This window comes from Anopheles merus, chromosome X, assembly GCF_017562075.2.
Source record: "Anopheles merus strain MAF chromosome X, AmerM5.1, whole genome shotgun sequence".
Lineage (NCBI taxonomy): Eukaryota > Metazoa > Arthropoda > Insecta > Diptera > Culicidae > Anopheles > Anopheles merus.
The window spans coordinates 25,820,715-26,089,908 of record NC_054081.1 but is presented as its reverse complement, the minus strand read 5'-3'; the positions used below and the strand labels follow the sequence as shown (position 1 = coordinate 26,089,908).

Below are 269,194 nucleotides of genomic sequence, written 5' to 3'. Positions count from 1 at the left end.
TTTGGTAGGTAGGTTTTGATGATGTGGTAGGTTTTGACCACCTTTTAAGTTTTTTCATCTGATTTAAACTGCAACTGATTCCAACTGATTACAATTGAGTAGCTGTTTGACCGAAAGGGAATTTATTTTGCATTTGACGTGTCAAACCAGTACAATTTGTTCAAAGAACTGTTCATTTAGTAAAATCGCGTAAATCGAGTGTGGCATATATCGATATATATAATATTTGATTTATAGAAAACCTAAGTTCCATGATTGCTGTTAAGATTTTGACTTAAAATTTTTTATAGTGTTGAGTATGTAAATGTTCAAAAGCATGGTCAAGAAATCATGGTATCATACATATATTTCTTCTGCGAAAATAGCCGGGAGTCAATGATACAAGTCTTTGTAGCAGGAAGAGCAACCGATTTCGAAGTTTTCGATTTTGAAAACTCAGCGTTCTATTTGCAAAGACTACGCAAATATTGGTATGTTGTTTAAGTGTAAGAAAAAATGGAAAATTTGGTTATGGATTACATATATTAAGCAATTAGCAACTAGCTTTAGTGCCGTTTTGGTGCCTCATTCCTCATCTCATATGACTTAACATGCCCGTCATGGGTTCAAGCCCCGAATGGACCGTGTCCCCATATGAAGGACAGAAAATTCTGCTATGGGTAAAAAGTAAATAAAGGAAATCCAAACCCACAAATTTTATAGGCACACCAAGAACCAAGAACGGTTGTTGGTGTACTAAAGAAAAAGCAATTAGCTAATTTTTATTCAAAAACAAATTTGTTTTTTTATTTATTCACTGATATCCCGTTAACTATTTTTTTTTTTGGTAACTAGTCTCTTTTCTAGACAACTGCTTAGTTTGAAATGCCGTTATGGAGTGTTTGGTTTTGTAATAGTGTTCTTTCCTGTAACAAAGGAATTTTTAAAATATTTACTGCCTTAATGGATTATGTTCATACGAAAACCACATGAAGAGTGTAAAATTTCAAGGAATCAAGTATTCATTATAGCAAAGTCTTTAGGATAGTCATCCTTCACGGACGAGCGGCGACTTTATGATGGAGGTTTCCCTAATTTTTGTCTGATTTCATTCACACTGTACACAATAAAAGTTGATTCTTATTTTAACTCCGCTTGATGCAAAGTAAATGGTGCAAAATATTTTTGGGAAAAAATTATATTTAAAATATTTAACCATTTGACAATGCCATGAGTTTTGGAAAATGCACAGACCGATAATGAAAGAATGAAAAAGCTAGCAAAAGAAAATAATTCAGGTTCTGCAATGTCCTGCTCTTCATGAAAAATGAAGTGAAAAATATGTTATTTCCATTGCCTAATCTCCCTCCCCCTCACCATACGGGAGGAACAAATGAATCAAAAGGGAGTACAAAAACATTAATAACAGTCAAGTCTCACTCGGCTGTTTCTCACTGAATGCGTGGATTTATTTATTTTAATACTTTTAAAGTTTTTACGTTTTTTATTAAGTTTATTGATACCTATAGGTAAGATAAGGGTCCGGTCTGGTGGTACAGTCGTCAACTCGTACGACGTAACAACATGCCTGTCATGGTTTCAAGCCCCGAATAGACCGTGTCCCCATACCGTAGCATTGACTATCCTGCTATGGTAACAATAAGTCACTGAAAGCCAATATCACACTTCACTAGTGGGTACAGGCAGGCCTTCACCGACAGAGGTTGTCGGTCGTTGAAGAACAAGAAGAAGATAGGTGGATACATACAATAAATTTATTTTTATATGTGTGGGTGTTACCACTATGTCTAGTTTTTTTTTCTATTTTTCAAATGATTTACCTAGAAAATCCGACCTCGTAAAAGCGGTATCGATCAACGTAAATACTTATTTCAATCTTACATATTTTAATACTTACTAAAATACAATCGAAAATTAACTGTTCTATTCAGTTCATGTGAAGTATTCGAGGACGTTTTCGTCCATCATGCATTTTCTCCTAATTTCTTTCCACACGCCGTACGTACCAACTATAAGAAGATTTTTATTGCCCTACGCTTGTCCCGTCGCTTGTCGCTGTTTACGGTTATCGATTAGCTTAAAAACGGACCGTTCCCAAAAATGTATGTTTATTTAGTCCAGCGATCGTGATTTCATACGATAAGTTACAATAGTTTGAATTTTCTCTCAAACTTAGCCGTTGCAAATGAAACAATCCGTTACAATTTAAGTAGCGCCTCACACCTACTCGTTGCTGCCGTATCAAAAACCGTTATTCATTTAATTGATAGAGCTTGTATGGCAAATCAAAGCAATTTTTTAATCTTTTCAATTACTTACTTACTTATCCGGCACTACAACCGCTTTGCGGTCTTGGCCTGCCTCAGGAGTGTCCGAAACCGCTCACGGTCTCGCGCCTTCGTCTGCCAGTCCGTTATCCCGGCCTTAATGGCGGACGCCTCCACGCCATCTTGCCACCTCAATTTGGGCCTACCACGCCTCCTCTGTCCTTGTGGACGGCCTAAAAAGACTTTACGGGCTGGGTCGTCCGTTTCCATGCGTATAACATGGCCAGCCCACCGGAGCCAGGCGAGCTTTATACGCTGTACGACAGTGAGGTCGCCGTACATCTCGTATAGCTCGTCATTATAGCGGCTCCTCCATTGTCCTTCCACACATATGGGGCCAAGTATCCTTCTGAGCATCTTCCTCTCGAACGCGGCTAAGAGGGTTTCGTCAGATTTGGACAGTGTCCATGTCTCAGAGGCGTATGTGAGTACTGGTACTATATAGGTATTATATAGTCCCAGCTTCGTCCGTCGCGACAGGTTCTTTGAGGTGAACTGATTTTTCAGGCTGTAGAATGACCGGTTGGCAGCCAGCATCCTTGCGCGCAACTCAGCTTCCATGCTGTTGTCGTTGCTGACCTTTGACCCAAGATAGGTGAATTGTGGGACGACTTCAAAAGTGCGTTCACCTATCTGCACGTCACGCCTACGTAGATTCTGATTATTTGTTGGTGGGCCCGCTGATGTTGCCACCATCAGTTTGGTCTTTGCCTCGTTTATCTGCAATCCGAGGCTCTCTGCCGCCTGCTCGATCCCTTGGTAGGCTTCTGCTATATAGGAGAGCCGCAGACCAATGATGTCTATATCATCAGCGTATGCCAGGATCTGGGTTGACTTATAGAAGATGGTTCCCGTAGTCTCCACCCTCGAGTCACGGATGGCCCTCTCTAGCGCCAGGTTGAATAAGAGACAAGCAAGCCCGTCCCCCTGGCGCAGACCCTTGGTGGTAGCAAAAGGTCCTGAGAGTTTTCCATCCCCTCACCTGGCATGTGACGTTGGTCATAGTCATTCTAACTAGCCTTATCAGTTTGGCCGGGATTCCAAAAGAGCTCATAGCGTCATAAAGTTTTACCCTGGCTATGCTATCATATGCGGCTTTGAAGTCAATGAAGAGATGGTATGTGTCGTGTCTGTATTCAGCCATCTTCTCCAAGATCTGCCGCATGGTGAAGATCTGATCAGTGGTTGATTTTCCGTTTCGGAATCCTCTTTGATAGTTTCCGACTATCTCTTCGACGTGCGGGACAAGGCGATCCTGAAGGATCAGGGAGAATTTTATAGGCGGTATTCAACACCGTAATACCCCTGTAGTTGTTGCAGTCCAACCTATCTCCCTTCTTGTATATGGGGTAGATGATGCCGAGATTCCAATCACAAGGCATCGATTCGCTATCCCTCACCTCAGTAACAATTTGATGAATCTCGTTTTCTAGTCGTGCACCTCCATTCTTGACCAGTTCGGCTGCAATTCCGTCGGTTCCGGGTGCCTTGTTATTTTTCAGCCGACGGATAGGCTTTCGTGTTTCTTCTATGCTAGGTGGCAGTAGCATGTCACCATCTGCTAGTGGCGCTTCTTGCTGTTCGCTAAACTGGTCATTGAGTAGTTCATCAAAGTACTGAGCCCACCGCGAGAGGACCTCTGGCTGGTTACTGACCAGATCTCCATCCTTGTTGCGACAGCAGGTTACCTTAGGTACAACGTTGTTTCGATGACCTGCTATCGCTTGGTAAAACTTTCGTGTCGGTCCGTACGCCTCTCTGGTTTGCTCGAGTTCCCGCATGTTTTGCTCTTCCAAAGCATGCTTCTTGGAGCGGTGAACTCTTTTCTCTTCGCGTCTGAGCCGTGAATATTCCTCTGCGCATGCCCGCGTTCTATGCCGTTGCTACATTGCTCGGTATGCAGTATTCTTACGTTCGGTCACTTGTCTGCATTCATCGTCGAACCAGCCAGATTTGGTGTTGCCACGACGTGGTGGGAGTATATTTCTTGCACAGTTTATTATTTTTGTTTTTAGAGCGTTCCACCTCTCGCTCGTAGTTTCATAACTGTTTTCTGGTAGTAGAGACTCTTCTGAAGCGGCTTTGAATTCCTGTTGGACAGTAATGTCCCTTAGAGAGTCCGTGTTGAGCCGAGGCTGCGTGTTTTCTCTTTTCAATTACATTGTTATATACAAATTATTCCTGCAAAAAAATATATTTTTTAGAATATTTGAAATATTAAAAACTATATTTGGGTAATGAACCTTGTAAAACTTATAAAACCTTAAAAAGGTTATAAAATCCCTTTTTAAAAATCGTTAAAAAAATTATTTCTATCAAACCATCCAAAAGTATGATATTTCAATTTTACGACGATGTTTAGTTAGTTATTTCGTTGATTTATTTCCATATTTATAAGTTGTTCATACATTTGCGGCGTTATATTATACTATAATGGGCACGAAATAAGCTTCTCTCCTCATTTATTTGATTGCTTTAGGTAGCTCTAGGATGATTGTTCACTACATTGCATAGCTTATACAGTCAGGAACGAGAAATTATAACAGAAAAAGTGCTTTATAACGGAAAAGTTCAAACAATCTTAATATGAAAGAAGAAATTAACCTAGCACTATTCTAAACTTAATATGAAATCTTACACACTATAATTCCTAGTAATATTCACAACCTCAATTAGATTAGAAACTTAAGTCTAACTGACTATGTGCATAATTCTGTCTGAACAGGATAGTTAATCTTTATCTAGACCGGTTGGCCATAAAAAAAGATTTTTATTTTACACAAACAGGATTACTCCTGACTAAAGCTAAACTATGAACTATATCTGGCTAACTCTAGACTTCGACTTCGACTGACTAAACCTAACGAGCTAATGTTCTAACGAGGCCGCTGGTTGCTGGCTGCATTGGTCCGTTCTCACGATCGGTCTGCGTGTCGCATTACTTGCGCATGTCGCCGTTGTCCGCTCGTGGCCGGTGTAGCGTTACATCTTCGTCTGCTCGTAGCCGGTGTGGAATGCCAGCTTGCAGTCTGGTTTCTAGCGGGTCGGTCTAACTCCTCCCTTCTTAGATGACTTTGCCCTCAAAGTCTGCTGAGAGCGTGGAATGTTGTAGGTTTTTTCACGAAGGTTTCTATGTTGTGGACATCCTGTCGGTTGGTGTTGTTCGTTGGAATGTTGAGGCTTATTTTCGTTCTTCTTATTCTGGTAATGAAATATAAAATTGCTATTGTTATCAGAACAATTGTCGTTAGCCCAATTGACCCAAAGATATGAAGTTTCCATGTGAGGGAATTATTAACCAGGCTGATGGTATGTAGTTTCTCTCTGTGCTGCAATGTTATGTTTCGAAGATGTTCAATTGAAGGTTCGTCTCTAATGCCGTCTTCTTTAGCGATAAGGCCAAGGGTTGATATACATGGTTTACCAGTTATCGAAACTTCTGTGCTGGGAAAGAGTTCTCCATTAATAAAGATATTGCAGTTGTGAAATTGTATGAGATATGATCCATTAAGAATGTGGTTTATATTGCTGCAGTTGGATGAAATTTCGGCAGTGGCATCATTCAATAGAATATTCGCATTGTTAATGTGTTTAACTAATCCCGTTGAATACACCTTTTCGTACATACATTCTGTATGCTCCCCTTGTACGAGTTGTCGTATGCAGCGTGAAGGCTCTTCCAGATCTTTACTTTCGCAAAGCTGGTGGCTGCTCTGATCGATACAGGGCTGCGGTAATTCGAACATATGGGTTAGATTCCGGATTATGTAGTTATGCTTGATTAAGATTCTCTTATCATTTTGTATGATAGAGTCGATATAGTTGTACTCATAAGTTTCATAGGATAGACGTGGAAACTTTAGCATAAATATCACGTGTGTTGAATTCATGGTAACTTGTGCTGTGGCTTGTGTTAACATTTCTTCAACTGATGTATAATAAATGCCATTTTGTGCCAGAAATTCTGCAACGATGTTTAAGTCTTCTATTGATAGTAGCTCGCTATTCGGTATCCCATGCTTAGCGACTAGTATGGCTTCTTGGAGTGTTTTATATGGGCTTGTAACGCGTCTAGGTTTGCTATCTTAATGATCTGTTGTATCTCGGTTTGATGTTCCCTTTGGATCCTATTCTGAAGGTCGATAACATGATTAGCAATATTGGTTGTTTCTTGGAATCTTCTGCTGAGACCATTATTGATTAATAGCTGCTCGTTGTTTTGTAGGATGAGCGAATTCAGGGTGGTGTTGATTATCGTTAGATCTTCTGCGTCGGGACTGCCAGCTATCCACTTCCAGGCGGTACCTATGCTGTTCCATCTTTTCGTTCGAAGTCTACGTGGCCTAATCTTTGAAATTGTGGCGTTAATTTTTTCGAGCTTCAAATTAATTAAACTTCGCAATGGGGATTTTCCTGTACTGTTTGTGCTATTTTCTAGAACTCGAGAAATTATCTCTTCTAGCTCGGTAAGATCAATTGGATGAATCGTCCTCAAGTATCCGATCCTAATTTTTGCTTGCCCTAACGGAACAATAGCCAATGGGTTGTTTGTTAAGTCGAAAATGTTTATGCTAGCTTGTAGAACACCATATATTGTGAAAAACGCGATTCTGTAATAGAAAATTAATTAAATCATAATTATATCATTAATTTTTTCTTAAATTTATTTTGTGGATGTTTCGATTGTTCGAATCTATTATATACGTTGGATGATTTTCCTCAACTACTACTGTCTTATAACGACTGTCTCGCTTATTCATAGTTTTATTTTTTTCATACGCAAATTGATTCGGTTCGTAATCTTGGTACTTATCATCTTTAATCTTTTCATTTTTTTCTTCAAATATTTTATAATTTTACTCTCAAGTTTTTCTTTTAATTTTGTTCTATCTCTAAATGAAAGTTCTTCTGATTGCTCTCCAATATATACTTTTCTGGGAGTCTCTTTTGTAAAAGAATGAATAGTATTATTATACTTATACACGGCTTGTTGTATTAAGGTAATTAAGCTCATGTCTGGATTCAAACCTTTCGTACATCTTGCGATTTATCTGATCGTGGAGTGACAACGTTCCACTTGTCCATTTGACTCTGATCTATTCACTGGTGTCTTAAAGATTGATACACCTAAATTTAGTATGGACTGCTCTATGACGTTCGATACAAATGTACATTCGTTATCAAATATAATTTGTCTAGGCAAATTCCAATCGTATAATAATTGTAGCAGTACTTCCTTAACGTCTGCTATGGATTTTGATTTAATTGGTTTTAATTTCAAAATTTCGAAAATTTGTCCATTGACGAGATGAATAAAAAATTTGCATTATACGCAAATATATCAACATGAACAATTTCTCCAGGATATTTTGGGATTGGTGTTTTAACTGGTATGTATTCAGGGGGTCTTCTTTCGTATTTTTCTACTTTGCAAGTTTCACAGTTTTTAACATATTGTTCTATCTTGTTTCTCATGGAAGGGAAATAGAATTTTTTTATAGCTTGTAATGAATTTTCCTTAGCGTTTCTATGGGCAAAGTTATGTATTTTACGAATTTCTTCTATCTGTTGTTCTTGATCACAAATGTCTTGAACTTGTGAAAATCTTGCTTTCATGGTTGATATATTGAATAGATTTTTAAAGGTTTCTTGGATGATCCCCATGGTTGGCTCATCAGTGAATATGCCATTTATTATACCAGGTATCATGAATCTCTTAAGTTTGTCTTTTATAAAATCGATTGAAAATTGTGGTTCTATGAAAGTGTGCCTTTTAAACTTAGGAAAGGGGTTTACAAACTCGTAGGAACTAATAGTACCTTTTTGAAAAATTAATTGGTTTCGGAAAACATTAATTGGAGCTTCGGTAGAAGGGATAAAAGAAAGATCATCTTCTTCGGCAGAGTGTTGTGTAGGAGTTAGTGAGTTAATTGTATGCGTGAAAGAGCATCAGCTACCACGTTGGTTTTGCCAGGTTTGTAACTTAGCTCATAGTTATGTTCCTCTATGAAGGCTTTCCATCGCTTTAATTTTGCATTGTTATTTTTTGGTGACATTGCATATGTTAAAGGTTGGTGATCTGTTAATATTATTATTTTTGCACCGTAAATGTAATTACGTAGAGAATGTAAAGCCCAAACTATAGCAAGCATTCTTTTTCGTTTGTAGCATAATTCTCTTCTGTTTTTGAAAGTGTTCTAGATATGAATTTTATTGGTTTTTCAACACCATTAACCTTCTGGGAAAGAACAGCTCCGATTGCTTTGTCAGAAGCGTCGGTAGTTAAAATAAAATCATGATCAAAATCGGGGTATGCTAAAACATCATCGGATGATAAAACTTCCTTAAGAGTTTTGAAAGCACGTTTGGCATCATCATCTAATTTTATCGGTAAATTTTTAGATTGATTTTTTGTAATTTTGCAGTGGCCTTGGCCATCCTCCCCTCTTAAAAGTTTTGTTAAAGGTTTTGCTAAAGCTGCATAATTTTTAACAAATCTTCTGTAATATCCAGACAGTCCTAAAAATGATCTAAGTTCTCGGATAGTTTGAGGTTCGGGGTATTTTAAGATACTCTCTATCTTTTCTCATTTGGTTTCAAGCCATGTTCTGAAACAATGAATCCTAAGAATTCAACTTCTGTTCTTAAAAACTCTGATTTGTCTGGCTGTATTTTAAAATTGGCTTCTCGTAATGTATTCAAAACAATTTCCAAGTTTTTCAGATGTTCGTCGAATGTTTTTCCAAAGACTATTATATCGTCTATGTATACGTGACAAATTTTTCCAATATGTTCTCTAAGAACATCGTCCATGACTCTCTGAAAAATCGAAGGTGCATTTTTCAGACCTTAAGATTACCTTTCGGTCTGAAAAATGCACCATTATTGATGGAAAAGGCGGTTTTTTCGATATCTTTTTCTGTTAAACGAATCTGGTGAAATCCCGATGCTAGATCGAGTGTTGTAAAATATTTATTATTTCCTAGATTGGCAAGTACTGTTGAAGTATCGGGAATGGGATATCTATCGCTTTTAGTTTTCAGGTTTATTTTTCTGTAATCGATCACAAGTCGATATTTTTTTTCGTTAGATGCGTCAACCTTTTTGGGAACTATCCACACAGGTGAATTATATGGTGACCTAGATGGTCGAATTATACCATTATTTAATAATTTTTTTATCTGTGTTTCCACTTCCTGTTTGAGGGACAAAGGGTATGGGTATGACTTACAGTAAATTGGTTCCGTATCATTTGTGGCTATGGTTGCTTCTACCTTTGTTGTAAAGGGCAACTTTTCGTCGGGTGGCTGGAATAAATCTTGAAACTTGTTAAGAAATAAATGTATTTTTTCTTTTTCTTGGTGGTTAAGATGTGTGTCTCTTATTTCGATTCTGTTAACTTCCTGTAATGGATGAAGTGAGAGAGGTATTATAAAATTCTCAAGAACTAGATTGTCTCTTTTAGCGTCTACAAATGCTCCCATTTCTTTGATGGTATCATAACCTATTATGGCGTCAAATGATTTTAGTCCCTGCAAATGATAAAATTTGACATTTACATCGGAATAAGGGGCAAATATTTGAGCTTGTGAATATTTTGTGATGAGTAAATCTCCTCCCACAGATGATACAAAAAATGGTTTCATAACGTCGTGAGAAATTTTCGCATGTAAAGGGTTGATGAAATTTTTATTAGATCCAGTGTCGATTAGAATTTTAATTTGTTGATCTGCCTTACCATGGTATATAAAATATGGTAAAGCTGATTTTAACCTAAAAAAATTGATTCTGCGTCGCGAGAAATTTCGTCGTAATGAGAATTTTCATTTAGTTTTTCTTGCTTTTCTACATTTCTCATATATCGTTCGTATGACGCCTGACTTTCGACATCATCATCGTAGAGATTATCTTCATATGAAGTCGGTTCTATTTCACGTCGCGGAACTGCTTCAATATTGAAAGCTCTTTGTCTTTTCAATGGACGAATGTTTGAGGAATTCGGCCTGTTCGGTTAATTTACTTGATGTGACCTAATTGATGGGTCTATTTCCATCGGTTCAGGTCCATTTTGGCGAAAATTGTTTCTCTGCTGTGTAAAATTTTTCATCTGATTTGGTTCATTAAAATTTGTGCGCTGAAAAATTGGTCTTTGCTGATTTGGTTGATTCCAAACAGGACATTGTGTAAAATTTCCTGCAAAATTTTGAATCGGTGGGTGGTGCGCAAAATGAGGTCTTACGTTGTTCGCTATCATTGGTCTTTGTTGGTGTTGGAACACTCTTGGTGGTAGATGAGGTGTGGGCAATGGTATTTGGTTCCTGGGGGCTGACGGGGGTGTGTTAAAATGTTTTGGTTTTGTTAGCATCTTACGGCACTCTAAGTTTTGAAAAGAAATGCAATAGCCGTAGGCTGCTGCTAAGGATGTTGGTTCGTAGTTACGAATAAATTTATAAACGTCCCCATCGAGACCTCTGATAAAAGCATCGATCGCTTTCTTGTTGTATGTTCCAATCATAGCTTTCGAAGCTTCCGGATGGTTAAATCTATCGTCTGTCTGTATCTGATTTGCAATAAGTGAAAGAAGTCTATTAACCTCGTCGTAATAAACTTTCAAAGTTCGACGACTTTTTGGTAGACACTCATAAGTTGAAAATCGAGAGTTTCCAAATCTCGCTTCTCTCCATAATAAGTTATGAGAGTTTTTCTCATCATATTCCAATTTATCCCTACGTTGGATGCTACTAAAGCATCGTTGGCTTCACCTCTAATTTTTCTACGTATGAATTTACAAATCATGTGGAATTTATTTTGCTTTTCCAAACTATGGCTAGATATAGTTTGGTATAGTCGGATTATCCCATCTACGTCATTGATCCAGCTATTAAGTTCACTTGGGTCACCGCAGAAAATTGGGAGATCTTTTACAACTCCACGGAATTTTTCGAAAGATTCGGGATCTACTGCACTACCATCTTGTTTTGTAAAAAAGATTGGTGGGTCTTGAAAATCATCTGCAACATTGCTTTCACTAAAATGTGCTTCTAAAGCTGCAATTCTGCCTGCTAGTGTATGGGTTCGATGTGGAATTTGCTACGGGAATGTTGTTCTGCCGGTTAGAGATAAATGATTGTATTATATTGATTAGATATCTTGGATAGTTAAATCTTATGAGTTTGTAGACTACCCCTTCATGCCATATAGAAAAGAATGCTTTTTCAGAATTTAGCAGCAACACTCCGTTTGAATTTTTGTTTAGTCTATTGTGTATTGTGTGTTTTTCTAAAAGTTTTTCGAATATTTTTCCCATGCAACTGAGCAAATCTAATTGGTCTGTAGTTTTCTAGAACGCTATGATCTTTACCCCTTTTTTGGAATAGCAATAACATTAGCTTTTTTCCAAGTATTTGGAAAGAAACCAAGTCTCAGACAACCATTAAATATAACATTAAGGTAAATTATGGCTTTCCTGTATATCCTTTTGATTCCATGATTATTTACCTGTTCGTGTCCTGTAGATTTTTTTGGTTTTTATTTGTCGTGAGATAATAGCAATGTCTTTTGGTTTGATTAATTGAAAAGTATTTTGTATTATCTGACCAATATCATTCCGGAAACTCCTATTTTTTGCTTTTACTTGATGATCCAAAGTACTTTTATAATTTGCTGTTAAAGTGTGAGACGGTTGATATATTTTTTTTAGCACACCACGTTTTTCGGTAGCCATGGTAAGGTTTTATTTAACTTTTCTAAGAGTTTTTCAATATATTGCTAAGCCTATGTCTTTGTCATCTCTTTCTTTATGTTTTTTTTAAGTTTTGTTAGAGAATGTCTGAAGGAATAATTATGTTGTACTTTCCTGGCGCTGTTATTGTTACAGATGTTAGTCTTTCAATCATATTGCCTATTTGTTGATGATTATGAATATCATTGAGAGATAATTCAGTTGGATTTTTCCTATTATTAATGTATTGCTTGAATTAGTTCCAATTGGTTTTGTTATAATCATACACGAATCTATCAGGCTTGACATTGGCATTTTCTTTTAGTACGCTTAAAGAAACTGGTAAATAATCGGATGAAAAGCTTGTAGAAGTCGCCAGTGTTGAAAGAGAGCTATTGTAATTGGTGAGAGTGATGTCTAGTGTTTCAGGGTTTCGTTTTCAATCAGCCTATGGTACCTTACTGTCGATCTAGTCTAAAACTATTGTAATTATTAATGTTGAAGCTAAGTTCTGCCTTTAGAAAAGTTTCTACTATAATCATAACAAGGGTTTCGAGGATTATATAGACATGTTCAGCGAGTTGTAGATTCGTTCAGGCATATAATAAGCTCTTTCAGCGAGATATAGAATTGTTCGGAAGTAGGCGTTGACATGTTCGGTTATACTGTAGAGCTGTCACTTTCGTACCCCTTGGACTGCAGCTTGGATCATTCTCATCAGAAGGTAATCAAACGATTTTCGTAAAAATATGTTTGTTTTAACTAATTCATGTATTGAACAGCTTGGGGAATGATTATTACCTCTTTTTAGGACTTTTAATAATGAAAAATTGAACCCTGCGGCTAATGACAGCACTACAGAATCGCTGAACATGTCAACACCTAATTCCGAACAATTCTATATCTCGCTGAAAGAGTCTATACTATGCCTGAACGAATCTACAACTCGCTGAACATGTCTATATAATCCACGAGAACTCCCCAAGTAACAATTTAAATTTTATCATAGTTTTAACGTTGTTGTTGCGGTTATTCCATTAAGTCTCCATTTTTCATTTGAATGTCTTAAATGAGCTAATAAGACTATAATAAAACTCTCTTAAGACTGAAAGGGCCCATCTACAGAACTCTGTTAAGACTACTTGTTAAAACTATTTCTAGACCTTTAAGATGTGAGGCGTAAATAAATTATCAAAATTACAGCTTATTTCTATGGATATGTTCTTGAGACGGCAATGAAGTAATGATTATGAAATGATATTATAATTCATTATAATGGTAATCATATTTTTTCTGATTCTGAAATCGCTCGCATGTGAGTCCATGGCAAGAAAATGTCACTGTCAACATTATAATAATTTAAAAAATATTAAAGCGCCTCAATAATAAGCAACTTTTTAGTTTAAAAATAAATTATTTTAAAAATATAGTTTTCATTGAAACTCCCTTAATTTGCACAAAAAGCTTTTTCAAGGATACGGCATAATAAATATGACGGGAAAAACGCGTTTGAAAAATAGTCATTTTTCAATTTGTCTTGTAAATTATGAATTGTTTTATCTACACATCAACATGACGGACACATTTTGGATACACAAATCAACAATCTTATGGATTAAAATGGATTCCATTGATCATTGAAGATGGCGTGGAGGCGTCCGCCATTAAGGCCGGGATAACGGACTGGCAGACGAAGGCGCGAGACCGTGAGCGGTTTCGGACACTCCTGAGGCAGGCCAAGACCGCAAAGCGGTTGTAGTGCCGGATAACTAAACCATTGACTCAAGATCAAGAGTGTGGCTATGATAGCTTTAAACAGCACATAACTTTAGTAAGCACTTGTGCAGACTAACAAGTTTTAAGACTCTCAGTACAGTTAGTGTTCAAGATACGCGGATCCTGGTATATGCAAATTTACACAATCGTGGGTTTCTGAATTTGACAGTTGTGGAAATTTGCAACCTAATATTCACGGTTTCTTTAACAACGCACTAGTGATAAATAAAAGAACCGCGTTAATCTCGCTCCTTGCCTTAATCCGGCAAAAGTATTTATTTTACTCTAGCACACACGCGCGCGTTAAAATTCCGTGCTCTTTCTCCCGATTATTGATCGCAACTGGCCACTTCTTCTTGCGGTGCCACTCGCTCTCATTCGCTCAATATTCGGGAGCGGCTTAAACCTGGCTGATCGTGGTGGTCTAGTTCGGCTGTCACAACTGCTTTGGCAACAACAGTTCTTTACTAAAATTTTATTGATTTGATACAATATCAGTTAATATCAACATGATTATATAATAACCAATTTTTCATTATTAAAAATTCAATTTTTCATTATTAAAAGTCCTAAAAAGAGGTAATAATCATTCCCCAAGCTGTTCAATACATGAATTAGTTAAAACAAACATATTTTTACGAAAACCGTTTGATTACCTCCTGATGAGAATGATGCAAGCTGCAGTCCAAGGGGTACGTAAGTGACAGCTCTACAGTATAACCGAACATGTCAACGCCTACTTCCGAACAATTCTATATCTCGCTGAAAGAGTCAAATATATGAACGAATCAACAACTCGCTGAACAGGTCAATAATATCATTGAAAACCCTGTATGATTGACATCTTTTGCACTGCATCGGTCCTTGTTTGTTAGAGTAGAAGTTCCACTTTACTCTGCAGTGATCTAGTGCACTAATACAGCGCAACTTGGAGAGGTCAACGCTTCTCTTAGCGAAATGTAGGAGGCAAGTCGCATGTTCATCATATCGTTTGTTCCGGATTGTCAAGTTCTTCACCGCAACTGGTTTGATATCCTCTTCATCAAGTGTTTTGATGAGTTTTTCCGTAGGGATATCGTAAAGCCCGCCTAACACTACTTTAGTGGTACGATTGTAGCAGATTTACTGCTAACAGTAGGTCGCATCCAAATTAAACAAAGTAATCATTACAATCCAAATCAATGTCGTAAATAGATATCAGCTGTTCGAGAATTTGCGAAACTTATAACCACCCAGTAGGACAACTCCAGCAGAAAACCACCAGACACAATAAAGACATAGATACTTACGAAACATAAAACCGTCAAGCAGGAAGCGCATCAACACGATTGTAACACAGTTCAATGCTATCCTTATCACTTCCTTTAACTCCTGTTCTCCTCCCTTCAGACCACCTCCTTCCCCTCCATGGTCCGACCACCATCTGCGCTCTCTGCTTAGGGATCGAAATCGGGACACACGTGCTTACCGGACTTGGCCTTCACCGTACACGCGTAGGTTATTTAAATATGCAGCATCCGCTTACAGATCATATAATAGATATAGCCATAGATTATATGTTTTGCGTATTCGATCTCGTTTCCATTCAAACCCCCGAGCGTTTTGGAATTACATTAACTCTATGAGAAACAATAACGGCCTCCTATAACTAGTATGTCACTTGGTGATGTGCTTGCTACGTGCCCGAACGACATTCGTTCGCTTTTTGCTGATCATTTCTCTAGTGTCTATGAAAATGGTTTAAGTAACTCTGCAAGCTTTGGGGCTAGTCTTTCATTCACCCCTCTCAATGTCCTGAATGTTGAATTTGTTTCTGTAAGCACTGCTTCTGTTTTACGTGCGTTAGGTAACCTTAAACCATCCTTCGTGCCGGGTCCTGATGGTATTTATTTATTTATTTATTTATTTATTTATTTATTTATTTATTTATTTATTTATTTATTTATTTATTTATTTATTTATTTATTTATTTATTTCATACACAACCGACGGACCATCGTGTCTAATCGGCAACCTTATAATTAAATTAAGATATATATAACAATGATCATTATAACATATAAATAGACCTCTAGTTATAAGCTAACATTAAATGTGACGTAGACGCAATTTCTCCTTGAACGTAGATGTAAACATACTAAAATCGAACAAATCTAACACTTCGTTGAACTCGAGGGACATACGTATAATGGGGTATCCCTGGTTATGGTTGTTGCGGGTACGCGGTACACGGAGATGGAAATTGGATCTAAGAATCCGACAGGGAGCGAACAAATGGATGCTGGCTAGTAATGCCGGGGAATCGATCTCTCCGTTAAGGAGCCGGAATATGAAAAGGCATTGGGCGTTTTTACGTCGAGAGCAGAGTGGTTCAAGTCCGAGAAGCAGACACCGCTGATGGTAGGAGGGCCGAGCGTGGTGGGATTGCCATCGAAGGAGTCGAACCGCGTACCTGGTGAGTCTCCGTTGAATGGCTTCGAGGCGATTGATGTCACCAACGCCAAGCGGGCACCAGATCGGACAGCAGTACTCCAGGCACGACCTTACGATGGCACAGAAGATCGATTTGACGCACATGGGATCGGTAAACTCGCTACAGGTCCGCGTAATTAGACCAAGTAGCTGATTTCCCTTCGCAACAACGCTGTCAATGTGAGGGCGAAATGACATCTTCTGATCGAGTAGCACCCCAGATCACGGATACATGTCGTGCGAGCCAAAGCCGTGTTGAGCATAGTGTATGTAAACGTGATGGGGTGACGGGCTCTGCTGAATGATATACACTGGCATTTATCAGCACACACTTGGAGGGTGTTTCTGCTGCACCAGCTGTCCAGATTCTCAAGGATCATTTGAAGGCGTGCACAGTCACTGTCGTTTCTAACTGGAGCGAATATTTTTACGTCGTCGGCGTACATTAGGTGTTGGCCTGGCGGTAAAACGAAAGATAGATCATTTATATAGATGAGGAAGAGTAGCGATCCCTTGTTACTCCCTTGAGGCACTCCGGAGGAGCTGGTGAAGGAGTGAGAACGATGAGATCCTATGCTTATGTAGTACGAACGACCAGTTAAATATGAACGCAGCCAGGTGATGTGCCAGTCGAGGAAACCGAGGTTTTTTTTAGCTTCGAGAGTAGAATATCATGAGATATACTATCGAAAGCAGCCCTGAATTCGATATATACTGCATCAACTTGAGTACCACGATCCATGTTGTCGAAGCAGAAACCAACAAATTCAGCAAGATTTGTGGTGGAAGATCTCCTTGGGAGAAATCCATGCTGACTAGGGCTCATATAGTTTTGAACTGCTGTGAGTAGCGGATTGTATAGAATGAGCTCAAACATCTTCACACAAGCGCATAGGGATAAAATGCCACGATAATTACTAGCATGAAGTCGACTGCCTTTTTTATGGATAGGAACCATTCGCGCGTGTTTCCAGGGCGCAGGATACGTGCCACGCATAAGGGAATCATTAAATATTTTAGTAAGAATGGGTGCGAGTGATTGACGGCAGTGCTTCAAAATGTATGTGGGAATATTGTCAGGTCCAAATGATGTAGATGGTTTTATATCGCTGAGTGTGCGCGCTACTAGTGCATCGTCAATTGTGGGTAAAATAAAGTCGATAGCATCCGATGGAGTATTGCGAATGCCCTCAGCTAGTGTGTTAGGATTGTGAACAGGAAGGGTGAATGCATCAGCGAAACGATTGGCAAAAGTGTTGCAAATATCGGATGTATCGATACTAGTTTGGCCATTGTAGCTCATTGACGGAGGGATACTTCTTATATTGCGCCGTTTGTTCCAGAAGCTCCAGAACCGTGGCGGCTTAGAAAACAGCTGCCTTTCAGTACGGCAAATGAAGGAGCGGTAGAGCACACGATTTTGTCGATGATAATTGTTCTGTGCATCGAAAGAAATTCTCCTATGCAGCGATGATCTCGTTCTACTGTATTCAGCGTAGGCTTTAGACTTTATTTTTTTCAACCGTCTTAAAGATGCATTAGACCAATCGGGGCAAGACTTTCGTCGAGCAACAGGATCGCAGGAGTTAATCGCTGAGCGCATAAAAACGCTAAAGAAATCGGTGGCTTCGTCGATAGTGGCAAAGTTGGAGCAGTCAAAATTGCGGTCAAACGACACAATAAGAGCGTTCATACGTTCCACATTCGTTTTGAAGAAATTTCTATTGACTGTACTGCGAGTGTGACTGTTGGTGGTGTTGGATAGTTGTACGGGATAATAAACCATCATATCCAATGAAGGATGATAAAAGTCCTCACTGAGAAGTGGAATACTACAGTGTGTTACGTATGGGAGGGAGTTCACTAGAGCCGAAGTACCATTCACAGAGTGCAGAGGTGTGATTGAGTCGCACAAAATATTGGTTGCGGCAAGGTTTGCGAAGACCAGATCCAATTGACGCCCAGATTGATTTGCAATACCACTCAACTGAAATAAACCGCAACTATGCAACCCATCAACGAAATCGGTATTAGCCATGGAATTGCATAAAGGTACATAATGCATGACAGAATAATATGGAGAGCAATCGGAGGATTCTGATGTATTAGTCTGTATGTATTAGTATTCCTGCTGCTTTACTCTTTCATTGTCGTGAAGCACTAGCCCTTACTGTTTCTTTCCTATTTAATCTTTCTTTGTCCACGACTACTTTTCCGAATATTTAGAAACAAGCATGGATAAGGCCAGTTTTTAAAAAGGGTGATCGTGGTTGCGTCTCTAATTATCGTGGCATATCTATTTTATCTGCGTTCAGCAAAGTCTTTGAATCTGTTATTCGTTTACCACTTATGGAAATGGTGAAATCGTGGATCATTCCTGATCAGCATGGTTTTATGGTTGGCCGTTCCACTACTACTAATCTTATCGAATTTGTTTCCTCAGCACTCTCAAATCTGGACTCTGGCTTGCAGGTTGATGCTGTGTATACAATTTTTAAGCTGCTTTTGATGAAATCTCCCATTCTCTGCTCATTGGTAAATTCAAGAAACTTGGTTTCTCTCATTTCTTTCTTGAATGGCTACAATCATTTCTATCGAATCGATTTTGCTGTGTTAAATTGAATGACGGTTTTTCTTATGCGTTTCATTGTTCGTCTGGTGTAGTGTCTTGAGTCCTTTACTTTTTATTTTATTTGTCAATGATGTGTGCTCTGTTCTTCTATCCGATTCCTTCCAAATGTTTGCAGATGATTTAAAAATATTTTGTTCTATCACTAACTCTAATTCATGTGTCTCTCTTCAATGTCTGTTAGACTCCTTCTCTTTTTGGTGTTCTGCAAACTGTCTCTCCCTGTGTATCGATAAATGTACTTGTATATCTTTCTCTCGGAGCCCAAATGTGTTGTCCCATAATTATTCATTGAACTCCGTTGTATTAAATCGTGTTAATGTCATTCGTGATCTTGGGGTTCTCCTTGATGCAAAGCTGTCATTCAATCAACATATTGAGCGCACCATTAACGATGCCAATAATGTAGTAGGAATGATTTGTGCTATGGCAAATGATGTGCGACCCTATGTGCCTTAAAGCCCTTTTCTGTAGCTTAGTCCGCCCTATTTTAGAATACGCTAGCGTTGTGTGGTGCCCAGTCAGCTCGGTATGAATTGAAAGGGTTGAAAGTAGTGTTGGGCATTGTGCGCGAGTGCGCACTGTGCGCACAGCACACCTCATTGTGCGCACTGCACAGCACACTTTGTACTGTGCGAGCACACTTCGCACAGTGCGCGCACTTCGCACAGTGCGCGCACTTCGCAAAGTGCTCGCACTTCGCACTTTTCGCACAGTGCGTGCGCACTCCGCACTTTTCGCACACTTCGCACAGTGCGGGCACTTTTCGCACACTTCGCACAGTGCGGGCACTTTTTGCACACTCCGCACAGTGCACGCACTTTTCGCAAAGTGCGAGCACACTTCGCACAGTGCAAGCATATTTTGCTAATTTCGTGCAGTGCTTCACTTTGTACTGTGCGAGCACACTTCGTACCATGTTATAGGAAGTCAGGTGGTGTAGTACTGAGCATATTTTGTCAAACCGCCTTTTAGCATTAGCATCAGTTAGCATTAGCGACTCCGATCCGTTGGTGCAACGAGTTCAAGTCGGGGCGAATCAAAGGTCCATAAATCGCTTGCACACATTCATACCACACACATGCCCATCAACCCCCCACCCTCCCCCCACCCCTCTCGCCCTGTCCCATGTCCCCTTCTCTTTAGTTAATTACAAAATTTGACCTGGGGCTCCGAGTGAAAATTGTAATTTTTGTATTAAAACATGCCACACTGGCAATGAACTATGTTTCTCGCTCTACCCAATGGCTTGGGCCAACGATGATTAAATTGTATTGCTGCGCTGAACGCTGAAACACACGCGCACAGCTGAAATCAATACAATTTAATCATCTATGGCCCAAGGCATTGGGTAGAGCGAGAAACATCCCGCTGCGCAAAGCGATCGAAAACTTGTCAGCTACTCGCTCCATGTAGCTAGAGAGCAAAAACCAATAACGATAAAGCGAGGTGAAAGGGAAAAGAGAGAAGAAAGAGAACGTGGGTGTGAACAATTTTTCGGCCATTATCATTTTTGCGCCAACACGGTCGCGTACCGGAGCTTTTTAGTCAAAAAGAGACATACACATACAGCGCGCTCTCTCGAAATACCGTAAACGCTTCAACCGATCAAGAGCTTCGATCGGTTCTTCGGACATTTCTGCTCGCTTTCTCGATCGGTTTCGGCGGAAAGCGAGCTAGAAAGCGAGCTCAAAAACTGCTCGATTTTGTTTTGCGGGATAATTCTTTGCCAGTGTGGATGACCGGTGCACGAGCACACCGAAACTGCGCGGAGACATTTTCTGCGCGAATCGAATGCACAGAACGCTACGCTTGACCACCATCGAAAACCCGTTACACAACCACAAGCATACAACACATCCAGACAAAAATTTAAAGGCCCCGAAACACAATATCAACACAGCGGTCCGTAGCCGGAGAAATTATCAGGAAAAATCGGCTGACACCAAGCAAGCGTCTCTTTCAAACAACTACCCGCTGCGCAAAGCGATCGAAAACTTGTCAGCTACTCGCTCCATGTAGCTAGAGAGCAAAAACCAATAACGATAAAGCGAGGTGAAAGGGAAAAGAGAGAAGAAAGAGAACGTGGGTGTGAACAATTTTTCGGCCATTATCATTTTTGCGCCAACACGGTCGCGTACCGGAGCTTTTTAGTCAAAAAGAGACATACACATACAGCGCGCTCTCTCGAAATACCGTAAACGCTTCAACCGATCAAGAGCTTCGATCGGTTCTTCGGACATTTCTGCTCGCTTTCTCGATCGGTTTCGGCGGAAAGCGAGCTAGAAAGCGAGCTCAAAAACTGCTCGATTTTGTTTTGCGGGTATGAACTGTGAAGGTCGTAGGTAAACGACGCTCCAGTGGGTTGAGGTTTCTCTTGAATTTGGCTGAGATGAAACGTGTCTGTGCTTGTACTCGGAGCCACCGCTTTGCGATTGTGCAATACAGCGTTTTCGAGGATTATATAGACATGTTCGGCGAGTTGTAGATTTGTTCAGGCATATAATAGACTCTTTCAGCGAGATTTCGATTAATATTTCGATTAATATAAAGTTGCACTGGAGTTCTTCTGTTAATTCAACATTTTTGCCGAGAAAGTGTTTGGCTTCGTTTCTGCTCCTGTCACCCGCAAAACAAAATCGAGCAGTTTTTGAGCTCGCCCGCTGCGCAAAGCGACGGAAGGCGTTATGGCGTTCTGAGAATTTTATCATGCCTTCCTTTTCTCTCCAACGGCAAATTTGTCGAGCAGCTCGTCGAGCTACCCGTTCCTGGCTCCGCCTCATACCCCTCGCCTGAGAGCGCTCTTACAGGTATCGATGTGTTGGTGCGTCAGACGGCCAATCGCTGTCAGCCGTCGTCCGTGCCTTTTCTCTCCATAGCGCTATCTCTTTCTCGCGTGTGGACAATGCTCATGAGTTGCTGTGGCGCTTAAAAAGCCGTTAATAAACATTGCGCCGGTAAAGTTGCATTTTTACAAATCAAACCGAAAAAGCGCAATGAGTTCAATCGCTGCCACGTAAAAATGACCAAGGAATCGCTAGCTCACGTTGGAGGGTTTGCTGTGCAACGCGCAGAACCCTAATTCGCATGATCACGTTCAGCCTGGCGCTGATTTTCATCAGCTTTCCGTTCCGCCGGCATCTAGAACGCAAGCTGATTGTGAAACCGGTATACTGGAAAGTTCACTGGCAGTTCCTGGGGCCTGCCATCGAACTGAATGTGCTAAGCATTAAGCATAACTTTCTTACACTAAGCTTTTGCTTTCGTATGGTTTAGATTACACAGATATGCTGAGCCGTCAGCGCATGGGTGTGTACGTGCGTGTGTATGCACTTTAGCCAAATGTGCTTTCTTCCGGAATGTTATGATCCATCGGTCAAAGAAAGGAAGGTGTTTATGACTGTGGCGGAAGGACGAGTTGAGGTCCATGTAAATGGTAACTGATGACCGGGAGGAGGGGGTACTGGCACACACCTGTTGGGAGATTGAACATTATACTTAAATCGACGGCGCGGAGGGGGGGGTCGCCAAGGGACCCCTACGATCATCGGTCACAAGCCCTAAAATTGTTGCCGGCATGGGGAGGGGGAGAGTGGTGCAAATGGTTTTCCAGCCACGGGGCCCCAACGACCATCTTTCCAGGGGCCCTTGTCGCTAATACTCTGTCCACTTGTTGTTGTTGTTGTTTTATTTACGAGGCCTCTGTCCACTTGTAGACATACGGCATACTATAGACTAGAGATCTTCAGCGACCGCCTAGTCCGCCTACCGTTAGATCCGCCGCTGGTTCATGACGGTGTTTTTTTTGTGGAGGAGCATCCTTCCCCTGCCTGCAGCGTATGCATCGGGCAGAAGACAATGTGGCAGTATGCAAGTTGCCCGCTGGATAGGAGCCGTCCCGCGGCACCACCATCATTCCGCACATCTTAACAGCATGCCCGTCATGGGTTCTAACCGCGTATGAACCGTCCGCCGTAGCAAGCGCTGACTATCCGGCTACGTGGTACTCAAGTCCTGAAATGGCCGGCATGATCGCGTAGGCTATTACGCCAACAATAACAATAATAAGAAGAAGAACTTAGCATAACAGTCCACACCCGGAGAAGAGATTAGCTTGTCTTTGTTGCTGCCGCGCTACCACTCTGACGCGACAAATGCACGGAATGCCCTCGACCAAAGGACATGAGCCTACCGAGCCGAACTCATTCCAAGGCAGTGCCGGTCGCTCGGCGTCATGATACCGGCTTGCCCAGCCAACAAGCCACCAGATTCTGGACGGACAGGTGCAGCACCATACGCGCACCGTAATAAACAAATCCAGAATTCTTTTTTGTATGGATTCAATTCAAAAAGTTGCTTCAACTTGCATCCGATAGCAGAATTGGAAAGAAATGTGCTACATATCACATGCACGTTTGCTTCGATCGTGTGTCTTTTTAATACCCCCAACAGCAGAGCCGATCGCAAAGATGGTGGTGCCAATCCAATGGTTGTGTTGTCTCTCAGGTAGCGAGATCGAAAATGCACGGACTTTGTTGCCGCAGTGGATGAAAATTTACGCATCAGAATCAAATATTTTTGGGGTTTCCACACGCTCGCACACACACACACACACACACACACACACACACACACACGCGCGCAAACACACACACGCATGCACGCACACATGCACGAACGCGCGCACGCGAGCGCGCACCCACGAATGTGCGCACGCGAGCGCGCACCCACGAAAGCGCGAAGGCGAGCGCGCATCCACCACCAGTCCCCCCCCCCCTCTACCGCACGAGCGAGTACGGCTACCTTATCGGAAGAAAGGCTGGTTCAGCTATCTTGTAGCGCATCCTCATCCAAAGCGCTGGGCGGGGTGGGGGATCGCGACATGATAGAGTGAACGGTCACTTTCCCCGCGCTGTGTGTGTGCGTGTGTGTGTGTCGAGACCCAAAACTCGAGACAGATTTCAGCACTTTACAAAAAAAAAATATTGCCACTATACACCGTGCTACATGATTAGAAGGTCGTTGAAGCATCACACATGTTCTAATAAAAAAATATTAGATTAGTGTTAGACGTTCTCCTACGCTTGTTTTAAATAGGCTTCTTCACCCTCAATTGGCACGGGCGTCGAATGGTCTCATCAGCAGCGGCACGAAATAAAATAATCCATCAATACACCGATAACACTTTAAATCCCAATCCAGCTTCTCCCACAGCGTCTCAAGGTCACACACAAATTAATAAATGCTAACACCCACCAATAACAATACATAACCGCAATGCACATATAAGTATCAACGCATACACCACAACACCCAATCAGCTGGCGGCGGAAGGCACGGGCTGAAGCTCAAGTAAGGCAAGCCAGGGTGAAGGAGGGAGAGGAGAGGAAGAAGCGGACGAAAAAATGGGCGCCATTATTTTTTTTAAATTTTTTGACCGTTTTTTTTTTTTTTTTGCTCCGCCGCCGCCCGAACTGCCCGAACTGCCCGAACTGCGCGAGCCAGCGCTGGAATCGCTGAAGAACAGCGCGTCAGACGAGCCAAAATCTGCGCTGGCCAGCGCAGATTTTGGTGCATTTTCTGCGCTGGAAACTGCTCGAATTTGCGCAGCGGGCGCTTTCTAGCTCGCTTTCCGCCGAAACCGATCGAGAAAGCGAGCAGAAACGTCGGAAGAACCGATCGAAGCTCTTGATCGATTGAAGCGTTTACGGTATTTCGAGAGAGCGCGCTGTATGTGTTTGTCTCTTTTTGACAAAAAAGCTCCGGTACACGACCGTGATGGCGCAAAAATGATAATGGCCGAGAAATGTTTCACACCCACGTTTTCTTTCTCCCCTCTTTTCCCTTTCACCTCGCTTTATCGTTATTGGTTTTTGCTCTCTAGCTACATTGAGCGAGTGCCTGACAAGTTTTCGATCGCTTTGCGCAGCGGGTCTTCCCGCTGCGCAAAGCGATAGAAAACTTCTCAACCTCTTGCTCAATGTAGCTACAGAGCAGGAACCAATAATGATAAAGCGAGCTGAAAAGATGTAGAAGAGGGGAAGGAGGGGAGAAAGAGAACGTGGGTGTGAACTATTTTTCGGCCATTATCATTTTTGCGCCGTCACGGTCACGTACGTAAACGCTTCAATCGATCAAGAGCTTCGATCGGTTCTTCCGACGTTTCTGCTCGCTTTCTCGATCGGTTTCGGCGGAAAGCGAGCTAGAAAGCGAGCTCAAAAACTGCTAGATTTTGTTGTGCGGGGAGATAAACACATACAGCGCGCTCTCCCGCTGCGCAAAGCGATCGAAAACTTGTCAGCCACTCGCTCAATGTAGCTAGAGAGCAAAAACCAATAACGATAAAGCGAGGTGAAAGGGAAAAGAGAGAAGAAAGAGAACGTGGGTGTGAACTATTTTTCGGCCATTATCATTTTTGCGCCAACACGGTCGCGTACCGGAGCTTTTTTGTCAAAAAGAGACATACACATACAGCGCGCTCTCTCGAAATACCGTAAACGCTTCAACCGATCAAGAGCTTCGATCGGTTCTTCGGACATTTCTGCTCGCTTTCTCGATCGGTTTCGACGGAAAGCGAGCTAGAAAGCGAGCTCAAAAACTGCTCGATTTTGTTGTGCGGGAAACGCAAAAATCCCATTATACTCCCGCTGCGCAAAGCGATCGAAAACTTGTCAGGCACTCGCTCAATGTAGCTAGAGAGCAAAAACCAATAACGATCGTTATTGGTTTTTGCTCTCTAGCTACATTGAGCGAGTGCCTGACAAGTTTTCGATCGCTTTGCGCAGCGGGAGTATAATGGGATTTTTGCGTTTCCCGCACAACAAAATCGAGCAGTTTTTGAGCTCGCTTTCTAGCTCGCTTTCCGTCGAAACCGATCGAGAAAGCGAGCAGAAATGTCCGAAGAACCGATCGAAGCTCTTGATCGGTTGAAGCGTTTACGGTATTTCGAGAGAGCGCGCTGTATGTGTTTCCCGCTGCGCAAAGCGATCGAAAACTTGTCAGGCACTCGCTCAATGTAGCTACCCGCTGCGCAAAGCGATCGAAAACTTGTCAGCCACTCACTCAATGTGGCTAGAAAGCAAGAATCAATAACGATAAAGCGTGGTGAAAGGGAAAAGAGGTGAGAAAGAAAACGTGGATGTGACACATTTTTCGGCCATTATCATTTTTGCGCCGTCACGGTCACGTACCGGAGCTTTTTTGTCAAAAAGAGACATACACATACAGCGCGCTCTCTCGAACGACCGTAAACGCTTCAATCGATCAAGAGCTTCGATCGGTTCTTCAGACATTTCTGCTCGCTTTCTCGATCGGTTTCGGGGAAAGCGAGCTAAAAAGCGAGCTCAAAAACTGCTCGATTTTGTTGTGCGGGTAGAGAGCAAAAACCAATAACGATAAAGCGAGGTGAAAGGGAAAAGAGGGGAGAAAGAAAACGTGGGTGTGAAACATTTCTCGGCCATTATCATTTTTGCGCCATCACGGTCGTGTACCGGAGCTTTTTTGTCAAAAAGAGACAAACACATACAGCGCGCTCTCTCGAAATACCGTAAACGCTTCAATCGATCAAGAGCTTCGATCGGTTCTTCCGACGTTTCTGCTCGCTTTCTCGATCGGTTTCGGCGGAAAGCGAGCTAGAAAGCGAGCTCAAAAACTGCTAGATTTTGTTGTGCGGGTTATCTCTTTTGACTAAAAAGCTCCGGTACGCGACCGTGTTGGCGCAAAAATGATAATGGCCGAAAATTGTTCACACCCACGTTCTCTTTCTTCTCTCTTTTCCCTTTCACCTCGCTTTATCGTTATTGGTTTTTGCTCTCTAGCTACATGGAGCAATAGCTGACAAGTTTTCGATCGCTTTGCGCAGCGGGGATAAAGCGAGGTGAAAGGGAAAAGAGGGGAGAAAGAAAACGTGGGTGTGAAACATTTTTCGGCCATTATCATTTTTGCGCCGTCACGGTCACGTACCGGAGCTTTTTTGTCAAAAAGAGACATACACATACCCCGCTGCGCAAAGCGATCGAAAACTCAGCGTCTCGCTCAATGTAGCTAGAGAGCAAGAACCAATAAAAGGTAAAAGGATGGTGAAGAGGGGAAGGAGGGGAGAAAGAAAACGTGGGTGTGAACTATTTTGCGACCATAATCATTTTTGAACCAACATGGTCGCGTACCGGAGCTTTTTTTGTCAGAAAGAGACAAACACATACAGCGTGCTCTCTCGAACGACCGTAAACGCTTCAATAGATCAAGAGCTTCGATCGGTTCTTCGGATGTTTCTGCTCGCTTTCTCGATCGGTTTCGGCGGAAAGCGAGCTAGAAAGCGAGCTCAAAAACTGCTCGATTTTGTTGTGCGGGACAGCGCGCTCTCTCGAACGACCGTAAACGCTTCAATCGATCAAGAGCTTCGATCGGTTCTTCAGACATTTCTGCTCGCTTTCTCGATCGGTTTCGGGGAAAAGCGAGCTAAAAAGCGAGCTCAAAAACTGCTCGATTTTGTTGTGCGGGTAATCTTTTCGAGCGCCTCAACTATTTAGTCTAAAAAAATAGTCCTCATGTTAAAATTCAAGTGCGTTCATTGAAGATGCACGCGCAATAAAGCAGCTTAGCACCCAACACATAGCCATTCATTGATGACCACAATCCATTCCAAATAACGCAACAAGATGAATATGGAAGAAGAGAAGCAATGAATGCATTGCGGTTACCACTAGCGTAGGATTATCTCTTTAAATTTTGGCGATGAGCTTCTCACTTCATCAAAATCTCTGTTCTTTTCTGGCTTTATGGTGTTTCTGGTGCTGTACCGTTATCTCTGTGATTGAGAGAGAAGCCATACTCTGTGCTGTTACAGGGTTTTCCATTCCAATTAACAACTGTCCAAAGTCTACTAACAATCCTCTATTTGAAAAACACGATTGTCTACCACGTACAAACAAGTCAAGCCGTTTTTTGTTCAATGTCCATTTCAATTTAACAAATGTCGTTTTCGAAAACACACGTCAGATGCGGCACGAGTTGTTTTGGTTTTGTCTGGAACGTGTATCACTTGATGTTGGGAAAGCTGAGCAACATGGACATGTTAGGCAGTTTTATCTATATTTTAATTTTAAATACAATTCAGAAATTTGTACATTAATCAGTGCTTTTACTGGTAGCAAATGAAAAAAAAAATACAACGTCACAAAATAACTTAAAAACTTTAACGCTCTAAGAATAACTTAAACCAAATGATAAAACTTAGATGAGCTCAGATTGTGTATTTCCAGCCTTATGATGTCATAAAACTTTATGAGATGTGGCTGGACGATCCGATTCCTTCAACTCTATTCTGTGACGGAAAGTATATCGTTTATCGTTGTGATCGTTAAAACACTAACAGTACCCTATCTCGCAGTGATGGTGTACTCATGGCATGTACCGCTAGACTTTAGTCGTTGCACATCAAAGTATCCTTATGCTTGTTAGAACTTCTATGGATTCAAATTAAACTTATCCATTAATCACTATTTGTTGCTGGTGTGTATTTACTCCCCAACCTCAGCTTGAATACTGGCACGTTAGATTCATTGTTCTATACAATTACATTCGTATAATTTCGAATGAAAGATATGGATTTGATAGTTTTACTCGATAATTTCAATCAACCCGAACTATCGTGGTCTTATCGTCTATCGTTCTGTCGTTCAGAAGTTGTAATTTTTTTTGCGAGGGCAATTAGATTTAGCTTTTGTAAACAAGCTAGTGGTATATTTATGTTCACCAGTTTCCTGAAGCCCTTACCCTATTCTTAAATTAGATCACTATCACCCAGCTTTTGGATTCGTATAAAAATGTTCCTTTACCTCATAATTGTAATAATATAAGTGTTGAGACGTTATCAACAGGATTCTTTCGCCCGAAATTTGTGATACAAGCGGTTTTTAAGCAACATTAATTTATTATTTGAGACTAAAAATTCAGTCGCTTGCTCGGGGATACGTGAAAGAATGGCTCACGATCGTTACCTTTGCCGCAATCGGAAATTTTTGTGCAATCGGGACGACTTGGCCCGTTCGTTATGAGCTGTTGTCCACACGACTCCACTTCGATAGCGTCTTCTATCGGGATTGTTGTAAAATAATAATGTGCCATCGGATTGACCGTTAATATTTATTTTGGTAGTGGTAGAGCAATTTAGTGACATTATTTAGGCAGCTCTCCCTTTATGTTGTCCTCGTTTTAAACCCTTCTCTCGTCATACTTGGTACGATAGTACATTACGGTCCTTAAAGGCGGATAGTACACGGGACCTTGAAAAAACATCGGTTAACTCCATCTTAGTACAATAATGTTTTTAAAAACCTTTCTTTTGCCTTTCGTATTTAAAATCGTGCCTGATGTAGGTTGTATCTTTGAAGGCTATTATGTATGTTTTACAACGTTTGTCAAATCGGCACAAAATTGGTTTGAGAATCTTTGAGAATCTTTGGACGATGCAGCGATCGGCTTTCTTAAATATGAGTAATTGTGCTATTCGTTTATCGGTAATCGCTTTGGAAAATGTATTCAATGTTTATAAATGAAAAAGATAAAAAAACATGTGATAACAACTTATTTTCTATTTTAAGCTTCAAATAAAGCTTGAGTGGCTTTATCAGTTTCTCAGAGTGAGAAAAATAGACGACCCGTCCGGCAAAATGAGTGTATTTTTTGAGTGATTTGAGTGACGCTAGCGAAATACACCACGCAAACAATGAGAGCTGAAATTTTGAGTGATTCAGGCCGAGGGGTATGAGGAAGCTTGAGGAAGCAAGGAGAAACGCGCTGCGATGAGAGTTCTCATTCTGTTTTACACGCGCGCTTTATTAACACCAATACAAATACCGCCCTACTAGCAATGAGAATGAAAAAGTGTGCGACTTTCAGGCGAGGGGCATGTAGAAGCATGGGGAGACGGTTGGAAATACGCGGAATTACGCGGAGGTTTTGGTTTCTACACAGTTTTTGCACTCACACAATTACACATGTGTGAATGTGTGCGTTCACTTTCAGCCTGCGCGCTCTGTTTGGTTTTCTCGCAGCGGCATGCGGCTATCGGTGTCTCGCTCGCACTAGTGCAGCGAGTGTTCCTCTGTGCGCTCCCTTTCTTGCCACCACACGAAATCGTCAGTTCAGCTCATGCGTTCGCCGTGAAAGGCCGCGCGCGTGTTAGCCTAAGTCCCGGGCGATCGAAGATTCGCTAAGTGTTGAAGTGTTGTGCACATTGAAATGAAGCTGCGCTTATCTTTTATCATTTATCTTAAATGTGTGATTTGCGCTGCTTCATTTCAATTTTTTGCTGTATTCAACATCAACAACGGGATCCACGCAGTTAGACGGCTATTTTAAATAAGACGATTTTATTTAATATAAATAATGTGTGTGACTTTGTGGCAAGATTGTGTGAAGATATGTGCGAAAATGCCCCTTTATTTGCAATAAAAGTGATAAAATATAAACCAAGTTTAATGTGTTCAAATTTTTCTTTTGATTCGGGTGCACCAAGTCCGAATGAAGGGAAGCGCAGCGTGCTACGAAAGAAACGAGCGGGAGGGGGTGTCAGTCCAGCGCAGCGCAATTCGCTGGAATCAAGTGGGAGGGGGTACCAGCTCAGCGCAGCGCAAGCCGAAAGAAACGGGAAGGCGCTCACAGCGAGAGCGCCTCGTGTATTTTAAAGGCAAGCAAGAGAGCGCATTCTCTCCGTGGTAGCGCTCCATCCGCCATTTTTAATTTCAAGCCCAAAACAACGGACTTCGGATCCGATCTTGGGCTGGGCCCCCACCGCGTGTTTCTACCTACCCCTCGCCAGAAAATTTCGTTCTCTTTGTCTGTCGGGACAGCGCGCTACGAAAGAAACGAGCGGGAGGGGGTGTCAGTCCAGCGCAGCGCAATTCACTGGAATCAAGTGGGAGGGGGTACCAGTTTAGCGCAGCGCAAGCCGAAAGAAACGGGAAGGAAGGGGTATGATGAAACAGCGCAAGCGAGCGTTGTTTACAGCGAGAGCCCCTCGTGTATTTTAAAGGCAAGCAAGAGAGCGCATTCTCTCCGTGGTAGCGCTCCATCTGCCATTTTTAATTTCGAGCCCAAAACAACGGACTTCGGATCCGATCTTGGGCCGGGCCTCCACCGCGTGTTTCTACCTACCCCTCGCCAGAAAATTTCATTCTCTTTGTCTGTCGGGTCATCACACTTCCATCGACGGCCGTCGACAATGTGTGTCGTCGCGTGTGTGTTGTCGATTTGGTGAGAAAAACTTTTAATTAACACCAAATCTCTGACTTGGAGTGTCGGCGTTCCGATCGGCGGTTGAAACGACCTTTTGTATTGTGTTGTACGTAACGTGCGCGCCAAAATTTTAAGAGTGCGCGGTGATTGTATATGGGTTTGTGGGGGTGGAGGAGTGAGATACAGAGACAAATTTCAAATATTTACACACACACATACCTATATTTATATATACATATATATATATATATATATATATATATATATATATATATATATATAATATATATATATATATATATATATATATATATATATATATATATATATATATAATATAATATAATATATATATATATATATATATATATATATATATAATATATATATATATATGTATATTTATTTATTATATATATAATATATATATATATATATATGTATATACATATTTAGACAACAACCTATATTTATATATTTTACTTCTTACTTTCTTTCGACGATTTGTATGATTCCTTATCTTTAGTTATTCTTTCCTTAACCTTAACATAAACGTCTTGACCTTCAGTTTACTCTGGGGGTTTTGTTCAATTTATATTTTCTCTTGGAATTTTCTTGTTTTGCTTTTTTAAGTTAACTTTTACATTTCATTGTAGTTCTTTGAATCGTTGATACATTTCTTCTGTGTTCGTAATACCTTCAACATTCAACACAATTTGTCTTGGTTTTGTTCCTGAGGCAGAGTTAATAGTATTGTTATAAATATCAACCAAGATATTAATTTTGTCATTGAAATCGAATTCACTGTAAGGAGTGTTGATGATTCTGTTATAGGTCTATTAAAATGGAATGGAATATTTCCACAATTTCGTTAGAATTACTACAATTGGCATGATGTACCTCAATGTTTAAATCTTGCAGGAACCCAATAAATTCAATAGAGATAAACGCTGGTTTCTGATCGCAAACTATGTTTTCGGGTCTACCAAAATTCTTATATGCTCCGTTATCGCTTTCTTAAGGTCGACGATAATTCCTCTAAAGGTATTATTCTAAAAGTCGTTCACAAATTTGGAGAATGCATCAACGATTGTCAACTTTTTTTTCCTTTCATTAAGAAAATATATGGATATGGATTTTTTCGTGTGGCTGCTCTGCGCTGACGGTTTTCTTTATTAACTGAGGTGGGTTTCGATCGTGCTTGCATCGTTTACAAATTGCACAGTTGTTGACTACGATCCTTACTTTTTTTTAATGTTTGGAAGGAAAAAGTATTCGAGTATTTGCGCCACATTTTCTTTAATCCCTCGGTGTGCACGTTGGTGAGTTTCCTTAATTATTTCGTCTTAATCTTCGACTTTTTTCAAATCTGGCCTGCATATTGTAAATCTGTGATACGTTCGGAAAACTTATTCATGTGATTCGTTATCATCACCCATTTGCGTTTTAAACGTATTTGTTGGTCTTTCTGATGTTCTTTTATAATGGTCGTCACTTGTATCTGCCGAGTGAACTGTATCGCTAGCATTGATTTCGTTTTTATTCACGTCGATTTCATTGAGTTTAATTCGAGATAGAGCATCTACCACGATATTCTCTTTTGCAGGTTTGTAAACTATTTTAACTATTGATTCGCACTTGTCATAGAATATAACAGAGGATGGTGATCCGTTATTAAGTAAATTTTCTTCCGTATAGATACGGTCGAAAATATTTCACGGCCCATACTATAGCTAACAGTTTTTTTTTACTGTTGTGCAGTAATTAGCTTCCGTTTTATTTGATGTCCTGGATGCATGGGAAATAGGTCGATCTTTTCCTATAGTTCCTCAGGACAATAACGCACTAACGGCAAATTGCTAGCAATCAGGGTTTTCTGGAAATCAGGGTAAACTAAAATCGGATCCATGGCCTACAGAGACTTGCATTTTCAAAACATTTTACTTTATTGGGTGTGAAAATGAATTCGTTATCTTTACAAAGTAATACAGTCAATGGTTTAATGAACTTGGCAAATACTTGAACAAACATTCTGTAATAACCAGAGTAGAAAGCTTGGAGCAAAATAATAGTTTTTTCCCTGTATCCTCTATGCCGCGCTTGCTTGCACTCATACGCGAGCGCTCGAGTATATTCTCTCAGAACTGAGTGTTCGCATTTCAACCCGTGCAGTGAGAATGTAAGTGTTAATGTGCAGCGAAATTTGTATCTGTATCTCACTCCTCCACCCCCACAAACCCATATACACTCTCCGCGCACTCTTAAAATTTTGGCGTGCACGTTACGTACAACACAATACAAAAGGTCGTTTAAACGGCGTGCGCTGATCAATTTCGCGACGGTTTAATCGGAACGCCGACACTCCAAGTCAGAGATTTGGTGTTAATTAAAAGTTTTTCTGACCAAATCGACAACGCACACCCGACGACACACATTGTCGACGGCCGTCGATGGAAGTGTGATGATCTAAAAAAATATCTGTGGGGCGAGTGGTGAGGGGGTGGGGCGTAGAACAGAACGTAATCGTGAGTGAGTTGTCGCATGTGTGTGTACACGCGAACACTAATTTTTTTGGAACTCTTTCCTGGAACCAACTTGTTCTACATTTTTCTGACTCTAAGCAACCAAAGTAGCACGGGAAGTAGAAGGCTACTTCATTTTCTATTTTTCTGACTACTTCGCAGCGTTTTGAATCACTTGGGTTCTCAGCGTTTTGAATGGCTTGGGTAAGGACGAAAATACACGGTCCAAAATTTCAGTGCCGAGGAATTCCGCCTGCTGTCAAACCCATATACAAAGTGTCAACGGTAACTTTCCGGAACTGTCATATCCATACATTTTTCAGCAAGCAAAATTCCGCTGCCGCAAAATTCCGGTCTGTGTATTTACGGCCTAAGGGTTGCTCCCTTTAGCTGCTTTTTCCACGGTACCGTGTTGGCTGTTGACATTCCATGAGTGGGGCCCTTCACGATTCTAGTCAGCTTTTTGTATGGAGTTTGACAGCATAAATCCCGTAAACCAAGAACTGTGTAGGAACGAGGTCTACGAACAAGGGTATTGTAGAACGCCAAACGTTCGTTACAATTAGCCAAAAGTTCGTTACAGGGAGTTTGACATCTAAGAGCCCTTTTCGATTCAAATTTTATTTGTGATTAAAATGATAAATCGGTCTGGTTATTGTAAGAAAAATGTTCATTGATTCATACATTTTACAAGAAGAGTATGTTTGCGTATCTTCTTCTTCTTTGGCTCAACAACCGATGCCGGTCAAGGCCTGCCAACACACTTGTGGGGTTGGCTTTCAGTGACTTATTGATTTCCCCCCATAGCAGGATAGTCAGTCCTACATATGGCGGCACGGTCTATTTGGGGCTTGAACCCATGACGGGCATGTTGTTAAGTCGTACGAGTTGACGACTGTACCATGAGACCGGCTATGTTTGCGTATAGTAACAGTAAATGTTTGAGGGAATGATGAATTCTCAATGGCTTTTTGCTGTCAAATGACATCCAAGATGGTCAATCCGATTTTGGCTAATATTTGACCTCGTTTCTACACAGGCCTTGATGTAAACACATCATACAAAAGCACACAAAACAAGCCTGGGGTCTCCAAACTTAGGCTCGCGGGCCGCATGCGTACATCAAGAGCCTTTAATACGGCACGCGATGACTGGGTAAAGGTTAAATAAAAAAAGCTTTCTTTCCTTGAACTGAACAATTTGGAGATCCCTGGTCTAGATTAATCTAGCCACAAAGCTAGATTAAGATTCGAGTACCCGTTCAAATTCAATAAAGGTTTAAAAAGTTATTGAAAACAGTTCAAGGATTGTTGTAAACAAAAAAAGGATGATGACGATGATGATGATAAGTCCCACCTCTTATCCCAACACAGGTTTGAGACACAGATAAGCTAGTTTTTGAATAAAATAAAAATTTACGAGCAAGTGGTGGCATCGGATGTCATTCGAAAGAATCCAATAAGTCATACATACACCCAAGACGACCGACGTAGTTTCATCAAGAAAAAACGGGTCAACTCCATCGAACACATCAGGACATAACTGCGACATGCATATGGCCAGTTCCACTGGTGCCAACACCGACTCCAGGGCACTACCTTCCGAAGCAGCAGAACCCAATGTATTGCAAATTATCAGGACACACTGTAACATGCATATGGCCAGTTCCACTGGTACGAACGATGGCATCACTACCTTCCGATGCAGGAGAACCTAATGTATCTGGAATTGGCCACTTACAATCATCAATGAGTGAATCTCGCTGCGACCTCCCAGACATGCAGACAGCAAACTTTCCTAAACTAAATCCGATTGTCTACTTGTACGCGCGCGTGTCTCAAACTTATGTTGTCTCTTTCTTGTATATTTTTTCTAATTTGTTTTCATACATCAAGACAAATCTTATCATCATCATCATGCTCATGATGACAAGTGCAGTTGTACATAACATAGTGACATAGGACTTCTACACAAATATGACATTACACAGTTTGTTTAATATATACCGCACACCTACGTTTGAAGTCTGGCAAGTTACTCGCATTCTTGATTTCTCCGGGTAATCTGTTGTATGATTGAATCCCCTTCAAAAACAAAGCGTTTCTAGCACCATGTGAAATTAAGTTGGGACCCCTCGACTCATTTGCTCTGCGTGTACAGTGCCGATGCACATCAGATCCTCGAACAATGCGTTTCCCTAAATACCCTGGAAAAAGACCCCCCAAAAGTAAATATAAAGGTCATGGTTTGATACACAACCCTCTACTCTACAGACATCCACTGAAGAATATCTAGCATAACAAATGACGACGTACGTCAGCCACACCCTAAAGCTATCCGCATAATACGATTTTGCAATCTTTGAAGCCTTTTAATTTGTCCGTTATTGCCAAGAAACAGAATCGACGAGAAAAAATCAAAGTTTGGTGAAATCAGTGACTTGTCTATCCCAAACTATCCCAAAAAAATCGAGTTCTTTTGCCAGTCTACTAATAACCCCACATTTTGATGCCACTTTAGCGATGACCCAGTCTATGTGAGTGTTGAACTTCAATCTGTCGTCCAAAATAACCCCCAAATATTTAACCTGACGGACTCTTTCGATTTCTTCCGTATTTATCACGATAGATGGGGGACTGTCTGATGCACCAGCAGTCATTACCATGTAACTAGTCTTCTTAACGTTTAATGCTAGTTTTCCAGAGCGCATCCATAGCGTTTGAATCGTAATTAATCAGAGACTCTGCTTGCTTGTTGTCTTTGTGCGAGATAAACAAAACAGTATCATCGGCAAAAAGATTGGTCTCACAAAAATTCAAAACCTGTTTCAAGTCATTGACATACATTATAAACAAATTTGATAAAAGAACACTGCCTTGCGGAACTCCAATGGTATTTTCTAAAGGCTCTGATATAGAGTTTCCAAAAGCAGTTCTCTGAGTTTTGGCTTTTAAAAAAATTAAGAATCTCATGAGCTCCTTCGCCACAATACCAAAACGCCTTAAGGTTAACATCAATAACGGTCTTCATATAGTCTCAAATGCCCTTTTTAGATCTAAGAAAACGCAACTATCGATCCCTTTCGATCCATTAACAGCTTCCACCTCGTCGGTACAAGATTCAAAGCAGTTTCACAATAATGTCCCTGCCGATATCCTGATTGTTCACTAATTAACAAGTCATTTCGAGTTAGAAACTGGACCAATTGCTCCTGAACCACCAACTCCAGCACCTTTTCGAGTACATGCAACATATTGATGGGACGAAACTCTTCCGCACTGGCAGCTCCGCTCACGTTAGGAATAGGTATTACCAATGATTCCTTCCAAGGCTCCGCAAAAATACCCTCCTCCAGCGACTGATTTATCACTATAAGAAGAGACTCTCCTACCACATGGAAGCAATCCTGAATAGTATTACAGTTAACATTCGCTATACCCGCTGTTTAGGACAAACTGAAACAAATAGTTTTTAATTTCTCTTTTGTAATTTTATGAAATTTGAATTGGTTTCCTGGAGCATCATTACAAAACAAAGCATCAGGCGTTCTGGCATCAGCAATGTTTTGATTTATATCTAAAACACTGTTTACAAAAAACAAATTGAATTTCTGGCATATTATTAAATCTTCCGATTCTACCAACCCATTCAATTTTACAACAGAAATGCGTGATTCCTCTGGCTTTAGTAAACTTTTAAGCACTTTGCACAGCTCCTTGCTATTTCCTTTATGCTTAGATATCTCACCACTAAAGCAATTTTTTCGAGTAGTTTTGAGATTCCTGCTGTATGCATTCCTTAGTCTAGTGTATTCAGTCCAATCGTAGCCTGAGTTTGATCTAATAAAATGTTGGTATGCTTCGTCTCTTTTCCGTTTTGCACGGCTAAGTTCCAAAGTATACCACCTACTAGTCTCTCTTGACAAGATTGTCTTCTCTTCAACCAAGGTGCCTGTTCTGTACCGCGACTTTTCGCAAACTTGCCCTACGTTGTGATATTATTTTATTGATTCATTTGCCGTACACGGAAGAATTGATCGTACAGTTCACGTGTGGTTTTATTGAGTATTGGATCGCGACTGACCGCTGAGCACCGCGCACCCAGTTCAAGCAGCGTATGCAAAAAACACGCACACACTTACGCCGAAAATTCTTGTTCCTCACTCCTCTTGCCAGTACATGCTATCGTATGTGGTACTAAACAGTGCCCATAGCTTTTTTCAATATGTTCCATAACAAGTCTGCAGCTTCGTTGAAGCTCGGTGCTTCTTGCCTTAAACCTTGTGACACATGATTGCAAAGACCAAATTTCGAGTACCTATTCCAGCATTTAAATTTTCGTTGAATCGTTTCACAACGTTTCACGGTTATATTCAAAACAAATGTTTCATGATCCGATGTTTTTAATAACGGATCAGTAGTGACCTTGATTGAGTCTGTGCTACTGTAAACCTGATCGATCAATGTTCTGCTCTGCCTAGCAATTCGTGTGAATTCATTAACTTTTTGTTTCATATTTACTAAATCCATTAAGCTTTTCAGCTTCGCAGATTTTTCAACATTCACCCAGTCAATATTGATATCACCGACGACAATGTTAATTTTGCTAAAATTTAAGAATCTATCGAACCACTCTTCCAAAATTTCTACAAACCTTGAGTTACCCGCACTTGACAATATGCCTTGATACAATATGCCGTTATTTGCCTTCTGTCATTCCCTTTGAATCTGCAACACCAAGAAACCAATTACCCTCCAATGATTCATTAAAAATCACCTTTAGGACAATTTCGCTCCTGGCATAAACAGCTACACCTCCTGTATATCGTGAGTGGGACAAACACGACACAACCTTATAACCATTTATATGAAACTGCTGAAATGCTTCTTCCTCAATCACATGAGTTTCAGAGATTAAGACCAGCAACGATTGAACTTTCTCTACTGTCTCGTTAAACATGGCGTAGTTGGACGAAAGACCGGCTACATTGAAATATAAAATCTCTCTGAACCGTCCTAACTCTTCCCCTACCTGCTATTGAGAAAGTGGCTTATTCTTGCACTCGGTGCTCTTGTGATTAAATTGTGGTCAATTCATAACTCATAACACCTCATAACATGTACAGATTTCAAAATTTTACACCCATCAAATTCCACATTTATTTTTCCTAATTTTGTCAGACATAGGTCAGACTCACAATCAACTTCCAAGACTGCATTATATTTTTGGTACTTGTAAATTTTTTTTTCAAAAAGCTAAAAACCCAATGGCACAACAAGGTGGTGATCTTGTTTTTGGTCAAACAAGCTTGTCTTGTTTTTGGTCAAACTTTTGGTCAAACAAGCTTTCTTGACGAATACACAAAACACTCTTAATATCTTCATACAGAAAAATCGCCAGAAAAAGCGATAAAAATCATCCATCTAAATTCATACATCTTGGAATAAGACCAATATATTTTACCCATTTAAATAGCTGGTCAATAACTGCTATACAATGCCTACGAACTTAAAACGGACAGAGCCCCAATATCAGATTATATTATGATGCTTTGAAGTCACGTTGTTCATCAGGGAGTCCGATGAAGTTCAGCGTGTGCAACATTGTGTAACATAACTTTATAAATATATCATTATGTTCACGATTGCCCGGAGTAAGTTAAAAAAAATTACTTGGGATCTTCATTTGCGAACTGCTAGACTACGACTAAAACTAACTTCTGGATTCAGTGCTGTTTAGCTAGGCCGGTGTTCTCGGTGCTGCCATGTTGTTTGCTGGTCATGTTGCGATCCACGTTTGTGATGATCATGTTGCCTCAGTCCGTCCGAACATACGACACCGCATTTGGTTGTCGTGAGAACCCGCTTCCCATGGAGTTCCCGTTGGAACCTGATTCCGTGCATGGAGTCTCGCTTGCGACAGTTTTCTTACCCAGCACATATCTCATAGAACATAGCACATGTGTATATTTACTGTATGTATGTAGTGTATATAAATTTAACTGTATGTAGTGTATATAAATTTAAATATATAATTTTATATATAACACTTTTTATTTCCTTGCAGCAGTGATACAACAACTGATATAACAATTATCCGGAATAGAATTTCAAGTATTGATCTTCGCTCGAAATATAGTGCAAACTCATTAAAATTAGCTAGCAATCTGTGTTGTGCGATTGACTTTCAATTGAAAAACAAAAAATTGCTCATTGGTAGTTTATATAATGCCATTTAACCAGCTTATAACTGCAGCAATGGTTGTTGCTGTTTTATCAAACATTGAAGGTAAGTATCATACATTTTTTTCTTTGAATATTTGATTGTAATCAAGAAGGGTAAATTGAATCAATTTTCTTCTTCTTTTTCTTTGGCACAAGAACCGTTGTCTGTCAAGGCCTACCTGTACCACTACTTGTGGACTTGGCTTTCAATGTCTTTTTTTATTACCATACCAGGGAATACATTATATTCAGGGCTTGAGTCCATGACAGGCATGTTGTTAAGTCGTACGAGTTGCCGACTGTACCACCAGACCGGCCCAGTGGTATAATTTGTAGGGGGGGGGGGAGGATTTCAATTGCGAGTGCATCACATTCAAGGTGTATAAACATGACATGGTGAAATTGTTCATGAAGGTGCATTAATGGGATCAAGTGAAAGAAACTAGAGTATTTTAAAAATTCGTCACTTGACATAAGGTCTCCAGGATTCAAACCTTTTTTAACGTGTTTTTGTACTTGTTCATGAATTTAATGGACAACTTATTTTCGATTTAAAAAAAAATTAAACTAATATTTGCCTTGACGATTTATTAATTCACGTTTAATCCATTCAGTGTTTGGACGAGTGCGACTTAGGTAGTGCTATTGTTCTACGTTTCGATTCAATCGTCACGTGAGGGGTAATGATTACACCCTCGCGCGAGTCCTCCCCCTCCCCACCCGTAACGCACGGTGCGCTCTGCAGTTCTCAAAGTGTTTGTGTTCTTTCCAGTCATGCTACCAACACATCTAAAGATATTTATTTCTTTCGTTTCTCGTTTTCTTTCATGCATTGCCACGATCGCAAATACGTAATTATTCAAACAACAAACAAAAACACGGTCATTTTTTATTTCATGAAACACTTTATTGAAACATAAATTACACTTTCACAACACATTTAGAATCCTTCGTACTCACGAATGGCGTCATACTGCAAAGTACCGGGTCGAGCCAGGTTGCGGGAAATTTGTCGAGAATCTGCGTTGACTCTGTTCAGCAAATTCTTACCTGCCGATGCACACACTGCATGTGCATCTGTGCACACTGTTTATTCACTTCACACTTTACCAAAACACACCGGCGCACGAGACTTTGAACGAAATGCGCACCAGCGCACAAACACTGCGCGCGGGACTTAGAACAAAACGCGCACAACCATCTCCGACAAAGCGTCGCGCTGTACTGGTGGTTTTGTACGCGTAGGAGGGGGGACATACGGAGCGATGGTTCGATGCTGTAGTGTAAGCGAGACAACACGATGTGACGAGCAGCTCCAAGTTGTTGAGCTCGATGAAAGAAGACACACACATTCCCAGACGGCTCTTCAAAGCACGGTATTTGTATTGGTGTTTGTGAAGCGCGCGTGTAAAACAGAATGCGAGCTCTCATCGCAGCGCGTTTCTCCTTGCTTCCTCAAGCTTCCTCATACCCCTTGGCCTGAATTGCTCAAAATTTGGAGTCTCATTGTTTGCGTGGTATTATGATCATCGAGTGCGTGAGTGCCTTTGAGTTAACGTAGTGCGTGAGTGCGGAAGAAGCATTAGGGTGCGTATACACGTACCGTGCGCGGTTAGCGTCTTAGGGTGCGCATGCACTCAAAGAACTAAATGCGCTGCGTATCTGGATTCGCCTGACGGAATGAACGGAAACGAATCGCTTCATCCTCGTCCGCTAGGGTCTGCCCTTAAGGACATAGGCGCCTTTTTTGGTCGTAGCAACAAGACACCAAGATCGCCCCCGGATGATAATGTGCAGGGTTCTGTATCACCGGCGGTGGATGTCATTGAAGTTACGCCAGAAGAGCAGACTTCAGCCAGCATGGAGTGCCAGGAAGCTTCCCATCCTATCAAGGAACTAGGTTTCGAGGTTAGTGCCAGCAAACTGCAAGAAGCCCTGGTGGTAGCAAGGAAGCTGAATACGTATACGAATGTACATGCTCCGATCAAAAAGATGTCAGTAAGCATCCTCTCGGCGTTATCGTGTATCGAACGGGAGCTGTTGACGATGAAGTTGCGAGCGGAGAGGGCTGAAAAGGCGCTTCGCGAGGTCCAATCGGAACCTCTAGAAACACCTATGACTGGGAAGAGAAGTAGGAAAGTGAGAACGCCAGAGGAAGCAGAGGACGCTAAACGAGCAAAAAACGATGCCCCCTCTTGTAACCGCCCAGATGCAGAGTACAGCCAATCGGGGAAAAACTCAGAGAACGGTGAGCTATGGAGCACGGTTGTCAGCAAAAAGGCCCAACGCAAGAAGAAGATGGGAGTCATGGCAGAGGGTAAGCAAACAAGAGCGAGTGAACACAACGGCCCAGTTAAACCCGTACCGCGACGACCAAAAACGGAGGCAATCCTAGTTGAGACCGCTAAAGTATTTATGTTTATGTTTATGTTTATTTGTCTATCGATGGACAATAATGCCCTCTCGAACCATTTTAGCAATGTTTTACAATTAGTTCTTTACAGTGGATTACAATAACATAGAACATAAAAGTGTGCACTATGGAACCAAATTTAACACAGAAACACGATCATTAAGCTCAGTTGGCGAAATCCTCGGCTCAAAAGCGTCGCTGACTGCGTTGAAAGCACGGCACATCAGTAGGAACGGGTCAGAGGAGCCAAATTGCGTTCTACGGTCGTCGAGGGCCAACATTGCCCGAGTCCGGAGCGGCCTGGCCGGAACGTACAGATTGATGGCAGCCAGTAGTGACGGAGAGTCAATACGGCCGTCGAGAAGTCCCGTGATGAACGACAACCTGGCTCACTTAGGGTTGGTAGCCCGAGTAGTAAACACCTAGTTCGGTAATCGAGCCTTTAGTTCCATGAGCGAAGTGCAAATCGTGAAATTTTGCGCTGGATTGATTCCAATCGAGCTAATGGACGCGCTGCAGTTGGCCACCAAACGATATTTGCATATTCCATCAACGACCGGATAAGTGAGGAATAGAGCGCCTTGGTGCAAGTTATATCATTAAGCTCGCGAGTCATATTGATAACTAGTCCTAGCATTCTATTGCTGCTGGCTACTACTTGATCCAGCTGATCCTTAAATGATAGTTTTATATCGAGCAAAACACTTAGATCCTTAACACATTGTTTTCGCGCCAAGGACTGTCCATCAAGCGCATATTCATACAATGATGGGCAGCGAGAACGACTGAAAGTGATGGCTTCACATTTATCTATGCATAGGGATAAAGCATTACGGTTGCACCAACACTGGAACTCATGCAAGGAAGTCGGGCGTGGTCTTCTGGTTCACGAATAACACGAAAAATTTTCGCGTCATCTGCGTACAGTAGGTGATTATCAGCCGGAAGGATCAACGTCACGTCGTTAATGAAAAGAAGGAACAGCAAAGGACCCAGGTTGCTGCCCTGCGGGACTCCAGAAGATGCATGCACTGGACTTGACATGTACGGGCCTAACTTCACAGAATATGGACGATCTGTAAGGTACGATCTAAGCCACATTATCATAGGGTTTGGGAGACCAAGTAAGTCGAGTTTTCGAGCTGCCTTGATATCCGTATAAATAGCATCTAGTTGTAAACCGGTATCGATAGATTTATGGCATTTGCTAACAAATTTTAGTAGATTAGTCGTTGTAGATCACCTGGGTACAAAACCATGTTGATTCACACTAATATAGTTGCAGGCCGAGGCCAACAATGGCTCGTAGATTAGCATTTCAAACACCTTTGCACACACGCTGAGTGAGGTTATGCCACGATAGTTTACAGCAGGTATGTCAAACTGGGGGCCCGCGGGCCGCATGCGGCCCTCGTCAATGCTGAATGCGGCTCGCGAGAATATTTTGAGAATTGCTAAATGCACTGCAAACCAAAAAACTGTTATTACTATTTGTCTAATTGTAAAAAATTTTCCAGAGAAGAACAATCATTTTGATGGTATATTTTTTGAATCTAACATGAATGTAACCATAACATCTCATAAACTTATGCTGCACAATCGTACAGAACAATTGAAACCCTTAAGAAAAATTGATTTGAATGCAAACTCATTATGTTTCGATGAAATTCTGAATATTAGCACAATGTTGTGTACACTCGATTGCACATTCTATGGAAAAATATGGAAAAATAGATTTGCGTCAACCTTCTACAAACGAAAAAGGAATGAAATACTTTCATACACACACTTGGAATCTTCGCAACAACTAGTGCTGGATTGTCAGAATCGTCATTTTTGATCTTAGCTATTCTGACTCCTGATCCGTCCAAATCAAACCAACAGTTCCGTTCGGTGCCGACCGAAGCTTATAGAGCCGTTTAATGCCATTCGGAACCATTGGAGTCATCGGTTGTCGCACGGAGCGGCTAATCTGCAGTGAGAAATGGATCTGGTCGGTCCTACCGAATTTGACCATGCCCCAATTACCCGAATTTGACCAATTATGCCCCCGAGTGCCGAGTTAAGGATTCATTGGGCTCCGAAATTCTTTTTCGAACGAATTTGCACGGCTCCGACCTTAGAATGTTACATTTTTGATGTTCGATTAAAGCCACTTCTGTTTTATTCATAATCATGCCACCATAAATGTTAATAAAAATGATTGTTGCCAAGTTGGAATTATGTGTACCCCACATTCTACAAAACGAATTAATGTACTTTCCAACCTCCCCAAAAATCAAAACCAAAATGATATGATTACGCTTAAGCCATGAGTATTTAGATTAAGGATTAAAATAATCGAAATGCCGAAGTCCTGCGATGTATAGCTTATTTCCATAGATTAGCTCACACAGTCCACTACCTCAATTCGCGAATCATCTCCCTTCAAGTGTCAAAAAACGAATCTTTGTCAGATAAAATTATCGTAATTTAAAAAAATATTTGTAAAATACGGGTTCTTGGAACATGGAAATTAGCAAAAAATATGTTTAAACACGTTTTATTACAATTTTTCTCTTGATCTGTCAAAAAATTGCAGGCAAATATATTTGTTATTCATCCAGCGATGCATAGCTTGGATGGCTTGAAAATGATTCGCCTCGCGAAAAAGATACCTTAGTGAAAAAGTGTGGTTGGACGATATTTTCTAACAGAACTACCGTGTTAGAACGCGACTAATGAAAAATGTCGTATTTTAATAATAAGGATAAAAAATGCATGTGACTTTAAAAGTACATTAAACTATTTTTCGAAATAAAAAAGTGCACAATGAAAAATAACACAGCAAATTTGTAAATAGGAAACTATTCCAGATTTGAAGCGAGGAGTACAAAAAGTCAATTTGTTTAACAATAATGATTTTAAACAGTATTTTATATAAATATTGAGGTATAGTTTTTATTCTCACATTTGCGGCCCGCGAATCACTGAAAATCTGTACTTGCGGCCCTCTGATGAAATGAGTTTGACACAGCTGGTTTACAGCATCATTCTTACAGCCCTTCTTGTAGATGGGTGTCATCCAGGAAGATTTCCAAGTGGCAGGAAAGGTTCCACATCTCAGGGATGCCTTAAAAATCTTCATCAGCGAGGGAGCAAGCGCAGAAGCACACCACTTTAGGATAACGGCCGGTATACCATCTGGGCCAGGAGTATATGAGGATTTGACACGTTTGATGGCAGAGGTGATCGTATCGACGGTGATGACTGGTAGCATAGGGAGCAGTGCACCAACAGGTGTGTTAGAGAGAGCATTGGCCACATCTTCTGGACCAGTAGTTTGGGAAGCGAAGTTGTCCTTGAAGCGCAAGGCAAACAATTTACACATTTCTGGCAGGGAACAGGCACTGTGACCGTCATAACGCATAATGCTTGGTAGCCCAGCAGATTTTCGTTTTTCGTCCATATAACTCCAAAAGCGCCTAGGGTACTTGCAGAGGGAACGTGCAGTTTTTTTCAAATACCTTCGGTGACATGATCTATTATATCGGCGATAGAGAGAATGAACTCTGTTGTAGTAAAGACGTGACGTGCTGTTTCGTTCTGCTCATTGATCAGAATAGGCTTTTCTTTTTTTAATGCATTTAGTGTGCGATCAGCCCATGATGGCCCACGACGAGGAATTTTAACAGGAGTGCATTCACATATAGCAGATCTCTTGAACTCACAAAAAGCTTTTGTGGCATCGTCAATGGTTGAATTGTCCGAACAGTTAAAATAATTGTCAAAAGATAAAATCAATCGCTCCAATTTTGGAAGGTCAACACGAGCATAATTCAGCCTTACATCAGCATCAATGGCTGTAGCGATCGTAACTGGGGCTACGTTGTCCAAATCAAAGTCAAGCAGAGGGTGGTGTTCGTCGATAGTAGTAAGGGGATATTCACAGACACGTATTGAAGAACATGTAGATGCAGCTGGCCAATTTGCGTAAATTAGGTCAAGTATTCGCCCGATGAGTTAGTATTGAAGTTAAGCTGGTATAGTCCACTCTGATGCAAACCATCAACGAACTGGACACTGCGCGCAGAGCGTGCATGAGGCTCATAGAAATCAAAAGCAGCTCCATTTTCCTCTGACGCTGACGATGTCCAGGATAGCGTAGACTGGTTGAAATCACCAATAAGCATGAATCTGTCTCTCGGACCAAGAGTAGTGCAGATATTAGCAACGAAGTCGATTAATGCACTTATTTTCTCCTCATTCATGCTATGGTTAGGAGGCAGGTAGGCAGCGGCAATAAACAAACGGTGGTCGCATAACTGAATACATACGCAAGTGAGTTCTAACAGTTGCGGCAACGTAGGAAGCACATAAGAAAGAAGAGAAACGTTGCATGCAATTAAAACAACACCTCCACGAGAGTGAGAGCTGTTAGTGGCATCCCGGTCGCATCGGTAAACACGATACTCATCTCCTAGCAGGAGAGCGGTGGGAATATAAGTATCAACGCACAAAGACATCCTCCGCAAGCTTGAAGCTGACCCTGAGCTTCAGTCGTTCGGCAAACAAGTTGCTCAAATAAGAAGCACTTAAAATGGAGGATTGCTATTTGAGCTTAAGAAGAGTGATCAAACGGAGAGCGAAAGCTTTTCCGGAAAGATTCAACAAGCCATTGATGAAGCTGGCAACGTAAAGTCTTTGGGACAAATGGAGACAGTAGAAATTCGTTTCATCGACGAAGAAACGGAAGCAGCTGACGTAGAGAGGGATCTGAGAAACCAGATAACTGGCCTCGAAGGCTATAAAGTGGAGGTAACGATGAAACCTTCCTTCTCTGGTATGCAGACCGCTCTAATGAAACTCCCGGTAAAGCTAGTGTCGGTGGTTACAGGAGCAGGAAAAGTGCAAATCGGTTGGTCAGTCTGCCCGGTGCGTATAAATATACCGAGCAGAAGATATTATCGCTGCTGGCAAACCGACCACATTTCTCAGGACTGTTGTGGACCAGACAGAAGGGACTGCTGCCTGCGCTGCGGTGAAAAAGGGCACTTCACTGCTACGCGTCGTCAGCCACCACGATGTGTGATTTGTCCAGATGGATCCAACGCGCATCATTCTAGCGGAGCATTCTGTCCGGCGGCTAAGAAAACAGCACCATGGAAGTAGTCCAAATAAACCTAAACCATTGTGAAGAGGGACAGGCACTACTGAGCCAGGTGATGGTGGAGGAGATAGGAGATATTGCCATAGTCTCTGAGCCATACAGCGCTCCAACAGACTCTAGTAGCTGGGTGGCAGATAAGACTGGGAACGCTGCAATATGGGTGACAGGCAGGCACCCAATACAACGGGTAGTATCAAACACCTTCGAGGGTTTCTGCATAGCTGAAGTAAATGGAGTGTTTTTCTGCAGCTGTTATGCTCCCACAAGTTGGGAGCTAGAGAGGTTCAATGTTATGTTAGACATCCTCATAGCAGAGCTGGATGGGCATAAACCACTTGTAATTGCCGGTGATTTCAATGCCTGGGCTGTTGAATGGGGGAGCAAGCTAACTAATAGCAGAGGTGAGGCTGTTCTCGAAAGCTTCGCTCGGCTGGGATTAACGCTGGGAAATACCGGCACAACCCCCACGTTCAACAAAAACGAGAGGACATCAATCGTTGATATTACGCTCTGCAGTCCCACCCTCTCGGAGAGATTAAACTGGCAAGTTAGTGATGCACTCACTCTCAGCGACCATAATGTTGTCAGATACGCCATCATCCAAGGGCATAGGCTAACATCATCATCAGCGCATGAGTCGGTGGTGATAGAGCGAGTTGGTGGTAGAGGCTGGAAAACCGAATCCTTCAATGAGGATTTCTTTAAGGAGCTTTTAGCTTTTGGAGATTTCGGCGAAGCCGTGAGCGCCTCTCAAATCGTGATAGCCCTTACCAAAGCCTGTTATGGCGCTATTCCATGAAGAAAACCTCCTAACGGACGACGACCATCACGGATCAAGCCCGTGTACCCAAGCTTGGATATGTGGTGACAGACGTTACTGGCTTTAATCGCTCTTTTAAGTTCTGACCTAGCCGCAATGTATACGATCCTGAGTTGCTGTTTGACTTCAGGGCATCTTTCTCGCTGCATTTTGCGCCGTGCTGCTCATGGAACGTACGCACTCTTAGCGAAGCCAGAGCCTTGAAAAAACTTGATGATGCCCTAGCCACACTGAGCATGGACCTCGTAGCTCTACAAGAGATTCGGTGGCTAGGGAACGGTGTGCACAACAGGCGTGGTAAGCAATGCTATGACATTTATTACAGCTGCCACGACCGCCACCGCGTGCTCGGAACGGGTTTCGCCGTAGGTCTCCGGCTGAAATCCGTAATCATAGATTTCAAGGCTATAAACGATAGGCCATGCACCCCGCGCATGCGAGGCAAATTCTTTAATATAAGCCTCATAAACGTTCACGCCCCTACCGAAGAGAAAGAGGAAGAGGAGAAGGACCTTTTTTACGGCCGCCTCGCTAGAATCGTAGATGCGTGCCCCAGGCATGACCTCAAAATCATCCTGGGGGACTTCAACGCAAAAGTCGGTAGGGAGCCAATGCACCGCCAATACACTGGCTGTCACAGTCTGCATGAGCACAGTAATGATAATGGTAGTAGATTGGTCCAGTTCGCCGCAGCGAACAATCTGGTTGTAGGAAGTACCAAATTTGCGCGGAGGGACATCCACAAAATGACATGGGCGCACCCGGATGGCGAATCCTTCAACCAGATCGACCACGTGTTAATAAGCTGCCGACGACAGTCGAGCCTGTTAAATGTCAGAACATATCGAGGAGCCAATATGGATTCCGATCACTACTTGGTCGGCTTAGTGATACGTTGTAGAATCGCCCGCCCCCGCACCAATGGGGACGGAGAAAACACGCAGCCTCGGCTTAACACGGACTCTCTAAGGGACATTACTGTCCAACAGGAATTCAAAGCCGCTTTGGACGAGTCTCTTATGCCAGAAAACAGATATGAAACTACGAGCGAGAGGTGGAACGCTCTAAAAACAAAATAATAAACTGTGCAAGAAATATACTCCCACCACGTCGTGGCAACACCAAATCTGGCTGGTTCGACGAAGAATGCAGACAAGTGACCGAACGTAAGAATGCTGCATACCGAGCAATGCAGCAACGGTATAGAACGTGGGCATGCGCAGAGGAATATTCACGGCTCATACGCGAAGAGAAACGAGTTCATCGCTTCAAGAAGCATGCTTTGGAAGAGCAAAACATGCGGGAACTCGAGCAAACCAGAGAGGCGTACGGACCGACACGAAAGTTTTACCAAGCGATAGCAGGTCACCGAAACAACGTTGTACCTAAGGTAACCTGCTGTCGCAACAAGGATGGAGATCTGGTCAGTAACCAGCCAGAGGTCCTCTCGCGGTGGGCTCAGTACTTTGATGAACTACTCAACGACCAGTTTAGCGAACAGCTAGAAGCGCCACTAGAAGATGGTGTCATGCTACTGCCACCTAGCATAAAAAAACAAGAAAGGCTATCCATCGGCTGAATAATAACAAGGAACTCGGAACCGACGGAATTGCAGCCGAACTGGTCAAGAATGGAGGTGCACGACTAGAAAACGAGATTCATCAAATTGTTACTTAGGTGTGGGATAGCGAATCGATGCCTTGTGATTGGAATCTCGGCATCATCTACCCCGTATACAAGAAGGGAGATAGGCCTACCAAGGGATCGAGCAGGCGGCAGGGAACCTCGGATTGCAGATAAACGAGGCAAAGACCAAACTGTTGGTGGCAACATCAGCGGGCCTACCAATAAATAATCAGAATCTACGTAGGCATGACGTACAGAAAGGTGAACGCACGTTTGAAGTCGTCCCACAATTCACCTATCTTGGGTCAAAGGTCAGCATCGACAATAGCATGGAAGCTGAGTTGCGCCCATGGATGCTGGCGGCCAACCGGTCATTCTACAGCCTGAAAAAGCAGTTCACGTCAAAGAACCTGTCGCGAAGGACGAAGCTGGGACTATATAGTACCTAATAGGTGTTGGGAAAAAGAGCACAATAAGGTGTGCTGTGCGCACACGCACGCACATCTCATTGTGCGGTGCACATTTCGCACTGTGCGCGCTCTACGCACTGTGCGCGCTCTACGCACTGTGCGCGCACTTCGCACTGTGCGCGCACTCCGCACTGTGCGCGCACTCCGCACTTTTCGCACAGTGTGTGCGCATTCCGCACTATTCGCACACTTCGCACAGTGCGCGCACTTTTCGCACACTCCGCACAGTGTGCGCACTTGTCGCACACTTCGTAAAGTGCGCGCACTTGTCGCACACTTCGCACAGTGCGTGCGCACTTTTCGCATAGTGCGAGCACACTCCGCACTTTTCGCACACTCCGCACTTTTCGCACACTCCGCACTTCTCGCACACTCCGCACAGTGCGTGCACTTTTCGCATAGTGCGAGCACAGTCCGGACTTTTCGCACACTTCGCACAGTGCGAGCACAGTCCGGACTTTTCGCACACTTCGCACATTGCGAGCACACTCCGCACTTTTCGCACACTTCGTACAGTGCAAGCTTCACTTGCTTCACTTTGCACTGTGCGAGCAAACTTCGTGCCATGGTGGTACGCACACAAAGCAACTAATGACAAATCATTAGACAGAGAGAGAGAGAGATAGAGAGAGAGAGATAAAGAGAGGGAGAGAGAGAGATAGAGAGAGATAAAGAGAGGGAGAGAGAGAGAGATAGAGAGAGTTGAAGAGAGGGAGAGAGGGAGAGAGGGAGAGAGGGAGAAAGATAAAGAGAGATAGAGGGAGAGAGATAAAGAGAGAGAGATAGAGAGATAAAGAGAAATAGAGAGATAAAGAGAGAGATAGAGAGATAAAGAGAGAGATAGAGAGATAAAGAGAGAGATAGAGAGATAAAGAGAGAGATAGAGAGATAAAGAGAGAGATAGAGAGATAAAGAGAGATAGAGAGATAAGAGAGAGCGAGATAAAGAGAGAGAGATATAGAGAGAGATACAGGGAGAGAGATAAAGGAGAGAGATACAAAGAGTGAGAGATATAGAGAGAGATACAGGGAGAGAGATAAAGGAGAGAGATAAAGAGAGAGCGAGATAGAGAGAGAGAGAGAGAGCGAGAGAGAGAGCGAGAGAGAGAGAAAGAGAGTAAGAGATATAGAGTGAGAGAGATAGAGAGAGAGAGAGAGAGAGAGATAAAGAGAGAAAGAAATAGAGAGAGAGATAAAGAGAGAGAGAGAGATAAAGAGAGAAAGAGATAAAGAGAGAGAGATAAAGATAGAATTAAAGAGAGAGAGAGAGAGAGAGAGAGAGAGAGAGAGAGAAAGAGTGAGAGAGAGAGACCTAGTTTTCAATATCTGTAAGCATTTCAACATACATTTATATGTTTCTTTGAAGCAATACATAGGGCAGTATTATTGAGGTTGTCAGCAAGAAACAATAATAAAAAAATCCCGTCATCATTCTCCAGAAGACTGCTTTATAAGCAGGCTTTTTTTATTCATTCCTTATAGTCATTTTTGTAGTGTTATTCATGTTTGTGTATTCATAGTTTTGTTGAAATCATTTATATACAGTTTTTTTATCCACTTTATTTGTTTTATTTTGTTTTACAAACAACATCTTGCCTAGCTTGCTGGGTTTCAAGCGATTTCTTTTACTAGTCTCTATGTCTCCTGCTTTGGAAAATATACGCTCGCAAGGAACTGAGGTAGCTGGGATACATAACACCCGAAGCATGATTTGGTATATGTTTGGGTATTCTAATTTGTGTAGCTTCCACCATTCCAAAGGATCGTCGTTTCTATGTGCCAAAGGTTCTGCTACGTAATTATCCATTTCTTTTTGGTTTGACGTACGTGCATGAAGTACGGTTTGTGGGTGAACTACGTTCAAATCAAAATCTTCCCAGATATTATCTTTTGAACTTTCTGACGCTATCACTACCGGCTCGGAAATATTTTCTTCGTTATAATTGATATCTAATTCAATTGCATCCATTTCAATCAAAATGTTATCGCAACACTCCTTAAATAAATTTGCATTTGAAAATCCCTTTTGCTTAAATCGCGGATCAAGGACCGTAGCTCTGGACATTATATTAGTATTTTCATAATCAAATCTACGTTTCAATCCTGCTATCAGCTCTTTTAATTTTTTTTGAATTTGTGGCGAAAAAGTGTTGTTAGGCATCATGTGATCTAGTCTTTTAAGTAATAATTTATCTAAAACACGTACTTTTGAGAGTGTCACATTTTTTTCGGCAGATATTCCCTTGGTTAAAACATCGAAGACTTTTAAAATAATGCAAGATTGCTCCATAATGGTCCAATCGTTTTCATTGAGCTTTGATTCTGCTCCCAGAAGAGCGAGAGCAGAAACGATTGGCTCTTTGTTGGCTCTGAACCGATCCAACATGAAGTAAATGGAGTTCCAGCGTGTGGAAACATCTTGTATGAGCTTCAGTTCTTTATAGTTTAGATTTTTCTGCATTTCATTTAGCTTGTACAACGCAGTCGAACTCTTTTTGAAATATTTCACTATTTTTCTCACTTTAGTAACGGTCGTTTCGATGGTGTCGTTAATCGCATCTTTAACTACGAGATTAAGAGTATGTGCGTAGCACGGAACGTGCTGGATTTCCAATAGGTTTATGGCTTTTATCATGTTTGGCGCATTGTCGGCTACAACACAGCACACTTTATCTAAAATCGCGAACCTATCCATCACACTTTTCAACCATAGTGCAATGTTTTCTGATGTATGCCGTTCCGTAATTCTTCACACTCTAATAGATAAGATTTTAAATTAGTACTGTCGTTGACGAAATGTACCGTTGCAGCTAGAAAATTTGTGCCATTTAAACCCGTCCAGCCATCCGATGTTAAATAGACTGCTTTGGAATTCTTAAGATCCGTTTTAACCTTGTCCATTACATTATCGTACTGCTTATTAAGCATTGCATTGCTGAACGTTTTTCTGTTAGGCAGAACGTAACTGGGACAAATGATACGGAAAAGTTCCTTAAAATCTTCTGCTTCTAGTAAGTAGAATGGTAGAGCATGGTTGCAAAAAATCTTCAGCAATTGTTCATCAATGTTTGTTTTTGAGGCAGCACTTAGGGGTTTAAAAACATCTACGTAGTCGCTTACTGACTTTTGTATTTGTTTTTCTCCACCTGAATTTTGATTTGGTTGTATTGATTTGCTGGAAGAAGCAGAGTTTACTGGTTGGCTAACAAATGTTGTCGGGTGTTTCTTTGAAAAATGTTGCTTTAAAGTAAACGGTGAACTGCCACTAATTGTTAACAAATCTTTGCAAATTTTACACCTATATTTGTTTGCAGCAGCAGTGTGACGTTCAAAATGACTCCAAATATCACATCGCGTTGTCTTCGAATCCATTGTTTGTCAGCTGCAAATCAAGAGAAATAAACTTAGTCAATCACTAGTTAATGCTAATTATTTGGTCTGGCAACAAAAGTCACGCACAACACTCTACATAACGCGTGCAATTTCCATTTAGGCTAATACGTTTGATATCGCTTTATACACCGTAACTAATACCCACCTTGTTTAATGGACTAAATATCACTACACTCCAACAAATAGTACTTTTGATAATTTTACTTTGATGTTCAATGATTAAACGTATTTCACACTTTCACCGCGGTAGGCTTCCGTTTGATTCGAAGATCACATCTGATATGAGAATTTATAGTTCGATGTCTGGTGATTTATACTCTGGGAAAAAACTCACACAAAATTTCTCGGCCTTATTTTCCTAAAACTTCGACTGTGTCGGAAAGCATATGCTATGTACCAGAACGAGAAAGCATGTCTGTTTTGTTTTCTGGATTGTGCAAGCGTAATCTTTCTGGACCTGTTAGTGTAGCGTAGTGTGTGAATGTGTGTACGTGATAGTCTTAGGTCATTTGCACAGCTGCTGGTAAACAAAAGAATCAGACTAAGCAAAATTATCACATTGATTCCAATGTTCAAAATTTTCTACAAATATTGGACAAACGGCTCCAAAGGCGTAGCTGACCCCGACCCAGAGTCAGCTTTTTCTCTTAGAGTTCATTTACTCAGCCATCGGGTTCGTCTAACAGTGGATGAACTTGGCGGTCACCTGACCTCTTCAAACCCTCCCCCCCCCCTTCCGCCTGCCCATCCACGATGGCTATTATTGGTCCCAACAGAAAGCATGTGTAGATCCCTGCAAATATTGGAAACTCCATCGATTTGACACACACCTGTTTCAAATCCTTTAAAGGGTATAGAAAATATTTTTTAAATCTAAGAGCCCCCTTCTACGCTGCACTTCATTCCTCGCTCTTCTTTTCCACCCTTTTACGCATGGCAAAAGCGCAAAACGCTGAAACACGCGCGCACTGCTGAAATGAATACAATTTAATCATCGTTGGCCCAAGGCATTGGGTAGAGCGAGAAACAACATAATTCTTTGCAAGTGTGGATGGCCGGTGCACGAGCACACCGAAACCGCGCGGAGACATTTGCTGCGAGAAAGAGGCGAATGAGCTAGACCTCAAAGTCTCTATAAAAATAAGTAAAAGTAAAGTAAAAAATTTGCTGCGAGAATCGAATGCACAGAACGCTGCGCTTGACCACAATCGAAAACCCGTTATACAACCACAAGCATACAACACACCCAGACAAAAATTTAAAGGCCCCCTAAACACAATATCAACACAGCGGTCCGTAGCCAGAGAAATTATCAGGAAAAATCGGCTGACACCAAGCATGCGTCTCTTTAAAACAACTATGAACTGTGAAGGTCGTAGGTAAACGGCGCTCCAGTGGGTTGAGATTTCTTGCAAGAATCGATCTCATCGATGTGGATGTGTGCGCTCTTGAATTTGGCTGAGATGAAACGTGTCTGTACTTGTACTCGGGGCCACCGCTTTGCGATTGTGCAATAAAACAGACAGCTGGTTTCACGCGAAAAATGCTATTCGCGTCGCAGACTTGCGATAGCAGGGCATGGTTTAATGCAAAAACTACAATTTTAACTCGGAGCCCTAGTCAAATTTTGTAATTAACTGAAGAGAAGGGGACATGGGACAGGGCGGGAGGGGTGGGGGGAGGGCGATGGGCATGTTGTGGTATGAATGTGTGCAAGCGATTTATGGACCTTTCATTCGCCCCGACTTGAACTCGCTGTACCAACGGATCGGTGTCGCTAAAGCTAACTGAACCTACTTGTTCCTTACGGATTACACATAACACATTGTTCCTTACTGAAACATTGTAATTTTAATATGATTTTTGTGACAATTTAAACCATTAGCGCCGCTGCGCATACTAGTGATCGGTGGGTCGACCTGAACCTATTGGGCCGGAGCCATCCGCAAATTTATTTAAGGAGTGTTGCGATAACATTTTGATTGAAATGGATGCAATTGAATTAGATATCAATTATAACGAAGAAAATATTTCCGAGCCGGTAGTGATAGCGTCAGAAAGTTCAAAAGATAATATCTGGGAAGATTTTGATTTGAACGTAGTTCACCCACAAACCGTACTTCATGCACGTACGTCAAACCAAAAAGAATGGATAATTACGTAGCAGAACCTTTGGCACATAGAAACGACGATCCTTTGGAATGGTGGAAGCTACACAAATTAGAATACCCAAACATATACCAAATCATGCTTCGGGTGTTATGTATCCCAGCTACCTCAGTTCCTTGCGAGCGTATATTTTCCAAAGCAGGAGACATAGAGACTAGTAAAAGAAATCGCTTGAAACCCAGCAAGCTAGGCAAGATGTTGTTTGTAAAACAAAATAAAACAAATTAAAGTGGATAAAAAACTGTATATAAATGATTTCAACAAAACTATGAATACACAAACATGAATAACACTACAAAAATGACTATAAGGAATGAATAAAAAAAAGCCTGCTTATAAAGCAGTCTTCTGGAGAATGATGACGGGATTTTTTTATTATTGTTTCTTGCTGACAACCTCAATAATACTGCCCTATGCATTGCTTCAAAGTAACATATAAATGTATGTTGAAATGCTTACAGATATTGAAAACTAGGTCTCTCTCTCTCACTCTCTCTCTCTCTCTCTCTCTCTCTCTCTCTCTATCTCACTCTCTATCTCTCTCTCTCTATCTCTCATTCTCTATCTCTCACTCTCTTTCTCTTTCTCTCTATCTTTATCTCTCTCTCTTTATCTCTCTCTTTATCTCTCTCTATATCTCTCTCTCACACACTCTCTCTCTCTCTATCTCTGACTCTCACTCTCTCTCTCTCTCTCTCTCTCTCTCTATCTTTATCTCGATCTCTCTTTACCTCTCTCTATCTCTCTCTCTCCCTCTCTTTATCTCTCTCCCTCTCTCTCTTTCTCTCTCCCTCTCTCTCTCTCTCTCTCTCTCTCTCTCTCTCTCTCTCTCTCTGTATCTCGCTCTCTCTTTATCTCTCTCCTGTATCTCTCTCCCTGTATCTCTCTCTCTCTTTATCTCTCTATCTCTCTCTCTCTCTTTATCTCTCTCTCCCTCTCTCCCTCTCTCCCTCTCTCCCTCTCTCCCTCTCTCCCTCTCTCCCTCTCTCCCTCTCTCCCTCTCTCCCTCTCTTTAACTCTCTCTATCTCTCTCTCTATCTCTCTCTCTCTCTCTCTTTCCCTCTCTTTATCTCTCTCTCTATCTCTCTCTCCCTCTCTCCCTCTCTCCCTCTCTCCCTCTCTCCCTCTCTCCCTCTCTCCCTCTCTTTAACTCTCTCTATCTCTCTCTCTCTCTAATGATTTGTCATTAGTTGCTTTGTGTGCGTACCACCATGGTACGAAGTGTGCTCGCACAGTGCAAAGTGAAGCAAGTGAAGCTTGCACTGTACGAAGTATGCGAAAAGTGCGGAGTGTGCTCGCAATGTGCGAAGTGTGCGAAAAGTCCGGACTGTGCTCGCACTGTGCGAAGTGTGCGAAAAGTGCGGAGTGTGCTCGCACTATGCGAAAAGTGCACGCACTGTGCGGAGTGTGCGAGAAGTGCGGAGTGTGCGAAAAGTGCGGAGTGTGCGAAAAGTGCGGAGTGTGCTCGCACTGTGCGAAAAGTGCGCACGCCCTGTGCGAAGTGTGCGACAAGTGCGCACACTGTGCGAAGTGTGCGAAAAGTGCGCGCACTGTGCGGAGTGTGCGAAAAGAGCGCGCACTGTGCGGAGTGTGCGAAAAGTGCGCGCACTGTGCGGAGTGTGCGAAAAGTGCGCGCACTGTGCGGAGTGTGCGAAAAGTGCGCGCACTGTGTGAAGTGTGCGAAAAGTGCGCGCACAGTGCGGAGTGCGCGCACTGTGCGAAGTGTGCTCGCACAGAACAAAGTGTGCTGTGCAGTGCGCACATTGAAGTGTGCTGTGCGCACAGTGCGCACTCGCACAATGCCCAACACTTGTACCTATATAGTACCAGTACTCACATACGCCTCTGAGACATGGACACTGTCCAAATCTGACGAAACCCTCTTAGCCGCGTTCGAGAGGAAAATGCTCAGAAGGATACTTGGCCCCGTATGTATGGAAGGACAATGGAGGAGCCGCTATAATGACGAGCTATACGAGATGTACGGCGACCTCACTGTCGTACAGCGTATTAAGCTCGCCAGGCTCTGGTGGGCTGGCCATGTTGTACGCATGGAAACGGACGACCCAGCCCGTAAAGTCTTTTTAGGCCGTCCACAAGGACAGAGGATGCGTGGTAAGCCCAAACTGAGGTGGCAAGATGGCGTGGAGGCATCCGCCATTAAGGCCGGGATAACGGACTGGCAGACGAAGGCGCGAGACCGTGAGCGGTTTCGGACACTCCTGAGGCAGGCCAAGACCGCAAAGCGGTTGTAGCGCCGGATAACTAAGTAAAGCCAGTAAAAGGCAACACTTCCTCAAGCTTTGCGACGAAATCGCTCGGAAGCCCTGGGGACTTGCCTTCAATACACTCATGAACAAGGTAAAGTCTTCGGAACCTGTAGAACAATGTCCTGTAAAGCTGAAGAGCATTATTGAAACCCTGTTTCCAACACATGCACCACCGAACCTCAGTCCTACGATCAACACGCCAGAGACTGACCCTGTGCCTATAACGAGACAGGAGATTATTAACCTGGCTAATCGTTTAAAATGTGGCAAAGCTCCTGGGATAGATGGCATCCCCAATATGGCGATCAAGGCTGCTATGTTGGCATACCCTGATGTGTTCAAAAACGTGCTAATGAACACCCTGGCTACCGGCGAGCTTCCGTCAATGTGGAAAAGACAAAAATTAGTCTTGATACCGAAGCCAGGTAAGCCGCCTGGCCACCCGTCAGCTTTAAGGCCCTTGGGGCTTGTGGATAACCTGGCCAAAGTGCAAGAGATGGTGATTTTGGACCGCCTTACAAAATACACTGAGGGACTACACGGTCTGTCTGATCGTCAATTTGACTTCCGGAAAAAACGATGTACAGTGGACGCGATACTGGCGGTGCTGGAAAAGGAGGAGGAATTATTTTGACGGTCGCGTGTTGCAGTATGATACGGCGGAAGGAGTGAAAACCGATGCCATCACCGCAGGCGTACCCCAGGGATCAGTGCTTGTTCCCATCCTGTGGAACGTCATGTATGATGGAGTACTGACCCTCGCCCTCCCTCCTGGTGTCAAAATCACTGGTTTTGCAGACGACATCGCTATCACTGTCTCAGCTGTGTCTATTGAGGAGGTAGAGATTCTTGCCACCGACGCAGTCGGTCGGATTGACCGGTGGATGTGGGATGCAAAGCTAGAGATTGTGCATGCGAAGACTGAGTTCATCGTCATCAAAAATATGTGAAACAAGCAAATTGTTGTGTCAAACTGTGTTCCTGGAAATCTTATGAAAAAAAGATTGCTTCGTTATTGACACGTTTTGGAGCAACCCTAGCAGTTTCAATAGGTAAACATTCCTGTCGACTTTTCGTCATGATCTTGTCAGTGAACTTACTTATTTAATGGATTCAGGGGCAGATGTTTCAGCTTTTTCTCAGTATATGTTCGGGAAAATAACTATAACACCAATTAATATCCTTTCTGTCGCTATAGCACTATAGACACTTCCGGAAGCACTATAGACACTTTCGGATTTTTTTTTAAAGTTCCCTAGGGTTGAGACGTGAGTTTCAGCATGAATTTGTGCTTGCTTCGGTCAATAGATCTTCATCAGCTTCATCTCCATTACATTGGGTTACAAAAGCTGATCAAGATTGTAGATCCTGCCGAGATTATCGTCAATTAAATGCTATGACGATTCCAGATAGATATTCGATTCCGATATAAATTCAGGATTTATATGTTCGTGATCGGCCCTACGTTGTGATATTTTATGTTAAAGTGCAGTGAAAATTGCTCAGGGTTTAAAGGTGATCGTTTGGCGTACGCGTCAGTATATTCCAAATCCTTTAACGACAATGGTTGACAATTTTGTTCTTAGCCTAACGGACCTAACACTAATACATCGACAATTCAAAACGCAACGCTAACGCTTCACCCAGTGAAAATACGCACACAATAGGATGGATGAACGTAGCCCTAGCTGTCAAGACGAAACAATAAATAAACGTAAACAATATACATATTTAGGATTTTGTATGAAATATAAATGGTTGCAGTATCTTCTCGGAGTTAGACATAATCAAAGCGTATCATCTCATTCCGGTATGTGAGTAGGATATCTCAGCAATTGTGACACCTTTTGGACTTTTTGAATTTACTCAAACTCCATTTGATCTCCGAAATTCAAGTCAAACATATAAAAAAACTCATAAATGGAATATTTAGTAATTTGAGCTATGTTTTCGTATACATAGATGACATTTTTATCACAAGCAAAGATGCAACATGAAAAGCACTTAGAAGAAGTCTTACAACTCATGTCAGAAAACATCATTAAAATCATAACTGCATTTTTGGGGCTCAAACAATAGAATTTTTGGGACGCAACACATCCTCTGAAGGCCTTCAACCGATGAATAAGTTGCAATTACAAAATTTCCTCTCTATACATCTTTTAAAGGTCTGCAGAGATTCATGGGTATATTGGCCTACTATCATAGTTTCATAAAAGATATATCTAAAACAATGCAACCTCTGCGCGACTTGATAGCTGTGATATGCTACAAACATAAGAAAACTTTGTTTTCATTATCAGCGAATGTTGATGATGCCATAACTAAGGTAAAATCTGAGTTGGCAAAAGTAATTCTACTAGCACATTCAAAAAAGAATACAACATACTCTATAACAACGGATGCCTCAGACGTTGCAATAGGCGGAGTTTTACTACAGTATGACAAAGTCAAAAGGCAACCTCTAGGTTTCATTTAAAAAAAAGTTAACACAGAGATAACAACGCTATTCTTCATTCAATAGAGAACTTACAGCAATTTGTGGTGCAATTAAACATTTCGGATATTTTTTAGAGAGTCGAACATTTTTTGTGAAGACTGATCACAAACCACTAATAACAGTTTGTTGACGCTTGGATGTCAAATGATAACTTGACGAAAGTGAGTTTCGTCAAGTGATAATGAGCACGGTAGAAAATGATGAGTAGCGTGTGAGTTACCACCCGCGTGAGTGGCAATCATAGAAAAATTATAAATGTAGGATGAGAGGGCTACCCCCCGAAAACGTCAAAATGACAGCTAGGTAGCGAGGGCATGACAGCAGGCGATGAGCGCCACAATCTTACCGCGAGCGTCACTGTGAACAGAAGCAAGTTGAATACACGAATTTCCTTTAATCACCTACACCGCTCGTTTCCTTATTTCTTACATGGGGGCTCGTCCGGGAACGTGCTAAGTACGGTGATAAAGTGAAACGACGAAAAACAAAGAATGAATAATGACGACAATCGAAGAGCTGTGCGAAAACCTTACGAAGATCGGTCTTGCACGCAAGTGCCAGCAGCTTGGCTTGGCGACGTCTGGCGGTAAGCAGGAGATGGCCAAAAGGATTATTGAGCATACGACGATGGCCACAAACGACGAGAACGACGGTGATCATCAGAATCGTGAAATTCGTGAAGCCGTGCTGCAAAACGACGACGGTGTGAGTGAGAACGACGACTTACACACACACAACGACGACAACGACGATCGAGAAGATGGCGGCACGCGTGCAAAATGTTCACGCAACGACGACGACGACGAACGATACGATGATGATGGTGTTGGTGACAACGACGGCGGCGGCAACGATGATTACAACGATGATGACGACGATGAAGACAACGATGATGACGATGATGACGACCCATTATTGTTCCAAACGGCGATCAGAACTTCGACCCCAGCGGCAAGGAAGGAACGGAAATTTCATGGAACATCGATGGTTTATTCTTTCCGCGACATGGAAGAAAGCATCGACACTTTTGGTGCTGATGAAGGTGAGGACGTACGATTATGCCTAAAACAACTTGAAATGATTTCTAGGTCGGCACGATGGAATAATGAGCAAATGCTGATTATGTGTAGAAAAAAACTGACAGGTACGGCGATACGTTTTGTGTTTTCCTTACGCGATGCTAGCAGTTATAGTGTTGTGAAGAAAGCGCTAATCAAAGAGTTCGCTCCTTTTGTTCGAGCAACTGACGTGCATCGAACATTAGCTAATCGGAATAAGAAGCCAACGGAGACGATGCGTGATTACGTGTATGAAATGCAGCGCATCGCTTTGCCTATTGAGTTAGATGAACCTAGTTTATGTGAGTATATTGTGGATAGCGTTACTGACGAGGAATTTTATCGCTCCACATTATATGAAACCAATACGGTACAAAGGCTGAAAGAGAAGTAAAGCATTTTTGAGAAGGCAACAAAGAATACCAAGGTAGCTAAAAAGAATCGACACGATGACAATGCTGACGTTAAGAAAGAAAGGCAACGCTTTGAAGCGAAGTGTAAAGGTGAATTGAGACGTAAATGTTTCAATTGCGGCGGTACCACACATGTTGCTTTAGAGTGTCCGAAGAAAAACGATGGTCCGAAGTGCTTTAGATGCAACGATTTTGGACATCTTTCGAAAAAGTGTCCCAAAACACAAAAGACGAACAAGAAAGACAATGACGCACGAATCAATGTAGTGAAAGCGGCTGTTAATGAAAAACTCAGCGTATCAGTGGAATTGTTCGAACGGAAAATCAAAGCAGTTGTGGATACCGGTAGCGATATTTCTCTAATGAGATTTTATCTTTTTGAAGAATTCAAAAGTAATCACATTCAGATGCATGAATCGAACTTAAAGGTACGAGGATACGGTGGCGGCGTAAGCTCAGTACGTGGTAAAACGACGATATCCGCAACAATCGACGAAGAGATTTTTGATATTCAATTCTATGTCGTTCCATGTGAAGCCATTGATTCACCAATGTTGATCGGAATGGAATTTCTTAGTTCAGTTGACTATTCTATCACTCTAGAAGGAGTAACGATAAAGAAATATCGAACAGACGAGACAGTTGGTATAGAGACGAAGTGGATTTGGCGTATTGCAGGGTACATTGATGAAAATGAATTATTGGTTTCAACCAAGTATCGCGAAGAAGTAATGACACTGTTGGAATCTCGCGTTGGAATTCCAACTACCTGTCATAAACGGGACGTTTTAAAACGAGCGATCAGTACACGAACAAGGCACGAAGCGTAACAGGAAAAAGCGTTGAAAAGGGCCGCAAGACAGGAACGAGCCCTTTTCTAAACCAATCGCGGAAAACGGACAAATTTTTTGGCGCGTAATAAGATAATAAATCGTTTTTGGCAAGAAATTTCATCCGCCTTGGTTTTAGTTCCCAACATTCCAAAAAATTTGGTTCGATTAATCCAAACACATTTTGGTTCGATAAATCCAAAATAAATTGGATTTGGAAATTCGTCAAACGATTTCGTGTACGGCATTCCTCGTTCGTCGTGTAGTTTCGCGAGTCGAAAAAATAAATCACGCGCGGTGTGTGTCGAAGTGCCTGTGACCAAAAAGTGCAATTGAGCAGCGGCAATTGCGTGGTATGCTAAGGGCAGAGCCGGCTACCGCAGGGACTGTCCCACGAACAGAACGTGTCAACGTTTACACTAGCCCCCGCGGAGCATCGTCCACCCCAGGAGCATTGCGCAAGACTCTCTCCCCGTCGGAAGGTTCCACTGTGGAATATGTGTACGAGTGGGCAGCAAGTAAGGCGGAAAAATTGCAGCAGTACCAGCCAAACTCGTTCGAAGATGACGCCCGGAGGCGCGTTCCTCAAGAAGGAAGTAAGACCACTCAACAAGGAGCGTCGAGTAAGACAGGTGAGGCAAGTGGTAACGGTCCGGCAAATCCAGATCGCGACGAAGAAGAGACGCTTTCAGCGTCTGAAAGTACACAATGGGAAAGTGAAGAGCGGCACAGACGGCGTATTGTGCTTGAACGCGAGCTGCTAAAGCTCGATATTGCGAAAGCGCTAACTGGCGAGACCGCCATCGCGCAGGCCCCGAACACTTTGGAACGAAAAGAGAAAGAATTTCAAGAGTGGGTCCGCGACATGGAGAATTCCATGCGTCAGCCCATTCACGACCAGGATGGCCGTTCGTGGGGTCAACATCCTGTGGTTCAACACCCCGACGCGAGAATCACACGCACACTAAATCCTCACACGATACAATATGGCCACGGCATGTGCGCCACACAACAGGATGCAGGGTACGCGACACATATGCACCATGCAGGATACGCGACGCATCCGCGAGACGTTGCATCGTTTGGGTACGAGACACAACCGAACGCGACACAGTACGGGCACACTACACATCAAGCGTACGCGAACCGCCCGGAAAACTCACAGCACTTTGGGAATACGGAGCACTTCGGACACACAACACAGCACAACACACGGCCGCAGATACACGGCACTTTCTTGAGCCAGAGCCAGATCACAGCACGCCAACCTGTACCTCGAGATTTGCCAACCTTCTCTGGGAATGTAGATGATTGGGCGGTATTTATCACCGCGTATGAACGCACTACCGCTGCTTGTGGCTATACGGATGACGAGAACGTAATCCGGCTGCAACACGCGTTAAACGGGCCCGCGTGAGGCGATTGGACACCTCTTATCGTTCCCGGACGGGTTGAATGAGGCGATCGAGACCCTCAAGTCTCGCTATGGAAGGCCCGACTTGATAGTTGAGTCCGTTATACGGAAAATAAGGTGTATGGCCGCTCCTAAGATAAACGATTTGCCCAGCTTGGTGGAGTTTGGGTTCGCTGTGAAACGTTTGTTCGGAGCACTTAAGGCGTCGGGGCTGCATGCCTATATGTACGACGTCACGATGCTGAAGGAACTTGTGAAGAAGCTGCCACCGGTCATCTGTATCGATTGGGCGAGGACCACAAGAAGGATGCGTGAGGTAACGTTGATGGAGTTTGGACGGTGGATTGGTGAGCTGGCGAGCGATTTGTGTCGTGTAATTGATATGACGCCCGTCTTTGGGGGACACGATGCGGCACCTCGACATCCTGACCCGCTCCCAAAACGACAGCAGTTCCAACCCCAACCGTTCCAGAATCGTCGAAATCCGCCTGAGCGGTTCCAGTCCTCTCGACCGACCCAGATGGAATCGAACAGCACGGGGCGAGCACATCCGGCCTACTGCAACGCGACGGTCCTGCAAGAGAAGAAAGTTAGTGACCCGACGCCAGAGATCGACATACCTGTGTCGATGCCAGCCTGCGTCGTCTGCGGTGAGAGTTGCGGATCGCTGTCACAGTGCGAGAAATTCCTGGGAACTACCGTAGCTGCATGGAGAGCATTTGTGAACGAGCGAAGGATGTGCAGGAAATGCCTCGGTTACCACGCTGGCAAATGCCGTGCTCCACCGTGTGGAATAGATGGATGCGGCGTTCAACACCATGAGCTGCTGCACGCTGAGGACACTACTTCACTCCACTCCAGCAGCTACGAGCGACAACGAAGTGGGCTGACAGGTAACGTCCAGGGGTCTAGTGCTAATATTCTAACCAACACAGGAATGGCTGACGGGGCGATCCTTAAGTACGTGCCAGTGTCCCTACATGGACCCGCTGGGCGCGTAGATTCGTACGCATTCCTGGACGATGGGTCTACGTCCACGTTCATGGATCATGGGCTGCTGGCAGAACTAGGCGTATCCGGAACACCGCATCCGTTATGCCTTCAATGGACCGGAAACGTACAAAGAGAAGAGAAACATTCGATGAGGTTATCTGTTCGTATATCCGCCTACAACGAACCGCACAAGTTACACGAATGGTCGGAGGTACATAACGTCAACAATTTAGCGCTGCCTACACAATCCGTGGATGTGACCCGTCTAGCTGCAAAATGTACTCACTTCAGGGGCTTTCCGTTGGGCTCCTACGGAAACGCTATGCCTCGCGTTCTAATAGGAGTAAATAACTGCAGTCTGAGCAAATCATTGAAGTGCGTGGAAGGCAAATGCGACGAGCCCGTCGCGAGCAAGACCCGTTTGGGATGGGTCGTTTACGGTCCGTGTTCGAGCGTAATACCCGCTCTCGACCGTGGTTTATTCCACATTTGTGCCTGTGAGGGTACACCGGACGATCAACTTTCCACTGTCGTGAAGGAGTTCTTCAACCTGGAGTCGATCGGCATTTGTAAACCCACCAACACCATGCAGTCGAAGGACAACGAGCGAGCTCTTGCTATACTGGAGCGAGAAACCAAGCTCAAGGGCGGCCGCCACGAAACTGGACTCTTATGGCGTTATGATGATCCCGACCTACCCTGTAACAAGGCTGCGGCGATGAAACGGTATGTATGCCTAAAACAAAAATAAGGTAAAGATCCCGTTCTAGCTGAAGCCGTGCAGGCAAAGATGGAGGAGTACTTAGCTAAAGGCTACATCAGAAAGCTCGCTGACATCGTTTCGATCGCGCGACACAAGAACGATTGGTACCTCCCCATATTTCCGGTAACCAACCCCAACAAGCCGGGAAAAATTCGCATGGTCTTCGATGCAGCGGCTAAGGTAGGCGGGGTAAGCCTGAACTCTCGTCTGCTTCCCGGTCCGGATATGCTTGCCGGACTATTAGTGGTGCTGCTGAAATTCAGAGAGAATCGTGTAGCTATTGCTGGAGATATACGAGAGATGTTCCATCAACTGACCATCAAAGAAACGGATCAACGGGGTCAGATGATCCTTTGGGACAGTGGACGTCCCGGCACCGGACCGGCAACTTACGTCGTGACCGTAATGACTTTCGGCGCAGCGTGGTCCCCCAGTAGCGCACAATATGTTAAGAACTTGAACGCGGACAGGTTTTCAGATGCATTTCCGAGAGCAGCAGAATGCATTAAGCATGAACATTATGTCGACAATATGCCTGCAAGTGTCGAGACCCAGGAGGAAGCCAAGGAATTGGCCGATGTAGTCCGGTATATTCACGCCTGTGGCGGGTTTGAAATCAGGAATTGGATTTCGAATTCTCGCGAGGTAGTCCGACACCTGGAGGGAGATTTAGAAGAAGAAGGAAACGTCAACATGAGTCATAAGCTGCCAAATGAGAAGGTATGTGGGAATTTGGTGGAACACAACAGCCGACACGTTCACCTTTCGGCTAACACCGAAAAATGACAAGGAGCTTCTGTCTGGGAGAAAGGCGGTGACCAAACTAACGCCGAAATTTTAAGAACGCTAATGAGCATCTACGACCCATTGGGATTGCTCGGTAACTTCCTAATGTATCTTAAGTCATTATTACAAGAAGTCTGGCATGAGGGTATTGGTTGGGACCAAAAACTGAGCGAGCGGCCCACGGAAAAATGGGTAAGATGGTTGCGGGTGCTTCCCGAAGTCGAAAACGTGGCCGTTCCCCGTTGCTATCGACTTATAACTTCTGCAAGTGCCAATGCTTCACGTTTTCTGTGATGCAAACGAGAATTGTATGGCCGCGCTCGGATACTTTCGGTTTGAAGAAGGAGGAAATATCGAATGTACCCTGATAGCGTCGAAAACGCGCGTTGCACCGCTTAAGTTTATATCTATTCCTAGGCTGGAGCTACAAGCCGCAGTCATTGGGGCAAGGCTGGCAAGTACTATCGCAAGAGATCATCGACTGGAGATCAAACGAACTATCTTCTGGACTGACTCGAGGAATGTATTAAGCTGGCTCCAATCCGACCATAGACGATATAACCAATTTGTGGCATTTCGAGTAGGAGAACTCCTGGAGGCCACTAACGTAGAACAGTGGCGTTGGATACCGACCAAGCAGAACGTCGCCGATGAAGGCACAAAATGGTCGACGAGGCCAGATCTATCGGCGCAAGGACGGTGGTTTCGCGGACCTTTCTTTGGGGGCCGGAAAGTGCCTGGCCCGATCATGACACCGCGCAGAAAGACACTACAGAGGAGCTTCGGAAAAGTATTCACCTTCATCAGGTGGTAAAGCCACTGGCACGGTTGGAACGGTTCTCTAGATGGAATCGAGTGCTCCGAGCCACGGCGTACGTGACGCGCTTTATATCAAATGCGCGTGGCTCGGTGAAAAAAGAACCGAAGGTGTTTGGCCCGCTAACACAAGATGAACTCAGGAGAGCGGAATGCATTCTCATCCGCATAATCCAACAAAACGCATTTCATCGCGAGATCAACAGTCTGCAGAAAGGGAGCATGGAGAAACATTCCTGGAAGAAAGGAATCGAGGAAAGTAGCAGCATTTATAAGCTATCCCCTATTCTGTACCATGATGGGATCCTCAGAGTGGGGGGACGTTTGACGGAGTGTGTAGGGATCAATGTGCACTTACGCAACCCTATAATTTTGCTACGGAAGGAATACGGCACCGACCTCATCATGCAGGAGTACCATGCGAGGTACAAACACGTCCATCACGGTACAGCTCTGAGCGCGTTGAGGATGAGGTTTTACATTCCCAAGCTGCTAGGGGAATTTCGACGCATCAGGAGAAGTTGCCAAAAATGCAAGGTGGACAACGTGCTTCCGGAACCGCCTCTGATGGGTAATGTACCTTTTCAACGTGTTGCTATTGGTCAGCGTGCTTTTTCGTTCGCAGGAATTGATTATTTCGGCCCCTTTCTAGTAGCCATCGGACGGAGGGTAGAGAAGCGGTGGGGTGTTATATTTACCTGCCTTACAAGTCGAGCAGTCCATTTGAAGGTAGCGGCATCGCTGAACACAGCGTCATACATCCTGGCAGTCCGGCGTTTCATTGCTAGACGTGGGACGCCGCTCGAGATGACCAGCGAGGGAGCTGGACGAAGCTATACAGAAGATTGACCACGACGCGCTTATGACAGCCTTTTGCGGACCGCAAATGAAGTGGACGTTCAACCCCCCCGGCGCTCCACACTTCGGCGGTTGCTGGGAGCGTTTAGTCCGGTGAAGACGGTGCTGAACCAGTTCGTTTTCCCTAGATGACCGACGGATGAAATCCTGATGTCAACCTTCGCCGAGATGAAGTTTATCTTGAACTCGAGGCCTCTCACCTACGTACCCCTGGATGACGAGACGACGGAGCCGATAACGCCAAACCTCCTGCTGCTAGGGAGCCTGGATGGGAGTAAGCCCCCGGCCATACTTTGCGACAGTCCTGCGGCGGTGAAATCGACCTGGAAGATGGCACAATACGCAGCAGATTTATTCTGGAAAAAGTGGGCTACAGAATATTTACCAACACTCACCCGGCGAACCAAGTGGTTTCAACCTGTACAGCCGCTAGAAGTGGGAGATTTAGTGATCATCGCAGACAATAACTTACCTAGGAACTGCTGGCCAAAGGGCCGCGTTGTATCGACGGTTTTAGCTAAAGACGGACAGGTTAGGCAAGCTACGGTGCAAACAGTGAACAGCACATACATACGACCAGCGCATAAATTGGCCAAGCTAGATATAGGCATGAAAAATAACAACCAGAGGGAGCAAGGAATATGCACGGAAACCAATTGAAATTATATACCCAAGCACGAGGCCGCACTAGAGAGGAAACGAAATGTAAACAAATGCACGCGTTTTATGACAGGTCGAGCAAGGAAGTGAAGCCACAGCTAAATGACGCGAGGTGATTAAAGGCAGATAAGTTGTGGTACACTTGAGGGGACAATGTTGGAATCTCGCGTTGGAATTCCAACTACCTGTCATAAACGGGACGTTTTAAAACGAGCGACCAGTACACGAACAAGGCACGAAGCATAACAGGAAAAAGCGTTAAAAAGGGCCGCAAGACAGGAACGAGCCCTTTTCTAAACCAATCGCGGAAAACGGACAAATTTTTTGGCGCGTAATAAGATAATAAATCGTTTTTGGCAAGAAATTTCATCCATTGAAGACTATAAGCCACAGAAGAATATGACTGATAGAAATCAGCTGACGATTACTCTATCAGATTTGAATGTTGTTTGTGAGAATCCTCGACGATTGGCTCAGTTAGAGAAAGAGGTAGTTAGAAAGCAAATCGATGAATGGCTTGACGAAGGAATCATACAACCATCGCAAAGTGAATATGCAAGTCCTATTTTCGTTGTGCCAAAGAAGGATGGTTCGTACCGCGTTTGTGTTGACTACCGTGAATTGAATAAGAAGATTGTGCGAGACAAATTTCCGATGCCAAATATTGAAGCAAGTCGATCAGCTCGCTGAAGCTCGAGTTTACACCACTCTCGATCTAAAGAATTCCTTTTTTCATGTACAGTATCGGACAGAATGATAGGACCCTAGTGTTTTCAACGCAGCATGCACCCGTTGGGACAGGTTTATGTGTGGTTTGTGAGTGTTTGTGTTTGTGTGTGTGTGTGCATGTGTGTGTGTGTGTGTGTGTGTGTGTGTGTGTGTGTGTGTGTGTGTGTGTGTGTGTGTGTGTGTGGTGTGTGTGTGTGTGTGTGTGGTGTGTGTGTGGTGTGTGTGTGTGTGTGTGTGTGTGTGTGTGTGTGTGTGTGGTGTGTGTGTATGTGTGTGTGTGCATGTGTGTGTGTATGTATGTTTGAATGTGTATTGGTGTGTGTGTCTGTTTCACAAGTATGTCGTTTCGGATAGATTTGTTAGTAGTTTTTTTGTGTTTTGGGTTAGGTTTTGTTGTAATTAGCAGGACCACCGCCCTCGCGAGCAGTGATCCCTATTCAAAAATGCAATAAGCTCAGTTCTTGATCTTATTGCCGTCGCCCACGATGACATTTATCATGCGTTGACGCATCGACATCACCAGTTTCTGGATCGTTTCAGGTGGAATCTTTCTCCACACCTCTTGCATGTGATCGAAGAGTTGATCCAGATCTTCCGGTATTTTTTTACCCAGCCTCTTCTTGAATATTGCACAGAGGTTCTCAATGGGATTGAGATCCGGGCTAAGGGCAGGCCACTTCGTTGTTTTGACAGTCCCGGAAGTATGCTTAGAATCGTTGTCTTGCATAAACATCCAAGACCGAGGAAGGTTTTTCCTAGCATGTGATAGAAAATGAGTATCAAGAATGTCTCGATACCCAAACCGATTTAAATTACCGTGGATTCGAACCAACGGACCCATCCCATAGTAGGAGAAGCATCCCCACACCATGAGACTACCACCGCCATGCTTGAAAGTTTTGAAGCAGTACTTCGGATCAAGAGCACAATTAACAGGGCGCCGAACCAACCTGCGTCCGTCCGACCCCTGTCGATTGAATTTCGACTCGTCTGACCACAAAACCCTGCGCCAATCCTCCTCATCGAAGAACATGTGCTCAATTGCAAATAACACCCGTGCGTTTTTATGCGCAGGTGTTAAATTGGGCACTTTGCGTGGCACTCGCGCGAGTAGCCCGGCACTGACCAATCTTCGCTGAACTGTTCTCGGCGTCACCGCCAATTTCAGTCTGCCTCGGATCTCTGGTGCCGAGCTAAACGGATGTTTCTTCGATATGTTCACGATCTTACGGTCTTCCTCCGCCGTGGTCTTCCGAGGACGTCCGGGTGACTTGCGCGTTTCGGTTGTCCGAAGCGCGTTTGACACAAAGGTGCGCGATCGTTCCATCACGAACTCGATCGTTCTGCGCTTAATGCCAGCAGCCGCCATTCGCTTAATGATATGGCGCTGATAATCGGTACAATGTTTACCGCGACCCATTGTAATAAAAATTGCTTGCTTAGACCGTCAAGAACACACTGGTTAAAAACTTGGACACGACTGATGCCGTGCACTGCTTGCGTTCTGCTTTTATACGCGATGCATCACATCGTTGTCGAGCAGCAAAAAAGCGTATGGATAAAAACTATCTATGAGTAAGCGAGTGAGCATCTACCCATTCAAAACCGAACAGAATACTGCCGCGCTCATGAAACAAAACGCCCATTCAAAAGAACACCTGCGCGCTTGCTCAATGCACACACAAATTTTCCCATGCGCACACAACGTTCAACGCAGAGATGCACGCAGGCCTTTCAATGGCGTGCACTGGCGAAACACCTGTGAGGGAATGCCGAGTTCATTGCTTTTGTGCGCGTTTCCATTTCGCACCGCTGTCGCAATCACATTCATGAAACAGCACACCTGCGTTCTCGTTCGAAGAACATTCGCTGCCATCGATGCAAACTTTAGCTTTTATCCAAGTGTGAACGCACGTTGTTTCACATGATAACACACATAATAAGAATGTTTTCAACGCAATATGAAACCAAGTCCAGCTACGTTTCTTCAGACAAAAACCCGCGCACTCACACACACACACACACACACACACACACACACACACACACACACACACATAAACCTGTCCAAACGGGTGCATGCTGCGTTGAAAACACTAGGGTCCTATCATTCTGTCCGATACTGTACCAGTTGATGAAAGTAACAGGAAGTATACGGCTTTCGTGGCGGATAGTGGTCAATATGAATTTTTAAGAACACCATTTGGACTGTGAATTAGGGGAAGTGGTTTTGGTAGATTCATTAACGATGTGCTTCGAGAATTTATCCGAGATGGAACAGTTTTAGCGTTCGTTGACGACATAATCATTCCGTCTAAAACTGAAGAAGATGGGCTGAACGCGATGAAGCGTGTATTTGAAGTAGCAGCGAAGGCTGGATTGATGTTTAACTGGAAAAAGTGCGTATTTCTACAACGACGGGTAGAGTACTTGGGATACACAATTTACGATGGAAAAATAGAACCAGCACCCGTGAAGATCGAAAAGTTGAAGCAGTTTCCACAACCGACGACCGTGAAGCAACTGCAACGATTCTACGGGTTAGCAAGCTATTTCCGAAAGTTTGTCCCATCATTTGCTGGTATCGCACGACCGTTATCGGAATTATTGAAGAAAGATCGTTTTACTGAATTGAACGACGAAGCGATGAATTCTTTCCTTTGTTTAAAGGATATACTTGCAACTTATCCAGTACTACGCATTTTTCGAGCTGACGGAGACGTAGAGTTGCATACAGATGCTAGCAAAACAGCGATAGCAGGCATTTTAATGCAACGAGCAGAAGACGATGTTAAATTTCATCCATGTCATTACTTTAGTCGACTCACAAGTAGCGCTGAGAAGAATTATCATTCGTTCGAGTTGGAAGCATTAGCTGTAGTAGAGTCAGTACGGAAGTTCAGATGCTATTTGCTTGGACGTACATTTAAGATCGTGACTGATTGCATGGCTTTCAAAGACTCAGTTAAGAAGAAGAATTTGAACGCAAGGATTGCCAAGTATGTATTAGCTCTTTCTGAATTCGATTACGTAATGGAACATCGACCGGGAGAAAAGATAACGCACGATGACGCATTGTCAAGAGCTAATGTGATGATCATTTCAACAACCATCTTATCGAAGATATGAATGGCTCAGAATAAGGATGACCGAGACAAAGCTATTATAGCAACATTGGAACGAGGAGATACGGTTGACAAATTTATTTTGAACAATGGCGTTATTTACGAAAACGATGGTGATAAACGACGACTTTACGTTCCAAAATCAATGGAGATAGACATCATTAGGGCTGCTCATGAACAAGGACATTTTGGCGTCCGCAAAACAAAAGAACGCATCAACGCAGATTATTTTATTGTTGGATTAGACGAAAAGATTAAGAGTTGCATTGACACATGTGTTCCATGTATCGTTGGCGAAAAGAAAAGAGGTAAACCAGAAGGTGAACTACAACCGATACCTAAAGGAGACCTACCTTTAGATACGTTACACGTTGACCACTTAGGACCGATGCCGTCGACGAAGAAGTCATATGGATATATTCTTACAGTCATAGACGCTTTTACTAAGTTTGTCTGGTTGTTTACGACTAAATCAACAACTGCAGAAGAGGTCGTAAAGAAGCTTCAGGTGATCACGAATACGTTTGGCAACCCACGACGAATCATTAGTGATCGAGGTTCTGCTTTCACGTGAGGATATTTCACCAGGTTTTGTGAAAACGAAGGCATTGAGCATCACATGATAGCAACAGGAGTTCCACGAGGAAATGGACAAGTTGAGCGTGTCCATCGTATCATCATCCCAATACTTACAAAGTTGTCCATGGAGAGGAATGGTTTAAGCACGTAGCGCGAGTTCAAAAGTGTTTGAACAATAGCTGGCAGAGAATAATCAACATGACACCGTTTGAGCTAATGACCGGTATCAAAATGCGTACGAAGGAAGATGCTGTACTACACGAACTACTATCACGCGAGATACAGAACGATTTCACTGAAGGAAGAGATGAGTTGCGCAGGACAGCGAAGCGTAACATTGAAAAAATGCAAGAAGAGAATTGTAAGTACTACAATCTGCGTAGAAGACCCTCACGACAGTTTAAGATCGGAAATCTTGTAGCTATACCGAAGACGCAGTATGGAGTAGGGCAAAAGTTTAAACCACGCTTTTATGGTATGAAATCACGCGTATTTTAGATAACGATCGATATGAAGTGAAGAAGTTAGACGAGGAGACAGAAGGGCCTAAGAAAACATTAACAGCAGGAAGTTGTATTAAGTCGTGGATACTTCTGGGGCGGAAGTAATGTCAGGAAAGGCCGTGTAGGATGAGAGGGCTACCCCCCCGAAAACGTCAAAATGACAGCTAGGTAGCGAGGGCATGACAGCAGGCGATGAGCGCCACAATCTTACCGCGAGCATCACTGTGAACAGAAGCAAGTTGAATACACGAATTTCCTTTAATCACCTACACCGCTCGTTTCCTTATTTCTTACATAAATAGGGCAACATAATGAATACACTTTCTCTTGCACTTTGGAAATTCAAACACATCGCTAATTATTCAGCCCACGCAAAATTATATCCGAAACGTTCGCGATTGTTCACAGTTTTGGCATCAATAACAGATTAATCGCCTCGTCAATATAGACAGTTGGACTACATATCACAATTTACATCATATATAAGCAGTGGCGATTATAACGGTAAGCAAAGTAAGCAATTGCGGGGGGGGGGGGCCGTCAATAAGGGACCCGAGAATCTTTAGTCCATTATATATAACAGTTGAAAGATTATGGCTCAGTATTAGCAAGAAGGGACCCATCGGTGATGGACGTTGGGGCCCCGTGCTAGACGAATTCTAAGCACCCCTCTCCAAACCACCGGCAGTAACAATATTTATGTTGAAATGTTACATAATCCAAGACGGATTCCGGGTACCTCCCGGTAATCATGTACAGAGGGCCTCAACAATTTTTACTAATTAGGGCCCCCGACATTGTAAACCCGACACTGGATATAAGATATATAAAAGGTGGCAACATAGTTGCAGACGCTCTTTCAAGAATTGAATTGAATGAACTATAACAAAAATAGATTGTCACCAATTGTTTACTCATCGAGCTTGTGATGAGAACTTGAACAAATTATTATCAAATCTAGATCTAGTAATTAAACATCTAAATAAACTATGGAAACTAAAAATGTAGATGGATAAAACATACAATATGAAACCTCAACTGGTAATAATCGTATCTACGTGCCTGGCACATGAAGATAATCTATTTTTGACAGTGTTCATAACCTCTAACATCCTGGGGTAAGAGCATCCAAAAAATTGATAACAACCAGATTTTTCTTGTCTGCAATGAATGCAGATATTGGAAGATAGGCTGGCACATGTGTAGCATGACAAAAGGCAATGGTCAGCAGATACAAACAATCTTAATTGGGAAAATTTGCAATTCCTGCTGAAAGATTCGATCACATAAGGCCTCTTCTACCCTCAGAGAGGATGTCATATATTTTAACAATCAAAGACAGCTTCACGAAATGGCCAGAATGTTATCCAATCCCATACATTACCGCGGAAACAGTAGCTTGGCCCTTTGTACATTTTAAGATTTGGTTGCTCGGGAACTGTCATTACTGGTAGAGGTAGACAATTTGAGAGTAGATTGTTCTGTGGTAGGTTCGGCCGCACTTCTCAAACCGTTTTGGTGAGTTGATGCGCGGAGCGCAGTGAAAGGGTTAGGCACGAGGAAGGGAATCCTACGGAACGCGACACCAATTGGCGTTAGAATTGTAAGTGTTTATTCAATCTCAAAATGAAATCTTATACACTGTTATCTTAAAGTTCTATTATGGGAAGGTTATTTTCTCTTCCTTTTACGCATATATTCGTGTCGCTAGCCTTTTCCCTTTTGCCACGCCTATGCATCCTAGGATTTCTGGTTCTGGTGTTCTGTCGAATGTCGAACATATGGATGGAAATATGATCCTTTTTTTATTGCTCTTTCTGGTGAGGATACAAATTGTTGCATTGGTTGCAGGCGTGGTAGTTTTTCCCTTTTGGCGTAACTATACCTAACACTTGAACCCTGTAGTGCATGTTTCGAATGTATTGCTTCACTGACAAATACTTGAACTTGATGCTTTTTGACTTCATTATCCTGTTAATGTTACTGATGCATCTGCGTTCGAGTGATTTTATGGTTAATTTTTTTTTAAACCCTGGGAAACATGGATGTAGAATTTTCCTACGCTTTTCGAAATTGGTCTAACTTGACACACGTGCATGCAGTAATCCTAAGTTTACCGTTATAGGTTCGAAATGAAATGAAAATGAAATGGTTGATTGCTAAAACATGCAAGTCAAAAACCAGATGGCCCTACTTGAATGATTTAGGATTACATTAGTTTCGACTCCTTGATGGGTACGTCTGTTCTTGAGTACGTTTGAACTATCATATTTTATTCTATTTTATGATTAAAAAGAAATGTAAAAATTATCGATTGTCGCGATCGCAACGGTTTACACTTACGCTAAGTTCGAAAGAAGCACTTGATACGTCAGCGAAATCGTGGACTGGATGGACTTTGCGCGTCGAGTTGATGACCAAGGCGGAATCGGACACCGTGGGAGAAGTTGGGTGGAACTATTGCAAACATGCACTTTACTTCGATTAGGTTAATGCTGATCAGTCAACAAACTGAAAAGCTGATAACCAGAAGTGGTTATCAAATTGGGCAGAGCCTTCAGCGGAATCTGCAATAGGTGAGATATACCAGAACACGAGTGATCTGCGTGTCTGTGAAATGTGAACTAACTTCGCCATCCGAGTTTGAGCTTTATTTATAACAAAGATGGTGTGTAAGTTGTGACACATTTGGCAATCAGCTGTTTGTCAAATATGAGCTTTTGTTTGGTTTTTCGGATTTGAGTTTTTTAACAGTGGTTTCTTAAATTATTAACAGTGGTTTTAATTTTTAACTCTAACAAAACTCATGAATCGACCACCTATCACCATCACACCCCACACTACTCTTGTCGCGCACACGAAAGTGTCTTTCGGAGCAGCAGCTTAAGACAGGCACAGTACACGCCGACTTAAGCACAATAATAAACGCACCAACTGACTCTTGGCAAATAATCTCTTCATTAATTTATTTACTTGATTTTATACTCTAAAATTGCTGACCGTCGTCAATAAGCATATTCTTCTTAGTCTATCTTCTTAGCCTATTTTTTTCATTTAATCGTTAAACCAGCGCGCATCGCTGGCACGTTGCATAACGTAGCTAGTCAGCATTTATTGACCTAGCAACGCTTTGTTTTTAAGCCTAAATTGTCGTCAGCGACAACTCTTAAACCCATCCAATGCGTAATTTTCTCTCCTGATCTTATACACATAAAGGATAAAGAAGTTCTTGACAATTTGAAAAATCAGAAAGTTACTGATGTGCGTCGTTTCACTCGTAAAGTTAATAGTGAAATAATACCTAACAATTCTTTCCTCCTCCGTATTGCTGCAGCACGTGTCCCCTTTGTTATCCGCCTTGGCCCATTCGAAGTGATTTCCCGTACATATTATCCCAAACCCATGCTCAACCTTAAAACTGTTTTCTTTGGCCATACCAGGCTGAAGTGCGGAACCTTTCAGGTTTGTTATAATTGTGGTGTCCCTGCCTATGGCGAATGGACTGCACCACTGAAATCTGTTTATTGCAAGGGTTACCACAGTTCGTTTGACAAATCCCGTCTATTTCATTTCAAAGAACAGGAAGTCATTTAATATTAGGTTGATTTTAGCGTGCCTTTCATTGAAGCAAGACACTACTCCAATTCACAACTACATAAACAGCGCGCAGTTCAACAAAGGCTCACCCGGCGCTCTAGCACCAATCGAACACGACATCGAACATGAAAAATGTATGGGATTTGACATGTTTGTCTTGTTTGTTTGTTCGTGTCTGACAGTGCACCTCCATATGATTATATGGGTTTGTTCGTGTCGGATGTCGTGTTCGATTGCTGCTAGAGCGCCGCCTCACTCTCGCACAAGTTGTGTCCCACAATCCACAAACTAACGTTGCTCCTTCCACTAAACCAGATTCTAGGGACAAAGAAATTGCCAATCATAAAAAACTAAAGAAACTAACTAACTAAATAAACACAATGAACTTTTGAAAAAACTTACTCCACCTGTTGCCACCCTGACACAAAAGACGAGATTATTGCCCAACTTAAACAAGAAAATGCTAATCTAAATAAGAAAATTGATCTACTAACAAAAACTAATAAAAACATGCAAATCGAACAAACCCAATTTATTAACACTTTTAATCAAAACAAAACCACTGATAAAGTTGAAACAATGGACCAATCCGTAGAGTCTGACTCTTCTTGCTCCTCGTCCCTACTGGAAGGAAGCAAAGCGACCTCTTCAAAGGTGCTTAAAAACGAGCCCTCTCAAAGGGCTCCTCTTCCTCCGGGGAAGAAACCTCCCTCCCTCCCAAAACAACCCCTTCACAAAAACATCCCCCCCAACTCACATCCCCATTCATTCCTTTTCTAATCCCTCAACTCCGAGGGAAAGGAGGCCCTTCTGACACCCGATAATTCCCCATTCATCGAGATGAGGAAGTCAGAGAAGAAGAAAATTTCTGAACCACGATGACCACATACACCACACCTTCTTTTTAAACAACTTCAAACATTCATTCTAGAAATTCCCATCCTCCGTTAAATAACAATATACCTTTGTTTGCCATGTCCTGGAATATCAGGAGCATGAGCCGTTACTCTGATGAACTAAAAATTCTAATTACCCGCCACAACCCAACAATAGTCGCTTTACAAGAAATAATGACCATACCAAACCTAAACAGTTCTCCATTCAATAACTATACCTGTCATTTTTTCCAAACACCAACCAACATGCATTGCTCTGTTGGCATAGGCATACAAAAACATATACCCTCTAACTATGTAAATATGTCTACCAACATACCAGCAATAGCCGTTAAAATATCTTCACCAATAGAATCCACAATTGTCAGTCTGTACCTTCCACCTTCTCTATCTTCTTCTATTGTTGCTCAGGAGATGGAAACTGTGTTACCACAGTTACCGTCACCTGCAATAATACTTGGCGATTTCAATGCCCAACATTCTACCTGGGGTAATCCTGACTCTTATTCTCGTGGCCATATGCTACAGGACTATTTTGATACCTGTAGTATAGAGGTTATTCATAACACCACAGCCACACGTACCTGTCCCACTAGTGGACAAAGTACTATTTTAGATTTTTGTGTTCTCTCTTCTTCTATAGATTCTAGTTTTTCTGTTTCCATACATAAAGATACCCATGGCAATGATCACCACCCGCTTTTTGTCCATAGCCATCAACTAACCCACAGCCCTCAAAAATGTCCCAGGTGGAAATATGAGGAGGCTGACTGGGAAAAATATAAAATAGAAATGACATACACACTACCCTTAGATGATCCTCCCTCCCTTACACGCTTTACAGAGACAATAACAAATGCAGTCTTAACTATTATTCCTCTTACAAAGGGTACGTCCCAGGTGGAAATATGAGGAGGCTGACTGGGAAAAATATAAAATAGAAATGACATACACACTACCCTTAGATGATCCTCCCTCCCTTACACGCTTAACAGAGACAATAACAAATGCAGCCTTAACTATTATCCCTCTTACAAAGGGTACAGTTAGTAGAAAGTTCGTCCCCTGGTGGAAAATAACAGTTGCCCTTGCCATTAAGACTCGACGAAAAGCACTCAAGAGTCTTCAACGCTAAAAAAAAATGAACAAAATGTTTTGCCCGCTCTTGGCCGACCAACACCAAGCGGCCAATCGGGAATCAAGAGAAGCCATCAAATTTGCAAAAAAAAACTATCTTGGGGAAAATCTGTTTCTTAAATGAACCCTAAGACAACCAACAAAGTAATATTCCAGCAAGTTGCAATTTTATCCGGTAAAAACCACAAATCAACTCCAATAGTTCTAAAAACAGAAAACACCATTATTCCACCAACAGAAATACCTGAGGCGTTAGCTAGATACTTTTATGATACATCTGCAACACATAATTTTCCATCTCATTTTCAAACCCATAAATTCATCTCTGAGTCCAGACCCCTTCCACCCATTAACGCCTCCGACCAAAATTGCAATAGGACTTTTTCTCTTAATGAGCTTGATTGGGCTCTTAATAAATGCCATGACATATCGTCAGGCCCGGACAACATTGGTTATCCAATGCTTACCGGTCCAAAACAGTCCTCCTTCAGATTTACAATATTATTTGGTCTTTCGGGAACATACCGGATGACTGGAAAACCTGTTTTACAATTCCCATTCCAATTGGCATTGGCAAAATCATGGAGAGAATGGTAAATAGAAGACTATCACAAGAATTAGAAGACCGGGACCTTAGTTTCAATCAACACGCCTCTTGAGGCGGAAAGGTACTGAGACATATTTTGCCGAAGTTAATGAACTTTCAGAAACCCACTACCCCAAAGGCCACATCATTGACTATGCAATATTAGACTTATCAAAAGCTTCTGACATAATTTGGCGACATACAATTCTTGAACAGCTCAATATGTGGGGTTTTGGAGGACGCATTACCTTCAAAGCTTCCTTTCAAATCGCACATTTTAAGTTTTCATTGGAACTCAATCTTCTGACCTGCATGTACAAGAGAATTACGTTCCCCAGGGTGCCATTCTCTCTCCCACTCTTTTCCTGATTAGTGTAGAATCCCGCTTCGGCCCCATGCCCAGTAATATTAAATGTTTCATGTATGCTGATGATAGCATCCAAGTTCTTGTCTCAGCATCCAACAATAGAACCGAATCACGCCCAACTTTACAAGAAGGAGTCAATATAGTTCAGAAATGGTCACGTTGGACAGGTTACAGAATTTCACACTCCAAATCCAAAATACTTCACATCTGCAATAGTAACTATCATACACTGAAACCCATAACATACAATAACTCAGCAATACAAAGTGCACAAACAGCTCGTCACTTAACATTTAAAGCACACACTACACGGGTCAAAAGAGAAGCGAAGGCCCGTTTTAATCTTTTCAGAATGCTTGGAACCGGTCAACATCGCGCCTCCCGCCAAACACAACTACAAATCATCAATAGCTGGCTTCTACCAAAACTACTCTACGGCATCGAAATAGTCTCTCGGCAACGGGAAAATTTCCAAAAACAAATTGCACCACTCTACCATACGGCCAACCGCTGTGCTACTGGGGCTTTCGTCACGAGCCCCATAGCATCACTTCTGTGTGAAAGCGGACTTCAACCCTTGGACCACATCATAACCGACAAGATAGTAGCAGCTGCATGATGAATGATAGAGAAAACATAAAGGCCGATGCCCTTATTCAAAGGGCAAATGCTGAATTCACCACGCTAACAGATCAAACATTCCCTCCAATCACCAAATTCATCCGAATCGGTAGTCGCCCCTGGTACTGCCCCCATCATAAATAGACTGGACCATCAAAAATTAGCTTCGGGCTGTTTGCAATAGTATCATTGCTGACCGTTATTTTACCGAACACGTTCAGCAAAAGTACCATAACCTTCTTCTTCTTCCTCTTCTTCTTTGGCTCAACAACCGTTGTCTGTCAAGGCCTGCCTGTACCACTAGTGGTCTTTGGCTTTCAGTGACTAATTGATTTCCCCCCCATAACAGGATAGTCAATCCTACGTATGGCGGCACGGTCTATTTGGGGATCGAACCTATGACGGGCATGTTGTTAAGCCGTACGAGTTGATGACTGTACTACGAGACCGGCTATAAAAATACCATAACCATCATTTCATATTCATAGACGGATCAGTACAAAACGGTTCCTCTGGCTGTGGAAACTACTTCACTATCGACAATAGCGCCATCCGACATCAATCTTCACCGTAGAAGCAATAACCCTGGTTATTGCAACTGACGAAGGCCTGCACAGAGACAAACTCAAACCACTTTGCAATATGTCGAATTCACACCAAGTCACATTCTGCTGGATTCCTGTTCACACAGGTATTCAGGGAAACGAAATAGCAGACCGACTAGCCAACGCAGGATGTAATAACCCGGCCTGCTGTCATAACACTCTTTCACGTCGTGACTTCAATCGCCTTAGCAAAACCATCATCGCAAATCGCTGGAATGGTTATTGGGTTAACAGCGATCGATTTTTCCTGAGAACCATCAAGACCACAACACCACCATGGAAAGACCATCCATCACCCGAAGACCAGATAATCCTATCACGGCTTCGGATAAAACACACTAGGCTCAACTACACCTTTTTATTGCAAATATCCAGCCCGCACATTTTAACCGAATGTCATGGTTATACTGCAGAACGCATCACCTGCATATTTGACCATAGCATTGTCACCATCCTTTATCCAGACAGCGATTGCCAGCGTAAACTTTTAAAATTCTTTCGTATCACTAACTTTTATAAACAACTATAACTAAAGCCACATTTGTAACAGACAATCAAATCAACGGCAGGCTTTAAGGTAACCGAGACTACCCGGTATAGGGTATTTTGCAAGCCAAAAATGGCTTGCAATGAAGAATGTTAGACTTTAAGTATAGAATTAATCTACCGATTGAAAGAGGCGAATGAGGTCGATTGAATCTAAGTCGCTTTACAAATAAAGACAAAAAAGTAATTTACCCATGAACTTAAATTATGAGTCTTAAAATTATTCCAATCTTAACTTTCGCTCCACCCTCCCTCACAACCTAATCAACGCTTCACCGGTTTCAAATTAATAGTAGCTGCATTCGGATCAATCGGAATCCAACTACAGGCCGAAATTGCCAATCAATTATTCACACCCTAAATGATCTGACGGATGGCCATTTGAAAATTAACTTAAAAAGAACAAACGAGTTAGTACGCTTGTGCTTTGTGTTTTTGGGAGAATAAAACATTATGTTAAAATTTACTTCATGTACATTAATAAACCGTTTTATTTCTTTCAGTGGCATATGCATTTCAGCCAGATTTTGCTGAGTCAATCATCAACAATTCTATCGCTATAGGACGAGATGCAACATTTACCTGCCATGTTCGACATTTAGGAGGGTATCGGGTAAATATACTCCATTTTGCATAAGTCTACAAAGTCTCTATCATGTATTCTATTAATTTTTATTGAGAACTTGGTTACATCAAACTTATTGCAAAGCTAGTATAATGGCAAGATACTTGATTTTAATGGAGTTTGAGAATTAGTGGCTAAAATATTGTTTACTCTCCATTTAAAACCACAGCTCTAGCTCAGATTATTATTCAACCTGACAAATGTTAAACAGCGCTGATTCGATGCGTAGTCGGTAAGGTGGATCACATACATATTATTTCTAATAGGACATCAACATGTTGAAACGATGTTAAATACATTGAATGATGAGTTTTACTAAATTAGGGAGCCAGCTTTTGTATTTGGAATTTGATACTTCATGGCTGAAATCATGTCAACATTCCGTAATACATGCAAAACGAGCCTCTTATTTTCATATTAGATTATTTCGGCCTGAAAAATATGTAAACAAACGTCGAATTTTCACAGGCTTTATCAAGTAAGCTCGAGAGGAATTTTTATACACAAGCATACTTATGTTGGCAATCTTCTCGTAGCAGCTGAAGAGTGCGGACGTGTTCTACCAAGCGCTCCTCGACTGACTCGTATTCTATAGTATGAATCTATAGAATCTATACCCCCGTGATCAGTGCAGTGCAGAGTTTTGTGCTGTAGTGTAGTGCGTGTGGGAAAAATCAAACTTAGATATCCCTTTACGCCGTTCGTTGTTTTCACAGCGAGACCTTAAAGTTAAAATCTAAACATTTTTAAGAACTATCCTAACGCACTTTACGTTGTTCGCTTTTCTCAAAGCGCTACGTAAAGTGTTGTGGCCCAAGGTTGTAGCCTGTTTTGTGAGAGCAGATAGTGTAAGTTTTTTATGAAGTGAGTGTTTCAAGCCATTAGTCCGGTGAACTCTCATAAGACATTTATGTTTAGAAGTGAACTGGTATTGTGGTGCAGTAGACACTGTGAAAACATTGGGACAGTGACGTTTTTCAAGTGCCAGTGCTGAGAGGGCCGACGATATGTCGGACCCTCCTCCTGCCACGAGTGCTCATCCTCCTCCCGGCACGAGTTCCCGGGCTAGGACATATCCGGAATGGTTTAACGGCGAGGAAGGAGAGCTAATGTATCTGGTTCGGACCACCGAAGAAGGAAAGCCGCTACCAGACCCGTTCATCGTAGGCAAAAGTCTACAACAACATGTTGGACGGCCGGTTTAACAATAATTATTATTAGTATTAACAATAATTCCAAAAACATTTTGAAAACTCAATCATTGTCCCACTACATAAAATTACAGTCATTAACAAAGCTCAACAATGGAGCACCAATCACCATCACACCCCGCACTACTCTTAATACCGTCCAATGCGTAATTTACTCTTCTGACCTTAAACATATGAAGGATGAAGAAGTTCTAGCAAATTTAAAAGACCAACAAGCTACTGAAGTGCGTCGTTTCACTCGTAATGTTAATAGTGAAATAATACCTACCAATTCTTTCCTCCTCCGTATTGCTACAACACGTGTCCCCTCTGTAATCCGCCTTGGCCCACTCCAAGTGATTTCCCGTACATATTATCCCAAACCCTTGCATTGTCTTAATTGTGCTCACTATGGTCATACCAGGCTGAGATGCAAAACCTCACAGGTTTGCCACAATTGTGGTATTCCTGCCCATGGTTATTGCACTGCACCACTGAAATGTATGAATTGCAAAGCAACCACAATTCTTTTGACAAATTGTGCCCTGAAGGAACAGGAAGTAATTCATTATAAAATTGATTACAACGTGTCTTTCTTGAAGCACGAAACTACTCAAATTAACAACTACATAAACAGCGCGCAGTTCAACAAAGGCTCACTCTTGCTCAAGTTGTGTCCCACAATCCACAAACTAACGTTGCCCTTCCACTAAACAGATTCTAGGGACAAAGAAATTGCCAATCTTAAAAAACCAAATTAAGAACCTTTGAAAAAACATACTCCATCTGTTGCCACCCCTGACCCAAAAGACGAGATTATTGCCCAACTTAAACAAGAAAATGCTAATCTAAATAAGAAAATTGATCAACTAACAAAAACTAATAAAACATGCAAATCGAACAAACCCAATTTATTAACACTTTTAATCAAAACAAAACCACTGATAAAGTTGAAACAATGGACCAATCCGTAGAGTCTGACTCTTCTTGCTCCTCGTCCCTACTGGAAGGAAGCAAAGCGACCTCTTCAAAGGTGCTTAAAAAACGAGCCCTCTCAAAGGGCTCCTCTTCCTCCGGGGAAGAAACCTCCCTCCCTCCCAAAACAACCCTTCACAAAAACATCCCCCCCAACTCACATCCCCATTCATTCCTCTTCTAATCCCTCAACTCTGAGGGAAAGGAGGCCCTTCTGACACCCGATAATTCCCCATTCATCGAGATGAGGCAGTCAGAGAAGAAGAAAATTTCTGAACCACGATGACCACATACACCACACCTTCTTTTTAAACAACTTCAAACATTCATTCTAGAAATTCCCATCCTCCGTTAAATAACAATATACCTTTGTTTGCCATGTCCTGGAATATCAGGAGCATGAGCCGTTACTCTGATGAACTAAAATTCTAATTACCCGCCACAACCCAACAATAGTCGCTTTACAAGAAATAATGACCATACCAAACCTAAACAGTTCTCCATTCAATAACTATACCTGTCATTTTTTCCAAACACCAACCAACATGCATTGCTCTGTTGGCATAGGCATACAAAAACATATACCCTCTAACTATGTAAATATGTCTACCAACATACCAGCAATAGCCGTTAAAATATCTTCACCAATAGAATCCACAATTGTCAGTCTGTACCTTCCACCTTCTCTATCTTCTTCTATTGTTGCTCAGGAGATGGAAACTGTGTTACCACAGTTACCGTCACCTGCAATAATACTTGGCGATTTCAATGCCCAACATTCTACCTGGGGTAATCCTGACTCTTATTCTCGTGGCCATATGCTACAGGACTATTTTGATACCTGTAGTATAGAGGTTATTCATAACACCACAGCCACACGTACCTGTCCCACTAGTGGACAAAGTACTATTTTAGATTTTTGTGTTCTCTCTTCTTCTATAGATTCTAGTTTTTCTGTTTCCATACATAAAGATACCCATGGCAATGATCACCACCCGCTTTTTGTCCATAGCCATCAACTAACCCACAGCCCTCAAAAATGTCCCAGGTGGAAATATGAGGAGGCTGACTGGGAAAAATATAAAATAGAAATGACATACACACTACCCTTAGATGATCCTCCCTCCCTTACACGCTTAACAGAGACAATAACAAATGCAGGCTTAACTATTATCCCTCTTACAAAGGGTACAGTTAGTAGAAAGTTCGTCCCCTGGTGGAAAATAACAGTTGCCCTTGCCATTAAGACTCGACGAAAAGCACTCAAGAGTCTTCAACGCTAAAAAAAAATGAACAAAATGTTTTGCCCGCTCTTGGCCGACCAACACCAAGCGGCCAATCGGGAATCAAGAGAAGCCGTCAAATTTGCAAAAAAAAAACTATCTTGGGGAAAATCTGTTTCTTAAATGAACCCTAAGACAACCACCAAAGTAATATTCCAGCAAGTTGCAATTTTATCCGGTAAAAACCACAAATCAACTCCAATAGTTCTAAAAACAGAAAACACCATTATTCCACCAACAGAAATACCTGAGGCGTTAGCTAGATACTTTTATGATACATCTGCAACACATAATTTTCCATCTCATTTTCAACCCCATAAATTCATCTCTGAGTCCAGACCCCTTCCACCCATTAACGCCTCCGACCAAAATTGCAATAGGACTTTTTCTCTTAATGAGCTTGATTGGGCTCTTAATAAATGCCATGACATATCGTCAGGCCCGGACAACATTGGTTATCCAATGCTTACCGGTCCAAAACAGTCCTCCTTCAGATTTACAATATTATTTGGTCTTTCGGGAACATAACGGATGACTGGAAAACCTGTTTTACAATTCCCATTCCAATTGGCATTGGCAAAATCATGGAGAGAATGGTAAATAGAAGACTATCACAAGAATTAGAAGACCGGGACCTTAGTATCAATCAACACGCCTCTTGAGGCGGAAAGGTACTGAGACATATTTTGCCGAAGTTAATGAACTTTCAGAAACCCACTACCCCAAAGGCCACATCATTGACTATGCAATATTAGACTTATCAAAAGCTTCTGACATAATTTGGCGACATAGAATTCCTGAACAGCTCAATATGTGGGGTTTTGGAGGACGCATTACCTTCAAAGCTTCCTTTCAAATCGCACATTTAATGTTTTCATTGCAACTCAATCTTCTGACTTGCATGTACAAGAGAATGGCGTTCCCCAGGGTGCCATTCTCTCTCCCACTCTTTTCCTGATTAGTGTAGAATCCCGCTTCGGCCCCATGCCCAGTAATATTAAATGTTTCATGTATGCTGATGATAGCATCCAAGTTCTTGTCTCAGCATCCAACAATAGAACCGAATCACGCCCAACTTTACAAGAAGGAGTCAATATAGTTCAGAAATGGTCACGTTGGACAGGTTACAGAATTTCACACTCCAAATCCAAAATACTTCACATCTGCAATAGTAACTATCATACACTGAAACCCATAACATACAATAACTCAGCAATACAAAGTGCACAAACAGCTCGTCACTTAACATTTAAAGCACACACTACACGGGTCAAAAGAGAAGCGAAGGCCCGTTTTAATCTTTTCAGAATGCTTGGAACCGGTCAACATCGCGCCTCCCGCCAAACACAACTACAAATCATCAATAGCTGGTTTCTACCAAAACTACTCTACGGCATCGCAATAGTCTCTCGGCAACGGGAAAATTTCCAAAAACAAATTGCACCACTCTACCATACCGCCAACCGCTGTGCTACTGGGGCTTTCGTCACGAGCCCCATAGCATCACTTCTGTGTGAAAGCGGACTTCAACCCTTGGACCACATCATAACCGACAAGATAGTAGCAGCTGCATGATGAATGATAGAGAAAACATAAAGGCCGATGCCCTTATTCAAAGGGCAAACGCTGAATTCACCACGCTAACAGATCAAACATTCCCTCCAATCACCAAATTCATCCGAATCGGTAGTCGCCCCTGGTACTGCCCCCCATCATAAATAGACTGGACCATCAAAAATTAGCTTCGGGCTGTTTGCAATAGTATCATTGCTGACCGTTATTTTACCGAACACGTTCAGCAAAAGTACCATAACCTTCTTCTTCTTCCTCTTCTTCTTTGGCTCAACAACCGTTGTCTGTCAAGGCCTGCCTGTACCACTAGTGGTCTTTGGCTTTCAGTGACTAATTGATTTCCCCCCCATTAACAGGATAGTCAATCCTACGTATGGCGGCACGGTCTATTTGGGGATCAAACCTATGACGGGCATGTTGTTAAGCCGTACGAGTTGATGACTGTACTACGAGACCGGCTATAAAAATACCATAACCATCATTTCATATTCATAGACGGATCAGTACAAAACGGTTCCTCTGGCTGTGGAAACTACTTCACTATCGACAATAGCGCCATCCGACATCAATCTTCACCGTAGAAGCAATAACCCTGGTTATTGCAACTGACGAAGGCCTGCACAGAGACAAACTCAAACCACTTTGCAATATGTCGAATTCACACCAAGTCACATTCTGCTGGATTCCTGTTCACACAGGTATTCAGGGAAACGAAATAGCAGACCGACTAGCCAACGCAGGATGTAATAACCCGGCCTGCTGTCATAACACTCTTCCACGTCGTGACTTCAATCGCCTTAGCAAAACCATCATCGCAAATCGCTGGAATGGTTATTGGGTTAACAGCGATCGCTTTTTCCTGAGAACCATCAAGACCACAACACCACCATGGAAACACCATCCAGATAATCCTATCACGGCTTCGGATAAAACACACTAGGCTCAACTACACCTTTTTATTGCAAATATCCAGCCCGCACATTTTAACCGAATGTCATGGTTATACTGCAGAACGCATCACCTGCATATTTGACCATAGCATTGTCACCATCCTTTATCCAGACAGCGATTGCCAGCGTAAACTTTTAAAATTCTTTCGTATCACTAACTTTTATAAACAACTATAACTAAAGCCACATTTGTAACAGACAATAAAATCAACGGCAGGCTTTAAGGTAACCGAGACTACCCGGTATAGGGTATTTTGCAAGCCAAAAATGGCTTGCAATGAAGAATGTTAGTATTTAATTATATAAATGTTTAATCGATTAAAAGAGGGGAATGAGGCCAAATGGCTCAAAGTCTCTTTAAAAATAAAAAATAAAAAACTTATGTTGTCAAGATTGGTGAAAAATAGTTTGGATTGATATTTTGAAATCTGCTTAATATTCATTTCTGTATATACACTTCGAATGTACGAATTGTGTTGCAAATAAAGCAGAGGAAGAAGAAAAAAACGAACAAGAGAAAGAGTGCAAGCAAAAACAGCGATTACGATACTGAACGACCCACACCCCGCTACGCAAGGCGATCGAAAAATTAGGTGCTTCTCGCTCTTTTTCTCTTGCGCTCTCCGCCCCCCTTATAGCGTTCGTTTCGAGCAGAGCTTTTCATCAACCCGCCCAAAGCCTCTTCATACCCCTCCAACCAAGCTACGTCGTGTTCGAGGCAGCCATCATAATTCGCATTCATTTTTTATACCGTGTTGCCTTTCTCGCGCAAATGACATACAACCGTGTGACAAAATTCGAAAAAACTAAGCGGTTGATGTAATTTGAAGCGGAAAATTGTATCCTTTGCTTAACAATGAGAGAAGAGAAAATTGTCTCACAATCTATGGATTGTGATCGCAGGTGATTAATGACTTGCAAAGCAGAATGTAGAATAGCATCAATTGTGGATTTAAAGAGACGAATAAGTACAATTAACTCAAGGTTTCTATAAAAAATAAATAACATTCGTAACTAACAAAAACGACCTGTGCGCGTGTCATTGCAAGTGGCGTGCGAAATAAATAACAAGCATCGGAAATCAGTGGCTCTTCAGTTTCAGTGTAACAGTTTAACTGCAGGCAGTCTCAGTGGCTGCCAGAGACCCTGTTGATTTGAGAACTCTGGGGATGTTAAGTCTAGTTTATGTTACAATGGATAGAGTAATTCGGCCAGAGTTCCCGTACTCTAAAAAGGCCTGAAGGTTGTTTATGTGGATGTTAATCAAGAGAGGGTTCTATGATACAAATCAGCTAGCAGATGCGGTGGAGAGGCTGCATTGTGTGTAGATACCGATGTTCGGCTCCGAAACGGTCATTTCACGCGAGCCAACAGGACAATATTTCGATGTGTGTATCGTCATTAAACACGCACGGCCTATTGCCTGCAACCAATGTCTGTTCATCTTGATGTTCACCTGTCTTTAAGTACCGTATTGTGTATCGTAATAGTTTTATAAAGTTATTTTGCGTTCAAAGTTTATTCTTCCGTTTCATTCCGCTTTTTGAGACCCGACACAAAATATATGGATCGGACCACCTCGCTTCACCGATGCCAAGTCTACCAGACTTTCTCTCAGCAGCCGAATCGATCCTCTTATCGATCAATTTATGGCCCTACTTTTTAAGTGCAGTAAGAGAAGCGTTCTGCAGAAAAAGTGAGTGAATATCTGGCAGCATTCTTTCGTCCAACACATAGAAGAATGGTGCTCATGCAGGTTTTTTTTTCTTTTGGCACAACAACCGCTGCCGGCCAAACATTCTTTCGTCCTACAGATAGGAGAATGGTGCTCATGAATGTTTTTTTTTCTTTTGGCGCAACAACCGCTGGCGGCCAAGGCCTGCCTGTACCCACTAGTGAGGTGGGCTTGGCTTTCAGTCAGCCGTATCGGGGTGGTCGTTCATCGAAGAACGTTCGTCGCTCATGAGTGGACAGGGTTATACCACTAGATTGGGCAGAACAAAACCTAGACGGTTTTCTAATTTTTGATCATAGAGGGCTATGAAATGAGTGAAAATGAGCGTCGTGGCGAACGTTCCCGGGAACGAACGACCACCCCGATACGGCCGAGTGACTTTTTGTTACCGTAGCAGGATAGTCAATCTTACGTATGGGGCACGGTCTATTCGGGGTTTGAACCAATGACGGGCATTTTGTTAAGTCGTTCGAGCTGACGACTGTACCACGAGACCGGCCCCATGAAGGTTTAGTTTACGGATATTTCGTATACATGATGCACTGTTTGCTAGAAAAACTATGTTAAATTAAGGAATGCGAAGAACTTTCCGCTTTGGAAGGCTTATGAAAAACCCATAACCAAAATCTTCAAACTGTTGGATATGGCCAGGATTCTTGATCCATAGCTACCTCGTTCCATCTTTTTCTGCGTCTTTGACTGAATAGCCGTCAGGTCTTTCCTTATCCCTAACCACCGAGATTGCTACCCACCTCCGCGACAAGTGTCGGACTGGCTTATCATTCACAATCACCTGACTAGCGGGAAATGGCTCGTTCATTCTCAACACACTTGTCATTGAAAGTGTCCAATTCGTCTTTTCCAACATCCGGATGTTCAATACATCGAACAGCATAATATATCCAGCTGAACTACCTGTATATCCGTGTTTAAATCTTTTAGCTTCTCTATCACAGCACTACATAATCCGTAAGGCACCTGATGGCGGCTTATTCTGGTTGTGTGTACTTGCCACTGTAACATCTTGCGACTTTTGTTTCTTACACACTTCTTGTAAACTTTCCATTTAAGAAATCCTAGACATTGGATTTGTGGATATGGTGATGATGCTATTGGATGCTACTAGAGAAAGGGGTCAGAAATTATTGTAATGAGTTTTCTGACTGAGGTATTGCTTACATGGTCAGAAATTAGTCCAAAGAGTCTTCTGACTAAATAATGCGTAGATGGTCACACTTTCTTCTTCTTATCAACAAATGCAAGCTTTGGAATATATCCTCCAATGAATAGACCCACCATGCCGTTTTCATATTCAGCGGCTTACCAGGCTCTTTTAAACCCTTTCAACTGCTCGGAGTCATATAGGTGCCTAGGTTCAAGTGGTTCGTAGGCTGGTGTATAACATGCATGACTTGTTTTATGTTTTTCCCGTCCCTGTCTTTCCAATCTTGTTCGAAGTATTCTATACATATTTAGTAGTGGGTTGTATTTTTGGTATTCGAAGATCATATGTCTCGCTATGTCTGGTACGGTAGAGTTATTACAGTTCTTGTCGTCAACTATTTTCATTTTATGCAACCATGATTTTGAAAGGTCTTGCTGCTTTTCGGATACTTGTGTGAATTCCTTTTGCCATAAGGTTTGTTTGCGCCCAAACGGTTCACTCCGACTGTGAACCAGTTGCAGCGCGTGTGAAACACGCAGCAGAAGAGACAGAGAGAGAGAGAGAGAGAGAGAGAGAGAGAGAGAGAGAGAGAGAGAGAGAGAGAGAGAAGTTTTAGACAAGCAACCCCGACAGACAAAGAGAACGAAATTTTCTGGCGAGGGGTAGGTAGAAACACGCGGTGGGGGCCCGGCCCAAGATCGGATCCGAAGTCCGTTGTTTTGGGCTCGACATTAAAAATGGCGGATGGAGCGCTACCACGGAGAGAATGCGCTCTCTTGCTTGCCTTTAAAATACACGAGGCGCTCTCGCTGTAAAGAACGCTCACTCGCGCTGTTTCATCGTATTTTCCTCATACCCTTTCCTTACCGTTTCTTTCGGCTTGCGCAGCGCTGTACTGGTACCCCCTCCCACTTGATTCCAGCGAATTGCGCTGTGCTGGACTGACACCCCCTCTCGCTCATTTCTTTCGCTTCCCTCCACACGGACTTGGTGCACCCGAATCAAAAGAATACAGCAAAAAAAACAACATTGAAATAAAGCAGCGCAAATCACACATTTAAGATAAATGGTGAAAGAAAAGCGCAGCTTCATTTCAATGAGCACAACACATCAACACTTGGCGAAACTTCGATCGCCCGGGACTTAGGCTAACACGCGCGCGGCCTTTCACGGCGAATGCTTGAGCTGAACTGACGATTTCGTGTGGTGGCAAGAAAAGCTGCGCTCTGGCACCAATCGAACACGACTTCCGACTCGAACAATCCCATATAATTATATGGAGGTGCACTGTCAGACACAAACAAACAAACAAGACAAACATGTCAAATCCCATACATTTTTCATGTTCGATGTCGTGTTCGATATGTCGCTAGAGCGCCGGGAAAGGGAGCGCACAGAGGAACACCCGCTGCACTAGTGCGAGCGAGACACCGATACCCGCATGCCGCTGCGAGAAAACCAAACTGAGCGCGCAGGCTGAAAGTGAACGTATACATTCACACCTGTGTGATAACAATTCTCTCGCATGCACGACCGGTTAAAAGCGCGAGCCAACGCAGAGAGGGTTGTTGTTGGTTTAGGACTATCAAAGCAGAAAGGCGTGCTGAGAAAAAATAAACCAGAAAAGCCAATCCCGTTTGGTTCCAAATTCCTAGTGATCAAGGAAAGAAAATCGGTCCTCCGTCAGGCTGAAGCCCCTACAAGCTTCAGCTCTTTTCCACCAGTTGTTTTCCGCGAGGTGGAGGCCTTAAAACCCTCCACTCTTCTTCTCATCCCTATTGGGGCAGTGCAGTCCCCAACAAGGTTTATATCGTGAAGTGAAGGTTGAGTTTCTATAAATGGTTTGAAATTGTTGCCCTTCTCCTCACACATTTCAATAAACCATATTTTTGTTTTGTATATCATTTTTGTGTTGGCTATTGTGGGGGCATCCTGGATTCTAGATAAATTGTTTATGCTATTTCGTGCGTGGACTCCTGCTTTCGACAGTATATCAGCCTTCTAATTTTCTTCTATTCCCAGATGACCAAGTTCAACTAAATTCGGCCTTAACACTGTTACATATGTTTAACACTTTGACCGCCGGCCTGATATCAGGCTGCGGGGCCACGGGGCTTTCTCAAGCTGAGAAAACATTCTCAAGCACTCAAAACTTGTTCTCAGACGCGAGCTCGTGGCCGTCGTCTATTTTTCTCACTCTGAGAAACTGATAAAGCCACTCAAGTTTTGGAGCTTTAAATAGAAAATAAGTTTTTGATCGCATGTGTTTTAAACTTTTTCAATTATAAACATTGAATTCATTTTCATTTCATTTCATTTCATTTCATTCATTTAATACAATATCCGCCATCAAGGCTAAATATAATAGACTTAAAACTAATTAAATACTAACAAATAAACAAAATAATTCATGAAAAACTAAGCCTAACTAACCTAGTCTTGACTTAGCAAAAAAGAAAAGAAAAAAAAAACAAGGGTAGAGCGTAGAGACTATCATAAACTTAACAAAAAAAAGAGAGTAATAGAAAACTAAGGAGAATAATTAAAGGGAATTAGAAGAAAAAATACGGTTACGGAAAGAGTTAAGAGAGGAGTCGAAATCAAAGAGATATTAAAAGTGGTTAAACAACCTGAAACAGGACAGAAGAGGGTCATTGAAAGTATAAAGAGTATGACGTGTTTCAATTGACAGAGGATCACGTGGACAATCTATTGTTGCTCAGGAGATGGAAACTGTGTTACCACAGTTACCGTCACCTGCAATAATACTTGGCGATTTCAATGCCCAACATTCTACCTGGGGTAATCCTGACTCTTATTCTCGTGGCCATATGCTACAGGACTATTTTGATACCTGTAGTATAGAGGTTATTCATAACACCACAGCCACACGTACCTGTCCCACTAGTGGACAAAGTACTATTTTAGATTTTTGTGTTCTCTCTTCTTCTATAGATTCTAGTTTTTCTGTTTCCATACATAAAGATACCCATGGCAATGATCACCACCCGCTTTTTGTCCATAGCCATCAACTAACCCACAGCCCTCAAAAATGTCCCAGGTGGAAATATGAGGAGGCTGACTGGGAAAAATATAAAATAGAAATGACATACACACTACCCTTAGATGATCCTCCCTCCCTTACACGCTTAACAGAGACAATAACAAATGCAGGCTTAACTATTATCCCTCTTACAAAGGGTACAGTTAGTAGAAAGTTCGTCCCCTGGTGGAAAATAACAGTTGCCCTTGCCATTAAGACTCGACGAAAAGCACTCAAGAGTCTTCAACGCTAAAAAAAAATGAACAAAATGTTTTGCCCGCTCTTGGCCGACCAACACCAAGCGGCCAATCGGGAATCAAGAGAAGCCGTCAAATTTGCAAAAAAAAAACTATCTTGGGGAAAATCTGTTTCTTAAATGAACCCTAAGACAACCACCAAAGTAATATTCCAGCAAGTTGCAATTTTATCCGGTAAAAACCACAAATCAACTCCAATAGTTCTAAAAACAGAAAACACCATTATTCCACCAACAGAAATACCTGAGGCGTTAGCTAGATACTTTTATGATACATCTGCAACACATAATTTTCCATCTCATTTTCAACCCCATAAATTCATCTCTGAGTCCAGACCCCTTCCACCCATTAACGCCTCCGACCAAAATTGCAATAGGACTTTTTCTCTTAATGAGCTTGATTGGGCTCTTAATAAATGCCATGACATATCGTCAGGCCCGGACAACATTGGTTATCCAATGCTTACCGGTCCAAAACAGTCCTCCTTCAGATTTACAATATTATTTGGTCTTTCGGGAACATAACGGATGACTGGAAAACCTGTTTTACAATTCCCATTCCAATTGGCATTGGCAAAATCATGGAGAGAATGGTAAATAGAAGACTATCACAAGAATTAGAAGACCGGGACCTTAGTATCAATCAACACGCCTCTTGAGGCGGAAAGGTACTGAGACATATTTTGCCGAAGTTAATGAACTTTCAGAAACCCACTACCCCAAAGGCCACATCATTGACTATGCAATATTAGACTTATCAAAAGCTTCTGACATAATTTGGCGACATAGAATTCCTGAACAGCTCAATATGTGGGGTTTTGGAGGACGCATTACCTTCAAAGCTTCCTTTCAAATCGCACATTTAATGTTTTCATTGCAACTCAATCTTCTGACTTGCATGTACAAGAGAATGGCGTTCCCCAGGGTGCCATTCTCTCTCCCACTCTTTTCCTGATTAGTGTAGAATCCCGCTTCGGCCCCATGCCCAGTAATATTAAATGTTTCATGTATGCTGATGATAGCATCCAAGTTCTTGTCTCAGCATCCAACAATAGAACCGAATCACGCCCAACTTTACAAGAAGGAGTCAATATAGTTCAGAAATGGTCACGTTGGACAGGTTACAGAATTTCACACTCCAAATCCAAAATACTTCACATCTGCAATAGTAACTATCATACACTGAAACCCATAACATACAATAACTCAGCAATACAAAGTGCACAAACAGCTCGTCACTTAACATTTAAAGCACACACTACACGGGTCAAAAGAGAAGCGAAGGCCCGTTTTAATCTTTTCAGAATGCTTGGAACCGGTCAACATCGCGCCTCCCGCCAAACACAACTACAAATCATCAATAGCTGGCTTCTACCAAAACTACTCTACGGCATCGCAATAGTCTCTCGGCAACGGGAAAATTTCCAAAAACAAATTGCACCACTCTACCATACCGCCAACCGCTGTGCTACTGGGGCTTTCGTCACGAGCCCCATAGCATCACTTCTGTGTGAAAGCGGACTTCAACCCTTGGACCACATCATAACCGACAAGATAGTAGCAGCTGCATGATGAATGATAGAGAAAACATAAAGGCCGATGCCCTTATTCAAAGGGCAAACGCTGAATTCACCACGCTAACAGATCAAACATTCCCTCCAATCACCAAATTCATCCGAATCGGTAGTCGCCCCTGGTACTGCCCCCCATCATAAATAGACTGGACCATCAAAAATTAGCTTCGGGCTGTTTGCAATAGTATCATTGCTGACCGTTATTTTACCGAACACGTTCAGCAAAAGTACCATAACCTTCTTCTTCTTCCTCTTCTTCTTTGGCTCAACAACCGTTGTCTGTCAAGGCCTGCCTGTACCACTAGTGGTCTTTGGCTTTCAGTGACTAATTGATTTCCCCCCCATTAACAGGATAGTCAATCCTACGTATGGCGGCACGGTCTATTTGGGGATCAAACCTATGACGGGCATGTTGTTAAGCCGTACGAGTTGATGACTGTACTACGAGACCGGCTATAAAAATACCATAACCATCATTTCATATTCATAGACGGATCAGTACAAAACGGTTCCTCTGGCTGTGGAAACTACTTCACTATCGACAATAGCGCCATCCGACATCAATCTTCACCGTAGAAGCAATAACCCTGGTTATTGCAACTGACGAAGGCCTGCACAGAGACAAACTCAAACCACTTTGCAATATGTCGAATTCACACCAAGTCACATTCTGCTGGATTCCTGTTCACACAGGTATTCAGGGAAACGAAATAGCAGACCGACTAGCCAACGCAGGATGTAATAACCCGGCCTGCTGTCATAACACTCTTCCACGTCGTGACTTCAATCGCCTTAGCAAAACCATCATCGCAAATCGCTGGAATGGTTATTGGGTTAACAGCGATCGCTTTTTCCTGAGAACCATCAAGACCACAACACCACCATGGAAACACCATCCAGATAATCCTATCACGGCTTCGGATAAAACACACTAGGCTCAACTACACCTTTTTATTGCAAATATCCAGCCCGCACATTTTAACCGAATGTCATGGTTATACTGCAGAACGCATCACCTGCATATTTGACCATAGCATTGTCACCATCCTTTATCCAGACAGCGATTGCCAGCGTAAACTTTTAAAATTCTTTCGTATCACTAACTTTTATAAACAACTATAACTAAAGCCACATTTGTAACAGACAATAAAATCAACGGCAGGCTTTAAGGTAACCGAGACTACCCGGTATAGGGTATTTTGCAAGCCAAAAATGGCTTGCAATGAAGAATGTTAGTATTTAATTATATAAATGTTTAATCGATTAAAAGAGGGGAATGAGGCCAAATGGCTCAAAGTCTCTTTAAAAATAAAAAATAAAAAACTTATGTTGTCAAGATTGGTGAAAAATAGTTTGGATTGATATTTTGAAATCTGCTTAATATTCATTTCTGTATATACACTTCGAATGTACGAATTGTGTTGCAAATAAAGCAGAGGAAGAAGAAAAAAACGAACAAGAGAAAGAGTGCAAGCAAAAACAGCGATTACGATACTGAACGACCCACACCCCGCTACGCAAGGCGATCGAAAAATTAGGTGCTTCTCGCTCTTTTTCTCTTGCGCTCTCCGCCCCCCTTATAGCGTTCGTTTCGAGCAGAGCTTTTCATCAACCCGCCCAAAGCCTCTTCATACCCCTCCAACCAAGCTACGTCGTGTTCGAGGCAGCCATCATAATTCGCATTCATTTTTTATACCGTGTTGCCTTTCTCGCGCAAATGACATACAACCGTGTGACAAAATTCGAAAAAACTAAGCGGTTGATGTAATTTGAAGCGGAAAATTGTATCCTTTGCTTAACAATGAGAGAAGAGAAAATTGTCTCACAATCTATGGATTGTGATCGCAGGTGATTAATGACTTGCAAAGCAGAATGTAGAATAGCATCAATTGTGGATTTAAAGAGACGAATAAGTACAATTAACTCAAGGTTTCTATAAAAAATAAATAACATTCGTAACTAACAAAAACGACCTGTGCGCGTGTCATTGCAAGTGGCGTGCGAAATAAATAACAAGCATCGGAAATCAGTGGCTCTTCAGTTTCAGTGTAACAGTTTAACTGCAGGCAGTCTCAGTGGCTGCCAGAGACCCTGTTGATTTGAGAACTCTGGGGATGTTAAGTCTAGTTTATGTTACAATGGATAGAGTAATTCGGCCAGAGTTCCCGTACTCTAAAAAGGCCTGAAGGTTGTTTATGTGGATGTTAATCAAGAGAGGGTTCTATGATACAAATCAGCTAGCAGATGCGGTGGAGAGGCTGCATTGTGTGTAGATACCGATGTTCGGCTCCGAAACGGTCATTTCACGCGAGCCAACAGGACAATATTTCGATGTGTGTATCGTCATTAAACACGCACGGCCTATTGCCTGCAACCAATGTCTGTTCATCTTGATGTTCACCTGTCTTTAAGTACCGTATTGTGTATCGTAATAGTTTTATAAAGTTATTTTGCGTTCAAAGTTTATTCTTCCGTTTCATTCCGCTTTTTGAGACCCGACACAAAATATATGGATCGGACCACCTCGCTTCACCGATGCCAAGTCTACCAGACTTTCTCTCAGCAGCCGAATCGATCCTCTTATCGATCAATTTATGGCCCTACTTTTTAAGTGCAGTAAGAGAAGCGTTCTGCAGAAAAAGTGAGTGAATATCTGGCAGCATTCTTTCGTCCAACACATAGAAGAATGGTGCTCATGCAGGTTTTTTTTTCTTTTGGCACAACAACCGCTGCCGGCCAAACATTCTTTCGTCCTACAGATAGGAGAATGGTGCTCATGAATGTTTTTTTTTCTTTTGGCGCAACAACCGCTGGCGGCCAAGGCCTGCCTGTACCCACTAGTGAGGTGGGCTTGGCTTTCAGTCAGCCGTATCGGGGTGGTCGTTCATCGAAGAACGTTCGTCGCTCATGAGTGGACAGGGTTATACCACTAGATTGGGCAGAACAAAACCTAGACGGTTTTCTAATTTTTGATCATAGAGGGCTATGAAATGAGTGAAAATGAGCGTCGTGGCGAACGTTCCCGGGAACGAACGACCACCCCGATACGGCCGAGTGACTTTTTGTTACCGTAGCAGGATAGTCAATCTTACGTATGGGGCACGGTCTATTCGGGGTTTGAACCAATGACGGGCATTTTGTTAAGTCGTTCGAGCTGACGACTGTACCACGAGACCGGCCCCATGAAGGTTTAGTTTACGGATATTTCGTATACATGATGCACTGTTTGCTAGAAAAACTATGTTAGATTAAGGAATGCGAAGAACTTTCCGCTTTGGAAGGCTTATGAAAAACCCATAACCAAAATCTTCAAACTGTTGGATATGGCCAGGATTCTTGATCCATAGCTACCTCGTTCCATCTTTTTCTGCGTCTTTGACTGAATAGCCGTCAGGTCTTTCCTTATCCCTAACCACCGAGATTGCTACCCACCTCCGCGACAAGTGTCGGACTGGCTTATCATTCACAATCACCTGACTAGCGGGAAATGGCTCGTTCATTCTCAACACACTTGTCATTGAAAGTGTCCAATTCGTCTTTTCCAACATCCGGATGTTCAATACATCGAACAGCATAATATATCCAGCTGAACTACCTGTATATCCGTGTTTAAATCTTTTAGCTTCTCTATCACAGCACTACATAATCCGTAAGGCACCTGATGGCGGCTTATTCTGGTTGTGTGTACTTGCCACTGTAACATCTTGCGACTTTTGTTTCTTACACACTTCTTGTAAACTTTCCATTTAAGAAATCCTAGACATTGGATTTGTGGATATGGTGATGATGCTATTGGATGCTACTAGAGAAAGGGGTCAGAAATTATTGTAATGAGTTTTCTGACTGAGGTATTGCTTACATGGTCAGAAATTAGTCCAAAGAGTCTTCTGACTAAATAATGCGTAGATGGTCACACTTTCTTCTTCTTATCAACAAATGCAAGCTTTGGAATATATCCTCCAATGAATAGACCCACCATGCCGTTTTCATATTCAGCGGCTTACCAGGCTCTTTTAAACCCTTTCAACTGCTCGGAGTCATATAGGTGCCTAGGTTCAAGTGGTTCGTAGGCTGGTGTATAACATGCATGACTTGTTTTATGTTTTTCCCGTCCCTGTCTTTCCAATCTTGTTCGAAGTATTCTATACATATTTAGTAGTGGGTTGTATTTTTGGTATTCGAAGATCATATGTCTCGCTATGTCTGGTACGGTAGAGTTATTACAGTTCTTGTCGTCAACTATTTTCATTTTATGCAACCATGATTTTGAAAGGTCTTGCTGCTTTTCGGATACTTGTGTGAATTCCTTTTGCCATAAGGTTTGTTTGCGCCCAAACGGTTCACTCCGACTGTGAACCAGTTGCAGCGCGTGTGAAACACGCAGCAGAAGAGACAGAGAGAGAGAGAGAGAGAGAGAGAGAGAGAGAGAGAGAGAGAGAGAGAGAGAGAGAGAGAGAGAGAGAAGTTTTAGACAAGCAACCCCGACAGACAAAGAGAACGAAATTTTCTGGCGAGGGGTAGGTAGAAACACGCGGTGGGGGCCCGGCCCAAGATCGGATCCGAAGTCCGTTGTTTTGGGCTCGACATTAAAAATGGCGGATGGAGCGCTACCACGGAGAGAATGCGCTCTCTTGCTTGCCTTTAAAATACACGAGGCGCTCTCGCTGTAAAGAACGCTCACTCGCGCTGTTTCATCGTATTTTCCTCATACCCTTTCCTTACCGTTTCTTTCGGCTTGCGCAGCGCTGTACTGGTACCCCCTCCCACTTGATTCCAGCGAATTGCGCTGTGCTGGACTGACACCCCCTCTCGCTCATTTCTTTCGCTTCCCTCCACACGGACTTGGTGCACCCGAATCAAAAGAATACAGCAAAAAAAACAACATTGAAATAAAGCAGCGCAAATCACACATTTAAGATAAATGGTGAAAGAAAAGCGCAGCTTCATTTCAATGAGCACAACACATCAACACTTGGCGAAACTTCGATCGCCCGGGACTTAGGCTAACACGCGCGCGGCCTTTCACGGCGAATGCTTGAGCTGAACTGACGATTTCGTGTGGTGGCAAGAAAAGCTGCGCTCTGGCACCAATCGAACACGACTTCCGACTCGAACAATCCCATATAATTATATGGAGGTGCACTGTCAGACACAAACAAACAAACAAGACAAACATGTCAAATCCCATACATTTTTCATGTTCGATGTCGTGTTCGATATGTCGCTAGAGCGCCGGGAAAGGGAGCGCACAGAGGAACACCCGCTGCACTAGTGCGAGCGAGACACCGATACCCGCATGCCGCTGCGAGAAAACCAAACTGAGCGCGCAGGCTGAAAGTGAACGTATACATTCACACCTGTGTGATAACAATTCTCTCGCATGCACGACCGGTTAAAAGCGCGAGCCAACGCAGAGAGGGTTGTTGTTGGTTTAGGACTATCAAAGCAGAAAGGCGTGCTGAGAAAAAATAAACCAGAAAAGCCAATCCCGTTTGGTTCCAAATTCCTAGTGATCAAGGAAAGAAAATCGGTCCTCCGTCAGGCTGAAGCCCCTACAAGCTTCAGCTCTTTTCCACCAGTTGTTTTCCGCGAGGTGGAGGCCTTAAAACCCTCCACTCTTCTTCTCATCCCTATTGGGGCAGTGCAGTCCCCAACAAGGTTTATATCGTGAAGTGAAGGTTGAGTTTCTATAAATGGTTTGAAATTGTTGCCCTTCTCCTCACACATTTCAATAAACCATATTTTTGTTTTGTATATCATTTTTGTGTTGGCTATTGTGGGGGCATCCTGGATTCTAGATAAATTGTTTATGCTATTTCGTGCGTGGACTCCTGCTTTCGACAGTATATCAGCCTTCTAATTTTCTTCTATTCCCAGATGACCAAGTTCAACTAAATTCGGCCTTAACACTGTTACATATGTTTAACACTTTGACCGCCGGCCTGATATCAGGCTGCGGGGCCACGGGGCTTTCTCAAGCTGAGAAAACATTCTCAAGCACTCAAAACTTGTTCTCAGACGCGAGCTCGTGGCCGTCGTCTATTTTTCTCACTCTGAGAAACTGATAAAGCCACTCAAGTTTTGGAGCTTTAAATAGAAAATAAGTTTTTGATCGCATGTGTTTTAAACTTTTTCAATTATAAACATTGAATTCATTTTCATTTCATTTCATTTCATTTCATTCATTTAATACAATATCCGCCATCAAGGCTAAATATAATAGACTTAAAACTAATTAAATACTAACAAATAAACAAAATAATTCATGAAAAACTAAGCCTAACTAACCTAGTCTTGACTTAGCAAAAAAGAAAAGAAAAAAAAACAAGGGTAGAGCGTAGAGACTATCATAAACTTAACAAAAAAAAAGAGAGTAATAGAAAACTAAGGAGAATAATTAAAGGGAATTAGAAGAAAAAATACGGTTACGGAAAGAGTTAAGAGAGGAGTCGAAATCAAAGAGATATTAAAAGTGGTTAAACAACCTGAAACAGGACAGAAGAGGGTCATTGAAAGTATAAAGAGTATGACGTGTTTCAATTGACAGAGGATCACGTGGACAAAGAGAACGAGAGGGAACATACAGCGAGATGGACGAGAGTAAATCAGGAGCATCCGTAGCAGAAAGTAATAAGCCACCAATAAAACAAGCCTGAAACACTTGGCGGCGGAAGCTTAAAGAGTGAAGATTGAATAACTGCAATCGCGTTTCATAGGGAGGTAGTGAGGCAGCACCGAACAAACGACGAAAAGCAATCCTGGTAAAGAGGCGCTGAATGCTTTCAATTCTCGAACAGCCATCAATAGTGGGAGGATTCCAGATGATACTAGCATATTCAAGAATAGGCCTTACCAAAGCACAATAAAGGATTCTTAGGATGCTTTGATCTCTAAAAATAGAGGTAAAACGTAAGATAAACCCAAGGGTTCGATTTGCTTTTAGTAGCACCTCATCAAGCTGCAGTTTAAAGTTAAGACGACAGTCAAGTATAATACCAAGGTCACGGATGGACATAACACGAGAGAGGGAAGCGCTAGAGAGAGTATAGTTAAATAAAATAGAAGACAGTGAGTGAGAGAAAGAAATAACAGAACATTTTTCGGGACACAGGCGAAGTAAATTGGATGAACACCAATGAACAAATGCATTGAGGTAATGCTGAAGTCTCAGGCAATCAGAAGAAGAAGACACAGGTAAAATTCATTTTCCAAAGTGATTTCCGATAAACTAATAGCACAATTACTCATATTTCAGTTAGCCGATCGCTGCATCGTCAACATTCTCAAAGATTCTCAAACCGATTTTGTGCCGATTCGACAAACGTTGAGAACACAGGTTTCTCAAAAGCATTCATGAGTGCTTGAGAAAATGAGCGTTGAGAAACCCCATGGCCCCGCGGCCTCACAGTTTTTCGAGTGAGCGTGTAGTGCATGGCAAGAGAGGAATGAGAGCGACAATTTCTCGTGCGACTGTTATCACTCTTTTGTTTCATTGCGATAAACGGCGTAGCACATGTCGTTCTCGTTCTCTCTTTCCTACCTCATTCGTTCTCAAGAAACTCGCTGAGCGTCAGATATAAAGCAGAACGAAGAGCAAGGCCGTCATGCGAATTCATATGACGCGGTGCTTTAAGTGTTAAAATGTTGTATATAGAAGTTCCAGATTCGGAATGAATATGAGCTGTGCATATCTTTATCAAGAAGTTGATTCTAGCCCCTTCCATGGTTTTGCTTCCGTCTGTGAATATTCCGGGGTGTGATTGTTTTACCATATTGATTGTGTTTATGCACTCTATCTTTAACTTTTTTGATCATGTTAGTACTTTTTTGACACCTTATTGTCGATTGTTGGTCGTATTTTTACTTTGTCTACAATGTTGATGGGGACAATTCTACCTATCTTTTTTACAATCGGCCAGAGCGTAGATTCCGTTCGCCGAAATCCATTCGCCCCCAATCTTCACTCATTTGCACTAGTTAAGAGTCAGCAATATCGATGATCGTGGCAACAGCAACGATGGTCCCGATCGCTTTGCTACCATCGATACGCACCGTTAGCAGTAAACCGGCTAGCAACAAAATCGCAAGTAGACAAAATTTACACCATGAGACAATTCAGACGACGGTGCAATCTGATACACTTCCCCCCACACCTTCCCTTTTCCTCATCCACCCAACACTTTTCGATGAAACAATAAATTAATTCATTCAACAATTGGCATTTGAATAGTTAACATCGTTATTCCACGTCCGAAACTTTAACTCACTCATGAGAGAGCGACGGCGCTCATTTTTCATTGAGAAATCCGTTCGTTCCCGTTTGTATGGGAAGAAATCCACGAGGTTTTGCATCGTGGATTCATGAATTGTACGCTCATTTTGAAGTGAGGGACGAACGGATTTCGGCGAACGGAGTCCATGCTCTGGCCAAATATCTTTGTTCTCGTGATCCAATTGTTCCATATAGTTTCTATCTCGTTTTTTTCCTAGTTAAGTTTTCTTCAAATTGTTTTTTGTGCAGTTTTGAGTATGATATTGTTTTAAATAATTCTTTTGTTGCTAAGAACTTTGTCCTAAGGTTTAGAGGTACCTCTGCATTTATAGCATATAGCGTGTTAAGCGGTGTTGTTTTTGTGCAACCTGACACCTTCCTCAGTGATTTGTTGACTATTGTTTGTAATGATTTAACATGTTTCTTTTTCATATTTTCCATGACAGATGTCCCATACTTTTGAGTTCCCCTGACAATTATGCGGTGTACTCATATAGTTTTTTTTTGGAATTGGGTAGTTTTTGTAGTTGCAAACGTATTTTAAGACGTTGTATTTAATACATGATTTGTCTTTTTGTGTTTCTATTTGTTTGCGGATTGTTAGTTTACTATCCATCAATATCCCCAAATATTTGAAAGTTTCCCCTTTTTGTATGTTTTTCTTGCTTATTCCAATCTTTGCTCTCCGCTCTTTTGGTTCTGTCATCTACAATTTTGAATTTATTATGTTTAATGTAAATTATTCAGCTGTAATTTCTCAGCTGTTTCAGTTGTTGAACTGATTCACCGCTTCTTACAAATAATTCTTTAGCTCCCTCAGTGTGTCCATGTACTATAGCAAAGTCATCAGTGTATTCTATTAGTTCCACATTGCTATTATTTTTATTTTCGCGGAATGCGCTTGTATATATTTTAAGCAGTGTGGGAGAAAGAACGTCTCCTTGGGGTAGGCCATCTCATACTAGCTTTTGGAACGTTTATCCGCCAGCTTCGATCTCTATTGTTCTATTGTACAAGATACTTCCAATCCAACTTACTTTGAAGAAGATATTTTTTTCTGCTAACATTTGCATTAGTATATCGGTTTTATTTTGCGTTATTACTTTAAGCGTTACTTAGATCTATGAAAATAACTCCTGTTAAAAAATATTAACAATCGATCCGCTAGCCTAGTTTAGCTTCCAGTGCCAACGGGCCAACGATCATTTATTACAATAATATTCCCGATCGTGGTAAAAATAATTACCTGTAGCCACTCTTATTCTTATCCCCGGGGCAAGCGACCGATTTTTTACAAGCTCCCAATAAAATAATGTTGCTTTAAAACTCTTGTTTTCTATTTAATCAGCATATTCCGGGCGAAAGAAAGAGCGCCGTTGATAGCACTTTAAAATTGTTTCAACAAGCTCTTTTTTCTACCCGCAACTAATTAGATGTGAACTAAAAACAAACGTTTTTGAGCTGTCTATATGCTTCATTATAATTGGAGACGGCTTAAAATATTTTTCAAATTATACGCGAGTGAAAAAAAGAGCCTCCCGTAAACTTATTTTCTGTTTTGCTGGCGGATATTTGGTTAACCCATTCAGTGTTTTGCCCGAGTGAGACTTGGGCTGTGTTTTTGTTCTCCGTTTCGATTCAATCGTCACGTGGGGGGAGGGGGAGGGAGATAAAACAATGATAATGACACATTTTTCACATCATCTTTTGTGTAATGAGACGGTTTGCAGAATTGGCCAAAATTATATCTTTTTATTGACTTTTTGCCATTATTTCATTATGGATTTGTGCATTTTTGGAACATGTGGAAACATGTGGGACTGTCAAAGGGTTAAGAAAAAAAAGTGATACAATGTTTTGTAATACATTTTTTTCTAAAGCCATCGGGAATTAAATATTTTTCGCTATTTTCTTTATTTCGTGTTTCAAGTAATGCGCTGTTAGCCATTTTCGTTGCCGTGGGTGTCATGTACATTTCACGATAATTTAGAGGACCATTCAGGCCCTTCCCTAGTATTGGGATGGCTATTAGTTTGATTCGTTTGTGGCATTTCTTTAATCTTTCTGCTTTCCACATACTGTTTATTCCATCGATGAATTTGTTTACTGTCGTACTTTTTAGACCCTTTAAGATTTTATACTAAATGTTGTACAACCCGGGGCGGTATATTTTTTTCTTTCTCAAAACCAGAAAAAAAATCTTTAGAAAATCGGTTTTGCGTATTCATGAGTTCCGTTTTGTGATTTGGTGTAATTAGCGTAAGTGCTTCATTTTTTTATTCCTTACTTTCTCTGTCACGTGGTTCCTCCATATTTTTGGCGTTCTTCTTTGTTTGTGTCTGTTCTTTTTGTTTGTTTTGGATAGCTTAAAATAACCAAGTTCACGCTCTTGCTTCTTTCCGGCGTAATTAGGTTTATTTATATAATTAGCTGTTTTTTGTTTACATACATTTTTTATCACTCGCTTGTTTGTAAATCTATTGTGGTAATGATTGTTTTGTAATTTGTAGCGACAATGTTGTGTTCCAAGACCTTACGGTTGCTCTTTACAATTATATCCTCCGATACGATGGTAAAGTTAATTGTCGTTTTTTGTTTTTTTTTTTTTAATCTGTGGGAATGAAAGTAAACTCCCTCTCGTGAAGCATGCATAGATTTGTCTCCTCTAACTCATCTACCAGAAACTTGCCTTTGATATCATTGTAAGTGTTTCCGCAAACAGTGTAGCAGCAGTTAAGGGCAACAGTTATTACAGTTTTTGTTTGGTGTTCGATTTTGGTTTGATTGTTCGGTTTGGCAGTACATTTCCATTTATCCTTTAATATATTTCTTTGTTTCTTTTAAGTATTGATTGGTGTGGTTGGTGCTGCATATACGCTTATAATATTTAGGTATAACTGAAGGAGTTGAATTTCGGTAAATTGTGGTGATTTTGCCACTGAAGGAGGAAACCATTGAATAAAATTCTTAAAAAGGATGTAGTATTTAATTAGATCGAGGAATGTAGGAAAGCATTTGGAGAATTGAAACGGTGCCTTGTGTCTGAATCGCTTCTTGTTCGACCAAATTATAAAGATACATTTGTACTTACTACTGATGCTAGCCTGTTCGATATAGGTGCAGTCCTCTCAAATGCATCGATTTCGCTATGGAGGCTAAATGAGCATAGCTCCACGTTTACAAGGCTTCGATTAAGACTACAAGGGCGAGACTGTGATAATACGTATAAACGAGGAAGTGGCAGATTTCCTTTTTAGTTTGCCACGTCAAGAAGTGAACGGATCACATAAAACTAAATAAAATACGGTAGCAGTGGTTACACAGCAACAACAAAAGAATTAATTGGTATCACAAAAATCGAAGCATATAGTAAGGGAAAATGTGAATCAGATGAAAAAATGGTAGAAGAAGAAACATCATTGGGGTGATCTGTTGAGTATAGAAACAGATATTAATACAAAAGAGAGAGAATAAAGAAACGAACGCAAAGTTTAATCAAGCCCAATAGACAAAAAAACTGTTGAAAAATATCATAACAGATAATGAAACAGGTACAGGTACATAAAACTGAAGTAAACACAGTGTTTAAGGAATTCCATGATGATCCGTTAGGGTGACACGTGGGCGTTAAGAGAATGAAAAAGAGGATAAAGGAAATGTTATAGTGGAAAAGGATAGATAATCATATCGAGAGGTATGTGATCCTGCTGCGGATCCTGCCAAATGAATAAGATAAGTCAGTACAACCGAATCCCCATTCAGGTCGCGGCAGACGTAGACACCGCTCGAAAAACTATACATTGATATAGTCATTCTGCCGGAATCACATTCAGGCAACAAATATGAGCTGGTTCCATAAGCAGGATGACTTTACGCGGTATTTGATTGTGGCTACATTAGAAAACCAGGAAGCAAGCAGTTGCAAAAAAAATGTAGAAAGGGTTATATGCGTACATGGCACACCAAAAGAAGTAGTTACGGATGAGGGAACGAATTTTAAGAGCAAAGTCATTTAAAACACCTGAAAATTTTTGAAGATAAAAAAATAACACAAGTACATATCATCCCCAGGCTAATCTTGTGGAACAGAGAATTCAAGACATGTCTACGACAATACGTACAGGGGTAACCTCAAACGTGGGATGAATGATTACCGTACTTTACGTTCGAATTCAACTTCAACTACTGTGATCTCAGTTTGACGCCTTTTGAAAAGTGATGGGAACAATGAATATCAGAAGGGATTCGAATCTTTGAATCGCAATCCCAATGTGGTATAGCGTTTTTTTCTAGTTTGCGGGGAATGTTGTGGGGGGGGGGGTTATCAATTATTTATCTGTTCAGTACTTACATCATAATTAGTACAGGTCCCCGAGATACGCAGACCTTTATTCAATATCAAATCAAATAATTTATATAGTGACTATAAATTATCTTTATATGCTACATTATACGAATATTTGCTATATTTTTACTGAAAATTTCGTGATTCGACTTCCGAAATTAGAGATACGTGGTTTTTCTCGACCCCTCATTCATAGCGTATCTCTGGGACAGCCTCTAATTTCAATCGCAATCCCAATCCCAATCGAACCGCAATTCCAATCCCAATCAGAATTCCAATCGAATCCCAAACGAATCCCAATCTCAATCGAATCGTAATCCCAATCCCAATCGAATCGCAATCGAATCCCAAACAAATCCCAATCAAATCGCAAACGAATCCCAATCCCAATCAAATCGCAATCCAATCCCAATCGCAAAGGAATCTTTTAGGGATTCAAATCCTATAAACTGGATCCGATCCGATCGAATCTTTCAAGGGATTGAATCTTCGAATCTTCCGAATTCTGAATCTCCCAACACTACTTTCGAGTTAATGTATGGTAGAATGTGTGGAGACCACCGACATCTGCTCATAGATCAGAAACCAAGCGTAGTTACGATGACAATTGTGCGGAATTGAAGGAAAAGTTTAAAAGTGCATAAATTGGCCATAGAAAATTTAAGAAAACATAAAGAACAACGAAAAGAAGTTTATGATCGTGGAACAAACATATGGCATCCCATGTGGGATGAGCTGATATTGAATAGAAACAATGCAACTGGCACTGGACAGATACTGTAGAACATTTGGAGAGGCCCATACGTGGTAGTAGATGTACCAACAGAGCAAACGTGTATAGTAAGGAATGGAAAGAGGTTGGAAAAAGTATATAATGATCGGTAAAAAAATTAGATTAAGAAAGGAAAATAAACTGCGATTAAAGTTAAAAGAAGTAAAATGGTAAACAAGGAAAACATATAGAAATTATATAATCAAGATTACTTGAAAAATAAATAAGACAGAAGCGGGAGTTATTTTAGAGAAAAGGGATTTTCTAAAGTTAACATTTTCAGGTAGCTTACAGGGTAGCATCGTAGCATCAATGGACACTAGGCAAACGCATGTTTTAAAATCGAGAAATTAACTTTATCGCAGGTTAACACTATAAACATTTTCTTAAAACAGTTGAATTCAAAATATTTCACGTTTTTAATTTAAACTTGCTGAGATATATGGCGCGATTATTAAACACAAATTGTAAAGATAAGTTGTGAAACGGTCATTTATATTATGACAGCCGTTTGTGTTGTGTGTTGGAAAAACACAAACACACTAATACAGTGAAACAAACAGGAACACACTGAACACTCCGCTGCGCAAAGCGATCGGAAACTTCTCAACCTCTTGCTCAATGTAGCTAGAGAGCAAGGACCAATAATGGTAAAGCGAGGTGAAAAAATTGGGAAGAGGGAAATGAGAGGAGAAAGAGAACGTGGGTGTGAACCATTTTTGGCCATTATAATTTTTGCACATACCTGTCAAACATTGCGAGGGTTGCGAGTAGCATCATCTGGTCGAAACCTAAAGGTGTTTTGAAATAATATTAATTTTTTATTCATAATTTTTTTGCTGAGGTGTTTGTTGTTTATCAACAGCGGTTCTACCTTGACAGTTGCGTTGTGGTGAAGTGAGAGAGAGGGGCAGGAAGCACAGGCGAAGTAAACACGGGCGAAATAGAGAGAGTAGGAATGGTTCATCCCGAAGGAGCTTCGCGTGCTACGGATGAACCTGCGCAAGTTAAGTGCAATGACCACAATCGGGTTTGCGTGAAGTTTTAAAACGGACACGAAGACGAAAAACGACCTCTTTCTACCATCGCGCCAAGAGAAGCAAGTTCAGTGATTTTTTTTAATACAGTTGAAGTGAATTAAGAAAACTGAAGTTTCAACCTTATACTACGCGAAAGAAAGAGCTTTGTTGCTGGACGCATCAGTGTTATTCTTCGAAAAGATAACTATTTCTAATTTTGTGAAGTTTTGCGAAATAAATTGTCTCAATTCATGTGTTTAGTATGCTACAAATCGCGCTGTTAAACTTGATCTCGTGGTGCTATAATTATAACTGCTAAAACAAGGGGCGAACGAACTTCCCAGACTCGCAAGCTCTTTAATGCGAGGGCTCTCGGGCTGTGAACTTGTATAGCGTGCGAGCAATTATGAGCTCGGTTTCTAGCTCGCTTTCCGCCGAAACCGATCCAGAAAGCGACCAGATACGTGCAACAGCACAGATTGCGCAGTTAGAATTTATTGTTTTACATCTTCAAATCACTCAGCTGGCAAATCTTGTACAGAGTCCTTGGCGGGTAGATCTTACTAGACACTTGTTAGCGCTCTCAGGTGTATCTGGTAACGTGCTGATTTTTGTTCCCTTTGAAACTAGAATTGCGAGTTTAAGGCAATCTAGTGTAGGGCGCAATCCTACACAGGGCCATTAAATTTATGTCTGGGTGTTTTGTATGCTGTGGTTGTGTAACGGGGTTTCAGTGGTGGTTAAACGCAGCGTTATGTGCATTCGATTTTAGCAGCAAGTGTCTCTGCGTGGTTGCGTGGCAAAAAATGATGGTCTCTCGCTCTGCCCAATGCTTTGCTCCTACGATGGTGAAATTGTTTTGATTTGAGCTGTGCGTGCGTGTCACCGCGTACGTCGCCTAGGACTTTGGTAAAATTATTGGCAGATTTCTTACTGCTTTGAGTAGTTTGGGGCCCCGGTTTTCTGCAGCTCGGAGCCCTCGAAAAAATGCAGTCAGTGAAGCGATGAGAAATATGAATTTGTTTAAAATACCCTTACATAACAAATAACCAAAAAAATCAGGTTTAGTAGCATATTGGTGTGATTTTTGCCACTTCAAAAATAAGATTAAACCAGTGTTTCGTTGAATGACTTCGAATACCACTTCTGAGTTACTGAATACTGAGGTACTGAATATTCGGAACGGAAAAGACGGAAGTACCGGATTAGTGCGCTGTTCTGATTCTCGAGCACGAATGACAAGGTGTATATGTTTCTGTGTGAATTCACAAACAATTTTTCGGATTCTATTAATTATAAAATATTTCGAGCAGAAGATACTATTCGTAACTATCGTAATATTTAGCAGGAAACCATCGCAAGGCTCTGAGACTATGAAGCTGTATGGAGTGCGATACTTATCTTCGAGGTCGCAAACTGCCCGAAGTTGTTTAGCGGAGGGTAAAATTATAAGCGGGATATTGGGATTTAAAAAAACGTTTCTTCTGAAGCTAATTATATATTAATAAATTCTCTTTTTTCAGGTGGGATGGTTAAAAGCTGATACTAAAGCTATTCAAGCAATACATGAGCACGTTATTACACACAACCCAAGAGTGACGGTATCACATGCTGATCAAAATACTTGGAATTTGCACATCAAATCAGTCACTGAAGAAGATCGAGGAGGTTACATGTGTCAACTTAACACAGATCCAATGAAAAGTCAGGTAAATGAATAATCCAAACATCACTTAGAGCTCTTTAATAACGAACGAATCTCGCTTAACATTGCGATCTTTTGGTCTAAACCTGTGGTTTCCAAACTTTTTGCAGCTTTTCACCCCATGTGGGTACATGTGGGATTATATTACCCATCTCCCCGTCCAACAAGTTGGATGTCGGGTAGGAGGGGGGGGGGTTCCGAAATGGTTTAGTACAGTAAGAGGCCAGAAGTTTTGTCTATCCTGTTTTACAATTTCTAAACAAGTAAAAGCTGAATGTCTTTGACATGATTTTTTTTTTCAATTCTGTTAATTTCCTGTTTTATAATAGACCTTAATATTTCACCCTCTGCTTTTTTTCTGTTGCTAAAAATTTAAAAATCTCTCTGCAACACTTCTTCACAGCGCTTCAGCGATTCATCGTTGAAGCTTTGAAAGGAACGAGTTCTTCTTTTTCCCAATATTTGGGCATTAGAGAGTTAATAGGAGTATTTTCATTCTTCCCACGAACATCACGTGTCATTTTGAATGGCACATCTATTGTTTTGAGTTGGTCTTAAGTTTGCAAAGCCGTTTTTACAACATTATACATCGAATCGCTTATTGAAACCCGAAACTATTAGCATATATTCTTTAAGCATATTGCATATTACTGCAGAAAATTCATTTGGCAACTTCATACGCTTTTTTGAATTTTATAGTAGAGCAAATTATTGGATGTATTTTTTTTCTCTTTATTTTCTCACTATTGAAAAAAAATATATACATATATACATACATAAACACATATAAACAAATTAAAATTTGGGTATTTAAACTTTTCCCGCGGTGCAAAGCGACGCAATAAATCATGGCCTTCCACGTATTTACGCATGGCTTCTATTTCCCTCCTACGGCAAATTTGTCAAGCAGCTCGTCGAGCTACCCGTCCCTGGCCCCGCTTAATCACGCTCCGCAAATTGGAGCAGTTTCCTGCGCGGGATTTCAGTGAAACCTGCGCTGGGTAGAGCAGTTTTGGCGCCCTCTGTTGGAGAAACGGACGAAATATTTCAGGCGGTGGAGCAAACAAATAAAAACGGGTGGAGCAAAAATTTCAAAATATTGGTGCCTATTTTTCCTCCTTATCCTCTCCTTCCTTCACCCTGACTTGCCTCATTTGCGCTTCAGCCCGTGCCTACCGCCATCAGCTGATTGTATGTTGTGTACACGTTGGTACATATATATGTGGTGTATTTCGCGGTTGTGTGTTTTGATTGGTAGAGGGGTTAGCATTTTTTATTAGAGTGTGTGTGGTTTATTTCGGTAATTCAAGTATGATCAATGTGTTGATGGTTAGATTTATTTCGTGCCGCTACTGATGATGCCATTTGATGCCCAAGCCAAAGGAATCTAAAGAAGCCAATTCAAAACAAGCGTACGAGAACGTCTAACAATAATCTAATATGTTATTTTATATTAATGCTTCAACGACCTTCTAGGCAGGAAGCCAATTCAAAACAATCGTACGAGAACGTCTAACATCTAACATTGAACGTCTAACGCGTTGAAAGTGACCGTCCACTCTATCATGTCGTTTTTTTTTCTTTATTTTTATAAAGACTTTGAGCCAATTGGCCTCATTCGTCTCTTTTAATCGGTTGATTAATTCTATTCTTAAAGTCTAAAGTCTAAAGTCTTAAAGTCTGTGGCTCTCAAAATACCTTATACCTTATGCCTCGGTTTACTTAAAGCTATCTGTTGAATTTATTGTCTGTCACAAATGTGGTTTTGGTTAGAGCTGTTCATAAAGATAAGTAATACGGAGGAATTATAGGGTCATGCGTGTCAAATACTATCTACTTCGGATGTACAGATGTGCGGAATGATTTTTACTCACGTCTGGTTCGCTTAGCGGTCAAAATGAAAGAAAGCATTTCTGATGCACGGTAGAGCAATTATCCGTTTCGGTCTTCTTCTTGTTCTATTTGGCCTAACGTCCTACGCAGAAATGCCGGCCTATACAGGCTTTCGAGACTTAATTCATTACCACGTAGCCAGATAGTCAATCCTTGCTACGGGGGGGCAGTCCATTTTGGGCTTGAAACCATGACGGCATGTTATTGAGTCGTTGTTTGTTATATCCGGTTCGGTACTATTACCGAATTAAGCCGATTGCTTGCATGCGGTGTAACGCAAGTGTGGTGTAACGCAGATGTGGTGTGTTAGCGCAACTACACACTTGTGCACAGTGGGCAACGGCCATACAAACGCCGGGATGAAAATCAATTCCTCGTGCTATTGCAGTTTTTCTTCATTCAATAACATTGCTCTTACTACACAGAGCACTCCTGTACTAAAATCGTCAAGACAGCGAAAAACATTAATAGTTATCGCTCACAACATTAAATTATTGTGTAGTACTTAACAGCATCAACAATTATTGTTTTATCCAAATGAAAATATCCAAAAATTCGGTAGTGATGTTTGGTTTTCAATCATTAATGAACTTACGCTGGAAATCGCTGTCTGGTGAGAGGATGGTGACAATGCTGTGGGCTTGTTTTTTGTAATAAAAAGGTGTGGGTGAGCCGGGAGTGTCTTATCCGGAGTTGTGATAGGATTCTCTGGTCTTGGTGTGATGGTTGGTCTTTCCATGGTGGTGTTGTGTATTGATGGTTCTCAGGAAAAAGCGGCCGCTGCGAACCCAATAACCATTCCAGCTATTTGCGATGATAGTTTTGCTAAGGCGAATGAAACCACGGCGTGGAAGAGTGTTATGACAGCAGGCCGGGTTATTACGTCCTGCGTTGGCTAGTCGGTCTGCTATTTCGTTTCCCTGGATGCCTGTGTGAACAGGAATCCAGCAGAATGTGATTTGGGATGAACTTGGTATATTGCAGAGTTGTTGGATGTTCGGGTCGCGGGTGGTTCCAGATTCAAGTGCTTGAAGAACACTTGCTCTGTCAGTAAAAATTACGTTGGGTTTGTCTCTGTGTAGACCTTCATCAGCAGCAATAACCAGTACTTTTGCTTATGCGGTGAAGATTGAGCTATAGTCTGGTAGTCGGATGGCGCTATTGTCGATAGTGAAGTAGATTCCACAGCCAGAGGAACCGTTTTGTACTGATCCGTCTGTGAATATGAGATGATGGTTATGGTATTTTTGCTGAACGAGTTCGGCAAAATAACGGTCAGCAATGACACTATTGCAAACAGCCCGAAGCTAATTTTTGATGGTCCAGTCTGTTTGTGGTGGGCGGCAGTATCAGGGGCGACTACCGATATGGATGAATTTGGTGACTGAGGGGAGTGTTTGATCTGTTAGCGTGGTGAATTCAGCGTTTGCCCTTTGAATAAGGGCATCGGGCTTTATGTTTTCTCTATCATTCATCATGCAGCTGCTACTATCTTGTCGGTTATGATGAGGTCCAAGGGTTGAAGTCCGCTTTCACACAGAAGTGATGCTATGGGGCTCGTGACGAAAGCCCCAGTAGCACAGCGGTTGGCCGTATGGTAGAGTGGTGCAATTTGTTTTTGGAAATTTTCCCGTTGCCGAGAGACTATTTCGATGCCGTAGAGTAGTTTTGGTAGAAGCCAGCTATTGATGATTTGTAGTTGTGTTTGGCGGGAGGCGCGATGTTGACCGGTTCCAAGCATTCTGAAAAGATTAATACGGGCCTTCGCTTCTCTTTTGACCCGTGCAGTGTGTGCTTTAAATGTTAAGTGACGATCAAAAGTCACTCCTAGGATATCGGCTGTGCGTGCATTTAGTATTGCTGAGTTATTGTATGTTATGGGTTTCAGTGTATGATAGTTACTATTGCAGATGTGAAGTATTTTGGATTTGGAGTGTGAAATTCTGTAACCTGTCCAACGTGACCATTTCTGAACTATATTGATTCCTTCTTGTAAAGTTGGGCGTGATTCGGTTCTATTGTTGGATGCTGAGACAAGAACTTGGATGCTATCATCAGCATACATGAAACATTTAATATTACTGGGCATGGGGCCGAAGCGGGATTCTACACTAATCAGGAAAAGAGTGGGAGAGAGAATGGCACCCTGGGGAACGCCATTCTCTTGTACATGCAAGTCAGAAGATTGAGTTGCAATGAAAACATTAAATGTGCGATTTGAAAGGAAGCTTTGAAGGTAATGCGTCCTCCAAAACCCCACATATTGAGCTGTTCAAGAATTGTATGTCGCCAAATTATGTCAGAAGCTTTTGATAAGTCTAATATTGCATAGTCAATGATGTGGCCTTTGGGGTAGTGGGTTTCTGAAAGTTCATTAATTTCGGCAAAATATTTCTCAGTACTTTTTCGCCTCAAGAGGCGTGTTGATTGATACTAAGGAGGTCCCGGTTTTCTAATTCTTGTGATAGTCTTCTATTTACCATTCTCTCCATGATTTTGCCAATGCAATTTAGGAGAGAAATGAGGCGGTAGCTATCTATTGCATGTGTGATTTATTGGGTTTTGGAATGGGAATTGTAAAACAGGTTTTCCAGTCATCCGGTATGTTCCCGAAAGACCAAATAATATTGTAAATCTGAAGGAGGACTGTTTTGGACCGGTAAGCATTGGATAACCAATGTTGTCCGGGCCTGACGATATGTCATGGCATTTATTAAGAGCCCAATCAAGCTCATTAAGAGAAAAAGTCCTATTGCAATTTTGGTCGGAGGCGTTAATGGGTGGAAGGGGTCTGGACTCAGAGATGAATTTATGGGGTTGAAAATGAGATGGAAAATTATGTGTTGCAGATGTATCATAAAAGTATCTAGCTAACGCCTCAGGTATTTCTGTTGGTGGAATAATGGTGTTTTCTGTTTTTAGAACTATTGGAGTTGATTTGTGGTTTTTACCGGATAAAATTGCAACTTGCTGGAATATTACTTTGGTGGTTGTCTTAGGGTTCATTTAAGAAACAGATTTTCCCCAAGATAGTTTTTTTTTTGCAAATTTGACGGCTTCTCTTGATTCCCGATTGGCCGCTTGGTGTTGGTCGGCCAAGAGCGGGCAAAACATTTTGTTCATTTTTTTTGAGCGTTGAAGACTCTTGAGTGCTTTTCGTCAAGTCTTAATGGCAAGGGCAACTGTTATTTTCCACCAGGGGACGAACTTTCTACTAACTGTACCCTTTGTAAGAGGGATAATAGTTAAGGCTGCATTTGTTATTGTCTCTGTTAAGCGTGTAAGGGAGGGAGGATCATCTAAGGGTAGTGTGTATGTCATTTCTATTTTATATTTTTCCCAGTCAGCCTCCTCATATTTCCACCTGGGACGTACCCTTTGTAAGAGGAATAATAGTTAAGACTGCATTTGTTATTGTCTCTGTAAAGCGTGTAAGGGAGGGAGGATCATCTAAGGGTAGTGTGTATGTCATTTCTATTTTATATTTTTCCCAGTCAGCCTCCTCATATTTCCACCTGGGACATTTTTGAGGGCTGTGGGTTAGTTGATGGCTATGGACAAAAAGCGGGTGGTGATCATTGCCATGGGTATCTTTATGTATGGAAACAGAAAAACTAGAATCTATAGAAGAAGAGAGAACACAAAAATCTAAAATAGTACTTTGTCCACTAGTGGGACAGGTACGTGTGGCTGTGGTGTTATGAATAACCTCTATACTACAGGTATCAAAATAGTCCTGTAGCATATGGCCAGGATAAGAGTCAGGATTACCCCAGGTAGAATGTTGGGCATTGAAATCGCCAAGTATTATTGCAGGTGACGGTAACTGTGGTAACACAGTTTCCATCTCCTGAGCAACAATAGAAGAAGATAGAGAAGGTGGAAGGTACAGACTGACAATTGTGGATTCTATTGGTGAAGATATTTTAACGGCTATTGCTGGTATGTTGGTAGACATATTTACATAGTTAGAGGGTATATGTTTTTGTATGCCTATGCCAACAGAGCAATGCATGTTGGTTGGTGTTTGGAAAAAATGACAGGTATAGTTATTGAATGGAGAACTGTTTAGGTTTGGTATGGTCATTATTTCTTGTAAAGCGACTATTGTTGGGTTGTGGCGGGTAATTAGAATTTTTAGTTCGTCAGAGTAACGGCTCATGCTCCTGATATTCCAGGACATGGCAAACAAAGGTATATTGTTATTTAACGGAGGATGGGAATTTCTAGAATGAATGTTTGAAGTTGTTTAAAAGAAGGTGTGGTGTATGTGGTCATCGTGGTTCAGAAATTTTCTTCTTCTCTGACTTCCTCATCTCGATGAATGGGGAATTATCGGGTGTCAGAAGGGCCTCCTTTCCCTCAGAGTTGAGGGATTAGAAGAGGAATGAATGGGGATGTGAGTTGGGGGGGATGTTTTTGTGAAGGGGTTGTTTTGGGAGGGAGGGAGGTTTCTTCCCCGGAGGAAGAGGAGCCCTTTGAGAGGGCTCGTTTTTTAAGCACCTTTGAAGAGGTCGCTTTGCTTCCTTCCAGTAGGGACGAGGAGCAAGAAGAGTCAGACTCTACGGATTGGTCCATTGTTTCAACTTTATCAGTGGTTTTGTTTTGATTAAAAGTGTTAATAAATTGGGTTTGTTCGATTTGCATGTTTTTATTAGTTTTTGTTAGTTGATCAATTTTCTTATTTAGATTAGCATTTTCTTGTTTAAGTTGGGCAATAATCTCGTCTTTTGGGTCAGGGGTGGCAACAGGTGGAGTATGTTTTTTCAAAGGTTCTTAATTTGGTTTTTTAAGATTGGCAATTTCTTTGTCCCTAGAATCTGTTTAGTGGAAGGGCAACGTTAGTTTGTGGATTGTGGGACACAACTTGAGCAAGAGTGAGCCTTTGTTGAACTGCGCGCTGTTTATGTAGTTGTGAATCTAAGGTCTCGCTGTGAAACAGCACAAAACTCCTGAAACACCAAACACGAACAACACTTTCCAGCACTGCACTGTTTGGACCCAGGTAACTCTGCACTGCACTGATCACGGGGGTATAAAATACGAGTCAGTCGAGGAGCGCTTGATAGATCACGTGTGCACTCTTCAGCTGCTACGAGAAGATTGTCGATCTTGTCGTGCTCCCTCACCCCCGCGGTGCATGGCTGCGTGCGTGCGCGTGTGTGTGCGAGTGTGTGGAAAACCCAAAACTGTTTGATTCTGATGCATGCATTTTCACCCGCTGTAGCTATCAAATCCTATACTTTTTTTAAACAAAACCAAAAAGTCTCAATAAAAATAAACAAAAAAAAAATCTTCGCATCCGGCTCTGCTGTTGGGGGTGTTAAAAAGACTGACGATTGCAGCAAACGTTGTTGTTGTTGTTGTTTTATTTTTTTACGAGGCTTTTTAGCATTCGCCTCTCGTAATTTATAATTCAGAAATCACTTATAATATTTGAGATAAAAAGAAGAATTAGTAGTTCAACAAAAAGAAGAAGAAAATACAATAGTTCTTATGGTAATGGTGAAAAGTGAAAATGTTTGTTAACTCTGATGCTTTTTTCATATCAGTTATGTTTTTATAAATATTTTTCCATATCAGCTACACTTGTTTGTAGAGATTAGTTTCCTTTAAAAAAATCGAAAGTTTTTCAATTTCCTTGCAATTGTTGGAAAGTACAATGTCCAAATGATCTCCAAGCCTGTGTTTCTTGCTTTCTGCGGAATATTCAAAACAATTGATTAAAATGTGTTCCACCGTTGTATCACATCCACAAAATTGGCAGATTAACGGTGATTCCTTTTTTAGTACGTACGTATGTGTAAGTCTGGTGTGTCCAATTCTCGATCTTGTTACCACTCTTTGATCGCTGTGATCTAGGGGATCGTTCCAAGGTGCCGTGGTTTGTTTTATTTTTTTAAGGTTGGTAATGGGTGATTTGTTCCAAATGTTTTGCCAGCTCTGATTATTGCAGCAAACTTGCATATGATATGTAGCACATTTCTTTCCCATTCAGCAAGGGGACGCAAATGGAAACAACATTTTGAATTGATTCCATACAAAAGAGGATTCTGTATTTGTTAATTACGGTGCGCGTATGGTGCTTCATCTGTCTGTCCAGGATCTGGCGGCTTGTTGGCATGGTGTCGGTATCATGACGCCAAGCTACCGGCACTGCCTTGAACTGGGTTCGGTTCGATAAGTTCATGTCCTTTGATCGAGTGGATTCCGTGCATTTGTCGCCCCAGCACGGTAGATCCGGCAGCAACAAAGTCAAGACAAACTCTTTTCCCGGTATGGGGACACCTTCCTTTCTTTAAGCCTTGGATGATACCATTCCGGAAGATAACACATTCGGCGACAGTTTTGCACACGCAAACTCACACCCTTGCGCAGACGGCGCAGCCTAACTGTGTAATCTACACCATACGAAAGGAAAAGCATAGTGCCACACAAAGTTATGCTTTATGCAATTTGGTTTAAGCTTTCCTATTTACGGCCATGACAACTTGTGTTGCGAGCGCTACTTCTAAATAGAGTTCTGCACGTTGCACGGCAAACCCTCCAGCGTGAGCTAGCGATTCTATAGTAATTTTTACATTGCAGCGATTGAACACAATGCGCTTTTTTTGGTTTGATTTGTGGAAATTCAACTTCATCGCTGCAATGTTTGTTTACGTTTTTTAAGCGCCACAACAGCTCGCGAGCATTGACCACACGCGAGAAAGAGTTAGCGCTATGGAGGGAAAAATCACAAACGACGGCTGAAAGCAATTGGCCGTCTGGCGCAAAAACACATCCAAACCTTCGACAGTAAGGGAATTAACAAATTTAACACATCCGATGAGAACTCAGCAAGGGACGGGTAGCTCGACAAAAATTTGCCGTAGGAGGAAAAAAGAAGGCATGAGAAAATGCGCGAAAGACAACAAACTCTTCCGTCGCTTTGCCCAACGGGTATCCGGCTACGTGATACTCAAATCCTGAAAAGGCTGGCATGATCGCGTGGGCCATTACGCCAATAATAATAACAATAATATGAAGAAATCAGCATAGGAGTCCCCACCCGGGGAAGAGATTGTCTTGACTTTGTAGCTGCCGGATCTACCGCACTGGCGCGACAAATGCACGAAATGCACTCAGCCAAAGGACATTACCCTACCGAGCCTAACCCATTCCAAGGTAGTGCCGGTCGCTTGGCGTCATGATAAAGACTTTTGGGGGTTTTCCAAGTAGGGTTTCGGACGATGAGTTTGTAGCGGTTTTACTCACCTCCGTTCTTTTAAGTTGGTAAAAGAGAAGAGAGCGTTTATTCGTATAATCGTGGGGAGATTTTGTGGTCGGCCCAGAACCCGGTTTATTTCGTCAAGTTGAGCGTTCGTATCGTTATATATTGGCATCACATCCCCCTTTCTTTTAAAATTTCCTTGGCTGGTAAATATTCCTACCGTAGCGCGATTGATGAACTGGTATGCGCTTAATCTCTGAGTGTTGCTGTGTGTTTTTCTTCTCTACTTCACTGTTTTGGTTCGCGCTATCTACATATGCAGGCTTAAGCCGATCAATCGATTTTGAGGCTTTTTTCCCTTTCACTTCGAGTGTGTATGTGTTTTTGTTCCTGTCTAACACTTTGTAAGGACCGATATATGGAGGTGTTAGTGATGGCCTGATCTTATCTACTGACACAAATACATGAGTACAACTATCTAAACTCGAATGTACGTAAACCCCTTTGATTGTGTTATGATTGGATGTTTGTGTTGGCTTTAGCTTCCTCATCACTACTCTCAAGTTGTTTACAAATTCACACGTTGCATTGGCTATCGTTTTGTTGTGGTCGAAAAACTCTCCTGGTAGGCGTAAACAAGTACCATAAGTTAATTCGGCAACGGTTGCCCCTAAATCTTCTTTCAACGTCGATCGCATTCCTAACAAAACGAGTGGTAGTGTCTCAGTCCACCTGGATCGATCGTGGCACATTAGAGCTGCTTTAAGTTGGCGGTGAACTCGTTCGATGTGCCCGTTTGCCGGAGGATGGTAAGGAGAAGATTTGAGGTGATCAATACCGAGTGTTTCGGAAAGCTTTTTGAACAGATCGCTTTCAAACTGTCGACCGCGGTCGGTGGTGATTTTGCTAGGCACACCAAACCTAGCAATCCAGTGTGTGACGAATGCGCGTGGGACGGTATCAGCCGTCATGTTTGGTAAGGCCTCCGGCCAACGCGTAAACTTATCGATAGGGGTTAAACAATAAGCATTTCCTTCGGACGGAGGTAAAGGGCTGATGAGATCCATGTGCACGTGCTGGAATCTGTGTTGTGGTACTTCGATGTGTTCTGCTTCGGTGAAATTGTGTCTAGTTACCTTGCTTCTTTGGCATTCTATGCAGTTTTTTACGAATTACAGTGCTTTCTCAGGGCTGGCCAAACGTAGCGTTGTGATACGAGATGCGTGGTAGCTCGAATGACGGGATGAGAAATACCATGTATTTTTTTAATTACGTGTGCTCGGAGTGCTTCGAGAAATAGTGGTCGGATTTCTGGTGTGGAAACATCGCAATATAGTGTACCTTTTTCCGATGGTAGTTCCAATTCCTTCAGAACAATTGAGCTAGATTGTGGTGGGTTTCTTATGAATGTTTGTATGTCATTATCCATTCTTTGTAGCTCTGCCATTTTATCGTAATCGATGGAATCGGAAGAGACCGCTTCGATGCGATTTAGCATGTCCGCAACGTTGTTTTCGTTATCAGGCATGTGGCGAATATCTGTTGAATATTCGCTAATGAAAGCCAGTCGTTGCTGCTGAGTGGGGTTAGCTCGCTCTGGACGTTGGTGAAATGCCGTCACTAATAGTGTTGGGTAAAGTAGCACAATTCAGTGTGCTGTGCGCACACGCACTTTGCCCTTAGTGTGCTGTGCGCACTGTGCTGTGCGCACTGTGCTGTGCAATTATTGTTTTATCCAAATGAAAATATCCAAAAATTCGGTAGTGATGTTTGGTTTTCAATCATTAATGAACTTACGCTGGAAATCGCTGTCTGGTGAGAGGATGGTGACAATGCTGTGGGCTTGATTTTTGTAATAAAAAGGTGTGGGTGAGCCGGGAGTGTCTTATCCGGAGTTGTGATAGGATTCTCTGGTCTTGGTGTGATGGTTGGTCTTTCCATGGTGGTGTTGTGGGATGGTTCTCAGGAAAAAGCGGCCGCTGCGAACCCAATAACCATTCCAGCTATTTGCGATGATAGTTTTGCTAAGGCAAATGAAACCACGGCGTGGAAGAGTGTTATGACAGCAGGCCGGGTTATTACGTCCTGCGTTGGCTAGTCGGTCTGCTATTTCGTTTCCCTGGATGCCTGTGTGAACAGGAATCCAGCAGAATGTGATTTGGGATGAACTTGGTATATTGCAGAGTTGTTGGATGTTCGGGTCGCGGGTGGTTCCAGATTCAAGTGCTTGAAGAACACTTGCTCTGTCAGTAAAAATTACGTTGGGTTTGTCTCTGTGTAGACCTTCATCAGCAGCAATAACCAGTACTTTTGCTTATGCGGTGAAGATTGAGCTATAGTCTGGTAGTCGGATGGCGCTATTGTCGATAGTGAAGTAGATTCCACAGCCAGAGGAACCGTTTTGTACTGATCCGTCTGTGAATATGAGATGATGGTTATGGTATTTTTGCTGAACGAGTTCGGCAAAATAACGGTCAGCAATGACACTATTGCAAACAGCCCGAAGCTAATTTTTGATGGTCCAGTCTGTTTGTGGTGGGCGGCAGTATCAGGGGCGACTACCGATATGGATGAATTTGGTGACTGAGGGGAGTGTTTGATCTGTTAGCGTGGTGAATTCAGCGTTTGCCCTTTGAATAAGGGCATCGGGCTTTATGTTTTCTCTATCATTCATCATGCAGCTGCTACTATCTTGTCGGTTATGATGTGGTCCAAGGGTTGAAGTCCGCTTTCACACAGAAGTGATGCTATGGGGCTCGTGACGAAAGCCCCAGTAGCACAGCGGTTGGCGGTATGGTAGAGTGGTGCAATTTGTTTTTGGAAATTTTCCCGTTGCCGAGAGACTATTTCGATGCCGTAGAGTAGTTTTGGTAGAAGCCAGCTATTGATGATTTGTAGTTGTGTTTGGCGGGAGGCGCGATGTTGACCGGTTCCAAGCATTCTGAAAAGATTAATACGGGCCTTCGCTTCTCTTTTGACCCGTGCAGTGTGTGCTTTAAATGTTAAGTGACGATCAAAAGTCACTCCTAGGATATCGGCTGTGCGTGCATTTAGTATTGCTGAGTTATTGTATGTTATGGGTTTCAGTGTATGATAGTTACTATTGCAGATGTGAAGTATTTTGGATTTGGAGTGTGAAATTCTGTAACCTGTCCAACGTGACCATTTCTGAACTATATTGATTCCTTCTTGTAAAGTTGGGCGTGATTCGGTTCTATTGTTGGATGCTGAGACAAGAACTTGGATGCTATCATCAGCATACATGAAACATTTAATATTACTGGGCATGGGGCCGAAGCGGGATTCTACACTAATCAGGAAAAGAGTGGGAGAGAGAATGGCACCCTGGGGAACGCCATTCTCTTGTACATGCAAGTCAGAAGATTGAGTTGCAATGAAAACATTAAATGTGCGATTTGAAAGGAAGCTTTGAAGGTAATGCGTCCTCCAAAACCCCACATATTGAGCTGTTCAAGAATTGTATGTCGCCAAATTATGTCAGAAGCTTTTGATAAGTCTAATATTGCATAGTCAATGATGTGGCCTTTGGGGTAGTGGGTTTCTGAAAGTTCATTAATTTCGGCAAAATATTTCTCAGTACTTTTTCGCCTCAAGAGGCGTGTTGATTGATACTAAGGAGGTCCCGGTTTTCTAATTCTTGTGATAGTCTTCTATTTACCATTCTCTCCATGATTTTGCCAATGCAATTCAGGAGAGAAATGAGGCGGTAGCTATCTATTGCATGTGGTGATTTATTGGGTTTTGGAATGGGAATTGTAAAACAGGTTTTCCAGTCATCCGGTATGTTCCCGAAAGACCAAATAATATTGTAAATCTGAAGGAGGACTGTTTTGGACCGGTAAGCATTGGATAACCAATGTTGTCCGGGCCTGACGATATGTCATGGCATTTATTAAGAGCCCAATCAAGCTCATTAAGAGAAAAAGTCCTATTGCAATTTTGGTCGGAGGCGTTAATGGGTGGAAGGGGTCTGGACTCAGAGATGAATTTATGGGGTTGAAAATGAGATGGAAAATTATGTGTTGCAGATGTATCATAAAAGTATCTAGCTAACGCCTCAGGTATTTCTGTTGGTGGAATAATGGTGTTTTCTGTTTTTAGAACTATTGGAGTTGATTTGTGGTTTTTACCGGATAAAATTGCAACTTGCTGGAATATTACTTTGGTGGTTGTCTTAGGGTTCATTTAAGAAACAGATTTTCCCCAAGATAGTTTTTTTTTTGCAAATTTGACGGCTTCTCTTGATTCCCGATTGGCCGCTTGGTGTTGGTCGGCCAAGAGCGGGCAAAACATTTTGTTCATTTTTTTGAGCGTTGAAGACTCTTGAGTGCTTTTCGTCGAGTCTTAATGGCAAGGGCAACTGTTATTTTCCACCAGGGGACGAACTTTCTACTAACTGTACCCTTTGTAAGAGGGATAATAGTTAAGGCTGCATTTGTTATTGTCTCTGTTAAGCGTGTAAGGGAGGGAGGATCATCTAAGGGTAGTGTGTATGTCATTTCTATTTTATATTTTTCCCAGTCAGCCTCCTCATATTTCCACCTGGGACGTACCCTTTGTAAGAGGAATAATAGTTAAGACTGCATTTGTTATTGTCTCTGTAAAGCGTGTAAGGGAGGGAGGATCATCTAAGGGTAGTGTGTATGTCATTTCTATTTTATATTTTTCCCAGTCAGCCTCCTCATATTTCCACCTGGGACATTTTTGAGGGCTGTGGGTTAGTTGATGGCTATGGACAAAAAGCGGGTGGTGATCATTGCCATGGGTATCTTTATGTATGGAAACAGAAAAACTAGAATCTATAGAAGAAGAGAGAACACAAAAATCTAAAATAGTACTTTGTCCACTAGTGGGACAGGTACGTGTGGCTGTGGTGTTATGAATAACCTCTATACTACAGGTATCAAATAGTCCTGTAGCATATGGCCACGAGAATAAGAGTCAGGATTACCCCAGGTAGAATGTTGGGCATTGAAATCGCCAAGTATTATTGCAGGTGACGGTAACTGTGGTAACACAGTTTCCATCTCCTGAGCAACAATAGAAGAAGATAGAGAAGGTGGAAGGTACAGACTGACAATTGTGGATTCTATTGGTGAAGATATTTTAACGGCTATTGCTGGTATGTTGGTAGACATATTTACATAGTTAGAGGGTATATGTTTTTGTATGCCTATGCCAACAGAGCAATGCATGTTGGTTGGTGTTTGGAAAAAATGACAGGTATAGTTATTGAATGGAGAACTGTTTAGGTTTGGTATGGTCATTATTTCTTGTAAAGCGACTATTGTTGGGTTGTGGCGGGTAATTAGAATTTTTAGTTCGTCAGAGTAACGGCTCATGCTCCTGATATTCCAGGACATGGCAAACAAAGGTATATTGTTATTTAACGGAGGATGGGAATTTCTAGAATGAATGTTTGAAGTTGTTTAAAAAGAAGGTGTGGTGTATGTGGTCATCGTGGTTCAGAAATTTTCTTCTTCTCTGACTTCCTCATCTCGATGAATGGGGAATTATCGGGTGTCAGAAGGGCCTCCTTTCCCTCAGAGTTGAGGGATTAGAAGAGGAATGAATGGGGATGTGAGTTGGGGGGGATGTTTTTGTGAAGGGGTTGTTTTGGGAGGGAGAGAGGTTTCTTCCCCGGAGGAAGAGGAGCCCTTTGAGAGGGCTCGTTTTTTAAGCACCTTTGAAGAGGTCGCTTTGCTTCCTTCCAGTAGGGACGAGGAGCAAGAAGAGTCAGACTCTACGGATTGGTCCATTGTTTCAACTTTATCAGTGGTTTTGTTTTGATTAAAAGTGTTAATAAATTGGGTTTGTTCGATTTGCATGTTTTTATTAGTTTTTGTTAGTTGATCAATTTTCTTATTTAGATTAGCATTTTCTTGTTTAAGTTGGGCAATAATCTCGTCTTTTGGGTCAGGGGTGGCAACAGGTGGAGTATGTTTTTTCAAAGGTTCTTAATTTGGTTTTTTAAGATTGGCAATTTCTTTGTCCCTAGAATCTGTTTAGTGGAAGGGCAACGTTAGTTTGTGGATTGTGGGACACAACTTGAGCAAGAGTGAGCCTTTGTTGAACTGCGCGCTGTTTATGTAGTTGTGAATCTAAGGTCTCGCTGTGAAACAGCACAAAACTCCTGAAACACCAAACACGAACAACACTTTCCAGCACTGCACTGTTTGGACACAGGTAACTCTGCACTGCACTGATCACGGGGGTATAAAATACGAGTCAGTCGAGGAGCGCTTGATAGATCACGTGTGCACTCTTCAGCTGCTACGAGAAGATTGTCGATCTTGTCGTGCTCCCTCACCCCCGCGGTGCATGGCTGCGTGCGTGCGCGTGTGTGTGCGAGTGTGTGGAAAACCCAAAACTGTTTGATTCTGATGCATGCATTTTCACCCGCTGTAGCTATCAAATCCTATACTTTTTTTAAACAAAACCAAAAAGTCTCAATAAAAATAAACAAAAAAAAAATCTTCGCATCCGGCTCTGCTGTTGGGGGTGTTAAAAAGACTGACGATTGCAGCAAACGTTGTTGTTGTTGTTGTTTTATTTTTTTACGAGGCTTTTTAGCATTCGCCTCTCGTAATTTATAATTCAGAAATCACTTATAATATTTGAGATAAAAAGAAGAATTAGTAGTTCAACAAAAAGAAGAAGAAAATACAATAGTTCTTATGGTAATGGTGAAAAGTGAAAATGTTTGTTAACTCTGATGCTTTTTTCATATCAGTTATGTTTTTATAAATATTTTTTCCATATCAGCTACACTTGTTTGTAGAGATTAGTTTCCTTTAAAAAAATCGAAAGTTTTTCAATTTCCTTGCAATTGTTGGAAAGTACAATGTCCAAATGATCTCCAAGCCTGTGTTTCTTGCTTTCTGCGGAATATTCAAAACAATTGATTAAAATGTGTTCCACCGTTGTATCACATCCACAAAATTGGCAGATTAACGGTGATTCCTTTTTTAGTACGTACGTATGTGTAAGTCTGGTGTGTCCAATTCTCGATCTTGTTACCACTCTTTGATCGCTGTGATCTAGGGGATCGTTCCAAGGTGCCGTGGTTTGTTTTATTTTTTAAGGTTGGTAATGGGTGATTTGTTCCAAATGTTTTGCCAGCTCTGATTATTGCAGCAAACTTGCATATGATATGTAGCACATTTCTTTCCCATTCAGCAAGGGGACGCAAATGGAAACAACATTTTGAATTGATTCCATACAAAAGAGGATTCTGTATTTGTTAATTACGGTGCGCGTATGGTGCTTCATCTGTCTGTCCAGGATCTGGCGGCTTGTTGGCATGGTGTCGGTATCATGACGCCAAGCTACCGGCACTGCCTTGAACTGGGTTCGGTTCGATAAGTTCATGTCCTTTGATCGAGTGGATTCCGTGCATTTGTCGCCCCAGCACGGTAGATCCGGCAGCAACAAAGTCAAGACAAACTCTTTTCCCGGTATGGGGACACCTTCCTTTCTTTAAGCCTTGGATGATACCATTCCGGAAGATAACACATTCGGCGACAGTTTTGCACACGCAAACTCACACCCTTGCGCAGACGGCGCAGCCTAACTGTGTAATCTACACCATACGAAAGGAAAAGCATAGTGCCACACAAAGTTATGCTTTATGCAATTTGGTTTAAGCTTTCCTATTTACGGCCATGACAACTTGTGTTGCGAGCGCTACTTCTAAATAGAGTTCTGCACGTTGCACGGCAAACCCTCCAGCGTGAGCTAGCGATTCTATAGTAATTTTTACATTGCAGCGATTGAACACAATGCGCTTTTTTTGGTTTGATTTGTGGAAATTCAACTTCATCGCTGCAATGTTTGTTTACGTTTTTTAAGCGCCACAACAGCTCGCGAGCATTGACCACACGCGAGAAAGAGTTAGCGCTATGGAGGGAAAAATCACAAACGACGGCTGAAAGCAATTGGCCGTCTGGCGCAAAAACACATCCAAACCTTCGACAGTAAGGGAATTAACAAATTTAACACATCCGATGAGAACTCAGCAAGGGACGGGTAGCTCGACAAAAATTTGCCGTAGGAGGAAAAAAGAAGGCATGAGAAAATGCGCGAAAGACAACAAATTCTTCCGTCGCTTTGCCCAACGGGTATCCGGCTACGTGATACTCAAATCCTGAAAAGGCTGGCATGATCGCGTGGGCCATTACGCCAATAATAATAACAATAATATGAAGAAATCAGCATAGGAGTCCCCACCCGGGGAAGAGATTGTCTTGACTTTGTAGCTGCCGGATCTACCGCACTGGCGCGACAAATGCACGAAATGCACTCAGCCAAAGGACATTACCCTACCGAGCCTAACCCATTCCAAGGTAGTGCCGGTCGCTTGGCGTCATGATAAAGACTTTTGGGGGTTTTCCAAGTAGGGTTTCGGACGATGAGTTTGTAGCGGTTTTACTCACCTCCGTTCTTTTAAGTTGGTAAAAGAGAAGAGAGCGTTTATTCGTATAATCGTGGGGAGATTTTGTGGTCGGCCCAGAGCCCGGTTTATTTCGTCAAGTTGAGCGTTCGTATCGTTATATATTGGCATCACATCCCCCTTTCTTTTAAAATTTCCTTGGCTGGTAAATATTCCTACCGTAGCGCGATTGATGAACTGGTATGCGCTTAATCTCTGAGTGTTGCTGTGTGTTTTTCTTCTCTACTTCACTGTTTTGGTTCGCGCTATCTACATATGCAGGCTTAAGCCGATCAATCGATTTTGAGGCTTTTTTCCCTTTCACTTCGAGTGTGTATGTGTTTTTGTTCCTGTCTAACACTTTGTAAGGACCGATATATGGAGGTGTTAGTGATGGCCTGATCTTATCTACTGACACAAATACATGAGTACAACTATCTAAACTCGAATGTACGTAAACCCCTTTGATTGTGTTATGATTGGATGTTTGTGTTGGCTTTAGCTTCCTCATCACTACTCTCAAGTTGTTTACAAATTCACACGTTGCATTGGCTATCGTTTTGTTGTGGTCGAAAAACTCTCCTGGTAGGCGTAAACAAGTACCATAAGTTAATTCGGCAACGGTTGCCCCTAAATCTTCTTTCAACGTCGATCGCATTCCTAACAAAACGAGTGGTAGTGTCTCAGTCCACCTGGATCGATCGTGGCACATTAGAGCTGCTTTAAGTTGGCGGTGAACTCGTTCGATGTGCCCGTTTGCCGGAGGATGGTAAGGAGAAGATTTGAGGTGATCAATACCGAGTGTTTCGGAAAGCTTTTTGAACAGATCGCTTTCAAACTGTCGACCGCGGTCGGTGGTGATTTTGCTAGGCACACCAAACCTAGCAATCCAGTGTGTGACGAATGCGCGTGGGACGGTATCAGCCGTCATGTTTGGTAAGGCCTCCGGCCAACGCGTAAACTTATCGATAGGGGTTAAACAATAAGCATTTCCTTCGGACGGAGGTAAAGGGCCGATGAGATCCATGTGCACGTGCTGGAATCTGTGTTGTGGTACTTCGATGTGTTCTGCTTCGGTGAAATTGTGTCTAGTTACCTTGCTTCTTTGGCATTCTATGCAGTTTTTTACGAATTACAGTGCTTTCTCAGGGCTGGCCAAACGTAGCGTTGTGATACGAGATGCGTGGTAGCTCGAATGACGGGATGAGAAATACCATGTATTTTTTAATTACGTGTGCTCGGAGTGCTTCGAGAAATAGTGGTCGGATTTCTGGTGTGGAAACATCGCAATATAGTGTACCTTTTTCCGATGGTAGTTCCAATTCCTTCAGAACAATTGAGCTAGATTGTGGTGGGTTTCTTATGAATGTTTGTATGTCATTATCCATTCTTTGTAGCTCTGCCATTTTATCGTAATCGATGGAATCGGAAGAGACCGCTTCGATGCGATTTAGCATGTCCGCAACGTTGTTTTCGTTATCAGGCATGTGGCGAATATCTGTTGAATATTCGCTAATGAAAGCCAGTCGTTGCTGCTGAGTGGGGTTAGCTCGCTCTGGACGTTGGTGAAATGCCGTCACTAATAGTGTTGGGTAAAGTAGCACAATTCAGTGTGCTGTGCGCACACGCACTTTGCCCTTAGTGTGCTGTGCGCACTGTGCTGTGCGCACTGTGCTGTGCAATTATTGTTTTATCCAAATGAAAATATCCAAAAATTCGGTAGTGATGTTTGGTTTTCAATCATTAATGAACTTACGCTGGAAATCGCTGTCTGGTGAGAGGATGGTGACAATGCTGTGGGCTTGATTTTTGTAATAAAAAGGTGTGGGTGAGCCGGGAGTGTCTTATCCGGAGTTGTGATAGGATTCTCTGGTCTTGGTGTGATGGTTGGTCTTTCCATGGTGGTGTTGTGGTATTGATGGTTCTCAGGAAAAAGCGGCCGCTGCGAACCCAATAACCATTCCAGCTATTTGCGATGATAGTTTTGCTAAGGCAAATGAAACCACGGCGTGGAAGAGTGTTATGACAGCAGGCCGGGTTATTACGTCCTGCGTTGGCTAGTCGGTCTGCTATTTCGTTTCCCTGGATGCCTGTGTGAACAGGAATCCAGCAGAATGTGATTTGGGATGAACTTGGTATATTGCAGAGTTGTTGGATGTTCGGGTCGCGGGTGGTTCCAGATTCAAGTGCTTGAAGAACACTTGCTCTGTCAGTAAAAATTACGTTGGGTTTGTCTCTGTGTAGACCTTCATCAGCAGCAATAACCAGTACTTTTGCTTATGCGGTGAAGATTGAGCTATAGTCTGGTAGTCGGATGGCGCTATTGTCGATAGTGAAGTAGATTCCACAGCCAGAGGAACCGTTTTGTACTGATCCGTCTGTGAATATGAGATGATGGTTATGGTATTTTTGCTGAACGAGTTCGGCAAAATAACGGTCAGCAATGACACTATTGCAAACAGCCCGAAGCTAATTTTTGATGGTCCAGTCTGTTTGTGGTGGGCGGCAGTATCAGGGGCGACTACCGATATGGATGAATTTGGTGACTGAGGGGAGTGTTTGATCTGTTAGCGTGGTGAATTCAGCGTTTGCCCTTTGAATAAGGGCATCGGGCTTTATGTTTTCTCTATCATTCATCATGCAGCTGCTACTATCTTGTCGGTTATGATGTGGTCCAAGGGTTGAAGTCCGCTTTCACACAGAAGTGATGCTATGGGGCTCGTGACGAAAGCCCCAGTAGCACAGCGGTTGGCGGTATGGTAGAGTGGTGCAATTTGTTTTTGGAAATTTTCCCGTTGCCGAGAGACTATTTCGATGCCGTAGAGTAGTTTTGGTAGAAGCCAGCTATAGATGATTTGTAGTTGTGTTTGGCGGGAGGCGCGATGTTGACCGGTTCCAAGCATTCTGAAAAGATTAATACGGGTCTTCGCTTCTCTTTTGACCCGTGCAGTGTGTGCTTTAAATGTTAAGTGACGATCAAAAGTCACTCCTAGGATATCGGCTGTGCGTGCATTTAGTATTGCTGAGTTATTGTATGTTATGGGTTTCAGTGTATGATAGTTACTATTGCAGATGTGAAGTATTTTGGATTTGGAGTGTGAAATTCTGTAACCTGTCCAACGTGACCATTTCTGAACTATATTGATTCCTTCTTGTAAAGTTGGGTGTGATTCGGTTCTATTGTTGGATGCTGAGACAAGAACTTGGATGCTATCATCAGCATACATGAAACATTTAATATTACTGGGCATGGGGCCGATGCGGGATTCTACACTAATCAGGAAAAGAGTGGGAGAGAGAATGGCACCCTGGGGAACGCCATTCTCTTGTACATGCAAGAGAGAAGATTGAGTTGCAATGAAAACATTAAATGTGCGATTTGAAAGGAAGCTTTGAAGGTAATGCGTCCTCCAAAACCCCACATATTGAGCTGTTCAAGAATTGTATGTCGCCAAATTATTATTCTCTCCATGATTTTGCCAATGCAATTCAGGAGAGAAATGAGGCGGTAGCTATCTATTGCATGTGGTGATTTATTGGGTTTTGGAATGGGAATTGTAAAACAGGTTTTCCAGTCATCCGGTATGTTCCCGAAAGACCAAATAATATTGTAAATCTGAAGGAGGACTGTTTTGGACCGGTAAGCATTGGATAACCAATGTTGTCCGGGCCTGACGATATGTCATGGCATTTATTAAGAGCCCAATCAAGCTCATTAAGAGAAAAAGTCCTATTGCAATTTTGGTCGGAGGCGTTAATGGGTGGAAGGGGTCTGGACTCAGAGATGAATTTATGGGGTTGAAAATGAGATGGAAAATTATGTGTTGCAGATGTATCATAAAAGTATCTAGCTAACGCCTCAGGTATTTCTGTTGGTGGAATAATGGTGTTTTCTGTTTTTAGAACTATTGGAGTTGATTTGTGGTTTTTACCGGATAAAATTGCAACTTGCTGGAATATTACTTTGGTGGTTGTCTTAGGGTTCATTTAAGAAACAGATTTTCCCCAAGATAGTTTTTTTTTTTGCAAATTTGACGGCTTCTCTTGATTCCCGATTGGCCGCTTGGTGTTGGTCGGCCAAGAGCGGGCAAAACATTTTGTTCATTTTTTTTGAGCGTTGAAGACTCTTGAGTGCTTTTCGTCGAGTCTTAATGGCAAGGGCAACTGTTATTTTCCACCAGGGGACGAACTTTCTACTAACTGTACCCTTTGTAAGAGGGATAATAGTTAAGGCTGCATTTGTTATTGTCTCTGTTAAGCGTGTAAGGGAGGGAGGATCATCTAAGGGTAGTGTGTATGTCATTTCTATTTTATATTTTTCCCAGTCAGCCTCCTCATATTTCCACCTGGGACGTACCCTTTGTAAGAGGAATAATAGTTAAGACTGCATTTGTTATTGTCTCTGTAAAGCGTGTAAGGGAGGGAGGATCATCTAAGGGTAGTGTGTATGTCATTTCTATTTTATATTTTTCCCAGTCAGCCTCCTCATATTTCCACCTGGGACATTTTTGAGGGCTGTGGGTTAGTTGATGGCTATGGACAAAAAGCGGGTGGTGATCATTGCCATGGGTATCTTTATGTATGGAAACAGAAAAACTAGAATCTATAGAAGAAGAGAGAACACAAAAATCTAAAATAGTACTTTGTCCACTAGTGGGACAGGTACGTGTGGCTGTGGTGTTATGAATAACCTCTATACTACAGGTATCAAATAGTCCTGTAGCATATGGCCACGAGAATAAGAGTCAGGATTACCCCAGGTAGAATGTTGGGCATTGAAATCGCCAAGTATTATTGCAGGTGACGGTAACTGTGGTAACACAGTTTCCATCTCCTGAGCAACAATAGAAGAAGATAGAGAAGGTGGAAGGTACAGACTGACAATTGTGGATTCTATTGGTGAAGATATTTTAACGGCTATTGCTGGTATGTTGGTAGACATATTTACATAGTTAGAGGGTATATGTTTTTGTATGCCTATGCCAACAGAGCAATGCATGTTGGTTGGTGTTTTGAAAAATGACAGGTATAGTTATTGAATGGAGAACTGTTTAGGTTTGGTATGGTCATTATTTCTTGTAAAGCGACTATTGTTGGGTTGTGGCGGGTAATTAGAATTTTTAGTTCGTCAGAGTAACGGCTCATGCTCCTGATATTCCAGGACATGGCAAACAAAGGTATATTGTTATTTAACGGAGGATGGGAATTTCTAGAATGAATGTTTGAAGTTGTTTAAAAAGAAGGTGTGGTGTATGTGGTCATCGTGGTTCAGAAATTTTCTTCTTCTCTGACTTCCTCATCTCGATGAATGGGGAATTATCGGGTGTCAGAAGGGCCTCCTTTCCCTCAGAGTTGAGGGATTAGAAGAGGAATGAATGGGGATGTGAGTTGGGGGGGATGTTTTTGTGAAGGGGTTGTTTTGGGAGGGAGGGAGGTTTCTTCCCCGGAGGAAGAGGAGCCCTTTGAGAGGGCTCGTTTTTTAAGCACCTTTGAAGAGGTCGCTTTGCTTCCTTCCAGTAGGGACGAGGAGCAAGAAGAGTCAGACTCTACGGATTGGTCCATTGTTTCAACTTTATCAGTGGTTTTGTTTTGATTAAAAGTGTTAATAAATTGGGTTTGTTCGATTTGCATGTTTTTATTAGTTTTTGTTAGTTGATCAATTTTCTTATTTAGATTAGCATTTTCTTGTTTAAGTTGGGCAATAATCTCGTCTTTTGGGTCAGGGGTGGCAACAGGTGGAGTATGTTTTTTCAAAGGTTCTTAATTTGGTTTTTTAAGATTGGCAATTTCTTTGTCCCTAGAATCTGTTTAGTGGAAGGGCAACGTTAGTTTGTGGATTGTGGGACACAACTTGAGCAAGAGTGAGCCTTTGTTGAACTGCGCGCTGTTTATGTAGTTGTGAATCTAAGGTCTCGCTGTGAAACAGCACAAAACTCCTGAAACACCAAACACGAACAACACTTTCCAGCACTGCACTGTTTGGACACAGGTAACTCTGCACTGCACTGATCACGGGGGTATAAAATACGAGTCAGTCGAGGAGCGCTTGATAGATCACGTGTGCACTCTTCAGCTGCTACGAGAAGATTGTCGATCTTGTCGTGCTCCCTCACCCCCGCGGTGCATGGCTGCGTGCGTGCGCGTGTGTGTGCGAGTGTGTGGAAAACCCAAAACTGTTTGATTCTGATGCATGCATTTTCACCCGCTGTAGCTATCAAATCCTATACTTTTTTTAAACAAAACCAAAAAGTCTCAATAAAAATAAACAAAAAAAAATCTTCGCATCCGGCTCTGCTGTTGGGGGTGTTAAAAAGACTGACGATTGCAGCAAACGTTGTTGTTGTTGTTGTTTTATTTTTTTACGAGGCTTTTTAGCATTCGCCTCTCGTAATTTATAATTCAGAAATCACTTATAATATTTGAGATAAAAAGAAGAATTAGTAGTTCAACAAAAAGAAGAAGAAAATACAATAGTTCTTATGGTAATGGTGAAAAGTGAAAATGTTTGTTAACTCTGATGCTTTTTTCATATCAGTTATGTTTTTATAAATATTTTTTCCATATCAGCTACACTTGTTTGTAGAGATTAGTTTCCTTTAAAAAATCGAAAGTTTTTCAATTTCCTTGCAATTGTTGGAAAGTACAATGTCCAAATGATCTCCAAGCCTGTGTTTCTTGCTTTCTGCGGAATATTCAAAACAATTGATTAAAATGTGTTCCACCGTTGTATCACATCCACAAAATTGGCAGATTAACGGTGATTCCTTTTTTAGTACGTACGTATGTGTAAGTCTGGTGTGTCCAATTCTCGATCTTGTTACCACTCTTTGATCGCTGTGATCTAGGGGATCGTTCCAAGGTGCCGTGGTTTGTTTTATTTTTTTAAGGTTGGTAATGGGTGATTTGTTCCAAATGTTTTGCCAGCTCTGATTATTGCAGCAAACTTGCATATGATATGTAGCACATTTCTTTCCCATTCAGCAAGGGGACGCAAATGGAAACAACATTTTGAATTGATTCCATACAAAAGAGGATTCTGTATTTGTTAATTACGGTGCGCGTATGGTGCTTCATCTGTCTGTCCAGGATCTGGCGGCTTGTTGGCATGGTGTCGGTATCATGACGCCAAGCTACCGGCACTGCCTTGAACTGGGTTCGGTTCGATAAGTTCATGTCCTTTGATCGAGTGGATTCCGTGCATTTGTCGCCCCAGCACGGTAGATCCGGCAGCAACAAAGTCAAGACAAACTCTTTTCCCGGTATGGGGACACCTTCCTTTCTTTAAGCCTTGGATGATACCATTCCGGAAGATAACACATTCGGCGACAGTTTTGCACACGCAAACTCACACCCTTGCGCAGACGGCGCAGCCTAACTGTGTAATCTACACCATACGAAAGGAAAAGCATAGTGCCACACAAAGTTATGCTTTATGCAATTTGGTTTAAGCTTTCCTATTTACGGCCATGACAACTTGTGTTGCGAGCGCTACTTCTAAATAGAGTTCTGCACGTTGCACGGCAAACCCTCCAGCGTGAGCTAGCGATTCTATAGTAATTTTTACATTGCAGCGATTGAACACAATGCGCTTTTTTTGGTTTGATTTGTGGAAATTCAACTTCATCGCTGCAATGTTTGTTTACGTTTTTTAAGCGCCACAACAGCTCGCGAGCATTGACCACACGCGAGAAAGAGTTAGCGCTATGGAGGGAAAAATCACAAACGATGGCTGAAAGCAATTGGCCGTCTGGCGCAAAAACACATCCAAACCTTCGACAGTAAGGGAATTAACAAATTTAACACATCCGATGAGAACTCAGCAAGGGACGGGTAGCTCGACAAAAATTTGCCGTAGGAGGAAAAAAGAAGGCATGAGAAAATGCGCGAAAGACAACAAATTCTTCCGTCGCTTTGCCCAACGGGTATCCGGCTACGTGATACTCAAATCCTGAAAAGGCTGGCATGATCGCGTGGGCCATTACGCCAATAATAATAACAATAATATGAAGAAATCAGCATAGGAGTCCCCACCCGGGGAAGAGATTGTCTTGACTTTGTAGCTGCCGGATCTACCGCACTGGCGCGACAAATGCACGAAATGCACTCAGCCAAAGGATATTACCCTACCGAGCCTAACCCATTCCAAGGTAGTGCCGGTCGCTTGGCGTCATGATAAAGACTTTTGGGGGTTTTCCAAGTAGGGTTTCGGACGATGAGTTTGTAGCGGTTTTACTCACCTCCGTTCTTTTAAGTTGGTAAAAGAGAAGAGAGCGTTTATTCGTATAATCGTGGGGAGATTTTGTGGTCGGCCCAGAGCCCGGTTTATTTCGTCAAGTTGAGCGTTCGTATCGTTATATATTGGCATCACATCCCCCTTTCTTTTAAAATTTCCTTGGCTGGTAAATATTCCTACCGTAGCGCGATTGATGAACTGGTATGCGCTTAATCTCTGAGTGTTGCTGTGTGTTTTTCTTCTCTACTTCACTGTTTTGGTTCGCGCTATCTACATATGCAGGCTTAAGCCGATCAATCGATTTTGAGGCTTTTTTCCCTTTCACTTCGAGTGTGTATGTGTTTTTGTTCCTGTCTAACACTTTGTAAGGACCGATATATGGAGGTGTTAGTGATGGCCTGATCTTATCTACTGACACAAATACATGAGTACAACTATCTAAACTCGAATGTACGTAAACCCCTTTGATTGTGTTATGATTGGATGTTTGTGTTGGCTTTAGCTTCCTCATCACTACTCTCAAGTTGTTTACAAATTCACACGTTGCATTGGCTATCGTTTTGTTGTGGTCGAAAAACTCTCCTGGTAGGCGTAAACAAGTACCATAAGTTAATTCGGCAACGGTTGCCCCTAAATCTTCTTTCAACGTCGATCGCATTCCTAACAACACGAGTGGTAGTGTCTCAGTCCACCTGGATCGATCGTGGCACATTAGAGCTGCTTTAAGTTGGCGGTGAACTCGTTCGATGTGCCCGTTTGCCGGAGGATGGTAAGGAGAAGATTTGAGGTGATCAATACCGAGTGTTTCGGAAAGCTTTTTGAACATTTTCACCCGCTGTAGCTATCAAATCCTATACTTTTTTTAAACAAAACCAAAAAGTCTCAATAAAAATAAACAAAAAAAAAATCTTCGCATCCGGCTCTGCTGTTGGGGGTGTTAAAAAGACTGACGATTGCAGCAAACGTTGTTGTTGTTGTTGTTTTATTTTTTTACGAGGCTTTTTAGCATTCGCCTCTCGTAATTTATAATTCAGAAATCACTTATAATATTTGAGATAAAAAGAAGAATTAGTAGTTCAACAAAAAGAAGAAGAAAATACAATAGTTCTTATGGTAATGGTGAAAAGTGAAAATGTTTGTTAACTCTGATGCTTTTTTCATATCAGTTATGTTTTTATAAATATTTTTTCCATATCAGCTACACTTGTTTGTAGAGATTAGTTTCCTTTAAAAAAATCGAAAGTTTTTCAATTTCCTTGCAATTGTTGGAAAGTACAATGTCCAAATGATCTCCAAGCCTGTGTTTCTTGCTTTCTGCGGAATATTCAAAACAATTGATTAAAATGTGTTCCACCGTTGTATCACATCCACAAAATTGGCAGATTAACGGTGATTCCTTTTTTAGTACGTACGTATGTGTAAGTCTGGTGTGTCCAATTCTCGATCTTGTTACCACTCTTTGATCGCTGTGATCTAGGGGATCGTTCCAAGGTGCCGTGGTTTGTTTTATTTTTTTAAGGTTGGTAATGGGTGATTTGTTCCAAATGTTTTGCCAGCTCTGATTATTGCAGCAAACTTGCATATGATATGTAGCACATTTCTTTCCCATTCAGCAAGGGGACGCAAATGGAAACAACATTTTGAATTGATTCCATACAAAAGAGGATTCTGTATTTGTTAATTACGGTGCGCGTATGGTGCTTCATCTGTCTGTCCAGGATCTGGCGGCTTGTTGGCATGGTGTCGGTATCATGACGCCAAGCTACCGGCACTGCCTTGAACTGGGTTCGGTTCGATAAGTTCATGTCCTTTGATCGAGTGGATTCCGTGCATTTGTCGCCCCAGCACGGTAGATCCGGCAGCAACAAAGTCAAGACAAACTCTTTTCCCGGTATGGGGACACCTTCCTTTCTTTAAGCCTTGGATGATACCATTCCGGAAGATAACACATTCGGCGACAGTTTTGCACACGCAAACTCACACCCTTGCGCAGACGGCGCAGCCTAACTGTGTAATCTACACCATACGAAAGGAAAAGCATAGTGCCACACAAAGTTATGCTTTATGCAATTTGGTTTAAGCTTTCCTATTTACGGCCATGACAACTTGTGTTGCGAGCGCTACTTCTAAATAGAGTTCTGCACGTTGCACGGCAAACCCTCCAGCGTGAGCTAGCGATTCTATAGTAATTTTTACATTGCAGCGATTGAACACAATGCGCTTTTTTTGGTTTGATTTGTGGAAATTCAACTTCATCGCTGCAATGTTTGTTTACGTTTTTTAAGCGCCACAACAGCTCGCGAGCATTGACCACACGCGAGAAAGAGTTAGCGCTATGGAGGGAAAAATCACAAACGATGGCTGAAAGCAATTGGCCGTCTGGCGCAAAAACACATCCAAACCTTCGACAGTAAGGGAATTAACAAATTTAACACATCCGATGAGAACTCAGCAAGGGACGGGTAGCTCGACAAAAATTTGCCGTAGGAGGAAAAAAGAAGGCATGAGAAAATGCGCGAAAGACAACAAATTCTTCCGTCGCTTTGCCCAACGGGTATCCGGCTACGTGATACTCAAATCCTGAAAAGGCTGGCATGATCGCGTGGGCCATTACGCCAATAATAATAACAATAATATGAAGAAATCAGCATAGGAGTCCCCACCCGGGGAAGAGATTGTCTTGACTTTGTAGCTGCCGGATCTACCGCACTGGCGCGACAAATGCACGAAATGCACTCAGCCAAAGGATATTACCCTACCGAGCCTAACCCATTCCAAGGTAGTGCCGGTCGCTTGGCGTCATGATAAAGACTTTTGGGGGTTTTCCAAGTAGGGTTTCGGACGATGAGTTTGTAGCGGTTTTACTCACCTCCGTTCTTTTAAGTTGGTAAAAGAGAAGAGAGCGTTTATTCGTATAATCGTGGGGAGATTTTGTGGTCGGCCCAGAGCCCGGTTTATTTCGTCAAGTTGAGCGTTCGTATCGTTATATATTGGCATCACATCCCCCTTTCTTTTAAAATTTCCTTGGCTGGTAAATATTCCTACCGTAGCGCGATTGATGAACTGGTATGCGCTTAATCTCTGAGTGTTGCTGTGTGTTTTTCTTCTCTACTTCACTGTTTTGGTTCGCGCTATCTACATATGCAGGCTTAAGCCGATCAATCGATTTTGAGGCTTTTTTCCCTTTCACTTCGAGTGTGTATGTGTTTTTGTTCCTGTCTAACACTTTGTAAGGACCGATATATGGAGGTGTTAGTGATGGCCTGATCTTATCTACTGACACAAATACATGAGTACAACTATCTAAACTCGAATGTACGTAAACCCCTTTGATTGTGTTATGATTGGATGTTTGTGTTGGCTTTAGCTTCCTCATCACTACTCTCAAGTTGTTTACAAATTCACACGTTGCATTGGCTATCGTTTTGTTGTGGTCGAAAAACTCTCCTGGTAGGCGTAAACAAGTACCATAAGTTAATTCGGCAACGGTTGCCCCTAAATCTTCTTTCAACGTCGATCGCATTCCTAACAACACGAGTGGTAGTGTCTCAGTCCACCTGGATCGATCGTGGCACATTAGAGCTGCTTTAAGTTGGCGGTGAACTCGTTCGATGTGCCCGTTTGCCGGAGGATGGTAAGGAGAAGATTTGAGGTGATCAATACCGAGTGTTTCGGAAAGCTTTTTGAACAGATCGCTTTCAAACTGTCGACCGCGGTCGGTGGTGATTTTGCTAGGCACACCAAACCTAGCAATCCAGTGTGTGACGAATGCGCGTGGGACGGTATCAGCCGTCATGTTTGGTAAGGCCTCCGGCCAACGCGTAAACTTATCGATAGGGGTTAAACAATAAGCATTCCTTCGGACGGAGGTAAAGGGCTGATGAGATCCATGTGCACGTGCTGGAATCTGTGTTGTGGTACTTCGATGTGTTCTGCTTCGGTGAAATTGTGTCTAGTTACCTTGCTTCTTTGGCATTCTATGCAGTTTTTTACGAATTACAGTGCTTTCTCAGGGCTGGCCAAACGTAGCGTTGTGATACGAGATGCGTGGTAGCTCGAATGACGGGATGAGAAATACCATGTATTTTTTAATTACGTGTGCTCGGAGTGCTTCGAGAAATAGTGGTCGGATTTCTGGTGTGGAAACATCGCAATATAGTGTACCTTTTTCCGATGGTAGTTCCAATTCCTTCAGAACAATTGAGCTAGATTGTGGTGGGTTTCTTATGAATGTTTGTATGTCATTATCCATTCTTTGTAGCTCTGCCATTTTATCGTAATCGATGGAATCGGAAGAGACCGCTTCGATGCGATTTAGCATGTCCGCAACGTTGTTTTCGTTATCAGGCATGTGGCGAATATCTGTTGAATATTCGCTAATGAAAGCCAGTCGTTGCTGCTGAGTGGGGTTAGCTCGCTCTGGACGTTGGTGAAATGCCGTCACTAATAGTGTTGGGTAAAGTAGCACAATTCAGTGTGCTGTGCGCACACGCACTTTGCCCTTAGTGTGCTGTGCGCACTGTGCGCACAGTGCGCACTTCGAACCACTGCGGAAGTGCTAGCACAGTGCTAGACTTTCGCACAGTGCTAGCACTTTTGCACAATGCTAGCACTTTTCGCACAATGCGCACACTTCCCACAGTGCGCACTCCTCGCACAGTGCGCTCTTTCAGCTCAGTGCGCTCTCTCAGCACAGTGTACTCTCTGGGCACAGTGCGCTCTCTCAGCACAGTGCGTTCTCTCAGCACAGTGCGTTCTTTCAGTAAGTCTGCTAGCAGTGTGTGTCTTGCCTTGCAGTGTGTTCAGAGAGCGTACTGTGTGAAGACTGCGCACTGTGCGAAAAGTGTGCTAAGAGAGCGCACTGTGCAAAGTGTGCGCATTGTGCGAAAAGTGCTAGCACTGTGCTAGCACTGTGCTAGCACTTCCGTACTGTGCTAGCACAATGCGCACTTCAAGCACTGTGCTGTGCTGTGCGCACAGTATGATGTGCTGTGCGCACAGTGCGCACAGTAGCACTTTACCCAACACTAGCCACTAAGGGCTTGTGGTCGGTGTAAATGCAAAATGTTCGTCCTTCAAGAAAATCGCGAAAGTATTTAACTGATTCATATGTGGCATACAGTTCCCTATCATAGGTGCTTGCTTTAAGCATGCTGGTGCATAGTTTTTTGGAAAAGAATGCTAAGGGTGTTATGCCTTTTTTCCACCTGATGGAGTGCGCCTCCTATGGCAACATTCGCAGCGTCGACGTACAAGCTGAGTTTAGCATATGGTGATGGATGAGCGAGTAATGTTGCACTCGCCAATTCTTTTTTAGTGTTTTCAAATGTATCAATTGTCTCTTTGTTCCAGTTAAGTGGAGTATTGTCATTTCGCACATTTCCTGGTATCATTTTTTGTAAAACGTGCTGATTTGCAGCCGCGTGCGGGATAAAACGCTGGTAAAAATTTATCGTGCCAAGGAATGTTTTTAGTTGTTTTGTAACCGTCGGTCTTGGGAAATCGATAATGGCTTGTACTTTTGATGGGTTCGGTTTGATTCCCTCCGGTGTTATTAAATGACCAAGGAAAGTTACGGAAGATTTTCCTATTTGGCATTTATCAGCGTTAATTGCTAAACCATTTTCTCTTAGGCGTTTAAAAACTGTATCGAGGTGCATTTTGTGATTTTCTATGCTACTCGAGGCGATGCATAAATCATATATACACGGGAAAACGTACGGGAGATCGCAAAATATTGTGTGTAGATAGCATTGTAGGGTTTGTCCAGCGTTTCTCAACCCGAACGTCATAAAATTAAACTCATACAAGCCAAACGGAGTGGTTATGGCTGTTTTTGGGATGTCTTGCTTTCCTACAGGAATCTGGTGGTATGCGCGCTGCAGATCTATACATGAAAAAACGTTATTGCCGTTTAGTATATTGCTTACGTCTTGTATGTGTGGTATAGGATATCGATCTGGTTCGGTCACCGCGTTTAAGCCTCTGTAGTCGCCGCACGGTCTCCAGTTACCGATAGATTTTTTAACCATGTGCAGTGGACTGTCCCAGCTGCTTTTAGACGGTTTGCAAATGCCTTGTTCTACCGTGTATTGGAATTCGGTTTTAGCTGCTTGTAGTTTTTCTAAAGGCAATCTGCGTGGTTGGCAGAAAATAGATGGGCCAGTAGTGAGTATTTGGTGTTCCACCGTTTTATTAGTTTTATATTTAGTGTTCAGTTTTGTGATGTCTTTGTATCGTTCAACTATCCTGGCAAATTGTTTGTTTATGCAAATTGTTGAAATAGTATTCTTATTTTGACTTTTTGTACTTTGAATCTGGAGTTTTGTCGAGTTGTCCATTAATCTTTTTCTCTTAGCATCGGCTAATAGATCGTAAAACTCGAGAAAATCCGCTCCTATTTAAGGGGTACTGACGTCGGCGACAACAATTGTCCATGAGAATTTTCTCTCGAGTCCCAAATCAAGACTTAACGTTTTTGCCCATATGTAGCTATTTGTGTGCCGTTTGCGGCTGAAAGTTTTCGTGAAGGCGAAGGGTTAAGTCTCTCTTTCGTATTTGGTGGAATAACCGATATCTCGGCGCCGGTGTCGATTAAAAAACGGTGAAATGTTAGATATCGGTGAAATGTTATCGGTAATGTGTATTCGGCATATTTGTTCAGAGTTATTGTTAGTGTTGCTTTCACTTCTCGCAGGTGCTAACGATGGTGAGTGTGGTTGAGGTCGATCTGCGGTGTGTGCGTTACCAGGTGTGAGTGGTGTCTCACCGTGAGTGATGGTGTTCTCGGCTAATCTGAGTGTTTCAGAACGTGTTGCGTTTGGTGGTATATGTGGTTCAGTGTATGGTGAGTGGCTTCGTGGTGCGCTATGGGATGATAAAATGAATGTTTGAGTTCGTGTTGCGCTATGTGGTGATGAAATGAATGTTTGAGATGGTTTTACGTGAGTGTCTTCTGCTGGGAGTAAAAATCGAACTATTTTTTTGGTTGTGTTGGCATCAGCTCGTCGAAAAAATGTTATAAAAATGTGTTATTATCATTTGGATGATCTTTCTCACATCTTTCGGCTGTGTTGCCAAAACGCAAATGAAACCAGCATATTCATCTGCGCGGTGATTTGTTGCGTGGTTGAGATGGGGAACGTCTGCCCCATGGGTCTCTTATTCTGGAACGTTGATGAGGTCGATACTCGTACGATCTAGGTTGTTGCACTGCGAGCACTTCCTCAAGACGCTGCGAAAGGGCTTCGATGTTACATTCGAGGGCAGTGCTTTGTGCCTTCAGCTCGTGCATACACTGCTAGGGCATCGCTATGGGGGGCTTGCATAATTTTGTCAGCTATCGTTGCTTGCTCGTCTAATGTCGCGGATGGCACTGCTGATATTATTGGCCGTATCGTCGGTGTTAGCGCTCGCAACTAAATGTTGGATAGTATGGTGTCGGGGCAGTCGTTTCCTCCCATTCGACGTATTTGGGCCAGGAGTTGGCTTGATTTTTGGTCGCCGATGCGCCCGATAAAAGGCTGGTCAATTTTTGGTTCTCCCAGGGCTGAAAATTGTCGATGACGGCCTTCTCAATCGTTATGGGTGCCTCACTACAGTAAACCAGTAAATCTTGCGAATTGTGTGATTACCATCGAGCCTTATTGTGTCAGCACGGTGTTTAGTTCCTGTTGGTGTAATCCAAATCCTTATTGTGTAATTCACCATGAGTCAGCTCTGTCGTATCTGTTCACTCGACACCGGGGATACTATTATCATCTGCGGAGGCGACTTAAATATTTCCACGTGCAAGAGTGTTTTCCACCCAAAGTGCCTGAAACCTTCAAAAAGCGTCTCGCACAGCAAAAATATAGTTTGGTTTTGTAACAATTGCACTATGTTGGACAACGGTTTGGTGCTTGGTGAGAAGCTACCTGTTCTGATGGGTGAGATGAGAAGTGAGATAACAAACCTTCTTCGTGAGATGAAGAGAGAAATGCTGGCTGAGATTCGTACGTACGTACGTACGTAACGTACCAATTCACCAGCAACGCCATTGTAGTTATGGCGGAAATGTGTAGATTGAGTCCACTTCGACGGCGTGGTTGGGCCAATTGGGTCAATGGGATACGGATTCTCGCAGATCAGTCTCGTAGGAAAGATATCTCCCGTCCTAGAGATCAAATCAATGTCTATTGACCGTGCGCTACACACCGATGAAACGAACCAAATCTTGGGCAGAAGGAAGGTTTTAGAAGCACCACTTTCTGTTAATGTTCCCGACACGGTGCAGCCTGATCAAATATCGGAACTGTTGAATAACGGTTTCCCAGTTATGGTCCATGACCTCGCGTATATTGTTGGTGAACAATGGCCCGTATCGTATACAGCGGGAGTCAATCGCAAGACTGCGGAACGATACTTGAAAATGTTGACGATACCGGGATCTACGGATTTGTATCGTAGGACTGCGGCACTCTTTTTCGGGCATACTATCGCATGAGTGAATACGAATAAGTGGCTACCCATTCTCCAAACAGAACGTTCAACTTTGAAAATATTTCATAATTTATTATATTTTGGGAAACTACATATTTTTATTTTTTGTATTATCCTGCAATATCGTTCCATACGATGATTGTGTGTGTACGTGTATGAAACTGTCCCAGATTGTTTGTAACAAGTCAGTTTATTGTACTCTTTTAAAGACACGCATCGAAAATCAGTTGCTGGTTTAACAGCAGGTAAACTCAGTGGCCTCCAGGAGCCTTGTCGATTTAGGGCTCCGTCGATGATTAGTTTAGTTTATATTACAGCGAATAGAGTAGTTCATGTTAGCAGAATCGTGATGAAATAATACAGCACAATTGCGAGTAAATTTCAGAACGCAGGTAGAGATTTTAATCAAGCTCACAACTTACTTTTATACCCTACCTCCTGTTACTAGACATTAGCTGGTATCGCGAAAGAATTGGTTTAAAATTAACAGTGGTTAAAATTTAACCAGAGTCGTTAAAAATTGCTAGAATTTGGCATCGCGAACGCATTGAGTTCATTTGTTAATTTTAACGACTGGTCCTATGCCGCCGTTAAACAAACGACTGTCAAGAGCGTATGCGATACAAATTAACAGTCGTTTAATTGTACTGCTCGAATTTTTTTCCCGTGTTTGCATATATGCCATTTCGAGCAGTCGTTAACTGTTTTGACGATCGTTTATTTTAACAAGAATGAACAACAAATGAACTCGGTTAAACCAAAATGAACTTTAAACGACTGTTAAAAAGAGTTCATTTATTCGCGATGCCGGCTATTAAATCCATGCCAGGTAGCATCACGCCTGATAGTGATAAACCATTATTCCACAGTTCCGTCAGATGTCTCGTACTCTAGACGGGCTAGAATATTGTTTCTGTGGACGAAAGACGATAAGGCCCGATGAGCGGAATCCCTGAACATTCTTGTCCCCACCGTCAGCAACAAAAAAAAAACTATTTAAATAAAGTCAGTTGCATGCATAAAAAGCCGGGTACGGCGATTCTAGCTCCCCCCTGACCTTCTTGCACAACGTACAAGAAAACTGAACCTGCCACTGACGTAATGAAAAGTAATGAGCGTAGAATGTAGAGGGTTTGTACGATTTTTTTGCATAACGGTGCTTTGCAAAATGATCGTGTTGTAGATGAGTACGCCCGTCATGGGTTCAAATCTCGTATAAACAGTACTCCCCATACGTAGGACTGACCATCCTGCCAAGGATAATGAATAAGTCAATGATAGCCAAACCTATTACTGGTATAGGCAGGCCTTTACCAACAACATTTGCTGGATCAAGCTTAAGGAAGAAATTCATCTAATAGGGCAATATAATAATATAATAAAATGCTTAAACAAATAGAGGGGTCTGTTTTCTCCATTGACTATAATTCATGTTATTTTTACCCCTGGGGATTTAAAACCTCGTTTTTACAATTTTTCCAAGAAAGGTATGCTGGTATGGTATCCTGCTGGTACATGCTGCTCTAGCGATCGCTAAGCCCCTGGCCCTTTGGCCTTACGCTGTTGACATTTGTTGTTGTTGTTGGTTGGTAAGCCCTTGGCCCTTGGTCCTACGTCCTACGCTGTTGACATTTGTTGTTGTTGTTGTTGGTTGTGATGCGGATTGTGTTGTGATATCGCCACCCTTGTATCGAATATAGTACACTTTCGTCTTTCTGAATATATATGGAATATGCCTTTATCTATTTCCTCTTGCTGCCCGTGCGGTAGCCTACAGTATAATAATACACTTTGCCGCTCGGCTCTCTCTCTGGCCCGACCTGCTACAATCACACATCACCTGAAGACCATTGCCTGTCTTCGGTGAGTGCCCTTAGCCGTTAGGCAGGTTGGGCCATAACATCTCCCCCTTTAAAGTATGAACGCATCGAACCTTCGCGGAAGCTTTCTATTCCTAGACGAACGGCGAGGTGAGCGTATCTTACAATGATTGCTTTCCGAAGGTGCAACCTGTGCCGGGGAGAATGGCTGGGGTGAAGGGACCGAGCGCAATTCCTCCGTTGTACTGCTTAGCGGCAAAGGCTCGTTCGGTACCGTTAAACTCCATTCACCCAACAGAATGTCGATGGGCAGTTGTGTGGACGTCTCACTATCCTGCACCAACTGATGAGGTTCTTTAACTGATCGTTTCCTGATCTGATCTATATGTCTCCGCATAATTCGACCGTCTCGGCTGGTTAACTCATACATCACCGTTACTAGCCTTCGTAGCACCTCAGCGGAGATCCATTTCCATGTATTTTGGTAGTACTTCTTGGTTGCAACAACATCTCCTGGCTGGAGCCCTGCAGCGGTGATTTCTGTTTCCTCTTCGACAACAGGAGGCCCACGTAATAGCTCCAAGTGAGTCCTTACGGGGTACTTAACGATGATTTCCGCCGGTGTTGTATTCCCCTCAAGCGCTGGGTTTGGCGTGGTGCGATACGCCTGCAAGAATGTGTCCAACGCTTCATCCATAGATATGCCTCCCGTTTGTATTTTCTTTAGAGCCCGCTTCAATGTGTCGACGAAACGCTCCGCCTGTCCGTTGGATTGCGGGTGAAATGGCGCCGTTGTTACTTGTCGGATCCCATGGCACTCGCAAAAGTTTTTGAATTCCTGACTCGTAAATTGTGGCCCGTTATCACTGACAATACTCAGGGGCATGCCAAAGCGTGCGAATAATCCACGTAATATCGCTACCGTGGCCCGTGAAGTTGTTGTGGAGGTTTTCACAATCTCTGGCCACTTTGAGAAGGCATCCACAACCACAAGAAAGTAGTCGCCTAAAATTGGCCCCGCATAGTCCACGTGTAACCTTTGCCATGGACCAGAAGGTTTCGGCCACGGTGTCGGTTTTGCTTGAGGCGGTGTCTTTGCTGCTGCAGCACATGACTCACAAGCAGCCACGTACTGCACTATTTCGTCATCTTATCTTGGCCAGTACATGTAGCTTCGTGCGAGAGATTTCATACGTTCAATGCCTGGGTGGCCTCGATGGAGCTGTTCTAGACAATGCGCACGCAGATCTTCCGGTATCACTAATCTTTCGCCAAAGAGGATGCACCCTTCGACGGTCGATAGCGCTTCTCTCCTGACGTGAAAACGTGCCAACTCTGAACCAAAAGTAGCATCCCGTGGCCAGCCTTCCTGAATATATAGATAGACTTTCCGCAGCAATGGGTCCGCTAGCGTACTTTTCTCCACATCTCTAAAACAAAGAGGAGAGGAATTAGAAATCGCGTTGATAGCTACTGACCTTAAATCCTCCTCTAGGTTTAGGCTGGCAATCACATATTCGGCTTCGGGCTTTGCGTGGTTCCTTATGAGTCGCGAAAGGATATCTGCATTTCCAAACATTCCGGATTGTATATATTCTATTGTGAAATCATATAACTGCATGGTGAGGGCAAATCGCTGTAGTCTGCTAGCCGTGTATATCGGAATGCCCTTCTTCGATCCAAAAATCCGGAGTAAAGGACGATGATCAGTTTGGAGTCGAAAATGACGGCCGTACAACATCTTGTGAAATTTTGTAACCGCATAAACAAGGGCCAGACCTTCGCGGTCTATTTGGCTATAGTTGGATTCCGCCTTTGTCAGCGCCCTTGAAGCGTGTTGCACAACTTTGATGCTACCGTCGGAGAACTTGTGACTAAGAGTGGCTCCGAATCCAACGGATGAGGCGTCTGCTGCCACTATTATTTCTGCGGATGGATCGTAATGTGTTAGTAAAAGTTCTGATGATAGTACTTCCTTAAATTTCATAAATGCCGCTTCACACTCCTTTGTCCATTTGAATTGCTTCTCATCTTTTAAAAGGCTGTCGAGTGGAAATATTAGATCCCGCATCATCGGTATGAACTTCCCATAGTAATTTATAGCTCCAAGAAAAGAACGAACTCCTGCGATGTCAGTGGGTGGCGGTAAGTTTTGTATGGCGCTTATCTTTTCCGGATCAGGGCGTATTCCTCTACCATCAATTACATGCCCGAAGTATTTTATCTGACACATTCTAAAAATGCATTTATCAGCCCGTAGTGTAAATCCGAATTCTTCTATACGCTTCAGTACTTGACCCAAAGTCTTATCGTGGTCTTCATCTGTCAAGCCACCGATTATAAGGTCGTCCATATAACCACAAACTCCTGACAGTCCTGCCAGCATCGTGTCGATCAACTGTTGAAATGCTGCTGGGGCAATTTTTATTCCCAAAGGCAAACGGTTGTAGTGGTATAATCCCCGGTGGGTGTTGATCGTCAACAGCGGGCAATACTCTTTATCGATTTGGACCTGTAGAAAAGCATCAGAAAGGTCAATTTTGCTGAATATGCGGCCTTTAGACAATTTAGCGAAGATATCCTCAGGCAAAGGGAGTGGATACTCATGTGATTGTAGAAGATCGTTCAGTCCAGTAGAATAGTCACCGCAGATCCTAATTTTCCCGTTCGCTTTACGCACTACCACTATGGGTGCAGCCCACTCAGAATAATCAACTGGCGTGATCACGTTCAAGGTTTCTAATCGATCTAGCTCCTCATCAACAGTCTTCAGCATTGCGTATGCCACCGGCCGCTTGGGACGAAATATGGGTCGACTGCCTTCCTTCACTTTCAACTTTATGCTTGATTTGGTGCAAAGACCCATCCCTCGGAAAACTGTTGGAAAACGTTCCTCCCATGTCATCTGAGTTGCACTTTCCGCATCGATGCTACTACAATAATGGTCCATCGGGATAGATCCGAGTGAAAAGGACTCCACGACGTCTGCTCCTAGTAACAACACGTTAGCATATGCGAATGGAACTACTGCCTTTTGGGTCCTAGAAGTAATGGTTAATAACGCTTCAAACTCACCCATTAGTTCAAGATACTCCTGCGAGGCCGCCTTAGCTTTTACCGTAGCCCTTATCAGAGATGGCTGTCCGATATCCTTCCACAATTCCTCGCTGATCACCGTAATATCTGATGCCGTGTCTAGCTGCAACTTAGTTGGTCTTCCGTTGATCAAGATATGTACATACTTTCGCCTTGCTTCTATATTGCACACATTTATGTTCACGACGCGCGTTGCCACATTAGTACCTTTTTTATTGTATCCACGCCGCTGGAATCGATTGACGACTTCACAGTGCCCTTCGCGATGCCCAAGCCTTCCACAATCTGCACATTCGTGGGACCTATATGGACACTCACGCTTCCAATGCGGGCCACTGCACAACCAACACGCATTCAACGGCTTTTGTACTGACATGGTGTTATCATTTCCCCGTGCATGCGCCTGTGTCGGTTGACCGTAGGACTGGTACTGCTGACGATTAAATTGAAATTGTTTTTGTCTATAGCCACCGCTGTTCACTGCAAGGACCCGTTCTCCTGATTCGTTGGCAATTAATGCACTATCCTCTTTTATATTGGTGATACGCTGGCATTCCGCTGATAACTGCTCCAACGTCACATCATGTTTCTCCTCAATACGGTCTAATAACCGGCTACGCATGTCACTATCGACTTCTTCTTTGAGTCCGCAAACAAGGATAAGGCACTTGAATTGCTCCTCGTTCATTCCGGCAAACTCAAAGTCGACACAGGCACGGTTTACGCGGCAAGAAAACGTGAGCAGATCTTCCCGGGGTGCTTTGGTTATCTGCATGCACTTGTAACGTTTGCTGAGTAAGGATTCCGTTCTACCAAAAAGGGCCGTTAGCTTTGCAACCGTTTCGTCAAATGTTAGTTCACGAGGCGCGCGAGGTAGTATACAACTGGTGAAACGAGCGTGTTCTGCCGTGCCCAACTTACGCCCAAGGAGCCGTACTTTCGCCCCATCGTCGAGTCGGGAAGCGTCCCTCAAAAATAAGTCCTCGTAACGCTCGTACCAGGCCTTAAACGTTGCTCCTGATTCAGCCTCGTATCTAAATTCGCTTATGTTGCTCGCCAACGCATCAATTATAAGCTCAGGATTAGTCGGTATCAAACTAGGTTGCGAAGGCTGCGGGACGGATTGCTGTTGGTATTTCAACATTTGCGCCATTAGCTGCTGTTGCTGGTTCATTTGCTGTTGCAATAATTGCAGCATTTGCGATAGCATCCCGGCGTCTTGCCCCGAGGTCGATGCACCTTGCTGCAATGGCGCCCCGACTACATTTTGCAATGGTGGTTGAGCTGGTAACGCTACGTTGCTCTGCGATGGCTGCTGCTGCCCATTACCAAAAACTGCATTTCCACCCCAATTTTGGGATAAGCGGCGATGCTCTTCCTCCTCCATCATTTCGTCCGGGTTTAGCATCCTTCTACGCTTACGCGAAATTGTACCGATTTCTTTTGGCGCGATTCACAAACGATTAATAAAAATAAATAAAATAACGACTTGACGCGTATACGGCCGACACACTATGAATAAATAATACGTTAAAACGAAACAAAATAAATTAACTCTGCGTTCGGTTCGATAAAAACAGTTCAATAAATAAAACAATGTAACTAAACTCGTCGCCACTGTTGTGATATCGCCACCCTTCTATCGAATACAGTACACTTTCGTCTTTCTGAATATATATGGAATATGCCTTTATCTATTTCCTCTTGTTGCCCGTGTGGTAGCCTACAGTATAATAATACACTTTGCCGCTCGGCTCTCTCTCTGGCCCGACCTGCTACAATCACACATCACCTGAAGACCATTGCCTGTCTTCGGTGAGTGCCCTTAGCCGTTAGGCAGGTTGGGCCATAACAGATTGCATGCTCTTTAAACGCAGCCTAATTACCGCTGTCGGCGACATTCCCCCTCCCGTAACTCCTTTAGGAGGTGTTACAATAAATTAGCCGACGGCGCTTGCCGATATTGATAAATGGCTATCGAATGTTCTCAGATTAACGAACACTCAGGCTCAGTTCATTTACTCTAATTTACTGGAAGATTGAGGCATTAAATTCACGCTCGATGATTAAATTGACCATTCCCGTTGTAACAATACTTAAATTAAAGAATAAAGACTTAATGATAACACATTAAAATTGAATAAATAAGCATGATAAAATAATAATTGAAATTAAATTGAACATTATAATATTAAAACATAAATAAACTCGCCAGTAATTAATTCACTTAAATCCTATTATTATTATTATTATTATTATTATTATTATTATTATTATTATTATTATTTGGCGTGTACTTCCACACGAAGAAGCACCTAATATTTGAAACGCGAATGTAGCTTCAAGAACAAAGCTATTTTCTAATATTTATTGTTGCTACTGTTATTGTATTTTGTATATCTTATTGTTATCATTATTATTATTATTATCATTATTATTATTATTATCATTAATGGAAAATGCTAATGATACGGCCAACTCGGCCGTCCTTACGAGAAATAAAAAAAATAGATAATGAATTTTGGAAGTACGTCTAATTTTGCGACCTTTGAAACCGGACGATTGACTGTTGATAACCCGAATGTGATGGTGACCGGCCTAACTTGCCCATCCTTTGCTTTATAAACCTTTGATACTCGACCCTTTTGCCATTTACCGTTAATTTGTTCATTTGGGAAAACCATTATATCGCCAACTTCAATCGGAGACACCTCCCGCTGCGCAAAGCGATCGAAAACTCAGCGTCTCGCTCAATGTAGCTAGAGAGCAAGAACCAATAAAAGGTAAAAGGATGGTGAAGAGGGGAAGGAGGGGAGAAAGAAAACGTGGGTGTGAACTATTTTGCGACCATAATCATTTTTGAACCAACATGGTCGCGTACCGGAGCTTTTTTTGTCAGAAAGAGACAAACACATACAGCGTGCTCTCTCGAACGACCGTAAACGCTTCAATAGATCAAGAGCTTCGATCGGTTCCCCGCTGCGCAAAGCGATCGAAAACTTGTCAGCCACTCGCTCAATGTAGCTAGAGAGCAAAAACCAATAACGATAAAGCGAGGTGAAAGGGAAAAGAGAGAAGAAAGAGAACGTGGGTGTGAACTATTTTTCGGCCATTATCATTTTTGCGCCAACACGGTCGCGTACCGGAGCTTTTTTGTCAAAAAGAGACATACACATACAGCGCGCTCTCTCGAAATACCGTAAACGCTTCAACCGATCAAGAGCTTCGATCGGTTCTTCGGACATTTCTGCTCGCTTTCTCGATCGGTTTCGGCGGAAAGCGAGCTAGAAAGCGAGCTCAAAAACTGCTCGATTTTGTTGTGCGGGCTGTTTCAACCATTTCTCGCGTTTGTTTAATTTTGGTAAATATTCTCTAGTCCACCGTGTCCAGTAATGTTGCGCTACTAATTGAACCCTTTTCCAGCTGCTTCTGGTAGCTTCGGCATATGTAGCTTCACGAAGCGGAGGGACAGCTTCTCCCGATGAACCCAACAGGAAATGATTAGGTGTCAACGGTTCATCATCTTCCTGCTCTAATGGTATATGTGTTAATGGTCTGCTGTTAATAATAAATTCAATTTCCACCAGAATCGCGCGCAACGCTTCTTCACGATAAGACTCTTGCTTGAGAGGGAGTAAACTTTTTACTTCGCCTATCATTTTCTCCCATACCCCACCAAAGTGAGGTGCAGCTGGGGGGTTAAAATGCCATTCTGTGCCATCATTTGCACACCTTTCTCGGAACTTTTTCATTTCACGTTCAGCACCTATACAATTTGTTCCATTATCGCTATACGTGTGCGTGATTTTTTCTCTTCGGTGTTGCATTTTTCTCAGGTATGTGATAAACGAAGCAGAACTGAGGTCTGTGGCCAATTTTAGATGCACTGCTCGTGTTGAGAGACACGTGAACAGCGCACCCCATCTTTTTTCTGATCGTCTCCCTATAGTAACGGTTAGAGGACCGAAATAGTCGACGCCCATATGCGTGAAAGGTTTGCAAAATACGGCTGCCCTGCAAGCGGGTAAGACGGCCATTTGAGGAACTTGAGGTTTAGCTAGTTTATTTTTGCAACTCTGGCAGGTCGCTCTTACCCTTTTCAGTACTGCTCTACTATCTGTTGACACGTTGACACGTTGCCTCAAGGCAGCCAGTGCTGTTTCGAACTTCTTGTGGTATAATCGTTTATGGTAGTGCCGTACAATTACATGGGTGATTTCATGTTTCTTTCCCGCACAACAAAATCTAGCAGTTTTTGAGCTCGCTTTCTAGCTCGCTTTCCGCCGAAACCGATCGAGAAAGCGAGCAGAAACGTCGGAAGAACCGATCGAAGCTCTTGATCGATTGAAGCGTTTACGGTATTTCGAGAGAGCGCGCTGTATGTGTTTGTCTCTTTTTGACAAAAAAGCTCCGGTACACGACCGTGATGGCGCAAAAATGATAATGGCCGAGAAATGTTTCACACCCACGTTTCTTTCTCCCCTCTTTTCCCTTTCACCTCGCTTTATCGTTATTGGTTTTTGCTCTCTAGCTACATTGAGCGAGTGCCTGACAAGTTTTCGATCGCTTTGCGCAGCGGGTTGGCAGTATAATGGGATTTTTGCGTTTCCCGCACAACAAAATCGAGCAGTTTTTGAGCTCGCTTTCTAGCTCGCTTTCCGTCGAAACCGATCGAGAAAGCGAGCAGAAATGTCCGAAGAACCGATCGAAGCTCTTGATCGGTTGAAGCGTTTACGGTATTTCGAGAGAGCGCGCTGTATGTGTTTATCTCTTTTTGACTAAAAAGCTCCGGTACGCGACCGTGTTGGCGCAAAAATGATAATGGCCGAAAAATTGTTCACACTCACGTTCTCTTTCTTCTCTCTTTTCCCTTTCACCTCGCTTTATCGTTATTGGTTTTTGCTCTCTAGCTACATGGAGCGAGTAGCTGACAAGTTTTCGATCGCTTTGCGCAGCGGGATTTCTTCGAGAAATGATAAACGACCCGCACAACAAAATCGAGCAGTTTTTGAGCTCGCTTTCTAGCTCGCTTTCCGTCGAAACCGATCGAGAAAGCGAGCAGAAACGCCCGAAAAACCGATCGAAGCTCTTGATCGATTGAAGCGTTCACGGTCGTTCGAGAGAGCGCGCTGTATGTGCTTATATCTTTCTGACAAAAAATAATTAATAAAAAACACCACTTGATTATGAATAAGTATCACTTCATTTACTCTTTGGGTTGCTGTTTCTAATGACATGAAACCCCGCTGCGCAAAGCGATAGAAAACTTCTCAACCTCTCGCTCAATATAGCCCCGCACAACAAAATCGAGCAGTTTTTGAGCTCGCTTTTTAGCTCGCTTTCCCCCGAAACCGATCGAGAAAGCGAGCAGAAATGTCTGAAGAACCGATCGAAGCTCTTGATCGATTGAAGCGTTTACGGTCGTTCGAGAGAGCGCGCTGTATGTGTATGTCTCTTTTTGACAAAAAAGCTCCGGTACGTGACCGTGACGGCGCAAAAATGATAATGGCCGAAAAATGTGTCACATCCACGTTTTCTTTCTCACCTCTTTTCCCTTTCACCACGCTTTATCGTTATTGATTCTTGCTTTCTAGCCACATTGAGTGAGTGGCTGACAAGTTTTCGATCGCTTTGCGCAGCGGGAGCTAGAGAACAGGAACTAATAATGATAGAGCTAGGTGAAAGGATGGGGAAGAGGGGAAGGAGGGGAGAAAGAGAACGTGGGTGTGAACTATTTTTCGGCCACTATCATTTTTGCGCCATCACGGTCGTGTACCGGAGCTTTTTTGTCAGAAAAAGATAAACACATACCGCGCGCTCTCTCGAACGACCGTAAACGCTTCAATCGATCAAGAGCTTCGGTCGGTTCTTCGGACGTTTCTGCTCTCTTTCTCGATCGGTTTTGGCGGAAAGCGAGCTAGAACCCGAGCTCAAAAACTGCTCGATTTTGCTGTGCGGGACTATCTAGATCAGCGGTCGGCAAACTTTTGAGGCGAAGGGCCAAATTTAGTATATGATCTAAAGCCGCGGGCCAGGAGAAAGCGGGTTTTCTATTATTGTGGTTTATTATTAAATTAAATAATTTTAGAAACAAAATAATTGGTTAATGATATCCAGCAATGCGATTGGTATTATTGTTGTTTTTCTATAATTGTGTCATCCAATAATGGTTCAAAATTGATAATACCTACTAAAAAAAATTTAATGTACAAAAATATAAATCATAAAATTTCGTATGCGACCTTCATACCGATAGCCTTATTGTGGTATTAAAATAATGTTAATATTACATAACGGTTACATTAAAAAATAGACAACAATTGTCGATTTTGCATGGGTTTATCTCGACTCGCACTAACAAAACGTTTATTGCACTTTGAGTAGTAGTATCCCATTAGTTAGCAGACAAAATTTGACACCTCTATCAGACGAACTCTAACCATGATGGCTAAAATAGTGAATCAAAAGCGTGCACGATCTAAGAATGGCACCCCGTAGCGTCCGAAATGGACTCCGTGCGGAAGTTTGTGGACGGCGTATATAATAAGTAATACGCGTTTTGGCATTTTGATCGCCAACATCTTGGCACTAGTAGGCAATAATCAAAGCATCGAATGAAAGCCCAGGTTCATTTTTGAGGTTTCAAATGAAGCTGAAATGAAGACAGAGGGTCAGGTCAAGTGGCTACATTACTGAATTAGCTGGACCGGGATATCGATGCAACCCACCAAACAGTAAAATAATAAATAGGAAATATGAAGAAACAGATCAGTAATTAGAAATCGCATCCACTGGCTTCGCAGTGGCAAACAATTACGCGAAAACTCAATGCAATCATTTCTGGTGAATTTCGACAGAATTTCGATATAACACCCTAGTCCGCAAACTGGTCCAATATCCGTCACCAGTGTTCCATCGATTTTTTTCTACGCCAACGTGATGCAAAAACTCAACTATAACAATTTTGTAGCGAAAACTTAGGAGGAATTGATTGAAATCAAAGGTAGAACTTAAACCACCCGCTGCGCAAAGCGATCGAAAACTTGTCAGCCACTCACTCAATGTGGCTAGAAAGCAAGAATCAATAACGATAAAGCGTGGTGAAAGGGAAAAGAGGTGAGAAAGAAAACGTGGATGTGACACATTTTTCGGCCATTATCATTTTTGCGCCGTCACGGTCACGTACCGGAGCTTTTTTGTCAAAAAGAGACATACACATACAGCGCGCTCTCTCGAACGACCGTAAACGCTTCAATCGATCAAGAGCTTCGATCGGTTCTTCAGACATTTCTGCTCGCTTTCTCGATCGGTTTCGGGGGAAAGCGAGCTAAAAAGCGAGCTCAAAAACTGCTCGATTTTGTTGTGCGGGCACCCTACAAACAACGAGCGGGATATTTTATCATGGTGTGTGTAAAAACCTAGAGTTAAGCGGAGAATCGGTGTGAAATACACGGAGGCGAGAGCGCGTTTTGGTTTCGACACAGTTTTGGCACTAACACAGTTACACATGTGGAAATGTGTGCGTTCATTTTCGGCCAGCTCGCTCAGTTTGATCTGCTCACAGCGCTGTGCTGATGTCGGTGTCTCGCTTGCACTGCTGCACCGAAATTTCCTCTGTGTGCTCTCGTTCTTGCTACCACACTAAATCGTCAGTACAGCTCAAGGATCGGCAGCGAGCGGCCGCACGTGCGTCAGCCTAAGTCCTGGACGATTGATGTTATGATTTTGTAAAGTGTTCAAGTGTTCAAGTGTTGTGCGAATTCAAATGAAGCTGCGCGAATGATTCGTAATGCATGTTATGTACATCGCGCAGCTTCATTTCGTACCTTTTTTACAGTAATCAACGTGTACAAAAGGATCTACGCAGATATTCGGCCATTTTAACGTTAGCATCGATGGAGTGATCAATTTTATTTTAGTCAAATATTGTGTATCAACTTACGTAAATGTGTGAAATCGTGTAAAGTTAAAATGTAAATGTTTCAATAAAGTGATGAAAAAAAATCTACGCGTGTTTACGTTTTTGTTTAGCTTTAGATAACAAAAAATACGCAGCGAGTGTGAGCGATCGCTGAACGAAAGAAACGCATACAGCGCAACACGAAAGAAACTAACACAAGCACACGAAAGGATGCTCGCGTATGGGCGCGAGCATTGAGAGAGCGCACCGTGTATTTTACATGGGAGCGGGAGAGAACCGTGGTACCCGTTTCCGCCCCCTTTTTTAAGCCTAGAAAATCTTCCATCGGCTTAAATCTAGGTTTTTACGCACACCATGATAAAAATTACCCGCTCTTTGTCCGTAGGGCATGCATGTCTTCGTCCACCATGGTGAAAATTCCTAATAACTGACAAAAGGCAATTCGCAAAGTCTTCAACATATTTGTGCAAGTAATCTGAAATAATTCCCTTTGAACAGATGTAAATGTAAAGAAATTATCTTTTCTAGTTTTTTTTCTACAGCCAGCCGAAAATGGCATATTTTTTTCATGCAAAAGCTATGGGGATATTGACCTCGAGTTCTGTTGGAAAAGTTCCGCCTTATTGTCACAGGTTGAAAAATCTCTTCACCTTGGCAGAACGGGCTGTCACAGCGATCTGGACTTTTGACAGCCGGAAACTACACGCGGTGCAAGCGGCACCACATAAACTTTTTCGCGATTTGGACTTTCTACCGAAGAACTATTACTTGTTACACATTAAATCAAAGGCCTTAGTTAATTTCATATCAACAAGTTCGAACCATCGTACTTTTTCAACTTTTAATTAAAGTACTATGGACCATTCAGTATCTTTAATTAAAAGTTGAAAAATTACGATGGTTTAATATGGTATACAAGAAGATCTTCAGTGATTTGTGTACGAATTTGTGCGAAAGTGCGAAGCTAAGGAGATGGGCCGTCTAAAGTCCTCTATGGAAGCCGTTGCGATGACTGGGGTACCTGCCGAAAGCTGCGAAGGCGACAAAAGAGCCAAAAAGCAGCACATAGCGAGGGCTAAGCCTCGGCGAATAAGCTGGCTACAGAGGAAAAAGAGCCCACTACATTCCATGCTACAAAAAGGCCTCCTACCGCAAATTCACCAACTACAGCGCAACGCAAAAGGTCTAGGCAAGCGGCACTCGAAAAGCTTATGGAAGGACAACAGCAATAACGGGAAAGGGCCATGAAAGAGTTAGAGCTCAAAATGGCTAACCTCAAGCTCGAATATATAAAGATTCGGCTTCAGCTCGAGGAGGAAAAAGCATCAATTCGATCTGTGACCGATGCACGGATCAAGCATCAGCAGCAGCATCATCAGCAGCGGCATCATCAGCAGCAGCATCATCAGCAGCGGCATCAGCTGCAGCGGCATCAGCTGCAGCAGCATCAGCATCAGCAGCAACATCAGCATCAGCAGCAGCATCAGCAACAGCAACAGCACAAGCAGAAACAGAGTACGATAGCAGTGAGTGATGGTGAAATTGGTGAGCCCGCTAACGTCGAAATGGTAAATGTGAATCCTGCGACAGTAGCAGTCGTGGACACGTCAGTTTTTGCCAAGTATCTTGAGATGGCGCGGCGTTCCTGAAAGGGGAGTCAAGGTTAATGATCGGGACACAACATACCGATTCGATGATATCAACTGACAACACTGGCGACCCTGCAGCTGAGCGAAGACGATTGAGAGGGACAATATTTGGTTCCGGCAACCTTGGCGGGACCGAAGCTGTTTTCACTACCTTCTTCAAAGGCAGATCGCAGCATAACATGTACTGCATGCAATTCATCGAAAAGTTTGACTAAAAGAGAACAATGAGCAATTTAGAAACCAGTATACACACACACATTCACCGATAACTATACAAATGAGGTAAGGTTCACACCATTCGCGTTGAGTGATAGGGATACAGGCCAACTATATTTCCGTTTTAGCGCCCCTCTGGATAGCGGTAGAGTAAATAAGCCTAAATTCGCAATATTTTTAGAGAATCGGCTACAGTTGATAGATGGTTTGATAGCAGGGAAGCGCAGGCGCGACCGTCTCAAAGGTGCTGTACGGAAAGCTCACCGGGCGATAGAGGTAAGAAACAGTAGTGCGCGTTGTAACCTGCAAACAATCAAGCAATTTTCAAGCAAAAGTTTAGCCAGAAAGGACAGACAAATTTTTAAACTGTACAATAAATAGAAAACATACAAAGCCAGTTCTAAACACGTCTATATCAAGCTACTCAAAATAAATAGATAGCTACATCCGCAGCCACATGTTAGGGCTTGAAACTCTTGGAAAAAGAAGAATGGTTGCCCAAGCAATCCCGCTCCGCAAATTTGAGCAGATTCCTGCGCAGGAACCCAACCGCCATTGTCATGTTGCAACCGGTTTTTTTTTTGTATTGAAAAAGTTTTCTCTATAGCGCGGTCAAATCGTTCTCTATAGCAGAACTATAGAGAAGGTTTTTCCAACCGTGTGACAGCGTGTATCATACATTTGGTTTCTGTATGCTACATCCCTTCTCAATTTCTTTCATTCTCTTCATTCTCCCTACAAAGCTCTTTCTCTCATTTGTCGATTCCGCACATGTTTACGCTCTTTATTTTACCTTCTTACTCGCACATACAAATTTACATACTCACACAATTCACACTGCCGAAAACCGGTGCGGAATACACACGTACCCGTTTTGCCTGCCTTCTCTCCTCCTCCTTCCTTTCATCCAGCGTTGTCTTCGTCGAATGGTGTGCACGCGTTAAAAATTATTCCTGCTTGCCTCCCCCTTGCTGCTCCCAGGTGCTGCGCTAGCGTGCTGGATGATCGTCCCTACCTTCCTGCCGCCTCTCCTCTACCAGGCGCTAGCACGTTGGAGGATCGTTCCTGCCTTCCTGCCGCTTTTCCTTCGTCCGGCGCTAACGCGTTGAATGATCGTTCCTGCCTCTCCTGTCCTTTTGTTTTCGGCACTGCTAGTGAAAGAGGGAAATATTATCTATTTTGAAAACCGCTGTTCCATTTAACTTGATGATACTTACCAACCAATTGATTATTTCTATCGTGGTCCGTGCTCACTTCCGTTTGTGCGTGTGTTACGATTTGCTATAGAAAACGAAATTGATTTGATATCACCAATTATTAATACCATTCAGTTTGATACAGATTGATATAATCCTTTATTAAAAGCTGTACTTACCAAATAGTTTTTTTTCCGTACTGGTTTCACGAGAGAACGGGCACGCATCGACGTAGCCTACCGCTTGCAAACTTGATTTCACACTACCACATTTTCATGTGAACGCGAAGCAGCGCCTTCCTCGGGTGGCTATACAGGTATTCCCCGATATACGCCATACTCGATATACGCGATTTCGCTATAAGCTTTTTTTCTAAATTTGAAAGTTCTTTGAGCAAATTGTACTAATTTGACACATCGAATATCACATTCAAAATAAATTCCCTTGTGATCGAATATTAAAAACCATTTCAAAAGGTGTACAATTGTAATCTTCAGTTGAATCAGATCAAATAACTAATTAAGTGGTAAATCCTACCACTTCAAGCAAAATTATACGAAAATTAGCTATAATTTGACTGAAAACTCGACATTTGCTAATATTCGAGATACGCTATTGCCTCCGGTCCGCATTAATAGCGTATATCGGGGAGTACCTGCAAAATGATACAAAGAGCGGACGAGAGAATATCGCTTGCGTGAACGCTTGGTGTAGCAAGCGAAATTGGACAAGTCCCAGAAAAGCGAGACACAAGAGTTTCTCTCGAACGATGGAAAGAGAAGAACCATATGCAACATGAGGATGGTTGGTGAAACACAGCCAAGTTGCGAGCAAAAAGTGACCAACACCCAGAAGAGCAAGACAGAGTGAAAAATTTTCTGAATGTTAGAATGAGAAAAATGATAGATACACATAAAAATCGCGCGATAATGCCGGTTGGGAAATGGAGCAAAATCTGCGCTGGTGCCAAACGAACTATTTTTGGCGGCGGAGCGAAAACAAAAACGGTAAAAAATTCAAAAATATTGGTGCCCATTTTTTCGACCGCTTCTCTCCTTCCCTCACCCTGCCTTGCCTTACTTGCGCTTCTGCCCGTGCCTTCCGCCGCCTGCTGATTGGGTGTTGTGGTGTATGCGTTGATGCTTTTATGTGCAATGCAGTTGTGTATTGTTATTCGTGGGTGTTAGCATTTATTAATTTGTGTGTGACCTTGAGACGACGCTGGAGACGCTGGATTGGGATTTTAAGTGATATAGGTGTATTGCTAGTTTATTTTATTTCGTGCCGCTGCTGATGAGACCATTCGATGCCAGTGTTAATCGAGGGTGAAGAAGCCTATTTAAAACAAGCGTAGGAGAACGTCTAACACTCAGTGGCGGATCTAACGGTAGGCGGACTAGGCGGTCGCCTGGGGCTCCGCCGATTTAGGGGCCCCGCAGATCGCCCTTCTATAGTATGCCGTATGAACATAATACTAGCGACAAGGGCCCCCGGAACGATGGCCGTTGGGGCCCATAGGCTGGCGAATCATTTGCACCCCCTCCTCCCCCCCCCCCCCGTCAGCAAAAATTTTAGAGCCTATGACTGCTGGTCGGAGGGGCCCCCGACGGCATTTCAAGTTTACTTTTCAATCTCCCAACAGCAAGTTTAGTGCCGCTACCACCCAGGGCTTGAATAAAAAAAAGGAATTTGAATCAATTTGATTGGTAATTTAACTTAAAAATAGTGAATTTTCTCACAGATCAGTTAAACTACTCGCAAAATAGTATTGTTTTACAACTAGAAAGCCAGAAAATATAAAGAAGGCCGCATTCATTCTCCACTATGCCCGATTCATACTTCACAAGGCCCGAATAGAAATGACAGAGCCCAATTGAGGGTTTACGTCGCCCGAAAAAGTATTTACGGCGACCGATAACGCTTTGAGGACGCCCGATTGGCTAGGTAAACTCTGTATTACGGTGCACGTATGGTGCTGCACCTGTCTGTCCAGAATCTGGGGGCTTGTTGGTTTGGAGTCGGTATCATGACGCCGTGCGACCGGCACTGCCTTGGAATGGGTTCGGATCGGTAGGCTCATGTTTTCGTCGATTGCATTCCGTTGATTTGTCGTACCACAGCGGCAGCCTTGCAGCAACAAAGTCAAGTCAAACTCTTTTGCTGACAACCTGAGTTAACACGACATCACAGCACCGAAAGCAAAACACCAGCACCGAAACAATGCAACACCATTCATAGCGAAATATGCTATGAACAACAAAGTAATCATCGGAACCAGAACCAGCACCAACATCGTATCAACATCTGGCCAAATCAAATATCTAATAAATAACCGTAGCATAAACATAATAACCATAGCATAAACAATGAAAAGTAGGGAACCGAACATATATAACATGAAATCAGAAAGTTTAGGCAGTTCTAATCAACATCTTGAGCTCAGAATATGTGCGCGACAAATTGGATAAATAAAATTATTTTTTTATTACAATTCCAACGCGTGTGTTCTTAACTGGCGCCCGAATAGGGACCCGATATTGTGAAGTTTTTATAAAATTGTTTTGTGAAGTGACTACGTAAGAGTAATGTTGCAACAGGACAGTTTGTTAAAAACGAGTGTTACCTATCGCCCCGCAAAAAAAGTGACATTTTTCAGTGGCAGCAGCTCGTGTGATACCGTAGTATCAACAAGTGGTTAAAAGCTCATCTTGTTGAAAAAAGGAGCCATTATCTACGAATCGAGAAGTACCGCAACATTATCGGGTCAACGCCACGACTGAATGACTTCCACCGTAAGAGGACAGGAGCAGCAGTCGTCATAAGAATTTCAGAAACATCGCCGTAAGAGGATAGATACTGATTTTCTTCGCCGAGAATTCCAGACCATCACCGTAAGAGGCACGAGGCGGAATTTTCATTATCATTTTGAGGTATCCCCTAAAATGAAACTTATGTAAGTAAAAGTGAAATAAGCGTGAGTACATAAAAATCAAATGCAAAGTTAATCGAAAATATAAAGTGAAAATAGTAAGAGTTTCCAAATTGATTTTCAAAAATTTCTATAAAAAAACATAAAATTTAAATCAATTTATAGTAATCCTGGACGAATTAATAGAATCACTATATAATTTTTCATTCAAAATGTCTCAACAAGAAGTAGTGGATAGAATTCTAAGCAGACTAGCTGCTTTAGAAGCACAACAACAATCGATACCTGGAGTAATAGATTACTCGGATCCCCCATTACATTTTACGAAAACTGACGGAACAGCCGTAAGCCCTGAATCATTCGATAAAATACCTGATCTTGTAAAAGATTTGCCTGTTTTCTCTGGTGAACCAAGTGAGTTAAATAGCTGGATTGATGATGTTGATGGTATAGTAAAACTATACCAAACCAACAGTACCAATACCGTGGAACAACAAAACAGATTCCACATGGTTTGTAAATTCATTCGAAGAAAAATTAGAGGTGAGGCTAACGATTCTTTAGTGGCCTCAAATGTTGGAATAAATTGGAATATAATCAAGAAAACCTTAATAACATATTACGGAGAGAAACGTGATCTTGAAACACTTGACTTCCAGATAATGAACGTACAACAGGAGGGTCGATCGTTAGAAGTGTATTATGACGAAGTCAATAGACTATTGTCATTAATAGCAAACCAAATTCATACTGATGATCGATTCTCTCATCCAGAAGCATCTAAAGCTCTGATTGAAACTTACAATAGGAAAGCCATTGATTCCTTCATTAGAGGACTTGATGGAGATGTGTACAAATTCATAAGAAATTATGAACCCACATCATTGGCCGCTGCTTACAGTTATTGTATTTCATTCCAAAACATCGAGTGTCGGAAAATGATTACCACACCAAAATCATACATACCACCTTCCGCACCCAGGAATCTTATCCCAATAGTATCAAGGATACCAACAAAACCAAATATGTACAGACCACCAACCACTCCAAACCACCCTAATTCACCAATTTACTACAGACCTCCTACCTATCTAACTCCGCAAAATAGACCAAATCAAAACTTTTACAACCCACATTTACGCATTAGACCACCTGTAATTCCACAGAGAAATCCGTTTAAACCACCAGTCGCACAAAACCCGCCACAACCAGAACCCATGGAAGTTGATAGTTCCATCCGTTCTAAACATGTAAATTACGGTAATCGTCCTAATTTTTCAGGAACATATAAACCACCATTCAAAAGAACAAGAGCATTTAATATAGAAACAAACACAGGAAACGAGCAAGTAGAATATGAAGAGGAAATGGCAAAAACATTAGAAGAATGTGACGATGATGTGCTCTCCGCCCATGATCGATACTTGACATGCATTAACAGACGAGATGGATCAGAAACATCCGAAAATGGAGAAGGAGCCGAATTGATTTTTTTAGAATGAGTTCCACATTACCATATTTCCTTTACTATGGTAATGCAAAAGAACCATTACGAATCTTAGTAGACACAGGATCTAACAAAAACTATATACATCCAAAATATGCAAAAATTTCTCACGACTTAGAAAAACCATTTTTTATCTCAACTGTTGCAGGAGACGTCAAAATAACCAAATATTCACAAGCTAGATTACTTAAACCATACTCGGACAAGATGATAAAATTTTTTCATCTTGAACAACTGAAATCGTTTGATGCTATTTTAGGTTGGGATTCTTTAAAGGAAAATAGTTCATGGCTAAATACAGTACAAGACACATTAATAGTAAATGGAAAATATACTATTCCATTATTGCTATACAAGCTTCAAGAAGTAAATCAAATAAATATTCGCGATGAACATTTACAAACTCAAGAAAAAATGATTTAAGAAACATGCTCTACGATTTTCAAGATATATTTCAGCCTCCCGATAAAAAACTACCTTTTACAACAAAGGTTAAAGCTGAAATAAGAACTACCGATCAATCACCAGTTTACAGTAAAACATACCCATATCCACAAGCACTAAATCGGAAGTGCATTCCCAGATAAACAAACTTTTAAACGATGGAATTATACGAACATCTCGATCTCCATACAATTCACCTGTATGGATTGTCCCTAAAAACTTGATGCTTCAAACGAAAAAAAATATAGACTTGTCATAGATTACAGAAAATTAAACTCAAAAACCATAAGTGATAGATACCCTATTCCAGATACTGCATCCGTTTTGGCCAATTTAGGTTCAAATAAATATTTTACTACATTAGACTTAGCTTCAGGATTTCATCAAATTCCTATGCATGAAAAAGACATAGAAAAAACTGCGTTTTCAATTAACAATGGCAAATACGAATTTGTACGTATGCCTTTTGGTTTAAAAAATGCACCATCGATTTTTCAAAGAGTAATGGATGACACATTACAATTTAATTTATTTATTTATTTATTTATTATAGAGTATCGAGCCTCCATGGCCTACATACACAATTAAAACTAATGTCTTATAAACTATGTGTTCCTAAAATTAGACGTAATGCAATCTCGAATGACGCTAGTACATTTCGGTACACTAAAGGACAGGTCTACAAAATTTGAAAATAAATTAAAATTCTTGGACATTAATAACAACGGATCCCTAGCACAGAAAAGACGATAACGAAAGTCAGTTATTAAAATTGTCGAGTTCTTAAAGGTCTAGTAGGGACATACAAATTTACATGACTTAGCAATAGAGGTGCATCGATTCTTCCAGTTAATAGTTTGAACATAAAAATTCCTTGGGCAACCATTCTTCTCTTTTCCAAAGTTTCAAGCCCTAACAACTGACACCTCGTATGATAAGCTGGTAGCACGTCGTTATGTCTCCACGGAAGCCGCTTAATAGCTACCCGGGTAAATTTTCGCTGGATCCTCTCAAGCCTCTCAATTCTAGTGACTTGCTCCAGAAACCAAGCAACTGAAGCGTACTCAATCAAAGGACGAACAAGGCAACAGTAAAGTGATTTTAAACAGAGAGGGTCATGAAACATTTTGCTACTTCTAATTATGTGTCCAAGAGTCCTGTTAGCCCTAGCAATTACGTCGTCAAATTGTTTGTCTAAACAAAGTTTCGTGTCTAATATAATGCCTAAGTCCCTAACAGTTTCAGATCGAGGCAATAAAGTGTCAGAAAGAATATAATTAAAACATAATGGAGTTCTCGCACGAGTAAACGAAATGACCGAGCACTTACTAACATTGAGTGACAAACAGTTTAAGGAACACCAAAGGTTAAAAACAGAAAGAAAGCCTTGTAATCGGAGACAGTCAATAGAACTACGCACAGGAAAGTACATTTTAAGGTCATCTGCGTACAGTAGCACCGGGCAGTCAGGTATAGCGTAAACAATGTCATTAATAAAGAGATTAAATAATAGAGGCCCTAAAATGCTGCCTTGAGGAACACCAGAGACCCTGCTAAATTCACTAGAGATGCAATCTCCAATCTTAATACGTACTGAACGACGCGACAGGTACGAATTCAGCCACCTAACTATGCTGATATGAAAACCAAGTTTTAAAAGTTTGCTAGTCAAGGTATGGATATTGACGCTATCGAAAGCAGAGTGAAAATCAGTGTAAACAGTATCTACTTGGAACCCTTTGTCTAGCTGCTTGTAAGTAAAATGCAAGAACTGCACTAGGTTTGTGACGGTGGAGCGTCCAGGTAGGAAGCCATGTTGCAAAGGTGTAAATATGTTAATAGCACCATGCATTATATGTTTATGGACTAATAATTCGAACAGCTTACTGGGAGCACATAGCATCGAAATAGCTCGATAATTTGAGATGGAAGTTCTGTCGCCTTTTTTGTAAACGGGAAATATCCATGACTTTTTCCATAGGTCAGGGAAGAAACCAGTGCGAAGTGAATTATTAAAAATGGATGCTAGTGGTGAAGCCAATTCATCGATGCATGATACGATAACTATTCCCGGAATGTTATCGGGTCCAGAGGCTAAGGAGGGTTTCAGCTTTGAAGCCATTGAACGAACATCATCGATAGTAAAAGAAGGCAATGAAATGTCAACGGAGTCTTGTGCCACGAAACGTAACGCTTCCTCTACCTTCTGGTTTTGTTCGGGAAAGCTCGTGCAGCTACGCGCAAACAGCTCAGCAAAACCATTACATATTTCTTGCGTGTCAGTAAACAATCGACCATCAAGTGTCATGCATGATGGGAGGGAAGTACGTTTCATCTTACGGTCCATAAAGTTCCAAAATGATTTTGGACATGCCCGAATGGATATCTGGACACGGCGAATGTAATTAGCATACAATTTTCGGTTATGAAACTTGAAGATTCTTGCAGCCTCCAGGAAATTGCTTCTATCGGCTTCATTGCGTGTACGACTGAATATACGATACGCAGAACGACGCATTCTTTCTAACCTTTTAAGGTATCTAGTGCACCATGGTTGAGAATTTGTAAATATTCGTTTAGGTACGAATTGCTCAATAATGTCTGACACTGCTGACGTAAGGTATTCAGAAGCAGCTTCTACATCCATGTTTCGAAGTCCAGTCCAATCAGTGTCCTTCAACGCTTGCTTTATGCTAACAAAATCAGCTCTGGCAAAATTATAAGCAGATACAGCACCAGGCAAGACTATGCCGGAATTATCGTCTGAACTAGTGTGGGAAAACTGCAGCTTGATTTCCAATGGTGGATGGTGGTTATCAACCGGAACAATCGCGACAAGGGAGACATAGACTGACTGCACAGGCACGCTATCTTCAAGATCATTTGAAACAAACACAAGATCCAATTGCCTTCCTAGGTCATTTACTATGCCACTGATTTGTTTTAAGCAATGATAATTTATCAAATCCAAAAAGCGATTTTGACCAGGCATGGATGACGCGGGTTCATAGTGCCTATCGATAGCACGCCAGGAGATCATTGGTTGGTTGAAGTCACCCAACAGACACATCGTATCGTTGTCGTTCATAGAAACACTCACACTATCAAGAGCCTCGTCGAGAGCAGTCATAGTTGCAGTATTTGTACTAAGGTCAGGAGGGATGTAACTTACACCGACAAATATTTTACTTGAAGGCAACAGGATTTTAACCCAGCAGTGTTCAATACTCGTTATATTGGTGTGCACAGGAAGGCATTTGAGACGTTTGGAAACAGCAATCAGGACACCACCACCTATCTGTCTGGCACTGTTATTAGCATTTCTATCGCTTCTATAGATAGCGTATTTGTCACAGATTACTTGCTGCGAAAGTATGGTATCATCAAGCCATGTTTCTGTGAGAGCAATAATATCATGATCAAGCTCACTAGAAGCAATGTACACATCCTCAAGTTTAGTGCGTAGTCCATGAACGTTTTGGTAATAAATGCTAAGGTCATTATTCGTCATTGTTCGTCCTTGATTATTACGGCAGGCGACCCCTGTAGGATTGACATGATAGTCATGCGATTGTGTGAGTGTAGTGTCCGTTCTATGGCGATGGTTTGTTTTGGTCTCACGATCATCAAGCTGCGTGCGCCCTTCGTCAAGCACTGCCTCAGCAGAAAGAATATCGTTTGTTGCTGGAAGAACATTCGTCAGGTAAGTGCAATTAACATTCACTAAAGTTGTTTCAGCGCCAGTGTTCCTCGATTCATGAGTCGTGTCAGGATTATTTGTGTGACTGTGAGTGTGTGCAATGCGCGTGAAATGAATACCGGAAAATATTAGTGGGTCTACGGTGTTGGTGAAGTGCGTGGAGTGTGTGCCGATAAAATTGTGTGGTCCAGCAGTGGCGGTGACCGAATATTTAGCACCGTAGGCAAAGTTGTAGGGGTGGAGAGACCCATTGGCGGTTGTAGACAAAAATTTGCACCCGGTTGTTGATTTCGGTAGTCAATGAATTCACGTACTGACAGGCCAAGGGGCCAGGTGTCGGGGGAAAGAGCCTTGTCACGTAGTGATAAAGGCACTAACACTTTAAATGACAGGAATGAGAGTGTCGCTGTATTTGTACCCTGGCGAATAAGGCAGTATGCAGTAGCATCATCAATCGATAAAGCTTGTTTGACCATTTGTACAATTTGGTCACTGGTTGTATCGGGAGAGAGCCGGGAAATATACAGCGCGCATTTTTGCACCGTTGAATGAGCGGGAACTATTTTGATAGGAAAAGATGCTATATCCTTTTTTGTGCCAGTTATTACAGGTGGTGCATGAGTTTTGCGTTGAATATCGACAATTCGCTCCGTATTGTTGTTTTGGCTATTTCTTTGATTGCTCGTAGCACCGAATGTAAACAATGCGTGATTGTCCTTAGTGACATCAGAAAACAAACGTTTGGATGGATTTATGCGACGAATTTTTGCGGGAGGGTGACTGCTACGTGGAGTTTTTAGATCAAGTTGGCTCAACCGTGCAAACCCAGATTTGATTTCACTAGACAAAGGCTCCATAACGGTCTTGATGCTTTCGGCTACTGTTGTAATTGCCGCCTGGAAGCCAGATTACATGGCTGCATCTTTTACGAACTTGGTGCGCGGATTCATAAATACGTTGTTGCAGCCAACACAGCACCAGTGTATTTGTTTATATTCCGAAATGCGCTGGAACAGATCAGCAGGAACCGAAGTGCAGCGCTGATGAAATGGAGAGTCGCACAGGCAGCAGCTGATAGATGCCTCCGCAATTTCCATGGTGCAGGCGTTGCAAATACGGGCCATTCTGCGGGAACGATGCAGGTTGTCGCTGCAGCAACAAGAGCGATGGCGGTCAGGACGCGCGAACTCAGATGCGATCCGAAAAACGAAATTTACGGGAGTATTTTGGGTCAGCAGAGACAAACGCACTATTGAACGATAATGGAACCGTGTTCCAAAATACTGTGATTATACAGAAACCGGAAAATAGTATGATAAACAGCGCGATTTTCAAGAAAATACACTGAGCGATATGCGAATGCGTCTTTTACGTGCGTCTTTTACGTTAAGTGAACATATTGGAAAAAATTGCTATGTTTACATAGATGACATAGTAGTCTTTGGAAAAACTGTTGAAGAACATTTAAAAAATTTAAAAACTGTGTTAAAACACTTAGAGAAGCTAATTGTAAGATACAACCAGATAAATCAGAATTTCTCAAATCAGAAGTTGAATTTCTTGGCTTCATTATTTCTGCAGAAGGTCTTAAACCAAACATGAAAAAAGTAGAATGCATCAGAAAATATCCCGAACCGAAGACATTAAAAGATTTAAGAGCATTTCTAGGACTCTCCGGATATTATAGACGTTTCGTAAAGAATTACGCAGAACTTGCGAAACTCCTTACGAAACTTTTAAGAGGAGAGGATGGCCATCGGCAAATTCCCAAAAACCAGTCAAAAAATTTCACCATAACTTTTGATGAATCAGCAAAAAAATCATTCCAATACCTTAAAGAAGTGCTGTGTTCAAATGATGTTAAAGCTTTTCCGGATTTTGAAAAACCCTTCATTCTTACTACAGATGCATCAAATATAGCATTGGGAGCAGTACTTTCGCAACAAACCTCGGATGGAGAGAGACCAATTACATTTATTTCCAGAACTCTTTCCAGAACGGAAGAAAATTACGCGACTAACGAAAAAGAAATGCTAGCAGTAGTATGGGCATTATAAACTCTAAGAAATTTTATCTACGGAGCAAAACTTAAAATTTTTACCGATCACCTCCCACTAACATTTACACTTTCCCCAAAAAATAATAATGCAAAACTTAAAAGATGGAAATCATTTTTAGAAGAACATGATTATGAATTATGTTATAAACCAGGTAAAGCAAACATTGTTGCAGATGCTCTATCACGTGTTCAAATTAACTCCTTAACACCCACTCAACACTCAGCAGAAGATGATGATAACGATTATATTCTTTCAACAGAGGCACCCATTAATGTTTTCCGAAATCAACTTATATTCCGATTAACCCCTAATTCCTCCTATGAACTAACAATACCATTTCAAGGGTATAAAAGACACACCTTCTGTGAATCTGAATTTTCAAGTGACTTCATTAAACAAACTTTTAAAAAATTCCTCAATCCTAAAGTACGTAATGGTATATATTGCGATCAATCCATAATGGGAAACATTCAAGAAATTTTCAAATCAATGTATAATTCAAAAGTAATAAAAATTCGTTATTCTCAATTGATAGTAGAAGATTTGCAAACAGAGGAAAAACAATTAGAAAAAATTAAAGAAATACATAACTTTGCACATAGAAATGTTAAAGAAAAATCTATACAATTCATAAAGAAATATTATTTCCCTAGAATGCGTAAATCCATTCAAAACTTCATTCAAAATTGTGAAATTTGCAAACTAGAAAAATATGATAGAAAACCACAGAAGTTCATTCCAATTAAAACCCCGATACCTACCTACCCAGGAGAAATAGTTCACATAGATATTTTTGCCTATAATGCAAATAATCTTTTTATTACATCCTTGGACAAATTTTCTAAATATTAAAAATCAGACCTATAAAATCAAAATCAATAGCCGATATTAAAGATGTCTTGTTACAGCTTTTATATGACTGGAATCTTCCAGCATAAATAGTAATTGATAATGATTCTTCTTTTGTATCAAATGTTGTAGAACAATCAATATTGAATTTAGGCGTGAAAATATTTAAAACTCATGTTAATAGGTCAGAAACAAATGGTCAAGTAGAAAGATGTCATTCAACTATACGAGAAATAGCCAGATGCATTAAATCTCTTAATCCAGATATGAGTATCACTTGCCTTGTACAACAAGCCACTTACAAATACAACAACTCTATACATAGTTTCATTAAAGATACACCGAGAAACATTTATATTGGAGAGTTTTCAAATGACCATTCATTTGCAGAAAGATCAAAAATACGTGAAGAAAAAGATAGGAAAATCGCTCAACTTTTCAAAGAAAAAGAAGAGAAAATAGTCGATCAGGAATATCAGATTTATGAACCAGGAAGCATTGCATATGAAAAAATAAAAAAATAACAAAGAGAGAGTAGATACTATCCCATAAAAATTAAAGAAAATCATTCAACTTATATAATCGATTCTAATAACAGAAAGGTACACAAAGTTAACCTTAGGAAAACCAACTAACAAAAAAATTTTAACATTTTTTTTTCTCTTTTCAGACTCGCCATTTGCGTGTCATTTACAATTGTTTATGCTAACATAGGAATACATGATATAACTAACAACCCCTTAGCAGTAATTCCATTAGGTCAAGCACGAGTCAAGACAGGAAACATAAGAATCATACACCCAATCAAGATTGATCTTTTAGAACAGGTTCTCATTAACAATGAGGCAGAATTAAAATACCATGTGAACGATAATCCTCTTTACAATATTATAAATTAAAGGTTAATAAATTGCATGAAACATTTAACAAGATTAGGCCACACACGAACAGAGAACGACGATGGGATACTATTGGCACCATATGGAAGTGGATCGCAGGAACACCTGATGCTGAAGATTTACGTGTTATAAACTCCACTATTAACTCCTTGATTGAACAAAATAATCAACAAGTACTGATTAACGACGAAATTGATAAACGCTTGTATGATATAACCAGAATTGCAAACAGCGTACTCCAACTGGAAGAAGAAAGATTTCATCAAAGATCGAATGAAATCATCCAACTAATTATCTTACATACTTTTGAATACAATTATATTGATTTAATCATAAAAACTGACAAAAGAATTCTCTTGCATCACAACTATATACTGAAGAACAACACTCATGTATTTGAATCGTCACAGCCCTGCGAACAAATAGATAATGGTAATTATCTTTGTGACAGCATACACAAAGAACCATCAAGTAAGTGTATTCAAAAACTAGTACATGGATATCATTCCGATTGTACACATGAAAAAGTATATTCCGATGGAATAATGAAACGTATTCATGATGCCGTTATACTCATTAACAATGCCACAGTCAGAATTTCATCGAGTTGCAACAATGACACACAATTTCTCACAGGCTCATATATAATACATTTTGAAAAATGCAACATCTATATCAACGGAGAAGAATTTCCAAACCTGGAAATAACAATACCAAACAAAGCATTTCAACCAACACTGGGGTTAATAGCAACCGAAACCGACGTCATCGACATACCACCATCAAAATATCTAAACAATCTAACTATTGAGCATAGAGAAATATTGAAAAAAATCAAACTAGAGAACAAATCTTTGTCATGGAAAGTTAATTTGTTTGGATCAATAAGTGGTTCAATTGTATTCATTGTGTTTATCGTAATAGCCGTATTGATAAATATTTACAGATATCAAAGCCTGAGGTTCATATTACCATCTGCATCAAGGGAAACAACATAAAGTAAACGAGAGCATCTAGAAACTTCGAGGACAAAGTCATTTAAGAGGAGAGGAGTTAACACGACATCACAGCACCGAAAGCAAAACACCAGCACCGAAACAATGCAACACCATTCATAGCGAAATATGCTATGAACAACAAAGTAATCATCGGAACCAGAACCAGCACCAACATCGTATCAACATCTGGCCAAATCAAATATCTAATAAATAACCGTAGCATAAACATAATAACCATAGCATAAACAATGAAAAGTAGGGAACCGAACATATATAACATGAAATCAGGAAAGTTTAGGCAGTTCTAATCAACATCTTGAGCTCAGAATATGTGCGCGACAAATTGGATAAATAAAATTATTTTTTTATTACAATTCCAACGCGTGTGTTCTTAACTCCTGAATTGGAAAGGGTGTGGACTGTTATGCTAAGTTTTTCTTATTATTATTATTATTGCTACAGACGGTATTGACGGATGGTTCATACGCGGTTAAAACCTACAACGGGAATGCAGATGTGCGGAATTATGGCCGTGCCGCGGGACCGCTCCTATCCAGCGGGCAACTCGCAAACTGCTACACTGTCTCCTGCCCGATGCATACGCTGCAGGCAGGGGCAAGGATCCACCTTCACAATAAAAAAAACACCGTCATGAACCAGCGGCGGATCTAACGGTAGAAGGACTAGGCGGTCGCCAAAGATCTCTAGTCTGTAGTATGCCGTATGTTTACAAGTGGACAGAGTATTAGCGACAAGGATCCCGGAAAGATGGTCATTGGGGCACCGTGGCTTGAGAAACATTTGCACCCTCCATCCACCCCCTCCCTCCATGCCGGCAAAAAAAATAAATTTAGGGGTCCCATGGATGCCCCCTCCCCCCTCCACGCCGGCAATTTAAGTATAGTGTGCCAGTACCCTCTCCTCGCGGTCATCAGCTACCATTTACAGGGACCTCAATTCGTCTTTCCGCCTAGGGCCCTCGATTCCCCTAATCCGCCACTGTCATGAACACCTTCCTTTCTTTGACCGATCGATCATAATATTCCGCAAGAAAACACATTTGGCGAAAGTGTTCCACACACACGCACACGCACACCCTTGCGCAGACGGTTCAGCATATCTGTTTAATATACACCATACGAAAGCAAAAGCATAGTGTAGCTAAGTTAAGGTTAATGCTTAGCACGTTCAGTTCGATGGCAGACCCCAAGGACTACCAGTGAACTTTCCAGTACACCGGTTTCACAATCAGCTTGTGTTGGAACCTCACACCAAAGGTATCGTACTACCTGTCATAAACGGGATATTTAAAACGAGCGTAGGCGTAATACGAACAAGACACGAAGCGTAACCGAAGAAAAGGGTAAAAAAGAGCCCCCTTTTCTAAACCAACCGCGGAAAAGCGACAAATTTTTTGGCGCTTAATAGTACTATAAATCGTTTTGGCAAGAAATTTAATACGCGTTGGTTTTAGTTCCCAACAGCTTGCGTTCTAGATGCCGGCGGAACGGAATGTTGATGAAAATCAGCGCCGGGCTGAACGTGTTAATGCAAATAAGGGTTCTGCGCGTTGCACAGCAAACCCTCCAGCGTGAGCTAGCGATTCCTTGGTCATTTTTACAATGCCGCTTTTTAGGTTTGATTTGTGAAAATTAAACTTCATTGCCTCAATGTTTGTTAACCGTAGAGTTGGCAACCACATTTACACACGTAAGTTGGCAACCGGCATACCCGGGTATTCCACACGTTTTTATGCAAAAAATTAACGATTTTCATAGGTAAACAATGCTTTCTGTATTTTAATGCTGTAAGCAAGTAATGCCGACCATATATTATCTTCTACTTCATTCATTCATTAAGTTTTTGCATTTTATTATAAAAATAACGGTCAAATTGAAATTTGGAATCGTCTGAATTTGATTAAAAAATAAGCACAATACGAAAAGAGGAAGAAGAGAAACGTCATTCTCCATACAAAATGTATGGAATACCCGGGTATGCTGGTTGCCAACTTACGTGGTAAAGTTAAATAAATCAAAATAAATACTTACAGGCTGTTTAAAATTACAACTTATGCACCAAAAAATCATAAATTAAAAGTTGGAAGGCTACGGAAAATTTCAGGTCAATAAAAGCAATGAATCAAAAGTTAATGCAGTTCGAAGTTGAAAAAAATACCCAGGTATCCGGTCGCCAACTTAAAGGTTAAAAGGTTTTTTAAGCGCCATAGCAACTCATGAGCATTGTCCACACGCGAGAAAGAGATAGCGCTAAGGAGGCAAAAAGCACGGACGACGGCTGACAGCGATTGGCCGTCTGACGCACCAACACATCGATACCTGTCACAGCGCGCTCAGGCGAGGGGTATGAGGCGGAGCCAGGAACGGATAGCTCGACGAGCTGCTTGACAAATTTGCCGTTGGAGAGAAATAGAAGGCATGAGAGAATTCTCCGTCGCTTTGCACAGCGGGATGTTTATGTTTTAACTGTTAACTGGAAGAATCGATGCACCTCTATTGCTAAGTAATGTAAATTAGGCGTTTACTCGACAATTTTTAATAACAGATTGGCGTTATCGCTTTTTCTGTGCAAGGGAACCGTTGTTATTGATCTCTAAGAATTTTAATTTATTTTCAAATTGTATTGACATGTCCTTTAGTGTACCGAAATGTACGAGTGTCATACGAGACTGCTTCACGTCTAATTTTAGGAACCCATAGTTAATAAGAAATTAGTTGTAATTGTGTATGTAGGTCATGGAGGATCGATACCTTAATAATAAATAAATTACTTAAATAATTGTTCTCATACATTTTACCATCAGCCACGTCTTTTTCCAATGAACGAGCTGAAATTTCAGCCTATCAGTAGAACAGTATTTATCATCCAGTATGTATCAATGTGAGAGATGCCGTATTTGATTTCAGTAATTGTGTACAAACAAGGATGCATTTTAACCGTAGTGTCCAACCGTATCATAACTATGTGTTTATGACCAAAAAATACATGTTGTTAAAGGATTATGCGTGTCAACTACTGTCTACTTCGGATGTACGGATGTGCGAATTAATGTCTACTCACGTCTGGTTCGCTTAGCGGTCAAAATGAAAGAGAGCGTTTATATTTTATTTCCGATGCACGGTAGTGCAGTTATCCGGTTCGGTATGATTACCGAATTAAGCCGATTGTTTGCATGCGGTGTAACGCAAGTGTGGTGAGTGACGCGAGTTTGGTGTTTTAGCGCAACTACATACCTGAGGTGTGGTGCAGCTTGCGTGCGAGATACGCCACACCACTTCCCACTTTATTTAAAATTTATCTGGAAGATAAATTTTCCTTCCGTATCTCGTCTGATGGGCCGGTCTGGTGGTACAGTCGTCAACTCGTACGACTTAACAACATGCCCGTCATGGGTCCAAGTCCCGAATAGACCGTGCCCCCATAGGTAGGACTGACTATCCTGCTATGGTAACAATAAGTCACTGAAAGCCAATATCACACTTCACTAGTGGGTACAGGCAGGCCTTGACCGACAGCGGTTGTTGTTCCAAAGAAGAAGAAGAAGAATCTCGTCTGAAGGACAGCTGTTCGAGTCGCAAGTGGGTCGGTCGTTTTTGCGAGCAGGTCGTTTTCCTCATCGACAAGGGTGGTGCTTTGGATCGGAGACTCATCATTCATCATGAATGCGGCCTTCAAACGATCGATAGAAAATTCGCTTTTCCTGCCTCTAATATATAAAACGAAAGAGTTCTTGTTTTGTTTGATTATTTTGAATTAACCATCATAAGGAGGGGTTAAAACGGGTTTCACGGCGTCTATGCGGACAAAAACATGGGAACAGGACTTTAATTGATTTTGTACATATACTTTTTCTTTCGTGTTGTGGTTCGATGTCGGGGGTGGCTTCAACGCTGACATTATATTTTTTAAATTTGTTATGTAGTCATGCGTGGTGTTGGGTGACTGCGAGGGTTCGTCAAAAAATTTACCAGAGAGACCAATCAGAGTGTTGTACCATAGGTGAGTTCTGCACTGGTTGCACCGATGTCTTCTTTTACGCTAGAGAGCATACCAAGCAGCACTATTGTGAGTGCTTCTGTTCAATGAGCGTGTTTGTGGCAAAGGATAGCGGTTTTTAGATGTCGATGCATCTATAACGCTTGAATCACGTTATCAATTAGCATTTATTACCTTATGTCCTATCACTACAACGGTCAGCGAGCAAAGCGACCGAGCTAAGGACCCTACTAGCAATGAGAATGAAAAAGTGTGCGACTTTCAGGCGAGGGGCATGTAGAAGCATGGGGAGACGGTTGGAAATACGCGGAATTACGCGGAGGCGCGTGCGTGTTTTGGTTTCTACACAGTTTTTGCACTCACACAATTACACATATGTGAATGTGTGCGTTAACTTTCAGCCTGCGCGCTCAGTTTGGTTTTCTCGCAGCGGCATGCGGCTATCGGTGTCTCGCTCGCACTTGTGCAGCGAGTGTTCCTCTGTGCGCTCCCTTTCTTGCCACCACACGAAATCGCCAGTTCAGCTCGAGCGTTCGCCGTGAAAGGCCGCGCGCGTGTTAGCCTAAGTCCCGGGCGATCGAAGATTCGCTAAGTGTTGAAGTGTTGTGCACATTGAAATGAAGCTGCGCTTATTTTTCACCATTTATCTTGAATGTGTGATTTGCGCTGCTTTATTTCAATATTTGTTTACTGCATTGAACAGCAACAACGGTATTCATGCAGTTAAACGGCTATTTTAAATAAGACGATTTTATTTAATATAAATAATGTGTGTGATTTTGTGGCAAGATTGTGTGGAGCTATGTATTTAAATGTTCTTTTATTCGCAATAAAAGTGATAAAATATAAACCGAGTTTGATGTGTTCAAGCTTTTGTTTTGATTCGGGTGCACCAAGTCCGTGTGAAGGAAAGTGCACAGCGCGCTACGAAAGAAACGAGCGGGAGAGGGTGTCAGTCCAACGCAGCGCAATTCGCTGGAATAGGAGTTCAGCTCTGCGCAAGCCGAAAGAAACGGGAAGGAAGGGTATGATGAAACAGCGCGAGCGAGCGTTCTTTACAGCGAGAGCGCATCGTGTATTTTAAAGGCAAGCAAGAGAGCGCATTCTCTCCGTGGTAGCGCTCCATCCGCCATTTTTAATTTCGAGCCCAAAACAACGGACTTCGGATCCGATCTTGGGCCGGGCCCCCACCGCGTGTTTCTACCTACCCCTCGCCTGAAAATTTCGTTCTCTTTGTCTGTCGGGTTGTCATAAAACTTCACCGAACTCATTTGCTTCCACAGAAAAATGTTTTGGTGTGGGACTGTCCACTGTCGCTCTAGTAGCTTATGACACATGATTTGTGGATGGATCAATTAGGCGCCGCTTAAGATCAACTAACAAACCGTGTTTGTGAATGAACGAAAAATTTCCGATTCAAACTGCCTTCCGAGGTCGGTGGTTATTTTAGAAGGAACATCAAATCTCGAAATCCATTCTGTTATAAAGGAACGTGCAACAGTTTCGGCAGTGATGTTGGGGATCGGTATTACATCAGGCCAACGTGTAAATTTATCGATCAACGTTAAGCAGTACGCATTTCCTTCTAATGATGGTTGTGGTCCGATTAAATCTATGTGTACGTGTGTGAAGCGTGCGTTCGGTATGGCTAAAGCGGCTGTATGTCTCTTGTTATGATGTATTATTTTCTTTTTGGTACTCGATACACGTCTCTACGAATGCTTTGCATTCCTTTCTTACAGATGGCCATAGAAAGCGTTGCGATACCAGGTGTGTTGTTTCTCTAATACCAGGATGCGATAAGCTGTGCAGTTTAGAGATGATTAGTAGTGGGCGCTTTGGAAACGAAAGGTCGGATGTATTGTGCAGAAATATCGCAGAAAATAGATTTGGTAGAGTTCGGTATAGCCAGTGATTTTAATATCAGTGATGATGTTTTCGATGGGTTATTTAAAAAATACTGTAGCTAATTGTTGTGCATCTGCCAATTGGTTATAATCGACGAGCGTGCTTATGTTATCTATACGGCTTAGCATATCTGCTACTAGGTTGTGTTTGTCGTATATCGGCCACGTGCCGAAAGAAGCTGATGAAAAGCAGTCTTCTTTGTTGCGCGAGATTGGCTCTTTCGAGTTTTTGGTCAAATGCAGTGGTTAACGGATTGTGATCCGTGTAAACGATAAATTCACGTGCTTCCAAAAGATTTTTAAAATGCTTTATAGATTGGTATATATAGTGTCATGGTTTATCACGTCTGGATCCTTCCTCGGTCTCCACACAACTGACTCTTTATTTTTCTCTAGTCCATCATTTCCAACTGACATACCAAGGTTGCTTAACTAAGATATCCCCCAAAGGTTGCTACGCTACAGTATATAGTATAAAGTTCGCGATCATACAGGATTTTTCAATGGAGTTTAGACTAGCAGCATACATTTTTTGAATAGTTGCAAGAGATTTTTGACTAGCATCCTCTATTTTTGATTACGAGCAATGGATTATTGACTACACGTCAAACATTGCGAGTATTGCAAATGGTACAGTATCGGACAGAATGATAGGACCCTAGTGTTTTCAACGCAGCATGCACCCGTTTGGACAGGTTTGTGTGTGTGTGTGTGTGTGTGTGTGTGTGTGTGTGTGTGTGTGTGTGTGTGTGTGTGTGTGTGTGTGTGTGTGTGTGTGTGTGTGTGTGTGTGTGTGTGTGTGTGTGTGTGTGTGTGTGTGTGTGTGTGTGTGTGTGTGTGTGTGTGTGTGTGTGTGTGTGTGTGTGTGTGTGTGTGGGTTTTTGTCTGAAGAAACGTAGCTGGACATGGTTTCATATTGCGTTGAAGACATTCTGGTTATGTGTGTTATCATGTGAAACAGCGTGCGTTCACACTTGGATAAACGCTAAAGTTTGCATCGATAGCAGCGAATGTTCTTCGGACGAGAACGCAGGTGTGCTGTTTCATGATTGTGCGACAGCGGTGCGAAATGGAAACGCGCACAATAGCAATGAACTCGGCATTCCCTCACAGGTGTTACTCCAGTGCACGACATTGAAAGGCCAGCTTGCATCTCTGCGTTGAAGCTGGTGTGTAAATAGGAAACTTTGTGCGTGCATTGAGCTTGCGCGCACTTGTTCTTTTCAATTGGCGTTTTGTTTCATGAGCGCGGCAGTATTCTGCTCTCGATTTAAATGGGTTGACGCTCACTCGCTTACTCATAGATAGTTTTTATCCATACACTTTTATCGCTGCTCTACAACGATGTAATTCATCACGTGTAGAAGCAGAACGCAGGCTGAGCACGGGATCAGCCGTGTCCAACTTTTTAACCAGCGCGTTCTTTACGGTCCAAGCAAGCAATGTTAGTAACAATGGGTCGAGGTAAACATTGTACCGATTATCAGCACCATATGATAAAGCGAATGGCTGCTGCTGGCATTAAGCGCAAAACGATCGAGTTCATAATGGAACGATCGCGCACTTTTGTGGCAACCGCGCTTCGGACAACCGAAACGTGCTTAGACCGAAACGCGCTTGGACAACCGAAACGCGCAAGTCAACCGGACGTCCTCAGAAGACCACGGCGAAAGAAGACCGTAAAATTGTTCAAATATCGAAAAAACACTGATCGCGAGGGCGGTGGTCCTGCTTATTACATCAAAAACCTAACCCAAAACACAAAAAATACTACTAACAAATCTATCCGAAACGACATACTTGTGAAACAAAAACACACACCAACACACATTCAAACATACGCACACACACCAACACACATTCAAACATACGCACACACACACACACACCACACACACACACACACACACACACACACACACACACACACACACACACACACACACACACACACACACACACACACACACACACACACACACACACACACACACACACACACACACACACACACACACACACACACACACAAACAAACAAACAAACACACACACACACACACACACACACACACAAACCTGGCCTAACGGGTGCATGCTGCGTTGAAAAAACCAGGGTCCTATCTTTCTGTCCGATACTGTATCATCTGCTCGAAATATTAAGATAATTTAAAAAATATTTAGTTTTTATTCATACAATAATTTTTTGCTGTATCACTTTCCGAACAGATCACTTTTCCATTTTTTCGAATTTTTGCAAAAATAGAATCTCAAAATTTAGGCGTTTAGTAAGCTATAATTTGCAATGTTATACCCCAAGTGACATTTGCTCGAAATGGTTTTCCCATATCTGCTCGATTAGTACTCGATACGCTTGAAATTGTGAATTTGTGTGTGATAAAGTGTGTTGAAAGCGCCAAGACTTGGTGCGTTCGTCAATTAGACGTTTTTCTATCGATGGACGATGCCGTCGAGCTCAGTTTTCATTCATAGCTATGGTTTTTGATGAAAAACAAAAGCTGATTTTTGGGTACGTTATTCTATAAAAAAATGGTATTATTTAAGTATAAAATAGGTACATGACCAACTATAACGATAGGAAACATCATTTCCATGCGAATCTAGAAGAAAGTATCGAAAAAGCCGCACCACAGTTGATTTTATAGAACTTTTTCTAAATTCCCTTAAACTGGTATAGTTTAAAAGAAGTTTAAGGCTCCAGTTTAATGGAATTTGCTCGAATTCCCGATTATTCATGCTCGAAAATGTCAATTGGGACCTGCTCTCGGGGTGCTATACTTATAACTGCCAAAAACTAGCGGCGAAAAAACTGCCAAGGCTCGCAAGTTCTTTGCGAGGGCTCTGGAGCAGTGAACTTGTATGGTGTAATTTTCCTATAAAACGAAATTTAAACGTTCGCATAAGCATCAGGTAACGGATAGATGGACCTCAACACCATTATACGTGAAGCAATGCAGCCCGCGAATTGAAATTAGAATTCAATGAATTTTATCAGTGAATAAAAAGTTGTTTTTACCGAAAATTACCGAATTAGCTTCAGATTTTCTAACGAAAACCTCTAAACACGATCTGGTCACTCCGCGCCTTCAACCGGCCTGCTGAAATCAATTGCTCGTAGAGTTAATGTACCAATAGTGGTGCAATTTGCAGTGGTACAAAGGTATTTTAATGGATTTAAAGTGTCAGGTAAAGAGATGAATGTAGTCGCAAGACTCAAAATCTCTATAAACAAATCTTACTACTACTTAAAGTGTCAGGAAAGACAATTTCTAAATATTTTAACACATACAAATTGGAATATATTTATCTTCGCAATCACAACCATTTTAGCATGATCACATCAAATTCACGAAAAAATACATATTTTTGTGACTGTTTCGATGTACCAATAATGGTAGTATGGTTCCTATAGTCGTTGTATTGTTTTCCTACAGTGTATAATATCAATGAAACTTAGCTTTGAAGCTGTTTTCGTATGAATAGGGTAAATGTACCTATAGTGGTGCTAGTACCAATAGTGGTGGTATTGCACTAAAATGTGGTTTATATGGCAAATTAAAAGTAATTAAGTTATTTACGCTAGTGTGAAATGTTCTTTAGCCTTTTACAAAGGGTTTTAAAGTTAAATGGGGCCATTCCGTTACTGAGTGACCGAAAAATCCATTATTTAGTGAAATATGTCAACATTTTTCCAAAATCCTTAGGATTTCATAACGATACTCATATTTTTGTTAACGTTCTAAATGACCACATAACAACGCAATCATTAGTTTTTTAACATAATTGTTATCAAATGATATTATTTTATTCAAATTTATTGGATTTTGACCATATTTATGCATTTTTAAGTGTTTTTTACCATAGTGCCATTATAGATACACAAAACAGGCATGTTCTTATAGTGGTTATAGTTATAAAATCAATAAAAAACAGGTCGTTTTAGATTTTTTCGAGAATATTTTTGACTTTCGTGCTGTTTTCACTAAAATAAGCAACAAAAATAAGTTTTCTGTAAGTAATTTACCTAACAAAGGCCGAAATTCGCTTATTCTACTGAGTGAAAAATCGACTTCCAATCAAGCTAACTCTTCTGGGTATGGGTTGAGGACAGGTGTGATGCAGTACTTTAGTCTAGAGTTTCATCGATCATATTTATACATTTTTTACGATCAAATTACGAAAGATATCATTATTATCGCAGTAAACCTTACTATTCACACGAAAACAGCTTCAAAACTAAGTTATATTGATATTATACACTGTTTTAAGGCATCTTTGTTTACCACCACTATAGGAACACAATACGACGACTATAGGAACCATATCACCATTATAGGTACAACGAAGCAGTTACAAAAATATGTATTTTTTCGTAAATTTGATGTGTTTCCTGATGAAAATGATTGTGATTGCGAAGATAAAACATATTTCAATTGCTTTGTGTTAAAATATTCAGAAAATGTCCTTCCTGACACTTTAAATCCATTAAAACACATCGGTACCTCTACAAATTGCACCACTATTGGTACATTTACCCTAGCAAGGATTGCTGCCATAATATTGATTTCTTGCGTAATTTGATCGTAAAAAAAATATAAATTTGATCAATGAAACTATTTACTAAAGTACTGCATCACACCTGTCGCCAACCCGCACCCGGAATAGTGTGCTTGATTTGAAGTCAATTTTTCATTCAGCCATACAAGCGAATTTTGGCTTTTTTGGTAAACTACCTAGATAAAACTTATTTCTATTGCTTATTTTAATCAAAACAGTACGACATGCCAAAAATATCGTTGAATGAAATCTAATATGTCATGTCATGCAAGGCAGTCCAGATTCTATTGCGACTATTCAAATAAAATATGCTGCTAGTCTAAACTCAATTGGAAAACCCTGTAAGTGCTGGGAAAATTTCTTAAGTGCAGGTGAAAATCTCTTAGAAAAGAAAGCGAGAGGTTCGATACCCTTGGTAGTCAACTGATTTAGTGCAGCTCCCATAGCATGATTTGAAGCGTCAACATCTTAGCCCGCACAGCAAAATCGAGCAGTTTTTGAGCTCGGGTTCTAGCTCGCTTTCCGCCAAAACCGATCGAGAAAGAGAGCAGAAACGTCCGAAGAACCGACCGAAGCTCTTGATCGATTGAAGCGTTTACGGTCGTTCGAGAGAGCGCGCGGTATGTGTTTATCTTTTTCTGACAAAAAAGCTCCGGTACACGACCGTGATGGCGCAAAAATGATAGTGGCCGAAAAATAGTTCACACCCACGTTCTCTTTCTCCCCTCCTTCCCCTCTTCCCCATCCTTTCACCTAGCTCTATCATTATTAGTTCCTGTTCTCTAGCTATATTGAGCGAGAGGTTGAGAAGTTTTCGATCGCTTTGCGCAGCGGGAGGCGAGCTTTACATTTGGGCATTATGAAGGGTGAGCTAAGAAAGCTGCGTTTGCCAGATCGTGTTTGCATTTTTCAAATGCTTGCGTGCTGTTTTCATCCCAGGTAAGTATAGTGGAGTCATTTTTTGTAATTCAATTCTTCATACCGTGCGAAATTTGTTAGCGCTCTGCTGCATGCGGTATAAAACCCAGGTAAAAATTAATCGTGCCAAAGAAGCGTTTCATTTATCTGATATTGGGGCCCTTCACGATTCTAGTCAGCTTTTTTGTATGAAGTTTGACAGTTGGAAACTGAAATCATATAAACACACCATACAAAACCAAACACGAAACTAGCCGGTAATTTTCAGTCTAGATTATTCTAGCCTCAAAGCTAGAATTAGATTCGAGTACCTGCTCGAAAAATGGCAAAACAATAGCTGGCATCGCGAAAGAAATGGTTTAAAATTAACAGTCGTTAAAAATTAACCAGAGTCGTTAAAAATTGCTAGAATTTGGCATCGCGTACGCAATGAGTTCATTTGTTAATATTAACGACTGGTCCTATGCCGCCGTTAAACAAACGACTGTCAAGAGCGTATGCGATACAAATTAACAGTCGTTTAATTATACTGCTCGAATTTTTTCCCCGTGTTTGCCTATATGAGATATTGACTGTTAACTGTTTTGACGATCGTTTATTTTAACAGGAATGAACAACAAATGAACTCAGTTAAACCAAAATGAACTTTAAACGACTGTTAAAATGTGTTCATTTATTCGCGATGCCGGCTAATATAGTGTTTTCATTTATCCCAAGGTGCATTAAAGAGATCTAGTGATGGAATCTAGAATCAAAGTGTATGTGTAGTCCAGGTGGTCTCATAGCTAGTTTTCATAACCAATTTTGAATATCACGGGTGAAAACTTTTGCTCAAACAAACTTTCTGGAGGCTTGACGAATTCACAAAACACTCTTAAAATCTTCATTCAGAAGCAGAAGCGATAAAAATCAATCTTCTAAATTCATACACCATGGGATAAGCCCATAAGCTCAGCTGTATATTATACACACTTAGGCGGCGCTCTGGGACCAATCGAACGAAACAAACAAACACGACTCTGTTCGATAGGTGCTCTGTCAGCTGTTCGATGTCTTACAGACCTGTCATGATGCACTGCAATACGCCTATCTTTTTATCTCGAAAATGAAGCATTTTCATAGTTAAATGAATATCCATCTGCAGGGGGAAGATTCAACAAATAATTTACTAGTTATTCACATCAATAATAACATAAAAATCATTCAAATTTAATATTGAAAAATGTAAACAAACGTCCATACGAAACACATACAGTGCATACACATGCATTATGTACACGCAATAGTTTAATACGTTTCAAACCTGTATATTTGATGTTAAAATTGATTGTGAAGCATTACAAATATTATTGTTAGCTATTTTAAAATATTTTGCAGGTGAATTTTAAGAAGAAAACGAGACAAAATACGAAAACAAACTTGAAATTGTCCCGAATTGAATTTTATCTACTGTAGCTGCTAAGCGTTTGACAGCCAAGGTATTCAAAGCACAGGTGGGTATCGAACATCAAAGACAGAATCAACTGACATGTTCGACTCAATGTTTGTCTTGTTTGTTTGTTTGTGTCTGACATTGCACCTCCATATGATTATATGGATTTGTTCGTGTCGGATGTCGTGTTCGATTGCTGCTAGAGCGCCGCCTTAGATAGCTGCTCGAAAACTGATATACAATGCGAACAGCTGACAGGCTAAAATTTCAGCCTACGAACTTAAATCCGGCTCCATTTTTGGTTCCGGGAAATCAAAAATAACTTGAACCTTGCTGGGTTTTGGTTTAATACCATCCGCGGTTACAAGATGACTATTGCGTCCAGCAACAAAGCTCTTTCTTTCGCGTAGTATAAGGTTGAAACTTCAGTTTTCTTAATTCACTTCAACTGTATTAAAAAATTCACTGAACTTGCTTCTCTTGGCGCGATGGTAGAAAGAGGTCGATTTTCGTCTTCGTGTCCGTTTTAAAACTTCGCGCAAACCCGATTGTGGTCATTGCACTTAACTTGCGCAGGTTCATACGTAGCACGCAAAGCTCCTTCGGGATGAACCATTCCTACTCTCTCTATTTCGCCCGTGTTTACTTCACCTGTGCTATCTGTCCCTCTCTCTCACTTCACCACTACGCAACTGTCAAACTAGAACCCCTGTTGATAAACAACAATGACCGAGAAATATTACGTTTGTTTGCGCGATCTGACTTTTTGTTGGATTAATTGTTAGTCCGTTCTGCCTCAAATGTTCGAACAGTATGCGCAAATGTTGGTGGTGCTGTTCTTCGTTCTCGGAGGCGTCAACATACGGAAAAACAAAGTAAAATCGCCAAGGATGGAATGCAGGTGCCAATCTTTAATGTGGGGCACGGAAAACTTGTCAGGAACGGTAATAGCATTCAAGCTCCTATAGTCCCCATAGGGTCGCCATTTCTCATCTGGTTTCTTTACGAAGTGCAAAGGGCTTGCCCAACAGCTTTTCGAGGGTTCACAAATGCCATTTTTTTATGAGGAAGTCAAATCCAGCTTTTGTTTCACGTAACCTTTCTGGGTCCAAACGACGTAGACGGCAAAAGACGGGTGGACCGGTGGTAATTATTTGGTGTGTTACATTTGTATTGATTGGCTTGCATTTGTTATCGAATATCGTGATATCTTTGTATTCGTTTAATAGATGTGAGAAGTTATCGATTGAACAACATGCAAATACTTGTGCTGATGTGTTTTGTTTTTGATTAGCTTGTTGCGTTTGATATCTACGAGTAGATCAAAGTGTTTTAAAAAATCAGCTCCTATAATATGCGAATCTGCATCTGCCTTTGTTAATGACCGTGTGAACAATTGGTTAAGACCGATCTCTAGGGTTAGGTTTTTTATGCCGTACGTACCGATTGAGCTGCCGTTTGCAGCGAAGAGTTTTCTGGATGGTATCGGGTTGATTCTGTCCTTGTTGGATGGTGGTATGACGGAAATCTTGGCGCCGGTGTCGATCAGGAATCTGTTGTTAGGTCTGCTGTCGTTCACATAGATGCACTCGATTACTTCGGCCTTGCCGAGGTTCAGCTTGATACTGGTGCTGGCAGTGTTTAGCGTAGTACTGGATTGTAGTGGTAAGCTGTCGCTGCTGCGCTGCTACGATGAGGATGCGTTGTAGCTGGTGGTCACGGTCTCGGCTGGGTTGATGAGAGTGTCTCGGCCAGGATGAGTGTGAGAGTGTAGAGAGAAACGCACTACTTTTTTCGGGAGTAAACCGGCAGATGCTCGTCGAAAAAAATACACATAGTGTTTGTGTCGTTAGAGTGCTCTTTCTCACACTTCTCTGCCTTGTTTCCATGGCGATAGTGAAACCAACAGATCTAGCGGTGCGGTGCGCGTGATGGTGTACGTGATCGCATGGTGCTAGAAGTTTGTTGTCCCTATGGCTGGCTAGACGGATGACGCTGTCTGTATCGAGGATTTCTAGGTGTGTTGCTATCTGCATAAGAATATCGATCAGCTGCTAGGACTTCATCTAGGCGGTGAAAGAGTGCATCGATGCGGGCTTCTAAATTGCAGGCTGCGGCAGGAGTATCGATCTCATACACTGTGCAAATGGCATTGCTAGGTGCTTCGAGGATTTTATCCGCTATGCTGGCTTGATGATAACGCGATGTGGTTGCGTTGCAATGATAATGAAACGAACGGTGGTTGGCAAGGCGCGTAACTAAATGATAGAAAGGATGCTATCGGAATATCCTTCTCCTCGCATTCTGCGCATCTCGGAAAACAGCATACTCGGTTTCCGGTCGCCTAGCGAAACCTTCGCGGTAATGCCGGTCGAAAAAAGATATCGCTACTTTATACGTAGAACGCAGCCGAATAGTCCGTCATTTGGACAGACGGATGGACGTAAAAACTTTACACAGGATCGTCGTAGTATTCCCGCTACGCAAATTCGAGCAGTTTCCTGCGCAGGAAATATACCAAAGCCTGCGCTGGCCAGCGCAGATTTTGACTGGTCTCCCGCGCGGGACTTCAGCGATTCCTGCGCAGGCCTGCGCAGGGTTAGTGCCATCTGTTGGCGAAATGGATAAACTATTTCTGGCGGCGGAGCAAAAAAACGGTCAAAAAATTTAAAATTATTGGCGCCCATTTTCTCGTCCGCTTCTTCTCCCTCCCTCACCCTGCCTTGCCTTACTTGCGCTTCAGCCCGTGCCTTCCGCCGCCAGCTGATTGGGTGTTGTGGTGTATGCGTTGATACTTATATGTGCATTGCGGTTATGTATTGTTATTGGTGGGTGTTAGCATTTATTAATTTGTGTGTGACCTTGAGACGCTGTGGGAGAAGCTGGATTGGGATTTAAAGTGTTATCGGTGTATTGATGGATTATTTTATTTCGTGCCGCTGCTGATGAGACCATTCGATGCCCCTGCCAATTGAGGGTGAAGAAGCCTATTTAAAACAAGCGTAGGAGAACGTCTAACACTAATCTAATATTTTTTTATTTGAGCATGTTTGATGCTTCAACGACCTTCTATGCATCATGTAGCACAGTGTATAGTGGTAATATTTTTTTTTTTTATTTGCCGAAATCTGTCTCCAGTTTTTGGGTCTCGACACACACACACACGCACACAGCGCGGGGAAAGTGACCGTTCACTCTATCATGCCGCGATCCCCCACCCCGCCCGGCGCTTTGGATGAGGATGCGATACAAGAAAGCTGAACCAGCCGTTCTACCGATAGGGTAGCCGTAATCGATCATGCGGGGAGGGGGGGGGGGTGGTCTGGTGGGGGGAAGGGGGGGAGTGCGTGCTTGCGTTCGCGCTTTCGTGGGTGCGTGCTTGCGTTTGCGCTTTCGCGGGTGCCTGCCCGCGTACACGCGTACGTGCATGTGTGCGTGTGTGTTTTTGTGTGTGTGTGCGTGCGTGTGGAAACCCCAAAACTATTTGATTCTGATGCGTACATTTTCATCCGCTGCGGCTACAAAGTCCATGCATTTTCGATTTCGCTACCTGAGAGACAACACAACTATCGGATTGGCACCACGATCTTTGCGATCGGTTCTGCTGTTGGGGGTGTTAAAAAGGCACACGATCGAAGCAAACGTGCGTGTGATATGTAGCAAATTTCTTTCGCGCATATGGTGCTGCACCTGCCCGTCCAGAATCTGGCGGCTTGTTGGTTTGGAGAAGTTATCATGACGCGGATTGACCGGCATTGCCTTGGAATGGGCTCGGATCGGTAGGTTCATGTTTTAGTCGAGTGAATTCCGTGCATTTGTCGCGCCACAGCGGTAGACCCGGCAGCACCAAAGTCAAAACAAAAACCTTCCCCGAGTGTGGACTGCTATGCTAAGTTCTTCTTCTTCTTATTATTATTATTATTGGCGTAATGGCCTACGCGATCACGCCGGCCTTTTCAGGACTTGAGTAACACGTAGCCGGATAGTCATCTCTTGCTACGGCGGACGGTTCGGTTCATACGCGGTTAGAACCCACGACGGGCATGCAGATGTGAGGAATGACGGCGGTGCCGCGGGACCGCTCCTATCCAGCGGGTAACTTGCATACTGCCACATTGTCTGCTTCCCGATGCATACGCTGCAGGCAGGAGGAAGGATGCACCTCCACAACAAAAAAACACCGTTATGAACCAGCGGCGGATCTAAAGGAAGACGGACTAGGCGGTCGCCGAATATCGCTAGTCTGTAGTATGCCGTATGTCTACAAGTGGACAGATTATTAGCGACAAGGGCCGCCGGAAAGATGGTCGTTGGGGCCCCGTCGCTGGAGAACCTTCTGCACTCCCCCTCCCCCCCGCCGGCAATTTAAGTATAATGTTAAATCTCATAACAGCTGTATGCCAGTACCCCCTCCTCCCGTCATCAGCTACCATTTACAGGGGCCTCAAATCGTCTTTCCGCCTAGGGCGCCCCCGATTCCCCCTACTCCGCCACTGTCATGAACACCTTCCTTCGATCGATCATAACATTCCGGAAGAAAACACATTTGGCGACAGTTTTGGCACACACACGCACACTCACACCCTTGCGCAGACGGCTCAGCATATCTGTGTAATCTACACCATACGAAAGCAAAAAAGCTTAGTGTAACAAAGTTATGCTTAATGCTTTGCACGTTCAGTTCGATGGCAGGCCTCAGGGACTGCCAGTGAACTTTCCAGTATGCTGGTTTTACAATCAGCTTGCGTTCTAGATGCCGGCGGAACGGTAAGCTCATGAAAATCAGCGCCGGACTGAACGTGTTAATGCGAATTAGGGTTCTGCGCGATGCACAACAAACCCTCCTGCGTAAACTAGCGATTCCTTGGTCATTTTTACATTGCAGCGTTTGAACTCATTGCACTTTTTTAGTTTGATTTGTGAAAATGCAACTACATTGCCGCAATGTTTGTTAACAGCTTTTTTAAGTGCCACAGCAACTCATGAGCATTGACCACAAGTGAGAATGAGATAGCGCTATGGAGGGAATGAGCACGGACGACGGCTGACAGCGATTGGCCGTCTGACGCACCAACACATCCAAACCTTCGGCAGCGCGCTCAGGCGAGGGGAATGAGGCGGAGCCAGGGACGGGCAGCTCGACGAGCTGCTCGACAAATTTGCCGTTGGAGAGAAAAGGAAGGCATGATAAAATTCTCAGAACGGCATAACGCCTTCCGTTGCTTTGCACAGCGGGAAGGTATAAAAAGGAAAATTTGTAAAGCACTTTCACTTTCTCGAAACCAACCCACGATTAGAAACAGTGGATTTTTTTTAACCACTTACCACGTTACGAACTTATTACAGTACCACTGTTACGTACTGTCATAATTGAATTAAAATAAAGTGAAGTTAAGAAAACGCGAATCATTTCGGAAACCAATATATCACCGAACGTTGCTAACGCAACAGGTGTTATAGCTATCCAACTCCTTACAAATCCAATTCGTTTCAAACAAATTGGAGCTTGAGTTGATGCAGTCAGCCGTTTTTTCGTCAGAGTTGATCATTGGTCGTAATTTTATAAATAAATCGAAAATGCAGCCGTAACTCTTGCAAACATTGCCGATTTTGTTCGTTATTTGTAAGACATGCGTTACATATTAAACATCAATTTTTTTGTGAAATAAAATAATCAATCTGATGATGATACACCATTTAAAGCCAAAGAAACATTTCTGGAAAGTCAGGGATACCGTACTGCTTCGAATTACGGACACTTAAGGCATTTTTGGCATGTAATAATGTCTCACTAATTCATATTTAATTCGTCATACCCCAGTACAACTCATTTTACTGAAGCAAACCTTTTACAATTGAGAAAAAAATTAGGATTTTCAATAATTTTGGACAGGACGACGGTCTTACTGACACTTGGTATAGTGTAATACAGGGTTTTCCAATTGAGTTTAGACGAGCAGCATACTTTTTTTGAATAGTCGCAATAGATTCTTGACTAGCATCCTCTATTTTTGATTGCGAGCAATGGATTATTGACTAGGAGCAATTGATTTCAGCAGGTCCCTGCATGACAGCCTAAGAGCGACGCGTTTATAACATCCGGTGTGACAGATCGACTTGAATAATAATCTGTGTATAATATTTAATTTCATCCGCTCATTTGTTTAAATCATTTGTTTTACTGTTATATATCATTCACAAAGAAAGATATATTTAATCTGATAGGTTTTCGATGATATTGTTTTGAATTTATGAATGCACAATAAAACACAAAAGCACTTAACGGCTGAATTGAAATATGCAGTAGTGGACCCACAGGCATAACCTAACCAAAGGCTAGATTGCACAAGTTTTTTTGAGTAACCATATGTAGTTCTATCGATTTTCGATCGAATATCGGTTTACAATTGAGCACACTAAAACTCAATTTTTCGGACCGAAAATCAAATATTTTTCTAAGTATTCACCGTTTAACAATAAATTGGAATTTAATAAATTTTGTGAGTGAATAAAAAGTTGTTTTTACCGAAAATTACCGAATTTGATTTAAATTTCCTACCGATAACCTCTAAAAACAATCTGGTCACTCCGCGCCAGCAACCGGCCAGCTGAAATCAATTGCTCCTAGTCAAAAATCCGTTGATCGTAATCAAAAATAGAGGATGCTAGTCAAGAATCTATTGCGACTATACAAAAAAAGTATGCTGCTAGTCTAAACTCAATTGGAAAACCCTGTAATGCCCTAACGCTTTCTGCTGCATGGGCCAACATCGACTCGCAGGTCGACTCGCGCGATCGCGACACGAAACCGAAGCGAAGACGGTTATAGTGCGAAGGGTATAAGTACAGGTGTGAGGTACGCCATCGCCCTTTTTCTATCGTTATCGGAATAAAAAAGACACGTTCTTTATAGCTTATTGTCATAAACCAAATTTTATAAAACGTGTCATTTAATTTACTATAGACTACCGGTAAAAATAAGTTGCTTTCGCAACAATTGGATTTGCATGGGTCATTGAACCAAAGTACTGCTGCGTGATTTGAAGATCGTTCCTATATGGCCATAAATCATCTATCTTCAAATGTTGTTGTTTTATTACTATCACTGAATCTTTGTTCTTGTTATTATAATTGTCAAAAACGTAATTTTATGCAATTAATCACTTCTTACTTCGGCTGTTCGAACATTTTGTATGGGAGATTGTAGTTTTGCGAATTGTAAAGCTTATAAGTTTTATTCTATACATCATTTTGAAATAGTTCATAGCTTGCGTTTGTCGTTAGCTTACGAATAAGATATGTTTTATTTTAAGTCAGCTTGTTCTTCTTCGGTTTACCGAACGACTTGCGTTGTCATGCCTCCTTATACTATACTTATTATCATACTTACCCTTTAGATACTTATTAGGTAACACGAATCTGGATAATCAGCCTTTTACTACGTGAGGCTGTCTCTACTAGATTTGAAATCACGACGGGTATGCTGTTAAGTCGTGCAAGATGACGACATAATAACATGCCCATCATGGGTTCATGTGTACAATGAACCTTCGTCTCGTAGCAAGGACTTACTATCCGGCTGCGTGGTACTAAATAAATCTCGAAAGCCTCGAAACCTATAGTCTAAGCAGGCATGCAGCATATAAAGTTACCACAAATAGAAGAAAAAGAAGAATTAAATAAAGTTATAAGATTACTACTAGGTGTTCAAAATATAATAACATGGAAGATTGATAATGCATTAGGCGAAAACCTATTTGCTATGCAATATGTAATATACCATTATGAACTATCCAATATTTTTGGCCGAAAAGTTTTTTGAACATTAATTTAAAGTAATATTGAAAGTAATATTTAAAGTATACATAGCGTTCAACTTAGAATGGAACGTCTCTCCGTAGCAATGATTGGCTATCCGGCTGTGTGGTAATGAATTAAGTCTCGAAAGCCTGTATTGGACGGCATGTCCTCGTAGGACGTTACGCCAAACAGAAGAAGTTAAAGTAATCTTAAATTACTACAAACTTAAAATAACAAAATATTTTTTTATAAAACAGTGAATAACGATATAAATTATTGGAAATCCGTGTGTAGCAGTGGCGATCGCCCCGACACACATTATCATTCATTTGTTATGTGTTCTTGCAAACTTAATTGTTGCAATAGTTATTTACCGCGGTGTTGTAGCACCGAGCGCATGGAATGTGTTACCATCCGGAGAATCAAAAGAAATCCTACTACCAATGAATTTTATAATGGATATCATTCGTAAATAATCAAATCTAGCTAATTTGAGCTTGTTAAATGTTCTTATGACAAAAATAAAACTCTTATGATTATCACTTTATTTCCATTTTTTACATGATCCTGCAACAACGTGCGGAATTAAACAACTCACATCAATGTCTCAATGCCACCACAGATAGGTTACTTAGATGTAGTTATTCCACCAGATTTTATCTCCGAAGATACCTCGTCAGATGTCATAGTCCCAGAAGGCAGTTCAGTGAAATTAACATGTAGGTAAGTAAAATTGCACATGCCTACTATGGAAAAATTAAGTTTTATTAAATTTGCTGCTTCCAATAAAAGGTTTTTTAAACTTGCCAAAGAATGCAAGATAAGACGCTTAAGATAAGACTAAAAAATCATTTTTGGTTAGATAAATTGTATTTTTTGATAACTCTGTTTATTCTTTTGAAATGGTCAATGGCCTTAAATGATTTTAATTTGCTTATTTAATAAAACTTTTTTTATACAAAAGAAACAAAGAGGCCGTGTTGCTTTAAAGTAGAGAATACAATTATATTTATTGGCGCTACAATCCATATTGCCTTTACACTAGGTATATATATATATTTAGAAGGCTGATTTTTATCGCTTCTGCTTCTGAATGAAGATTTTTAGTTGTGTTTGTGAATGTTTGGTGTATTCGTTAAGCTACCAGAAAGTCTGTTTTAGCAAAAGTTTTCACCTGTCCTCTCAAAAAGTGAAGTTCAAATTTCCTTATAAAAAACATGCTGTGAGATCACCTGGTCTACATACATTTTGATTCTAGATTCTACCACCTCTCGTTGGGCAAAGCGACGGGAGAAATCATTGCCTTTCGACTATTTTCTCAGGCCTTCTCCTTCTGCCCTACAGCAAATTTGTCAAGCAGCTCGTCGAGCTACCCGTTCCTGGTCCCGCTTCTAGCCCCTCACTTGAGCGGGCTGTCGAAGGTTTAGATGTGTTGGTGTACCGGACAGCCAATGGTTGTCAGGCGTCGTTCGTGCTTTTTCCGTGCTGTGGTGATTGAAAAACTGTCATAAAAATGGCGGCGTTGAAGATGAATTTTCTAAAATCAAACCAAAACAGCGCAATGAGCTCAAACGCAGCAGAAAAAAATACTGTGGAATCGCTAGCTTACGTTGAAGGGTTTGCTGTGAAACGCCCAGAACCATAATTCTAAGTAGCACACGCAACACAGGTAGCCATGGCCGCGCATAGGAAAGCTTAAACCAGAATGCATAAACCATAACTTTAAGTTAGGCTAAGTTTTTGCTTTCGTACGTTGTAGATTACACAGATAGGCTGAATCGTCTGTGCATAGGTGTGAGCATAGACGGATTTATCCATCCCGGAGCCCTATGCGGGGGATCGAACTGGGGCCCCTAGTTACTTAAAAGTCCCGAAAATTAAATTGCATTTTTATGAATGTCCTATTACGAATACCATAATACATAAAACATAATCTTGAATTCGTTTAGGAAAATATGATGATTTTTTGAATATTATTTTAGCGATATCTATAGTCTCCTGTAAAAAGGAGTAGGTTCATAATTCAAGGTTGTTCATCATTGTTTTTTTCAGGTAGTGCGATAAATCAAAACTATATTCAAATACTAGCTAGTGTTTGGTGTAAAAATTTCAATTCTCTTTAGAAGTTTTCCAAAACAACTACTCATTTGGTCGATATACTAAGCTAAGAGTCTTTTATATTGAAAGAAATTAAACAATGAAATGATAGACTGTCGTTATTAAAACTCATTCTTCTTCTTGACCCAACAACTGCTGCCGGTCAAGGCCTGCCTATACCCACTAGTGAAGTGAGCTTGGCTTTCAGTGACTTATTGTTACCATAGCAGGATAGTCAGTCCTACGTATGGGGGCACGGTCTATTCGGGGCTTGAACCCATGACGGGCATGTTGTTAAGTTGTACGAGTTGACAACTGTATCACCAGACCGGCCAATTTCAATGCCCATTATCAAAACTCCAGACTTATGAAATTTCAATACTGTTCTAGTTGGTTTATCTTGATTTAGTTGCCACGATCATAACCAGTGATCTTGATCACTGTAACAGTCTGACAATTGGTCTAGTACAGCAGTCGGAAAACTTTTGAGGCAAAGGGCCAAATTTAGCAAATGATCTAAAGCCGCGGGCCAGGAGAATGCGGTTTTTCTATTATTTTGCTTTAGTTATTATATTATAAAATTTAAATAACAAAATAATTTGTATTTTTCTGTTTTCCTATAATTGTTTCATCCAAGCAAGTTTAAAAATTGATAATATTTACTTAAAAACTAATTGTATCTGTTGGGATGGATTTCTCGTTAACCGTACAAGAACGATTCCTGAAACTTAATTTCAAGTTATATTAGTATATCACAATCACTGTTTCACCTTCACTCACTTTTCTCGTCCCTTTGCTAATGTTAATCACTGGCAAGTCACTTGTCTATAGGCTTTGTCGCTGGTCCTTACTCCTCGCTGGTTGGATCGCTTCTCTTCCAACGTTCTACTCTGTTTTTCATTGCACTTCTCTTGGCGTTCTTCCGGAGAGGCTTTCGTTTCTTCAGGGGTGCTCAAGCACCAAGGGTGTCGAACGGTTTCGTCGCAACAGTATCCTTTAATCATTTGAGGATGAAAAGAAGGGCAATAGTGTGATAATTCAAAACATAACAAAGCAAGAGCAATATCACTTCTTGATGACTCCATCCTCCCACGCAGCAAAAAATATTAAGGCTATTCTGGGGATGATACTAAAGTGTTATTGACTGAAAAATTATCGAGGCAAATGTGCATTTAGTATTTATAAATATGTTTTATGGACAAGTTACGCCATGTCAGATAAATTGATTAATGACTCATCGTCGTTCTCGTTAAAACAACAGGGGTTTTTCAATTTTCTTATTTGCTTTCAAATACGATGCAAAATAACCTTAAAGCAGATAAAAAGAAAACAACTGATTTGTGTGAAATTTAGAAGAACAAATAGCAGGAAAAATATTATCACGAAAAAAATGTATGCTATTTCAGTACATCTAAAACTTTGTTTTCCATGTATTACGTTGGTGACAGTCGCATACAAAACTTGAAATAAATTCATTGCAACCAGACTTTAATGTATCGAATCTTTATAAAATTTCGTATGCGACCTTCATTTCGATAGTCTTATTGTGGTGTTAAAATTATTTTAATATTACATAATGGTTGCATTAAAAAAATGGACAACAATTGTCGATTTTTCATGGGTTTATCTTAACCCGCTTGAACAAAACGTTAATTGCACTTTGAGTAGTTTGACTAAATTTGTCAAATCTATCAGTCGAAATCTAACCTACTTACTTACATACTTACTTATCCGGCGATACAACCGCTTTGCGGTCTTGGCCTGCCTCAGGAGTGTCCGAGACCGCTCATGGTCTCGCGCCTTCGTCTGCCAGTCCGTTATCCCGGCCTTAATGGCGGACGCCTCCACGCCATCTTGCCACCTCAATTTGGGCCTACCACGCCTCCTCTGTCCTTGTGGACGGCCTAAAAAGACTTTACGCGCTGGGTCGTCCGTTTCCATGCGTACAACATGGCCAGCCCACCAGAGCCTGGCGAGCTTGACACGCTGTACAACAGTGAGGTCACCGTACATCTCGTATAGCTCGTCATTATAGCGGCTCCTCCATTGTCCTTCCACACATATGGGGCCAAGTATCCTTCTGAGCATCTTCCTCTCGAACGCGGCTAAGAGGGTTTCGTCAGATTTGGACAGTGTCCATGTCTCAGAGGCGTATCTGAGTACCGGTACTATATAGGTACTATATAGTCCCAGCCTCGTCCGTCGCGACAGTTTCTTTGAGGTGAACTGATTTTTCCGGTTGACCGGTTGGCCGCCAGCATCCTTGTGCGCAACTCAACTTCTATGCTGTTGTCGTTGCTGACCTTTGACCCCAGATAGGTGAATTCTGGGACGACTTTAAACGTGCGTTCACCTATCTGTACATCACGCCTACGTAAGTTCTGATTATTTGTTGGTAGGCCCGCTGATGTTGCCACCATCAGTTTGGTCTTTGCCTCGTTTATCTGCAATCCGAGGCTCTCTGCCGCCTGCTCGATCCCTTGGTAGGCTTCTGCTACATAGGAGAGCCGCAGACCAATGATGTCTATACCATCAGCGTATGCCAGGATCTGGGTTGACTTATAGAAGATGGTTCCCGTAGTCTCCACCCTCGAGTCACGGATGGCCCTCTCTAGCGCCAGGTTGAATAAGAGACAAGCAAGCCCGTCCCCCTGGCGCAGACCCTTGGTGGTAGCAAAAGGTCCTGAGAGTTTTCCATCCACCCTCACCTGGCATGTGACGTTGGTCATAGTCATTCTAACTAGCCTTATCAGTTTGGCCGGGATTCCAAAAGAGCTCATAGCGTCATAAAGTTTTACCCTGGCTATGCTATCATATGCGGCTTTGAAGTCAATGAAGAGATGGTATGCGTCGTGTCTGTATTCAGCCATCTTCTCTAAGATCTGCTGCATGGTGAAGATCTGATCAGTGGTTGATTTTCCGTTTCGGAATCCTCTTTGATAGTTTCCGACTATCTCTTCGACGTGCGGGACAAGGCGATCCTGAAGGATCAGGGAGAATATTTTATAGGCGGTATTGAACACCGTAATACCCCTGTAGTTGTTGCAGTCCAACCTGTCTCCCTTCTTGTATACGGGGTAGATGATGCCGAGATTCCAATCACAAGGCATCGATTCGCTATCCCACACCTCAGTAACAATTTGGAGAATCTCGTCAAAGTTTGACGTTTGACGTTTGACATGAAAGTCGCATTCGCAAATCGCTCAGTATATTTTCTTGAAAATCGCGCTGTTTATCACACTATTTTCCGGTTTCTGTATTGCCACAGTATTTTAGAACACCGTTCCATTATCGTACAATAGTTCGTTTATCTCTGCTGACCAAAAATTCGCGTATATTTCGTTTTTCGGATCGTACCTGAGTTCGCGTGTCCTGAACGCCATCGCTCTTGTTGCTGCAACGACAACCTGCACCGTTCCCGTAGAATGGCCCGTATTTGCAATGCCTGCACTATGGAAATTGTGGAGGCATCTATCAGCTGCTGCTTGTGCGACTCTCCATTTCATCAGCGCTGCACTTCGATTCCCACTGATCTGTTCCTGCGCATTTCGGAATATAAACAATTACATTGGTGCTGTATTGGCTGCAACAACGTATTTATGAATCCGCGCACCAAGTTCGTAAAAAACGCAGCCATGCAATTTGGCTTCCAGGCGGCAATAACAACAGTCGCCGAAAGCATCAAGACCGTTATGGAGCCATTGACTAACGAAATCAAAACTGGGTTTGCACGGATGTGCCAGCTCGATCTTAAAACTCCACGAAGCAGACACCCCCCCCCCCCCCCCCCCGCTAAAATTCGTCGCATTAATCGGTCAAAACGTTTGTTCTCGGATGTTGCTAATGACAACCGTACGTTGTTTACATTTGGCGCCGGACCCATCAACACCCAAAACAAGAACAACCAGAACCAAAATAATAAGCCGATTGATGATATGTATCGCAAAAATCGAGCACCACCCATGATCACTGGCACAAACAAAGATACAACAACATTTCCTATCAAAATAGTCCACGCTCAGTCTACGATGCAAAAATGCGCATTGTATATTTCCCGGCTCGCTCCGGATACATCCAGTGACCAAATTGTACAAATGGTCAAACAAGCTTTGTCAATTGACGATGTCACTGCATATTGCCTTATACGACAAGGTACAAACACAGCAACACTCTCATTTCTGTCGTTTAAGGTGTTAGTGCCTCTTACTAAACGTGAAAGGGCTCTTTCCCCCGATACTTGGCCGCTTGGTCTATCGGTGCGTGAATTTGTCGACTACCGTAATGATCAACATAGTGCAAATTTTCGTATACAACGATCCAGGGGAATTCTAACCCCCACAACATCGGCCTCGGTACCAGCCACTCAGTCACCACACTCACTGAACAAAACAATCCTCTCTGCACACACTCCTCGCACTTCACCGATCCCGCAATAGCACGAATCAATTGTCACCTCACACATTCACAATCACAGTATACGCAGTATAACGTTGTCCCGCACAAACACATCCACGAAACCATGTCTGTTACAAGACTTAATCATCATGAGTGCACTCACCTGACGAATACTTCTCCCGCAATGAACGGTAATCCTCAAGATACGACACAAGAATACACATACACCGTAAACAACCTGCCGCTTATCAACATACCTGCCGTTGCTTATAACAATGAAGCAGTGATGAACACTGCTTATGTTCACCTTGTTCCTGTTCCTACATCATCTCCCTACGAACACAATCTGTTGACGATCGATCTATCAGAGACAAATGACAACAACGCAGCTGCTTTCATCCGTGACTATGAAACTGTAAATATAAACAACACTTTACATGCAGGGGTTGCTTCCTCAAATTGTCGATCGATTAACGATCTAACGTTTTTATATCAAAATGTTAGAGGATTAAAAACTAAATGTCATACGGTATTCGAATATGCCTGCACTTCCCATTATGACGTTATCATTCTTACTGAAACGTGGTTGGATTCGTCGATTGAATCGTCGCAGCTGTTCTCTGATCAATACACGGTATATCGACATGATCGTAACACCAAAAATAGCGCCAAGCGCAAGGGAGGTGGGGTTCTTATCGCTGTTGCCATTCATTTGCGTACGTTATTATGTTCAACGCCCGGCACTGTTGAACAATTCTGGATAAAAATTTACTGCAATAAACGCACTTTAGTCATTGGTGCAGTATATATTCCCCCGGACTTGATTAATAACCCGGTCGTTATACAAACTATCTGTTCTACTGTCGATGATGTTGCCTGGAATGCCAATGAAAGTTGTATTTTATTTGGTGCTTTTAACTTGCCATCGCTCACATGGAAACTCGATGAAATGCACTCTCCTGCTCTACAAGTTGATCACTTAAACTCACGGATTACTGAGACTTTACGTCATCTTCTCGACTCCATAAACAGCAATGGACTATTTCAGATCAATAATGTCCTTAACGCATCTGATAATCTTTTGGACCTGATCTTTGTGTGCGGTGAGACCCTGAACGTATGTGCAACCGAAATCTCGCATTTTCCTGTTGTTGCTGTTCACCACCATCATCCACCGTTAGAAATACGTATTACTCAGGCTTCGAGTGCTGCTAGCATACATGAAGCTTCGCTGCAACATGTTAGCGGTTTACGAGACTTGAGAAGAATAAACTTCTCTTATATGATGCAGTTATTGTCGTCAATAGTTTGGTCATTTCTCGTGGGAAATCCTGATGTAAATTTTGCGCTGGAACGCTTCAATTGCATCATTATGGAAATTATCGAAACCTGCAGCCCTCTTAGATGACCACGAACTAATCCCCCCTGGGGTAATGCACGCTTGCACCGCCTGAAAATAATTAAAGCTTCGTGCTACCAGTCCTTCAGCAGAAATAAAACGCAACGCTTGAGGCTGAGATTCATCGCAGCCCACAATGCATACCGACGCTATAACAGAAAGCTTCACTGTCGATTTCTTATTCGTATCCAGTTCTCGTTAAAAAGACACCCAACACGCTTCTGGAAATATGTTGAATCGAAACGTGGTAATAATTCGCTTCCGTCCATTCTCACTTACAACCAGCGGTCCTCGAACAGCAAGGAAGAAATGTGCAATCTATTCGCTGAACGTTTCAAAAGCTGTTTTGCTGCGGATGATCTTCGTTCCTCACTTGATGCAGCATTGGAAAATGTACCTCGTGATGCTGTCGACATAGATACACGTGACATAGATATTTCTGAGGAATCGGTTATCCGTGCTCTTCGGCAAGTAAAAACATCGTTCAACCCTGGACCAGATGGCATTCCAGCGGCAGTCCTTGTTAACTGTGGTGACATATTAGCAGAACCTCTGGCACGCATTTTTAAACTCTCGCTAAACCAATGCACTGTTCCCGAAGCTTCGAAATCTTCTGTGATGTTTCCTGTGTACAAAAAAGGTGATAAAAATTCTGCCATTAACTATCGCGGGATTACCACACTGCCCGCTGGTGCCAAAGTTCTTGAGATCGTCGTGCAAAACTCGATTATGAACAGATGCCGTTCTCTTATCTCAACGCACCAACACTTATTTATTCCTCGACGTAGTTTTTCCGACTGGTGTGAGAAAAATTACCTAGTAATATCTGTCGATAAGTGTATGTGTATGTCGTTCCACCGAACTGTCTGTCCCATGACCCATAACTATAATATATCTGGAACCATACTGCGACGTTGCCAGACTTTTAGGAACTTAGGCGTTACCTTAGACTGTAAATTGAATTTTCATCAACACTGCTCCGATATTTTCGACAAAGCCAACTAAATGGTAGGTTTCATTCGCAGACAAACGAGAGAATTTTCCGACCCACAGTGCCTTTTAATGTTGTACAAGTCTCTTCTTCGTCCACTGCTTGAGTCTTGTTCTGTAGTAAGGTCTCCTTCATCCAGCTTTTGGTCCAAAAATTGGAGTCAGTACAGAGAAAGTTTACACGTTTTGTAATTCATCAAAGTACTGAGCCCACCGCGAGAGGACCTCTGGCTGGTTACTAACCAGATCTCCATGCTTGTTGCGACAGCAGGTAACCTTAGGTACAACGTTGTTTCGGTGACCTGCTATCGCTTGGTAAAACTTTCGTGTCGGTCCGTACGCCTCTCTGGTTTGCTCGAGTTCCCGCATGTTTTGCTCTTCCAAAGCATGCTTCTTGGAGCGGTGAGCTCGTTTCTCTTCGCGTATGAGCCGTGAATATTCCTCTGCGCATGCCCGCGTTCTATGCCGTTGCTGCATTGCTCGGTATGCAGTGTTCTTACGTTCGGTCACTTGTCAGCATTCATCGTCGAACCAGCCAGATTTGGTGTTGCCACGACGTGGTGGGAGTATAGTTCTTGCACAGTTTATTATTTTTGGTTTAAGAGCGTTCCACCTCTCGCTCGTAGTTTCATATATGTTTTCTGGTAATAGAGACTCTTCTAAAGCGGTTTTGAATTCCTGTTGGACAGTAATGTCCCTTAGAGAGTCCATGTTGAGCCGAGGCTGCGTGTTTTCTCCGCCCCCATTGTCGCCCCCATTCTACAACGTATCACTAAGCCAACCAAGTAGTGATCGGAATCGATATTAGCTCCTCGATATGTTCTGACATTTAACAGGCTGGACTGTCGTCGGCAGCTTATTAACATGTGGTCAATCTGGTTAAAGGATTCTCCATCAGGGTGCGCTCATGTGACCTTGTGGATTTTCTTGCGCGCATATTTGGTACTTCCAGCAACCAGATTGTTCGCTGCGGCAAACTGGACCAATCATTACCATTATCATTACTGTGCTCATGCAGACTGTGACAGCCAGTGTATTGGCGGTACATTGGCTCCCTACCGACTTTTGCGTTGAAGTCCCCCAGGATGATTTTGAGGTCATGCCTGGGGCACGCATCTACGATTCTAGCGAGGCGGCCGTAAAAAAGGTCCTTCTCCTCTTCCTCTTTCTCTTCGGTAGGGGCGTGAACGTTTATGAGGCTTATATTAAAGAATTTGCCTCGCATGCGCGGGGTGCATAGCCTATCGTTTATAGCCTTGAAATCTATGATTACGGATTTCAGCCGGAGACCTACGGCGAAACCCGTTCCGAGCACGCGGTGGCGGTCGTGGCAGCTGTAATAAATGTCGTAGCATTGCTTACCACGCCTGTTGTGCACACCGTTCCCTAGCCACCGAATCTCTTGTAGAGCTACGAGGTCCATGCTCAGTGTGGCTAGGGCGTCATCAAGTTGTTTCAAGGCTCCGGCTTTGCTAAAAGTGCTTACGTTCCATGAGCCCATTTTGATCGTTGTCCGGGGGCATTGCGTTGGGTCGGTATCGTGAGTTCCGTTTCGTAACTCTCTGTTGCTTTCCGTAGTTCGTTTGTTCCGTGAGACTGGGTGACTGGCCTTGCGCCCACGTGGCCGTTTTATTTAACGTCGGGCACCCAGTTTCCCGGTATCCCGGGACCACCCTCCTGTTTCGTCATATGCCACCATCTGCCCAAGGAGTTGGATCTAGCCCGTGTACCCAAGCTAGGATATATGGAGGCACATGTTACCACTCTGCACGACGAGGACGTGTCGGAATAGGAGTTGGATGGGAACTCTAACCATGATGGACAAAAAAGTGAATCTAAAGCGTGCTCGATCTAAGAATGGCACCCCGTAGCGTCCAAAATGGACTCCGTGCGGAAGTTTTTGGACGTCATATATACTCGTTTCGGCATTTTGGTCACCAACATCTTGCCACTATTAGGCAATAATCAAAGCATCAAAAGAAATCCTAGGTTCATTTTTAAGGTTCCAAAAGAAGTTGAAATTAAGACAGAGGGCAAAGTGGCTACATTACTGCGTTAGCTGGATCGGGAGATCGATGCAACCCACCAAACAGTAAATAATATCTGGGAAACATGAATAAACAGATCAGAAATTAGAAATCACAGTGGCAAACAGTTACGCGAATACTCAATGCAATAATTTCAGGTGAATTTCGACAGACTTTCGATATGACACCCTAGTCTGCAAACTGGTCCAACATCCGTCACCTCTGTCCCATCGATTTTTTTCTGCACCAACGTGATGCAAAAACTATACTCTAACAATTTTGTAGCGAAAACTTAGGAGAAATTGATAAAAATCGAAGGTAGAACTTAAATCATGCATGTTTTTGTCCACCATGGTGAAAATTTCTGATAACTGACGAAAAACAAGTCGCAAAGTCTTGAACTTATTTGTGCAAGTAAGCTTAAATAATTACCTTTCAACTACTATTTTTTCAGCTGCCAGTCGAAAATGGCACATTATTTTCATGCAAAAGTTTCGGGGATATTGACCGCGAGTTCGAACATACTGAACGGTCCGTCATTCCATAGTTCTTTTATTAAAGTTGAAAATGTACGATGGTATAATATGCCATACCGAACTAGATTCCAGCAGTGGACGAACAAAAGACTTGTACAACATTAAGAGGCAGTGTGGGTCTGAAAATTCTCTCGTTTGTCTGCGAATGAAACCTACCATTTTTTTGGTCTTGTCTAAAATATGGGAATAGTGCTGTTGAAAATTCAATTAACAACAATATATAGAATAATGCCTAAGTTCCTAAAAGTCTGGCAACGTTGCAGTATAGTTTCAGATATATTATAGTAATGGGTTATGGGACAGACAGTTCGGTGGAACGACATACACATACACTTATCGACAGATATTACTAGCTCATTTTTATCGCACCAGTCGGAAAAGCAGTTCTCTAAACTTTGCAGGGAGATAACATAGAATGCTTGATGGATTGGAAGGAATAGCTTAAGATCGTCCGCGTACAATAAACATTCATTGTTGCTAACAGCCGAATTCATTGAAAAAACGTCATTGAAAAAAAGTGAATAGAGTAGTGATCCCAGGTTGCTACCCTGTGGAACGCCAGAAGAGCTCTCAAATACAGTGGAAAAGAAGCTATCTACTTGTACCCGCTAGCTACGAGCCGTTAAGTAAGATCTAAACCACTCCATCATGGAAGCAGAGAACCCAAGACGTTCCAGTTTAGCTAGCAATAAACGATGGTTGACACGATCGAATGCAGCTTTCAGGTCCGTGTAAACAACGTCCATTTGAGCTCCCGAGGCAAAAGCCGCATGACACTTTGATACGAACTCAACTAAATTAGTTGAGACACTACGTCGAGGAATAAATAAGTGTTGGTGCGTTGAGATAAGAGAACGGCATCTGTACATAATCGAGTTTTGCACGACGATCTCAAGAACTTTGGCACCAGCGGGCAGTGTGGTAATCCCGCGATAGTTAATGGCAGAATTTTTATCACCTTTTTTGTACACAGGAAACATCACAGAAGATTTCCAAGCTACGGGAACAGTGCATTGGTTTAGCGAGAGTTTAAAAATGCGTGCCAGAGGTTCTGCTAGTATGTCACCACAGTTAACAAGGACTGCCGCTGGAATGCCATCTGGTCCAGGGTTGAACGATGTTTTTACTTGCCGAAGAGCACGGATAACCGATTCCTCAGAAATATCTATGTCACGTGTATCTATGTCGACAGCATCACGAGGTACATTTTCCAATGCTGCATCAAGTGAGGAACGAAGATCATCCGCAGCAAAACAGCTTTTGAAACGTTCAGCGAATAGATTGCACATTTCTTCCTTGCTGTTCGAGGACCGCTGGTTGTAAGTGAGAATGGACGGAAGCGAATTATTACCACGTTTCGATTCAACATATTTCCAGAAGCGTGTTGAATGTCTTTTAAACGAGAACTGGATACGAATACGAATCAGCCGGTCTCATGGTACAGTCGTCAACTCGTACGACTTAAAAACATGCAAGTCATTGGTTCAAGCCCCAAATGGACCGTGCCGCCATACGTAGGACTGACTATCCTGCTATGGGGGAAATCAATAAGTCACTGAAAGCCAACCCCACAAGTGGGTTGGCAGGCCTTGACCGGCATCGGTTGTTGAACCAAAGAAGAAGAAGAAGAAGAAGAAGGATACGAATAAGAAATCGAGAGTGAAGCTTTCTGTTATAGCGTCGGTATGCATTGTGGGCTGCGATGAATCTCAACCTCAAGCGTTGCGTTTTATTTCTGTTGAAGGACTGGTAGCACGAATCTTTAATTCTTTTCAGGCGGTGCAAGTGTGCATTACCCCAGGGGGGATTAGTTCGTTTAAGAGAGCCAAAAGATTATCAGATGCGTTAAGGACATTATTGATCTGAAATAGTCCATTGCTGTTCATGGAGTCGAGAAGATGACGAGAATTCTCAGTAATCTGTGAGTTTGAGTGATTCACTTGTAGAGCAGGAGAGTGCATTTCATCGAGTTTCCATGTGAGTGATGGCAGATTAAAATCACCATATAAAATACACATTTCATTGCCATTGCAGACAACATCATCGACTGTAGAAAAGTCGACTATATAGTCGTTTGAATAACGACAGGGTGATTGACTAAAGTACGTTTTTTGCAGTAAATTTGTATCCATAATTGTTCAACAGTGCCGGGGGTTGAACACAACTGCGTACACAAGTGAACAGCGACACCGATAAGAACACCACCTCCCTTGCGCTTGGCGCTATTTTTGGTGTTACGATCATGTCGATCTACCGGGTATTGATCATAGAACAGCTGCGACGATTCAATCGACGAATCTATCCACGTTTCAGAAAGAATGATAAGGTCATAATGGGAAGTACAAGCATACTCTTACTCTTAGCATACTTACATACTTCACGCTCCCGCAATACAGTGTACCGTCATCTCAACCACCACGTCAAGCAGATTTCAATTTTAGATGAACTAATTTCACTGATCTCGTTTCTGCACTTAACCAAATCAACTGGGATTCTATCGCTGATTTTGACGACATCAACGACAGTGTGGCTGAATTTTCTTCTCAAATGAATGAACTGTTTGAACAATTCATCCCACGGTTTAATGTTCGTTCTCATCCACCATGGACCAATTCTGCACTACGTTTGGCTAAACGTCGAAGATCACGGGCCCTTAAAAAACTGCATCGACTAAAAAACAGGACTAATCAAATAAATTTTGCTCGCGCCTCAAAATATATAAGCAGCTGAACCGAACCGCCTACGCCAACTACGTCAGAAAAATTGAAATCAATATCAAACGACATCCCACATCTTTCTGGAAATTTGCTAAAGATAAGGAATCCTGTGGACGACTTCCTTCCTCGATGCAGTTTGAGGGAAACACCATTACCGGAGATGAAGAGTTTTGCAATGCATTTGTCTCATATTTCTCTTCTGTGTACACCAACAATTCCTCGGTACCGTCTAACTCAACATCGGCTTTATCCTTCATAAATGATGAGGTTAATTTATGCACACCACTAATCAACGATGATGAGGTGGAATCTGCTATTTCGTTGTTGAAGCTTTCCTGCGCACCTGGGCCTGACAATATTCCCAGCGCAATTCTCAATAACTGCAAGGCTGCTCTCATTCCCATACTGACCAAACTATTCAACGAATCCTTGCAATCGAAATGCTTCCCGCGTCTTTGGAAATCATCGTGGATGTTTCCTGTTTATAAAAAATCTGACAAAACTAATGTGTGCAATTATAGAGGAATTTCAATGTTATGTGCGTGCAGTAAACTGTTTGAAAAGATAATGTCTCGTCATATGCTCCAAGCCTTTTCACCATTAATTTCTAATGTTCAACATGGCTTTATGCCGAAACGATCGATTGAGACCAATTTAATATACTTACTTAACTTTTGCCACTCCTATATTGACAAGGGTTTACAGGTTGACGTCATTTATAATGACTTCTGCGCTGCTTTTGACAAGGTCAACCACTTTCTATTGCTATCTAAATTATCAAAGTATGGTGTTCACACAAATGTTGTTGAGTGGTTAAGAAGTTATTTAACTGATCGTTGCATTAACGTTAAGATAGGAACTAGTTTATCTGCCACATTCCATAATTTATCTGGTGTTCCTCAAGGGAGTATATTGGGACCTTTACTATTTATCATACTTATTAACGGTGTCGTGTTTGCTATTCCTCATGTTAAATTGTTATTATATCCTGACGATCTAAAAATGTTCCTACCTGTTAAATATTCTGACGACTGTGAAATGTTACAAGACTCGTTAAACTATTTTTCTGCATGGTGTTTTAATAATGAAATGTTACTTAATTTTAGCAAATGTATTTGTATAACCCCAAATGTAAGTTGGGCCGGCCTGGTGGTACAGTCATCAACTCGTACGACGTAAAAACATGCCCGTCATGGGTTCAAGTCCCGAATAGTCCGTGCCCCCATACGTAGGACTGACTATCCTGCTATGGTAACAATAAGTCACTGAAAGCCAAGCTCACTTCACTAGTGGGTACAGGCAGGCCTTGACCGACAGCGGTTGTTGTGCCAAAGAAGAAGAAGAAGAATTTGTATAACATTCTCAAAGAAAAAAATCCTATTATTTTTAACTACAAAATCAATGAAGACAGCGTTCCACGTTTTTCTCAGGTTCGGGACTTAGGAGTTATTTTAGACAGTAAGCTTAGTTTATCCAGCCATTATAAAACTATCGTCACTAAAGCTCTTAAACTGTTAGGATTTGTCTTACGTGTCTCGGCCGACTTTAAAGATCCTTTCAGTTTAAAAACATTATACTGTTCCTTAGTCCGTCCTATCCTGGAATTTGCCAGTGTAGTTTGGTGTCCCCATCAAATCACATACATAGATAAAATTGAAAAAAATCAGAAAAAAATCACACGTGTTATGTTTCATCGTCTTCCCTGGTCAAACCAAATTCCACGTCCTTCGTATAGTGTTCGATGTTTACTATTTGGCTTAGAGACTTTACAGCATAGGAGAAATACGGCTCAGATAACTTTTATGCATAAATTATTAATTGGAGATTTTGGTGCACCTGACATTTTAAATTTTATTTGCTTTTCTACTCCCTCTAGAGGTCTTAGAAGTAGAGAGCTACTAAGAAGCCCTTTTAGATCGACTGGTTTTGGTGCCAATGATCCACTGCTCAAAATGATTGATGTGTATAATAGGTTAGGGTTATCAGCAGATTTCAATCAATCCGTTAGTCAGCTGCGTCAGCATATTCAAGTTAGTTCTAGGGCCATACTTCAAACTAGTACTCTGTAAGCATTAAGTTATTTAGGCATACAGCCCGATAACTTTGATTCAAATAAATAAATAAATAAATAAATAAATAAATAAATAAATACTCGAATACCGTTTGACATTTAGTTTTAATCCTCTAGCATTTTGATATGAAACGTAAGATCGTTAAAACAATTTGAGGAAGCAACCTCTGCATGTAAAGTGTTGTTTGTATTTACTGTTTCATAGTCACGGATGAAAGCAGCTGCGTTGTTGTCATTTGTCTCTGATTGATCGATCGTCAACAGATTGTGTTCGTAGGGAGATGATGTAGGAACAGGAACAGGGTAAACAAAAGCAGTGTTCATCACTGCTTGATTGTTATAAACTATGGCAGGTATGTTGATAAGCGGCAGGTTGTTTGCGGTGTATGTATATTCTTGTGTCGTATCTTGAGGTTTACCGTTCATTGCGGGAGAAGTATTCGTCAGGTGAGTGCACTCATGATGATTAAGTCTTGTAACAGAAATGGTTTCGTGGATGTGTTTGTGCGGGACAACGTTATACTGCGTATTCTGTGAGTATGAATGTGTGAGGTAACAATTGATTCGTGCTATTGCGATGCAGCACGCGATGGGTATGTGGAGTACATCTCTACACGTTACCGACGGAAAAGTTGTACTACAGTCAAGAGCTCTCAATATCAGGAGGGGTATTTTCCAAGGCGACACCTTTAGTCCGTTGTGGTTTTGCCTTGTTATGAACCCTCTTAGCAGAACACTCAACCAGCAATGTAACTTTGGGTGCTTACTCAAGAGTGAAGAAATAAGCACGAGAATTACCCACACCTTCTTTATAAATGACTTGAAACTGTTCGCAGAAACAGTACAGAAGCTGCACTACCTGTTAAAGACCGTATGTCGACCGATAAATGTCGATCAATTCATCTACACCGAGGTAAAGTAGTGGATGCCAATAGCTTCCGTGTTAGCGAACAAGAGGAAATCCGCAACATGGTTTAAGGCGAAACGTACAAGTTCCTCGGTTTTATGCAGCGGTATTCACCATACGGCGATCAAGAATAAGCTGCAGAACAAGTTCTTACATCGTGTTAGCTGTATCCTGAAGAGCTTCGTGTCAGCCGGCAACAAGGTGAAAGCAATAAACATATTTGCGGTGCCTCTGTAGACCTACAGCTTTGGGGTGATGAAATGGTCTAAGACTGACTTGGAAGCGTTGGAGCGAACAATTCGTGTGGCTTCTACTAAGCACCGAATGCGTCACCCAAAAGCGTCCGTCGAGAGAGTAACCCTGCCACGAAAAATAGGAGGGGTAGGTTTCATTGACATTCAGGCACTTTGTGTTTCTCAGATCTATCAGCTGCGACATAAACTATACCGCACTGTGTGTAAAGCAGACCACGGATACAGCACCCTGCATCTAGCCCAGCAAGATTACCAGCTGCATTGCAACATTAAAACCGTCGATGAAAAAGTCGCAACGTGGAAACAGAAGGAGTTACATGGGACGCACCCCCCTCAACTGGATCTGGAACATATCGACAAAGTGTCATCTAACACTTGGCTTGTGAGGGGTGACCTTTTCTCGGAGACAGAAGGTTTCATGGTAGCCATCCAAGACCGAGTAATTGCGACGAGGAACTATCGGCGGTATATATTGCGTGAAGACGTGGAAGACCGGTGCAGAAAGTGCAATTCAGGAGGAGAATCAATCGAGCATGTCATTGCCGGCTGTCCAGTGCTAGCTGGGTCAGCGTATCTCGATCGCCACAACGACGTTGCCAAAATTATACACCAGCAGCTTGCACTGAGGCACAAGTTGGTAGAGCAATTTTTACCCTACTACCGATACCTCCCAGATCCGGTCCTGGAAAATGATTGCATAAAGCTGTATTGAGATCGCGAAGTTATAACGGACATCCTCATCCGTGCCAATAGACCAGACATATTAGTCTACGAGAAAAGAAAGAAACGAGTTACCATCATCGACATTGCTGTAACGTTAGACCAAAATGTTCAGACAACATATGCCACCAAGGTAACGAAGTATCATGATCTGGCAGAGGAGTTGAGGCAGATGTGGCATCTGGAGGATATCCGCATTGTTCCGGTAGTCATCTCGGCGACCGGAATTGTCCATATGGCCCTCTTACGTTCCCTGGATGAGCTCGAACTGCAGATAGAACTACCCAGGATTCAAAAGGCGGTGATTCTTCCAACATGTAGTACTGTAAGAAGGTTCCTGAATCACCATAACTAACATCCGGTGCAAACTCATTAATATTTAGAAAACTGGTGAATGAGATCCACAGAGCCTAAGCCCCTTTGGCATTTGAATAGCCCGGGGTAGGTGAAAAGTTCCCAGCATTGCTGAGAAATGTAAAAAAAAAAAAAATAATAATAATTAAACCACATTTCCAATTCTTAGGATTTCGATGATAGTGTAGCTATAGGATTTAAACACGGCAGTTCATATAGTTCTGCTGGATATTTCATACTGTTCCATGTACTGAATATCTGAATGGTGGCAAAGGTGGACTGAACACTTTAATTGACACATGTCTCGAGGACGGAAGAATCATTCCCTGACCTTGAAGTCAGGTGCTTGGAGCGAGGAGACTGGCCATGTCCGCACGAACCGTTCAGTCGTCAGTGGCCCTCTAATGAAAAGGAAGAAGAATCTATCTCCGCTGTTACTGGCGGCTTAATTTTTCAAATTCAAATGTGTTTCCTTACTCAGCAGAACTATACCCTTCCTGTCTTTATGTAATTTATCTAATGATCATATCCAAAGGTTTGAAGATTTTTGTTATAGGTTTTTCATAACTTTTCCAAAACAGAAAGTTCTCCCTACAGATTTTATTCCAATTGAAATGCGCGGCGCACATCGAACTGCGTGTTTTTGCAAACAGTTATTTATTATAAGGAAATACCTGGAACCTTAGCTTTCACGAACACCGTAATCTTATCCAAATTCTTCCTACTTCCCACTCCTTCCGAATTCACGCTTCTTCCAATGACACGTGTACAGGTCGATTTTGTTTGCTCATTGTGCAGTATAAGATATAACTTCATGCGTCAAATCGTATCAACCGCCTAGTTTGTTTTAATTTTGTCACAAGTTGTTGTTTGTCAACGAACACAATTGAATCCGCCAAGCGCGAACAGTCATTGTCTGTATGTCACCTGTTACGTCAAGTAACCGTCGATTCTACCGAAAGGATTCGCACAAAACTCGCGTTCATTAGTTTTCTTAAACACCGTTTATTTCGCAATTTACAAGTGTTAAAAAATTCACTGGTTTCTTAGCGGCTTTAGCGTACGAATGGGGTCAACGGCTTTCGGACGACGGCACCACGATCACCACGGATTATCCAGCTTCACGGATGCTAAATCGCCATGATCCTTCCGAGAACTGTATACGTCGTACTGTTAGCGCCACCTGTCGTAGTCTAGCCGTTCTAGTTACGGTGACCCAGCTAGCCACCGATGCGTTTGTCGCAACACTCCCCCTCGGTGTGTCCACTACGTTGGATACACTCTTTGTTGGTGGGTAGCTAGTCCACTAACCCTTCATCTTCTGGTGATGCTATAACTACTAGCTTGACGGTCGGTCGTTCCAAAATTTTTCCAGACGTGGTTTTTATCCTAGCTCGTCTAATCTCGCCATTTCTTGAGGGTATTGTCTCCACCACTCGGCCCATCGGCCTGCAACCACGAGGAACTAGCTCATCGCTTATCAATACAACAAAACCGTATTGTAGTGGTTTGCTTGGATTAAACCATTTGACTCGCTTTACAAGTAATGGTAAATAGCTCGCTACCCATCGTTTCCAAAATTCATTCGTATAGTGTTGACAAGCTTGCCACGTATTCCTTAACGCTGCCGGACCGTCGTCAAACGTTGAAAGTGGGTTTGCTCCCCCCGATGAACCTAGTAAAAAATGGTTGGGTGTCAGTGGACTGTCTTCGTCTAGTCTAACCGGAACCTCGATAAGCGGTCTAGAGTTTATTATGCCTTCGACTTCAATGAGCCAGCCGTTCAGTATCTCATCTGTCGGGTGTTTCCTTATTTGAATATTCTGAAACGTTTTTTTTATGGAGCGTATGAGCCGTTCCCATGTGCCTCCGAAGTGAGGAGCTGCTGGTGGATTAAACTTCCACTGAGTGTGCGGAACGTCTAGTTCTTCTATCAGCTGTTGCATGTTTACTCCTTTCAAGGCTTCTGATTATTCTCGATTTGCACCTATGAAATTGGTTCCTTGATCGCAATACATTTCTCTTGGCGTTCCACGGCGAGAGATGAAGTTTCTTATGGCGATTATACACGAGCTTGTTGACAAGTAAAATGCTACTTCAAGGTGTACCGCTCTAACGGTCATGCAGGTAAATAGCACGCCCCAACGCTTTTCGGTCCGCCGTCCGTTCGTTACGATGAATGGTACGAAGTAGTCAATGCCCGTGAATGTGAATGGCCTGATAAAGGGAGATATGCCCTACGCCTACTTCCCTGGCAGGATCGCAATAATCTTCCTCCGTATGCTGCGCGGTGCCGTCTTCTAGGCCTTGAACCTCTTTCGGTTAGAAGACGCAATGCACAGTGCTCTTTCATCGCTGGATTGCTAAATGGCTCTATCGACTCATCGCCTTTGTTGCATCGAGTCGATATCTATGCACCATCCCGAACACTTAGGTCTAGAGAAACTCTACGGCTCGCTCAACCCCGTTCCAGTGCTGGTCGGTCTGACCCTATGTTCCGCATGTCGGCTGTCTTCAACACTGTCTCGGATTGCTTCGACTTCGATATCTCAACTCAGTGCTTCAAGGAACGTCTCCGGCTTTTGCCGTGGCCGCAGTGAATTGCGATGTAAATCTTATTTTTGCTATGTATTTTTTTTTTCTCAATTGAACTGTTACATCTTAATTAGGCCATACGGCCCGTTGAAGATTAAATAAATAATAATAATAATAATAATAATAATAATCTGGCTGCAGGTAAGTTCCCCATAGGTGGCACTGATGGCATAGACTCTCTGACTTTGCAAAAACAGCAGTTCTGTCTCACTCTATGACATACGGAGCGTAGAGAAGGAATATTAAAACGTTGTCGCACTTCGTTCATGACGGTTTGGTGATTGGCGTGTCTATACTTTCGATGGTAATAATCAACAATCAACTCGGTTACATGTCCGGACTTCGGGAGTATTATCGGTTGCTTGGTTTCGTATCCGACATATTCGCAAACATCTATTCTTCCTTTAACTCGTAAGATGCCGAGCGTATCGAGTTGAGGGCTTAGCTTATACAGTTGGCTGCTTTTAGGAAGGTATTTAAGAGTATTGGACTCGCATTCAATCTTCTTTAGAAGGCGTCGTTCTTCTGGAAATACGGACTGCTGTGTCTGCAAGATTATAGTTCGTTCAGCAAGTTCCAATTCTGCCGTCGTGAGGGTTCCCATCTGTTTATCAGTCGGTGATCGAGCGTTCCTGATGAATCGCCAAACGTATGCTATCGCTCATAGCAGTCGCCTCCAGCGACTGAAACGACTGAATTCGATGAGGGGTTCTATCTGAGCGTGACTACAAACGTTATAGCGTATTTCTTCAGTTGTTGTCATTTCTTTTGGATCTTCAAGGTGCCAGTTTTCTTTTTTGTTTTGCAGGAATAACGGTCCTGTAAACCATGCGCTGGTTGTGAGATGTTTGTCCATCTTTGACCACTTCGTGCCTTCGTCGGCAACATTTGTTTTGGTTGGTATCCAGTTCCAGTCTTCGGCTGAACTATGCTCGAGGATTTCACCAACTCTGTGTGCTACAAAGGTACTATAACGCCTGTGATCAGCATTAAGCCAGCATACAACGTCCCTCGAATCTGTCCAGAAGAATTGTTGTTGAACCTTTTCTCGATGCGATTCGCAAATCGATTTCGCTAATCGAAGCCCAAGAACAGCTGCTTGAAGCTCTAACCTAGGTACTGAAATATACTTCAATGGAGCGACGCGTGTCTTTCCCCCTATTAGTGCGACCTCAACGTGGTCGTTGGTCTCAAACCGGAAGTATGCGACAGCAGTATAGCCGTCCTTACCAGCGTCGACGAATACGTGCAGTTGTATTTTGCATTCAGTTATTGTCACAGATTCGCGATAGCAGCGTGGTATCGAAATGCTTTGGAGGGTTGGAATATGTGCAAGCCATTGACTCCACATCTCATAGATGGATTGGGGAACCTCGTCGTCCCATCCAACATTCATCCTCCAGGTCTCTTGCAATGTTACCTTTAAGAAAAAGAGGTGGCCAGCAATTAGTCCTAAAGGATCGTATATAGACATTAGCATACTTAGGATCTGACGCTTGGTTGGAATAGTGGTTCCCAGCAATAAGTCTTCATTACGCGGAGGGATTTTGAAGCGAAAGACATCTAGTTCTGCATCCCACCACATACCGAGGACCTTCTGAGTGGTCACAGTCGGTTCAAGGTTGAGATTTTTCTGTTGTTCGCTAGACGTAGTACCAATTGCTCGACGTACTTCTTCACAGTTTGATATCCAGTTGTGCAGCGGGAAACCTCCTTGTTCGTGGACGTATAAGACGTCTTTGGCAAGCTTAATCGCATCACATATCTCCTCTTGGCTCGTCAGCATGTCGTCTACGTAGTGGTCTTCCTTGATGCAACGTGCTGCAATCGGAAGCCTTTCTTGAAACCGTTCAGCGTTCAAGTTTTTTACCAATTGAGCACAGCTAGGTGAGCAAGCCGCCGGTGAGCCGGTCTCATGGTACAGTCGTCAACTCGTACGACTTAACAACATGCCCGTCATGGGTTCAAGCCCCAAATAGACCGTGCCGCCATACGTAGGACTGACTATCCTGCTATGGGGGGAAATCAATAAGTCACTGAAAGCCAACCCCACAAGTGTGTTGGCAGGCCTTGACCGGCATCGGTTGTTGAGCCAAAGAAGAAAAAAAAAAGAAGAATAAGAAGGTGAGCAAGCGGCGCCGAATGTCATTCGTTTCATTACGTTTTCCTTCGGTTCAGTTTCATCCTCGTTCCACCTCCATAAAATCTCTGACTATCATGATCGTTGGGACTGACGCGTACTTGATGATACATCTCGGAAATGTCGGCAGCGACAGCTATCTTGTACTCTCGAAATCTGCGTAGTACGACGATGAGTGGTGTCAGGAGTTCAGGACCGGTAAGAAGCATAGAGTTTAGAGATACTCCACGGAATTCTGCTGTAGCATCCCACACTACTCTGATTTTATCGGGCTTGTTGGCTCTGGAGACAGGAAATACTGGCAGGTACCAAGTTCTTGCCGACATCATACTTTTCTCGGTTTTAGGAAGTTCTTGTACGTAGCCTTTCTTGATGTGTTCGCTGATCACTGCATTCATGGCTACTCTTAGCTCTGGTTCTCGAATCAAGCGTTTCTCAAGGCAATCGAGGCGGCGTAGGGCCATCGAGCGATTATTTGGCAAGGACATATTTTCTCGTTTCTATAAGAGCCCTACTTCGAATCTTCCTTCTACAAACTTCTAGCGTCTAGCGCTCTTTTCGTTGCCTTTGGTAGTGGTGGTGTACCGTTAGACTTGTCCAAGTCGAAGCTTCCTTTAAGAACGGCATCTAATCTTGCTTCTAGGTTAGAACAAACGCAAAGTCTCGCGTTATGCGTCGCTAATGTTACTTTCCATCCATCGCCCTGAAATTGAGCACAGTGTCCAGACACAATCCATCCTAAACGTGTGTTGGTGGCGACTGGTTCAAAGGGTTCTCCTTCTATGGCCTTCAAAGGTCGTGTCAGACGACAATTGTCGATCCCTATGAGTAGCTTAGGAGCTGTATCACTATATGAGCTTATAGGAAGACCTCGTAAGTGGCGATACTTGGACGATAATGACTCCATCATTACACGTTGACCCGGGAGACCTAGGCTTCGTACCGTTCTTACTGAAGCCATCTCGAAACGTGGTGCATGTTGTGCTGTACCGGATACATCTATGGCTAAAGTCACCGAGTCATTTTCTTCACGTTGTTGACCCCCGGTCCATGAGAGGCAGAGCGGTTGTGGGGATCCATTTAGGCCTAGTTCCTGTAGCAGACCTTGTTCCATCAGGGTAACTGATGAGCCTTCGTCCAGGCATGCAAGCGTTTCCACGACCTTTCCTCGTCCGTACAGCGTTACTGGAATGTATCTCAGCAAAACGTTTAGGTTATCGGTCGAGTGAAAATTGCTACGATACTTACCTGAGTTACTTGTGGAACCGGTTTGATGTAGAGATGCATGATGTCGAAACTGACAACCGTCAAATCCACAGGGACGCGACTCGTGACACTCACTTCGATGAGATTTCAAGCAGCTCCTGCACAGTCGTCTGGTTCGAATAAGGTTCCACCGCTGCGTGACTGACATGTGTCGGTATTCGTCACAATTCATCAGGCCGTTGCAGTGGTTATCGCAGGCGCACCTTATGTATGTAGATGATTCACGTTGGTCGGAATTCGTTATCTTTTCTGTTGCAGCGTGTACGTTGACGTGTCGAGGATTGCGTTGACGTTCATTACGCACTGGAGCGATGACATGTAGGCAGGCATTCTTAATCATCCGCATATATTTCCCAAACTCTTCCAGAGATTTGTGTTTTAACGTTAAACAGTGCTTTCCCCAATCTAGTTTCATTGAGGGGGGAAGCAATCCCACTAACTCTTGTAGCACCGGTCCGTCGTAGCGTCGTTCGACGTCGCTGTTCCTGACGGTGGCGCAGATTTCTTCTACGGACAGGGCAAAATCTACAATGCTATCGAGGCGATCTTCCTTCGGCGGTCGTGAATGGCGGATCTGGTCGAGAAGGGAATCTATGACCATTTCCGGTCTTCCAAACGTTTCCCTGAGTGTCTTGATGGCTTCTGGAAGATCTTCGGCGCGTCTCAAGCGGCATTGCACCGCCTTCAGCGCTTTTCCTTTCAAGGCTTGCTTCAACCGGATTATGTTTTCTCTGGGAGAGAACCCGCACATCTGCGTTGTATCCTCGTAGGTTGAAATGAAAGTTAACCAGTCTTCGTATTCACCCGAGAATTGAGGCAGCTCACTTTTTACCACGTGGCGTGCAGACACCTGACTTTGGCTCAGCTCGTATATCTCATCTGAATACGCCGTAGAGCTGAGACGAGGGGAACTATTGGCTCGTTCCCCGGGGTGGAGAAGCGCTGTGATGTTCTTAACCACCTCGTTTAGCTTCTCTTCCAGAGTGTGCGGCACGCTTGGCGGTTCACGATCGCGTTTTCTTACCACGGGAGTCTCGGCTGCCATGAGGCGTCGAAACAGCTGAGCCATCTCTTCCGTGATGGTGTCACTACTTTTCTTTATAAGGTGGCGCTGTTTCGAGTCACGGCTCGTTGACGGCGCGACAGGCGCACTAGCAAACGAAGACCGGCGACGTAGGCCGGTAGTCAACGGAGCAGTAGATTCAAGGCAAACTGCACGGTCTTTTTTGTCTGTGGTACGTTGTTGGTCTACTAACGGAGGATACACCTCTCGTCTTTCCACAGTAGGTTGCGCAATACGGCTGGTCGAAGGGTTGGCGAGTGGAGGATCTACCTCGCGATGCTCTAGTTCAACATCTCGCGGTTCTTCAGCCGGCGGAAAATCTTTGTTGCAGCAAGGTTCACAGTACCACTCCCGGTCTAGAACCGTCTCGTCTTCCTCGACACAATCAAAGTGGAACACATCTACCATCGCCTTTTCACTGCATGTACCACACGCGCTGGTACTTTTCATTTCACTCACCATTTCGTCACGTAGCATGTGGGTTTATTCGGTAACGAAATAAGCGAATAATCCAATTAGTGAGAAAATGATTTTTTTTAAATGTTACGTCAAGTAACCGTCGATTCTACCGAAAGGATTCGCACAAAACTCGCGTTCACTAGTTTTCTTAAACACCGTTTATTTCGCAATTTACAAGTGTTAAAAAATTCACTGGTTTCTTAGCGGCTTTAGCGTACGAATGGGGTTAACGGCTTTCGGACGACGGCACCACGATCACCACGGATTATCCAGCTTCACGGATGCTAAATCGCCATGATCCTTCCGAGAACTGTATACGTCGTACTGTTAGCGCCACCTGTCGTAGTCTAGCTGTTCTAGTTACGGTGACCCAGCTAGCCACCGATGCGTTTGTCGCAACAGTCACCCATTTGCGAGAGAAAGACAACTCGAGATAACCCGCTGCGCAAAGCGATCGAAAACTTCTCAAACACTAGCTCAATGTAGCTAGAGAACAGGAACCAATAATGATAGAGCTAGGTGAAAGGATGGGGAGGAGGGGAAGGAGGGGAGAAAGAGAACGTGGGTGTGAACTATTTTTCGGCCACTATCATTTTTGTGTCATCACGGTTGCGTACCGGAGCTTTTTTGTCAGAAAGAGATAAACACATACTGCGCGCTCTCTCGAACGATCGTAAACGCTTCAATCGATCAAGAGCTTCGATCGGTTCTTCGGACGTTTCTGCTCTCTTTCTCCATCGGTTTCGGCGGAAAGCGAGCTAGAACCCGAGCTCAAAAACTGCTCGATTTTGTTGTGCGGGAAACAGTGAGTACGAATTATCAATGATGCCTCGAACACCATTTCAGTTCAGATAAAGTGGTATAGACCAGTTAAAGGGCGGAGTGATCAAAAGCCCAACTTGAAACAAGCGCTAAAGGAGGGACGGAGATCGCACGAGAAAAAGAGCAAGACGCAGCGAAGTTTCCTATCTTAAGTATAGACATTTTACCAATTTTTAAATATGGAAGCCCGGAAAGAACATTGTGTTGGATATAATATTTGTATCTCAAATATACCAATTTATCGGAAAATTAAAAAAATCAATGACAGTAATTATTTATTTTAGGGCTAAAGGATATCCGGAACCTATCGTAACCTGGCGGCGCGAAGACGGAACGGACATAATTCTCAAGGATGCAGCAGGATCGAAACAAATTGGTTTGTATATAACCTTTAATATATTGATTGAATTCAATCAATGATATAATGAAAACATAATTTTGAATATATTGTTTATTTTTTATTTTTTAATGGCTGATTTACCCGGTTGCACACGGGATAACATTAATGTCTCGTTTTTATTAAAAATAGAAAATATGCAATCTGAGGAGAACTAAAACTATATAAACGATTTTATCCCAACGCTTCGCTTCTGCTTATCTTGTGTAATAACTTCAAATTTGGTGTAGGTAGTTAAGATCTGCCATAGTAATCATTCATTTGGATACCAGTTAGTTGATTGGTGTACCAAAATACCAGGATAGTGAGTATCAGTGAGGGACTCGATCTATACAAGAGTTGGGCACATGACACGCATTCTTCTTCTCATATTTGGCGTAAACGTCATACGTGGACATACCGGCCTATACAGGCTTACTTCCTATTCTTACTGTGTTACAGTTCTGTTTCTGAATGAAGATTTTTAGAGTGTTTTGTGTATTCGTCAAGACTCCAGAAAGTTTGTTTGAACAAAAGTTTTCAACCATCATAGAAAGAAGTGATATTCAAATTTGGTTTGGAAAACATGCTATGCGACCACCTGGACTACATACACTCTGATTCTGGATTCCTTTACCAGATATCTTAATTGCACCTTGGGATAAATGTAAACACTACCTTGTTTTGCCATTTCTTAAGCAGGTACTCGAATCTTGTGCTAGCTTTTAGGCTGGAATAATCTAGACTGAAAATTGCAAACTAATTTTATGTATGGTTTTGTATGGAGTTTATACATGAATTCAGCCTCCAACTGTCAAACTCCATACAAGAAACTGACAAGAATCGTGAAGGGCCCCAGTATTAGATTCGAGTACCTGCTCGAAAAATGGCAAAACAAGCGAAAGGTGGTGTTTACATTTATCCCAAGGTGCATAAAAGAGATCTGGAGATGGAATACAGAATCAAAGTGTATGAGTCCAGGTGGTCTCATAGCATGTTTTTTTAACCAAATTTGAATATCACTTTTTGACAAGATGGGTGAAAACTTTTGCTCGGACAAGCTTTCTGGTAGCTTGATGAATACACAAAACACTCTTAATATCTTCATTCAGAAGAAGCGATAAAAATCTGCCATCTAAATTCATGCACCTGGGGATAAACCCAAGTGACATTTTCGAGTAGATTTTTTCGTTTTTCGAGCTACTGGAAGCTTAAAGAGCAGGCTTAAAGTTAGCTTAAAGAGCTGGCGATATCAACGACTTTAAGCTTATTATAACAGTTGAAACGTCAGAGTGAAGCGTTTTTGCTGGTGCCATTTTGAGAATTGTCATCACGTTGTGCAAAAGCTACCGGCCCAAAAAAAACATCCCGCACAACAAAATCGAGCAGTTTTTGAGCTCGCTTTTTAGCTCGCTTTCCCCCGAAACCGATCGAGAAAGCGAGCAGAAATGTCTGAAGAACCGATCGAAGCTCTTGATCGATTGAAGCGTTTACGGTCGTTCGAGAGAGCGCGCTGTATGTGTATGTCTCTTTTTGACAAAAAAGCTCCGGTACGTGACCGTGACGGCGCAAAAATGATAATGGCCGAAAAATGTGTCACATCCACGTTTTCTTTCTCACCTCTTTTCCCTTTCACCACGCTTTATCGTTATTGATTCTTGCTTTCTAGCCACATTGAGTGAGTGGCTGACAAGTTTTCGATCGCTTTGCGCAGCGGGTAGCTACATTGAGCGAGTGCCTGACAAGTTTCGATCGCTTTGCGCAGCGGGAAACACATACAGCGCGCTCTCTCGAAATACCGTAAACGCTTCAAACCGATCAAGAGCTTCGATCGGTTCTTCGGACATTTCTGCTCGCTTTCTCGATCGGTTTCGACGGAAAGCGAGCTAGAAAGCGAGCTCAAAAACTGCTCGATTTTGTTGTGCGGGTCGTTATTGGTTTTTGCTCTCTAGCTACATTGAGCGAGTGCCTGACAAGTTTTCGATCGCTTTGCGCAGCGGGATGCCCGCACAACAAAATCGAGCAGTTTTTGAGCTCGCTTTCTAGCTCGCTTTCCGCCGAAACCGATCGAGAAAGCGAGCAGAAATGTCCGAAGAACCGATCGAAGCTCTTGATCGGTTGAAGCGTTTACGGTATTTCGAGAGAGCGCGCTGTATGTGTATGTCTCTTTTTGACTAAAAAGCTCCGGTACGCGACCGTGTTGGCGCAAAAATGATAATGGCCGAAAAATTGTTCACACCCACGTTCTCTTTCTTCTCTCTTTTCCCTTTCACCTCGCTTTATCGTTATTGGTTTTTGCTCTCTAGCTACATGGAGCGAGTAGCTGACAAGTTTTCGATCGCTTTGCGCAGCGGGTATGTATATGTCTCTTTTTGACAAAAAAGCTCCGGTACGCGACCGTGTTGGCGCAAAAATGATAATGGCCGAAAAATAGTTCACACCCACGTTCTCTTTCTTCTCTCTTTTCCCTTTCACCTCGCTTTATCGTTATTGGTTTTTGCTCTCTAGCTACATTGAGCGAGTGGCTGACAAGTTTTCGATCGCTTTGCGCAGCGGGTGTGTACTTTTCAATCCGTATGAAACAAAAAGTATATTGTAAAACACTCTTTCACTTTTTTTGTTGGTCAATGCGCTTCCCTGCTATTCTGATACTCCTGGATAGATCGTTTATTTCTTCTTACTCAGTGTTTTGATTGTTGTACACCGAGGACGAAACTGCAAGCTTCCTGTTTGCCCGGCTTCTACCGAAGTTCTGACATAAACTTCGTGTGTTGTTCACTCACACACCCATGTTTTCAAACGTTTATATGAGGCAATGGGTTAAATCGAGCTGTTCACAAGTAGTTTAAGCTAAAAATGTAGAACAGTTGTCACCTGGGAACCCACCTGTATGTTATACCCACTTAGATAGCTGCTTGAAAACTGTTATACAATGCAAACAGCTGACAAACTGAAATTTCAGCCTACAAACTTAAAACGGAAAGCGGCCCAATAACAGCTGATTTGCAAAATGATTTCAGGCGGAAATTTTCGGACGATAACTCACACACACTCATAATTTGACTGGCAATAAGTGTCTGGATGCCCTTACAACAAAATCGAGCAGTTCATGAGCTCGGGTTCTAGCTCGCTTTCCGCCGAAACCGATCGAGAAAGAGAGCAGAAACGTCCGAAGAACCGATCGAAGCTCTTGATCGATTGAAGCGTTTACGATCGTTCGAGAGAGCGCGCTGTATGTGTATGTCTCTTTCTGACAAAAAAAGCTCCGGTACGCGACCATGTTGGTTCAAAAATGATTATGGTCGCAAAATAGTTCACACCACGTTTTCTTTCTCCCCTCCTTCCCCTCTTCACCATCCTTTTACCTTTTATTGGTTCTTGCTCTCTAGCTACATTGAGCGAGACGCTGAGTTTTCGATCGCTTTGCGCAGCGGGTCCGGTACGCAACCGTGATGACACAAAAATGATAGTGGCCGAAAAATAGTTCACACCCACGTTCTCTTTATCCCCTCTTCCTTCTCTCCTTCCCCTCTTCCACATCTTTTCATTTCGCTTTATCATTATTGGTTCTTGCTCTCTAGCTCCCGCTGCGCAAAGCGATCGAACACTTCTCAACCTCTCGCTCAATGTAGCTAAAGAGAAGGAAACAATAATGATAAATCGAGGTGAAAAGATGGGGACGAGAGGAAGGAGAGAAGGAGGGGAGAAAGAGAACGTGGGTGTGAACTATTTTTCGGTCACTATCATTTTTGCGCCATCACGGTCGTGTAACGGAGTTTTTTTGTCAGAAAGAGATAAACACATACAGTGCGCTCTCTCGAAATACCGTAAACGCTTCAACCGATCAAGAGCTTCGATCGGTTCTTCGGACATTTCTGCTCGCTTTCTCGATCGGTTTCGGCGGAAAGCGAGCTAGAAAGCGAGCTCAAAAACTGCTCGATTTTGTTGTGCGGGCTACATTGAGCGAGAGGTTGAGAAGTTTTCGATCGCGTTGCGCAGCGGGTAGGCAAACACAGGGAAAAAAAATCGAACAGTATAATTAAACGACTGTTAATTTGTATCGCATACGCTCTTGACAGTCGTTTGTTTAACGGCGGCATAGGACCAGTCGTTAAAATTAACAAATGAACTCAATGCGTTCGCGATACCAAATTCTTGCAATTTTTAACGACTCTGGTTAATTATTAACGACTGTTAATTTTAAACCATTTCTTCCGCGATGCCAGAGCTATTGGCGCCCATTTTTTCGTCCGCTTCTTCTCCCTCCCTCACCCTGCCTTTGTATTACTTGAGCTTCAGCCCGTGCCTTCCGCCACCCGCTGATTGGGTGTTGTGGTGTATGCGTTGATTCATACATGTGCATTGCGGTTGTGTATTGTTATTGGTGGGTGTTAGCATTTATTAATTAGTGTGTGACCTTGAGACGCTGTGGGAGAAGCTGGATTGGGATTTAATGTGTTATCGGTGTATTGCTGGTTTATTTTATTTCGTGCCGCTGCTGATGAGACCATTCGATGCCCGTGCCAATCGATGGTGACGAAGCCTATTTGAAACAAACGTTGGAGAACGTCTAACACTAATCTAATATTTTTCAATTTGAACATGTTTGTCGCTTGAAGGACCTTCTAATAGGCAGTCTTAACTAATAGGTAACACAGTCAATATAGGCAATAAAAGATTTTTTTTTAAATGTCTGCGAATTCTTCCTCGAATTTTCGGGTCTCGACACACACACGCATACACACAACGCGGGGAAAGTGGCCGTTTACTCTATCGTGTCCCGATCCGGTTCTACCGGTACAAGAACCAGCCGTTCTATCGATAAGGTAGCCATACTCGCTCGTGCGGGATGGGGAGAGGGTTGGTGGTGGATGCGGGCTCGCGTGGGCGCTTTCGTGGGTGCGTGCTCGCGTGCGCACGTACGTATATTTGTTCGTGTGTGTTTGTGCGTGCGTGCGTAAGTAAGTGCGTGCGCGCGTACGTGCATGTGTGCGTGTGTGTGTGCGTGCGTGTTTTTGTGTGTGCGTGTGTGTGTGTGGAAATCCCAAAACTGTTTGATAGCATCAGAGATGCGTACATTTTCATCCGCTGCGGCTACAAAGTCCATGCATTTTTGATCTCGCTACCTGAGAGACAACACAACCATTGGATTGGCACCACCATCTTCGCGACCAGCTCTGATGTTGGGGGTGTTAAAAAGACACACGATCGAAGCAAACGTGCATGTGATATGTAAAACATTTCTTTCCAATTCAGCTAGCAGACGCAAGTGTAAAAATATGTTGAATTGAATCCATACAAAAGAGGATTCTGGATTTGTTTATTACGGTGCACGTATGATGCTGCACCTGTCCATCCAGAATCTGGCGGCTTGTTGGCTTGGATTCGGTATCATGACGCCGTGCGACCGGCACTGCCTTGGAATGGGTTCGGATCGGTAGGTTAATGTTTCGGTCGATTGCATTCCGTTGATTTGTCGCGCCGTAGCGGTAGCCCGACAGGAACAAAGCCAAGACAAACTCTTTCCCGGGTGTGGACTGCTATGATAAGTTCTTACGCGATCATCCCGGCCTTTTCAGCACTTGAGTATCATGTAGCCGGATAGTCAGCCCTTGCTACGGCAGACGGTTCATACCCGGCTAGAACCCACGCAAGCATGCAGATGTGCCGAATGATGGCGGTGTCGCGGGACTGCTCCTATCCAGCGGGCAACTTGCATACTGCCACATTGTCTCCTGCCCGATGCATACGCTGCAGGCAGGGGAAAGGATGCACATCCACAATAAAAAAAAACACCGGCATGAACCAGCGGCGGATCTAACGGTAGGCGGACTAGGCGGTCGCCGAAAATCTCTAGTCTGTAGTATGCCGTATGTCTACAAGTGGACAGAGTATTAGCGACAAGGGCCTCCTGAAAGATGGTTGTTGGGGCCCCGTGGCTGGAGAACCATTTGCACCTTCTCCCACCCTCTAATGCCGACAACAATTTTAGGGCCTGTGATCGATGATCGTAGGGGTTCTACGAAAAAAAAAATTCGAAGTGAAAAATTCCAGTGAAAGATGGCTGTGGATTACACACATATTACAAATTTTAAGTCAATCGGATTCCTAGAATTAGAGAAATGAGCAATCAAAATCGATTTGGCTACCCGGTTAGCCGGTTGCCTGGAATAGGGTTAAAATGGTAACACGGGCTACTGTTTAGTTTCACAAAAATCGGATAGTTAGCAGTTCCGTTTATTTAATATTGGGGTAACAGTTAAGACACAAAAGTTAATATTTTTATTCAAAATAAATTTGATACATTCTAGAACATGTATATCTAAATGATATTTGTAGGAGATTCTTTTCATTTCGCCATAGGCCACTGCTTTTTTCAAAATTTGTGTCCTCTAACAATTTTTTTTTATTCAGGAGGAACGTATTCGGTCGTATAGCTAAATGCTAGACTATAATAATACTATATATATGGTTGCTAGACATTTCGTTCTCGCAATCATCGAAAGACACCTTATTTCGGGTGTACTCGGACACTGCAGATATTAACGGATCCAAGTTTTTCTCGAATGGACTAATTTTTCATAGCAGGGGTCGAGATCGCGCAATTCGTCGTCATTTGATACAGTTCGTTTTGGAATATCCATTCAAAAAAGTGACAGGGTTGAGATCGTGTTGTACGTTGTCATCCGGCGTCATTTTCACGGTCGTCATAAAGGTAGTCTTTGAGAATCCGAAACATCTAAGGTCTAATTAAGTCCGTTTTGAATGGTCCAGTAAAAGTAGCACGGGTTTCAAGCTTTCATGGCATTTTAATGACAGTATACATCTCTTGCAAGTTTTTGAAGTTTTTTAGGTTTTGGAGGATTTCATCCTTGGTGCTTGGAGGATCTCGATATGCAAAGATCGAGGATTAATATCTTTGCAAGGACCTCATCCATGCAAAGATCTTCTGTCCCAATCCGTGTCTGCCCCACCAAAAATGATACACATCATGGACATTCTTTCTTACATTCATACACCTACAGTCATTCATCACAAGCAAACTAGCGATTTACAACATGTAGCATAAGGATAAATAAACGGAGTAGGGATGGGAAACATGACTCTTCCTGATTGATGGACGCATGACGTTGATACACGTCCTCACCCCGCGTGGCACAAATACCCCAGGAATCAAACCCACCAACGGGAAAGAGCATGATAACACCGACAACCAACCACTGCACAGTTAGCCACAAAAGTCTTGTCATAGGAATATCAGGCCGCGGGGCCACGGGGCTTTCTCAAGCTAAGAAAACATTCTCAAGCACTCATTTTAGTTTCTCAAGTACTCAAAACTTATTCTCACACGCGAGCTCGTGGCCGTCGTCAATTTTTCTTTCTCTAAGGATTTGATAAAGCCACTCAAGCTTTATTTGGAGCTTTAAATAGAAAATAAGTTTTTAATCGCCTTTTTTTCAATTACAAACATTGAATACATTTTGCAAAGTGGTTACCAAAAACAAATAGCACAATTTCCCATATTTCAGATGGCCGATCGTTGCATCGTTAACTTTCTCAAAGATTCTCAAAACCGATTTTGTTCCGATTCGACAAACGTTGAGAACGTAGGTTTCTCAAAAAAAAAAAAACTCATGAGTGCTTGAGAAAATAAGCGTTGAGAAACCCCATGGTCCCGCGGCCTCACACAGTTAATCCGTTAGCTATGCAGAACTCAAAGATGATCATTAAAAGGCTCCAGTCTGACCCAGCTAGTATATCCCAGATGGGAATACCAGGATATCTTCCCAGCTTTTCGACTGCATCCAACAAAGTGGGTCGTACAGCCTCGTATTCCACCCCATAGAAGATAGTCTATGTCGTAAATTCCAAGGCTGCAGTCACATGCTTTCATGGTGACCTGCCCTATATGTTGGAGATGTGCACCCAATGCAAAATAATTAAACCTAATTCTAGACATCATTCTAACGAATGCACGATCCCCAAAGATCAGTAGCGGATCTAATGGAGCTAGGCGACCCCGTATATCGGTAGTGTATAGTATGCAGTATGTATAAAAGTGGACAGAGTACTATATACAAGGGCCCGGATGGAATCATTTTTACTACCACTTGACCCATATCGCCTCCCCCGCTCTTCCGTCATTCCAAACAATAAGTTAAGAACACATGCGTTGGAATTGTAATAAAAAAATAATTTTATTTATCCAATTTGTCGCGCACATATTCTGAGTTCAAGATGTTGATTAGAACTGCCTAAACTTTCCTGATTTTATGTTATATATGTTCGGTTCCCTACTTTTCATTGTTTATGCTATGGTTATTATGTTTATGCTACGGTTATTTATTAGATGTTTGATTTGGCCAGATGTTGATACGATGTTGGTGCGTGGTGCTGGTTCCGATGATTACTATGTTGATCATAGCATATTTCTCTATTAATGGCATTGTTTCGGTGCTGGTGTTTAGCTTTCGGTGCTGTGAAGTCGTGTTAACTCCTCTCCTCTTAAATGACTTTGTCCTCGAAGTTTCTAGATGCTCTCGTTTACTTTATGTTGTTTCCCTTGATGCAGATGGTAATATGAACCTCAGGCTTTGATATCTGTAAATATTTATCAATACGGCTATTACGATAAACACAATGAATACAATTGAACCACTCATTGATCCAAACAAATTAACTTTCCATGACAAAGATTTGTTCTCTAGTTTGATTTTTTTTTTCAATATTTCTCTATGCTCAATGGTTAGATTGTTTAGATATTTTGATGGTGGTATGTCGATGACGTCGGTTTCGGTTGCTATTAACCCCAGTGTTGGTTGAAATGCTATGTTTGGTATTGTTATTTCCAGGTTTGGAAATTCTTCTCCGATGATGTAGATGTTGCATTTTTCAAAATGTATTATATATGAGCCTGTGAGAAATTGTGTGTCATTGTTGCAACTCGATGAAATTCTGACTGTGGCATTGTTAATGAGTATAACGGCATCATGAATACGTTTCATTATTCCATCGGAATATACTTTTTCATGTGTACAATCGGAATGATATCCATGTACTAGTTTTTGAATACACTTACTTGATGGTTCTTTGTGTATGCTGTCACAAAGATAATTACCATTATCTATTTGTTCGCAGGGCTGTGACGATTCAAATACATGAGTGTTGTTCTTCAGTATATAGTTGTGATGCAAGAGAATTCTTTTATCATTTTTTATAATTGAATCAATATATTTGTATTCAAAAGTATGTTTGGATTCAAATGGGTATATCAACATATATATGATATGTGTTTTGTTCATTTTTACCTGAGCTGTGGATCTTATCAACATTTCAGATTATGACGACATCAATGACAGTGTGGCTGAATTTTCTTCTCAAATGAATGAACTGTTTGAACAATTCATCCCACGGTTTAATGTTCGTGCTCATCCACCATGGACCAATTCTGCACTACGTTTGGCCAAACGTCGAAGATCACGGGCCCTTAAAAAACTGCATCAACTAAAAAACAGGACTAATCAAATAAATTTTGCTCGCGCCTCAAAAATATATAAGCAGCTGAACCGAACCGCCTACGCCAACTACGTCAGGAAAATTGAAATCAATATCAAACGACATCCCACATCTTTCTGGAAATTTGCTAAAGATAAGGAATCCTGTGGACGACTTCCTTCCTCGATGCAGTTTGAGGGAAACACCATTACCGGAGATGAAGAGTTTTGCAATGCATTTGCCTCATATTTATCTTCTGTGTACACCAACAATTCCTCGGTACCGTCTAACTCAACATCGGCTTTATCCTTCATAAATGCTGAGGTTTATTTATGCACATCACTAATCAACGACGATGAGGTGGAATCTGCTATTTCGTTGTTGAAGCTTTCCTACGCACCTGAGCCTGACAATATTCCCAGCGCAATTCTCATTAACTCATAAACATTAACTGAGAGCAGCTAACTCATTAACATTGGACACTATGGCTGCTCTCATTCCCATACTGACCAAACTATTCAACAAATCCTTGCAATCGAAATGCTTCCCGCGTCTTTGGAAATCATCGTGGATGTTTCCTGTTTATAAAAAATCTGACAAAACTAATGTGTGCAATTATAGAGGAATTTCAATGTTATGTGCGTGCAGTAAACTGTTTGAAAAGATAATGTCTCGTCATATGCTCCAAGCCTTTTCACCATTAATTTCTAATGTTCAACATGGTTTTATGCCGAAACGATCGATTGAGACCAATCTAATATACTTTCTTAACTTTTGCCACTCCTATATTGACAAGGGCTTACAGGTTGACGTCATTTATACTGACTTCTGCGCTGCTTTTGACAAGGTCAACCACTTTCTATTGCTATCTAAATTATTAAAGTATGGTGTTCACACAAATGTTGTTGAGTGGTTAAGAAGTTATTTAACTGATCGTTGCATTAACGTTAAGATAGGAACTAGTTTATCTGCCACATTCCATAATTTATCTGGTGTTCCTCAAGGGAGTATATTAGGACCTTTACTATACTTATTAACGATGTCGTGTTTGCTATTCCTCATGTTAAATTGTTATTATATCCTGACGATCTAAAAATGTTCCTACCTGTTAAATATTCTGACGACTGTGAAATGTTACAAGACTCGTTAAACTATTTTTCTGCATGGTATTTAAATAATGAAATGTTACTTAATTTTAGCAAATGTAGTTGTATAACATTCTCAAAGAAAAAAAAATCCTATTATTTATAACTACAAAACCAATGAAGACAGCGTTCCACGTTTTTCTCAGGTTCGGGACTTAGGAGTTATTTTAGACAGTAAGCTTAGTTTATCCAGCCATTATAAAACTATCGTCACTAAAGCTCTTAAACTGTTTGGATTTGTCTTACGTGTCTCGGTCGACTTTAAAAATCCTTTCAGTTTAAAAACATTATACTGTTCCTTAGTCCGTCCCATCCTGGAATTTGCCAGTGTAGTTTGGTGTCCCCATCAAATCACATACATAGATAAAATTGAAAAAAATTCAGAAAAAAATAACACGTGTTATGTTTCATCGTCTTCCCTGGTCAAACCAAATTCCACGTCCTTCGTATAATGTTCGATGTTTACTATTTGGCTTAGAGACTTTACAGCAGCTGTGTCAAACTCATTTCTTCAGAGAGCCGCAAGCACAGTTTTTCAGTGATTCGGGGGCCGCAAAGTTGAGAATAAAAAATATGCCTCAATATTTATATAAAATACTGTTTAAAATCATGATTGTTAGACTAATTGACTTTTTGTACCCCTCGCTTCAAATCTGGAATCGTTTTTTATTTAAAAATTGGCATTGTTATTTTTCATTGTGCTCTTATATAAAAAAATGTTTAATATAATTTTAAAGTCACATGCAATTTCTTTTATCCTCATTTTTAAAAAAAGACATTTTTCATTTGTCGCGTTCTAACACGGCAGTTCTGTTAGAAAATATCGCTCAACCACACTTTTTCACTGAGGTAGGGGAAGTCTACTAGCCTATTGCGAATCTTTTTCAAGCCATCCGAGCTAACCACCGCTGGATGAATTACAAAAATATTTGCCTGAAATTGTTTGACAGATTAAGAGGAAAATTGTAATAAAACGTGTTTAAACATTATTTTTCGCCATTTTCCAAGTTCCAAGGGGTATATGGTGGTATATTCATATATTATTACGAGAACCCATATTTTACGACTAATTTTGTTAAATTACGATCATTTTATCTGACGAAGATTCGTGGTGTGTGATCCCATAAAGATCGGCAAATCTTGTTTTGACACTTGAAGGGAGATGATTCGCGAATTGAGGTATGGACTATGTGAGCTAATCTATTAATAAGCTATATATCGCAGGACTTTGGCATTTCGATTATTTTAATCCTCAATTTAGGCTTAACCGAAATCATATCATTTTGATTTTGATTTTTGGGGAGGTTGGAAAGTACATTAATTCTTCTTGCAGAATGTGGGGTACACAAAATTCCAACTTGGCTACAATCATTTTTATTAACAATTATGGTGGTATGGTTATGAAAAAACAGAAGTGGCTTCAATCGAACATCAAAGATGTAACATTCTAAGGCAAATCCGTTCGGAGAAATTCGGAGCCAAATGAATCCTTTACTCGGCACTGAATCCTCGGGGGCATTGAGATGGTCGACTTCGGTGGGACCGACCGGATCCATTTCTCACTGCAGATTAGCCGTTCCGTGCGACAACCGATGACTCCAACGGTTCCGAATGGCTTTAAACGGCTCTATAAGCTTCGGACGGCATCCAACGAAACTGTTGGTTTGACCTGGCCGGATTCGGAGTCGCTTTAGCTAAGATCGAAAATAAGTTTGAGCCGTGGGTGTGATTCTGCCAATCCATTACTAGTTGTTGCGAAGTTTCCAAGTGTGTGTATCAAGTTATTTTCATTCTTTTTTCGTTTGTAGAAGGTTGACGCAAATCTTTTTTTCCATATAGAATGTGCAATCGAGTGTGCACAAAATTATGTTAATATTCAGAATTTAATCGAAACATAATACGACTGAGTTTGCATTCAATTCAATGTTCCTTAGGGGTCTCAATTGTTCTGTACGATTGTGTAGAATAAGTTTGTAGTAAGTTCGGAAGTTAGTTACGGTCGCCATGTAGTGTGATGAGCGGACATACGGTACATACTGTACATCGAACAACGTCGCGGTAGGTCAGTTTTTACTGACATGAGTCGAGGTGGAATAATACATCGATCGAACGGATTTTCCAGCACTTGATCGTCCAGGCGATCATAGAAACCTTTAGGAGGTTTCCCTTACTGGAAACGTTGGAGTTTAGAAGCCTTACCTTGGGTAGGGGGACATAACTAAACTCTTGAAATAAGTTGGAAGGCGAAGTATTAGGAAGCGTAACGTCCTATCTTGGCAGTCCGAACGAATCTGACTTGCCACGGTCGGAATTGGTTTTATTTATACTCAATAAGTTTCGTACATTTGGTTTTGGAATGTGTTTTTGACCTAATTAACGGTTATTGATATGAGGTGCAATTTATACATTATATTGGAGTGAGGTGTCTATCATTATGTGCCTATGCTGCGTTTTTATTGTTTTTACGAAGGTTCTGGAAATTATAAACTGTTCTAGCTAAAGAACGGGTGCGTTCGTCGATCTTTGCCTACACTGCGCTTTTAGCAATAAGTTGCTATGCGTTCTCTGTTTGTCCACTTTGCTGCAGTAACGCTTGAATTGCGTATGTTGCCCGTTTCGGTTGTTTTCGATAAATGTGTCTCGATGGTTTGTTCTATGGACTGTATGGTCTGGGTATGTTGCTATGGTGTGTATTGATTTGCTGATGTAATATAATGAATGTGTTGCAATAGTGTGATTTGGCTTTCCGAAGTGTGTTACAATGAGTCTATAGTTGATAGTGTGGTTTACAATAAGTTTTGTTTAGCAGGTATGCTACAAGTTTATGAGATGTTATGGGTACATTCATGTTAGATTTGAAAAATATACCATTGAAATGATTGTTCTTCTCTGGAAAATGTAATACACTTACATTACATAAATAGTAATAACATTTTTTTTATTTATAGTGATTTTAGCTATTCTAAAAATATTCTCGCGGGCCGCATTAAGCATTGACGCGGGCCGCCAGTTTGACATACCTGCATTACAGCATAGAAGAACTACGGCTCAAATAACTTTTATGCATAAATTATTAATTGGAGATTTTGATGCACCTGACATTTTAAATTTTATTTGCTTTTCTACTCCCTCTAGAGGTCTTAGAAGTAGAGAGCTACTAAGAAGCCCTTTTAGATCGACTGGTTTTGGTGCCAATGATCCACTGCTCAAAATGATTGATGTGTATAATAGGTTAGGGTTATCAGCAGATTTCAATCAATCCGTTAGTCAGCTGCGTCAGCATATTCAAGTTAGTTCTAGGGCCATACTTTAAACTAGTACTCTGTAAGCATTAAGTTATTTAGGCATACTGCCTGATAACTTTGATTCAAATAAATAAATAAATAAATAAATTTCTTCGGTTGATGATACATGTATGTTGTGGTCAGCTAAAAACATAACCATTTGGTTCAGGTCGTCAAGAGATAATAGTTTGCTGCTGGGTATTCCATGTTTTGCTAGTAAAATAGCATCTTCCAGTGTTTCTAAATAGTTTTGCAGAGTATCGAGATTTGAGATGATAATTAGTTGGATGATTTCATTCGATCTTTGATGAAATCTTTCTTCTTCCAGTTGGAGTACGCTGTTTGCAATTCTGGTTATATCATACAAGCGTTTATCAATTTCGTCGTTAATCAGTACTTGTTGATTATTTTGTTCAATCAAAGAGTTAATAGTGGAGTTTATAACACGTAAATCTTCAGCATCAGGTGTTCCTGCGATCCACTTCCATATGGTGCCAATAGTATCCCATCGTCGTTCTCTGTTCGTGTGTGGCCTAATCTTGTTAAATGTTTCATGCAATTTATTAACCTTTAATTTTATAATATTGTAAAGAGGATTATCGTTCACATGGTGTTTTAATTCTGCATCATTGTTTATGAGAATTTGTTCTAAATGATCAATCTTGATTGGGTGTATGATTCTTGTTTTCCTGTCTTGACTCGTGCTTGACCTAATGGAATTACTGCTAAGGGGTTGTTAGTTATATCATGTATTCCTATGTTAGCATAAACAATTGTAAATGACACGCAAATGGCGAGTCTGAAAAGAGAAAAAAATGTTAAATGCTAGTAAATTTTTTTGTTAGTTGGTTTTCCTAAGGTTAACTTTGTGTACCTTTCTATTATTAGAATCGATTATATAAGTTGAATGATTTTCTTTAATTTTTATGGGATAGTATCTACTCTTTCTATTGTTATTTGTTTTATTTTTTTCATATGCAATGCTTCCTGGTTCATAAGTCTGATATTCCTGATCGACTATTTTCTCTTCTTTTTCTTTGAAAAGTTGAGCGATTTTCCTATCTTTTTCTTCACGTATTTTTGATCTTTCTGCAAATGAATGGTCATTTGAAAACTCTCCAATATAAATGTTTCTCGGTGTATCTTTAATGAAATGTATAGTATAGAGTTGTTGTATTTGTAAGTGGCTTGTGGTACAAGGCAAGTGATACTCATATCTGCATCAAGAGATTTAGTGCATCTGGCTATTTCTCGTATAGTTGAATGACATCTTTCTACTTGACCATTTGTTTCTGACCTATTCACCGGAATTTTAAATATTTTCACGCCTAAATTCAATATTGATTGTTCTACAACATTTCATATAAAAGAAGAATCATTATCAATTACTATTTCTGCTGGAAGATTCCAGTCATATAAAAGCTGTAACAAGACATCTTTAATATCGGCTATTGATTTTGATTTTATAGGTCTGATTTCAAATATTTAGAATATACTTAGAATTTAGAATTTCTAAATATTTAGAAAATTTGTCCAAGAATGTATTAAAAAGATTATTTGCATTATAGGCAAAAAATCTATGTGAACTATTTCTCCTGGGTAGGTAGGTATTGGGGTTTTAATTGGAATGAACTTCTGTAGTTTTCTGTCATATTTTTCTAGTTTGCAAATTTCACAATTTTGAATGAAGTTTTGAATGGATTTACGCATTCCAGGTAAATAATATTTCTTTATGAATTGTATAGAATTTTCTTTTACATTTCTATGTGCAAAATTATGTATTTCTTTAATTTTTTCTAATTGTTGTTCTTCTGTTTGCAAATCTTCTACTATCAATTGAGAATAACGAATTTTTATTATTTTTGATTTATACATTGATTTGAAAATTTCTTGAATGTTTCCCATTATGGAATGATCGCAATATATACCATTACGTACTTTAGGATTGAGGAATTTTTTAAAAGTTTGTTTAATGAAGTCACTTGAAAATTCAGATTCACAGAAAGTGTGTCTTTTATACCCTTGAAATGGTATTGTTAGTTCATAGGAGGAATTAGGGGTTAATCGGAATATAAGTTGATTTCGGAAAACATTAATGGGTGCCTCTGTTGAAAGAATATAATCGTTATCATCATCTTCTGCTGAGTGTTGAGTGGGTATTAAGGAGTTGATTTGAACACGTGATAAAGCATCTGCAACAATGTTTGCTTTACCTGGTTTATAACATAATTCCTAATCATGTTCTTCTAAAAATGATTTCCATCTTTTAAGTCATGCATTATTATTTTTTGGGGAAAGTTCAAATGTTAGTGGGAGGTGATCGGTAAAAATTTTAAGTTTTGCTCCGTAGATAAAATTTCTTAGAGTTTATAATGCCCATACTACTGCTAGCATTTCTTTTTCGTTAGTCGCGTAATTTTCTTCCGTTCTGGAAAGAGTTCTCGAAATAAATGTAATTGGTCTCTCTCCATCTGAGGTTTGTTGCGAAAGTACTGCTCCCAATGCTATATTTGATGCATCTGTAGTAAGAATGAAGGGTTTTTAAAAATCCGGAAAAGCTAAAACATCATTTGAACATAGACCTTCTTTAAGGTATTGGAATGATTTTTTCGCTGATTCATCTAAAGTTATGGTGAACTTTTTTGACTGGTTTTTGGGAATTTGGCGATGGCCATCCTCTCCTCTTAAAAGTTTCGTAAAGGGTTTCGCAAGTTCTGCGTAATTCTTTACGAAACGTCTATAATATCCGGAGAGTCCTAGAAATGCTCTTAAATCTTTCAATGTCTTTGGTTCGGGATATTTCAGGATGCATTTTACTTTTTTCATGTTTAAGGTTTGGTTTAAGACCTTCTGCAGAAATAATGAAGCCAAGAAATTCAACTTCTGATTTAAGAAATTCTGATTTATCTGGTTGTATCTTACAATTAGCTTCTCTAAGTGTTTCTAACACAGTTTTTAAATTTTTAAATGTTCTTCAACAGTTTTTCCAAAAACTACTATGTCATCTATGTAAACATAGCAAATTCTTCCAATATGTTCACGTAATGTGTCATCCATTACTCTTTGAAAAATCGATGGTGCATTTTTTAAACCAAAAGGCATACGTACAAATTCGTATTTGCCATTGTTAATTGAAAACGCAGTTTTTTCTATGTCTTTTTCATGCATAGGAATTTGATGAAATTCTGAAGCTAAGTCTAATGTAGTAAAATATTTATTTGAACCTAAATTGGCCAAAACGGACGCAGTATCTGGAATAGAGTACCTATCACTTATGGTTAATGAGTTTAATTTTCTGTAATCTATGACAAGTCTATTTTTTTTATTTTATTTTTTTTTGTTAGAAGTATCAAGTTTTTAAGGGACAATCCATACAGGTGAATTGTATGGAGATCGAGATGGTCGTATAATTCCATCGTTTAAAAGATTGTTTATCTGGGAATACACTTCCGATTTTAGTGCTTGTGGATATGGGTATGTTTTACTGTAAACTGGTGATTGATCCGTAGTTCTTATTTCAGCCTTATTTACCTTTGTTGTAAAAGGTAGTTTTTTATCGGGAGGCTGAAATATATCTTGAATATCGTGGAGCATATTTCTTAAATCATTTTTTTCTTGAGTTTGTGAATGTTAATCGCGATTATTTATTTGATTAACTTCTTGAAGCTTGTATAGCAATAATGGAATAGTATATTTTCCATTTACTATAAATGTGTCTTGTACTGTATTTATCCATGAACCATTTTCCTTTAAAGAATCCCAACCTAAAATAGCATCAAACGATTTCAGTTGTTCAAGATGAAAAAAAATTACCATCTTGTCCGAGTATGGTTTAAGTTATCTAGCTTGTGAATATTTGGTTATTTTGACGTCTCCTGCTGCAGTTGAGATAAAAAATAGTTTTTCTAAGTCGTGAGAAATTTTTGCATATTTTGGATGTATATAGTTTTTGTTAGATCCTGTGTCTACTAAGATTCGTAATGGTTCTTTTGCATTACCATAGTAAAGGAAATATGGTAATGTGGACCTCATTCTAAAAAATTCAATTCGGCTTCTTCTCCATTTTCGGATGTTTCTGATCCATCTTGTCTGTTAATGCATGCGCACATCATCGTCACGATGCGATGCGATGACGATGCGCACATCATCGTCACATTCTTCTAATGTTTTTACCCATTTCCTCTTCATATTCTACTTGCTCGTTTCCTGTGTTTGTTTCTATATTAAATGGTCTTGTTATTTTTAATAGTGGTTTATATGTTCCTGATAAATTAATACGTTTACCGTAATTTACCTGTTTAGAATGGATGGAACTATCAACATCCATGGGTTCTGGTTGTGGCGGGTTTTGTGCGACTGGTGGTTTAAACGGATTTCTCTGTGGAATTACAGGTGGTCTAATGCGTAAATGTGGGTTGTAAAAGTTTTGATTTGGTCTATTTTGCGGAGTTAGATAGGTAGGAGGTCTGTAATAAATTGGTGAATTGGGGTGGTTTGGAGTGGTTGGTGGTCTGTACATATTTGGTTTTTTTGGTATTCTTGGTACTATTGGGATAAGATTCCTGGGTGCGGAAGGTGGTATGTATGATTTTAGTGTGGTAAGCATTTTCCGACACTCGATGTTTTGGAATGAAATACAATAACTGTAAGCAGCGGCCAATGATGTGGGTTCATAATTTCTTATGAATTTGTACACATCTCCATCAAGTCCTCTAATGAAGGAATCAATGGCTTTCCTATTGTAAGTTTCAATCAGAGCTTTAGATCAGCGGTCGGCAAACTTTTGAGGCAAAGGGCCAAATTTAATAAATGATCTAAAGCCGCGGGCCAGAAGAATGTGGTTTTTCTATTATTGTGCTTTAATTATTCTTCTTCTTCTTTGGCTCAACAACCGATGCCGGTCAAGGCCTGCCAACCCACTTGTGGGGTTGGCTTTCAGTGACTTATTTATTTCCCCCCATAGCAGGATAGTCAGTCCTACGTATGGCGGCACAGTCTATTTGGAGCTTGAACCCATGACGGGCATGTTGTTAAGTCGTACGAGTTGACGACTGTACCATGAGACCGGCTCAACCGGTTAATTATTACATTATAAAATTTTAGAAACAAATTATTGCTCTTTTCCCATAATTGTTTCATCGAAGCATGGCCTTTAATCATTTGAGGATCGCGAAAAGAAGGGCAATAGTGTGATAATTCATTACACAACAAAGCAACAGCAATATCGACTCTTAATGACCCCATCCTCCCACGCCGCAAACAATATTAAGGCTATTCTGGGGATGATACAAAAGTGTTATTGGCTGAAAAATTATCGAGGCAAATGTGCATTTAGTATTTATAAAAATTGTTTATGGACAAGTAATACCATGTCAGATAAATTGATTAATGATTCCTTATGAAAAACTTTAGCACTTTGACAATCGTTGTAAACGTAAACAGGAACAGCGTAGAATCGTCGTTCTCGTTAAAACAACGTTTGTTTGTTCTTATGTATTTTCAAATACGATGCAAAATACCCCTAAAGCAGATAAAAAATAAAACAACTGATTTGTGTGAAATTAAGCAGAACGAATAGCAGGACAAATATTATCGCGCGAAACATGTCTGCTATTTCACTAGATCTCAAACTTTGTTTTCCATGTATTACGTTGGTGACAGTCGCATGCAAAACTTTAAACAAATTCATTGCAACCAGACTTATCATATATCTTATCTTTATAAAATTTTGTATGCGACCTTCATTGCGATAGTCTTATTGTGGTGTTTAAATAATGTTAATATTACATAATGGTTGCATTAAAAAAATGGACAACAATTGTCGATTTTTTATGGGTTTTTCTTAACCCGCTTTAACAAAATGTTAATTGCACTTTGAGTAGTGGTATCCCATTAGTTAGCAGACTAAATTTGACACCTCTATCAGTCGAACTATAACCATGATGGCCAAAAAAGTGAATCAAAAGCGTGCGCGATCAAAGAATGGCGTCCATCTTGCACTATTAGGCAACAATCACAGCATCGAAAGAAATCCCAGGTTCATTTTTGAGGTTCCAAAAAAAGTTGAAATGAAGATAGAGGGACAAGTGGCTACATTACTGCGTTAGCTGGATCGGGAGATCGATGCAACCCACCAAACAGTAAAATAATACCTAGGCAACATGAATAAACAGATCAGGAATTAGAAATCGCATGCATTGGCTTCACAGTGGCAAACAATTACGCGAATACTCAATACAATCATTTCAGGTTAATTTCGACAGAACTGGTCCAACTGCGAAACAGAACTACGAACTGGTCCAACATCCGTCACCTGTGTCCCATCGATTTTTTTCTGCACCAACGTGATGCAAAAACTCTACTCTAGCAATTTTGTAGCGAAAACTTAGGAGGAATTGATGAAAATCGAGGGTAGAATTTAAATCATGCATGTCTTTGTCCACCATGGTGAAAATTCCTGATAACTGATGAAAGGCAATCCGCAAAGTCTTGAACATATTTGTGCAAGTAAGCTTAAATAATTCGGGGATATAGACCTCGAGTTCGAGCATACTGAACAGTCCGTCATTCCATAGTACTTTAGTTAAAGTTGAAAATGTAGGATAGTATAATATGGCATACTTAAATATCTCCAGTAATTTGTGTACGAATCGTTTCTTCCCATCTTTCAAAATCAGTCAAATCCTTTCGCGGGCCGGATTGAATGTTGCGGCGGGCCGCATTTGGCCCGCGGGCCGGACTTTGCCGACCGCTGCTTTAGATGCTTCTGGATGAGAGAATTGATCATCAGTATGAATTTGGTTTGCTATTAATGACAATAGTCTATTGACTTCGTCATAATACACTTCTAACGACCGACCCTTTTGTTGTACGTTCATTATCTGGAAGTCAAGTTTTTCAAGATCGCGTTTCTCACCGTAATATGTTATTAAGGTTTTCTTGATTAAATTCCAATTTATTCCAACATTTGAGGCCACTAAGGAATCGTTAGCCTCACCTCTAATTTTTCTTCGAATGAATTTACAAACCATGTGGAATCTGTTTTGTTGTTCCACGGTATTGGTACTGTTGGTTTGGTATAGTTTTACTATACTGTTGTAGATGGGGCGGAACCGTAATTAAGTAAATTGTACAACCGAACTGTTTTATCTCTATCTAAATATATTTGTAGTCCTGTAGTGCTTGTAGTTCGGCTTCTCTTCTTCAAGTGTCGTAGAACGGTAGCGGAAGCGATCGCAGTGTATATAGAATCTAGCTATTCAAACCACGGTGTGTGTATAGAAGATAGTTGTTCATACCACGGTGTGTATGGGGAATAGCGTATGACAGCTCCAGTGCTGCCAGAAGTGTAGCTCAGATATAACATATACCATCAACATCATCAATCCAGCTATTTAATTCACTTGGTTCACCAGAGAAAACAGGCAAATCTTTTACAAGATCAGGTATTTTATCGAATGATTCAGGACTTACGGCTTTTCCGTCAGTTTTCGTAAAATGTAATGGGGGATACGAGTAATCTATTACTCCAGGTATCGATTGTTGTTGTGCTTCTAAAGCAGCTAGTCTGCTTAGAATTATATCCACTACTTCTTGTTGAGACATTTTGAATGAAAAATTATTTAGTGATTCTATTAATTGGACCAGGATTATTATTCATTGATATAGATAGAATTATTTATTAATTTTATGTTTTTTATATAAGTCTTTGAAAATCAATTTGGAAACTCTTACTATTTTCACTTTATATTTTCGATTCACTTTACTTTTGATTTTTATGTACTCACGCTTATTTCACTTTTACTTACATAAGTTTCATTTTAGGGGATACCTCAAAGTGATTATGAAAATTCCGCCTCGTGCCTCTAACGGTGATGGTCTGGAATTCTCTGCGAAGAAAATCAGTATCCATCCTCTTACGGCGATGTTTCTGAAATTCTTATGACGACTGCTGCTCCTGTCCTCTTACGGTGGAAGTCATTCAGTCGTGGCGTTGACCCGATAATGTTGCGGTACTTCTCGATTCGTAGATAATGGCTCCTTTTTTCAACAAGATGAGCTTTTAACCACTTGTTGATACTGCGGTATCACACGAACTGCTGCCACTGAAAAATGTCACTTGTTTGCGGGGCGATAGGTAACACTCGTTTTTAACAAACTGTCCTGTTGCAACATTACTCTTACGTAGTCACTACACAAAACAATTTTATAAAAACTTCACAATATCGGGTCCCTATTCGGGCGCCAGTTAAGAACACATGCGTTGGAATTGTAATAAAAAAATAATTTTATTTATCCAATTTGTCGCGCACATATTCTGAGTTCAAGATGTTGAGTAGAACTGCCTAACCTTTCCTGATTTCATGTTATATATATTCGGTTCCCTACTTTTCATTGTTTATGCTATGGTTATTATGTTTATGCTACGGTTATTTATTAGATGTTTGATTTGGCCAGATGTTGATACGATGTTGGTGCGTGGTGCTGGTTCCGATGATTACTATGTTGCTCATAGTATATTACTCTATGAATGGTGTTGCATTGTTTCGGTGCTGGTGTTTAGCTTTCGGTGCTGTGATGTCGTGTTGACTAATATGTAAAAAAAGTTAAAGATTTTTATTTTACAAATCGTTCAACCAACGGGAATAGGTAGATAAATTTTGTTTATTTTTCGAAACCTTTTACAGAAATTTCTCTTTTGGCCACCTAGTTCCCTGGTTGATTGCTTACAGGTGTTTTCAAGTTACTTTTGAATGTAAACATAATTATTCACAGCTTCCAACATGTTTTTTAACTGCTATCAATTAGTGTAATTGCTTCATAGTGAAATTTCTATTTTCGCACATGATTTTCAACACTTCATAAAAGCTGTCAAACTTAATCTAGCTTTTTTTTATTCAGGAGGGACGGCTTTGCCGTATTGCAAACAATCCTGCTTGAATTGTGTTGAAAATATTGATGAGGTTAAAATTATGATGATTAAAAATTATGATAATGAAAATAAGATATAGGATTGATGTGGATTAACATCTTGCACGCGGTGAGTAACAACGTTGACACTAAAAACTCACTTGAAAACCCTGTAAAATTAAAGTAATACAGAGTTTTTCAAGTCACTTTCAAATGTGCACATTATTCAAATGTGCACAATTTATCAACAACTTCAAGATGTTTTTCAACAGCTGTAAATTGTGTATTTGCTTCTGAATGGATTTGCTGTATTTGCTGCTGTAATACTGTGTATTTTCTATGCTGAATATGTATTATCTAGTTTAAACACATGACTTTAACCCATAATAAAGGACTGTCAAACTCAACGGCTGTGCAAGAACGAGATCAAATATTAGCCTAAATCGGTTTGGCCATCTTGGATACCTTTTGACAAAGCCCTGGAAAACTCATCAAACCCTAAAAACATAATTATTAAAAGAGGCATAAATATATTTGATGAAACATTCAATAACCAATTTACAATTTTCTTGTGATGACTGATTTATCATTTTTATCACAATTGAAATTTGAATCGAAAAGGGCTCTTATATGTCAAAGTACCTGTGACGATCTTTTGGCTACTTTTCAAATCGTTCTAGATTACTTGACCTGGCTCCTACATAATCCTTGGAAAACCTCAATCCAGAAAGTCTAGGATTGTCAAACTCAAAGGCATGTAGTGTCGAGAATCATGCTCAAGATTTAAAATTATTATGATGGAAATGAATTATCAGATGGATGTGGACTGAAATGCTGAACGCGGTAAATAACAATGTTTATATTCGAACCTGACTAAGAAAACCCTGTAAGTAATGTTTTTTAACTTCAAAATCATTCTAACAAATTTATTAATTCAAACAAAACAATGTTTTATTGAAAGGGGATCATTATGAGATGAATTTTCATTATATTTGAAACCGTTTTACTAAACAATAGCCATTTGTCTAGAATTCAACGTTCGGTTTCTGCAAAATACATATTTTTTCATTTAGTTCTATTATTCAATTTCACCAAATTGCACGTTTTTTATTTTAGGTCTAAAATTCGAAATTTTTTCTAATTCTTATCTTTTTTGTACACACATCCGTAGAGAGGATATAGAAGAACGCACCGATAAAATTTTACAGGGTTTCCCACGATTTATTGGTCAGTTCCCATGATTTTTTGGTGCGTTCGCACGATTTTTTGGTCGTATCCCATAGATTTTTGGTTCGTTCCCATAATTTATTGGTATTTTCCGATTGGATATCAATACAATTGGACCAAAAAATTCTGGGAAACGACCAAAAAATCGTGGGAACGCATCAACAAAATATGGGAACCCACCAAAAATTGATGGGAACCGACCAATAAATCGTGGGAAACCCTGTATCACGGTGAATGGTCCAACAATTAACCTTCGTTTCTATGACCAAAAATATACCCTCATCTTCATGACCACCTACCCGGGTAGGTAATACATTTTAGAAGGGAATTCGTATTTTTATTGGTTAAAAAATCTCGTATTTTACTTATTCTATGCAGCTATAATAACAATACTTCTTTTTATGTTATAAATTTATGAAGTATGGATTTTAGTTACATAAATTGATTGCATACCAATTAGATGAACTGACACTAATACACCGCCATGTCTTCCCGACTGTCGGGGCAATCATTTCAATCTATGTGGCTTTAGAAGAATATTAAGAGCTAGAAAACTTTTGGAATGGATTTTATAAATATAACTACATGTATTGCTATACATATCATTACAAAATTAGCGACTAATCGAAACCAAAATCCTTTATTGTATGTATTACCTATCCGGGTAGGTGGTTATAGAAGTAAGGGGTAAAAGTTGATTTTATTTTTTAAAGCACATTTAAAAAAATTAAAAAATTCTGAATTTTTTACCACTTTTTTAAAACATGTTTCTCTAGGCATTCTAATTTTTTGGATCGATTCGATAATCCAATAAAAAGTTATCATAAAAAGAATAAGCTAAACATATCCGGGTAGGTGGTTATAGAAATGAAGGTTAATGGAGGATTTTGCGAAGTTGAAAATCTCTTCAAGGTTCAGGTGTCCTGAATAGCCTGACATGTATTGTAGATGCGTAAATACAAAATAAACTTTTACTTAAACGCAGGCCACATCGAAAGACTTCTTGGGCCACATTTGTCCCTCGAGCCAACAGTTTGACACATCTACTTTAGCTGATTGAATAGCTTACGAACTATGTGGTTTAGTTAACCATTGAATTTGTATATTTTGTACGATTTTATACTTTGATTATGTTGAGCTTATAAATTATTCATTACAAAATTTAAAAAAAAATGGATAGAATCTTGATGATCCATAAATATTGGATATAAATAACAAAAATAAAAATTTTTAGTTCGGAGGTTTCATTCCGGCAAATCGCCAACGTGTACCGGAATAAAAGTCAAGGTGAGTGAAATTACAGTCTTTTGCTGAGATATGCGAATCATTCGTTCCTAATAAAATTAGGTATCTCAAATTTTACAGTACAATTCGTGCTAAAAATGTATTCCTGACTTGTTTGCTTGTATTAAACGGCTTAAGTTAAGCTTGTATCAAACGGCAATTTATTTTTAAAGAACTATTTAAAGAACAATTATGAAACTCTAATTCGTGTAACTAGGGAAAAGACTCTACACAACTTCAGTGTTTTTATAGTATGGCTTGGTCAGAAGGAAATGTCAAGAATTGTTAACTGTCAGGAGATGGTGATGTCTGAGTATGAGGCAGAATCATTAGATAGTGGAATTCTAGTGTGAATATCACGCTCTGAACGATAATTCTATCATCATCGCAACAAAAGTAGCGATCGGGTATGGAGGGTTGGTAAAGTGTAAGCACATACCTGATAAACAGCGTAAAATATCAACAAAAACCACTAAGATGGTAGCGTTCGGGTGTGGGAAAGCATTGAGGCTGTGAGATTGACGTTCGAACGATCTAAAGGTTGGAATAGGGGGAAAAATTTGAGTAAACTGTGATTTTCTGCTAAGTGGATAGTCAAAAGGTTCTATGTTGCGTACATTTTTCACTAAATTTAAGATTATTTTTGATATATGATAAAAATTTGTGTTTTGCATCAAAATAAAATAATTGAAAAAATTTATTTAGGAAAACTAATCATATATCTTTAACATCTTTTTGCAATTTTCAGTACCATCATACCGCGGGGAAGTTCTGAAACTGACAAAAATTTCACGAAGCGAGATGGGTTCTTATTTATGCATCGCATCCAATGGAGTACCTCCTTCAGTATCAAAGCGGATTTCGTTGAGCATACACTGTAAGTTTTTTTATTCGATACTATCTGATATACAAGGTTTCGCTTGGGTTATCATACATTTTTTGTTAGATGTAAAAAATATTGCCCAATCTGAAGCATAAAAAAATTAAAATTAATGTGAAATCATCTCAATTCATAGTTTCTCCTTATTGCTGCAGCAACTAATACAGTGCCTCTCTAGCAAGCTCAACAAAGTAAGCTTCATTTCCAATCCGTAAAATTGCTATTCAACTTTGTCAAATGAATGTTGAGCGTATATCGAGCAACCAATAACAGATCATTCGAATTTCCATTGTTATTGTTGAAATATATTTTACGGGGATTGAATCGTTCACTTTCGATGTTGCGCTGGCTAGAACTACACTGTAAGTATCAGGGGTTTTGTCGTAATTAGAATGAAGAAGCATCGGATATCTTTTTGAAACACTTGATTAGTTCGTAAATAATCACAGGCGCATCAGAAATATGCCTGCTGCAGTTCGGGGATTTTCAAACCTTTTACGATTCAGCGGCTTCCACGATTCCAATCGGGCCGGAAGAGTGGAGCAAGCGTCATCGTTGGCGGCTTCTCTGCCACGCTTCTTACGACATCTATTGTAACCCGCTGCGCAAAGCGATCAAAAAATTCTCAACCTCTCGCTCAATGTAGCTAGAGAGCAAGAACCGATAATGATAAAGCGAGGTGAAAAGATGGGGAAGAGCCGAAGGAGGGAAGAAAGAGAACGTGGGTGTGAACTATTTTTCGGCCACTATAATTTGTGAGCCATCACGGTCGTGTACTGGAGCTTTTTTGTCAGAAAGAGATAAACACATACCGCGCGCTCCCTGCTGCGCAAAATGATCGGAAATTTCTCAACCTCTCGCTCAATGTAGCTAGAGAGCAAGAACCAATAATGATAAAGCGACAGGAAAGGATGAGAAAGAGGGGAAGGATGAGAGAAAGTGAACGTTGATGTGACCTATTTTTCGGCCACTATCATTTTTGCGCAAACACAGTCGCGTACCTTAAGAGGCGAGTGTGTGGAACACTTTCGCCAAATGTGTTTTCTTGCGGAATGTTATGATCCATCGGTCAAAAAAAGGAAGGAGTTCATGACAGTGGCGGAGTAGGGAAATCGAGGGCCCTAAGAGGAAATACGAGTTGAGGCCCCTATAAATGGTAGCTGATGACCGGGAGGAGGGGATACTGGCACACAGCTGTTGGAAGATTCAACAGTATACTTAAATTCCCGGCGGAGGCGGGGGGGGGGGGGAGTGCAAATGGTTCTCCAGCCACGGGGCCCCAACGACCATCTTTCCGAGGACCCTTGTCGCTAATATTCTGTCCACTTGTAGACATACGGCATACTACAGACTAGAGATTTTCGGCGACCGCCTAGTCCGCCCACCGTTAGATCCGCCGCTGGCTCATGCCGGTGTTTTTTTATTGTGGAGGTGCATCCCCTACGGACAAAGAGCGGGTAATTTTTATCATGGTGTGCGTAAAAACCTAGAGTTAAGCCGATGGAAGATTTCCTAGGCTTAAAAAAGGGGGCGGGAACGGGTACCACGGTTCTCTCCCGCTCTAATACAAAATACACGGTGGGCTCTCTCAATGCTCGCGCCCATGCGCGAGCATCCTTTCGTGTGCTTGTGTTTGTTTCTTTCGTGTCGCGCTGTGTGCGTTTCTTTCGTTCAGCGATCGCTCACACTGGCGCGTATTTTTTTGTTATCTAAAGCTAAACAAAAAAACAAACACGCGTCGATCTTTTTTTCATCACTTTATTCAAACATTTACATAACTTTACACGATGTCACACATTTACATACACAATATTAATCTAAAATAAAATCGATCAATCCATCGATGCAAACGTTGAAGTGGCCGAATATCTGCGTAGCTCCTGTTATAAACATAAAAAAGGTACGAAATGAAGCTGCGCGATGTACATAACATGCATTACGAATCATTCGCGCAGCTTCATTTCAATTCGCACAACACTTGAACACTTGAACACTTTACAAAATCATAACACCAATCGTCCAGGACTTAGGCTGACGCACGTGCGGCCGCTCGCTGCCGATCCTTGAGCTGTTCTGACGATTTCGTGTGGTAGCAAGAACGAGAGCACACAGAGGAACTTTCGGTGCAGCAGAGCAAGCGAGACACGGATATCCGCACAGCGCTGTGAGCAGATCAAACTGAGCGAGCTGGCCGAAAATGAACGCACACATTTCCACATGTGTAACTGTATTAGTGCCAAAACTGTGTTGAAACCAAAACGCGCTCTCGCCTCCGTGTACTTCACACCGATTCTCCGCTTAACTCTAGGTTTTTACATACACCATGATAAAATATCCCGCTCGTTGTTTGTAGGGTCCTTCCCCCTGCCTGCAGCGTATGCATAGGGCAGGAGACAGTGTGGCAGTATGCATGTTGCCCGCTGGATAGTCCCGCGACACCGCCATCGTGGGTTCTAACCGCGTATGAACCGTCCGCCGTAGCAAGGGCTGACTATCCGGCTACGTGGTATTCAAGTCCTGAAAAGACCTGCACGGTCGCGTAGGCCGTAATGACAATAATAATAATAATAATAATTATAATAATAATAATAATAATAATAATAATAATAATGATAATAATAAAATGATAATAATAATAACAATAATACTAATAATAATAATAATGATAATAATAATAATAATAATAATAATAATAATAATAATAATAATAATAATGATAATAATAAAATGATAATAATAATAACAATAATACTAATAATAATAATAATGATAATAATAATAATAATAATAAATAATAATAATAATAATAATAATAATAATAATAATAATAATAATAATAATAATAATATAATAATAATAATAATAATAATAATAATAATAATAATAATAATAATAATAATATAATAATAATAATAATAATAATAATAAGAAGAAGAAGAAGAAGAAGAAGAAGAAGAAGAAGAAGAAGAAGAAGAAGAAGAAGAAGAAGAAGAAGAACTTAGCTTAAACCTAGAACTTAGCATAACAGTCCACACCCGGGAAAGAGTTTGTCTTGACTTTGTTGCTGCCAGGTGTCCCGCTATGGCGCGTCACATCAACGGAATGCTATCGACCAACACATTAACCTACCGATCCGAACCCATTCCATGGCATTGCTGGTCAATCGGCGTCATGATAACTACTCCAAACCAACAAGCCGCCAGATTCTGGGCGGACAAGTGCAGCACCATACGCTGGCTAGCGCAAATTTTGGCCCGTTCCCTGCGCGGGACTTAAGCGATTCCTGCGTAGGCCTGCGCAGGTTTGGCGCCCTCTGTAGGCGAAATGAACGAACTATTTTAGGCGGTGGAGCAAAAAACGGTTAAAAAATTTAAAAATAATGGCGTCGATTTTCTCTCCCTTCTCCCTCCTTCCCCCTGCCTTTGTATTACTTGAGCTTCAGCCCGTTTCTTCCGCCGCCTGCTGATTGGGTGTTGTGGTGTATGCGTTATGAATCAATGCAATATATGCATTGCGGTTGTGTATTGTTATTGGTGGGTATTAGCATTTATTTATTTGTTTGTGGCCTTGAGACGATAAAATCCCAATCCAGCGGGAACAGCTGGATTGGGATTTAAAGTGTTATCGGTGTATTGCTGGTTTATTTTATTTCGTGCCGCTGCTGATGAGACCATTCGAAGTCCGTGCCAATCGAGGGTGACGAAGCCTATTTGAAACAAACGTAGGAGAACGTCTAAGGCTGCGCCCTGGCACCAATCGAACACGACATCCGACTCGAACAAACCCATATAGCGCGTGGCCACGAAGGCGAAAAAGTGTTGAAAAAATTTCAACTATGTCAAAATTGCTTGTCAACAGCAAAAAAGAGCTTTTCTCGTGGCCGCACCAAAAATATACTCAAGAACGACAAAGTGCTCCAACATCTGAATATCATCACTAATTTGTTTAAGAAGTAGTAAATAGGAACATAAATCAATTCGAATCATGCATTTTAGCATTTATATCATAGCAATGGGTCACAACTGCGCCAAATAGCTGTTTGTTTAAGCTTTTTCGCGAACGTCATATTTTGTCACTTTTTGTCAACTTTTGTCAACTTTATTTCCTGGCTGCTCCAGGTTACAAAATTTTGATAAAAGCTCAAAAAAGTGACAAAAGCTCGTGTTTTGAAAAATTCGTCAGCATTTTGTCACTCTCATGGCCTTTCGCCTATAAAATCATATGGAAGTGCACTGTCAGACACAAACAAACAAAGAAGACAAACATGTCAAATTCCATACATTTTTCATGTTTGATGTCGTGTTCGATTGGTGCTAGAGCGCCGGGTAATACGAATCTAATATTTTTTTTTAATTTGAACAAGTTTGTCGCTTGAAGGACCTTCTAAGCATCATGTAACACAGTGAATATAGGCAATAAAAGATTTGTTTTTAAATGTGCCGAAATCTGCCTCGAATTTTCGGGTCTCGACACACACACGCATACACACAGCGCGGGGAAAGTGACCGTCCACTCTACCATTCCGCGATCCTCCTCCCCGCTCGGCGCATTGAACCAGCCTTTTTTCCGATAATGTAGCCGTAATTGATCATGCGGGAGGGGGATGCGTGCTCGTGTGCGCGCCTTCAGCGGTGCGTGCTTGCGTATGAGTGCTTTCGTGGATGCGTATTCGCGTGGGTGCGTGCTCGTGTGCGCGCGTACGTGCATGTGTGCGTACGTGCGTTTGTGTGTGCGTGCGTGTGTGAGTGCGTGCGTGCGTGTTTGTGCGTGTGTGTGTGAGTGAGTGCGTGCGTGTTTGTGCGTGTGTGTGTGTGTGCGTGCGTGTGGAAACTCTAAAACTCTTTGATTCTGATACGTACCTTTTTTTTTTATTCTGCGGCTACAAAGTCCATGCATTTTCGATCTCGCTACCTGAGAGACAACACAACCATTGGATTGGCACCACCATCTTCGCGACCGGCTCTGATGTTGGGGGTATTAAAAAGACAAACGATCGAAGGAAACGTGCATGTGATATGTTGCACATTTCTTTCCAATTCAGCTAGCAGACGCAAGTGGAAACAAAACTTGAATTGAATCCGTAAAAAAGAGGATTCTGGATTTGTTTATTACGGTGCACGTATAGTGCTGCACCTGCCCGTCCAGAATCTAGCGGCTTGTTGGCTTGGATTCGGTATCATGACGCCGTGCGACCGGCACTGCCTTGGAATGGGTTCGGATCGGTAGGTTAATATTTCAGTCGATTGCATTTCGTTGATTTGACGCGCCGTAGCGGTAGCCCGACAGCAAAAAAGTCAAGACAAACTCTTCCCCGGGTGTGGACTGCTATGATAAGTTCTTCTTCTTATTATTATTATTATTGGCGTAATAGCTTACGCGATCATCCCGGCCTTTTCAGCACTTGAGTACCATGTAGCCGGATAGTCAGCCCTTGGTACGGCGGACGGTTCATACGCGGTTAGAACCCACGCATGCATGCAGATGTGCGGAATGATGGCGGTGTCGCGGGACCGCTCCTATCCAGCGGGCAACTTGCATACTGCCACACTGTCTCCTGCCCGATGCATACGCTGCAGGCAGGGGAAAGGATGCACATCCACAATAAAAAAACACCAGCATGAGCCAGCGGCGGATCTAACGGTAGGCGGACTAGGCGGTCGCCGAAAATCTCTAGTCTGTAGTATGCCGTATGTCTACAAGTTAGCAGAGTATTAGCGACAAGGGCCTCCTGAAAGATGGTCGTTGGGGCCCCGTAGCTGGAAAACCATTTGCACCCCCTCCCCCTTCCCTTCTCCATGCCGGAAACAATTTCAGGGCCTGTGATCGATGATCGTAGGGGTCCCATAGCCTCCCACCCCCCTGCTCCGCCAGCAATTTAAGCATACTGTTGAATCTCCCAACAGCTGTGTGCCAGTACCCCCTCCTCCCGCTCATCAGTTAGCATTTACAGGGGCCTCAACTAGTCTTTCCGCTTTTCATGAACACCTTCCTTTCTTTGACCGATGGATCATAACATTCCGCAACAAAACACATTTGGCGAAAGTGTTCCACACACACGCACACTCACACTCATGCGCAGACGGCTCAGCATATCTGTGTAATCTACACCATAAGAAAGCAAAAGCTTAGTGTAACAAAGTTATGCTTAATGTTTAACACGTTCAGTTCGATGGCAGGCCCCAGGGACTGTCAGTGAACGTTCCAATACACCGGTTTTACAATAAGCTTACGTTCTAGATGCCGGCGGAACGGAAAGCTGATGAAAAACAGCGCCAGGCTGAACGTGTTAATAAGTAACAGGGTTCTGCGCGATGCACAGCAAACCCTCCATCGTGAGCTAGCGATTCCGTAGTCATTTTTACATTGCAGCGTTTGAACTCATTGCGCTTTTTATGGTTTGATTTGTGAACATGCAACTTCATCGCCGCAATGTTTGTTAACGGCTTTTTTAAGCGCCACAACAGCTCATGAGCATTGACCACACGCGAGAAGAGATAGCGCTAAGGATGGAAAAAGCACGGACGACGGCTGACAGCGATTGGCCGTCTGGCGCATCAACACAACTAAACCTTCGACAGCGCGCTAAGGCGAGGGTTATGAGGTGGAACCAGGGACGGGTAGCTCGACGAGCTGCTTGACAAATTTGCTGTTGGAGGGAAAAAGAAGGCATGAGAAAATTCTCCGAACGCCATGATTTCTTCCGTCGCTTTGCACAGCGGGTATCCAGTTTGGATGGATGGGTATGGAGCAGCGTGGGAGTGGGGTGGCCAAAAGCTCCGTTCGAAACGACCCGCTGCGCAAAGCGACAGAAGAAATCATGGCGTTCGGAGAATTTTATCATGCCTTCTTTTTCCCTCGAACGGCAAATTTGTCAAGCAGCCAGTCGAGCTATCCGTCCCTGGCTCCGCCTCATACCCCTCGCCTGAGCGCGCTGCCGAAGGTTTGGATGTGTTGGTGCGTCAGACGGCCAATCGCTGTCAGCTGTCGTCCGCGCTTTTTCTCTCCATAGCGCTATCTCTTTCTCGCGTGTGGTCAATGCTCATGAGTTGCTGTGGCGCTTAAAAAAGCCGTTAACAAACATTGCGGTGAAGAAGTTTAATTTTCACAAATCAAACCAAAAAAGCGCAATGAGTTCAATTGCTGCCAAGTAAAACTGACTAAGGAATCGCTAGCTCACGCTGGAGGGTTTGCTGTGCAACGCGCAGAACCTTGATCCGCATTAACACGTTCATCCCGGCGCTGATTTTCATCAACTTTCTGTTCCGCCTGCATCTAGAACGCAAGCTGATTGTAAAACCGGCATACCGGAAAGTTCACTGGCAGTCCCTGGGGCCTGCCATCGAACTGAACGTGTTACGAACAGAGTTGAGCGGCACTGACAGTGTAGGATGGCTAGAGCTATGCCATAGGTTTGAGAGATCGGAAGCGTGAAATATTAGCGAAGGATAATCGGCCAAAACGATAGAAAAAGGTTTGATGGAAACGGAATGGCGGTAAACCGAAAGATTATAAATAGGAGCGAATGCTATACGAACGTTCTTTTCGGATCGAATCTCTGGGTAAATAGATTTTAATTTTGGCGCTCGTCTCAAACTGCCTAAAATAAGTCTACGGCTTGCAGAAGTTTGAACAACATCCGAAAGCAGTTATAACATTCCAAAATTAAAATCTGTAGTTGTGAAGAAACCCGCTGAGTATTTGTTTGTGAGTGCAGTTCAACGGAAAATATTCGGTGTTACGTCCAGCCAGCAGAAGGAAACCCGAGAGGTTGCCAGTTCGGTGGTGAGGCAGGAGAGTGGCCAAGTTGAAGCGGTCGAGCCGCGAAGCAACAAAGTCGTTGGTGGAATGGCGAGCGGAGGTTTTCCGACTGCGGAAGGGTTATCGAACACGGAATCGAGCACGGCACAGCCGAACGGCCCACGGAACGAGGTGGATTTGCGATCACCGTTGCCCAACTCAATGGCGGAGTGCATTGCGACGCCAGAGGAGTCAGTTTTGTTGATTGAAGAGGAGTTATCAGAAAGTCATGTGACGGAAAAACGCACCGCCGTTCCTACGGAACACCATTCTCGACGTGCCGAGATTTTAAGAAAGAGAGTTGAAGTGGAGAAGCAGCAGTTGAAGTTGAGACAGATGTAACTGGAGTTGATAGAGCTTGAAGATGCAGGCTACATAGAAGCCAGTGAGCGCGATGGCGCAGCGCAACGGGTTAAAGCAGAAGAATGGCTGTCCGCTACCGATCACTGCGGCGCAAACTCGGCTCCGGGTATGGTACCCCCTACTCCATGTTTCGCTAGCACCGCCAACCCACCACGAATGTTATATCAGGATCATCCCCAGGTTCCTGATTATATTACCTGGAGAAAGTACCATGATGGGGCTCATAGAAGAACTTCCTTCCAAATGCCGCCGAGTTATCGCTCTAGAACTTACGCTGGCATCACCATATATTCAAGCGCTAACCTCACACAATCGCAAATTTCGGCCCGACAAGGCGCTGTTGGAAAAGAACTACCGGTATTCAGTGATGCGGTGGAAGAGTGGCCGATGTTCATTCGGATGTTTGAGCGATCGACGGAGTTATGTGGTTTTTCGGAGGCAGAAAACTTACTACGGCTTCAGCGAGCGTTGATCGGAGAGGCTAAAGAAAGTGTTGAACATTTGCTGCTATTTCCCGATGGGCTGAATGAAGTGATGGAAACGCTGGAGGTGCAGTTAGGTCGTCCAGACCAGATCATCGAAGCGACGGTTGAGAAAGTGAGAAGAATGCCGGCTCCTAATCCTGGTTGTTTAAGGTCCCTTGCGAAATTTGGGTTTTCTGTGCGAAATATGTGCGCGACAATAGAGGCTCTCAAATTACCCGAATATGCATACGATGTTGCACTACTACGTGAGCTCGTTTCGAAACTACAATCGGAAGCCGCACTTGATTGGACACGGTACAAACGGCAGCTGCGGTTTGTAAGTTTGTCAGAATTTGGGCACTGGATTAGTCAATTGGCACGCGACGCTAGCGACGCTATCGTAGACCCTCCTAGTCGTAACGCAAACGAGCAGCGGATTAGTACGGGAAGGCGGCAGCCATCTCAAGACTTTCGTTCACAAAATCATCAAGCGTCTCGTCAGCCTCCTCGAATTCACCCACCAGCGATTCGTGCACCTCAAAGCGCCTACTGGAACACACACACGACAGTTGGCAATTCGATACGGCCACCACAAACGTCATCGGGAGAAGGTTCATCGAGCGTACAAATCCAGTGCAAGTTGTGCTAAGGAACGTGTCAATCTTTATCAAACTGCAGTGCGTTTTTGCAGTTTTCGGTAGCAGCACGCAGAGGGTTCGTTCACTCAATGCAACTTTGCATGAAGTGTCTAGTTGCCCACCAGACACCTTGTCTTATAACTGCTCTTTGCGGAATGGATGGGTGCGAAGCTGTGCACCATGCTCTGTTACACGACGGTGTTCCGGTACAGGCGCCCAGGTCATCAGTGGAACTCTGCAGCACGCATTCAGGTACCGAGGATCGAGTTCTATTGAAATACCTGCCAATTAAAGTGTACGGACCTCGTGGCTCCGTAGACACCTATGCGTTTATAGACGACGGATCGTCGGCAACACTTATGGACAGCGCGCTTCTAAACGAAGTTGGAGTAACTGGCACTCCCTCCCCCCTTTGCCTGCAATGGACTGGGGAAGTGACTCGACAGGAAAACGATTCAGTAAGGCTGAAAATCGTCGTATCTGGAAAGAACGGAAACCGTAAATACGAGTTACATAACACCAGAACGGTAAATAATCTGGCCTTTACTTAAACAGTCGTTGCTAGTGCCCCAGTTGACTTCTAGTTACGAGCACTTAAAGGGCCCTCCGATCGACTCATACGCCACCATCCAGCCACGAATTCTTATAGGAATTGATAATTGTCACGTAACCAGACCACTCAATAGCGTTGAAAGAAGGTATAACGAGCCCGTTGCTTCCAAAACTCGGCTAGGATGGGTTATATACGGTTCCTGTCCAATCGCCAAGAACGTCCCAGGCGCGACATACTTGAACTTTCATGTGCGCTCGTGTGATGGAGTAAGTGAAGAGCTACAAAATACAGCGTTGAAGAAGCATTCTGCACTAGAAACTATCAGAGCAGAAAGACCGTCTCAAGAGAGGCGGCGTAGAGAAGATGCAATGTTGACGCAACAAGAGCTAGCGGATGCAGAAAACACTTTGGTTAAGCAGATCGAACCGGGAGCATACTCACGTGATAGCTGTAGTTCCATGCGATAAACTGAGATCGTTCCAGGCATAGCGATTCGGAGAAGGACAGTTCGCTTCACACCGTCCTCGACGGCCGAGGGCTACTGGTAGTGGACGGGCGTTTGATCAACGCCAGTGCACGCAACCCGCCAACGAGTAGTCGAATGAAATTGCTTTCAAAACATCGTGGTACACTTATATTAATCCATGAGTTTTATGATCGTTTCAGGCACCGCAACGATAATCCTATCATCAACGAAGTCCGTCCGCGCTTCAGAATACCGCGGTTGCCGAAAACGTGTGCGGATGCCTCCCAAGCCTGTCGAATCTACCGCATTCGGGAGGCCAAGCTCGATCCCTCGATGAAGGAAAGTCAACTGGATCCCGGAACTTTGATGAGACAACGAGCATTCGTGAACATCGCGATCGTCCACGTCAGGCCCATAAGCGCTTCGATAGGACGACGCACAGAGAAGCGGCGCGGCGTATGGTACATGTGCGTTACGGTCAGAGCGGTACACTCGGGAGCAGCGCCGTCACTCTCCACCGGCCACGGACCAAACAGTGCGGAAGCAGCCGCGACTTGATGGAAGGGGTTGCCGAGGTTGACTACGAAGTGCTTATGATGGAGTTCTTCGTTCCGGTGTAAAGTGGCCGTTTAACCGTGTCGGCCAGCCTCCCGGCCGATTGATGAAGACGATAATTGTTGATGAATACTTACCACGTAACTTCGGCCTAATGTAAAAAAAAAGAAAAGATGTACATCTAAAAAGATGTACAAGTCAGACAAGCCACGGCGGGTACGCAAAGGGTATTTACAAAGGGCCCGCAACGTAATTGGCCGTATTAGACGTGAGAGATGGGAAAACAGAAGTGGATTTTAGCACCGGCGAGACGGAATAGTGGCGCGGTCGAGCACATGGTAGCAGCTGTCAGTGCGCATGAGAGGGAGTGAGACGCAAGAATTTGTTTACCTTGACGTCACACTGCGGAAGGGAATGTTACGAACAGTGTTGAGCGGCACTGACAGTGTAGGATGGCTAGAGCTATGTCATAGGTTTGAGAGATCGGAAGCGTGAAATATTAGCGAAGGATAATCGGCCAAAACGATAGAAAAAGGTTTGATGGAAACGGAATGGCGGTAAACCGAAAGATTATAAATAGGAGCGAATGCTATACGAACGTTCTTTTCGGATCGAATCTCTGGGTAAATAGATTTTAATTTTGGCGCTCGTCTCAAACTGCCTAAAATAAGTCTACGGCTTGCAGAAGTTTGAACAACATCCGAAAGCAGTTATAACAGAACGTGTTAAGCATTAAGCATAACTTTGTTACACTAAGCTTTTTTGCTTTTGTATGGTGTAGATTACACAGATATGCAGAGCCGTCTGCGCAAGGATGTGAGTGTACACACAGCTGTTGGGATATTGAACAGTATACTTAAATTGCTGGCAAGGGGAGGGGGGGGCTCCGACCATGGGACCCCTACGATCATCGGTCACAGGCCCTAAAATTATTGCCGGCAAGAGGGAGGGGGGGGGGGGGGCGGGGCAAATGATCATTTTTCGGGGGTCCTTGTCGCTAATACTCTGTCCACTTGTAAACATACGGCATACTACAGACTAGAGATCTACGGCGACCGCCTAGTCCGCCAACCGTTAGATTCGCCGCTGGTTCATGACGGTGTTTTTTTATTGTGAAGGTGCATCCTCCCCCCTGCCTGCAGCGTATGTATCGGGCAGGATACAGTATGCAAGTTGCCCACTGGATAGGAGCGGTCCCGCGGCACCGCTATCATTCCGCACATCTTAACTGCATACCCGTCATGGGTTCTAACCGCATATGAACCGTCTGCCGTAGCAAGGGCTGACTATCCAGCTACGTGATATTCAAGTCCTGAAAAGGCTGGCACGATCGCGTAGGCTATTATGCCAATAATAATAATAACAAGAAGAAGAACTAAGCATAACAGTCCACACCCGGGGAAGAGTTTGTCTTGACTTTGTTGCTGCCGGGTTACCGCTACGGCGCGACAAATCAACGAAATGCAATCGACCGAAACATTAACCTACCGATCCAAACCCATTCCATGGCATTGCCGGTCGCTCGGCATCATGATACCGAATCCAAGCCAACAAGCCGCCAGATTCTGGACGGACAGGTGCAGCACCATACGCGCACCGTAATAAACAAATCCAGAATCCTCTTTTGAATGGATTCAATTCAAAATGTTTGTTTCCACTTGCGTCCGCTAGCATAATTGGAAAGAAATGTGCAACATATCACATGCACGTTTGCTTCGATCGTTTGTCTTTTTAATACCCCCAACAGCAGAGCTAGCGTAGGTAGCGGTAGTCGGCGTATTGTGCGTTGTCTGAGAATGCATGTAGTGTGTAGACGCAGCCGGTGACAATGCACACACACACGCGCGCACGCGAGCACACACCCACCAACCCCCCCCCCCCCCCCCCCGGCATGACCGATTACGGCTACCTTATCGGAAGAAAGACTGGTTCAGCTATCTTGCAGCGCATCCTCATTCATAGCATCGGGCGGGGTGGGGGATCGTGACATGATAGAGTGGACGGTCACTTTCCCAGCGCTGTGTGTGTGTCCGTGTGTGTGTCGCGTCCAGAAAACTCGAAACAAATTCTGGCACATTGAAAAAAAAAAATTTTTGCACATTGAAAAAAAAAGGTCGTTGAAGCATCTAACATGTTCAAATTAAAAAAAATATTAGATTAGTGTTAGACGTTCTCCTACGCTTGTTTGAAATAGGCTTCTTTATCATCGATTGGCACGGGCATCGAATGGTCTCGTCAGCAGCGGCACGAAATAAAATAAACAAGCAATACACCGATAACACTTTAAATCCCAAAATGAAACAGCTTCTTCCGCATCGTCAAGGTCACACACAATAAATAAATGCTAACACCCGTCAATTACAATACACAACCGCAATGTACATGTATACCAACGCATACTCACAATCAGCTGGCGGCGGAAGGCACGGGCAGAAGCGCAAGTAAGGCAAGGCACGGAGGGGAAAGGGAGCGAGAGGAAGAGGAGGAAGAATGGGCGCCAATATTTTTGATTTTTTTATCGTTTTTTTGCTCCACCGTCTGAAATAGTTCATCCATTTCCTCAACAGATGGCGCTCATTCCGCAACTAAAAACTGCAATAAATACGCTAGCCAGCATAGTTTCGGCTGAAGTCTAGCGCATTTTTTTGCGTATTTTTTGACACAAAACGACGCAAAAAACTACGCAGAAAACTGCTCGAATTTACGCAGCGGGGAGCGCTATATGATGGACGGAGATTGCACGAGAAAAAGAGCAATAGGCAGCGTAGTTTTCGACCGCTTTGAGCAGCGGACAGTTGCTTACCATCCCAAAAAAAAAACAAAAAAAAAATTCGAGCAGTTTGTGAGCTCACATGAGACCTCATACTCTATTCAACTTCATAGCGCCAGTGTCCTCGCAATTAAGCAGCTTGAGAGGGTAAGCAGGTGTTTTCATCCATAGTTTATGTATTTATAACTTAGCGCGTGTTAGCCTAAGTCCCGGGCGATCGAAGTTTCGCTAAGTGTTGAAGTGTTGTGCACATTGAAATGAAGCTGCGCTTTTCTTTCACCATTTATGTTAAATGTGTGATTTGCGCTGCTTTATTTCAATATTTTTTTACTGCATTCAACAGCAACAACGGTATTCATGCAGTTAAGCGACTATTTGAAATACGACGATTTTTTATTATAATGAATGTGTGTGGTTTGAAGCACGATTGTGTGGAGCTATGTATTAAATGTTCTTTTATTCGCAATAAAAGTGATAAAATATAAACCGAGTTTGATGTGTTCAAGTTTTTGTTTTGATTCGGGTGCACCAAGTCCGTGTGAAGGAAAGCGCACAGCGCGCTACGAAAGAAACGAGCGGGAGGGGGTGTCAGTCCAACGCAGCGCAATTCGCTGGAATCAAGTGGGAGGGGGTATCAGTTTAGCGCAGCGCAAGCCGAAAGAAACGGGGAGGAAGGGGTATGATGAAACAGCGCGAGCGAGCGTTCTTTACAGCGAGAGCGCCTCGTGTATTTTAAAGGCAAGCAAGAGAGCGCATTCTCTCCGTGGTTGCGCTCCATCCGCCATTTTCAATTTCGAGCCCAAAACAACGGACTTCGGATCCGATCTTGAGCCGGGCCCCCACCGCGTGTTTCTACCTACCCCTCGTCTGAAAATTTCGTTCTCTTTGTCTGTCGGGGATGCAAAAATCACATTTTGCTATAAAATCATTCATGATTTTATGTAAACCTTCAGGATCACAAAAAATTAAATCAAAATTGAACTGAAGATATTATTTGAAACCCTCGCTATATTTAGCGGGGTTGTCACAGCATATGTGGGCGAATGATAATTTTGCTATTTCGTCGAATGTCCACGCACCATACAAGATGATAGTACATGTCGGGTGAAAACGTTTAGCCGTGAAATGTTTCAACCATATTGATTTTGGGTACTTTTCCACGATTCTCGGCGTGGAATTATCTTAACATGTCTGGGCGCACTATACGATCTATTGGTAGATATTTCAAGGCAATTGATTATTTATTACGGTGAATATTTTTATGCCATTTTAGTTCATCCTGTAATACAAGTACCTAACCAACTTGTTGGAGCTCCTCTAGGAACAGACGTGACGATAGAATGTCAAATAGAAGCATCGCCTAAGTCAATAAACTATTGGGTTAAAGATACTGGTATGTGAAGAATTGTTGTTGCCTTCAATTTTTGTTTAATTATTACGTTCATAATTCCTGTTAAATAATATCTTTTTTTTTACTTTATAGGTGAAATGCTCGTGTCCTCGCCTAAATATCAAGTGCAAGATGTTACTAAATCATTATATGAAGCTAAAATGTCATTGACAGTGCGCTCGTTCCAAAAGGAAGACGTGGGCTCTTATCGGTGCATTGCTAAAAATTCTCTCGGAGAAGTAGATAGTAGCATTCGACTCTACGGTAATAAAACTATAATTTTGGTTTTTTTTCATTATATTACCACTGTCCTTCATTTCAGAAATTCCCGGTCGCAATCGCAAAATTTATACAACAAAATTCAGTAATAATGAAGTTACTAAAGACAGTTACAAGCAAGGGAAATTAAAGGTATCTTTTCCTCCAGATGACGAAGAACAACAATATGGATCTACAGAGGATCTGAACGATGTATCGGATTCATCAATTAATAGCAATAAACAATCGAATCTTCAAGGAAAAGCAGGAACCATAAAGTTTATTACGCCACGAAGCCCTATTGATCATTCCAACAGTGTTAACGGAGTTGGTACCAGTGGAGGATACGTGGGAGTGAATGTGCATTTAAACAAGCAATTCCCTTCTATTGACATGGTTACTCGCAATCCATTTGTGATACCGACAATACGCACTGGAGTAGATGGACCAGATGGAATCAGTGGTCACTCATATGGACATTCAACTGCTTCAAAAAATAGTTTATCACTTATTACCTCACTATCTATTATTTTTTACCTTTTAGTATCGCTACAAATCATTATTCAAACAGATTAACGATTTCCCTGTAATAATAACAGAATTCGGAGAAGAAGACGGTATGTTTGAGTGTCTAAGAAGATTTATCACTCCCTGTAAAACAAAACACAAACAAGTATACACTCAAAATATAGCCAAAAATACATTAAAAATACAAATTGATCTTTTATTGCATGTGTGCATTCATTTTTATCCTCACAGTCGTCCAGAGCATAAACTTCGTTCGCCGAAATCCCTTCTGCGCTCTCTTCAAAGAGAGCGTACATCACATGAAACTGTTCACATGATGTCGTGGTGAACGAATTTCGGTGAACGAATTTCGGTTAACCGAGTCCATGTTCTGGTCCAGTGGTCTCCAAACTACGGCCCGCGGGCCGCATGCGGCCCTCAAGAGCTTATAATGCGGCCTACGATGACTTTGCCAGAGTTAATATAAATATTACGCTATTCTGACTTTTTCAAATAAAAATGTATTTTTTACTTTTCTTAGACAAAAATCAAGCTTTAGTAACACGAAACTGTACATGTATCGTTAGTATTTTGTTGTAAAAACGAGATTTAAACGTTCACTCATCAGTTAAAGGTAGCGTCAAATGGCCCTCAACATAGTTATTTTTGAAGCAATGCGGCCCGCGAGCTGAAAAGTTTGGAGGCCCCTGCTCTGGTCGAATGTCACAGTGTTTACTATGTCAATATTTCACATACTGGCGTTCCCCGAGTTACGACCCCCTTGAGTTACGACAATTTGCAGATACGACGATTCTGATTTTGACAGTGAAAAGATGTCAGTGAGAAGAAATTCATGTTTTTTTTTTGGCGTAAATTTAAAACATTATCCAAAATTGTTTCAAATATAAATCACGATAGCATAGACTACGCCTCTTCAACTTCGGCAATAAACTCAACAACATAGCTCACACTTTGACAGTTGTCAACATAGCGTGTGTACTGCTATCGCTCTGCATTTATCCGCTATTTTATTGGTGTAATCTGGTTTTGCTCTAATCAACACTAGTTTTGTTGTGTCAATAAGTGAAGTCCCGTGACCCTGCCATCGTGTTCCCGACGACAACCACTGTGTTCGCGATATATTTGCCTTCTATTTGTGGCTCCTTCGGCGTTCATCTGCAGCGGCATCTAAAATGGAGGATGTGTGTTATGCATGTTCTGAAGCACTGGGCCCGCTTGAAGGGTCAATTACGTGCCTATATTGTGAGGGTACATACCATCTGGCGTGCACCAAGGTGCCTATATCGGTCATCGACGAAGTGAAACGGATGGCTTCCCTGCACTGGAGTTGCATTGGGTGTACTAACGCCATCGGGAATATGCGTAGCAAGGCGATCAAGGGCATGGGTTGGGTTTCAGGCAGCCCTCACAGCTGCTGTTGATGCCATGAAGGCAAGTTTGGTCCCAACGGTAATACAGAAGATTCGGGATGACTTTGCCGGAATCGCCACGGCATCCTTGCAGCATAGCAATCAATTGCTCCCAGATGCACTACCAAACGGAGAAAGACGAAGATTATTTCGCGATGTAGTAGCATCCTCAGATGCCGTGTTTGTTGACAGTGCAGCAATCTCAAACGCCACAAATACCAACAACACTCACCGGATCGATCGTCCTTCACTACCACCAATAATAACAGGCACTAATACAACCTCCGCTTCGATACCAACTGTTTCACAGACACCAAGAACCGATTATTTATGGCTGCATCTTTCAAGGTTGGCTGCTTCCATCACCATAGAGCAAGTTGTCTCGTTGATGTGTTTGCAGTTGGACACTGCAGACGTAATTGCTTTTAGTCTGCTAAAAGCAGGAACGGTTCCTAGCCCATTGAGTGCTGTATCGTTCAAGGTCAGAATCCCTGCTGCCCTTCGTAATAAGGCACTTAACGCAGCCTCTTGGCCGGTCGGGCTCGGTGTGCGTGAGTTCATCTCGCTCCCGCCGCGATCTCTACATTCACGCACACAACACACGAACACTTACACACCGGTACCGCAACAACCTCGTACTCAGCAGACACTGGAACCACTACAGCCTCGCACTCAACACTCACCGGTACCACAGCAGCCTTGTACCCAATACAATAATCCCAACTCACCTGTACATATCCATGAACCCGCGCCAACACAAACCGAACAATCACCAACCGATATGAACTGCACTCTCCCTTCATCTACTCTTCCGTCCACGTCACGTTCAAAAACACTTCAACCTACACTGGTTCAATTTTTTCCGAAGTAACCGCACTACAGCAGCGCAGCCATATGTTGCGCATACGGCTCGAGCAAATCCTTCGACAACAAACACAATGCACTCACCTTCTACGAAAAGCTCGCTCAATTGCAACACCATAGCGCCTAATAACACTTCTATTCAAAAAGCACCCACTGATCGAGCGGCTTGTATCACTGGCCCGTATCGTATAAGAAAACACGACTCGATTGCGATCGAAGATCAATTGTCGATCGAAATCGAAATCGACTCGAAATAGGTATCGCATACGATTTGTCGATTTGGATCGAGTAAACGTAAACGACTTGACGAGCAGTTTATCTTGTGTCAATTCTTTCGTTTGTTTACATTCATGCATACGGTAAAGAGAGTTGATGCATACTAGTGACATTTTTTCATTTGATGGGAAATAATTTTGTTAATTTTATGTTGTTTTAGTTATGT

At 41.9% G+C, this 269,194-nt stretch overlaps 1 protein-coding gene across 2 annotated transcripts; it reads left to right on the top strand.

Annotated features, from left to right (window-relative positions):
* The first annotated feature begins 39,752 nt into the window (after window positions 1-39,752).
* Window positions 39,753-266,644, top strand: LOC121593904 (lachesin). Of its 2 annotated transcripts, XM_041916677.1 has the most exons (10): window positions 39,753-39,972; window positions 83,103-83,212; window positions 112,899-113,084; window positions 197,907-198,007; window positions 224,381-224,472; window positions 250,566-250,694; window positions 265,577-265,696; window positions 265,787-265,957; window positions 266,016-266,057; window positions 266,121-266,644. In XM_041916677.1, the coding sequence occupies exons 1-10, from the start codon at window positions 39,912-39,914 to the stop codon at window positions 266,525-266,527; spliced, it is 1,419 nt and encodes a 472-aa protein (XP_041772611.1). In that variant the 5' UTR covers window positions 39,753-39,911; the 3' UTR covers window positions 266,528-266,644. The 2 variants fall into 2 exon arrangements, with proteins under 2 accessions (XP_041772611.1, XP_041772602.1); XM_041916668.1 differs by having other exon boundaries at window positions 266,016-266,644.
* The last annotated feature ends 2,550 nt before the right edge of the window (window positions 266,645-269,194 follow it).

Coding starts and splice junctions, on each gene's coding strand:
- LOC121593904 (XM_041916668.1), top strand. CDS start 39,912: ATGCCATTTAACCAGCTTATAACTGCAGCAATGGTTGTTGCTGTTTTA. Junction 250,695..265,576: donor GATTTCGTTGAGCATACACT/GTAAGTTTTTTT, acceptor ATGCCATTTTAG/TTCATCCTGTAATACAAGTA. Junction 265,697..265,786: donor CTATTGGGTTAAAGATACTG/GTATGTGAAGAA, acceptor TTTACTTTATAG/GTGAAATGCTCGTGTCCTCG.